This window comes from Aulonocara stuartgranti (genome assembly GCF_965226115.1).
Source record: "Aulonocara stuartgranti genome assembly, chromosome: 2".
Lineage (NCBI taxonomy): Eukaryota > Metazoa > Chordata > Actinopteri > Cichliformes > Cichlidae > Aulonocara > Aulonocara stuartgranti.
This window is the reverse complement of record NC_138940.1, coordinates 37,090,974-37,334,766: the sequence shown is the minus strand read 5'-3', so window position 1 is coordinate 37,334,766 and position 243,793 is coordinate 37,090,974. Positions and strand designations below refer to the sequence as shown.

General features: G+C 39.1%; 1 protein-coding gene and 1 long non-coding RNA gene across 8 annotated transcripts; both read right to left on the bottom strand.

Moving 5' to 3' along the window:
* Window positions 1-22,367: 22,367 nt before the first annotated feature.
* Window positions 22,368-88,781, bottom strand: LOC309715254. Of its 2 annotated transcripts, none has more exons than XR_014279168.1 (7): window positions 88,264-88,781; window positions 64,883-65,017; window positions 37,036-37,208; window positions 31,667-31,750; window positions 26,536-26,576; window positions 22,656-22,742; window positions 22,368-22,553 (listed from the first exon to the last, which is right to left on the bottom strand). It is a non-coding gene; the product is annotated as an uncharacterized lncRNA (long non-coding RNA). The 2 variants fall into 2 exon arrangements; XR_014279169.1 differs by lacking the exon at window positions 37,036-37,208 and adding an exon at window positions 33,330-33,440.
* A 13,847-nt stretch (window positions 88,782-102,628) lies between these two features.
* On the bottom strand, window positions 102,629-155,450 carry pcdh19 (protocadherin 19). 6 transcript variants are annotated; one of them, XM_082548182.1, is made up of 5 exons: window positions 151,241-155,450; window positions 148,597-148,729; window positions 126,775-126,832; window positions 124,814-124,999; window positions 102,629-105,345 (listed from the first exon to the last, which is right to left on the bottom strand). In XM_082548182.1, the coding sequence occupies exons 1-5, from the start codon at window positions 153,385-153,387 to the stop codon at window positions 104,786-104,788; spliced, it is 3,084 nt and encodes a 1,027-aa protein (XP_082404308.1). In that variant the 5' UTR covers window positions 153,388-155,450; the 3' UTR covers window positions 102,629-104,785. The 6 variants fall into 6 exon arrangements, with proteins under 6 accessions (XP_082404308.1, XP_082404309.1, XP_082404304.1 ...); XM_082548183.1 differs by having other exon boundaries at window positions 124,814-124,986; window positions 126,774-126,832; window positions 151,241-155,449; XM_082548178.1 differs by having other exon boundaries at window positions 148,381-148,729; window positions 151,241-155,448.
* Window positions 155,451-243,793: the final 88,343 nt, after the last annotated feature.

The following is a 243,793-nucleotide window of genomic DNA, read 5'->3' as shown; positions in this document are numbered from 1 at the left end:
AACAAACATAACTTCATTGCACACTGAGGCTTCAGAACTCAGCAGCTGACATATCCTTCATCGTGGACGTAGACCAGGAAACTTGTGATCATTCTTCCCATATAAACAACATTTGTTCAGCTTAGTTAAAGTGCATATGTAACTCCATCATCACCACCCCCTGCAACATTTTATGCTAAAATCTATGTAATTTAAAAATAAAAATATCTCAATTTTCTAAAATGTATCTCTGGATGATTTTTTTTCCATGTTCCTAATCCTAACTGACTAGTTTATGAATGTTTTCTACTGTGTCACAATTCATCTACATCCAGACTTATTGATTCCATATCAAATGGTTTGTGAACTGAGTTGTACTCCTTGATCTCTACAGCAATCACTGCTGCTTCACAGTTTTCTTCTTCGTTTTTTTTTAAAGGTTTACTGAGAGTTATACGGTCCAAATTGCTAGTTGTTCAAAATCTGCTTGTGGGACTTAAATTCTAAAAGGTCCCATTTTTTAAAACTCTGATGTTAAAATCTGGTTACCATCTGTGTACAAACAAACAGTGCTTGACTTTTTCCACTACGGTCACTTTACCTGTGTTTGCCATTTTTGCAGGTGCTTTAAACTATAAACAATAAAAAGCTGGAGCTACAAGCCTGAATTATACATTTTAGAACAGACATATTTGTTTAGATAAGACCCTCTAATATTTTATCAACAACCTTATGAACCCCTTATGTCCCCCAAATACACTTAAGGTGGCACACAAAAAGGAAAAATAGGCTTTATTACTACAAATATTTATGATGTCCTTTGATTCTCCAGTGAACTTGGAGTGTGTATGACAAGACTGAGGTGTAGAGCAAGAACAAAATAAAATGATAATAATAGAAACATAATCTCCTCTTTCATCTTTAATTTTTCACCATCAGATCAGAGCAATGTAGCACTCATCATCTTCTTAATTAGCTGTCATAATATGGCCGAGAGGAGTTCCAGAAAAGATTCTTCCCTTGACACAGGACAATAATGAAAATGGGTAGGGTGGTTTCTAGGATATTTCACAAGTGTTTTCCTTTATAGTGTCTTCACAGTGTCTTTTAAGGCTGTAGTACTCTTAGTGTAAGCTTTATCCATCTTAAGTGCAAATGAAAGGGGTGAAAATGCTTCACTGGGCACACAGTACATCATATATGAAAGATGCCTGTTGTTAGAAGTCTTTTTTCTTTTATTAGTTGGGTCTGCAGCCATGTTAAACAATTACTTTTCAGTATTTATTCAGAGTAATTTACTGGAACTCAATCTTCAGGTGCACTATTGACATTTGACTGACATACATATAATATATAATATGTAATAAAGCACCCTGCTATGTCTAAATGAGCAAGAACCTCACATACAGTAGCCCATGACCATATTTGTTGTTACAAACTCTTGGATAATTTTCTGGATGATTCACAGCCTTCTCTGGTGTTTGCAAAAAAAGAGATAATATCCACTGACCATCATTTCTGTGGGTGAAAATGCCTTGTTGATTCCAAAGTTCAGCTGATAGGAAGGCAACCGTGAGTCAAATACCAACTTACAACTGAGATATGCAGAAAAGCATCTCTGAACACAAAACACATTGGAGCAGATGGGCTCTACAACAGCAGAAGACCACACTGGGTGCCATTCCTTTCAAGTAACAACAAGAATACAATTAAAACTAAAGAAGCTAAGATTGCAATTTTCATCTCCTCACAAAATTTGGCAATAAATGTTTAAAAAGAGGCTGCCTGGTCTGATAAATATCAATTTATGCTGTGACATTGGGCTGGTACAGTCAGAATTTCTCTAAACAACATCCCGCCTTGTATCACTGGTTCAGGCTGGTGGTGGAGTATAATTTAAAATACCACAGCCAACATGAGTATTGTTACTGACCATGTTCATCTCGCCATGAAAACAGTGCACCTATCTGTCAAAGAATAGCAGGGTCAGAAAAACTGCAATAATCTCAAAGTGCACGGTGTACCTAATAAAGTGGCAGGTGACTGTAAATGTAAAATTAACAGGGTGGTTCAACTTGACTAGCTCACCAGTCCATCATAGAGCTAACATGAAAAAAATAAGCAATTATTCACTGACATGTTGACTCCAATGGCCCATTTAGAATCACCACTTAATCGTATCTGAATGCTTTTATGCTGTTTATAGAATTTTCAACAAACATTTAATTATAAAGACTGATCGAGTACAATGCTACAAACTTTATTGTAAGTTACAAAATAACATGGAAACATATTCTCTGGTTCTTAGCAGTTTTAGTAGAATGACGCAGTGAGTTTTCAATGTGCAGGTGTTGGAATTCACATGTCTGAAGAGTCTCTTCACTCTCAGGTTCAGCCCATTTTTTCTGCCTCATTTACAGCCTGATTGGAGTTTGGGCAGCAACAGAGGCCAGGTTTTAATTCTCTCTCATAATGAATTAGCGTCATAATTAGTGACAGGGCTAACCTTCTTATTGCAATGAGCGGGAATGTGTGAGTCTGTGCATTTTGCAGTAATTGCAGTTTGTGTATATGTGTGGAGGCTGAAAGTACTGCGCTGAGCACTTGTGCATAATTTCCTGTTTCATCAGTAACTGTTACTAATAAGATGTCCAATATTCTGCATGCCAGTGGACTGAGCACTTCTGTACACTCTATTCTATAGTTCTGTTCAGTGCCTTTGGCTTTGCACAGAGGTATACATTCACACTGGGTAACAACATTCCCAGTTAAAAATGACATCAGTCTGAAAAACAGATAGTTAAGAGTTCATTTTGCAGCTTCCCACCAATTGTAGCAGATGAAAATGTTGCTGAGAGAGAAGGCATACTATCTAACAAAGCAGCTAGAGCTTCACAACAAAGTTCCTTAATGGGGAAACAATTTGCTTTTTGCATTGAGGTGCTATACCACAAAATCAAGGTAAAATGTCATTGTTGAACTATTTGTAATTAGTGGTTCATCCAGGAGAAAAAGACCTCCTGTTAAACCAGTTACTAATGGCAGGGAAGCAATTTTCACTATGTTTCCAATTACAAAACCAGCTGTTGAATAAATACAAATGGTAATTCTTTCTTTTTCTTTCATTCTTATTACAAGCAGAAACTTTATAATCTTCCTGCAATGTTAAATTATATAATCTTCTGCTATTCCACAGGTATTAATATAAGCCATTAGGACCATGGAGTTTCATTGGACTTGGAACTGAACAGTGACATAATTTTGGAAAATCTGACTTTATACCACTGAAGCGATACAGTGGAAGTGAAAATTGCAGGTCGAAATCTCTCAATTCCTACCATAAAACTGACACTGATTAAATTAAAAGGTGTGAATTTGATGGTTAGTGCCTTAGTCTTGTAAATTAGAGAGTAGGTAGTACATCATAACATGATTATTAGACCATAAGGAAAATACATAATTGGATTTTAGGGTTTATAGCAGCATTTTTCATGTTAGAAGCTTAAGCATTAAATTTGAACTTTTTGTGTGTTTTAAATATTTCAGTCATTTCAGATATTTCTGCTTTCCAAAATTCAACTATTAGAGACAAATATGAGCAGATGCAACTTACTGTTAATAAATGCTACATAGTACTAAGGTGTTCTGATGCATCCAAGTACAGTGGCAACCAAAGTAACCATCATTAGGTAATAGAAAACATGGTATACTGTGATACTTGCCTGCAAACTTAGAAACAAAATACTTAATAGCATCATCTTGTTCAGATATAATGCATAATGAAATGCATAACATGGTTATTCTTCTGAATAATAGCAGTGTTAAAAATACATTGATCTGCACACTAAACAGTGCCTGTACTGTATAAGATCTCATTTACTGTGTCGGGCTTTCACTTTCTCTTTCTTTTTTTTCCCTATACTTTTCACTTTTTTCAGGTGTTGGCACGTGTATTCCCTTTGTTTCAAATTAAAGAGCTTCGTAGTTCACAAAATGATAATAGGAGGACTGCTCTCTGCATTGAAAATACAGAGCAAGCCCACTTTGTGTCGGTGAGATCCATCTTCCAGTGAAGGCTCACTTCACCTGTGACCCACAGTATATATTGGGACATGACCTGGAAACAGCTGTAATTTACTAATTTCTACTCACCCAGGGAGCTGTTACTGCAGAAAGCTTACTGATGGCCCTTGTTTTGAGTCAGCAAAGCCAGGGTTTAATATTAAAATTGGTTCACTGATCTTTTGGATCTCTTTGAAAATTTTTGTATATGTAGCTTTTTAAAAATTAAAAAATATATATTATTTTTCAAATAGCCAGAACTTAACTACACGTACAACCTCTCAATAACTGAAACTTTGAAACTTTAAGTGTAACTTCACATTTATATTTTTCTGTCCTTATATATCACTCAAGACTGTCAACCGTGAAAAATCGATTGGAAAACAAAACCCTGCAACATTTAAGCCACTCTTTCTCATTTGTTTTAACTTAAAGGACACTGGGCTGGTTTGATGTGTGACACAGTAGGGCCTTTAGTTACTTCCAATACATGGAAATGTAATTTAATAAATAAGAACACAATTTGGGAAGTTTGTGATGTTAAATTGTTGTTGTGGTTTCATCGGAGAACTCTTGGTTCATTGCTAAATTTTGACAGTTTTATGCAAGTATTTTTTACAGCACAATAAATAATTCAAGCTTTCTGACAATATTTTCTAAAAACATGTCCTCACACTCACCCACAGAGTATAACCTATATTTTGAAAAACTTAAGATTGCAACTGTTTAGCTTGAACTCTAAACCAGACAAAACTTGAGGTTTGAGACGTAAATAAACGGAATGTGGAATGTGACATGAAGGATACATTTCATTGTATGTTGTAGCTTCTAAATAAACCAATAATCAAATCTATATCTATAATATCTAAAACAGGAACCAGTACGATTCCCGTCGATGCCTTCCTTTAAAAATGTTCCATGTATAACTGACTTGGAGTTTACACAGCAAAAGCTGAAGGAACTTGAAAGAAAATAGCTCGCTGAACTTGCAGTATTGCCATTCACTAAGTAAAGAGTTCAAAGCTGAATGAGCAGATGTTAGATTATTGAACATAGTTTGGTTGACAAGGTAAACTGTATTATATGAGAGGTGAAAGTCATACCCCTCACTAAATTGATGCTATGATGCTTTTTTCCTTCTTGAATGATTTTTGCTAAATGGATGCTGGCCACTTTTCTTTAGAAGGTATAGGCTGTAGTAACATTGATGTATCATGCTCACTGTCACACGTCTGAAGGCCTTCTATGAGATTAACAGTTAAGCTTGTATGCAATATCTTACAGCAATAACGTGACAGAAAAAATACACATTGCTACAGGTTGTTTCCAGAGTCTTAAGAGTTCAATATGTATCTGCAGAATCAGACAACAGCAAATTCCACAGCGTTTTTCAAAGCATGGTGTAACAGCAACAATGCACTTACATAATTAATCAATAATAGATATCAAGACAGAACTATGACCTAATGAATTATATGTCATTTGTTATAATGTTATATTTTGTGTGCACACTATTGACTCCTCTGACTTGTGACATCAATGTTATCATAATGTCTGAAAGAACAAACTGACGGATCGTGGATTACATATCTAACAATGAGCTCTTTGGTAAGTGTAAATAAATACATAATAAATAGAAAGTACCTCATGAAAACATTTCATTAGGGTATTATTTTGTATTTCTTTGGATGCGTACTTTTCTCCATTTAGCAGCAGCAGTATATGACGTATATATACTGTTATAAGACTTTAATATGGCATTGTTAACAATGAGGAATTTTAACAAGTTTAATAATTTCCCCTTTATGTTTTCGAGTTGAGTATATTTATTATGACTAACTATTGTATTTCCCTCATATTCACCATTAAGATAACAATGAGCTCTTTGTTAAGACTAGTCATAGATATTTTGTTATTACTTGAAATAATGTCTCACAGGAAGGAAACTTTGCCAAGGCCAGCAGCAGAGAACAAGGCAACAGTTCAGATCTGGATCCACTATGGAGAATATCATAAAACGATCCTGATGATGAAACCAGCTGTGATAACAGATGTTCATGTGGAATCCTATTTCTCATGCAGTCTTTTACAGTATGGGGATACCAGAGGGAATCTATTTGTATGTGAGGATAATTGCTGTATCCTCCTGGCCTGCTCTCCAAAGTCTGTATGTCTTTATCACTTTAATCAATTCAGTTTGTGTAATTAGTTGTTAACCTCCTATTAGCAATATAACAACTAGTCTCTCTACAACATGGACTGTTATTTGCTTTTATGTTTGCATTATTTTCATTTATATTTAGGATTTGGTGCTTTATGTATAGTTTTGTTGTCTTCACTCCATTGTTACTTGAAGCTGATGAACGTCAATGACTGACTATCATGCCTATTCGGCATACTGCTGCCAATCATTTTCTATGTGGACACTTCTTCAGTTTCTCAAAAAACATTAGGCGCTGTAAAAATATATTCCCTTAACTTTAAAATGTTTAAGCTTCAGCAGGGAAAAGCTTAATGTGCATCTTCTTCCAATTCTACGTTTTTATGTTTCAGAACACAATAATGATAAAAAAAAAAAAAAGAAAGTACCGCCAGTGCTGCCTCTCAACCTCCTAGTAGATGCACCTAAGATCTAAATTTGAAGATCCTAGCTGATTTCAAAAAAGTTGATCTTTGACCTTAAGATTGCGATCACTGAAATTCAAACTCATCTGAGACTTTTAGTAAACACCCTTATGATAGGAATTACAAAATCCTAGGTGACTTCCTTCTTGAGTTATTGCATTCATGAGATTTTCAGAAGACTTGACATTTGACATTGAGGTCGAGCTGACTGAGATTCAAACTCTTGTGAGATTTTTAATAGATACACCAACGGTAATCCTATGTCACCCGTCAGGTTTATATAGTGGATTTATGTCTCCTCATTCTCAAGTAATCGCATTCGCAATCTTGGGTTTCCATGTCGCCCACCTGTGTTAGTGACAACAATGCCACAACAGCCTTTTATGAATGAAGGGAAAAAATCATGCACTTCTTAGCAGGTCTTAATATTAGGTAACTATATCCTCAGATGTACAACAACATATTATGACATATTATAAGGTGTCATCATTTATTTGCCAATACTAGGCCAGAAGAAGTGTGTGAAAAAGTAAATACAAGTGAATACACTACATGATTCACCAGCTTGTAGAATCACTTTTAGCAGAAATAACTTGAAACAATCATGTTCTGTATGACTTTATAAGTCTCTCACATAATTTTTGAGGAATTTTGACCCACTATTCTTTACAACAATGCTTCAGTTCATTGATGTTTGCTTGCATTCATTCATGCACAGCTCCCAATTTCCTGCCACAGCATTTCAACTGGGTTAAGGTCTAGATTTGACTGTGTCATTACAATCCCCATCTATTTGCTGGTTTTTTTTTTTTTTTTGAGGGGGGGGGGGGGGGGGGGGGGGGAATCATTGTTCTGTTGTCCTATTTTGTCTAAGCTTCTGGAGCCACGGCACATATTTCACATTAGAAAAATCACACGGCACACCACCAAACAAAAAGTCACAAAAAGCATATTGAGTTTTCCGTGCACACCAGGTATAGCGGAATTGGCTCGGTTTGTCCCCAGTATACCTTTTTTGCTTTCTTCTGGGCCTTCGTCTGGGTCAGACTATTGTCCAGGACACAGGTCAGATGGACTGCTTTTTCTTTTCAAACATTTATCTATTGCTATTGCAGCATGACTATTGTGTAATTTCTTCTTTGTCTTCTTCTGTTTTATTGGCAGTTGGCCCCATTTAATTAGAGCCAGTAGTTGTATCGCCCTCTAGTGGAAGAGAATGTAATTGTACTGCCCGTTACTCACGCCGATTGCTTAGTCTATCAAACAGGTAGAACCAGATAATCTTCCATGGCACACCTGATCATTTCTCACTGCACACCTATGTGCCACGACACAGTGGTTGGGAAACACTGATCTAAGGTTTGGCTGTCAGATAAATGGCCCCACAAGTGACTCTAGAATACTTTGGTATACAAAGTAAGCCCTCCACCACTGTGCATGACAGTTAGTATGAGGTGTTTTTGCTGATATGCTGTGTTTGCTTGTTTGTTTTGCCAATCTGGGGCTGTACATTATGGCTAAACATCTATGCTTTGGTCTCATCTGTCACATGCACTTCAGTGCAAAACAGTGACTCTTACCCACAGACAGTTGGCATGCAGACTGGAGCAGACAGGGACTGAACCACCAACCTTGTGATTTGATTAGTAGATGACCTCCTCTACCTTCTGAGCTACAGTCACCTACAAATCACATATTAGATTGCGTCGTTTTATTGTATTGTACCAGTAATCTTTGTCATTGTATAATGATGGGCATTACATTAGAAATAATCATGTAATCGTTCCCAGCAACATTTGATTGTTTAAGACCTTGCTCATGCCTTTGCTCATTGGCAGTGTGTTAACACACACTTGAGTGCTCCAGACCGGGAAACTGCCAAAACTTCGCTTTTATAGATCAGTTAATCAAGCGCAGCACTAGGTGCTTCTAACCCTGTGAATTTCTATGGATGCTTTAAGGCACTTGATTTTCACACAGTGCTTCTTGGCTTAACTTTTAACTAAATAATAAAGTGTTATATGTCATATTTTGTAGTTCGTCTGAGGTTCTATTTTAATCACTATAGTGGCTGATGAGAACCAGACTTTTTTTTTTTTTTAATTATATCTTGTTAAGCAAAACACTAGTTTGATGTAGATTTGCTGGGACATTTAGTCCTGGGAAGATTGGCAATGGCCCGGAATGTTTTCCATTTGTTATCTTTCTCACTATTGACTGATAGATTAAATTATTTAAAAATTACCTTATAACCCCTCCCAGGTCATTGCAACAATCTCATCATTGATTACATTGTGTTAACTCACATCTGAATGCTCCAGACCTGAAACTGCGAAAACATCTGCTTTTATAGAGGCGCTTATGCTTGTTGATAATTGATTTAGTATCAGCATGTGGCTACAATTTACCCTCTTAATTCTAATAAGGGTATAGTTAGTTTTTGACACACTGCATTTTGACTTGTTGTTATACAAATGAGGTTGTATCAAATGTTGAACCTGCTAAGGACCAGTTGAGTTTTATTATGTCCAGATAAATAAACCTTATTACTGATAAAGATTTTCCAAGACTCCACTTGTAATTAATCATTTACTTCATGATTCACGTTTTATACAGAATCACAAATGTACAGTTTATTTGTCTATAGTATGTAAAGTTGCTAACAAAATCATTGGAAACTGCCTGCTAATATAATAAACACACTAAATGTCTGTACAACTAATTTGGATTTCCTCTGGTGTAGATGATCAGAAGAAATCAAAATAGCTCCATCTAGGCTAAAAACGTTAGGCTTCTTTACATCTGGCAGAGAAAAAAAACGCATGCAGACAGGAATCTACAAACAGAAGCAAGCTGAACAGAGGCTATTCCCAAGGTATGTTGTTTACTTGAGGTTGAGCTGCAGCAGCTGAGCTTTGTTCATAAAATTACTCAAAATAACCAATTATCCATCTTTGGTGGTATATAGAAAAAATCCCAAACCCCAGAGGATGCCTGGAGTCCTCACACTGACAGAAACCACTCATGTCACATGTGCTAAATATAGTTTATTTTTTTAAATATTTGCTTCTTCTTGCCACTGTCAGCATTCTAATTCGGTCTGTGTCATTACGTTTGTCTGCTTCAACATCTGTCAGTCCATTTTTACATCTCTCAAATCAAAGGCAAACAAATAGTGTAACAGTTTTGGTTCTAATAGATAGGAGACTTGGAGCATAAATGCTGAGGCAATAAGGCAGTGCAAATTACAACAATGAAATGACAGAACTTTTGAGGTGCAGAATACAGTGATTCACAGGTGAAAATGAAAAAAACTAACAAACAAACAAACAAACATTGTGCTCGAATGAACCCTTGGGTGTGATTACTACTAGAGCCGTGTTTAATGTTTTTAATTTTACATGTGGCTAATGAAGAAAGTAATTCATCGCGTACAGTTGAAGGTTGGCTGGGCCCTAGCGTGGGGGTGGATCAAACATTCATCAAGATACACATGTGCAGGTGTCTAGCAGTTTATGTGCATGTGAAAGAAAAGGAGGGCATCTGTTCACAAGTGTGTTTTGGTCATCTGTAACTCCCAATGTATTTTTTCTTTCAAGTAAGATTAGACTTGCAAAGAGCTGTGTAACATATAGAAAGCACATTTACATTGAGCACTTTTAAAATGATTTATTGTAATGCACGATGAAGCATCTTTTTCAACTACAGAGTACTTTGCCTGCCTGAAAGTGAATAATAAATAAGGAGGTCAGAGTATATCCAAGTAAGCCCTGTGAATCAACACAATAAGAACAGCCTCTCACTGAAATCATACACAGCCATAATGTGGTCATCTCAGGCATAACACCCACCTGCTGTTCAAAACGTCTGTTTGTAATGGGCGGCTGAACAGAACTAAGCTGGCTTAAAGAAAAAGGGACTGGACCAGTCTTATACCAGAACCAGTATAAGACTTCTTATAGTTATTATCTGTTAGTTACACGAAAGGTAAGGTAAACAAGTTTAAGTGAGTTTAAGAACAACACTATTGTTATGGAAAAAAGTGCAACCCTTTATGAAAATTAGACGGGTTACAAGAAGATTAAAGGAATATTAAAATATATATTTTAAGCTGTAGTATAGTATTAACAATACATGAAAAGATCTGTCATATTAAAGTGCATATACATACAATGAATTCATACATTCCTCCTTAAACAATGGACATTCTAGACTATTTTAGAATTATTAAATATAACTGTGATAATAACACCCAGAGAAAAGTGTGAATAAAAGGTCTACTGCAGTGTACACAGAGGTAATACATTAGCAAATCTCAAAGCACTTAATTTTTATCATTTTCTTTATTTTAATAACTTAGAGAATGGTTTTTCAAAAACCTTTGTTCTCGAGGTTCGCATGTGATTATATTTCTGTCAACCTCACTTGGTGTGGGTTGTCTGATAATTTATGGTTGTGAGGTAACAGACAGTTAAAAGTAGAGGTGTCTCAATCGGTCAATTAATCAGTCCGTAGATGGAAAACGAACTGCAAACTGGCATGATTATCAGTTTGCATTTATCAAGCAAAGGGTCCGTTTAAAAGAGAATCTGAGATGTTTTTTCCCCCTAAATGAAAATAGACACGTGATGATGTGTGGAAGCAAGGATGACAACTTTAAAGGTATTTCTATCAGTAGTGGGAAATCTTCTGAAGAAGTCTCACACTGGCAGAAATGAAATATTTTGTCGTATTCACAAACTCATGTGAGAATAGCATGAAATTTCAAACTTCACTTCTAATGCTCCCTGTTGATTTGTACTGTGGCATCACATTTTTCAGTCTACATATCTATGCAAATTAATGGCCCTGGAGAGGGAGGTGAGGGAATTAAGAGAAACAGATATGCTGCATGTTGAAATTAAGATGAAAATGGGGATGAAAAGCAGAAATGGGCTGGGTGGCTTGGATATGGTGGTAATGGAATTCCATTGGGCAAACTTCTAATTAGTTCTGCTAGCCTGCGGCAATTCATTGCCACTGGCCTTGTAGCATACTCAGTTCCTGCAAGGCCTTTAACAGAATGATTGACCGCACTGGCAAAGCAACTGTTGATGGCTATCATAAGCATAGTACTTGCATTTAATTACCCTGGGGATTACAATGTATGAAAAATATTCACATGCAAAAGGATCAATAATTGGCCTTTACAGTATATTAACTATGACACCCCCTGCAAGAGTTTCAATTGCAAGCACAAGGAGTTCATGTGGCTGGTCCGTGCTCCAGGACCTTGAAAATCTTTGATAGCACCAGCATATATCAGAATATATCCCTACTCTTAATGGTAATATGAAATGACACATCGTGGATTACTATTTTAATGTTACTGGGTGCATATTCTCACAAAACAGACTGTTTCAGGGAACATGGTCATTTTGTTCTGTGAGCTTGTGGGTAATCATTTTATTCCACAATGGGAAAGAAAGCATGAGCGTGCCTACAACTAACTTACTTTGTGCCGCTCCTTAATTGGCCAGCAAGGGAAATCATGGGAAATGGTGTCACAGTGAATGTGTGCTACCCCAACGAGTAAATGGTAATGGGAAGTTGTCAGGGGGCAGCATTAGCAACATGTTTAAAAAGCTGTTTTTTTTCTTAACTCTAGGAAAAACTATGCAGCTTAATTGATGGCAGTAAGAGAGAAGGTAAGAGAATGCCATGAATCACCTACCAACATCTCATTATCACAGGTTAAGCATCAAGGATAGTAATATAATAAACATAATGATATGATGGGTCTGCATATTTTGTTCCTGTCAGTAGTTTCTCTCTCTTCCAGTCAATACCAGAATTAGAGTATCAGAGCAGAAATAAACTAGGACAATCATTTTATCATAAACACAGTTGGAGAGGCCAGCCTCAGTGTCAGTTATCGTTAGTGTGAATCTCACAAACGTGTGGTAAATGTCAAAGTAAGTTGCTTTAATTATCCAAATGATACAAGTTCAACCACAATCACTCCAAGACCGTTCCTCTTATATGATACGGTCTCATTAATTCAAATTATAGTCACACCTCTCAGAGTTGTTTTCACACGTTATAGTTTTCTTTTTTCCCCTTGTTGTTCTGATAGATCACACAGATGGACAAAGAAACTCTGTGGGACTTTCTGTTCAATTGTGCACACATTTAACATAATTCCCCGCAATATATTGCTGGAGGTATTTATTGCTGATTGTTATTACAGTAGACTGTTACATCATTTTCTAATATACGCTGCTCAAAATAAAGGAACATTTTGAAAACTCGTCAGATCTCAGAGGGATAAAAATCATGTTCGACATCTATACTGATAATGGACTGGGTAATGTGTTAGGAACAAAAGGATCCCGGATCGCTTGATGGAAATGAAAATTATCAACCAACAGAGGGCTGAGCTCAAACACTACCTAAAAATCAAAGTGAAAAAATTATCTGGCAGGCTAGTCTGGACTGCTGGAGCATACTCCTAATGAAACAATTGGCGTCTGGTTTTTGGTTAGAGACATTCACACCAGTGACCTACTTGAGGACATTTCGTAGTGTTCTGACACTCCTTATCCTATTCCTCCTTGCACAAATGAGCAGATACCCATCCTGTTAATGGGTTAAGGACCCTGTCCAGGTCTCCTAGAATCTCCTCCGTGCTCTTGAGACTGTGCTGAGGCTCACAGCAATCCTATTGTTGTGATGATCTGCTTCTTAGTCTTGGGTTGGTATAGTTTAGTTCTCTTGTGCCTCTGTGTTTCTTCGTTTTGTATAGGAATTTCTTTCACTTATGTATTAATCACATTATTTTATTGTATGATACTTTGGTGCCACTGGATTTGAACATGTCTCACACTCATACAGTAAGACAAATGGTGGGGGTGTAGTAAGGAAGTTGGGGGAAAACAGGAACTCCACAGGAAGAGTCTTTTGTGTCTTCGAGGACTCTGGGAGGTAACAAGGGAGTGTGAACTTTAAGGTGTGAAACAGCTGTGTACTGCCTTTTGTTCCTGGAGAAGGTATTTAACTGAGAGCCATGCTAGGCTCAGTGAGACTCTGCTGACCGTCTGCCCCGCGGTCATGCAGGCTCTCCACCAACTTGTTTGTCTGTTCTTTGTGTGTTTGGATTAAAGAGTGTTAGCTACCGCTCACCGCTCGTCTGCAGGCTTTATTTAATGGAAAACTTCCACAACAGTTTGTGTTCCTAGTTCTTAGGTTCCTGGTTATTTAGTCTGTTTCCTTTTATGTCCTGTTTGTCTTGGTTTTGCCTCTGTGTATTCTCCCCTTGTTACGTCTGTGAAGGTTCTCAGTCATCCAGCTGATTGTGACCCACACCCAGTTTCACACCTTGGCTCAGGCGATTAGAGGATCATCAGGGGGTCCTTTTGTCCCTCTGTGGGGGGAAACTCCCACTAGGTTTATATCTGGGACTCTCCACCATTTGACCTTAGAACTGAAGAAGCTTCTCGGATGAGAGGTGAAACGTCTTCAAGTAACTCAAAGAAGTCCAGACGCTTTTCTTTGCAAGCTCCTTTGCCTCCCCTTGTTACGTCAGTCTTGTCTTCATTTTTCTCTGCCTGTTTCCCTAGTCATGTCTCTGTGTGTCTGTCTGGTTTCTCTCACCCTCTCTCGTCTCTTGCTCCTCGCCTTCTCTGGTCCCTCGCCCCTCACTCCCTTGCTATGTCTCTTGTCCTTCGCTATCTCCTTCCTCTGTTCTCCGGATTTCGTCTGTCTGCATCACCGTGCGTGTGTCTCATATTTCCTGTTTTAGTTTGACAGTCTCTATGTTCAGCTGTGCTTCCCTCGTCTCGTCAGTTGATTGTGTTCAGCCATGTTTCCCAGGTGTTTTCTCTCTACCCGGAATCCCTCATGTATTTTTTTTCTTGTGCGATCTCTCTCATTCCCTGTTGTGTGTTCTGCTTGCTTGTTTAGTTCGTGTGCTTTCCTGTTTCCTTTTTGTACTTTTGGATTTCACCAATAAAGCTGAGGTTTGAGTTTAGTTTTGCCTCAGCATTTTGGGTCATCAATCTTGCCTTACACAGTGCATCACAATGCCATTCTGGAGGAGCTGGACTGCCTGTGCAACCTCTGTAAGGTCCAGGTAATGCTTCATGCTATCAGTAGTGACACTCATCCTAGCAAAATGCAAAACTAGTGAGGAAGGAAAAATTGTCAGTTGTCTCCACCTATAAAACCATTCCTGTTTTAGGGTTGTCTCGTGGTTGCTTTAGGTTTGATTTGTTTAGTTATTTTGCTCTAAATGTTTAATTTTCCTTATTGATTTGTCACTTTTTTCCATTCACCCATTTTCTTAGCAATATCTATCTATACCCTGGGCAGGTCATCTGTCCATCACAGCCACCACATTATATCATTAGCTAATTTGCAATGTCTTGGACATCTTACTATTTGTTTCCTGCACACTGGTTACTGGGGATTATGTTTTTTATACTGCTGGTATTGCCAAGTATCTCTAGAGCATTTCTGGTTCTACATTTTGGTTTGGTTGTGACTCGTGATACCTTAATATGCATCAAAATCGGTTGAGTCTTCATTTCACCAACAATAAAACATCCCGTCTTCTGATTTACCAACATTTTCTACTTCAGTGATCACAATGTATCGCTTGATAAGAGCTGAAACTGTATGTCCCAATTCACTGGGTTCCACAGCTGTTAATGAAAATGCAGAAACCATCAAACCAAAGCTGAGACGGGTACAAATAAAAAATAAAACAAAAGTAAAACGTTCAAGCCAACTTGCACCAGGCAAGTCATGCAAAGTTTGACTGTGTTTGAAGCCCAAAGTCCAGATTGGACCACAGTTCTCCTAAACTACGCTGGGAACAGCTGGACTTGATGATACATGTGAATAGCATAAAACATCAACATAGTCTCATAATGTCACACACTGGTTAATGAAGGCCTATTGTGACCAAGCTAGCTGAGCACTGTCACTGTCTTGGTATTTTGAAACCAAATATGATGAGCAACAGATGATTCTCAAAGTCAAACTGCACACACACCCTGGATAATCCTTAAAAACACTAAAAATAATCAAAAAATTGACTTAATTTTGTGTTCACGTGTAACTAAGCTCATAAACCCATCAGGAAAGTGTTCAGTGCCTTGAAAAGTCAAGGGTATTTCCCCCCCCCCAGTTCACTTCTGTACTACTAGATATCTTTCTTCAACCTTAGGGATCACAATTAGGGTAATTAATAAATATGATTCAAGCAATTACAAACTCATTAGTCGACTAACTGTTCATCTGAAACTGTTCCTGTTTCAAACAATTTTGAAATCACAAGCAGGGAAAGCAGGGAAAAACATTTTAAAGCATATCCTATTGGCACACTACATAATGCATAACTAACAGAAAGTATTAAAGACCTGTGCACTTCTGTTTCCTGATTCAGGGTAATTAACGTGTTAGTGATAGCTGGGCTAGCTGTGGGGAGGTCTGAACAATCTCATTGCCCAGTATGCTCTCAGTGTGAAGTGTTGATGATTCCTTTGGACACTGCATTGGATAAAATTGCTGCAGAAAACACTAATCAGCTCTGGCTACACTCTCTAACTTTACTCCCATTAAAGTTGGCAAGTGACATTTAACTACTACACCAGGGACTTCAAATGCAAATAAATGGCAACTTCAGTGTTAGAATTATAATGGCCTTCTTATTCCGCTTTTAATGACCCAGTCTAGTTTTTAAAGTCACCTCCTTAAGAAAAGGTAGCTTTTCTGCTCCTACAACCTGCCTTCTTATTGGCTAATAGGGAGCAAATGATGTCAGCTTAACTGTAGCGTGATCTCAGAGATGAGGAGAGGGCTAAAAGCTCAATCTTTAACTCCTCCACTTTCCCCCCTTCTAAACCAGCTTTATGGAAGCCCATTTGGATATTTTCATGCTACATTTCATACAAGGGTCTCTCAAATCCCCAGGCCCACCTAATGAGGTGGTAATGAAAAGTTAATCCATATAACTCAGCTCCACCTAGCCTTTAGCTAATGCTGCTTTTAACTCCAGCTCTCATTAACTTTTAAAACAAGAACCATTAACAACAGGTTGGTAGACTACCCATCAACTGGCCTCCCAAGCCTTCTCCTTTCCAACTCTTCACTGTGTCTGAACTTTAAAGCACAATTAGGTAAGTGAGGAAAACTCTTGGTACACACCGACCACCTAATTAGGATACAGTTTGGAGTTTCTGGAGCTCAGCTGTCACTGTATTGATTTCTCCACAGGATCCTTCTGCTCATAGAGTGGTCACCTTGGGCGCATAACTAGGTGTTGATGTCAAACTGTTTTTTTAGTGATGCTCCACATAAGCTTAATGTAACCAATAATTCTTGTTCTGTACATATGCAATAAATTAAGGAAGTACAAATTAAAAATACATTTTCTTACCTGCTAGCTTACTTAAAAAATTACAACAGCTAAACATACTGATTTGTTGCATGCACTCTATTTTCAATATGAAATGTATGAATAATTAAAGAGGATGATTAAAAATGAATCACAACCAACAAGCATCGTATGCTTTAGGGGGAGGCCTACTTATAAGAAATAAACACAGCCAGCCCCACCTCTACCAAGAGTCAATATTTAGTGCGTTTAATGAGAACTGCCACTATTGTCTCCCTGCCTGTACATATATGACAACACTGGGTGATAAAACATGTCTAACTGTACTAACGATAAATAGTGATTTGATTACAAACGGTTAATGCAAGGGCAAACAAGTGTGTAAATTTTGTATTCCTGGAGCTTTCTTGACAGCTCTCAACTGATTACCAATTCATCATTTTTGTGCTGTGGTGACAGTTCTACAGCACTGTTGCTCTGGAGAATGAGAATGAGGTTAATGAATGTGGATCAGGCTAATTCCTCTGTCCTTGCCAGACCACAGGCTATAAAATACGCATATATACAGACCTGCATGAATGAGATGGTCTGTAGCAACATGGCAGTGTTTATAGCCCTCTTGAGATATTGAGTCAGAATAAAAGCACATACTGCTGTCTCCTTTTTTAGTAACTGAGATAATGGTTTTCAGGTGTTGAAGAGTGGAAATGTGTATTTGTACTTTATATCAGTCATAGCTTTAGGCAAGCCAAAACTACGTTACAGCATGCCCGCATGTAACACTTCCAGTTAGGAGCATGCATTTATGGAAAACATTTACGAAGCATATGCAGGAGAATAATCAGAATAGCTTACAGGTAAGATCACAGGATGTTGTGTTCATGGTATTTTTTTCTGCTTGTTAACATCATTATGGGATTGTCTGTAGTCTTCTGTCTCCTTGTCATTCCCTTCAAACAACCTGGACCTCTAATGTAAAACATATAGCTTTCAATTTTGAAGTTAAAGAACCTTCTTTCCTTGTAACTACTTGGCACCAAAAGCACAGCCTTTACATACCTATGCAGTAAACACCCTGAATGGCGAGAGATAGTATTTGATGCATTACCACATGATTTAAGACCAATTCAGTGACAAATTTATGGTCTTGCTTTGTAATTACATAGGCATACAATTCATACAGTCCAGCAGTGAGTGATACTCAGTGTGGACTTGCACACTGCTAATTCCAGCACTCAATTTTACATAGAAACCAATTTATGGATCTTTACCTTGAACATGTGTATAGTGATGACTTTTGCCTGGAGGCATTTTTTTAAAAATCTCAGTATATCAACCTTTTCTAATGAGAACAAAATATGAATTCTCACACTTATGTATTTTTAAACAGTGGGATTTAACTTTAATTGGCTGGGCTCTATATTAAGTTGTTAATTATCGCAATTAATTGAACATTAATTGTAACCATTTATCATCATGAAAATCAAAGTCAGTCCCTTATCTCTTTTTCTAATAGACAGTGTGTTTGTGGGAGTAATGATTCCAGGTAGAGACTTTGACTTAATGAAGCTATATCAAACTTTTTAAGCTGATCTTATATCGTATTTACCCTCCATTTACTTTAATGAAGTATAATGCTATAATAATGAAATAAATAGTTTAGCACCAGTATTATATAAGATTACAGAAATAGTGTGCAGTGATGCGACTTGCATTGATTAAAAATGTCTTTATCATAAACTACTTAGCCTCTAAATCTATGTGTATATCTGTATATGCTACAAATTTATGGAATTAGCACAGTTTTTGAGACACAAAGGACGTATGCTTTAGCAATGTCCACCTTTGACATCAAACAAAAGCATCCATCCACTTAACTGCTAAGTATGAGAATCATATTTAAACCAAGTCATGCAGAAGAGTGCTGTAAACACAGTGGTGAAAGGACAGCTTTGGAACAGGATGGAATACAAACCAACAAGGACAAAAACCAAAACCAGAGAGAAGCAGTGAAGAGACATTCTGGTGTGTTATGCTGCAATACAGAACCCACTGCTGTGTATACAAGCAACCAGCAAATCTGCAGACTGTTTAATTTTGTTGCAAAATAATGTAAATGTTAGAGTTCAGGAACATTTTCCAACCAGTCATCAGTGCACTGACCAAATTGCTGCTGAGTAAACAAGCCTTATTAGAGAGCCATGATCTCGATGGTTAGAGTGGAAGGCTGAGGGAAGAATTACCAAAGGGCTAATAGAACCGAGTTTGCCTCACACTCCATGATTAATTAATTATCATTTTCTGCTTGATGGCTCTCTGAGGGCTATGGTGCATTGCTGCTGATGCACTGTCAGCATTTGAGGCTTATTACTGTTCCAACCCATGTAAACCATATAGTACACTCTCCCAGTAACTTCAAATTACAGAGTCATAATTTCATAGTGAAAACGTAATTGGCACATTCATTACACTCCAAATTAAAACAATTCACAGAACATATGCAGCTACAGCAACTGTGGACATGTTATGGTGACGTGGTTATTTAATGAAAGTAGTTATGTACTTCAGTTCCATGTTATGGTTTCTTAGTCTTTCTATTTGTGGATTCCATCATTTATTGTTCATGTCTTGACAGAGTCTGTGTAAAGACAGGGCCTCCGAGTATTCCCATAACTCTGCTTTGAGTAAAGCAATTAATTTAGTGAAAAATAATTTTGAGTCAGACTAGATAAAGCTTCAACTGGGATTTAACTTTCAGAAATGTAATTAGAAAAAGAAAAAGAAAACAATAGAAATGAAAAATGTTTTGTGCTTTCACTCTGCTGTCATCCTTGTGTGGGACAACTTGGGCCCAGCAGTTTGGGGCATATTTGCTTTGAACAAAAAAAGCAAATATGCTTTTTTTGTTCAGCTGTGACCACTGATCCTGCAAAACCTTCAAAATAAATATAATATGCATGATATGGCTGTCGGGTTTTATCAAAGCAGTCTATAGTTTTATGCAATATTTCGCTGTACACATTTAATTGTTACAGAGCAGTGAGTTTAAGCCCAGTCTGAGCCTTTGGCACATCTAATAGACCAGAAGAAATATTGGACAACTTTCTTGTGCCCAGACTGAAAGCTGTGCATGCACAATAGCTCATGCATCTCCATTGGGGGCACTTTGGCACATAAAAGATATTCTTCTAACGACCTAATTTGGGTCATTTCACTGGACCAGTCATCTAAACAAGCTAAAAGGCCCGCTGAGGTCTGGGCAGAACAACTTCACTGTTGGAAATTCATTGTGCACCTTTTTTAAAAATATGTGCTGTATTTTCTACTCTTTGTTTTTTAGAACATATTAATCAGGTTCTTGAAGAATTAATTATTAGTGTAGTAAGAAATCCATTCCTGGGTGATGGTGTAGCTATTTAGGTTGAGCAGGCGATCCATATGCTGTGATGCTATTGGAGAGGCTCAGGTTAGAATCCACCCCAACATCATTTACTGCAAGTCTTCCCTTGCTCTGTCTCCAAGCTTTCTTATCGTAACTCCACTATCCTATTTCAATAAAGTCTAAAAGCCCACAAAAATGTAAAAAATAACCCCCCAAAATTACTGAACTTCGTGAAAGAGACCGTTCTCATTTTTGATGCAAAACATTATAAGAAAGTCAGGCTTTTACAGTCTCCTATACTATGACTTTAAAAAGAGACTCTAAAGACTTTTAAAACCTACATCAACCAAGTCTGTGGTATGTAAACATCCACGACTAATCTTAAAAACAGAAGATAAAAAAACCAGTGGACTAATGGGTTTTCTCCTGTACAAAATCACAAAAGCCTACAAAGACGAGGGACAATAAAAGTGCAAGTCGATAGATGGGAGAATGTCTGTTGAATGTCAATGTATTGAGACAACAAAAAGCCAACTAACTTGTGGGTTCATATGGAACAAACTGCAAAGTTGAAATTATTATGACAATATTAATACAGTGGAGGAAATAATATGTTCAGCCCCTGCTGAATGTTAATAGTTTCACTTTTGTAAGATACCAAAATCAAACAACAATCTAGGAAAATAAAACATACTACATAAAATTTATGAATTGATCTATATGTCATTGATTGAAATAATAATTAGATCCCCTACAAACCAAAATCTGGCTCACACAGATTGGTTTTGTGCCCATTGTGTACCCACAAATTACAATCAATTAATTACAATTTATGTAAGCCTTTATCTGAATTCTGTTTTTCTCATTACATACTCATATAATGACATGATGATATAATATCATCATGGCTCTACTGAATGCTTATAACGAACTGCTAGTTAATACAATTCTACAGTATCAGTGTTGACAGTGTCATTAATCAGTTACCCATAAGAACAGTTTGCCATTGCTGCTTCATATTGCAGCATAATATGCACAAGATATTCACTTGAAATGTGCAGATAAATTCCCAGAGGGTTACATGCTCATTCATGTATTTAAAGTATGGTGTTAATTTTGACCTGCAAGTGCAAAATCACACATCGTGTCCCCAACTATAAAGGCTAAACCTACAATCGTGATAGATCTTTGTAAACAGTGCCATAAAGTTCATTGTGGATCTTGTAATCTGTAAGTGCAGGCAAGCAAAATAATGCTAATTTTAAATCTAAACTGGGCATTGATTCAGCTTGAACTATCTTCATATCATTACAGCCGCAATATAAAGCTTCTGTGACTGCACCTTTAAATCCTGAACAAAAGGCACATGCTAGCGGTACAAAAGTAATGAGGAAAAGGAAATGGTGGTGTTGCGTTTCCACGCAAGAGCATCAAAGCAGCAGGTGAGACTGTTATAACTGACTGTTAATGAAAAAAAAAAAGGTTATAATGAGTGCAATACAATCACCTGCTGGCACAAGCAAATAGTGAGAGGGTGAGAGTGCAGTTGGGTTGCATTAATGCCAATCTCATAGGATATGAAGCATATAAAGAGGTAGTCATTTTGCACTGCTGGAGTACTATTGAAGCAGCATGGATTCCAGTGCTAGATGAGTTTTACCTTGCTATACCCTCACATAACATGCAATATCTTATGACTCTCAATGACTAAATAATTCAGTTGTGTTTCTAAAAGTGAAATAAAATAGACTTTAAAGGAATTTGAATGAATATTCGCTTTAGTAAGGTGACTGCCAGAACAGTTTCAGCATCACTTATGTTACTTGAGCTTGGAACAACATTTTTCAAGAGGATATTACCTCATATGTAAGGTTACATGCTTTAAGGCATCACTCAAAGACAAAGACAAAACTGAAGACAATGGGATGCACAGCTGAGGTGAACTTTGGCTAAATGAGGGGATCTCTGCAGCTCCTTACCGTTAATGAAGCCGGGCTGTTTTTTGGATATTTTTGGTTTATTTATTTGCCGTTTGCTTGCCTCTTATTTATATTCATTGCCGTTTATCAAAGATGAGAATTCTGGATTTTACTCAACCTCTGATGTCCTGCATTTGAATGCGATTACCTAAAGAGAAAGGAAATGAAGACTTTTAGTCAGATCAGTCTACTAGTAAATGAGCTTTCAAAGTCAGTTTTTAGTGGAACGTTTTTAGAGGAAGTCTCTGACCTGAAGCATGTGACGGTGCATGGACAGTCCTTTCCATTTGTTTTTGTGTTGCACAGTAAGGCCTCCTCACTGTCCTTCTAGAGCTTCCTGCAGTGGTGGAGATGATACTGGACTAGAGGGGACTGCAAAATCATGTTTGGGAACAGAAGTGGCTGATACCTGACAGAACACTATAAGGGGTTTAGATCAGTGGCTGAGACATTGTGTTTTGGGCATACTCCATCTAGGGGAGAAGTGAACTCCAGGAGGTGGAATTACAGACAGTGACACAGTGGAAAGCTGCTTCTAATTCCTGGTTATCCTGCTCAGTCTGGCCATTGCTTTGAGGATTGTACTCCAATGATAGACTGAGGTGCATTGATTAACAGAATGTTTTCCACACCTGAGATATAAAATGAGGGCTGCGATCTTAAACGATGTCTGTCACAGTATGCCTGACCTGCGAGGAACACATGCAGGGGCTCTATGTGAAGCTTTTCTGTAGGCATAGATTGTGCAGACCAACAGGCTACCAGAAAAAATATTTGAGGAAGGGGGACAGCTCTACTCCCCCACAGATGGCAACAACAACTTTACTCTATTTGCCTGGTGAATAACTGAAGACTGAGGAGACAACAAAGAGACTCTTCTGATGCCAGCTTAATAGCCAGAAGCTCCAAGTTCCCAGCGTTCTGCTTGGATGGAGACAGATGACATGAGAAGAAGGCACAAGGATGCAGCTTCCACTTTGGGCACTTCCACCTGGGTGTCTGAAGTGTCAATCTCAACAATAAACACACAAGTCAGGCTGACCCAGAACTGGGATAGTAGTAAACTGAGCCTTGAGTTCTTTACAGGCAGCTTCAGCTTTAGGAGTCCTGCTGCATGATTTAATCCAAAAGGCATAACAACGTATTCAAAATGGCCAACAGGAGCATAGAAAACCCCTCCATAGAAGTATCTGCTTTCAGACGATAGGATACTTGTTTTTTATTGTAATGTTCTTTAACCAAGTCTATAAAGGCTGCAGGGCTGTAAAGTCTTATCTTTCCAAAGAAAACACAGAACCAAGAGGAGAGGAAGAGAGACTAATGATACCCACAGCCACTTAATCCTTGACGTATTTTTCCATAGCCCCGCCCCCATTCAGCACATGACAGTTTACAGAGATGGCAAGGTGGCAGTGGGGCCCCAGGGAGGTCACAGGGGTGATGGGTGGTAAGAATTAGGCTTTATTGTTACTGAACCTCTCCTGACCTCAAACTAACCTCTCCCATACTCATATTCTCCTGGCACAGTCTTGGTGGGGGTGGGCGGTTGCAAACAGGTGGGCAGACAATAATTACTCCATCTGGCATTTCAACCTTCAGGCCAATCAATTACAGGATTATGAATTTTCACTATTGGTATTCGAGGAGAGGAAAATACAAAGAACTGCAGGTACTTATGGTGATTTCATGAGCTATGCAGGTTCCACCCAATGAGCAATGTTGGTTTTAGGCAGTTGTCGCAAGACTAAGACTTCTAAGATGGAAACTGTAAATAGGGATTCCTATCCAGAAAGCCCTCTTCAGCTCTTGAGTCCACCAAAGCCTGGAGGGAATAAGTTACCTGGCCTGAATTTAATTAAGCTGGAAACTGAAGATGAGAAACGGAGTTAGAGTTTAAATAACTCACAGGAACCCCTACAGCTACTGGTGAGTGTTCTCTTTTGGCTTGACCAGGGAAGTTGCCAGCAAATGCCTAGCAAAACCCCAACAGAGTCACTCGTATGGTCCACAAGGGTCCTCCTTGAAATGCCCCAGCTAAATGGGCTGTTGGTCAAATTGTGGGCTGGAGATGGAGATGTTTGGTGCATCACTGGCTAGGAGGCCCATTCCTGGTAGCACTTTCCTTGTTGTGTTCCCACAACAGGTTATCAATTTTGATACAGTAGGAAACTAACTTGCTAAAGGAGGACATAAAAGCCCAACTTTCAATTGGAGGTTGAAACTGTGTAGGAACACTCTCCAGAAAGCCTCATCAGTCCACCCAATCTTAAAATTTAAGAGTCAAAAGGTTACAGACAACAAGGGCCTTAGCAGCTTTCTCTGTATGCAGTGGTTGATAAAAGGCTAGTTTTGAACTCAAACACAAACTCTGTGTAAGTTAATGCTGCAAGTAACTCAGTGGTGCTTCAGCCCAATCCAACATCTGACTCCATAATAACCTGATAATATAAGAAATTCTGACGCTGAACAGGGCTTGAGCTCAGTAGTTTATTAAAGAGAAGATAACAGTAGTTGATGGAGCTAAAAGAGTCTGGGCTAACTTAAGTTGTAATTGCTTGTTTGCTGCTGTTAAACTGATGAATGCAACACCAGTTCGTGTCTACTGAGGGATGTTTCCAAATTGTGAATGAACTTTTTGACAGTGAATGTACAGGTGGACCCAAAGGTTAACACAACACCCGTGTTTTATTTCACAGTACCTGTACCAAAGCAGAGCATCATTTTAAACTTTAAAAAAAACTTAAAACATTTCAATCCAAACTCAAGAATAGTCTTACTAAAATTATTCTATTGCAAGCAACTACTCTTCAGAGAAGTTCCACACAGATGAGAAACGTCTGTTACTTTGAAGTGGGCATTGCCATGAATTCATTTTTAATGTGTTGTATTTTTATATTGTTTAAAAGAAAAGAAGGCTAAAATGACTTGATTTGATCAGAATTACAGTTGTTTTCTGGTTTGCCATATAATATGCATGAGTATGTATATATGTTTGTATGCTATCCCCTAATTAATAAGTGAAACTTTGCATACATTTATTTATTAAGATCCCATTTCTTTTGATTTTCCCATACATGTTCACTTCTTCATCCTCCTGTAAATGTGATGTCACATTCTTCACTTTCATTTGTTTCAAGTGTTCCGTTCAACATACACTGATTTACCCTTAATTTGTATCCGGCACAGACATTTGCTGGAGTCGCGAAATAAATACTTTGAAAAGGACAATACTACTACTACTACTAATAATAACAATGATGATAATAATAATAGCAATAATAATAATTTTAAAAATGAGAGAAATAAGTTTTTCTCAATCGCTTTGGCACCATTCTCACAGCAGAAATATCATTCATTCTCAGTGCAGCTTTCAAAAGGCATTTGTCATAAGACAGACTCACCTGTGTAAAAGACATTGCAAAAGATTCTGTGGAGAATGAATATAAACCTTTCTGACATCAAATACCTTGTTGGTGGCCAGACTACTTCAAGTCACTCATTACAAACAAGGTATGCAGAAGAGCATCTCTGAAAGCACATTTAACCTTGAAGCAGAAGTGCTACAGCAAGAGAATAAGACCTTACCCAGGGTCACACCTGTAAGCTAAGAACAGGAAGATTGCAAGTATGTATTTCTTCTTTTTGCAAGTAAGTCTCTGATATTGTATTGCTGGATTTGCTCTTTCATACATATTTAAAAAGAAAAAAGTTGGAAGTAATTTGACTGAGAGCGCTAACGCAATGCTAGACAGTATTCAGCTAAAGGACATATCCAGAGATGTGACTGACAAATGTACAAACTGTTTTGATGAGTTGAGCGATTTAAGTGAGAATTGCATCAACACAATAAAAATATCTTTAGCACTGAAGCATGTGTAGAAACAATAGCAGTGTGTTTAAAAGGATAAGATTTGTTTTTTTAAAAACTGAAGTCCTTCAGGGACTCTTCATGTCCAATTAATGGAAGTATTGTAATTCTGGAAGATACAATCATCATAAATATGGTTTAATACGACTTTGTATTGATTTGCTGTGACACACTTTTGGGATTCTAAGGTGATTGAATGTGGCAAGGTTGTTGAGGCTAGACAGACTGATTTGAATATTTCAGAAGCTGCTGATCTACTCACATTTTTCCACACAGCCACCTCTACGGTTTATAGAGAACAGTCTGAAAAAGACAACACACCCAGTGAGTGAAAATAGCTTGTTGATGTCAGAGGTCAAAGAAGATCGCCCAGGATACTTCAACCTGATAGAAAGAAAACAATAACGCAATCAACCATTCGTTACGATCAAGGAACCCACAACACGTGGGACCTTAATGCAAAAGGCATACAGCAGCAGAAGACCACACTGGTTGCTACTCCTGTCAGCTAAGAACAGGAAACTGAAGCTACATTTCACATGGATCCAGTAAAGGTTGACAATAGTTTGTGTGAGTGCATTGTATTTGTTTCACGTAAACCACTTCTTAAGACATATGTTTATATTTACTTTCAATTGAAGGCCAATTTCACTGCTACCACTGACAGCCTTACCACTTTTTGAAAAAGAGATCTGATTGAAAACACTGCAAAAAAAATAAGATGTCATGACATGATACTACAAATTGGATAACACCAGAATGATTCTTAAAATGTAAGAACATGTTTTTTAAAATAAATATATTATATATTTCAAAGTAAATATATCCAGCATTTCAGTAAATAATAAAGTTTTGAAAATTAGTCCAATGTTTAGATCAACGCTGCTCATTACACTGAAATCAAGAAAAAAAAAAAATCCTAATCACAAAAGCACTCTCAAACAGTAATGCTGGAGACTTACCACATTACTATTTCCAAATTTTTGAGAATAAAAAAATCAAACCCTTCATATTTTAGTCCTGAGCTTCTGCTCAGATAAACGATTATTGACTGGCCGAGTGTTGTATTCTGCATAAAACTAATGTGATGTCAATTAGCCATTAATACAAATGTCTTGCCCTTTTCTGTAAATGTCTGATTTGACTCAGCAGTTAATATGCAGGCACTATGTGCTTGCACACAGGGAGGGTGTCGAGCGCTGCATGAAATTAACAGCAAGCTAATGGCCAAGCTGGAGGGACACTACTCAAGAAGTATAATACTGCCGATGTTCTGCTGTAAAACCTCTTGTATAACAGATTTTCCAAATATAGCAAGTCCACAGTACCTATGAGTAGAGTCCTACTGTATGTCCATTTTAAGATAAGATATACTTTATTTATCCCAAAAGAGCTTAAAGTAGAATAGCCCAAAGATTTGTGTTATGGGAGTGGTTTCAAATGGCTTGTCAAAGCTTGTCAGTTGAAGTTCCACCAGTACAAAAATGCCATTCCCACTCTGGATAACACTGTATAGAGGACAGGTGGCAGCTGCGATCATAAAGAGCTGCACAATGGTGTGGAACAATGATGCAGCAGAGTCATTGACCATTGGGGAGTGCCATGAAATGGCTACCATGTCATTGCACAAAGCCACCGGTCCATTCAGTCTTTATGACACCTGGAAGGGCAATCAGCCTTCGCTCAAAAACACAAGGTGTCCAAGAAACAAGGAGGCGTAAACATGCTGGTTAATTCTGCTACTCGGCCTACTCGCATCATGTAACCAGTTACTTTTTAAGTCATTTCAGCTTTCATGGCTGAAGCATAAATTCATGTTTGGGATGGTTACTGTCAACAAGTTGTACTGTTCCAGTTTGACTAAAGGTCAAGATTTTGAATAAATGGATGAGCTGGCACCGACATTATTTCTCTCCAGTATGTGGTTTGTAAGATAAATTTGTATCCTGAAGGCTTTCATTCATTTTCATTCATTTATTTATTCATTTTCAGGCACAACAAATACCTATATTGAACATAAAATACACAAAACAAAAAACAAAACTTGCCTGAAAAAGGAGTGGGACGAAGAAAACTTATTAAATCCCACCCCTATACTCACTCATCAACAAAAAAAAAAACAAACTTCCCGCAGCTACGCCCATCATTGCATACAGACCCATCAACAGCCCTGGGCAGATACAAGCATCTAAGCGGCAGCTCGCAAACAACAATTAGAGCCTTCATAACTGAATACAGAATATATAAATTATAAATTGCATTACCACAGGTAACAGGCAGTAATAACTACAAGTAACAGACACACATACATATACATACATATATATCTACACACACAAGTACATATATGTACATACATACGCACACTTTATTTTTTATTTTTTATTTTGGAATCCATACCAGCAATGGTAAGAGGACAGACATTACAGAGCACACTAAAACCCATCATTGAGTATACTGTGACCAGACCAACTGTTTGTAGAGGAATTTAAATCTATGAATATTTTTGCATTGTTTCAATTGTAAACTCAGACTGTTCCAGATTTTCACACCACATACAGACACACAAAAGCCTTTACGGGTTGTTCGAGTTCTGGGTAATTTGAATTCTCCAAAGCCTCTCACATTATAAACCTTTTCTCGAATTTCAAATCTAGTTTGTAAATTTGCCGGTAAAAGTTTAGTAAAAGCTTTATACAAAATTATGGATGTATTGTAATTAACCAGATCCTGGAATTTAAGTAACTTTGCCTGAAGAAAGAATTTGTGAGTATGATCTAGATAACCAGCCTTGTGAATAATACGCAGTGCTCGTTTCTGTACTGTGACTAATGGATTAGTTGTATTTTTATATGTATTTCCCCACACTTCCACACAATATGTAAGATATGGAAGAACCAGAGTACAGTACAGAGTACGAAGTGCATCTTTATCAAGGAATTGTTTCACTTTGTTCAAAACTGCGAGGCTTCTGGAAATTTTGGTTTTTATGTGTCTGACGTGGGGTTTCCATGAAATTTTGTTATCAATTATAACTCCCAAAAATTTGTTTTCACTCACATTATCAATTGGTACACCTTCAATGATAATTGGTAATTCTATATTATATTTTAAATTACCAAAAAACATTGCTTTAGTTTTATTTATATTTAATGATAATTTATTTATGTCCATCCCTTTTTTTTATTAATTTTAGCTCCCTGTTTACAGTCATTACAAGATCAGTATAATCATCGCTACTGAAAAATATGTTGGTGTCATCTGCGAACAGTATGAGTTTAAGTACTTGAGAAACATCAAAAATATCATTTATGTATACATTGAAAAGTTTTGGTCCCAACACTGACCCTTGGGGAACACCACATGTAATACCAAGTTTCTCTGAATGGTAATGCCCTATGCTAACATATTGTTCCCGACCTGTTAGGTAACTTTTTAACCAGTTACCAGCTTTCCCTCGAATACCATATCTTTCCAATTTATCCAGTAAAATTGAGTGATTGATTGTGTCGAAGGCCTTTTTGAGGTCAACAAAAATACCAACTGCATATTTATTTTTATCCAGTGTATCAGTAATTTCTTCTACTGCCTCAATTATCGCCATTGAAGTGGTTCTTTGCGTTCTGAAACCATACTGACCAACATTTATTATTTGATGTTTTTCAAGGAATTTTTCTAATCTTGAATTAAAAAGTTTTTCTAGAATTTTTGAGAATTGAGGCAGTAGAGAAATAGGCCTATAATTGGTAAAACTGTGTTTGTCATTACTTTTATATAGTGGTATTACTTTCGCAATTTTCATTTTTTTTGGAAAACAACCGGACTGAAATGATAAATTACAGATATATGTTAAGGGACTAGCAATATTCAGAATAACCTGTTTAACTACAGACATATTTATGTCATGATAATCCATTGAAGACTTACTTTTACATTTTAATGTGATATTTATTACTTCTTGCTCATTTGTAGCTGAGAGGAACAGTGAAAAGGGATTTGATTTTATATTACTGATATTTTCATTTTTATGACACGGGATGTCCGCTGCTAGTTCAGGGCCAACATTTATGAAGAATTTATTGAACCCATCGACAATATTACTCATGTTGTGATTTTCACCATTTGCATCAGTAAAATATTCAGGATATGATGTTCCAGAAGATCCTTGTTTAATTAAGTTGTTTAACACATCCCAAGTTCCTTTTATATTGTTTTTATTTTCATATAATCTTCTTCTATAATAAAGTTGTTTGCTCGTTCTTATAATATCAGTCAATTTATTTCTATATGCTTTATATCTTTGTTCCACTTCTTTTGTTTTTACTTTGATAAACTGTTTATACAGATTGTTTTTCTTTTTGCAAGCATTAATAATTCCTTTTGTGAGCCAAGGACTTTATCTTTTTTTTCTTTGTCATGTGTTCGTTTACAGGACAATGTTTATTGTACCACATAGTAAAAATATCTAGAAAATTATCATAAGCCTTGTCCACATCTGACTCTTCATACACCGAACTCCAATCTTGTTGTGCTAAATCGAAATTGAAGGCATGAATTGCTTCTTCATTTATTGTTCGCTTTGCTATCATGATCTTGGTATCTATTTTTTTTAAATCACAGTCACACAAAGTAAAAACTGGTAAGTGGTCAGTTATATCACAGACAAGCAGACCACTATTAATTTGGAAATCCATGACATTAGTAAAAATGTTGTCAATAATAGTGGCGCTATGTGAAGTTATTCTGCTTGGCTTTGTTATTGTTGGATATAGTGATAAGCTGTACATTGTGTCAGTAAAGTCATCAATGGCTTTTAACCTTGTTGGATTTAGCAAATCAATGTTAAAATCACCACAGATAAATAGTAATTTTTGGTTCACCGAAGCAAACGTTTTTTCTATCCATTCATTAAAAGTGTCAATACTTGAACTGGGTGTCCGATATATACAACTTATTATAACATTTCTCTTTTTTTCATTCATAATCTCAATAGTCAAACATTCCAAAATTCCATCAATAGCCATAGACATAGTTGTTACAACATTATATTTTATAGAGTTATGAACATATATAGCAACCCCGCCGCCCGCCTTATTTAATCTATTCATGTATTTTAAATCATATCCATTCAAACAAAAATCTATTCCTTTATCGACATTGAACCAAGTTTCAGTGATGGCTATAACACTAAAGGGGCGAGAAAATTGTTGCAAATAGTCCTTAATGCTTTTGCATTTTTTTTTAAACTTTAAGTGTTTTTATTTTATTTCTTAAAAATTTAGTAGAATGTATGCAACTGTAAGACCAACTCAAGAATCAAAGTGCTTTTTCAAATGAAATGCTATTAAGTGGTGGAACTGGCAGAAAAGACAAAAGCTGTAAGCTGAACTTACATCCCACATGGCTCGGCTCATGTCAACAAGTGAAGTGTTTACATCCTCACAACTTGAGAAGCTTGTAGCATTGTCTTAGCCCAACTGGGGGAGAAGCACAACAAACCACAGTTTGACAATAATCAAAAGGATGAACAATTTGAGCAACCACTGGAACAATAAACAGTGTTCTCCAGCTTCCACTCAACTCAGCAATAGAAGATGCTTACACTGTCATTAAACATGAAATAAAACAGTTATCCAGTAGAAAGTTACATTTATTACTATACAAAATGGTCATGGGGAAAGATCAAGTAATGGTACGGGCCCTCATTCTCATTTATCATCACTCATTCTTTTTCGGTGGCTTGAATATGATGAAAGTCTGTCTTCAGGGAAATGCTTTCTTTTGCATCAATGCATCAGTAACTGCAAATTGCAAGTGAATTGGTCATATCCCTTTGGTCGTCTACGCAGAGGTTGAATATCTTCAAATCATCTGACTCGATCTTACTGTAGCAAAAATTCACTGTTTCATATTAGTGTTTTCTCAGGTTTCCCCTTTGCATTTTAGTATTGTAATGTATGTAGTTATATTTAGTGTTTCTGATGTGTAGTTTTGTTAGTTTTGCGATGTGCCTTTCCTGTGTTCTTGTGTCTCGTTTCCATGTCTGTTCTTTCCCGGTGTGTGTGTTCCTGTTACTTCCTATTCTACTTTGGTAGTCTCCTGTCTGTGTGGCCCATGTTCTGTTTTGCCTCTCTTACTTTGAAGGTAACCTCGTCTCATGTGAGATGTTCAGCTTTGCATCCTCTGTCTCGTTGTGTGCAATTAGCCACAGTTGTGTTCCACGTGTGTTTCGTGTTTGAAGGAAACGGTTTCCAAGGCCTAATCCGTGGATCGACTTCCTTCGAGGCGTGGACGTCTATCAGCAGAGAATGTACCTTAGTCTGTAACACAGTCAAATATATTCTCAAGCAATATTCAAGCATGCCATTCAGCGTGTTAGTACGAGCTCGGGAGCAGCTTGGGAGAACAAGAAAACAGAGACTGCTTTAGATTGTCTTCCCAAATTGACTCAACTTTATTCACAAGTACAACAGTTTATATAGAGGGTAAAATTCATGAGACAGCAGATTATCAGTTTAAACCAGTACAGACCAAGATAAGGGAGCGTCTTCCTGCCCTTGGGTGAAGAAGCATCCTTTGTGTAGTTTATTAGTTCAGCTATAATTGTGATTATCTCAGCGACATATTTTCAAGGCACAAAACAAAGAGTTCTTTCATTAGTGAAATCTGAAACAAACCATTTGGCCTCAACAGGCGTCTCCTAAAAGATTAAGAAACTAATGTAGCTGAGGGAGTGATCTCTGTGGTATTTCAACCTTGTACCAGCCTGTGATTCTCACACATCAATTCTTGGGTCAAAGAGAAAAATAACTAAAACAAAGGGGCCTTATTGAATGACAGAGTTTTCCTGTATAATGTCACTATAAAACAATATCCAGTAAATGCTACCATGGTACTAAAATACCTAACAGTGTTCACTCGTCATTCCTTGTGTATTTAAGCCTTTTGTTGTCTTCCATCCAGTGTTGCATTCTCCCTCGTTCTCCACTATGTGTCCTGCCTGTTAGGATCCATGAGTATTTACAGTTTAGTTAGTTTTCTGAGTTTTGAGTTTACCTTTTGCCTCCTGCAGTCTGCATACTGGGTCCTCCATTCCTGCCTGCTGCACACACACTACATGTAACTTGTGTATAGTCCATGCTTTTGTGTAGTTCGCAGTGCCATGGCCTGTGATACAAGAGTGCATTTGTTTCTATTGTTTCAACGAAACTTATTCTGAGAACAATTTCACTACTACAATTGACGATGTGTGACTGGCCTTAAATCAAGTTGAAGTGATTTGTCAGAAAGTACGAATGCAGTGCTGGACAGTATTTAAATAAGGGATCTACGGTTATGAGTGACGGAAGTACAAACTGTTATGTTGAGTTATGAGATTTAGATGAGAAATGCATCAGGGGAATGTTACAATGTCTGTACTGAAGTACGTATGGAAACAAAACATTGATGAATGCTTTCTTGGGCAGCAAAAGGTGGAGAGCAAAGCCAAAGGCACAGGTTACTACCGGAGGTCATAGTTTCGACAGTAACACCTGAGAGAAGAACAGCCCTGATACCCAGGGAACAGGCATGGTACAATATCTGTAAAGCTCCCCTCAGTAAGATGCACTGAAGAAGCATCATTTTGTGAACCACTGCATGGTTGTATATTTTTCTATAAGGGACAGGCAGACACTAAACAAGGAACCATGCAGTTGGACTGGCCATCAGGACATCCTTCCTAAAGGAGTAAGTCAGTCAATTTCAAAACGTTGCCTTCCTGTCACATCTACGTCACATCTGCAAGTGCATGCCCCAGTCCTGACTGAAGCTTTGCTGATTAGTGAAGGCAGCTCCTTCAAGTGCTTAATGCTAGAAATGTATGTGTGGTGGAGCCTCGTGGTGTGGAAAAAGGTAATCAGCAATGGATCACATATCCTAAGCCTGTGTGCTCGGAATGACCTTCCGATCACCAACATACTCAGAATGCCCCACCTACTCTTTACCCTCTCTGGTGAGAGAGGAAAGTCTTATCTCACAAAAAGGTGTTTAACAGGGCAGCTTAAAGTTTAGATGAATTCTTAAATATGAACATTTATACTGATTCTTTTGTTCTGTTGGCAGTGTTTGTATTTCTCTCACCCTCCTTTTGTTGTGTAGTAACAAAATTGAACACTGTAGGGAGTTTTTGGTCGTCTGGACAAATTCTTTGTGGCTATGTTGTGACATGCATAAGGCACTGGTCAAACCATATGTTAAGTATTAGAAAGTATTGTTATTCCTGTCAGGTCTGGGTGTAATTGCGCTCTTCTTAGTGATCAGAATTTGACACCCCATTTTCAAAAATGACAGCATAGTAATTGCTTGGAGAAGTCGTGGCTGAGTTTTTGAGCGATATCAAAATACCACCACCGTTCCATCAAAAACCACTCAGCATCATGTCTATTTACAGTGAAGTGCTGCTACTAATGCTTTTCATTCATTCAACCATGAGGCCTATTTGCCCCACCAGTGTCAGACCTCAGTGCAGTTTGTTTACCATGGCTCCGCATGAACAGTGATTTTGTGTTCTGATTTTATAATCAAACACATATCTATGAAGTGTTGTTTGATTCATATAAATACTATCCTCGATCTTTAAAAGCTGGGTATAAAATTCTCAAATGCAAAAATGTTTGAACCCCTTATGAAATTTCACTGCCTGGCTTTCATCATTTGAAGTTAGTCATAAATAACCACAACTCAAAATTTCAGTTGACTGACGACTCTAAACCCCTTTCAGCGGTGAAAGATTCTTACACAAGAATACTGAAATGCTACAGTTTTTAGTTGTAGTTAGAAATTTGATCTATATTAACAGATTCTTTGGTTTATAGCATGAGTAACCCAAGGCCTTAAAGTGACTTTCAGGTAGACAGGATCCTGCTTAAATAATTTACTCTCATTAGATAATAGATGAAGAGGCTGCTTCTCTCTTAGCTGAATGAATGACTAAACATAGACTGCTTTGGTAGACAAACTGTAGATATATAGCAGAAGTATAAATATGTTGTTGTAGGGCTGGGCGATATGACCCAAAATTCATATCTCGATATTTTTTAGCTGGATGGCGATATAAGATATATATCTCAATATTTTTTTAAGCCATAAAGTAAGAACAAAAAGAGTTCTTAGTCAAAGCTGTGTCCCAGATGTCACACAGGCACTTTTATTAACATACAGCACAGATGTACATGAAAAATTACTCAAAATTAAATTATGAGAATTCATTAAATAATAATGCTCCATAAATAAAAGAAAACAAGGTTGTTTTTGTGCTAAACAAAGAGCTCACAATTGTGCAGTCAAAATGTAAACTAAAAGACGCTGAGCGTAATAACAAAGACAGACAGATTTCACAGCTGCTCTGTTCCCAAGTTTTGCTGTGTGACTGACAGCCTGGAGTTTGAAATCCGCTTCATAACCACGTCTCTTACAGGTGCCATTTATGGTCCTTATACACACACAGTACGGTAATATTACGTTGATGCACAGTACGTATCACTCCGCGAAGCTCCTCGGTAGCCGTAATGCGCCGACAATCTATCAAGCGGTGCAGCTCCGTAGCTTACCAAAGTCGTACTAAAACATTTTTTGACAGATTGCTGAGCGCCGTGTACCACATAAAATCGGTTCGCGGCCATCAAGCACAACCAGAATTCATACATAAGGCGCGCTATCAACTTTTGAGAGAATGAAAGGATTTTAGGGTTAGCGCTGTTAGCTCGTTAGCATGTTTAGCTCGTTAGCACGTTGACGCCGTCCAGCCCCACGCATGGGGCGATGCGCAGTAACTCGTTAACGGAGATTTGCCGTGTCCGTCTTGTCGCTGCCTGCATGTGAAGCGATGGGGTAGGAGGGGGAGTTGTCTTCAGTGAAGGCGAGGCCGAGTAACGTTGCGTAGAGACAAAAGTGGACGAAAGAGAGGCAAACTTGCGGCTCCACAACTATAATTATAACGTAACATAGACTATATCGATATAAAGGATATTGTCACATCTTATATCTCGTATAAAAATATATCGATATGTTTTAAAAACTCGATATATCGCCCAGCTCTATGTTGTTGTTATGCTTCTCCGCAAGACATCCCTGCACGATATTCCTGCATGAGTAAACATAGTCTCACAAGAAATATTCTGTTTTCACAACCTTTAAAATCAGAAATTAGGCGAGCATCATAAAAACATTTGATACAAATTGATGCTGATTTTTCTGGCACACTGGAATGATCAGCAGTTACATGAGTTATTCCACAAGCTACTACCTACGTAGTCCTGATTTAGAGCTATGAGGTTGGTAAGGTTAAAAAATAAAGATTTAATGGCTGTAACTCTTTATTTGTGTACATGTTTTCTTAGATAATTTCTCTAGAGGAAAATTACAACTCTGCTGAAGTTAAAAACAAAGTTCACTGGTGGTCATAGAAAGAACAAAATCAGGTGTCTGTAGAGAGCACATTAACCAACAGACAAAGGTTTAAATTAGTGGTTAAAGAATTAACATTAATTAGCTGCAGCTGAAATAATAAACCACTGGGGAAAACAACAGTCAGTACAAAGTACAAATTAAAAACTGCTATTAAAATATGTTTTTTCCCCCCCAACACTGGTTACTGTAAATATATTTATTTGTACTTTTTTTTCTTTAAGATTCAAATCAAAACAAACCAAAATCTGGGGCCAGGTACAGTACGATAAAAACGATGCGATTAAAAGAAAGTGCCTGGCCATTTATTTGTTACCTTCTGGGTTGCCCTTTCACTCTGGTTGAAGATGCCAATGAACAGATCACCTGGTGGTATCTGGTTCTCCAGCCTGTTGTTTGTAGCTGATTTCCCACTCACAGGGGTGGGGGTAGGCAGGGCAGGATGGCTCCCGGTACCTGGTACGTGCTGCGGTTTGGTTTGTAGCTCAGCTGCAGGGGAGAGGTGGTGCAACACTGGTGTCAAAACCCAGTAAAGTCATGACGGATCCACGGTCCATTCAGCAGTGGTGCTTGCCCGGATGGTGGCTGACCTGGCGGCTGTGTATCACTATCTGGCAGAAAGGCTGTGGGACCAGTCCGAGCACCATACAAGGATGTCTGAATATCTGGTTGCTAAGGCTGGCTCCTGTACTGGAGAAGAGGCAACTGGAAAGCTGCTCAAACAGAGGAGCACTGAACGGAAAACACAAATGTCCAAGAAATGGCTACTTTTAAAAAAATAATGTTTGTAAACCAATCTAACTAAAGTGATACTAACACTACACAATATGTACTATTCCATAGTCCAGTTTGTTGCACCTCTGCATACTGGAGGGTTAATGTGGGTCTGGAGTTATTCAGTTGGACTCTGGTAAGGTATGTAAGAAGTGATATTTCTAACAGCACCCAAGAATGGAACTTAATTTCTTTTTCAACAACCAACTTTATTATAAAAATTGCTGCATTGAGTAGTAAACAAATCTATAAGGCACATGAGAGTAGTTCACCACGGCTTTCAAGTGGCCACTGTTAAGCCACAGAATGCATTAAACAACAAACTTTATTGTGCTCTGTAGCAGCATTTTTCAAAAGCCTGTGCTTTTGGGAAAGAAAGACACTGAGCGGAAAACGAGGGCTTTGAGTTGTTGAGACAAAGTGAAGTGTCAACCAGACCGTTAAGGGCAGTGTGCCGGCCAGTGGGGGAGTGGGACATGGTGCAAGGCAAGTGCATCAAGTGTGATTACACCCCAAGAGTGGAAAAAATGTTCGAAATCCCTAAATTACCTGACTGATTAAATGAATATTTGATTGGTGAAGTGCAAAACAATGAATTATTATTATCAAAAAATGTTGGTTAATTTTCCAAGTATTGTTAATTAAAAAGGACAGCCACTCCTAAGTATCAGCATCTCAGTTTTAACTGGTTTTTTTACAGTTTGATAAAATATCATCAGTTCGATCTTGTTCATCTTATCAACAAGCAGTATAATGTAGAATATAATAATTTGCATAACATGCTGATTGCATTCATTATTATAATTGTTGTTCTCCTGACATCATTTATATGGTATTCTATGATATGTTAACACTCTAAAAATCTAAAGATTTAAATTGTGTAATAGCGTCCTTGTAGTTAAATACAGTGCTTTAAAATGTTTTACAAAACATATGAAAAATGTACCTGGACTGAACATTTTTTTCTTAAATGTCACCATGGATAAGAGTTCCTGTTTCAGTGAAGGGCTTTAGATGGCAAATGTAATTAGATGGAAAGAATTCCTCCAGGTGTTTAATGGCTGCTCGCAAGGTCAGCACAGCCATGTTTAGGATGGCATTCAGGCGTGAAGAGGAGGAGCTGGGTCTGGTTGGACTGGTGGTGTGAGCACTGCCATTGCCTCAGGTGACTCACTCAAGTTCAACCCACACCGCTCTTCATTTTTGTAAAATTTGACAGGAAATCACAGGAGAGTGTTGTCTGTCCAAATGCATTATAGGTCCATGGTCCTGATTATAGAGAGAGGCTGGATTCCTGCTTTCCCTAACAATCTCAGTGTGATTTATGGTCAATCCTATAACATTACAAATGCATCCTGTCTTAAACGACCAACTCAACTGATTACCCTTGAAGACCTTGGTCTGAGTGCAGCAAGCAAGCGTGAAGAACACAAGTGTCAAAATGCAAATGATAAAGGTTTGTTGTAGGGGCCAGAAGAAAACCATGCCTGCAAGATGGGAAGGGAATCTAAAGTGAATCCTTAAGCAGTTTGTTTGGTTGTGCTTTGTGCAAGATACTCTAGAGAGAGGCTTCCCATCTGTCCTGCTCTCACCTTGGCCACTGTCTGCCAGCTTGGTCTGCTTGTCACATTTGAGTAGTTGCTCTAGGACTAGTCCACTGAGGCCCTGTCAGAGACCACAGAGAGCAAGGCCCCATCATCAGTCACATAGATGAGCAACACAACACAGGAACCTCCCTCCAATTATGGCCAACGATCTAAATTCTCTTACTAACACTGTTACGCAGAGGATCACTCTGTGATTGTAATCAGTTCACAAAAGGAAACACGATTGTTCAATTTTCCTGCTAAAATAACTTTTGGGTAAACCTTAGTTCTAGCATGTCTAAACCCAGAAATCCTATCAATAAACATGAATGCCTCCAGAATATACCATGACATGACATTTTAAATTTCATCCTGTACAATGCCTCATAGCTAGATTAAATTAGAGCCGAAATATTACATTTGCCAATCTTGTGTCCTGATCCAGTTCCCGTGAATAACAATCGCTCCCACTTATTGGAATCATTTTGTGATTCATGTGGGCTAAAGATATTGCACTATAGTTATAGTCCAATGACACTTCATTACCCCTGCCTGTTCAAATCATAAAAAAAAAATTAAAAAACCAAATCAAATCAAAACAGGCATGCACACACACACACACACACACACACACACACACACACACACACACACAATAAAAAATGTTACATTTACAAAAGCATGACCTCTATAAATACCCATATTGATGATATTTGTAATATCCCCAGTTGTTTTCATTATATATATTTCTATATCTCCGTGATTGTCTTGACATCGTCCAGTTTGCAGGAGCAGGCAATGACTTTAGGCATTTATGTCATGGAGAACAATTTATGAGATTTGGAAACCAGCCTGCCAGTCTTGCTGATTTTTATCTTACTGAAAATGTTATGTAATTATGTGTGAGTGTCTCACACAAGACACAAGAAGGGGACTATTATGTCATTATAGAACTACTCAAATAAAATGTTTATTGAAAATGACATCATGTTTCTGTCTTTCTTTTTTCTTTTACTAGAGATTTGATTCAGAGACTGCTCCAGTTTGTCATTACTGTGTCCTGGAAACTAACAGGAGACCAGAGGCCATGAACTAATGTAACAGCATTCTACCAAGAGACTAATGGAACTCATGCTGAATCACCTGTGAACATGGTGAGATAATTGCCATTTGGGGGATCCAAAGAGCATGGCATGATAATAAAGTCTGGGGAGCAGGTCGTCTACCTCTGTGTGATAATTGCATAGTGAAATGCCATGTGAGTTGTGGCCACGCATCACCTAAAGAACCTAAAGGTTTATTCAGAGCAACCATTATGGGAAAGTAAGAGCAGGCTTGGTTTAACAGGAGGTCAATTATAATGGAGTTGTGCTCAGGTTGTCACCACAAAGAGCATAATCAAGGAGTCCTGCTAGCCTAACTGCTAATCCATAGCTGTGCACTTGAGCGTGCTAAGCTTGTAGCCTCGTCGTGCTAATCAGTGTGTGCTCAGGGTCTGCGTCTACATTACAGACCTCTGTGTGACTGTGTGTGTTGTGGTGTCGGTGTGTTTTTGGGGAGTGAGGGGGAGAAAGCCCAACTTTCAGTCAGGCAGCGCATTAGCCTTCAGTACAGGTGAATGTCAGCATAGCACTGCTGTAAAAGACATTTTTAATCAGTGAGCCAAGGGACTTCTAGGTAAGTCGGCCTTAATGATACTAACTTAACATCACAAACAGAATAAGACTCTTGTATGACAACTTGGACATTTATTACTTAATTGGGGGGAATACTGTACCTTTCTTAAAGGAAAGACATACGGGATCTGTGTACTTTCTAAAACAATGCAAGATAAGTAAATGGTGCAAGACGTGAAATAATTTCAGGAATCACATTAATAACATATGCAAGTTAGAGTAATTATAATTTCTGGTGCCACAGACTGAGACCATCTGATTGGAAGAAGTGATATAAATAAATTCTAAGATGTAAGCAACCGAAGCAAGGCAGTGTTAGTGAACATATCCATTTTTCCTACTCTGTCATTTTGCTTTTAAAAACTTGCGACATCATCAACCGAGTATCAAACATCACTGTATCAATTTTTAAGTGAAAGTTGAAAAGGTTAAAATGTGAGAATGCTATAGAAATACCCTGCTATCAGAATATATCATTATTTCACTGTGCTCTCACATTTTATATGACCCTCACGATTATCTGCATGATGTACACAGAACGCGCTCTGATCTGTTTCCATGTTCAATCTCCACCCTGCAGACTGGATTACTACTGCGAGCCTACGGCCAAATCAGAGTAGCACATCTGCCCACACAGGTTCACGGCAAGATCTAGTACAGTACCAAACTGCCAACTGTGATACACAACTTTATGCTTCTCACAGCCTGGGACACAACTTAGTCCTAATCCTAGATGTTTTACTTGTCATTCTATTTCAGGTGAAACTTGGCCTGTCAGCCCTATGCTCAACATCCTACTGATGTGCATCATGTCTCCTCCTAAATATGCCTCCATGAAAACATTCTAAATGGGTCAGAACTCTGTTGGATAAGAGTCTTAAACAGTTTGAAAAGGGAGAGGAAAAGATAAGTCATTCAAAGAACCATCAACCTGATACTCCCAGAGAATACTAAAAAGACAGACTACAAAGGAAGGCACTTTAGAGACTGTTAAATGTGTCCAAGAACAAATGAAATTGAGCATGGTTAAAGGCTAAGCAGTTGTGCAACAAAAGCTCCAGACCATCTTTCCGATGTTATTTTCCCACTACCCTGCTTGTGTGTTTGTTCTTTCACATGTGTGTGAATCAGGGGTAATTCCAGGATTTTTAAAAGGGGGTGATGGAAGAAGCGAACAGAAAATAAAACAATTTTCAAGCTTTTGTGTCATTTTTAATTCTCCAATAAAAAGGCATTTTACAAGAAACGTCCCACTGCACGAGAGCTTCTGTTGCCTGACAAACAGGCTAGTCTCTAACAGGCAGACTGTATGTTTGTTTGAGTTTTATTTAATTGAAAGCATAAAAAGTATATTTAAAATATACGTATTGCTTGAACATACACACTAAATATTTGACAATTTAGGATATCTGGGATCCATAGGCAGTGGACCACACCTTTTATTCTTATAATTCAACTGATATCAGTCCCATTCCCACAGTTGTATGAAAGCCGTCTTTACAAACATTGGTGAAAGTATGGGTTACTCTAAAGCGCTCAATGAATTTGAGAGTAGAACTATAACAGGAAGTTGTTGACTCAACAGCTCCATCTTCCTTTGTAGCTATTCCACGACAAACTAAGTGGTATTATTATGAAGTTACTATGTTATTATTTGTGGAAACGATTAAGAACCACAGCAACTGAGCTACAATGTGGCTGAGTCTGCTGAATTCTAAATCTCCTCTGGCGTTAACATCATCACAAAAATTGCACACCGGGAGCTTCATGGCTTGGATTTTCACGGTCGAGGAGCTCCTGCAGGTGTTATGTGTAGGTGGCTGACTTCTTTATCCTTCTAGTGTATGTGAATCATTGCACAATATAACAATTTATATTTTATTTGTGATATGTAGTTATATAAACAGTAATGAATACATATCACACATATAAAGAATTGCCACATATAATACACCTGCAGTACATTTTCTATCAGCATCATACTTCCAGGCAATGTGGATTGCCTAACATCACTAACACTACCCAGACATATTACATTATACAGTGCTGTGTAGCTAGTGGTTTGTGCCTGTCAACATTTTATTAGTCACTGTCATGTGCTTTGGGTTATCCAAACATTCCACTTTCAGGACCATTTTGTTGCGCTGCTATAGAGTTTCACACAACAACTGTGTATTAGATATGTGCAATCCCTGCGCTGCTTTGACTCAGACACATCCTGAACTGTTTTCTACCATGTCAACAATATTGATCTCACTGCCCACCCCAATGAGGAGGGTTTCAGTCTGTTATGAGATGGAATTAGATTCTTGTCACACAGACATACAATTACAGTGCGTTTCCCTCAACATTTGAGACAATCTCACAGGAATGAAACAAATCCATGCCACTTGTATTATCAGGAGAGGGCAAACAAAAGAATGCAACTTCATCAGAAGGGTGGGGGGGTGCTCAGTGTATCACATGAAGTGCTGCTGCAGACGGAGCATATATCAGCATAACTAAAGGAGCCTTCAGGGTCACCTGATCCAGCTCTAAGTTTACTTTTTGAAGTTCTGTATTCCATTGAGCAAATTATTTTCCATCTCACAAGGTGTAAACTGTAAATATTTTTGTTTCATCCAAACAAATTGCACTAAACTAACAGGTATGGCAGAATTGCCAAGCTGTGTTTTAACGTCTTCACGATTACGTTTTCACCTACGGTGTGCTGTTAATATCGATACCCGATGGATCCAGGAGTCATTACTTTATACAGGCTTTACTACAGCGCCATATCAGATTAGCCGAACTATCTCTTGACCAATATGGGGTCTCAGTGTGGCCAAAACCAATAATGAGAAAACCGAGATTGAATTTGAAATTCAGTATGACTGGAAGGATTAGTGTGCAGCCTAAGACTTCTCTCGCCTCAAAGATGTCAGTTGGATTTGAGCTGGAGGGGGGTTGGAGGTGGGTTTTCTATGATGACCTACATTTCTCCTAAACCAGTTGCAATGCAGGGACTTAGCACATGGGCAATGTCTCATAATGTTATAGCCTCCAGAAAAGGAACTACAGGGATGTAATGGAAGAAATGAGATGCAATGGCTTTGCAAATAAAATGCAATGAAAGAAAACACTTTTTTTACTTTGTCTACTGCAGCAACAAGTTCAATACACTAGACTTTCCTTCTACGGCAGGTGATGTTTATCTGCTGTACTGTGCACAGTTTTGCCCCAAAGAGACAGAACGTAGCAAAAAACATCACAAAAATTCACTTCTGTAATTTAAGACAATCACCCATCTCATACACACGAATGTCCTTTTATTCAATAAATCATCAAGTAGTTAGTGTTGCCTAGCAACCACATCATCAGTACCTACATTGTTTTAACATGATGAATGACTACTGGGTTCAAGTCCTGCAGTAAAATCTAAAACGCGAAGGCTGAAGTTCATGTGATTGTCTTCGGCATGTACAACTGCCTGGAACATTCAGCAAACATTCAGCAAAATGCAATAAACTGTACTATCTCTATATACACTGCAGTTGATTAATGAATATCTAATGCATAAAAATGATAATTTAATGAGCAGAAATGTATAAATATTTGTGAGAAACTGGTTAATTGATGCTATAAATTTTGGGTGGATTGTACACCCTCTTGTCATCCAGCCCTTAAGCATTATTGATGAATACGATCTGTGAGATTAAGATGCATTAATTTGGTGATAGGTATTTAATTTGATAAGCACATCTAATTTAATGCCTGATTTTCACCTCCTTTGCGTAATACTCTGTGCATTAGTATTAGACAAAATGATTGAAAGAGTCATTTTGCAGTGCATTCTCAGTGTCATTCCCCCATTGGTTGTTTTCATTGTGAATAGCAGCATGAAGGTGGACCTTTGGCAGTCTCTCAAATGCATCCTGTGTCCTTGAAAATCAAGTATGGCCTGTTCACACAGCAACTTATCTCCCAAAGTGAAGCTGACGTCTAATCAACACCTGCAACCCTTTCCTTTGCCGGGTGTCCAAGTGAGACTTCAAAAGTTGTGCCAAGCCACACGCATCCTGCTGTGTGCGAGAAAGTAGTGGTGGAAAGGAGAAAGGAGAGCGAAAGAGAGATATCTTATCAAAGCCCCTTAGAAGCTGATGTTATTTTTCAGCATATGTATTAGATAGTACCTGTGATGTGATGTCGAAGCCTCATGTCCTTTAGAATTGTAAGGTGGCTCATCTCATGCCTATTCTCCTATAGTGATTGTGTCTCACACTGCTAGATTACAGTTTTGCAGGAATGACAGAGCGCCTTTTTCTCGCTGTTGCCTTGAATATAAGACATGTAAGACTTTTTTCTACGTTACATCAAACCTGTTGTTCTTTTCTAATGGCACTCACAGCACCTTCTTCATTTCTCTTCTATACTGCTAAATGCAAAGATGCTGCATTAAATGCTCAATTGAGCAGCTTACTTGTTATTATCAAATGCATTGTTTTGTTAAGGGAAAAAATGCCTATACGGTCATATCTGTCCCATTATACGTGACTTGAGATTGCATTGTAGATCATCAGATTGCTTGAGCTTAGGGTATTAATGGGCTACGCCTCCTTTGTCGGCAGTCAACATTGGAGATGAATACTGTCTTTTTCAAACAGGCTCAGCGTTAAGATGGTGAAAGGAGCTTATCAGGGCTGCTTGCTTATAATAATCAATTACAGGTGACTATGAGTGACCTTGAAACATACTGAATCCGCAGAAATACAATGAGAGGATTTGGATTGCACACACTCATGTACTACTGCCAAGCATTCTTGACACACTGCACTGGAAACTGAGTGAATAAGGCTGTGTGGATATATTTTTCTTCTAGCCAAACCTAATATCTTCCTGAAATGCATCGTCTCCCCTGGCCTTATCTCTCTCTCTGCTCTCTCTGCTGTAATTGTCGATGAGATGCTTTTGGTGTTGCTGTCCCACCAGCAATAGCATGCAGAACGTGTATCCATCAATCTGTTCAGTTCTCCCTGAGCAGTTCCCTCACTGAAATCCGTTTAGGGCTTTTCTTATTGAGTGGAGTGTAGTGGAGCCCTTCTGGGGCTTCGGCTCTCTAACCTAGTTCCCCCTCTGTCTTTTCAATGAACCCATTCCCACTTGTGAATACATGTTCTCCCTACATAGAAGCAGCAGAAAGGCCAATGATTTAGGAGACTGAGACTAATTGAGTGTGAATATCTTTTCATAATCTTTTCATGTAGGAGGTTGTGCAAGTTACACCTTATACATTCAGTGACAATAAAATGCCATACTTGTTTTAAATAACTCACCGGTGAGTAACTATAAGTTATATTCCTAACTTATAGTTACTCACCGGTGAGTAACTATAAGTTAGGAATATAAGTATATATCCCTATTATAAAAAAATCACATTGTACATATATATATTTTATAGTTTTGTTTTGTTTTTTAATTGGAGGGAGCTAGCGATCATTATTAGGACTACACTTTTACACTTTCTTACTAGTCTTTAAAGACTGGTTTAGTCCCATTAGTGTACCTCCGATGCATGACGGTAACTGTAATTGGGAAGCAATGTTTGTTGACATGGTTGCAGTCATAAAATATTTTTCATAACAAATGCACTTTGAAACAGAAGGAGACGTTGCTGGCTGTTTAGTTCTCTTCTTAGTGTGTTGCCTTAATTGGTGTGGCAGTGACTATCACGGCTTCGACATGCAGCATGCTGAGAGCAATGTTAAATGCGCCATGTATGCGAAAGCAGAACAGAGAGGTTTGATGTTATATTACTCCCCCAATAGTACGTATGAAATGCTAAGAAGGGTACTTTACTGCGGTCTGACAGTTGAACAACCTACTCGACGCCTTTCTGTAACCAATATGCTCTATCCAGTTGTTTGGGTGTAGTACTTTATTTCAATTATTCATTTCAATTGTTCCTCAGTAACTTGCTCTGCGTGGCTAAGGTCTTTAAAAATACATGTTCATAACTTTGGCACAGATTTTCAGATCTGTTTGAAGGTGTGCTGCGCTTTAACAATTCAGAAACATGTTAAACTAGAATTAAATCAGCAGAGAAAACTATAGCAAGGTGCTTGGATTTTAAAGATTTAAACACAACAAAGTGATGCAAAACTAAAAGAGAAATGATATTTTTTATGAAGCTCTGGTTTTCCATGCTCTCTTTATGTACAGAAAATAGCACTGATGTAGATTAGTTTCTTGCTAGGTAAGAATGTTTGAAAAGGAGCTCATTAAAATAGCTTCACCACTGAGGAAGAATTGTAAGCTTTGTTACAATGCAAGACTTTGATCCAATTAACCATAATGTGTAGAGTAAAGGTAGAGATGTATTTGCTATGTGAAACCCAGTCTCTCTCTTAAATGGAAGAAAATGAAAAAAAATGGGTCTCACCATCTGTATTTGTCCCAGACTCTAGGATCAAAGGAAATTTTACATATGCAGTCTCACTGTCTTAATATAGTTAAGTTCTTTTTCCATCTTGGAAGACATATATTTTGGAAAAGGCAATGCATATTTTTTGAGCTGAAACATAAAAGCTGATCCAGGAACATCAATAATTCCAGAAAAAAAACCCCAAACCAAATGTATATATTTTTAAAGCCATTGTCAGTGATTTCCATGAGTTATATATATCCGAGGTGCAGTTGTCCTAACCAGAAAATGAAAAGTTCGTGATGTGATTAAAAATAAAAAAAGAAGTATCAATTTCCTATGAATTAAAAGCTTGACGCTTGATGAGCCCTGGAGTGAATTTTAAGACAAAAATATAATCTTCATGATAAAAAAAAAACCCTCAGATTTTATTTGTTGTCAGTACCAAAAAAGATGGTTGTGTTGTGTCATAGAGCAGAACCTTATTACACAAAGGTATCCTGTTGCACTTTCAAAGAACTCTTTTGTCAGGAGGCAAGAGATTTTGTCAATCAGAATTCCACCAGTCTTGCAAGCACCCCATACTGCTTGGCTTTTCTTCTCTGTTTATGAGTTTGTGTTCCTCTGTGAGCAGTGGGCCCTATAGTGCTTGCTGCTTCCTTGCAGCCTCTCCATTAGGTGCCTAACAGAGCGTTGGGCTGCGGCTGCTCTCTCCCTCAATGCCTCCATCTCTCTGTCGCCCTTCAGGTCTCATCGCCCTCGCAATGGAGGATCCATTCGCCATGATCCCAGGACACATACTGTCCTCCATTACCCAGTCTCACAGACCACTGCATTTAGATCCCTCTCAGGGCCCATATATGTACACAAGCCCATTTTTGCATGTGTGAAAGCTAGACGTAACCAAGGACAGTAACTCATATCTTGTTACACCACCCCAATAAAGGCAAATGAGCGTAGAAGGTGAGGGGAGGAGCTCCATAGGCCAGCTTAAAGCACTTTGTTTTAGTTTGGAGGAAGCCCGTGTGTAGATTTCCTACACGTTAACTCAAAAAAACAAAGACCTTCAGCTGTGACAATTCACACCACTGAGCCATAATATAAAAATTAAACAGCTGTCTTAAGCAGTCCCAAGCCAGCCATTAATGTTGTTAAATACTTTGAGGGAAAAATAGATAAATTATTCAAGCTATTTATGTTTTATGTGACATTTACTTCTTTGATCAACTTTTTCCTGCTAGTTTTAAAAACTCTAAAACTATTGAATGCTTTACTTTGCCTGAAGGTTTTCATGAAAATAATGTATTCATTAGAATCAGAAGGAACTGAGGTTACGGTGACCTTGTCCTGTAACCACACTGGGTGTCAAAGGTAAAGCAATCTGTGAGTGAGCATTTAGTCTACACTTAAAGAAATCCCCTTAAGAAAGTCAATAGATAGTGTATTTAAAAAAGTGGCATGGACAAATGACTAGAAAGCACAATAATGTAAAAACAGTTGATAAAAAAGTGATCCACAGACAAGTCAAAGCACAGTAGCTGTGATGAAAATCATTTTTGTAAGTTTTTTATTTGGAGACAAAGTATGGTTTGCTCAAAATGTAACAGATTGTGCAATTTAGTTTGGAATGGGTTTATAATTTTTAGGTATGTATATGAAATGTCAGTCTTCTACAAAAGACTGGAAAATGTGCCAACACTACAATGCTCCTCTTATTCAAATCAGATCACTCAGTCTTTGCCTAGAGTCACAAACACCCCCAACTCTTAGATAACAAATTGTTTTATCCATAGGATCCAATTAAAAACTGAAATCACTGAAAGTCATTTGGTGTCTGGGATGCTTATCTTTGCTGAGTGTACAAGAGATTATACTTGCAAGTGAACTCCAGGAAATCTTAGTGATGAGAAGAGCCTCCAGTTAAAGAGCTTGCTGAGGAATAGCAAAATCAAAACTGGACCAAAGAAATAAAGTCACAAAAGAAATATTGTCCCATGTGGTAAAATAGATCTGGTCCTGGTAGCAATTTGGGTTTTGTCAGTTAGATGGCCAGCTAGCTGCAAGTATTACTGCTAAACATTTTGCTTGAGAGTAGAGAACTGTTTTTATTTTTCTCTTAATGCATACTAAATCATCCAGGTAATGAAATCCCAGAAAGTTCATTCTGCTCATCTGGACATAGAGCGTTCTTATTTTTGTGTACTCAGCAGGTCATTAGAGGTTTGGAACAATACTGTTTGAATTTAACTTACTCTGGATTTCCAGTGTTTCACCTTCACAGGGCTTTCTAAGGCCTTCGATCACATTTCACAATGTTACAGAATAATAATCTTCTTCGTCTTCTTCTCATCATTGTTACATGCTAGCTTAGGAAAAGATAGGTAAATCAGGAAATTGTAAGTTTCATTGTAGCCCATTTGTTTCGGAGGTCATTAATTTTTCTTGCTTTACTGTAAGTCACATACATCACTGCTTGGCATGGGACCATATTTTCAAAATACCTCACACTAGGAGTTCTTTTAAATAATACAAAACAAGACATGTTTACTATTCGTAATTATCTACACAGATGCTGAGAGCATCTTTTAATTAGGAACAAAAAGAAATTTCAAGCTAAAAGAAGGGACGGACTTGATGTTAGGATGCCTGTATTGATTAGTTGATTAGTGAATGGTCTGAGGTGCAGAATGGTGAGTAGGCGCTAATGATTTAGGGATCATCTGAACTATTACTCAGTCCAAAAACTAAATTAAGGAGTGGCATGCCCCCTATTTTCAAGAACTCTGCCAGTTAGGAGCCTAAGGGGTTGTTTGAGTATGGTCTCATTCACAGAACATTTCATCACCCACATGTAGGGATGGTTATCGTTTAGGTTTTATCCGATACCGGTGCCAAATCGGTACTTTTGAAACGGTGCCGGTGCTTAACCGGCACCGTTTCAAAAGTGCTTAAAGAATGGAGAACACAAAGGTGCTTAAAGAATGGAGAACACAAACTTTGTCCAAAAACCTCTCATGTTCAGCTAGTTTTTGTAAAAAGATAACAATGTTAGCCTTTTCTGCAGCTATGGGGCATATATGGTATCACTCTTGGCTGGAAGCAGTGCTTAAACAATGAAAAAAAAACAAAACACAAACTTTGTCCAAAAACCTCTCATGTTTAACTGTTTCCCACTTTTTCTTTGGTCATTTTAGCCTTTTTGTCCAGGGTGAAGGGAGTATCTGCCATCAAACAAGAAGACAGCCGCATGTAGCTATGATGATGTTTGCTAGTTCACCTTACATGCATTAATGTAATAACGTGGTTAGCCTACTCAACGTAAATTACACACGAACAACATGAAGCTACTCACGCAGAGAAGAACGGCTGCTGCCATCAATATCCTCATCATTTCTGCTACACTGGCAGGGCTAGGGGCCAGGACTCTCCTCTTCGGGTTTTTGGGGGATGTTGCTCTGGGTCCGATAACTGGCAACCCACCCAACGTGCACAGTGTGAGGTCTCGCAGCAAGCTACCAAATACGGCGCATTTCTGGGCTTTTAAAAAAAACGCTATGCGTCGCCAGGTGTTTCATCGGATTCGAGGTGTTACCTCCTTTGACAGTATCACAGTATCAGCTTAAAGCACTTGTTGCTGCTGAGTTTGCATCTTTTGCTGTGAAGTACAGCCAGACTTTTGACCGCTTCGCCTTGGGCATTTTTAATCTGTAGCTCTGCTCTAACTGAACGTACGTACCTGGCCCCGCCTACTATCCTGGGAAACGTAAAATGATTGGCTAGAAGTGTATCACAGCTCAGGAAAAAAAAGCACCGAAATAAAGCACCGAAATGTGCGCTGCTTTTCGGTCTGGTTACTACCGTTTATGTCAGAACCGGTGCCATCATGGCACCGGACACCGGTACCCATCCCTACCCACATGTGTGCCAGACACACATTACGGCTGCAATACAGGGTAGGAGAAAAAACAAAAATCACGGACGAGCTTTTGCAATATTCAAATCAGTCCTGTACAGAATAAAATTTTATAACTATAAACTTTGTTCAAAGTGTTAAGAGTACAATTTCAGAAATTAATTTTGAGATGCCAACTAAAGCATGACAGGATTTTAACTTGAATAACATCCTTTGAAAATTGTAAGGTCATAAATTATTGAATTTTGCATCTGAGATGTCGTATTACACACATATTACTCATATTACAACAACAAAAAAGCAAAAACATGTAGTAAATTTGTGGAATGCTATCAGAGAGGAACAGCTTGGCTTCCTAAGCAGTACAGAAGGTCAGTTTGCATGTTGTAGTGCTGGGTGCAAAGGATAACAATAGCATACCAGTAGAGACCATGGCTCCTGCTGGGCTAAAGTGTCATAATGCCTTAGTTTTTCATTTGGCACATTACCTGTGCTGTGATATTTTCCCCTCATCTTTTACTTTGCTTTTATGTTTGCACAGACAAGTCAATATCATAGGCAGGTTTCAAAGGGTTTTACAGCTGTAAAACATGTTAAAAACAAGACACGGAGAAAGAAGACGAACTTGGAAATAACAGAAGCAGAAGGCTGATGTGATAATGATGAAGAAAATATTCAGCTGGACTTGCGTTTGGTAACTTTTCACTGGAATTCTCAATATGAGGTCCAAAGAGATGTCGATGCAAGTGAAGGAGGCAATCATTACGCTGAAAAACCTGCATAAACCTATCAGAGAATGAGCAAAAAATTAATGAGTGACACCATGTTTCTCCAACTTTCTCCAACTGTTTGTTAGTCCTCACCATTTCACTACTTGAAGTCATATCATAATAATAAAGTGATGTATAATCACTTAAATTGTTGGATTCTTTTCATGTCAGTGAATCAAGCAAGCATGTAAAGCAAGAGTATAGCTCCATCTTTCCCCAGCATGGAGTTGCCTTTATAGCCATTCAAAGCTTAGTAATGATGCATACACAACCTTAATGTATTGGTGAGAATATCATATCACCCTGTTAACAACATCACAGTGAAGGAATGCATCATTCAAATGTCGCACACACTAATTTGATGATGAAACATAAAATCAAAATCTGGCAGCACTGTTACTGTAAACATCCATCTTTGAATGGAGACATAAATTGAAAAATAAGAGTAGCTGTGGGGAGAGGAGGCTGTTTTAGATGAAAGTTTTACAGAGACTGATATGTGGGTAGGTAGGCTGGAAGACAGGTGGGTGTGGAGAAGAGTCACACAACCATGAGGAATTGCATAATGGCTGGGGACTAGGAGGAGAAGGCCTCAGCAGGTGGGGGTGCTTCCTGTGAATTACCAGCTACATTTATGTGGCACTCCAACAGCATGCTAATGAAAGACTTGATGAGACAAAAGAGAAGGAGGAGTCAAGTGCAAGTCCTCAGCAAAGGCATAATTTTTGCAAAGCTATCCCTTTCCTGTTTAAAAGTGATGCCAGAATACCTCTATCAGGACTTTTTAAGCCCCATATCCTTTAAAAACAGGACTAAAAATAAAACGAGCACAGTTTAATAAAGTCTGTTCAACCGTAATAGGAAATATGGGTTAAGTGGTTCCAAGAATGGGTCATTCATCCATACATGTCCTTCTTTTTACTACATGCACAGGGCCTATAAGTGCAGCTTACTTTAAATGTTAGTAGCTACAATGTTGTTAGATGGTCATGGACATAAAACGTCGACCAAGGCTAAGAACAATCAATACCAGTGATGGAGACCGTTTACCGTTTCATTATTCCAGATTCATGACCTACCATAGCCCCATGCTGTTGTTGCCCCTAGGCTAGAGCTGACTGTCAGTCACATTTGCTCATTAAGTGCCAATCACATGGTACTCCAGGCTATAATTTTGCCAGCACTTGGTGGCACTGCAGATGTCACATAATGATCCCCTGCCTACTTCCTGCATAATTCAATGTAGGTGTAGTTAACAGAGTTTAGCCTTGACAATGAACTCTGTCACTGTGTAAACTGGCGGTCAATTGGGTCAGTCTCAATTTTTATTTTTCCTTGCTGAGAGCAGGACAGTTTTGCCATGGACTGACTGAACATTTATAATGCTTCATTGTCTATCCCTTTGCTAATTTTGCTGGTATGTTTTAGCTTGAACTAACTGTTTTTTTGGATACATTTCATCTATAGTGATGAGCATTGTTATATGCGCAGAACAAATATAACCTTATTGCTCTGACAATCTGTAAATGTAAGAGTTTCAAATCTCATAATGTGCATCACTTAAAATTCTCTGGTCTTATATGCATGCATATAATATCCTGTGTCAGTGCAAACATATGCAAAACTCCATTACCACTAAAAGATGACAGAGACAAGTAAGTAGTTAATGGCTTATATTGCTTCCTCTTCATGTTTCAGTATAACTGGATTAAAAAGGGAGCTGTAGTAAAATTCACATAAAGCTTCACCCAGGGCAGATGGCTTTAGACCCTGATCAAACTGTGGCTTCAACAAGGATGTTTGAATGAAGAAGGCAATGTGGCAGACCATGGAACAACACAGGGAAATTAAACACGCAAACACACACAGACGCTCACATTTCAAGGTTTCCATGGAAGACTGTGATTAAATATAAAGAGGTGTCTCAGCATGGCAGTGAATGAAATGAAAAGTGTCATGTGTCTGCAGCCATGATTTTGACTTTAATTGACAAGTTGTCATAGTTAAGGCATGTGGGAGGCAAATAAATCATTCACTGCCCAGAGAGACAGAGACCGTTCATGCTTCTGTTTCACTGAGTTAAAAACACCCAAATTTCAGAGTAAAGGCCCTCAGAACATACAGGTAGGACAGTGACCAATGTGTATTGCCAACAGCAGGACACTGATTTAGTTTTTTGCTCTTCAAATTACTTTTTTACTTTTGGGGTGGACTGAACAAAAACAATCTTAACTAGATGGTTACAAATTATTTTTCTTGATTCAGACCAATCAAAATTATGCTAACAGTTACAATTCTTTTTCTATTTTCAAACTTAATGTGTGCCGCAGCTTTAACAGATAAGTTATAAAGATGCGTCTGTGTTCCAGCAAACAAGTTTTTCTGAATAATACTATAAAATGGAGTGGGCAGTAGATGGTAAACTGCATCCTAATAATGTAGCAATTTTAAAGCAATAGTTTGTCCACTACAAACTGGATGACCAATGGGTCAAATGAAGTCTTTTTTGCTATTCAGTAGTGCAGACCTTCCTAACAAAAGTTAATAAACATGTACGCGCACAATCAGCATAACTTTTCAAATGAAAAGCTGCATTTCTGTCTCATTCCCTGACATATACAATAGTGGTAAAATGTCTGCAAGAATCTTATTTGCTGTTTTTTTGGTTACAATACAGCTGTGCATAATGTTGTATCTATTCGGAGAATTTACTGTATTTTGAAATGTTATCGGTAAAACAATTTATTAATTAACCATGAAAAAAATAAATATGAATAATACAAAAAAAAACAAACCAACCAGCTTCCCTATTAAACTCACAGTCATAATAGCACTATACAAAAAATGTAAATTAAATTAAGTTAAATGTAGTTAGCACCAATTCACAACAACAGTCACCTTGTATTGTGAGGTTAAGAAATCCCACCAATCACATGACCCACCATTACTGGAACATACTACTGTTGGGTCAGGGTCACTTGATCCAACTCTAATTATAAGCTTAATCAAAAATGAAGGTTTTACCTTGTGTCCGTTATGCAAACCGGGAGGTGGTTCCATAGTAGAGAGGGCTCTGTAGCTGAAGGCTCTGCCTTGAGAACTTTAGGAAATGTAAGCAGGCCTGCAGTCTGAAAGTGAAGTGCTCTGTTAGGCTAATATGGTTCTATGAGGTCTTTAAGATGTGATGGGGACTGATTATTCATGATTGTGTACTGTATGTGAGATGATGGATTTTAAATTCAATTCTGAATTTAACAGGGAGCCATTGAAGAGAAGCTAATATAGGAGAAATATGGTCTGTCTTTCCAGTTCGAGTTAGTGCTCTCGCTGCCGCGTTGTGGATCAACTGAAGGCTTTTCAGGGAGCTTTTAGAGCGACCTGATGATAATATATTACAATAGTCCAGCCTAGAAGTAATAAACGCACAAACTATTTTCTCAGCATCACTCTGAGACAGGATGCTTCCAGTTTTAAAGATACTGTGGAAATAAAACCAAAATATGAATCTGACTTTTCTTAGTGTACAAAGTTGAAAACTCAATCTCAGAGTGGCCTTAAAAACCCCACGAAGAGCCTAGTAGTGCCACTAAGTGATTTACAAAAAACACAATCATCAGGCTTCACTCAGTCTGCCAAAACAACCTCATTAAAGGGCAAACTGTTGTGTGGAAAAAGAACAACCCTAGTTCCACCTTTGCCAAGTTTTTTTTCTGATCTTTTCATTGTTTGCTGCAGATATAACAGATAAATAAGACACATGTATATAAGAGATGAAATCCACTCCAGACTAGTTTAGTGTATGCATAAAAACTATATTTACATTCAAAAACGTATGTTCTGCTACAAGATAGTTAGCAACTTCACTTACACTTTAGAACTATTGAACCTCACATCATAGAATCAATAACCCTGCATTTCTTAACTCGGAGGTCACAGGTGGCATGCAGGAAGCGTGCTGAACTAAATCAGTCTGAAATAAAATCATGCTGTGGCCTAATAGCGTCATTTAGATTCCAGTTCTGAGTTCTGATTGTTGCCTTTTGCTTCACTCAGCTCATCTGAGCTACACTCTCACATATATATAGGATGAGTAAAACAGCGTGAGTATAATAGCCAAAGCATAACTACATTTGGGCCTTGGTGGCCCTTAGCCTACTTGTTTAATGGTTACCCCTCCAAATTGCAAGGTGTGAGAAATACAAGGTCAAATATGAATTCTTAAATGCTAAGCATTGTTTTGTTTTTTTCATGTTTTTTTATAGATCATGAGAGACTGCAAACCAGTGCTGTGTTTGTTCCTTTTTTACAACTTAATATTTATTCTGGCAGCACGTTTTATCAAATCCAAGTCTGTCTGGACCTCATCTGTCAATCACTCATCTCTGCCCCTCAAGGCAGAACAGTGTTCAGAGGAAAGGAACAGTGCCTAGCAAGCAAGCTGCTTGTAAAGAGCCTTAACTTTAAACAACAGTGAAATTAAGCATATTGCTTCAGTAAGTCACTAGCTTAAAATATGCCATTTTCCCCATAAGCAGCTAAGTAGCCAGATGTGATGTTAAAAAAGATTTACATCACATGAAAACACAAGGTGTTAAAATAGGGAAACGCTTGATCATCTTGAAAGTAGTTAAAATGTTCAAATTACATATCAAACTGACAGCTAACTTTTGTCATTTTCAGATTTTAAATCAAACAAAAATCAAACTGTACAGTAATGTGCAAAGGTCTTGAGCTTGACCTCACTCCCTTTATTTTGCTGTACGCTCCAGCCCACCCAAAATCCTAAATTGGATAAGCAGAAGAAAAACGTGGCCATTAAATTTTTTTTTTTTTTTTTTTTAAACCATCCTGATGGCAGTAACTTTATCCCAACACAGATCTATTCTAAGATAAAATGACAATGAAGACCAAAATAAAAGCATAGTAATCTCCTGCTAGTTATAAAAGTGCTGTGAAAAGCCTCTTCCTGGTTGCTGCTGAAGAAGCAGTCAAATGTGAAGAACTAAAGCTGCTCAGAGTGGCTAACAGCACTGAAGGCTAAAAACCCCATTTCCATCTGGATTTGATTTAAAATGCAAACACACTTTGTTGCAACAGAGAAACTGAGGCAATGTTGCAACTCATGACATGTCTACAGGCTAATCCCCAAAGCATTCAACTAGCTCCTCGAGTTCTACTTTTCTTTTTTCCTTTTCTCTCTTCCTTAGGCTTCGTCTTGCACAATTCACTCTTTCTCAAATATTTCTTCCACTCAGACAAAACTTAATTGAATTTGACTATTTTCTAATATACATCCTTCAGTCAAATAAATAAAACTTACTGATGATGGTGCTACAGACCCTTCTATCTCCCTATCCTTCATCTCTTTTTTATCCTCTTCTTTTGGTGATTAGGTCCTTGGTGTTCTGAATTGAATGTCTCTTCTATCATGGCTTTTTTCTCCTTTTCACCTCCCAGCTAAGTGCGTGCATGCTGCCGGTGGGGGCTCGGATACACACCTCCATCCTTCTCAGCCACCATTTTTCCATACTCCATTTCTCCTCCTTTCTTATTCTCTGCTATATTCTTCTAGAGGGACAGTTATCTAGTCTCTGGTTGTGGCTGAATAGTCTTTTTTGTTTAGCGTTTTAGTGATTTGTAATGGAAACCATCAAGAGGTCATGGAAAGATTTAAAGAGGAAGTGAGAAAAGGCAAACCATCTGAATGCACTTAAAATAGGCTGCACAATTGTGCTACATGTGTTAGCCCAAGGTGAAAGAAAAATGTCCACAGAGCACTAAATTTGCATCTCTAGCATGTTACTTAGGGTTTGCTTACCATGTCATTTCGTTCACGCTAAATAAATGTGAGCGACCCTCTGAAAATATCATTTGATTACCAAGGATGAAACTGAAATGTAAGGAAGACATGGCCACCAACTGCTTGTCTTTTGAGATATATTTATCCTGTAAGTTCTTCTAATTTACTCTGATGCATGCCACAGGGAAAATGACAAATGGTGAGACGTGACTACATTTGTGCATGTGTTGCAGACATTAAGGAAGACTAATTAGGGTTAAATGCCGTGTGTTTGCCATAGGACAATACTGCACTGGCCAGTAACTGTGTTTTGCTCGTTAAATGAGAGAGTAACAAAATAGACAATGTAGGCGTTGTTATGTTTCTCTATTTTTCTGTACACACCCAAAAATAGAGGAACATGCGCATTTACAAACACTGGAATATGTTGCGGAAAATAAGTTAAATTAATATGTATTCTCCACATTTGCAAGAGTGTGCTTATTAAATTCCAATTATGAGTGCCTTCTCATCTATATATGCATTTTTGGCAAAACTCTGTTAACACTGTGACACTGTTACACTGGATTATAATTTAAACCAATAAATAGCTTAACATCTGAATGAGAGATTCAAGCACTTTTTTATGAGTACTTTGAGCTTTTAATTAAATGCATATGAAGAAGTCATGAGGAAACATAGCTAATTCTTAAAGCTACACCTACAATGTGCATTTACTTATACTGTATTATATATACTGTAGCTATATACTGGTAGCCTTTAGCATATTTTAACACATTGATACAACATAATGCAAAATGGAGGTTTTTTTAATGAATGCGCTAATTAGCTTTTTATTTCTAGTGTTGAAAAGCTTGACTGCAAAGAAAATTAAGCATTCTGTTTTTTCCTCCTATTTGTAGCTCATTCTAAACTTAATTGTGGCTAATTAGCAGCAATGTGACTATTGATGTAACACACATTTTCAAGGCAGAAAAAGAGATATCAAAACACCTCATATCTGTGACTATGTTACAACTTTAGAAAACAAACAAAGATTTTGATGTGTCATATATCATGTCATTTGAGTGCAACTTTAGCAAGGATGATGGGGGTCTAATGTATCCAAGCTGAACAATTAATGGCACCTATAAAATTCTACACCATAATAATGTAAAAAAAACAAAAAAAACCAATCAGCCAAAAAGAGCCTGATCCAAACATGCCCCACCCCACCAAAACATCTGCTGCCAAAACCTGGTAAAAGGTAGCCCAGGACACCCTGAGTGTTTTTCTTCCTTTTAGTCCTTACACTGAAATTATTGACTCCGTGCCTGTGCTAGGTTTTAAGCTACTAAGCTGCTATTGAGCTACAATCTACAGATCTGAATTAACATGTACTGTCAGCTTAAACAATATTTTGTATGGATTGGTAGAGTCATCACTCAGTGCGAAACTGTGTTGTCTGAAAAAAATAACTAAGTTGTTGATTACATAGAGTCAAGTTGTCTCTCTCAACCACACAGAGTATGTATGTGTAATCAAGCGTAAGTATAGATTTCTTGAGTGGAGTCACGTCATTTAGGGCAAAAGATTTACAAATAATCTGGAGTGAAATACCTATCCCGAACACTGAAGCTAATGAGAACGCAAATCTTAGACAAAATTAAAGTCCTGTCTCTGCTGACATCTGGGGATTCAGCTTCTCATTTTGATGTATTGATTTAGATGTGCACTCTGGGATGTTTCATTGATAGCATCGTGGGTCAGGTTACAGGTTCAAGAGAGGACGTTGCTGACGCTACAAATTAGTGTATTCTTGAAGTGCAACATTTTTTTGCTTATTCCGTTTTTTTTGTTTGTTTTTTTTTGAAAAAGGAGGGATGAAGTGCTTTTGAGTCTGGCGTTGCCTTAGTGACTTATTGGATATTTTCTGATCTACCACAGTAACAAAGTTACTTTGCCAACGTTTTTTGTGTGTGGAAGTACTACTCAATAGTAAATTTGACTATCTTTAAAAAGTAGGAGAAGGCGTAAGGCCAACATCATTTTTCATATCCAGCTCGGTTCCTGTGTTTAGTAATTACTACCTAGCCCTTACATGCTACAAATATCCTTATTTTTAACTGATTGGGAACTAGGAACAACACACGTCAGCTGTTGAAATCTGGGATTCTTTTAGGCAAAGAATTCTGGGCTTCTCAGTTTTGGGGTAAATATCCCCTTTATTTCATTTTAATTCAGTTGTTGCTAGGAGCATTTGTGCACACGTCTTACATGTTAGCATAATGTTGATGCTCTCTGTCATTTAAGACACTGGCTGAAAATGGAAGGATGGAGCAGCAAGGGATCAGTGTTTACCCACCTGGCCAATTAGAAGACAGAGAAACCTTCAAGATGGAGTCTGCCTCCAGGAGCAGGTACTAGTCCCTGTTATGGCACTCAGCAGTTGCTAGGCAACACCATCTATCCCTTATAAACTTGTTGTGGATATGGCCATTATATGTATAAATCACTGGTAATCATACTACTTCAGATAAGGTGCTGCATCTGTGTTTAAAAAAAAAGAGAATGCGAGGTTTTATTTATTCTTGCAAGAATGTCTGAAATTGATCACCTCAGACTCCATAAGATCAGGTAACGTAAATACATTCAAATCTGAAGACGCATGATAGTATTTGGCCTCCATATAAAAGTGGAAACTACGGTAAAAGGCACATTTTAAAGGAGCATAAATTCATCAGCGCCTTCTAAGTTGTCTGGCATTCCTGATTTAAGAGATTAATCTTATGTGAAATCCCAGGTAAGTGTGCAGTGTTTTGTAGTTTACTCAAGGAAAGATGAGCTATGGGTTTCTGTAAAGATGTGATATATGCACCACTTGGCAGAGGTTGCGGTGTAAGCAGAAGTGATGAGAGCATTGACACATAGCATACATCATATTGAAAGTTGTAAGAGCCCTGAGATCTATGGCAAATTAAATACCTACTTTATTTATATTATGACAAATATTCTACACAATGAACATAAAAACTATTATACAATGTTTCGGATATGAACTTTTTTGAATTCTTTTTTATTATTTTTTTTGCATGGTCACTGGCATGTTTCTGCAGTGTTTCAAGTAACCTTTGTGCAAACACAAATAATACAAGAAACATAAAGAAGGTGCATTTACCTTGTGGGGTTTTTTTGGTTTTGTCTTTTTAGCTTGTGCAATTTGAGTCCCTGCTGCATCTTGCTCTTCTTACAGTGAATCTAGTTTCTTTTCTCTTCTTTTTGTTGCATAGCGAGTTTTGTTTTGAAGACAACTCTTTACCTAAGTGCAATAAAAGCTTCCAAACAGGTGTTAATCGCTGGGCTCGCCTCTTTTCTTCCTCTTTTCTTTGAAGAAATAAAGAAAAGGTCACCATTGCTGCATCACTTTTCAATAAACGTAGATATTATATATTGTGTTTTATCTAATAATATGTGTATCATACTAAAAAAAATACTCAGATTTGTCTTTTAGATAATAAGGGGAAATTTGTTTTTGAATATTGCCACATTTTGTATTATTTATATAAAAAAGAATCTTTTAGCACCTTTAGATTTCTTAGCAATGATGAGGCTTTATCCAGTTTATTTTACATATGATATGTTGCCAACTTGTAAAGTGAATATAGTTATGTTTTCTGTTAGAAGGCTCTAAATGTGAGTGCATGCACTAAATTTAATGGTCTCTATGTAAGACTGCTGACAATGAGACTTTGCCTGCAGAAACTAATAAAATTAATGCAGTCACATATTACCAACATCTTAAATTCTAACTTTGTGCACAAATTGTAATGTCAGTGTTGAGTTGCATGATGTGTTATACTGGTAGGGTGGGGACAAAAGGATGGGGAAACTAGCCAGATCTTGTCTGTTTGTACTGTATTTTTGCAGATCCCCAGAATGAAAGGTACACTGCCTAACCAATGCATTTTTCTCTGTATATGCATTATTTTATTAAATATTATATCAGTCTTCTAGCCCATAGCTGCCTGGTTCAAAGGATGTTTGGTATCATGGCCTAGAGCCCAACTCTCATACACACACCTACATCTCTCTCTTCTCACTCTCTCCTTTCCTTTTTCTCACTCTGTCTTTCTCTCACTCTCACCCAGGCACAGTCCAGCAGTGCCAGCTTCGCCCCGGGCTGACTGATCACAGGAAGGAGCGACATTTTTGAATTCCAGGGAGGACTGAGTCACACAGTCCCAGCATCAGGCTCCATGCACTACCCAGCTTTGCTGCTTTTCACAATTGCAGACCGCTATGATTCAAATGGAATTTTAATAGCCCTCTCTGCTAAAACCGTACCATTGTCTTTTCCTGTTTGTCAGTGAATATTTTCACTGCCTCCCCTTTCTATTAATGCTGATATTTGCTTATTTATTTCATGACAGGTATGTTGGTGGCCCACTTACAAAATTGACTTAACATTCTTTAACATTCTTTTAACAGAAATTGTGTTGTCATGAAAATAGCAAGCAGAATATGCTAAGGGGAGAGGCCTACAACGTAAAGATTACTTTTCTGCTTCAAAACATGTATTGGCTGATTACCAAACAAATAAATACCCTGATTATCAAACATTTAAGTGGATTTTACACTTTCTGTGTCTGCAGGTCCTCAAGCATCGCCTTAGATCCCTGTTACAAATATTTCGTCATCGGACAGTCAACACGAGGGTTCAAGCGGATGTTTGCATGCCTGTCTTCTTTTTTGACTGAGTGGACTAGTGAATTTACATTACAATGCACCAACTATGCATGTGCCCAGGGAGCGGACTTCAAGCAGAAGTATAATAGGAATGACTACTGTCAAGTCTCCAGCTGTCCCTGTCCATATCTGCAACTGAGTATAACCCCAACTTTCAACTTAGAGGAATTCAATTTAGTTTCTTAAAATACATTTTCATTAATTAGAGAAACTGGAGCGGTTCGCAGCCGAGTGTAACGCAGCGGGAATGAGGATCAGCACCTCCAAATCTGAGGCCATGGTTCTCAGCCAGAAAAGGGTGGAGTGCCCACTCCGGGTCGGGGATGAGTTCCTGCCCCAAGTGGAGGAGTTCAAGTATCTCGGGGTCTTGTTCGCGAGTGATGGGAGAAGGGAGCTGGAGATCGACAGACGGATTGGGGCTGCGGCTGCAGTAATGCGGACGCTGCACCGGTCAGTCGTGGTGAAGAGGGAGCTGAGTGCAAAAGCGAAGCTCTCAATTTACCGGTCGATCTACGTCCCTACCCTCACCTATGGCCACGAGCTGTGGGTAGTGACCGAAAGAACGAGATCGCGGATACAAGCGGCGGAAATGAGCTTCCTCCGAAGGGTGGCTGGCCTCTCCCTTAGAGATAGGGTGAGAAGTTCGGCCATCCGGGAGGGGCTTAGAGTAGAGCAGCTGCTGCTCCACATCGAAAGGAGCCAGCTGAGGTGGTTCGGGCATCTGGCAAGGATGCCCCCTGGGCGCCTCCTGGGCGAGGTGTTCCAGGCATGTCCCACCGGGAGGAGGCCCCGGGGCAGACCCAGGACACGCTGGAGAGATTATATCTCTCGGCTGGCCTGGGAACGCCTTGGTATTCCCCCGGACAAGCTGGAGGAGGTGGCTGGGGAGAGGGAGGTCTGGACCTCTTTGCTTAGGCTGCTACCCCCGCGACCCGACCTCGGATAAGCGGATGAAGATGGATGGATGGATGGATGGATAGAGAAAAATAGGAAACATAATACGTTTCAAAAAATACAAGAATCCCATAAAGAGAATGGTAACAACACAAGTTTGGAGTTTGGAAATCTTCCTTATACCATGGTGACATTGGAGAAATCACAAGAACAGTCAGGCTAGTAGCAGAAGCATTACACTGAACCTGAATTATTAGTGCATGAATTTTCCATGTACTTGACTGTTGTATGGGCAGGTTATGAAATCAGTATAATGCGTATTGTACATGTACAATTAAGTTTAGAATGAGCTACAACAGGAGTGAAAAATGAAAAACGCTTAATTTCCTTTGTATTCAAGCTTTTCAACACTAGAAATAAAAATGCTAATTAGCGCATCCATAAATAACCCCTCTATTTTCCATTATGTTGTATCAGTGTGTTAAAATGTACTAATAGCTACCAGTAAACCTCAGCCATTATAGCCAAAATATTTTTTAAATACACAGATGTACATATTATAGAATTATAAAATAATTTCCCATACTATCTCGATCGATGAGAAGCTCACCTATTTATATTCACAGTTGTTCCCATACAGGAGAGGGCAGTGCTGTGAACCTGTCTAACTTCAACCAGCAGAGGGATTCAGAAAAAGAACAGTAGATGGATGAGTGAAACTTTAAACCCTGGGCTTATTTACACAGAGACCATAATCCTTACACAATCTCCCACCACTGTCCTTCACATTCGACTAAAGAAAGTGACCTTCAGTTTTACTCACAGTCACATACACTTTACAATGTGTTAAACAAGCAACTTGATCAATAGGTGAAAGTCAGTGCCAAAGGTTTAAAACACACACGTTGCATCAGGTGAATAAATTTAACTATCTCCAAATTTCACACAGTAAGTTCATTCAGTGCATGATCGACTCATAACGTCTTATGTCCGCTTGTTTTCCGTGTTGTTTAAATGCAAAGTTTGGAGGGAGTGTTGCAAATGAGTTTCACGGGTGTTATGCAAATTATTTCTTTTTGCATGAAAATAAATTCTTCCTTTCTTCTCTTTGCTCCCAGCATAGACGCATGACACCCATAGATTGGAAATGAGCTTTGATAACGCATCCTTCCCTTCCCATATTTAAAAACTCCACCAAGTTCATACAGACACACAATAACACTTCAGTATTTTTGGCAGAATTCAGCATTAGCTGAGTTTTTGAATAGATTCTTACATTGGACACAAATTTAATGAAGAGCCATATATCCACAGAAAGAAACAAATTAACCTTTAGACTCCAGAAGGGGCATTTAAATGCTGGTTGCTCACATTCTACACATATTAGGATTGTTGTGTTTCCACAGATAATCAGTCCCCGCTCTAAATACCACTTTGGGTTTGGCTGCAGCTGAGAAGTGAAGTGAAGCTGTATGTGGGACATCGCTGCTCATTAATGTGACTATGCAATCAAACCAGGTCAGATGGATGCATTGGGGCTTAGAGGAAGGATTTGATAGCCAGCACAGAAATGCCTTATAATAAGTTAATTAGACATTCACTTAATGATCCTGCAGCTATCCTACCTGATAGTTCCTTGATAGGCTTTGCGTCTTGAAAATTGAGTGTCACAGGTTGGTACTTTATCAGTCCAGTGAAGTAATAGGAGAATCTTTATTAGGATTAGAAACAGCCCTCTTCCTGACTTGGAATTTGACCATCTGTGGATTGAAACACAATAATCACACATAAACCATTTTGCCACCAATCTGGCAAAGATGGAGACATTAATAAAGATTTTTAGTATGGGGATTTTTCTTGCTTTTGCAATATGGGACCCATATGTTAGACACAAGGAGTAGGGACGTAGCTGTATTTGAAGCCAGGAACAGCAAACTCTTCATAAACACACATTCTGTGGCATAGTCTGGATATATAATGGGGGTTTTTTGCTTGCTTTTTTGTTTTATTCTTCTTTTGTTTGTTTGTCAAATATAGCAAATCAAAATTAAATTCAGCAATGGATTTTTCTTCTCATTATTATTTTTGTAGATACTGATAACACCACTGTACATGATCAGAAGGAAAAGAAAGGAGAAGGAATCCCTGTACACTGAGAGAAACATGCGTGACTTTAACTGTGCTCTGCACTATATTATTTATTTTTATATATATATATATATATATATATATATATATATATATATATATATATATATACACACACACACACACACACACACACGGGTTAATTGGCAGGAACATATTAGATTACCACGTTCAAAGAATGAAATCATGAATCTAGCTGGCTTAAAATAGTTATAAGTTACAATTTGTTCAAGTTTGTAGGCTGGAAAATATAAACTGTCTAAGTGTCAGAGACTAAAAACCCACTGAGCCGCTACCCTGTGTGTTGCTGAGTACATGCTGGGATATGCTCTAGTCCACCTTGCTATTTAACAGAATAAGTGGATATAAACAGATGGATGGATTTAGTAATATAACATTAACCATCTGTGTGTCTTGTTGTTTCCTTCTTCTCATTTAGAGTTTTCCATTATTACCTGTATCCCAGAGCTGTGTTACTGTCACAAGGGTCCTAAACTGCAATTTACCATTAGCTTGCAGGGGACCTAGTCCTCTTCTGTGAGCTTTAGTTTCGGTTATCCAGGCCTTATCCCACTTGACTGATATCTCAGTGGAAAAGCCTTTACACGACAAGAAAAACTGTAATAAGATAAGTAATAAGAGTTTCTGGCTCAGTTTTTGCAGTTTTAGTTAATTAACTATCAAACTGTACTGCATTTTACTCATGAATCATCCACAAATCGGGGTTATTGACATGTTATTTTAACACGGCAAGTCTAATTGTTGCTGTCAACTGATTACTCCACATGAAAAAAAAAAAAATGTTCTTACTAAAAATGGCTGGCTCTCCAATTCAGTATCTTCAAATCAAACTCTCCAATGGTATCCAAAAACACCTTATAACTGATAAAGTGAGTGCATTCAAAAACAGCAAACGATGATACTTGCAGATAAGACTTGTGACAGGAATAAAACATTACAAGGAAATCACATAAACAGTGCCACTCCTAAGCTGCAAAAGGTCACCTGATTGAATATTGATGATTTGAATCCCCTTAAATCATAAACCAGCAATGCCAGTTTCTCGTGATGTCAGGTTTGTTTAAGCAACTTTATGATTCACTTATTAGTAACTATACCAACAACAATGTTGGCCAATGTTGCATTAATAATTCAACTATAGTTTCTTACAATCAAAAATGGTTGATAACGTTCTAAATGGTCTGTTTGGGGTTTTTTTTGTTTTTGTATAGAACAATAAACTTAAAGGTGAAAATGGATTGAAAAGTCATTATGAATTAGAGGAGTTTAGTAATTATTTTCCTCCAGTGGAATACCTTTTTGAACATTATTCCTTAAGTTACCCCTCGGCAAATTAAGTTTTTGTATTGCTGTTTTACTTATGGACCCACGTGCACAGCTTTTTTTTCATGACAGGATTGGGGCTATGCCTCTGGCTGGCAAATGGCTGGAAACTGCTTTGGTTAGAAAAGACATGTCAATTACAGGGAAATGTATTAGAATGTAGGCTACACTCCACCATTTTTGCAGATAATCTGAAAAATTTGTCACTGTCAGCTTTCAAGAAATACAGTCACCGAGAATGTCTAAAAAGTTATTAAATCTAGTGATGCAGTTGCCAATTTAGGAATTCTGCTGTAAGCAGCTATGTTTTCAGCTTCGCGCTATTGCTGTGATCATACTGAGAGCAATCACTTTGCTGAGCTGCAGTCAGTAGGTGAGTTGAGCTCACTGATAGCTCTAGTATCAAAGGTTTTGCAGCAATAGGCACAGCTGACGAGCTGATGATGCATGATATTGCATCTCCAGTTACAGCAAATTTCTTTATATCAGCGCAACTAAAATGATTTGATAATAACTACAACATCTTTCCTATTTTGTTAAAGCCAAATTAACCATTGTTTAACTGTCATTTATTGGTTGTTTTACATATGGAAATGCTTGCTACTAATTTAAATGAACTGGGTCACATAGTGTGTCAAAAGTGGTGCATAGCTAGCAAATTATTATAAACAGAGTTTGTTGTTTGTTTATTGCACATTTTAGGAATTAATTAAAATGATCGATTGAAGAGCACAGCAACACAACGTTTTTCTCTTTGGCAATCAACCAGTGTAAATTGAGGCACTCATTAAGACTGGCATTGTAATTGTTTGGTGATGTTATACTTTGATTTACTTTTATCAATAAATAAAATGCAATCACTGCCATTTGATTATACTGTGTTTGTTATTCTTAATGATGAGAAAAAGCTGTTAAGAAAGTAACGCACAATCTATTTGAAAAGGCCATTTAGAATAGATAATATTAATAATTTTTTTTATTATCTGTATAGTAAAGTTGCATTCTGTTACATGCCATAATGTATGGTGAGCTGAGAAAATTGGCCTGGCGTGGCAGATTTGCTGGCTTCAACAACAGTGAAGTAAAATAATTCTGGAAATGTTTTTGCCCAGCGGTGTTTTGAAAAAGGCCATTTCCTCAACATAAAGAGCCAGAGGGAACATTTCTTGGAGGCAGTTTCTTTTGTGTTGTATCAATTTCTTATGGCATGCTGTTGTTACCCTTCTCTAGTGGTGCATAAACACCCCTGTGCTCTCCCCCTAAAAGCATTCCTTTAGGAACCAGCCTCGTGGGTTCTTAACATTGTGCTGAAAGTCAGCTGCAGCGGTACAGATGTCCATGCCATTACTTAATGTTAGCTATCTGTATATATCTATTGATATACATTATTGGCACTGCAATAAAAAAAATGTTTTATAGCAAATAGAAAGACCAGATTTACTTTTCAATTATTTCACTGTGAGAACTGTGAAAAAAAGGAAAACTGACATTTTTCTGTTGATTTGTCTACCGTACAGTTAATTTTAAAGAACGTCTTCTCTAAAGTACAACAGAATTACTCAAAGCAATATGTGTTCCAGCAGAAACTGGGAGAGGTGTACAGCTTTTGTTATATCTTAGAACTAAAGACATTGCAAGCAGTGCATTTAATTATTAAACTTTGGTTAACTAAGTAATTTAATATTGATGAGAGACAATTACCCCTGATGGCAGAAAGCACTTTCTAGTCTTTGTCACCTATTAGCTTTTGGCAGCAAAACCTGGACGATAGTGAAGATCTATTGCTTATATCTTAAAACTTGTCCTAGTTATATTGATAATGCACTACCACTGTAGCGGTAGATGGCATTGTTCAATGTTTCATTCAATTGGATAGACATATTACAAGGTAATGGAAAGGTGTACAAATTCATAGTTAGAAAATGACAATAGTAGTGCTGAAAGAAAGTGGCTTAACATTCAGCGGGCAAGGGAATTATTTGCTACCTTTCAGAAAAGCTTTCTCTGAAAACGATTTCTGACATTAGCCTGTTCCATTCTCTGTTATGACTGTTTACTTTTTCTTATCTATTACATGGAAACTACCATTATATAGACAGCAAATAACAGCAAAAACAACATCACTACAAAAAAAGTATTAGACAAACTCAGAATAAGTTGACACTGGTGTCATATGTTCAGTCTTTTGGTGAAATATAGTGGAGTAATGCCACTACTGGCTCATATTTTTTTTCTCTACTCCTATAGTATGTGTTTCTGGTCCTTAGTTTCTCTGTGGTCTGTGGTTACACTACTACAACATATTCGTGTTACTTCGGAAATTGACCTGAAACACATTGTCACATAATTACCAGTTACACACATCAACACAAATACCTATTCTAGTGAGGACACACATAGTAATTTCTATTTCATTTTAGGGTATGAACACAAAAACCAACAACACAAAGCAAAGGTGAAAAGCAGGCTCAGTTAGGCTACTGTAGGAAAAGTACAGAAACAGAGGCTACTACAATGCTGCAAGGTTGACTGCTCATCACTGCCTTTGTTACCTGTTGAAGTTCAGAGTCTGGCTGCTAAGCTGAGGTTGTAAATCACTCAGATCTAATAGCATTTTGAATTCTTGGCTAGCTTTGTGTTAGCATTCTGTCAGTGCAAATGCTTGTTGACAGAAGTTCTATTTGTAGTATAATGAGATATTTCCTGTCTTGGATGCAGTTTCAAAATTGTACTCTTGTCCTTTCATGTGATAACAATAATATCCATATCTTCACTCCTCAAACGCTGTAGATTACCCCATCATTTTCCTCCTCCCTGCACATAAACGATAATCGGCTGATTATATGGGAAGCAGGCAGGAAGACAAAAGTTTACTCAGATTTTTTACATTCTGTGTTGTGCAGATAACTCAAGTAATGGCATAATTATAACTGCAACGTAATTACTGAATTTAGTACAGTAACATGTTACATTACTGCTTTACTGAAAAAATGTAATGTGATTATACTTACTTTGTCCATGTCCCAACTTTTTTTGAGATGACATCAAATTTCTTAAAAGCATACATTTTTCTCAGTTTAAACATTTAACATGTTTTCTATGTTCTACTGTGGATAAAATACAGGTTTATGAGATTTGGAAATTATTGAGTTCAGTTTTTATTTAAATTTTACACAGCATCTCAACTTATTTGGAGTTGGAGTTGTAAAATTACACCCTGAAAAAACTTCTTAAAAAGTAAATAAAACTCACTTTAAATATCTTTGCCTTGGTTATTTATTTATCCTATTCACTGGTGCAACACACTACACACACAACCAAACCCTGATTAAATAAGAAAAAAAAAAAGATGTTAATAGTTTTTAAGCCACTGGCTTATTCAATTGGTGGTGCATGGGGACATAGGACATACAGTAAGAGGAGGTTTTGAGAATCCAGTGTGAGCAAGTGAAAATATGCTATAGCTGTGATGAATAGCTATGTCAGCCTTGGTAACTTTGGACCTCAGTAAGTATAAAAGGTGGGGAATGTTATCAAGACATTCAGTTGTCTCTCAGTAGTGTTGTCTCTAATCACTATCTCTACTTACTTTATTCATTAATGCTTCTTTGCAGTATGTATATTTCTAAACATATTTATTTCTGTGGAAGACTTCAGCGTCCTTCAGTTTGAAAAAAGTGATTCAAAACAGCATGCTACTGATAAAGCACACAGAATGAAACTATACAGGGGTGTCATGGACACTTTGTCACTGTTTGAGTCATAGAAAGCCAAGAAGAGAGGTTAAATAGTGAACAGAAAACCTATGCGGGGACAGCTGTGTTGCCCAGTTATGTAAGCGCAATATTTTACATTTTATGGGACTACTGTAGCAGGCAGAAATGTTGTCACTCGTTCTGCCCACCCAGCCTGCCAAATGCAAAGCACCAGTACTGGAAACAGAGGTTAACTGCAATATAAGCTTACCTAATCACCTTTAAGAGACATGCGGCGCAACATCCGTGTACTGGATCAGGGTTAATGACAAGAGACATTCAGAAATTAAATAGAATATATGATATGATTGACAAATCATTATGGTACGGCTACGTCTGTAGCTTGTCCGCAGTTCGGACTCAAGCATTTCACTACATGTTCAATATATGTTGTACTGTGTATGTGACAAATAAAAATTTGTATTTGTAAATCATGTCAAATCCATAAAAAAGATGTAGGTTTAAGGAAAAAGAAGAACAGCTCCAAGTTAATGCAATGTAGGAAAAAGCAATGACCCAAGAGCAATACAACCTTATTTTCCTAGAGTACAATAAGACATTGTGGAAGTGTGGCAATGCAAAACCCTTAGAAATAGACTTCAGCTTCATGTATTTGGTTGCACTTCACATAAAAGCAAACAGCTATTCTAATACGATTGCAGGTGAATTTTTATGTCCAGAGCTTTGATGGGCTTTTAAACACAATGTAATTTCCTTCAAACTGCCAGTGCAGTCATTATGAATGAGTGTCATTCATTTTAATATAGAAAATGCTCACACTTTTTAATGAAGACAAACTATGCCACTAACATAAGTGTATGAAATAGCTGATCACTATAGCTTCTGGTACATATGTATGACATACAATCATTCAAGCTAACAGACAAAATAAGCATTTCCAGTTTCCAGTGTCGGTGCTCTGACTTATTGACTTACATGTAAATTGCAGATACGAAAAGTTAAATTGTTCACTTTCTACTATTTAGTATTGATATTTAACTCTAAAACGTCAAATTAGCTAGAAAATTGGTTTTGGAACGAGTATGGGAATTGGTTAGCGCCCAACCATCTGAGTGTCAGTTTCTTTTTTTTTTGTCTTCAAGGAGGGAAAAAGATCACTGACAACAATAACCGAGAAGACACAATCCCACCCATCAGTCATTAAAAGCCATCGATTTGTAACAGCCGCTATGAACGGCTTCAGATGAAAATTGCTGCAGCAATTGATCCGTCAGCCTGCTGTTAACTACATACAGAACATCAGTCCAATCAAGTACAATTGAGAGATGTTTAAGGATATAGCCTTCTCCCAGAGAGCCTCGCAGACTATTACTATCAACACGTCTTCAGGTAGCTCTGCTAAATAAAGCTGAGAAATAATTCCCTGCTAAAACCTTTTTGATTAAAAATTCATTGCACAGTATAATTAAAGATTATTATACAAATGATAATTGATTACGCTTCAGGCCACATTTTCAAGTATGATTTTTTTTTATTATTGTCATGTCATTGGTCATTTTAACAGAACATTTTAAAGTAAAATACTAAACTTTTCATGTTTCTCAATGATTAATATTTTATGTTTTAGTTCTAAAAGATAAAAAGCTTGACACAATAGCATCAAGCCTATTACATTAGCATTCTTGGTAAATATACTAATTGTAGAAGCAACCACGCATGATTTTATATGTTGAGCAGAGATGTACATGCAGGAGAAGCTAGTGATGATGGGACTCATAGGAATCTGAAAAAATAAACAGGTACCCTAAAGGCACACCAGTGTCAACTTATTCTGAGTTTGTTTCTGTGTAAAAGGCAGCATAAGCCAGCACAAGCACTCACTGATGTATTTGGGGATGCCAGCAGTTTTATGAGTGCACTACTTGTCAGTTTCTGTTTGTGTGACATAGACTATCAAAGTTATGAGAAAGAGAGAAACAGTGAGAGAAACAGATTAGGGTAGCCAACAGGGGTCCTAGGGAGAAACTGTGATTAGTGTATTAAGCATGCATCAGAGTCTGTCCCAGCTGTCTTTGCAGAGGCAGGACATCTAGATAAATAGGTTTAATAACCCTGTATTGCGATAGAGGAGCAACAGTTGTTTCCCATTGATGGCTTAGGGCTATGACAGACATACCCACCAACCTTTAGAAAGCAGTATGACGACCCCGTGTCCTTTCTATTCCAAAAGCTTGTGACCCATTGACGGCCTGGGGACAATGAACCAGCAGTACCGGTGGGAGAAGCCCATGTATGTTAAAGGAACAAAGCCCCGGCTAATGCATTGCCTTTTCTTTTCAAATCCTGGTGGGGATACTCTGACCTTCTGCCTGTTGTTCCAAGATGGTGAAAGCACCAGCGGTAAGACACTGACCTCTAGAGCCTTGTCTTGAGTGTCCCAACCCCCACCCCCATTCAACATGCAATTTAAACTTGAGAATTGTTGTCACCAAAGTATATGCAAAAAAATCTGATGATATTCCTGTATGACAAAGTACAAGGCAATTTAAATAAAGTATGATGTTTAAATAGCCTACATTCCGACGTTGTAAAGGAGACCATGCAAATTATTAATCAAAGCGCCCCGAGAGGCCCCTCTCTTTTGGGTACAAAGAATCCATCACAATCCAGCACACCTATATGGAATGCATCGATTCCACATGGTGGTATTTGTTCTCCAACACGTTTCATTAAACCTTTGAACGTAGATATAATCGACTTGAATAAGAACAGCTTGCTCTGTGATTTTAAAAATAAAACCTGCTCTTTGAAAGCCAATTTACATCACTGCTGGGTAACTGCGATTTTTCTCATGCCATCAAATGATTAATGGACAACTTAACAGACAAAATCAATTAAAAATAGATACATTTGAAGTAAGCAAAAAATAGCATTTAACACAGTGTCATTGGCAGTTTTTCTGACCTAAAAATAGGTTCATTTATCTTAATTACAAGAAATGAATCCTTTGAAAATATGTGCAAAGGAACAGTTTGAATATTAAGAAAAAAAATGTTTTATTTTAACACAATAGAAGTATAAAAACATGTATTGTCCACTGACATCAAATAGATATGAAGTGTTCCAATCTTACTTTTCCAACTTCTCCAGATATTGACACTCAAAAAAAGCAAAAAGTAATCTCAGTCATCTTCCACTTTCTATATACCCTCTATCTTTCCCCCCTTTTTCTTCACAAAAGACGGATTTGAGTTGTTCAAGTGATAGCTTGAGTGATGGCCATCTTGGGAAATGAAATATTTGCTGAAACTCTGTGCCCTTGAAAGTTAATTCACAAGAACACAGGAGGTATTGCAGAAACCGTGAAGGATGGAAGTAATGGGTTTTCTATCTTTGTCAACCTTTCTCTTGTTTCTTTGGCTTTACTTTAACATTCATTTAACGTTCTGAATACATATTCTGATTAAAAACGAACCTGAAACAAATATTTTTGACTAAACTTGGTTACACAATGCACACATATCGTTAAACAGCTATAGATTCTGCAGTTAATTGTAACTATTTTGAGGGACTCTTACTAAAAGTGTCATTCCTTTTTTTCCTGCATTAATGTGGCCCTAGAGCTAAAGCAATTAGCTGGTCAGTTACCAGAAAATCAGCAGCTGATTTGCTACTGGATTTTTCCATACATTCCACAGTTATAGCTTCTCATTCTTAATCAAGTTGGACTTGAACTTATATTGGATGTTTCTCTGCTTACATAAATGGCTTTGACAGATATCACCGACACATTATAATTAATTGTTATATGATAGGAGTAGTAGGATCTGTTGAATCGAATCATTGTGATGACATTATGCTTTCTTACAAAAAATGGAATTTACAGTATGCTGCTGCCAGTGTTGGCGAGTAACGGAATACATGTACCGCCGTTACGTATTTAAAATACAAAATATGAGTAACTGTATTCCGTTACAGTTACCGTTTAAAAAGGTGGTATTTAGAATACAGTTACATTGTTGAAATAAATGGATTACACGGCGGTACTTCCCTGTTTCATATTGTGGCGGGTCAGGACTGTTTGGGTTTGTTTGACAGCTACGTTCTGTTGTTCCAGGCGGCAGCGTTACGGTTGCCATGGTTACAGGGTGACGCTCTCTCTCTGCGTGTTTCCTGGGTGAGAGAGGCCTTTTTGTTGTTGTTGTTGTGCTAAGCTAACAGGCAGAATGCTACAGGCATAGCTCTAAAGAATGTAGCATCATGGGCAGTGTAGTCCGTGCTGCAGGGAGAATGGACTGCCATACACGTTATGTGTCTGTGAGCGAGGGAGGGAGAAAAAGGAAAAGTACGAGTTGTCATCGAGCAAAAACGGGAGCTGGAAGCATGTAAATATAATAATAACCACTTCAGCCAAGAAGAGTGCCTGACGAGCCCAGCTGTAAGTAAGCTATTAAGACTCGACTGTACACCGTGTTCGTGTTTTCCTCCGAAAACAATAAGTTCCGTTGGAGCAGTCTTTCAACGCCTCTCTCTGTCTCTTGCTAGCAAAGTTGACCCACACAACAAAGTAGAGCTAGTTTTCAGCTACGAGCCGACAGGGACCCCACCGTATTAGTCAGAGGTCCCTTTACTACAGTTCGGAGCCGCGGACCTTCAGTAATAGTAATAAATCACACAGCAATAGTACATTCACGTAGTTGTAAAAAGCATGATAATATATTAAGTATTCCGTTACGTTACTCTCAGTAACGTAACGGAATACATTACAGAATACATTTTGGGGCATGTAATCTGTAATCTGTAATGGAATACATTTTAAAGGTAACCTTCCCAACACTGGCTGCTGGAAGTCAGTTTTTTTATGTTATGTGAAGGATGATGAACATTTCCTTTTTGCATGGTTCAGGTTTGGCCAAATGTGCAAGGTGATGGATCCGTGGTATTTGGAGATAATTTTGCTGATTGGTAAATCTAAATCTTTACTGGTGTCTGCTACGTTTGTTTACATAAGAATATTTTAAACATTACAACTTTATAAACAGTAAATCAACTCTATATGTGTTACAAATATGTTAGGAAAAAATGTGTCAACAACAGAGGCTTGTACAACATACTAGCTGCCATACAAACGAACTACCATCAGTGAGTCCATTCTATTCTATTTAAATGTAAGTTACAATTTTGAAGCCTCAATTCACCATGAGGGCAGCTGGCTATAACGCATCTAAGCTGAAAAAATGACTCTTTCCAGTTCTGTGCAGCATCACAATCAAAAAATTCACTCAAATGCACATCTCTTCTAATACCTCTCTCATACTAGCCAGTGTCGACTGTGCAGTTCTGCTTAGGCTTATGTTTTACTGTAAAAAACATGGATGCAAACCTGGCCAAAGAGTGCTGCTACCTGTACACAGCAATGCTTTTTAAGAGACTTAATAGGCAAAAGTCAATCTAAAAAACAAACAAAACCAAAACACAAAGAAGCTAGTGCAAATCTTGATGACAGTACAGGCATTGTCACTTTCAAAAGGCACATGTTTGTTTGTTTTTAGTGTTTTATGGTATTCCACAGAGGGACATATCAACCATTTATCTAAAAATAATCTTCAATTCCAGGTTTATACTATAAAATCTTGAACAATTGTTTGTATGCACTAAAGGCATGGAGGAAAACAAAACAAAATTATATTTATTGTGGTTGGACCTCAATGATGTTTCACTTCAGACCCATTTTCTCTTTCCAGACAGCCAATTGTAGACCACAGACATGAGTAATTGGCCAAAAGTGTCAGTGGTACATCTAAACCAGCTCTTTGTTTACACTTACTCACTTTTTCAGCTCCTGCAGATGCAACAGCAGCACAGTGTTCTAGGATGTAATTGCAAAAGGTGAGAGGGCCAAGGCTCTCAGTGAGGCACATAGTTGACTCAGAGGTGACTGCAGTCCCTACAGTTTGAAGACCTGTCTGCTTGAAAGGGAAGTTGACCCAGACAAGACAGGAGCCTCTCTTTGCCTTGTGGAAAGCAAGTGGGAGGGCAAAGGTCACCTCTGTCTGCCCACATAGCATTACTAAGACCTAATAGCAAATTGTCACCATGGAACACACCTCAGCTGCAAAGAGATGTTTCAGGGACAAAGCCAAACACGAGCTCTCCAAGGCTGGACAGTCCTTGCCAATGGGGTTGATTCCAGTGGCATAGTTTGTGGTCTGGTTTTCAGTGGATAAAGCACAGCCCTAGTTCTTTTTATACTGTACTGCATGTTCTTACAGGTCAGAAAAACTCCAAGCAAGAATTTTGGTTTAACTTGTGCATATTTGTTACATTTTATTACTGACTATAGTAATTACCATTCTCACTTTTCAAGGTCTTATCACCATTCCATATGACTAAACCTCATTTGGATTTGAGAGTCCTAGGACCATATTTGTTGTAAAAGTATATTTACTTCATTGTTTTATTTTGCAATTATTTTTCATGCAAAAGACAGATTTTATTGCAGATCCAGAACTATAATTATAGTCTATCTGAAGTGTATCTGATTATTGATGCAATAGAATTTTAACTAGTATGTTCTACAGATCTTTGTGGAGCTTGTAACGTGTACTGTTGCGCAGTACGCATTACAAGGTCATCACATTACAAGGCCTGTGACACAATTAGGGAAAAAAAGTAGATTGGAGACCTCCTGGGACTTTTCTAACTACTGGTCAATTGTAATGGGAGTTTCAGTGACCCAGGAGTAATTATTTTAACAGCACTATCATGTTGCTATTTACTTTATTTTGCATTTGATAAAAGTACAGCAAAATGAAGACAAAATAGCGAAAATTAAAAAAAATATTTAACACAATTATGTGCAGTGGCCTTGTTAGACAATTTGCAGTCAATTATCTTAAAATGACATTTAATCATGCCAATTAGTTAATGTCAGATTTTGATGCACTGTATATTTTACTACAACAAATTAATTTCTCATGGAGGAGTAATGTCCACTCCCATTATTCTTGCAGTTTCATTTTCAACAAGTCAAGCACCCACAAAAGAAAAGTAGCTGAGTCTTACAGTGATCTCATGATATCCTGAAACTTGACTGAAGAAATATAAAGAATGAAGAATGCTCTTTTTTTCACATGACATTCATACCTGCACATAGAGCTGGGCGATAGAACGATAACGATATGTATCGCGATATAACTTTTACTCGATAGAGAAATTAAGCTTCTTTTTTTTTTTTTTTTTGGCCTGTCCCGTTTGGCTCTTTTGCATCAGAATTGTTGTCTAAAGGCAAAGAAAGATGCCCAACGGATTTACTTTACCAAACTGACCATCCCAGCCTTGCCGTAATGGTCCATTTGATTCACCTTTTATTGTTTATTTTATTTTCACTTACTGAATACGGGACAGACTTGACTGGGGGAAAGAAGGGGAGAAAGAAAGAGGGAAAGAGAAACAGCTGAGAAGAGGGACGGGGGAGAAGGGCAAAAGACAAAAACCAACAGAACGGGCAGAGAAAAAAAAATGCATATATCAATCACCTGGATCACCTGCTGAGAAAGAAAAAAGAAAGCAAGCAGAAGAGAACAAGAGTAATAGAATAAACAACATCACAATGATATATGGGAATATGACAGTAAATACTAAATGTTAAACATTATTGTGCAGCACATAAGATCAACAGAACACAGTGTGCTTTGAGGTAGGAGCCAAAAAGGGTGTAGTTTGTGGGTGTGATCACCCGTGTGTACACCTGTGAGCATGGACGCGCTTGTTTTTTGTTTTTTAAAAGGTTCCTTCATGTAATAATCTGCTAGAGGGTGTGGGGGGGCCACAGCCCCGTCCTCCAGGGCGTGAAGCAGGTGTGGAGGAGATCAAAACTCCAGACATCCAGAGGCCCCCAGAACACAAGAGACCAAGGAAGACCAACAGAGGGGCAGCTGCGCCACTGTCCCGGAACGAGCTGAGGAGAGTCCCAGATGAGGGCTCACTCAGCAGCCGCGGAGCAGAAGCCAGGGGGAGTTGCAGTGACGCGCCCGTGAGCTCCGCCGGCCCCCAGCTGTGCCTGAGTGACCGAGCCCCAGGCCGAGAGGCCGGGGGCACCCCACCTCCGAAGTGGCCCGAGCGAGCCCCAGGCTCCAGGCCCTGATAAGCGGCCGCCAAGGAGTGAGCCGGTGTGTACCTGGACGCCCATCCCCGGACACAAAGAACCACCAACGCACCGATGTCTGAGGGGGTCCGCCACTGGCAGGGGAAGTGGTGGTAGGGGGAGATAGGCCTCCAAACCTAGAGAAATTAAGCTATCGCGATAGACCTCGCCGCTCTTGTCCTCTTTAAAGAAAAAAAAAAAAAAAAAAAAAAAAGGTCAGCCAATCCAAATTCAGTAGCGCAGAGCCGAACCAATCACAGCCGCAGCGTCACGTCGCGTGACTTGTTACATACAGCACAAGTGCCAAGCCGCACGTGTGTTTGTTTGGGAAGCAGCCAGCGCGTAATGGAGGAAATGAGTGTGCCGACTAGAAAAATCAACCGAGCGTGACCGAAGAGAAAACAGATGATGGTTCCAACGCCGGAGAGATTGTCGAACGGAAGAGCCATAGAAGTTCCGTAGTGTGAAGGTATTTCGGCTATTTCAAGTCTGACAAAAAACAGAGTAGCGTGCACTGTAAATTGTGCCGAAAGCAAGTCTGGAAATACAATAAACTGGTGCATGCGTCACACTGTGCGCCACGTTATTGTTTCGGTGAAATGAATTTCTACAATACTGTTAATTCTACTCTCTGCAGTGTTTAAATGCTTACATATACACACAGTTACTGTCCCTCCACACATACGACTCGGTTCTGCTTCTATGCCCCAGCTTTGTTTACTTTTTCCCACCGAGGCTTCTAGACTTCTGATTGGCCAACATTTCTGCACGGTTAGGAATCTAGCGCCACCTGCTGCTTTGGCATGTTCATAGCAGCGTTTTCCTTCATTTCTGCCTTTATGTGTGGACGGGATTATTTTTTAAAACGAAAACGGAAAATCTCCGTTTTCAAAAATACCCGTGTACGTGTGGACGTAGCCTCAGTCTCTGACTGGAAGCGCTAATTCGTCATTCGGCTTTTGTCAGACTAAAGTAACTGTTAAAACTGTTTGAAAAGCTAAGCTATACAACAAGGACAGATTGAGAATTTCCTTTTAGTTCTCAGTTTATTTGATATTGACAAAAGTTAGTCAGTTTTGTCTGTTCTTCTGTAAAACAAACTAAGATTTATTTTTAGAATTAATACTTTGTTTCTAAGTGGAATTAACAATTTAGTCTGTTTCGTTTGTTCTATTTTGAAACTTAAACGCTTTAGCGGCTGCCTTTTGTGTAGTTTGTAATATTTGCCTTTATTTATCTGAAAAAGTCTCATGTTCCTTAAGTACATCTACCCTGTTGAACTTATTATGGGAAATAAATATTTAAATAAAAACAAGCTGCTGATTATTTCACATTTTACTTGTGAGCAACGGCACATTTAAATCTTACAAATATAGTTATTTGGCTTATATCGTGATAGATATCGTTATCGCCTGAAATGAAAAAAACATATCGTGATATGAAAAAATCTCATATCGCCCAGCTCTACCTGCACATAAAAGAAACCTAAGGATGGCACCTTCTGCTGCTGAAAGAAATCAAGTTGAAAAAGCTAGTGTGGTATTACCACAAATTCCTGCACAAAATCTCAGAAAAAAGTAGCATCATGTTAATGGAAACCCCAGATAGCTTTACTCCATCAATACACTGGGAACAAGGTACACACTTAAGCAATATTAGGAAGTAATTTGGCTTTATGTAATTACACAAAGTTGATCAAGTACAGAAAAATACTTTTTCAGTAGCGAAAATAATCTTTTGTGCAACATTACACACACTTGTTGAAAAAAAAGTTACATGTGTTCAACTCGACCCTCGACCTGAATCCTCTGTATATTTGGTTAAATTCCCCTCCACAAAATATTTTGATTTTTCAGTATTTCAGATTCATAAATACCCCACTGTTTAATCAGATGATAACTGGAGACATAAATATCAAAAATAAAAACTAAATGGTAGAAATAGAAAATTAAATGTAACAGTTTAGAGTTTTTTATGAATGTAGTAAGTTTTGTCCTGTCCAGTTTACTGGATACTTACAGTAAAATATATATACTATCCCATACTTGCTGTGTGTGCTAACTACTATGGTTGACATTATGCATATTGTAACGTATTCTGCTGGAACTGCATTTTAGTTATATGTGTAGTCACATCACAGAATCGTTCTAGGTTTGACAGCCAACAGACAAAGAGGGAAACCAAGCATATCTTACTTACAGCATAATTAAAGAGAGTCTGTCTGAAAGACTGCTGCAATTCACAATCACCTGAGCTCTAAGCAGTGCTACTTCACTCATGCGAGCAAAGGTAAAAGATTTTCAAAGAGCAACCACAGAATCACTGAGCACAACAACAGACTGACGTGACAGTCTTGTGGAAACAATGTCACATTGAGAACAACCAATATAAATATGCAACACAGATTTCCCAGCACAGGCAGCCCCACGGACGGCTTTTGGGATTCTCTAGCTACCTGTATGGAAGTCATGAAACCCCTGTAGCACCCCCAATGATTTTCCATGATTCATTAATATAATTCTCATTTTTTTATTGTGTGAATACTATAATTAAAAAATAAAATAAAATAATATTTAGACTAAAACACAAAAATATTTCATTTAACCCATTGGCCAACTGGTGTAATAGGTGTTGAATTTTTGACCTACGCCCACTTAGTTTTTTGGTTTAGCAGGTGCGTGTGTCATAATGGATAATGTATGATGCCTCAGTTAAAACCTGGAAATGAGATTTTGCAGAGCTCTACCTGCTGCGTAAAAAAAGAATAACATGCACATGCTATCACCAGCCCTCAAGAGTTGCTCTCCCTAATGAAACCCTACAAAGATGCATTTATAGGCTTGTACTGAATTGAAAAGAACATGTTTGAGACTTCCTATCACATCAGTAAGTGTGCCATTTGAAAAACTACTTGGAAAAAGAGCAGTGGGGACTCTTGAACCGGTAACCTAGCACTGCTGGCAGTAAACACTGCCCCTGGACTGTGACAAAATCATCAATGTCTTTGCATTTTCAAATGACAAATATATATTTTTTGTAGAGGTCTCATGGTAAGCCTTTTATTATTTTCTTTCTTTATACTGTTGCTTTTGGTGGTTGAGAGACAATTTCCTAGGGTCTGTTTATGTAGGTAGGGTCACAAATCTTATGTTTCCATGTCAGACAAAGAAAGAAAACCCTAATTACCACAGTCAGTACTGATATGTGAAGGTGTGTGCGCATCTATGTGTGTGTTATGGGTGTAGCAGTAGAGTGCCTAGCATATTAATGGTAAATCTTACATTTCATAACCCGCTCATTAAAAGTCAAGCAACCTCAGAGCACCAGTAAAAAGACCAACAAAAATAATCTGTGACATTGCCATTGCACACCACACAGAAACCAGTTATGCTGAGCATTGAATAAAGCACAAAAATTAAAAAGTATTTATTCCTTTTCCTTTTGCAAACATATCTATCCAGTCTTCAAAGTCATTATGTTTACACCAGTTTGAAACCGTGATAGTGCAGAGTTTGTTCTGAGCTAATATAATCTGAGCGAGTCAAAAATGAGACTAGGGAAAAAAAAAACAAAAAAAAAAACCACAGACACACACAAAGAAAAAGAAAGCCTTCTTTCTCTAACCTGCAACAGGTTAGAGATGAAATGGCTCCTCAAACAGCTATAAGGCTGCAGGGCCTTTTTTCAGAGTCTTTTTTCCTTGGTTAGAACTGATGAGATGCCATCACCATTTCTCCAGACTCCACCATCACTGTGTGCAAACAGCTTCTGCTGGCACAGTTCGTCTTGTGGCTTGTCCTGACTTGGCCCATTCTCTGATTTTTGCTTTATCTGACCCTCGAGAGCTGTCGTTTACAAACCTTGCCAAGCAAACACTACTTCCATTGCTGATGATAGCCCTGATGCTGGCAGTGGGACTAATGTGTCTGCTTCAACTCTACCTCTATCTTTACTACAGATGCCTGACTGTGACTATTGCTAGCAGCGACACTAACTGATGATGGCACCTGTTGCTCATTATGTGATTTCAGAAGTTCTCACTACTCTGCAGTGTTTCTAACTGAAAAGCTGAAGTTTGGGACTCATTTTTCATTTTAATCCACAGAATGATGTGAAATTACCTATTATCGCTCTCTAGATCAATTTTTCCACATATACCGAGTCAGGTCACCAGCATCCACCATTGTATAGTTAAATAGCTTAGCAGAAGTCTAAGGAGCTTGGAAAGAAAAGCGTCTGGAGTTCTTTAAGTTTCCTTGAAGACGTTTCACCTCTCATCTGGGAAGCTTCTTCAGTTCTAAGAGCAATTGGTGGAGAGTCCCAGATTTTAAGCACTATGGGAGTGTCCCCAAGAGGGTCATGGACCTCCTATTGATCCTCTACCTAATCACACAAGCCAAGTGGTGAAAATGGGTCTGGGTCACGCACGATCTCATATTGTCGTGTTGGTGTTGTTCCCACATCAACATAGTAAATGTTGTTCCAGGATCAACATTGCAAGTGACCAATCAGAATGTTGTGACGTCATACTTTTGCGACTTTGGGAAAAACCGCCGTAAAACAAAAAACTGTACTTAAGCTGCGAGAAACCGCCTCTGTCTGCCGATCAATGGACCCTGACCCTAACCCTTTAATAAACGCTAAGCAGAATTGATATTGTCCTTGCAACATTGGAATTTCATAAATGCACGAATGGCTTGGCGCGCCAAAGAATAACGTCACAACAATGTGATTGGTCACTTGCAATGTTGTTCCTGGAACAACATTTACTATGTTGTTCCAGGAACAACACCAACACAACGATATCAGATCATCCCTGGGGCACAATCAGCCAAGGTTTCGGGTTAACCCATTGTGAAACCTAGCCCCACCCTATCATGTGATTTACTGAGGCCAAAGGCCCAGGATGTGAGTGGGTGTTAACGGCATCTGTGAAGGGATCTCAAAACTGGATTATAGATGGCAGACAGTTGGTGTTGTAAGCCACCACCTCTGTTCGAAGATGGTCGCTCACAGTGGACATAGATGGCTTCTTTCACTCCTCTTTCAAACAGTCTGTCCTCTCTGTCCAAATTGTGAACATTGGCATCCTCAAAAGAGTGACCTTTGACCTTTAGATGCAGGTCACTGAATGGATGAGCGGTGAAACATCTTCAAGGAACGTTAAAGAAGTCCAGATGCTTTTCTTTCCAAGCTCCTTAGTCTACAATGACCTGGGTAACTGAGAACCTTCACAGACATATAGCTTAGCAGAAGTGCAGTTGGATTCTCCTAGCGCTTGCATTTTCTTACTGCTTATGAATCCTCCTTAAAGTTTTTCCTTGACCCTATGACATTTCCACCGAGATCAAGGAAAAGAGTTAACTTCTTGTTAATGCAATTCCACAAGAAATGCCATTAATTCTCTAGAGGGCACAAGATACTGCTCAGTGAATAAAGGTGAATGAGGTGAAGGGTAAAAAAATAATTACATCTCCTTTAGACAAAAAGACCCACTTTTTAGTTTCACTTTACAAATGTAATATTGATTTTATATTCATTCTATTTTAAAATTGAAATAGAATGATACTGATGTTCTACCTTTCATATAAAACACAAGCATTCTTCTCATAACTGGACATCGCCACTTTATTCATGTTTCTAAATGATAATTGCAACAGATCTTAGAAGCACAGTTCAATTAATATATAAGCTTGTATATGTATAAAAAGCAGCTGGAATTTGTGGTTCACAATGACCGCTGTCAGGTGGCTCTTACTAGTATTTTTCAGCTTCTGCATACAGTATTTGAAGTGTGAGATCAAACTGGTTAATGTCATAATTTGGCTTTGGTGCATAAAATCATTAATGCACTGAGAAACTCTCTCAACTTCCACTGTGTGTGTGTGTGTGTGTGTGTGTGTGTGTGTGTGTGTGTGTGTGTGTGTGTGTGTGTGTGTGTGTGTTTTGTTTGTTTCACCAGTCACCTTTGGTCTGAGTGTTGTCTTCCAGGATGGCTGCCCTTATTATACGCCACTGAATGGCATTCTGCCATCTGGAGAAATCTCAAGCAAAAACTTTGGACTTATCTGTTATTTTTATTTGTTTGTTATTTGTTCATTTATATATTTTCAGCATGTTCAAAATTTTCTCTTTTCAGTCGGTCTCAGTTCTTTAGCTTCGTTTATACTTACAGTGCAATTACCTATGGCTACCTTGCCATATAAATAAATTAATAATAATTTAAATAAATTATTGTCACTCAGTTTGTTATGTGCACCTTGTGTGCATCTTATAATTGTTCACACAAGGAATCATTTGGATTGGTTTAATATAAGTCTCTTGTGCTGTAACACCATAAGTGTTACATAAGTTAACACTACATGATGTAACTTAAGTATTTTTTTCCAGGAGATATAACGTGAAGCTGTAATTACCATCTTCTTTGTATGAGCTGTGACTAAGGATGTAACTCTAAAAACAACACTTCCTATGACATTCAGCTGTTTGATTCTCTGCAGTAACCTTGGCAATTGCCTCAATCACAGAAAATTAATTCCAGTCATGCCACTCCCTCCCCTGAGTTGTATGAGGCCCATGCATTGCACTACTGGCCTTGATTCACCCTGAATACCAGCCAAGCCCAACGATTTTCAGGTCCCCAGGCCCCTATTGGTATCTGTCTGCATCCGTTCTAGAAATGGGCCAGTCTTTTGTCTGCACACACTTCTTGGCTGCCAGATTGTGACAGATTCAGTCCTTTTTAATTTCCATATTATAAGACAATGTCAAAATACTAGGATTTTCTTACAGTGTTCAAAATACGTTGTGGTTTAGAACTTTTATCAAGCCCAAGATGAATTTCAGCACAATGTAAAACAGAAAAAAATAGAAAGAATCTTCAGAAATTACAATGTGCAAGGAACAAATCACACTGGCAGTAGAGTGTTTCAGCAGTCCATCTCTCTATGGATAGGTCGCGGGGGCAGCAGTCTAAGCAGAGAGGGCACAATTCAAAAACCAGTAAGTGCAATGGGTGCATTTGTGCAAATGTCGTGGGAAACTCACTTTAAAGGCACAGATAATCCTGTGCGATATATACATATTTTGGAACTATATATACAGTGCATAAGGAAAGTATTCACAGCTTTTCATTCTGTGATTTTTTTCTCATATCTTTTCTTTGACTTTTCATCAAGTCTGTCTTTGTACGGACCGGCATTGTTCTCCTTCGTTTTGTACATACCTTTTTTGGGGGGCAAAGAAAAAGCAAGAAGGTACTGGAACCGGAGAATGAACGTTTTGCGGTTCTGCAAATGTTTGCGTTTGATGCATTGCTTGGATTGTTTTGCCACGAGTACCCAGCATGCAATGCGTGAAAGACACGTGGTTTGTCAATCTCTATAGCCTTATTCCAAAATGGTCAATACCATCCCTGCAGTGAAGCGTAGTGGTGGCAGCATCATGCTGTGAGGATGTTTTTCAGCTGCAGGAATTACAGCAATGTACAAAGACATCCCTGATGATAACCTGCTACAAACTGCTCTGGACCTCAGAATGGGTGAAGGTTCACCTTCCAACAGAACAACAACCCTGAGCACATTGCCAAGATAACAAAGGAATAGCTTCAGGACCACCCAGTGAATGCTTTTAATTGACCCAGCCAGAGCCTAAACTTGAACCCAAACTAACATCTCTGTACAGATCTGAGCACCATCCAACCTGATGAGCTTGAGAGGTCGTGGAATGCATTTCCTGAATGGATTTTTGTCAGAGAGAAATGACATATGTATGCTCATGAAAAGGAATGGCGACTCGGGGTGGGGGTTGAATCTACAGTGGGAGGTTGTCTAAGACCAAAGGCATCTGTCTGGGAGTGGCTGTAATTGGCTGCAGTGTGGCATTGTCTCATTAATATGGAGCCCAGGGGAAGGAGACAGCCAACTTCCTCCCTCTGTGTTTGGTTGTTTGACTGTATCTCCATTGATGCTAAACGCAGTGCTCCCGAGGCACCCCATGCTTGTTGCCTGCTTCGTTAAAACCAAGAAAATGAATATTAATGTTATACAGACTGGAAGCTTCACTAGTAGAAGGGGTCATCAGTCTAAAAGGCAGTTACTACTGATTTCTAGGTGTACTTAATGGGGTCTATTCAAGAGGGTCCGATCCTGCAGGACTGCGTGCTCGATCAACAACCAACCCTTATTTTCTTCTGGAAAGGGAATCAACTAATAAATGCACAGGACACGTCTGGTACAAATGGAAAATAATTAATAACACAAAATCTAAAATGAATGACACTAGAAATAGTTTTATGTTCCTATTATTAGTGGACTCCCATTATCTAAAAACAAATATTTGTAATATTTACTTGTATTCATGGTGCAGAATAAAGTAAAGTGAACAAACTCTAAACTGACAAAACATGGGCAGCAGGAGAAGCAAAACCTTGAACCGAAAAGGCTGCAAATAGCGTGTGGAACCACCACCCTAACATTTATGACAGCTACCACTGCCTGTTCTCAATTTACTTGACACCAGTAACACCAGCAAGCAGACGTGTCAATTAATCCACAGATATTAGTAAACACCCACAGACAGCAGCATTATACACACTTTCTGCAGCTGACAAACTTGTGAGCACACACATCTGATCAGAAATTGTAGAATCTGTAATAAAAAGCTTTCAAAATTATGTGCACATGTTTGCAGGGGCATAGATCCTATTCTTTCATTCTGGGAAGACTCCTTTTGTTCCTTAACAAGCTTGGCTCTGTATACATAAAGCACTGTGCAAAAGTCTTAATCCACCCCTCATTTATTTATACTTTGTTTCCAAGGAGCCAGACTTTCTTGTACTTTTTTTTTTTAACAATCATCTTTGAATTATTCAAGAATAAAGGCACCCAACTCAGAGATGAACCTGTGTTGTGTCATTACATAACTGACAACTTAGCAAATAATTTAAAATTGTATCTTCAGGCACTTTGTTACTAGCAGTCTGTGACAAAAACACAGGATTTGTTCCCATTCATTTTGCTCAATCTATGAACGATGCCAGAGAAAATATAGTTTCTCAGGCATAAGATAGTATTTTGTTGCAGCAACAAAGTTATTGCTAAAGAGGTATCAAGCAACTTGGCATTGTGATCAGTGTGTGTTTAACAAACAAATACAGAAAACTAGACAAATGCAGGACAAAGAAGCATTTAGGGACGGGTATCGTTTAAGTTTTATCCGATACTAGTACCAAACCGGTACTTTTGAAACAGTGCTGGTGCTAAAACGGTGTTTGAACCGGTGCTTAAAGAATGGAGAACACAAACTTGTCCAAAAATCTCTCATGTTCAGCTAGTTTTTGTAAAAAGTTAACAATGTTAGCCTTTTCTGCAGCTATGGGGCATATATGGTATCACTCTTGGCTGGAAGCAGTGCTTAAACAATGGAAAAAACACAAACTTTGTCCTAAACCTCTCATGTTTAACTGTTTTCCACTTTTTCTTTGGTCATTTTAGCCTTTTTGGCCAGGGTGAAGGGAGTATCTGCCATCAAACAAGAAGACAGCCGCATGTAACTACGACGGTGTTTGCTAGTTCACCTTACATGCATTAATGTAATCACGTGGGTAGCCTACTCAACGTAAATTACACTCGAACAACATTAAGCTACTCACGCAGAGAAGAACGGCTGCTGCTGCATCATCATCCTCATCATTTCTGCTACACTGGCAGGGCTAGGGGCCAGGACTCTCCTCTTCGGGTTTTTGGGGGATGTTGCTAACTCCGGGTCCGATAACAGGCACCACACCCGCAGTAGATGTGCTCGGTCTTGCAGCAAGCTATCAAATACGGCGCATTTCTCGGCTTTTAAAAAAACGCTATGCGTCGCCAGGTGTTTCATCAGATTCGAGGTGTTACCTCCTTTGACAGTATCAGCTTAAAGCACTTGTTGCTGCTGAGTTTGCATATTTTGCTGTGAAGTACAGCCAGACTTTGACCGCTTCGCCTTGGGCATTTTTAATCTGTAGCTCTGCTCTAAAAGAACGTACGTACCTGGGCCCGCCTACTATCCTCGGAAACGTAAAATGATTGGCTAGAATCCAAAGTGTATGACATCTCAGGAAAAAAAGCACCAAAATAAAGCACAGAAATGTGCGCTGCTTTTCAGTCTGGTTACTACCGTTTATGTCAGAACCGGGTACCCATCCCTAGAAGCAGTAGGACAAAAAAAAAAATGTTAGGTTTATCTAAAAGTCATATGCTTAAGAAAAGAAAAGTGTCAACCAATACTTAAAATGGGATACTATACCTGCTACCAGTGCAGTAAAAGCATACCTGGATAGAAAAGCATACAGTGGAATACTCAGTCATACATTGGCCTCCCCATTATTATTATTATTCCTAAAGACTACTTAAAAAATTCAAAGAAAGCTTACCTAAGGATTTTCAGGTTCAGGTTAAGGCTGTATATTGAGGAACTAGTGACTTTTGAGCTCACTAATAAAAACTGTACTGTATAAACTTTGTCCTTTGTGCTGTTTCATGTTTCAGTTCATCTTTCCACCAATTTTCCTGCAAAATGTAAAGAATGACATGTAGCTTAAGACTTTTGCATGGCCAATCACATAGCTGATTAGATTTATACAAATGACACTTATAAAACACAGTAGTTGTTTCCTTGTTTTCTTGATATAAGTTTTATGTCCTAACTGTTTTGAATTCAACAGATCAGAATTTGAAAATGCAAATGTAGAACTCAGAAAATGGAATCCTTTGGTTTTGGGTAAAAGGTCCCTTTGACTAATCAGTTAAGGAAGTCTCAAAATTACCAATGTATTCTTCAAATCTACTGATGAATAAAATTTGTTATGTGAAAAGCATTCGAATATTATTAAAAAGTTAATCTGAAAAGAGAAGATCGTCTTTTATCTCAGTTGTGAATCATTCTGACAGCAGTAGAATAGAAAAAGTCTGAATATACATAGTATTGTTACATAATCAACTATAAACACCTCATTGAGGCAGAGTGAAGAGACTGTCCCAACCTACTAATGTGTCAGTCTCTCAGTAGACTGCTATCTGTTAGCAATGATCTGATGAATTATTAATTATAGAATACATAGAATTCTCACCAGGGAGCTACTCAGTATCCTCACAGCAGACAACCACAGAGGGACATCCAAGGTCAAATAAAATAGGTTTCTTTGCCAAATGTATAAGGATAAAGACATTGGAAAATACCTGTAATTGGTTTAAAACACTGCAATGTGGAAGGCTCCCTGCCAGCCCTGCGGTCATATTGGCTGCTTTTCCAGTTGAATTTCAGTAGCATTAATAAAACTTCAATTAACCATCAGGGGTCCGTCTTCCAGCTCACCTTCCTAATCTAGTTTGATGGAAGCAGTTAAAGCATCAGTAGAGCCTATTTGTGCTTCTTCCACCTTAGCAGTGAGTAGCAGATACTTGTAGTTATATGGTCGACACTGCTTCCAAGCTTTCAAATGTGGAAGGCTGCATCATGTATTGTCAAACTTTCTTAACCTTTATTCTCTTTAGCTTTTCTAAATAGTTTGGAGCTCTATAAAAACTGCCAGTGTAGACCTGGTGTCAAACTGGTTTATAGGATCTCACCCCTGATGGTTAAATTATTTAGGTGCTTTGAAGAGAGGAACCCAACAAGCCTCCCTAATTGATATACCCGCACACAAACACTGACACTGCTGTGAAAGGGTGTGCAGGTCCTCAGCACTGCAGATGCCTTTTGGGCCTATTTTCATTGTTCTTTCAGCAAATGGGAGGTTTTTAATGAGCGACCACCCTGTTTCTGCAACATTGTCTACAGAACAGCTACCCACAGCTGGACTTTGGAGTCTGGAAGACCATTATGCTTCCTCAGTAAATGAGATGAACTGCAGTAATAGGTTTTCTTTCTGTGCCAGATCAGTTCTCAATTATAGTTTCCTCGTAGTTCTTTTCACACACCATTTGCATCAGTAACAGCACTTTGCTACTCCGCAGTAATGTTTTGTGAAATTATCCTGAAAAAAAAAAAGCTAATTATATTTGTTAAAGAGTATATTATTGATTGCAGTATTAATTATTTTATCCATTTTTTTTCACTCTCTAGCTTTTCTGAGTTAACATTGCATTCAGCATTTTATTTCTTATTTTTGGTAAGAGAAGCAATTGCACTGGTCTCCTTGTTCAAATATAGAGCTGTGTTGAAGCCCAGCTGTGCCGAGTTTGAATCTTAACTCGACGAAAATACAGTTCATATACTGTTTATGTTTTCTTACTTTTCCATCATCATTACGATTTTAGCAAAATAAGAGTTGTACAGTTTCTCTAAAAGTAATTTTGGAAAAACAGGATGTTTACACGTTAGCAGTGGCTGGACAGCGCTATTCAACATATGAATATTAGCTACCTGTGTACACGCAATATAAGCATTTCAGCAGTCAAGAAAATTCAAAAGGAATATCTGTTAGTATTACAGTGTACCTGGTTCTGTTTTTTTCCTACATATTTTATATTTAACCCCAATTAGCTTTCCAGCAGACTCCCAGGAGTTAGCTTCTTTAACGTTTTAATGCTCTCCTTTAAACAAAGAGAAGCAAATTGCCACTTTGGGATCCAAATCACAAAGAGTAATTGATATAAGTTTTCAAACTTATCTCAGTATTTGCAGCACAAGTGAATGCATACAATATGATTAAATTTAAACCAATTATAAAGTAATTTATGTGGTTTGTTTAATGGTAAAAGCTATATCCATTTGCTAATGCTAACTACCAAGTCTATCATTACTTAGCAATAAAAGCTGCTGGTCAACACAGCACTCTAAATCTTGAGACTGGCTAAAAGAAGTTTAATTTATTGCTCTCGGTGGTAATTGTCATGTTTTTATGTCAGATAATTAATTAATTTTTTAATGGAAACACTCCCTGTCAGTATGTGCATGGAGATAGGAAGTGGGTCTTGCAGATGCCAGTTTGTCAAGTGAGGTAAGGCTGATTTAATGCTCCTTCCATATGCTTAATCATGTAAAACACACAAACACGGTGGTGATTTGTTGGCTGCCAGTCTTCCCCACATTTAGGGTGAGCCAGTGGATAGATCTAGCCAACTGGATGTTCCAACTCTGCGTTCCCTTTAAAGCTATTAATCCAGGCCAGTCTTCATGCCTTTGCTTTGCAGTTGTTGATGGTAATAATAATGATAATATTCCAGTTTTTCAATTATTTTTTAGTTAATTTGGCAGTGTCCAAACATTTTAGTGTGTGTAATTACATAGATTAAATCAAATCAAATCAATATACACCATGTAATGTCCATGAATTGCAGTTTTGAATTTACAATTCTGGATCCCTAACAAGTGTAAATGTGTATGCGTTATGCACTCAAACTCCATTCTTGTTCACTTATGTAAAGTGCTGTGAAGAGCTGGGTTCAAGAGCCACATATATTCAAGGTATATTTAGAGACAGAGTATGGCCATGTGGGTGAACCTCTGTTTGTTGTATGTGTCCTAGCTGTCTCTCAGCGATGTATTTATGTCAAAATATATTTTAAAAAGAAACCCAAGCATAATGCACTGCTACTAACTACATTGTGAGCTTAATTAACATAATTCATGTGTGTGTGTGTGTGTGTGTGTGTGTGTGTGTGTTTAGACTGGAGAAGGAGTATTTAAGCCATTTATTCCAAGATTTGAAAAGGTTAAATTTTCTGGGATGTGGGTCTAACAAATATCAAACACAGGAAATGTCAAAGTTGGTACCCCTGATCAAATGAAATGTCAGAGACAATACCTCAGCTCAAGCCTTTCCTCACTTGGCCCATCATTCTCACATCATTATATTTTTAGTCAGGTATAAGAGGACTTTCTAAATAGGCTTTCTTTCAATGATCACACCTATTAGCACCATATTGTTTGTACTCCTGAATAAAACGGGCTGGGGTCCTTTAGCCCACAGCTAAGTTAAGGTCATAAAGTAAAATTCTCTTGTACTTTTCTCCGTCCTTTGGCTGCCAGCTCGGCTTTCTCCCGTTTCCTCTGCCTGGCACAGAGCCTTGATTCATCCCAGTGTGGACATTCTCCCATGCAACAACTCTGACTATCAAAACAACAGTCATTAGGCAAATTTGCTTTGGTGCAGGATTACGTTAATTATCATGGAATTATCACTTCATTAAAGCAGGCAGAGATAAATTATCTCTGATGAAACGAATGCAAAATGAGGAAATAATGATCAGGCCCACCAAAAAAAGAGAAAAAAATTAAGAGACTACTTGTCGAAAGAAATCAAGTCGTTGTGTTGCAGAGCGTTGATCCCTAAGAGGAATTGCAGCACAGCACAACATCACAGAGAAAGTGGGGTTTCACAGAGAGGCGCAAGGACCACCCACCCCTTTACCCACTGCAGACACATTTCTCTGTTCAGACCTCAACAGAGCCTGCACTTTTCCTTGCAAATTGCAAGTATCATTAATCATGCCAAATACCAGTTTTAATGAATGCCTGCATAAACCCAGTAACATTCTTTGTTTCCGAGGAAAGTCTTTACTTTATTTTGCTGGAACAGGACCAAGATGTGATTTTACATTTATATATTTTATGTGATTTTATAAAATATAATGACTTTGGTTTTTCTTACATAGCATTTTCAACCCTGGTCAACCACTTTCATATCATTTATTTGCTCACAAAGCAAATTTTAATGTTAGATTAAAAAATGTCTGTAATCTTCATTCTTTTTTTTAATACATTTTTTTTACCGATAGGTATTTTTTAAACCAGTCCCGAGTATTTTTCTTAAGAACCCTGTTTTTCCATTTTGCAAGACCAGAGTGGTAAACAAAAAGATAAATAAGATCTAAAGCATTGAATTGTCTTGTGTTAAATTGCGTTTGTAATATAGCCAATTACCTGCTTGTTTGAATTAAATTATTATTTCCACCATGCTCTTTGTAAATAGGAAAAAGCTGATTTTCTGTTATCCCAGTATTGATGTAAATCACTGCAGCACAAAGACACTGGTCTCTGATTTATAATCATGACAACAATCATATTTCTATGGCAACGTTATGCAACAGCAGGAGCCCTGTCATTCCATTGCTTACCAATATCCACTGTGTAAGAAATAAAGTGTCCTATTAAAGCTGGTTGAGAGGAATAATGTGTGAGAATAATAAAAGAAAGCATTGCCTTAAATTATGTTTGACCTTTTATCTCTTGTTTAATTTATTTGTTCAGCCAGTCATTGTTATGCAGGTAAAACAATAGTGATTGCCATTTGTGATGCAGCAGATTTCATTATTCATTTGTTTCTGTGAGAGCATTTTGATTGATTGCTGCTCTACAAGGTGGTTTACTTGTTGTCAGGAGACAGAAAGAGCAAGACTTTCTTATAATCCTGCCACAGTTACTGTCTCTAAATGCACTGAAAAACATTCAATAGGCCATTTCCTTCAAAATGTCTGTGTTAGTGAATGTAGACCCTTGTATAAGAACAATGGCCTAACCTTTGGTTGTGTTTCAATAAACATTAGCTATATCCTAATTCCCACTTCCACTGCTCTCTTATATACTTTGCTGATCAAAGGTCTTGATGAACTGCACCACTTAAGCTGTGATATAGACTTCCCTTAATCCCTTAAGGAGTTCTTAGACTAGAAGTTCTTATAATGGTGGCACATTGTTCCATGAAAATGCTAGTTTGCGTTGGAAATTGGGGTCCAGGTTTATTAGAATCCATCCTGTTGAGTCTGAGAACAAGTTCCCAAGTGAGTTAGAGAGAGAGGCTAAAGGATCCAGATATTAAGGAGTGGAATTTCTAATACTCACACTTTGTCAAACTGAATCCCTGGAAGCCTTTACTGCCCTCACACTCCTGCAGTGTTATCACCCAGGCCTTCTATTGTTGAAGCATTTTGGGGGTAAAAACTCACACAGGCTACTTATTCTTCATGGGGTCACATTAAACAAAGACACATACTCCCTGGGGTTTTCTGTGACTTCTAAAAGCATTGCATTGAGCTGCATTGGTGAGATGAGGTTGAATAGCATTTTCCAAAATGGAAAGTGTGTAATGAACACTGAACTGTGAAAACTGAAGCTCATACACTTAAATGATGCTGCCATTAAGCATGGTGTTTGACAACAAATATATAACAAGTATAATACTGGACATGAACGAGTCTTACAAGAATATTAAACCCAAAGAGGGATCACAGGTGTTGATAAAGCTCCAGTTATTGTATGCGCTACCAGAGAATTGTACCAATACAATACAATCACAGCATGAGATATACACTCTGCTGTGCTGACTATCTTGGTGTCGAGTAGCAAATTACATAAACCACCCACAAGAAATCTGTGAAGATGTATTTGTGATGATACAGCCACAATGGCCAGATCAGAGCACACTTTTTCAAGTTTAATATTTCATTCCAGCCTATATTCTTCTTCTTCTTTAATGTTGAGGACAATTCTGCATCAGACAAATGTACGATAGGCAAAAAAAAAAAAAGGTCCAGTTTCTTCCAGCAGCTGCCTGGAAGCTGCACGTGTCTGTCGTTGAAGCTGCGAGCTATCCATTTACTTTTGTTGAGAGATTTAAGTAAAACAGAGAACAATAAGTAGCATGCACTCTACACACCGTTCCAATTTCAGCTCTCGGAGTAATCTCTCATTCTTCTCTTCAAAATGGTGAGATCCATTCAGCCATTTTTTGACTACCTAATGGCATTTATTTGCAGAAGCCCTGTGCAAATGTTATGCATATATGTTGTATGCATAACATTTGCATAGTAATAGTAATTCATGTGCATGTTTTTTATTTGTTAATAATTTCCTTTAATCTTTTAGTTGTTGTGAGAAAGACCATTATCGGCATTATCAGCCAGAAGTCCAACATTCTATATTTGCAATAAAAAGAATGAGTCACTCGTGTATCAGACTTGATATATTTTCATCCTTTAGTGGAACTCAGAAAGAAAAAAAAGTCACAATGTGTGTTAAAGCAGAATTATTCAGGTGGTATATAATGCAAAACAGTGGTTCTTAAATTTCAGCTACCAGGCATTTATCTTTAGTGCTGTTTAATATGTCGCTTTATTTATTTATTAGCCAGAAACTTGGCATTTCTCATCATGGTGTACTGCGTGTCCTTAAAAATGTGAGGAAACTGGACAAGTGGAGGAGAAAAGAGTAAGTAGCTGCTTTTAAATAAGCTATCAACAGCAGCAAATTACAAATAAACTGGACTGAAAATATGTGGCACGAGGTCTGACAGAGTGATGTATCCAGATTTTTGGTTCAAATCGTCATCAATATGTACAGAGAAGGTCAGGAGAGTAGTCCAACAGTGAGTGCTTACACCCATCTGTAAAGCACAATAGCGACATGGTTTGAGACTGCATTTCAGCCAATGGTACTGAGGTTTGAAAAGGTTTTTGTTACATTGTTAATAAGTACAGATTGATTCTGAGAAATTTCATTTCTATCCGTCCATTCAAAAATTGTTATAATTCTCAAAAGCATATAATTGGTACAAAAGGAATAGTAGCTCACAAAAGACATAAACAAGGTTATAGTAGAGGAAACAACAGCAACAAACAATAAAGGTTCTGCATTATAAAATATAATATTTGTCTTTGTGGGGCGATCGTGGCTCAAGAGTTAGGAGTTCGCCTTGTAATCGGAAGGTTGCCGGTTCGAGCCCCGGCTTGGACAGTCTTGGTCGTTGTGTCCTTGGGCAAGACACTTCACCCGTTGCCTACTGGTGGTGGTCAGAGGGCCCGGTGGCGCCAGTGTCCGGCAGCCTCGCCTCTGTCAGTGCGCCCCAGGGTGGCTGTGGCTACAATGTAGCTTGCCATCACCAGTGTGTGTGTGAATGGGTGGATGACTGGATATGTAAAGTGCCTTGGGGTCCTTAGGGATTAAGTAAAGCGCTATATAAATACAGGCCATTTATCCTTGAAAGATTTTATTCCCCATTAAGCAGCTCCAGTGTTTTGTTATGAAAGAAATAAGAGTGCATTCCATGCAGTGTCCATTCATTTAGAGTGATTTTCATTTTACCGCCGAGGAGGCCTTGAAATATATGTTATGTTAATTTCTAGACCTTCCAAAATTAAACTTCTTTGACCAAAGTTATTCAACTTGGGGCACTGATGTATTTTGATAATGGCCAATTTTAAGAGCTTTATTTAATCCCCAAAGATGCACGGGTCTAGTACACAACATGTGCATATACAACATGTTTATCTCCTGGCTGATAAAAAGAAATCTCTCTAATGAGTAAATCACAATTAAAAACTCACAGTGTCAAAGACAGAAATGAACGAACAGCTCCGCTTCGAAAAAGCGGAGTTGTTCGTTCTTGCCTTGTGCTCAAGAAATAACTGTCAGCTAAATGGTCAAGAAATTCCCACTGGGCTGGTTTTCAGAAAATAATTCTTTCCTTGTACCGACACAAAAGAAAAGGCAGAAGGACAAACACAGAGAAATGACACTGAATGAATGTTCAAGATCTTTTCAGCTCTCTTTCTCATCACCTGACACTTTAGTTTGCATTTTGTAACCAACCCAAAGGTGTCAGAAGAGCTCCAACTCAAAGTGTTGGGTATACTGCAAAACCTAATGTGCGTTCTCATAGTCATTCCCCTTTAGCTTGGTGACTGATAAAGAATACAGAGTTTTTCAGGCATGCCCGACGCAAAGATTTATGTGCACACAATGGATGCACTGTTTCCCCCAGTGATAAAACCATGCATTGTTTGTCTAATATGCTGTGTTGCGCATTTGCTCAGGGAAAAAAAAGTATAAAATCAATATGCCATCAGCTATTTAGTAAATTATCAATAAAACAATTCAAACAGCATTGCAATATGAGTCACAACAAGATAAAAAGAAAGTGCTGAAAACACTCATTTTATATTTTGTGTAGTTTGTTGTCAAAAGATCACAAGAAACACAGCACGTAAAATAACAAAGACCTTTTCACTCCTGCAGAGGTTTTTGAAGATATTGCATATATTTGAAAACTAATCTCTTGTCTGCAAGCAAGCAGACAAGAGAATAGTTTTAACCAGGGGAGCTGACATTTGAAGTGACATGCTCCTTTGGTTTTAGCTTTTCACAGCACATTTTGGTCTCACGCTGGACTGCAATCCATCTTTCTGAATTACAGCACCGGAACAATTGATCCAGTCTTTTTAGTTCCCAGTATATTCCTGTAAAAAGCATCATTCCACAGAGACAGAAAACAGATTGAGATGGACTAAAGAAATGGATTCTCAGTTCTTCTTTTAAAATGCGTACGGTGTTTATACCGCTTATGAGCCAATATTCAAAAAACCTGACATTTTCTGTCACTCCAAGAGGACAGAGAGGTCAGAGAATGTACCTGTGCCAGGGTAAAATAAATCATTGCCAAGCAGAGAGTTTAGGTCAAACAATCACCCCTCTGATAATGCATGTCCATGGAGAGGCTGGCGAGATTCATTGCTGTGCTCCCTCTGACAATAATAGAGGCTTTCAAAGGCCACAGTCTTTAATTTCTAGTCCCTGCTATCAGGGATTTTACCCTCTAGAGAGGGGGAGGTCAACTGCCCCAGTTCCACAGCCCTAGAGCCGACATCCTGGGCATTAAGGGCTGAGAGAGGTGACTAAGGTCAGGCTGTGATTGCTGCTGGAGATGGCATGCTGTCGGGTCCAGGGGCTCATTGGACCCTTTTTTTGGGACAAAGAAGCTTTATAGAGCAGCTCCTTGGTCAGTCTTATCAGGCCATCACTAATGGTTATGATATGATCTGTCTAGCATCACTTCCAATTAAAGCTTGCTGGGGGAATGTGGCAGACACTGCTTCCCATGTCAGTGAGGGCTCAGTAGCGCTCTCTGACTGTAGACTATTGTTTGAGCCGCTCATTTCAGTGGTGATCAGAGTTTTGTTGTGACTACCACAAAAGGAAATGGCCACTGGCCAACCCTGTTAGATGTGGTTGTGGTGGGGAGATGGAGAGGGTAATCAGTCTTCTTATTGATACCATGACCAGCCGGCTTCTCATTACGACAAAGGCTAACCTCTCCTATACAATATGAAGCTATAGCAAGAGGTTGTTCTTTTTGTGCAGATAGCAGTACCTTCTGACTAGAAAAATACGTCTCTGAGACTACTTATAATTTCTAAAAACTTTCTGGCCTCACACTATAGCCTCTGAGCTGATATCCCATTCTTGGAGCTTGCCACTTTCAAATGACTGTGACTGCAGCAATCCTTAACGGTGGCAAAGGCTGAACTTTAGATCCACAGTGCAGTGCAAGCCAGAATCCATCAAGGACCTCTTATCTACATCCAGGCCTAGGTTGGAAGTTGTGCAGACTTGGTGTGATGACACATATGAGGCTAGATGAACTCGGCTCTGTGCTGATATGAATTTGCTCAGGTGTGGACCTGGGAAACAAACCATCATCTGTTTGGCAAATGGCCTAGAGAGGATATAAAAATACCCAATTGAGAAAATGCCTAAATACTAATAAAAAAAAGTAGCACTTTCCTTATTATCCATTAATAGTTTTACATAAATTAAGGTGAAAAAGCTTTTTTTCTATCTTGTGACTAAAAAGTCTTAACCAGCTCACCTGCTTTTCAGTGGTAGAAGCATTAGAGAAAAGATGTTAACCTTGTGATGTGAATTTTAGTTACATGCCTGATTTAGAAATCTCTTGGCACACTGCAGTGGACAAAAATGAGTGGATTTTCTAATATGCAGACACAATATTTGTGGATGAAGTTACTGAACTAACAAACAAATGGCACCAGTGTTTACATTTTAAGGCATTAAACATCACATTTGATTAATGTTTTCTTTCTATATATATATTTTTTTTCATCAATTTTCTGGTGTTTAAAGATTGCAACAGGTTTCAATATGAGATTTAGCACGTTACCTCAAACATGTTGTCGGCTGTCACCTACTTCAATGGTGAACCTCCACCAGAGGTTAGTGAATGGAATAGATGGTCGTAATGAGGCAAGAGCAGCTGCGAGCCCTTTTGATAAAATGAGGTCACTAGAGCGTGAGCTATCAGTGAGCCTGAATGGGGGTTGGTCAGGGGTGTGTCTCACTCAAAAGAACCGGCGACAAACTATTTTGTATTGAAGGAATGTGAGGCTGCAGGCACTCCTTCTGCTCTTTTTCAACGGATGCCTGTGTTCAAAATAAATCATTTTAATTGATCTCAGATTCCCCCTCTCACCATTTTGCTAAATGATAATTGAAACATTAATAGGATGTTAATAGGATGTGTGTCCTAGTAACCTTTTATATAAATCTTACCCTAATGGAGAATATTCTCCATGACCACCATGAATCAAGAGTAATTAAATATGCATGGAAAAACACTAGTTTGGGAATTTCCTGCATTGCAAATAAGGTTTGACTGAGTGGGATAATGGATTGATGCAGGAGACAAACGTGCTACATGTATTTGTTAGAAAATAAAAAAGGATTACTGCAGTATTGTGGCACCGAGTCTGTTTTTCAGGTTAATGCTAATGAGACTGGGTTCTCTAATATGGATTTTAAAATGCATACTTTGCCCTTCAGTTGGAGGCAGGACTGTACCTTTGGTTCAGGCAAGTTTGTTATGGGGACCCAAGGGTCTAAACACTGCTGAAAGGGCATGAGTAATTCATATGAGTGAGGCAGGGCTAGAATAGTGGTTTTGCCCATGAGGAGAGACTTTAGCTGGAAGAAACAAGATCCTCCTTATAGACTAATGGATGTGTTAGCAAGTGTGCTTTCAGACCAGCTTTCATGTTGGCTCCACCAGGGGGTATAGAGGGAATGGCAAATTAATTATAGAAATGAAGCCAACCTCTTTTCTTATCATAGAGGGCAGCTGTGTGGCATGTGTGTTTCCTCTTGCTTGTTTGCTTCGTTCAGTCGCTACAGTGGCAAAAAGTGTCCTGCTCTGTATCTAATCTCTGCTTCCCTTTATCAATCCATACCGCCTTACTCGTGGGAAAGACCTGCTGTCTGCGAGGGAGGTGAAGAGTGGAGCCTTTATTGAGTGAAAATTTCATATAAAGTGTTTCAGACTTGCTGAGAAAGAATCCAGCTTTGTCTTGCTTTTCAACTTATTTCATAGCTTTTACAACCTTCCACTCAAAGTCGACTAATAAATCAATGTTTCAAGTGGGATCTAGTGTTTCAGTGACATCATACTGTTGGCTGTGAAAGCACATTACCCACCAGTGGAATGTGAGTCTCGATGACAGCCTTCGTGCTCCTGATCAGTGTCTACGTTGTAGTTTTTTTGAGAGACATTTACAGTGTTAAATCTCCTAAAAGTGGCATGTTTGACCCACTGTTGCGGATGAAGGCGCTCTGTCTGAAAGAGACACTAGCACACACACACACACACACACACACACTAGCCTCACTTTCTGAAAGATTCCCAAAGGTCTGCTTTGGAAATAATGGGAAAGAACAACAGTGAATGCATGGAATATTAATGAAGGCTTTAAGCCAGCCTCAGCAAAAACTCTTAATATCAAACAGATATCACATATCAAGCAGAAAGGACATGTGCTGATGTGTTATCGTGCTGTTTTCAAGAACAGCGTGCTGAAATTCACTTTGTAATACAAAATGTTAATGTATTGTGGAAAGACTGAATTGTCTCATAATAAAGAGCCTGTTGCATTCTCCACTCACCTCCTACACCGGCTTACTTATTACTGATATATTGCTGCATGTTGAACATCAGCGTCAAGGATGAACTGAAATTACAACAATTCCTGGCTGAGAAATATCTTCACGTCTCCGTTTTTTGTTTCAGTCTGAATGTGAGAAAAGTGTTGCGCCACCACTCATTTGTTTATATTTTGATTCCAAGGACACAGACTTCCTTTGAAATTTTTAAGTCATCTTGGGCAATAGTTTTCCAGGCTTTCCAAAAGAATTTTGTTTTTCTGTGGACACTGACCAGTTTGACATATGAATCATTCAAGCATAAAAAAGAAACCTAAATAGAAAAGACGACCAGTGGTATGTCCACACATTTCAGACTAACTAGCAAAGAACCTATTTTAAATAGATTCTTTAGGTCATTTGTTTCTATCAAAAACTACTGCAAAAACAGAATTTCTTCTCATTTCTTCAGCTGAATCTATGAAAAATGCCAAAAATATCACAGTTTTACAAAAAGCTATTAGCTGAAAACTTGGCACATGTTGGCATGTCCAGTGTGTCCTTAAACCAACTGGGGAAACAGGGCAAGTGGATGACAAAAGAAGAAGTATCAGGGCTAAAAAGTATCTACAGCAGTATCTGAGAGAGTGACACAGGCCCTGAGAAATGCATCTGGCTCTTCAGTCGAGAAGGGCCAGATGGTCTCGGAAATGGTCTCAGTGGAAGCGCAGCTGTCAAGAAGCCGTTCTTAAGAAAGGGAAACAGGAGAACAGGGCGCGGTACACGTACAGTGGAAGCTCTGTCATGGTATTGGGGATCTTGTCAAAATTGATGGAATTCTGAACATAAAGAAGTACTGTCAAATTTGGATCCACCATGCAATACCACCTGGAAAGTTTCTGATTGACAGTGGCTTCATTTTTTAGCATGACAATGATACTGAACACACTGCTGCCAGTGCAGTGAATGTATACCTGGATAGAAAAACACACAATGGAACACTATCAGTCACGGCCTGGCCTCAGAGCCTAGACCTCAACATTATTGAAGCGGTATGGTGTAATCTTGACACAGAAGGAAACAAAAGAAAAAACTATTCCCAAAGACGACCTAAAGAAGTAATGAGAAAGCTCAGCAAAATAAAAAAGGGGAAGTGGCTCAATCCTTTTGCACAGTACTATACTTATTTAGGCAGCACTGTGATGGATAAAGTTCAGCTGAGAACTTCTTTCAGTACACAAAGACACAATGGTTGTTAAGAAGCAGTGGATTCAAATTTCAGTTCAACCCGAAATTTCACCGGTGTCGAGTAAAAACAAGAAAACAAAGCAGAGAACATTTAATAGTTTAATTATAAGCTGCTGTATACATTCAGTGATTATTCCGATTTTCATGTTGCCAGAAGCCATGGGTGAGACCAGCAAAACATTCAACTACAGAGATCTAGTTTGTTGTATGCAATTTGTCCATTTTCATTCATATTTTTCCACATTGTACATAGTTTACTGCAAAGCAACATAAAACCACATTGCTGATGTGCAACACGGTTCTTCCAAGACCTTAGTTCCCTCTCGCATGATTCCACCCAGTCTGTTGTGTGGTGCTCATAGTAAAGGAGAGCCCTGCTTATGCCACTGTGGTCTCAACCTTAGCTTTGAGATCAGGAGAACACAGATGGTACAGGGTGACAGCAGTGCTGAGTAAAGCTAATCTGCACATCACAATGCCCTCATCTGAAGTTGGAAAAGTCTTTTTTTCCCCACGTGATTGGGCCATATAGGAAAGCCAACCTATTACACAGATAAAATAGGTGGAACCTCGTTGCAGCCTGGAGAACACTGGAAGCTGTTCTTCCTCCTTTGATACTGAGATGAAGCAACATCCTGCAATCATTAAGGTTGTGTTTGCATCTTTTTTGGTTTCTTTTGCTATCTCACTCTAAGCTCATTGAACTGACACACTAATGTTGGTGCTGAAATCGCTTTTTTTTTTGTCGTTGTTGTTTTATGTAATTTTTTTTGTCTTTTTACATTTTCTGGTAGCCCACACAGAAACTGGATGGCACAAGAACTGACCAATAAGAAACTCTTTACAACAAGGTAGACTGCAAGTCAACAGTTGCCAGGGATCACACAGTAAACAAAAAAAAAATCCAAGTTTTGAACATAAACAACAAAAAAAAAAACCCAAAACAAATCCGGTTCAATATAAAAGCAAAAGACAAATGAACGAAAAGCAAGTTAATTTCAAGTATAACTTACTGATAAAATAACTACACAGCATTAAATATTCTCATTATACATTTTAAATTATTTATAAAATATATTTTGGCATATATGTTTTTTTTTATTTTTGTGTTTGTGTAACAAACGCTACTGTAGCTTCAGTTGAACACCAATGTTTATTCATTTTTTTTCTCTTGAAACAAAACATTAAAGGGATTGTCACATAACAACAGGTTATTAAAAATGATAATAGTAAACCCTATACAGAGTTTCACATAGCAAGACATGAGTGACGATCCCTTCTATCCTAGCCCCATAGTCAAAAGTCAAAAAAAGTACAAGACCAAAGCACAAAGTTCTAATTTGTGCTCCACTGGCTACAATCAAGGTTGGGCACAGGAGATTTCAAAAGCAGAAAGTCTTTTTTTTGTTTCATACAACGCAATTTGATCACAAGTATCTGTCTGTCCCCACCTCCTGCAGTCAGAGCGGCTTGGCAGACAACGAGAGTTCAATCAGCTCCATCCGTGATAAAATATAAATACTGTAAGGACCTCACAGGCTGATGACACGAGGATGTCCTCAGGGACATGCAGAGAAAGTTTCTCTTATTTGTCAGGGACAGGAAGACATGAGACCGGGAGGCCTCACCTTCCTTCTCCTGAATGCACTGCAAACTTCTGAAGGAGTAAATTGATGATATTTTTGGATGAATCCTGTGTGTATTTGTTTTTGTTTATTACAGTGACAGAACTCTATACAAAGGAACAAAGAGCGATTTTGGCAGCTAAAACAGACTGCAAAACCAAAGAAGGCAAATATCAGTTCGTGATACAAAAGTAGTTCAAAAGGCATAACTGTACGTATGAACTGGCACCTCAGGTGTCCAAACATGTAAAGTCCTGCTTTGGGTCGAGGGCTGGAGAGCTCCACTGGCCGTGTCCATGCAGTCGGCAGTAACCTGCCTGTCCACTCATCGCAGGCTGATAGAAAGAAATCTGAACAAAAAGCAAACAAGGAAAAAGTACTGCGACTACAACGAAGCCACATCCACTACCTGGGCCTGAGCACACAACTAGCTGCAGCATACGTCAGTTTATCTTCAGCCCAGGCTGGTTTTTCAATTTTGTATACTGCAAATGGGTGTGTCTCTCTACTGCCACAGCCAGATTTTCTTCTGTGTATACACAGCTATTGCGGGGTATATATATGTGAGTTTACACTGGATGTGTGTATACATGTTGGTGTGTGTCACAGAGAAGCTTGCTAAAGCACAATGTCCTTCAGGCGCTTGCTGCTGGGGGATTCCTTGTCTCGGCCGTCGTGGAGAAGCGTGTTGATCTCCCTTACAGCCGGCTCACTGTCCTTCCCCTCCGGCTGCCGCAGCAGGCTGTGGTTGGCGATTCGCTCTGCGTCACGGCATTTAAGCGTGTTGTAGGCAGATGACGGCTTGCACATTGGGCTCTTCAGGTGCACAGGGGAAGTGATGGGACTGGCCGCCTCCCGCCCATTGCCAGCTTCACGAACAGCCCCTCCATTGGCCTTGGGGCTACACACCTGAGACTCCTGAGTCCGCTTTCCCTTTATGTCTCCTCGTTCCACATCTTCAGACCCATCCTTGCCAAAGGTGGCAAAAGTCCTCTTTGTTGTGCCATCCTCATAGTGTGGCACGTCCACCGTGGTGGCCTCGATAGACAAAGCGATGACGTTGCGAGCGTGCTCGGGTGACTTGGCGCGTGCTGGGACTGTAACGCGAGGCATCCAGCAGCGGTCAGAGTGGCCTAGGATCCGACACTCATCCTGGCAGTGAAAGCCCTCGCTGGGATCTGTGGGGAAATAAAGAGACAACCTAATTGTTATATTTGTTCTTAAAGTTAATTGATTTTCGTCTTTATTCTGATAATCCCCTCACGATTTAAGTATGTCAGAATTGACTTGAAAAACACATGAAAACTCAGTTAAGCATTACTAAATGATTTTTTTGCAATCTACATGAGCGCAATATTGCACTCCCTTTAACACTACTCCATGATAACTAGGGCTGGATGTTAGGGGCACGTCTAATATGCCAATTAAATTATGAATTGTTAAATCAAAAGTCCATTTGCAGCTGTTGTATAATTGAGTTTTCTGTAGCAACATTAGATGAAAGGCAGGTTTAAACATTGCAATCAGATATCTCACAAAGACACCAGACGAGTTGCGGTGCCGCTGCACGGTTCATATCTCTCTCCCTCTTTGTTTCTGTCATCTGGCGCCGGGTTATAAATATGTAATGATGTTTAACTGAGTCTGTATAACTGCGTCTTCTGCATTTTGTTGTGTTGAGGGAAAAACATTTAAGAACATTTCTGCATCATTATAACAACAAAAGGAGCCGAAGTCTCTCAAACTCAAATGCTTTAATTCTTGTTTGTTCTTTAACAGTCCAAAGAGCAGTACTCAGAAATCTCATGTACACATAATTTTGTTTGTCCTCTGTCAATTTCATTTAGAAAATGTTCACGGTGTCACATTTCTAGCTTTAGCAGCAGAACGTTGATATTTTTTGGAAAATTTCAAACAAAACTCATTTTTCCTAAACCTCGATATGAAACCGAACCCCCCACCTGCTTCTTAGGAAGAAACCTGCCACACACATGCACAGTGACATATTTCTTTTCTCCCCTACTGCTTGTTTTACTCTAAGCAAGAGCCATCCTACTTTTCAGAGGCCCAAGGTGACAAGAAGGGATCGTGAGAGGGATTGCGATCGACCCAAATGCATACACTTACATCTGGCAATCGCAGCTTGACAGATCACCTAATTAAAATCACTAATGATCTGTTTTTCTCTCTTCTTTTCTGTACTCATGAGAGGCACCTCTGCTAAGGCCCCGGGGATCGATATTTAAAGACTGGAGACAGGCTTTTCAGGAGCAGATATGCCAGAGTTGTCTCTCATAAAGTATAATCTGATGAGACTGACAGATATGACCGGTTACCATGTCATGGAATAACTGAATGAGTATGTTAGGGATATCACGAGCTGTCTTAAAATTGTGAAGGAATCATCGCCTATGGGCACCGAAATCGCAAGCCATGAGTTACCAATGTCCATATGACAGAAGAGGATTTCTCTCATCATGTCTGTCTAATTGTGCACAGGCTGACATGCACTGACATGACATTCTCTCTCAAATGAATGTGGATGAAGAAATCCCGTTGTCTTTGAAGCATCTGAACTATACTTCACAGTAACAATTTAAGTACACACAATTTAATAATATGTAAAATGCATTTTTGAATTATTATCACCCAATACTATCCAAATTATACGTAACAGGCATAACGAGGCTGCTTTATTTAATTACCATACATTTAAGCTCATTTGATGAGGCCAAGAAGCAATAATGTGTGAAAACTGAATATTTCCCACTAGTTATAGTCCTGCATCTATGGAAATGACAATGAATGCTGATTGGTCCACGAAACTGCAATGGCAGCAATCAGGGAGACAAAAGGCATTGAGTTGGGGGTTTTGTTTAAACATTTCCAATCAGGATGTAATAATGCAATCACAACAGAAAGTAATTTTTTCCAGGTACCAAGAACATAATAGAGGATGATGAATAGAAAAATAAATAAACATAAAAAAGCACAATTTCAAAGCCTTTTTAACCCCGCGTAACTGCTTTACCTGTAACGGCACTTTAAAACGCATTTTTTTAAATATATAAATATTTAAACTCGAAGAGGCAATGTAAAGATAATTGTTCACATGAGCATTTAGTGCTCTTATTGAAAACTTTTGTTTTACATTCATTCAAAAGTTGAGCTCTATATTTAGCAATCTGAAATCTCACCAAAATTCTTGTTTGGCATGTTTGACAAAGTAGATCTTTTGCTGCACTGATTAAAAATTTACAAGCATCTCGGTAATGAATTCAATTTCCTCTAAACACTTTGGCTTATTTCTATAGCCTAAAGCACTTTCTAAGGCGTGAAAAGCCTTGAGGCACAAAGAAACATACACAAGTTGTATGCTCTCTACTGCGCCGTGCGTGCAAATGCAGTGAATGCCATTTCTCTCCTTTCCTTTAGGGGTCTATGAGCGAGCAACTGGGTTGTAAATGACATTGTTATGAAAGCCAAGTGCTATTAACACTCACACATCCTGCCTTTCCTTGCAGCTTCATAAAACGCAGATGTTGCTCTAAAAGGCCCCAAAAACTGGAGGAGACAAAATTTAAATGAAAAAAGTGACAGGCCATCGACCTTTAACAAAACGTAATCTCCTCCCATTAAAAGATAAGAGAAAAACAAGCTTGTGTAAGGCAGGAGATGAATTAAAGGCTTTTACAGCACTGCTTAGATTTAGAAGTCAACAAGTACAGAATAGAAGACAGTAAAGGCCCTCCTGCTGTGCATGTGTATTCAAAGTTATCAGGAAAATAAGCTTGCCAATCAGCTCCAGGAACAGATTTAGAGTACGGAACAGAGAAGGATGTCATTGGGAGCATTTCCGATCCACAAAATTAATTACGAAGGGAGCTCCACCAGGAGGTACAGGCTGGGCTGCAGATTTTGTGTGTGTGTGTGTCTGATTTGTTCATTTAAAATATTGTGCAATATAATGGTAATAAAGTACAACTCTAATCATGTATCAAGATCACAACACTACTATTATATCAAACATGCTGCACTCTAATGTTGACTCCAAGGTAGTAGAAAGGACTTTATATATAGGATTGAAAATATGAAATTAAAAAAATAAAACATGTGCAAAAGCTAAAGTCTCCTGATAGGACTCCATGTTTTTTCTGTTTGTAGTTATAGCACCAATTTGCATCAACACAGGGTGAAAAACCCATGCTTCCTTCCATCTCATCTTGCATCTGTTACCTGCCGGCAGCCGATTCTGTCCTGTCTATTTGACTCAATCAGATGAAGGTGTCTGAACTTCAGCTTACAGCAGACAGATCTTCAGTTTCAGCGAGGGAATCCCACATCCTGACAAGCTCGTTGCTCAGTTTACCCTTGTGCACTGCGTATAATGATCCCTTCATGTTATGCAGCTGCAGGTGCTATTTGTTTGTTGCTAATGTAGCAAGAAAAGAAGAATCAGCAAAAAGACTAAAATCCACTGACACAAAAGGGAAGGGATGCGTTCACTGAGCGAGACGCCTCCCCGTATAATTCCCTGAGCTTTCGCCAGCTATTCTGCGTCCTGTTTGCCTGACTCGGAAAACGCAAACGCTTATCCCTCCAAAAGTAGCGCACACAGCCTGAAGGTAGAAAATAATGATGTAATCCTGTAAAATCAGCGGCAAAACAGAGAATACCAGTTTGGAGGGGCAGAGACAGGGTTGAGTAGATATGAACCAGATTCAGGTGACAAAATCATAATTCTGTATGTCTTAGTTTGACTACCACAAGACAACTGGGAACTGCAGTATGACACGATGCAGTCAGTTTGGTTTTACAGGATGATAAACCCTAAAAAGAATTATGAACAGCAGTGCAGGAACAGCAGTACGGTATGATAAATCATCTTACTAAGAGTGCCACTTGTGGCTTAAACTACTTTTGTTTGTACTTCCTCTATATGTGACATTTTTGATGCAGAAGAAACAATGCATTTCAACTGATGGTCTTATGAAAACAGATGCTACTCAACAGACATCCAGACAGCATCACAGCTTCCTGTGATGGAACTGTTATGAAAGGAAATAATGTAGACTAATTTAAACCTCGCTATGCTTTACTTATGGCCTCCACAGACTTTACCAATTCCCTTTGATTTCTTTTGCTTGTTTTTCTGTTGTTACCTTATTGTCTTTGATATTAATCCCCATTAAATATTCAGTAACAACGCTACCAAATAGTCTGCACACAACAACACTGCCATTATGCTACGTGCCCCTTTTCATTGGTTGGGAGTACAGGTGTAAAATCCAAAAATCGACTCATAAGTTATAAACACGATCGAAGGCCTAAGGAGTCAAAATTTCTTGTCGTGTGTGTGTGTTTTCATTTAAAGCTTTTCATTTGCAGCTAAAATGTCCACTTTTCTGGTCTCATCTTGGTATGCCACAGTATCTTTAACAATGAGAGGGCTGTTTTCTAATTGCTACTCCATATTAATTTTCCATCCTGGCAGTCACATGGCAAAGCATGATTAAATCTAAATTGTTACTACAGAGTCTTGATGGAGCCTGTAATGCAAAAGCTGATGAAAGCGTCACAAGGGAGAGAAAAAATACTGCACGAACAGAAAAGACGGTGCCTGTCTGTGGTTGGTTAGAGTTCAAAATATGCTCAAGAACTAACAGGTTTGGTCCTCTCCGATCCTAACACAACAAATAGAGCTTAACATCTAGTCTGTCCTAACTACAGCAAAGGACAGTTCTACGGCCAGCTGAGGCTGAGGCTTGGCCAAGCAGCCTCCTACACTACTCACAAGGGAGAGTCCAAGCACTGCTGTCATCCCAGCCAGCCAATTCAGTCTGTGGGCCATAAATCAGCCTTGAGGCTTGGCTCCTGCGGGAGCAGCAAGATGGAGTGTGATGGTCTTGTTTTTACAAACAGTAGAGGGGCACCCTTACTGCGCCACGTAAGCCATCATTCTCTGCACAGCATCGAGTCCTCTCCTTCTCCCTACAGCATCTGGTTCAGTCACATCAAGCTATCCCCCCCACCCCCCGAAACGTCTAATTCATCCCTCACAGCTCCCTGCACAAGGCCATCCTTTATGCGTCCCCTCCTTTTGTCTTGCTCTTTCATCTAATCAGTTCTACTGTCTCATATACGTTGATGTAATTAAATGAATCCTTCACCCAAAAACCTTCTCTAATTTCTGCCTATCTGTTCAGAATTCCTTCAGTTCTGCCGGTCAAATATTAATTGTCAAGAAAATTAGACACACTGTGTGGCCTTGTTAGTACTGTCTTATGACTGTTAAAGCCGGGGGTTCATAGGGCCGTCGTTCTATTTCTGAGCATTAGTAGCAGTCAATTTATCAAGAACACATTCACTGCCTAATACATCCCGCGCTGCACTGAGTGTCTGACAGCTTGTCACTACTACCAGGCCTACTTATGTCTTTCCGAAAACCTGATGTAAGATGGCAAGTTAACTTCATTTTGAGCCAGTCTTACGCTTTCTGTTCTTTGGAAATGCTTGTCAATAATTGTTCTAATGCTAGCAACAGTACGTGCCAAATTCTGCAAATTTTTACTTCCACCGTATGCTCGCTTCCCTTGCTGCTGGCCCATCCAGCAACGCTAGAGCTTTCTATAATGGGTCTGGGTATAAAGAATGAATTTCCAAAGTGGTGTTGACAAACAATGCACTTGCCTCTAAATTGGTACAAACGGCATCTGTTTAACAGCTGTGTAACAGCAGCAGGATGAAAAAAGTGATCGCTATGCTGTTTTATAAATCACTATGTCATCGCAGAGCAGTGTTTTGTTCAAAAGCAGGACCACTAGCCAATGGACTGCTTGATGTAGTGGAAACGATGTGAACTGGTTGTCATTATGACATACGTGGGTGGGCTGGTTTCCATGCCCTGGCAACACATGCTGTCTTGCTGAGAGAATTGTCTCACCTTATTGTGGCCTACTCCTACCATAGCTGGCTCCTAGAGGTTGCAGTGTCTCAGGAACAGTTTTAAAGGCTCTAAAAGTATTACCCTCGGCTCGGGTCATGACATAAAGAACATTTGAAGGGGCATGATTTACAGTGTTCAGGTCTTGTTTGAACAGACATCAGAATTTATGCCCTGGTTTTCATATAGTACATCAGCCAGTGACCATTTAACTCTCTCCACAGGCACTCTGGACTAGATTTAACCCAGACAGAAGCGCATAAAGAGCTAAGCCCAGTTGTACACAGCTGTACTGTGTTAAAGAGGCAGTAAAAAGGTTCTTAACACAGGCTCCATCACCAGAACAATACACTTACATGTTCACAGAATTCCATAAAAATAAGGCCAGGATCGTGTCTGGCAGAAAAGTACCCCACGCTTCAGCCACAGTGCCAATTCATACAACATGTGATGACACTAAGTGGACACTAAAATTCATATTATTATGATATCCATATCCCACAATTATTCTGTTCAGGTTTTGCTGTTGTAATCAAACCACCATCCTTAGGGCTAATTGGCATTATTGTTAAAGAACTATATAAATAAATAAATAAATACAGCACTTGGACTTTAAAATTCCAGTTGCATTTCAGATACTGAAAGGTTACTGAAAGCAGATTGGATTTAATTATATATTTCCCTAATTCTGTACAGTGAATAGACGATAAAAAAATCTGTACTGTACACGTGGTTCTTCTTCTGCGAGATAATGATGCCAACCGCAACACTGTCATAGGAAAAAAGAAATCAGCTTAATAACTTTACTGAACTAAATTGGATAATTTTGTGGACATATAACTTTCCCGAGGAAAAAAAACAGAAAAACTAATCAGGGATATAATTTGGTGATGAATTTCATCAGATAAATTTCATCTCTGGATTGGAAGTGTTTTAAATGGATGATTATTTTAAAATATATAATATGCAATTAAAGTCGAAATTAATCTTAAACTTGGGCTCATCTCATTCACATAATTTGATGTATTTCCAATTGAAAAAGCATTTGGTGGCAGGGGGGAGCTCATGCATGAAGGAATCTTTCAAAGGTGCCAGCAACAAAACTGCAGTTTTCCTAATTGGAAAAGCACTGTAAAGCATTTAAAAAGCTTTGCTTTATTATTACCATATTTTTCTATTATCAAGACAAATTGTAAGAATTGTTAGTGTGTACTATTCTCAGTTCTCTTGGATCCCGACTTTCAAAAAGCAGGTAGCATGTTTCAGAATTACAATATTTGCGTTTGGTTTTTTTTAACCTACAAACAAGAAGCAACACAATCCCAATGAGTGATTTAAAGATCTCTTTGTAAAGCGACTGCATCGGCAAGTGTATGCATTTAAATAGAGTGTTTTACCATGACGTGATGCACTTTGCAAAAATCGCACGGTGAATTTTGGCCTTGTAAAGTCTGAGCAGCTAAATTGCCCTTCTAATGACGAGCTTCAAATTAACCTGTACTCAGGCGCTGAATGCCCCCAACAACAATATAATACGCCCCTCAAACTCAGCACAGCAGGCTGCCGGCGTCCCTGTTGCAAACTGCCCACTCCACAATGCCAGCCAGCCAGACCGCCTGCCTGCCTGCCTCTGTCTGCTTGGCTCGTTTCCCCTACAATGCATCTGCAGAGGACATCTTTAAATACACTGGAACAAATGCAGCATTTCTGTGTTTAAGCTTGACCGAGCTAGCGAGCTAATTTGCTCCTAAACCCTTGAGTCTGGGAGAAGCAAAGGGGCACACTCTTAAATTACATCAATGAATGGGGTTGGAGCATAGATGAAAGCTACTGTACGTGGTGAGTGGGGATGGAGAGAAAAAGAGCCGGAGAGTCGGCTTAAGGATAGAAGCACTATGGACTATTGTTATATTTTGTCCAATCTGTAAGGTAAAAACAGATGTCACTGCGATCTATGGCTGACAATTAAATATTCTTCAAGGAAACCAAAATATAAGTCTAATAAAAAAGTAATGGTTCCACATAAGAGAAAAGATAAAGCGCTAATGTCAAGGTAATAGCACACTGCAACACAGAAAACATTGCTTTGTGTGCTATGGGGCTTTTAGTGAATAGGAAGTCCAATTCATTGCTTTATTCACAAATATCAAGGATTCTAACTCTATTTTTATTTATTTATTATTCTTATTCTTGGTGCAAACATTTCTCACAGTGAGAAAAGATTACTTTTTCACCTCTTAAGTGTTATTTCTTTTAGCCATCTGAAATGCCCACTTGTATCCAAACAACTGGGGATGGCACACCGGGCAGAAAACCAATATCTTGGATTTCCTCTCCCTCTGTGAGCTTCTGCTTTTCCTCAAAAGACTGGCCTTACATAATTAATATAAAGTGAACTTGACTGAATGTGAAGCCACATTATGCTAGCCAGGACTGTTTTATATTCCATTTTATCTTGTCATAGAAGTACCAGCATGACTCCTGCTCTCTCGTGTTCTTGTGTTTTCAAATTTTTCCTTCCTTTAAAAAAAAAAGGAAGAAAGAAAAGAAACACATTTTGCAAAATAGGACAGTATGTGTTATGGGCAGGTTATTAATACAGTAAGAGGAGGTGGGTCACCACGGAGAAAAGCGGGTCACGGCTTGGGAAAAAAACAAATGAAAAAAATAATTACACAGTTTTCTCCACCTGAATAGTCAACATCACTTAGCAGCAAATAAAAGAAATCAGACAAACACAGCAAGGTCTCCACTGTGTTGAGATGCATTAGATTTCCACCTACTGGGTAGAAGAAACGCACGAAGGAGGCCTTCCAACACTTTCTAATGCTCTTCCATTTCTCTGTCACAAAGGCCAATCTGTTTGGCATCTGGGAGGCATTCTGATCCTCTCCCAGGTTCTCCATTATCCACCGCAGTGAGCTTTGCACCATGATACCACTTAATATAAGACAGTCAGAACCAATGTCTGTAGCATTAGCCACCCACCCAGTGCTACACTGTATAGAGGAGTGACACTGGTGAGGCTACAGCTTGTATCTAAGACACAGATCGAAATGGAGGTGGAAGACTGGCCTGAAGAAAAGAGAAAGAGCTAATAAGCACATCTTTTCTGATTTAAGGAACATGACTATAGCATACATAAGGATGATAGCAGGGGCCTGACACAGTGCTAGTAATTGGATTTCTCAGCCCCTGTGCCCACTCGTGATAACATGCTGAGCTGTGACATGAAAAGTCCTTATGTGTGGCAAGAGAGCAAGGTGCAGCAGAGTGGAAGTGACAGGTGTCAAAGATCCAATTCCCCTGCTCCTCTCCATCTTTGAGTTCCTTTTCTCTAGAGACAGCTGAGGAACAACTTGCCCTGTGGTAAAGCCAAACACAAGCTTGACATTCAGTTGCAAATCCAAGGTAGTTAAACCTATGTAAAGTGGAACAGAGGGGGAGGAGGGGGAGGAAGGGTGGTATTAGTGGGGGGTCTCTAAGCACTGTGGGTATAAGAGGTCATGGCCTGATTGCTTGCTTTATTTATTTTCTGATGCTGATGTGAGCTGAATACAGACGAGCACTGGATTTCTAAGATGAGCTGGAGAACACACAAAGGAGCCTGAGACCCCCCGCTGCATCTCGGGGGGTCGTGCAGGATACGGCCGCGGTCCCCTCGCTGTCCTCTCCGTGCATTTGGAACTCATCCTTAACGAGGACTGCACGAGAAGAGGCACATCATTAAAAAAAGCCATTCTGGGACATTCCTGTCCGCCATTAAACGTAACAACCGACCTCTCTCATTATCTTTTATCCTCCCCTTTAAAGAGGTGGGGTACAGAGTGGTATAAAAACTCAAATTTGGCTGCCAAGATGCAGCGAATTCTCTCTCTCGTTCAATTATACATAAAAGGAACAACATAAAAAAACCTCCTGGAATTTATCACAAGCATTTTTCTTTATATTATAAACCCTATCTCTGAAACTAAGCAGATTAATGTTAACAGTTACTCCAGTATTTACATGTTTCGCGCTAACCTGATTTTACATAATATACTAATGTGAAATGATAATTAGGTTAATGCCCAGAAAGATATGTGGTAGCCTTAAGCAAATATCTTATTAGCGGCATAATACAAAAATAGAGGGCCTTTGTGAATATTCTTTTTTTAATGCTGATAAATTTACTTAATTTGATTATCCACCACCGCCAGATACACCACAACGGAGAAACACCGCTCTGAGTCAGTTCAGTTCTTGACCTTTCTCACCAGTGAACTAAGTCCAAGCAGAGTGAATCCAGGGTGTGCATGCCAGAGTAGCTCAGATTAAATTCAATGTGATGTTCAGGTTATGTGCTCTAAAATCTGATCCTCACTCAGCGCAGAAGACCCCTTTAAGATAAGCAGTAATATATGCTTTTTTAATCTGAACGACTAAAATTACTAAGGTGCGCATTAATTCACTAAGTCAGAAATAAACAGAGCACAGAGGATTATGAAGACGTGTCGAAAGACAAAATGCCTGCAAGGCATTGTGGAACCTGGTGGCCAAGAACGGGCTGGGGGATGCTATCTGCATCCACACATATCTCAGCAGCTTCCCCCTCTCCATTACTCTGATCTCCCTCTTTCATCAATAGTTTATATTCTGGGCTACTAGCAGCCGCACAGTACCTACCACTGTTGAGGCTGACTCAAAATGTTCAATTACAACACACTGAGCTCATCTCTGCAAGGTCATCTCGGGGACAGAGAGGGGAACACTGACACTAATTGGTAAATGAAAGATAGTAATGATAGTGCTGGTTTTCTATGACTTCCCTTTAACCTCTGCTTAACTACTTTTAGAGTACAAATCCAGTGCGCACAAGCTTCCGTGTTGTTTTACAGTATATGCAAAGTCTCGAGAAGAGAAATCCTGCATTTCTAAAAGTAAAATGTTACAGAATAAATCATTCTCGCTGAATATACATGAGGAGAGCAAACTATGGAAATATTATGGCACTCTGCCTGAGGTAGTAACCTTTTTGTTGCCACGACGGAGAAGGACGACATAACTTTACATATTACCGCTACATATTCCATCTGAGCTATAATGTTGTCAGGAGAAAGAAGGTGATGAGAACTAAGATAAAAATCAGGATGGAGAAGACAAAGGCATCGGGGGTAGACAGTGAAATGAAAGGAAAAATAAAACAGATGAAATCTCAAATGGATTAAGGAGGATGGGAGTGCTGTGTTTTTTTCCCACAGAAAGGAAGTAATAGGGGTTAAAAAAAGAAATGCACATCGCTGCAGCACAGGAGACCCCCCCTCTTCCTCCCTTACCCCAGCTGCAGTGATAAATGTCTCTTTGTATTCTGGACAGAAAACTGCAGGCTACAATGTACTTGTCAAAAGACAGCTGATTTTCCCCTTAAACAGAGCAGAATATATTCTTAATCTTTCCTTTCACACGGGGAGAAGATAAAAGAAAGGCCTCGTGCCAAGACACTTAAAGCCCAGGAAATCTCCCTCCATTCACTACACGTTTGTGTGGCGCGCAGTTATGAATGTGTTCCTGTGTGTACAATATACGTGTTTGCAGCAGCAGGTGTAGATATAGCATGTGCAACTGCATGCTGTTTGTACTTTTCCTAAATTTCTCAGCATCCTTAATCCCCGCAGTGAAGCCATAGTTCCACTATGAGGGCTCCTAAATGGAAGTCAGTGCTACAGGTAATGGAGCTGATTATAGCTATCTGGGCTGTGGGCCAGCTGCCAGACTCTGCCCTGCCTGGAGGGAGCACAGGCCGCCTGGTGTCTGATATCCTGGGATCCCTGTAATACAAGCCTTGCTTTGGCAGTCACTCTGTGACTATCCTGCCCACTTCCAGCCACACATCAAGGCTCCTTTGAGTTTGTCTATGTGTATAGTATGTCCTCATCAGGCTGTTTACTCAACAAAGTATCAGACTGGAGTCGTACAATTTCAGCAGCAAAGCTGTGGTAAGTCATGCTTTCAAAGGACTTTTGTGGGCTCATGATAGGACCTCATGTTGTCAACAGAGGATCAGGCTCTGCTGCAGAATTATAGTATCAGCTGTTTTCTAAACAAAGTGTAGAATGCTTCTGGTGGCGAACTTACTCAAACAAACTGCATTCCCGACACAACACACAACAATGGCTAATCAGCTGGGAATGCATCCCCCCCCAACATAAACCTTTCAGCTGACCAGCAGCCAGTAGGGTTAACACAGTAATCCCCCGCCCTTATTTCCACTAAATTTCACAATAAGGATATTTACCGCAGTGCTGGGCATCAAGTGTTAAAACATGGTATGCTAGTCCCATTAATTTATCGTTGCAGGTGGGACAGCACGGTGCAACAGGTCCTTACATTTAAGTAAATGAAAAAAACATCAGTGATCACAACAAAAGACTATAAATGCTTAAAGTCCCTTAAGTATGAAACATACTCTGTAATACTATGAGTGGTATAAACGGAGGTCCACTTCTATTTTATGACATGACAGCGCCATGATTAAGACTTGGTTAATCAAAAATGTGACTTGTGACAAATGCCTTGGTATTTCTTTGTGATGCTCTTTGTGATCTTTGTCTTGAAAGGTGCTGTAGAAATAAACTTTTACTTTACTTTACTAGGGGAGGTTTAGTCATGAAATCCCTGGGGGGCACTTTGTCGTAATGTCTTTACGTGTACCACAACAATCTTTTGGAATTTTTTTAAAAAAAAGGCCTCTTTGTTAAATATTGATATTAACAGCTCTACTCTCTACAGATTTTGCTGCTCTAAATAAAATCGCTTATTTTCCTGACAAATTTCCATAACATCTCGAGAGCTTTGTCCACGGTCAGTTGTTGAAATGTCACCGTCGCCCTTGTGAAGAAGTGACAATAACTTTTACTTTGCAGGTAACAAAAACACGCAGCAACCATGGAAATTGGAAACTGAGTACATTTAAAGGAGATGTAAATGAGTGCATTTCAAGGAGAAATTACATTTTGCATTTGCTGCATTATACTGTGGCGGGGGTTGTGGATGAAATGTGCAAATAGGGCTCTTTGTTTTGCTGAGTCGACTTTACATGAAAATAAGGTGAGATAGTGATCTCCCAACCCCTCGGGAGAAAATCACAAAAACGTGTCAAAATAAAGATACAACAATAAGCTAAAACATCAAAAAAGCTCCAAAGCCCTCTGTTTTTATGTAAAAATTAAATGCCTTTATTCTCAAGGCCTTAGAGGGTTTTTTTATTTTAGCTCATGTGCCCCTTACAAAGAGCACCACAAATGGATGTTTTTTAAATCCAGGAAGGATTCAATTCAATTCTGAAGATACTGAAAAAGATAAATGAAAAAAAGGGTGTTATCTTAATTTTTAATATCATTATTACATCGTAGAAACAACAAAAAGTGAAGTAATGAGCGGCGTGCTGATATCACCCTCCAGAAAGATCGAAGGTGTAAAATGTTTTAATTCTAGTTATATAATTACAAAATGATTCATCGTACTTAATAACATCAAATCGATCAATTGGCAAATGATTTTTTACAATTTCATTTTAGCACAAATGAGGCTGCAGTTGTTTAGTCATACAGCCCCTGCTTTAACACCGTGTTTAAAATGGCTTGCGGTGCAGGAGAGGTTATGACATGTGGTGATCTCAGAGAATTATAAGGACAATATCGCGGCTGTAAAAATGGCTGCTGCCTCGGTTCCTCAAACGAGGACCAGAATCAGTCAGAGCCACAAAAAAGCAGGTAGACTGGAGACACACACACCACAGCTCGGCATCTTGCAATTCACTCTATTTCCCCCAAACTTCTAGTATTTCACTCTTGTGCCATCTCTTTATCTTTCTCCCTCCTCTCCCTCTCTCTCGTTCCCATTCTTTCCCTGATTAACCTTTAAAGACACACACTTGCAGCCTCACACACACTCAACACGCTGTGCACACACTCTCGAACAGGTTTAAAATTCAGGTACTCTCTCCTCTCTCTTTATTACACACTCGGCCCCCATCAACTTCTGCACATTACCTGTTCTTAATCTCCCTCCCTCTGTCTGGGATCATCCTGATCCCCCTGTTTTCCCATCTGCTGTCGATTGGGGCCCAGCTTTGCTAGGTGTTCAACAAACAACGGTGATTCACTTGGTTTCTGCGGAGATTATTAACACACCTAGCATGCCACAGCATCATGAATAAGCAATGGAGATCCGGAGCCCTATTTTCTCTCTGCCTCTGTGTTTCCTCCCTCTCTCTCCCCCCTCTCTCTCTTGCCCTGCCGCGTTGTGAACTGAATGCCAGGATTGTCTAGAAAATGAGCTGTCAGTGGAGGGCCTGCAATGAGATACATCAGGCTCATTGTGAGCCCTAGAAAATAATGAACTATTCCCATTTCTCTCTCTGATATGTTCAATACGCTATCCATGACAAGTGCAAAGAGATAAGCAGTCCCCTCTTGAGCTGATTAAATACACTGGGTATATTCAGGAGAGCTTTGGCAGAGTGTAGGTTCAGGGGATGCCATTATAGAATTATAACATTACTATATGTTTGCAGTTGATGGTGGAAATTAAGATCCTTTGCATGCCCTTTTTGTGTGTGTCTGCAGTAGCTGAGAAAGAGCAGCTAGAGGTAATGTTGCTCGCAGAAATTTAACAAAAAGCACCACGTTCTCTTAAATTCCTCTTTGGGTGTCTTTGCTGTTTGTATATAAATTGTTGGAGTGGTTTAGGCCTCAGGATTTCTTTTAAATTAGAGGACAAATAAGAGCAGTGTTTTCAGTACAGATTTAGACTCTTCTTCACAGTGTGACACAGAAAGAAAATCCTCAGACCTTTTTTTAACAACACGCAAAAATTAGGCAGCTGTTTTACATTATTAGGTGTAATTTCAATGTGACAGAGCCAAGACTTCACAGTCACCGAATTTTATTCAGCGACGTAAACAAGATTAAAAAAAAAATAGAAAGAAATTTAAGCCCAGACGGACACAGCATGAAATTACATCTTTTTTCTTTAATTCTCCGCAGCTCGGAGGCAAAAATCTACATCCAGGTTGTTCATTACAGAGTTCACTACACCTGCTTGCAAGCACTCTCTGTGTGCTTGAGCATGCAGTGTGTTTGTACTCTATCTTTCTTAATGCTTGTAATGCTCTGAGCTCTTTGTCACTGTCAGCCATTTTACCTCCACTGGTTCCACATTAGATTAGACAAATCCAAATCAAAATGGATGGTCCCAGTATAGAGTTTATATGTTAATCTGATCGTAAAGTATCATAACGCAACACGTGTCATTGCCAGCCTGAATTACAACAAGGATTTTGATGCTTAATTCAATCAAATGTTGTTTGAGAATCAGTCAAACCCTCTAGCACGTTACCTCTGAGTGAGAGAAAGGGAAAAAAATCATTCCCACCTGTCACAGAGATTGTTTCTTCTTTTCCTCTTTTTATTTTCTCTCGCTAAGACTGCTTACTAGACTCTCAGCTCATCTCTCAATCTCTGTCTCCCTCACACACAGACTCTGGCTCGCTCTCCCCTTCTCGTGTTGTCAGCACAGCCCTGTTCCTGTTGCCTTCCTGATTCTGACACCTGTCAGCATTTTCGTTAGTAGATCAGAGAACTGCAAACTAGAAATGTTCCCGTGGTGAATTTAGGGCAAGTTTGCAGCAGGAACATGTGAGATGCCTTTACTCTTTCTTTAATTCAACAGGGAAAGGGAACTGCTTGACTGGCACAAAGTTGGGAGATGTGGGCTGGAGATGTTTGCAGTCAGTAGATGGAAACAGAAGAGAAAATAAAGATGGAGAGACATATGGAGGGAGAGAGAAAAAGCGAAAGAAAATCAATTAGGAACAGTGAAACCCTGTGGATCTGCTGATGGAAGAAGGGAATACGGAGAATTTTGCAGCCCACGGAGGGGGCTTCCATTCCTGGGTTCCAGCTTCAGGCACACCCCCACAGGGAGCTAACAGATAGATGAGAGATATTCTCTGGAGGTGGAGGCCAAGGAATATGTCAGAAATAAAAGAGGCCTGTTCCCTGCTCTGGCTAATTGAGCAGTCTTAGATCCCTTTGAGTTTAATAAGCCAAGAGAAAGTGATTTTATTTGAAGAACACTTACACGTTGACCTGGATACAATTCCAAAAGTGAGATCACAAAAATCTAAAGCCACAGATCGGACACTGTAAAATGACATCGTGCCCCCACCATTCCCCCCCGCAGAGATAACTCGAGCGATTTAGCGTTACATGAATCTTAATCCTTGAAATCCACGGCTCATCCATATCCATGTGAATTAAAATGTGAGCTATGACAATCAAAGGATGTCAGAAAAATAGATTAAGCCCCCTCTGTCACAGCTCCTTTAGAGTCGTCTCCTTTGCTTCTCCCTTGACACTAATAGTTCTACAGAGCTAAAGCTAGCATGTCGCACATTTCAACCAAATCCCCCCAACTTCACAGACATGCCTATAAAGATAACGAAGAATTCATTTTATATAGCTGCTCTTCTCAATTTATAGTTGCAGCGATATCATTCATTTCTATTCTGTTGGCAGATACGAGGGGGGCCATTACATGTTAAAGATATCTCTTCCTTTATAGATTTTAAGAGATTTAATGTAATTTGTTCTTCAGATACTTCCTTAATCTAATCCACTGGGTGAGGATAGTTAAGGTCAGGTTTTCAAAAAGAGTACATACACACGTCTTTTTAGATTCTTGGCAGCGATTCAGCAAATTCACTCAGATTTAAGTCGAAAGTCTCTTCACAAGCACTTTGCTCAAAGTTACCTTGGTATTTGCTCGTGCAGGAACAATGAATAATGTTGTTGAAAAGGCATTACTGACAAAAAAGGCATACAACAGATGGACAAAAGCCAAATATGAAACTCCTAAATTGCTTTAGGTGGGGAAAATGCCCGCGTTGATATGGTGCCGGGCTAGTTAGCAGCTGAATCTCATCACGCGAATGGATTCCCGCATGAAAGTCAACAAGATGACATGGATGCAGGGCCGTTGTGTAACCGTAACAGATTGTCTCCTGGGCAAACAACATCTTTACATGACACTGGGAATAGTAAACATTTGCACTGTAAAAGCCCGAGAGTTTAACCCTACCTCCCTTCCCGTTTCGGCTTCCTTTTGTTCTCAGTGCTTATCAACACAAGAAAACAGAACAATAAAAAACACACAAAAAACAAGCTTCTTCTCTCCTCAGCTTGTGCGTGTTGTTGTCCTTTGGCAATTGTAGTCTCTCAACATGTTTTGTGCTTTTGCTGGCAGGAGAGGTGCACTATACAACACAGTTACTCCCAGAAGACATTTAAACAGCGGGGTGTTTAGTGAACATGCCTATTTGTTTTCTGAAAATTCCCTCCACTCACTCACCAGAACTGGCAGATAGTGTCCATTTTTGTCAGAGCTCAACTACTTCTATATTGTAGAAACCTTTCTGCCTTTGTACTCAAGACACTTTAAGCAGAAGGGGAGAAAAAAAGCGTGAAAACGAAAAAGCTGGCCTTCTCCTGAGAAACAACAACAACAAAAAAGAAGAGGATATTGTCAAATCCTGATACGCCAGGAGACAGGACCATGCATCATGGCGAACCAGCCCATAATGTCATCCTACCATGCCCTTTACCCGTGTAATTAGACCGTTGAGATTGCAATAGAAAGATGATTTCATTTGGAATGTCATTACATTTCCGCATGTGATCTTTGCCCAATTTATTTAATAGTTATAACCGCCCTCTCATTACTTTGTGGTGTGACCACTGCTGCAGAATGACTACCAAAAGCAATGGGAAAATAGATTCCACTGAGGTATTTTGTTGTCGCTAAAGAAAAATCAGAGGCCAAACGTGAGTCTGGAGCTAAAAGCGATTAAATTAATAATAAAATAAAGAAAAACCAAACCATCAAATTGTAATTCCAAACAGCAACCTCATTATCATCTATTTGTTCTGGTCAAAGGAAAGGACAGACACTGTGAAATAGCCTGTTGTTCTGTTTACCGGCTATGTGGTGCTGCATTACAAATTCAGGAGGCATGCATCCATTTGGCTGAAACAGATACAATCATTGGTGGTGTTAATGAAAAAAGATCTGCCTCAGAGAGCTCTCCCCACTCGTAATATTCTTCATGTACATTACTTCTAATTGTCTCCAATAATGAGATCCCACTACTAGAAGCATTTTTTAGAGACCCAGGAATTTTTTGCAGGTTCTGAAGTAATTACAGCTGACAACCACTAGTCAGCAGATTCGCTTTTCACTGTTCATTATCGTCTGATGCCACCAGGGTAACACCCAGCACAAGCTGATTCTCTGGTCGTCATACTTCCTGACCCTATGTATTTCTCGGCTAAGTCATTACAAGGTGTGAACTACCAGCCAGGAAGGCATATCCACATGCACGACTCCATTCTTGAACAACGTAAAATGTGGGCTGACTAATGTTATTATTACCCAGTCGAACAATATCAACAGTGAAACTCGTTAGTTAGATATGCCAGGAACCGACAGGAAAGAGCCTACAGATATCCATTGCCGCCTTTTCAACCACACCCACACACTTCACAGTCCACTGACAAAAATAGACAGAATAGATAAAGAATTTATTAAAAAAATCACATAATCTTCATTTCTTTGCGCTTTTTTTTTTTTATAAAGTCGTATTCCTTTTCGTTATCTCTTGCTCATTAAAATTTTTTCACTCTATGAAGCTACGAAAGAAGAAAGTAGAGTAGTGAGAAAGTACACAGCCTTAGTAGGACAGTGTTAGAAAAAAAAGGAACTAAAAATATGTCAACGTTAAATGAGGAAGGAAAACCTAAATTTGGCATCAGTTTCCAAATTGGGGCAAACGTAAAGTTCCGATGCAAAGGATATCCATAAGAGTGTCCTCAAACGTCCACGCTTTCCTCCTCACTATGAATGAAATTCCTAATGGGGCTATCCTAAAATATCTGCAGCGTTTCACACACTGACTCTTGCGCTGCCATTGCACCTGTGCGTGTAGTGCTTCCTTTAGGACTTAAATACCCTCAGGTGCATATAGTAACATCCTGGACTCCCAGACAGCTATATCCTGCTTTTTTCCCCTCTATCTCCCTCTAACTGACCCACTCTCTACTTCAGTCTGACTGGCAGTAGTTAAGAATGAACATGACCCTTACACTGACTTCTGCCAACCAAGCGGATGTCTTTTTAAATGGGGAGTCAGAAATGAAACATCAACATTAATTCCCTGCTAAATGATCCAATTGAATAATGGATGAGGGCACATGGAGATACGTAGATTTCCACCTTCTACCTTTATGAGCCTAATTGCTGCCATTCAAGCACATCTGAAGTCAGCTCATCCTCAACAGCAGACATGGCTACTATCAGTCAATAACGTTGGCTAAGCCTGTATCAAAGGGTAGCCTTCGCCGTCACAGATCCCTCATATTAGCTGTACTAACATCAAAGACAAAAAAAAACCTGTGATGTTATTCATATACTTGCACATTTGGGACTTCCAATGGGTAAATGCATCTTAAAAGATGCTCCGGTAGCATAAAAACAGTCTCAGTGGCACACAAAAATACACATTGGTCTTATCTTGAAACTTGAAACACATCCCAAACGATGTAGCGATCCTCTAAACACACACAGTGCGCACACACATAAACACAAACAGACACAGATTTTCTTACCTTGGTCTGGCAGCTGGCAAACATTAGGAGGAACAGTCATGTTCAGCACGTCATTGACAGCCGTGTCAACATAGTGTCCCCTCTGGACATCATGTTCGCTGTCGGTCTGGTCGCTCTCCTCATGGCCGCTGTCCTTCAGACTGTTCCCCTCCAGGTCCTTGAATGTCGATGTGCTACATGGGGGCCAGGAGGGAGGAAAGGGAAATGTTGATTAACTGTCACCTCACCTAAAAACATGCTCTTTTTCATCCATCTCTAATGTGATGGTTTGTGACGACTTGTCTATCTTTCGCTTCGTGTCCCTTTTTGTGCTTTTTGTTGCTTTCTTTAACCTGGTGCATTTCCATCAATTTAAAGTGGATGAATACTAATTTACACTGGCTCTAAGTCTAAGTTAAGCACCACACCTTTTCAAAGAACAAAACCTCTTTCCAGCTTCTGTTTGCACTTCCATGTAATAAGAAGGGCGTTTAAATCTCCTGACAGCCTTCTTGGATTAAGTGGACATTTTTCAACTTCATAGATAGCAAACCAGCCACAGGATGTTTCAGCCAGGGACATTTTGGATGGATGCACTGACTTCAAGGACATCGCATTGAACAAACAGGAGGCACTCACTCACTACAATCAAACAAATACTGCAGTAATCAGGAATTCCTGGAAGGAAGATGGATGTAGAAAATGCTGGAAGCATACAAACTGAGCATCTGCCTTGTTTGGGGCTCACAGTCAATAAAGAGGGTGGGGTGTGGGGGCACAATCAACAGCTGCACAATAACAGCGTGATTTCCCTTCACTTGATTTCCATCCCACTGGAACAAATTCTGCTTTACAAACAACACTAAATAGGGGTGAATATATGAACACGTGTTCATGCACGAGAGAGAGACAGAGGGGAAAAAACATGAATGAGTTTATGTAAAGACAGACGAGGGTGTTAGAGGTTAGAGGGGAGGAAGAAGACAGACTGAGGAGAAAATGGAAGTAAACAAATGTGCACAAAAAGTGTAAAGGAAGCAAAGGACAGTGCAAGGTAGCTGCATTCCATAGTGCGAGCCTCACATTCTCCAGTGTGGGAGAGAGGACTGCAGTGGAGGTAATGCTGGCTCTCTGATGTTATCACTGTAATTGCACCTGTCCCAGACCAGAGGCTCCCTGGCTCCTGAGGGGATTTCTTTGTAGTATGCTGCAGAGGCCCACACTTGAATGCTCTTTGTTTACATTAATGCAGGGATTCTTTTGGGGAGAAATTGCCATAATGGGTTTTCAAAAGGCTGGGATGGCCTCAAACAAAAGGAAGCCTGGAATGTTCTATAGCTGCAGGTAAGAAGGGAGAACTATAGTTTACAAAGTGAGACTGCTTACAAAACCCTCTTTGGCTTGAGGGAATTATGAAACCCATCCCAGTCTCCAGTCCTGAATTCCTCAAACCCTAGCCAAGATCTTGGTTTGGGTGAGCTGAATAACAATGCACAATGAAAACATTTATCCTTCTTTCCCTGACAAACGGGAAAAAAGGAGGCAATTATGGTCCATTCGTGACTGTTTTCTTTAAAAAAAAATATTTTAAACATAATATGACGATTAGGTAGTTGTTTCTTTTTTCCGTTTACCTGATAAAATTCAAGTTTATGTGTAATTAATGAAGCAAAGTGCATAAGTGTATCACACTTATCTGCAAATATGAAAATCATTACTTGCAGATTCTGCTGCCCTGTGTAATTTAATAATCCGAAAGTATGACTTTGTGCCTCATCCCAACAAGTGTCTACTAAACGCATTATTTTAGAGTAATACTATTTATCCTAAAATCTTATCCTCCCCTTGCAATTATACAGAATGAAGAACATGCAGGAACACATGAAAACTACTGCAACAGTAGCTGTGCACTCATTAGATAAAACAATTACAGATAACAATGGTAATGAGGTGCTGGTAACAATTCCTAATCAAGACATACCTTTTAATGAGGTGGGCTCTGCTGTTCACGTAACTGGAGTCAATGGAATAATTCTCCGTCTGTAAGAGAGTGATGGCGGAGCAGGTGGGGTGGGGGTTGTGGTGGAGGGATGATGGGGGCAACAGAGAGAGGTACTTTTAATAATGGAAGCAACCAAAATAATGTTACCAGTAATTGGCTTTCAGTAGAGATGTTATTTTACACAAAGGCCCTGGTGAGCAGCCTCGGCTTTCAAAGGGCTGAATCCTATTCTCTTTCAAAGCACACACACAGAGGGGCTGACTGGGAGTTGAGAGCTGAGGAGAGTGCTGCAGTGAGCGCAGCCTCTCTTCTCCTGTTCACCCTCCCTGCTCTCGATCCCTTGCTCCCTCCCTCCACTGCCGGTCAGCCCACTGTCTTTAAAATGGAGTCATAAGGGAGGACAGACTATCATGCAGACAGAGGGAGAAGAAAAGTTTCCCTCTGAACTCTTCACTTTTACCATGTTTGAGAAGACATTAATGTGGATATATTAAATAAATAACTGCGAGAGAAGTAGATGAAATTAAGAATGTACCAGGGGAATCTTAACTTTGCAATTGCAGATGAAAAGGCTTTCAGAATATGCATGCGATAGATCTCTGACCCACATTAGAGAATGCAGTTCAAAGAGATCTTACATTCATTTTTTTTCTTCCCAACATTTATTTAGCAAGGATAATGTCTGACGAGAAGAGCACACGGGCAGAGAAACTAGTGTAAACTAAGCAAGTAGACCCTCCCTGCATCTGCCAAGCGTCTACTTACACAAGGTAAGATGCCAGAAGGCCATAGGATATCAAATCCTCTCAAAGGACACGCTCAGTCCTGCAAAAAGCCGGGACGTGACCCTTTTGACAAGGTTTGATAAGATGCAGGTATTTTCTCCTAAAAGAAAGCGAGGCCCTTCACTTAAAATTCCATTGTGCAGATACTGTATCCTGATAACAGCTGAGTCCATGGCTGGCTTCCGAGGAAAGTCTACAGTGTACCGATATCAAAGCCCCGTTGAAAAAAGTCACCCTGATGGTAAGAAAGGTTAATGCTGGCACCGGAGCGGAGTTGCTTATTATCAAGTGAGCTGCACATTTGACAGAAGCCTGCTGTTGAGGTAGCAGTGGCCCTGCAGCTGTCATACGTGGTGACCAGACAGATTTGGATTAAAACTCAGTGTGCAACTGTGCGAACACTCTCCTTATTAGATGTTAATGGGGTTGAACATTTTGAACTTTTTCAACGTCTGAGTGGAAGTGAAACCCCAATGCAGATGAGTCTGTGCGGTGAGGTTGGGAGGGGCAGAGGAAATGTCAAACATCAGTCCCAGTTTTCTTGGATTTTTTTTTTCTCCCAATAAATAAATAAAAATAAATAAATAAAAGCGATGCTGGAAGATCACAGCGTTTACCCCTGGCGAACGGCTCCTGTGACCTATTTGCAGTTAATGTTAATTTGTTCAGATTGATGCCATTCTCACCTGGCTTTAATAACAAAGTGTGCCGTCGTTATTTGTCAGAGTCTGACACACGTCGTGTCCCTACAGTGGATAAAAACGTTTCTATAGCACAAGCCTGTTTATCTTTAAATAGTCTGACGTGCACTACGTCTGTCTTAAATAAGCACAAGAGCTCCTGCTTGCCTTCTCACCTCCTTTATGCCTCATTATTTTTTTTTTTGCAGGAAAAATGCATGATAATAAGCAACAGTGCAACGTGGGCTTCTGATTGGGGTTTGTTAAATTATGATGCAATATATTTATGCACTGAAGGTTAACATCATTCCTTTTCCCTTTTACCATTTACCCCTAATTAAACTTTAACTCATTAAAATGGGGAAGATAATTCATTAAAAAAAGGAATTTAATTAACATTTTATTATTATCCCATAATTTGAAGCACGCAGTGTTTGTTCCTTTGTATTACCCCTGACTCCTTTTGTTCCTGATCAGCTTGAGTCTTTTTTATATCAAAGGTAACCTGTAAACCAAATAAATCAATAATTAAAGATTTTAAAGTATGCTATTTTTCACGGATATCTGCGTAGTGCTCTATCAGATTGTCTCTGCGCATTGCTGTAACGATTCCAGTGCAGATACTTGATCTGCTACTGCGTTACATTATTACCTACGCTGCATTTTGATCGCAGTGTACACGCATTAAACTGCTTCATCTGCTATAGCGGCTGTGCATCCAGGAAAACAGAAATGAAAATGCAAGGCGTGAGTAACAAGGAGAAAACTTAATTTAAACGACAAGATAGAAAATTTTCTTGTAAATGTCACCCTGGCTGCCGCCTGTAATTGGTGTGGTTAACATGTTCTATGTGAGCATGCCTTAGAGAGGAGTGTATGCCGCTGCTCTCACGCTGTCCCTGTACTGAAAATGAACTGTATTTTTGATAATGCAAATATCAGATAATGATTTTACATCAAGCTCTTTCAAGAGTGTACAACGCAAAGAGATTCCTCATAATATTCTAGTCGATAGTGTTGCATCACCATCTCTTCCACATCAGCTCTTCATCCACTTTACAGCTCCCCATTAACCAAGAATGTGGTTTATTTTCTCCACTTATCAAATTGTTAGTGGAATTAGGCGAACGCCTATCATGTGAAGGCTTATTCTTGTCCACTGATGAGTCAGTCGGTAGTGCCTATTCTGAGGAATAATAGCTTGAACTTCCTGTAAAGAAATGTAATGTCTTCCCCCACATTTCTAACCAACCTCAAATTGGAGGACATGTCAATATATCTTGCTGGGAGGTCAGGTTTCAGGCAAGAGGATGAGGACTGCTTAACTACAGCGAGGATGCCACAAATGGCTACTTAATCAGGTTGGACAATGTGTTGTTGTGATTTGAGCGGCCCCAGTTTGGCGGCCAGAGCCACTCTATCCCCATAATTATTGTTCCGTTTCATCTGGAGGGCTGGAGGCAGGAATGTAGTCCCTGGTGTCGCCGGGTGACTGATAGGTAGTGTCAGCATGAGTGGGGAGCGGAGTGAAAAGAGAGTAGAGAGGAGCGAGAGACGGTGAAGATGGGAGGAAATGGGTGAGACTTGACCTCTGGGAGACTTGCTGTCCAGTTGCTGCAGCCCAATAGCTTTCCCCTTTTCACCCCTTGCTTCTTTCTCTCCAGCAAAACCCGAAGCACAGGGACGGTGGACTTGCTTCTCTGCAGCTGAGAGGAAAAGCAATCTCCTCGCCTAGTTGCTGCCGTAAGATTTGATTTGCCTTCCTCCCAGCGTGACAATTGGTTCTGCAGTCTGGATGCAAGTGTATTCATTGTGTGGGGGCATGGGAAGCACCAGAGAGAAGAGGAGGAGTGGGGGAGTGAAGACACCAGTTGTTACACCAGTAAACACCCGACAAGTTCAGCAGATGTCACACAGATAGGAGAGAAAAAGAGAGAAAAAAAATGTCACACAGCTGCCCTACTGTATGTATTATTGAGGCTGATATGGCACAGAGTAACATTTAAACAAGGAAAAAACATCATGCACTAATGACATGCTATTTAAAAAAGATGCTGCTAACAGCTATTTGCTTTATACTTAAATTGGTTTTCCATTACAATCTAAAGAAAACAAGTGGAATGAAACATGATATATATCATATATATATATACATATCATATATATATGTGTGTGTGTTAAAAATTAAAAATGCAAAAGATTAAGTTTCACTTTAATACCAGAGCAATCAACCTTTTTCTGAAATACAGCAAGAATGACACATGTCCTTGAAGACATTTGGGTGACGGGGGCTTTAAAAAGGCTACGCATCTAAAAGTAAGACAACATGGTTACAGATATGAGCGATTCGCATCTGTCATGGATGCAACTCTAAAATGTCATCAATTTAGCTGACAAAAAACATCCAGCCGTACTCCATGTGGACACAAAATGCTCTTACTGCCACACTGAAATGCACAGTTTAAAGATAAAGAAAAACAGACCAGAGAGAATCTATTACAACTGTCAGATTAAATTTTGCATTTGAGCAGACCTCCACTTTGTGTTTGAGCAGTCTGTGGTTGTGCCTTTGTTTATCAAGGACTCCCTTTGGCCTCACAAGGAAATGTTAAACATAATGTTCCCTGTTATTGATATCCCATTGCTAAAGCAAGGGATGAGAGGGAAGCAATCCGGGCAGGTTAAAGGAAAAACCAGCTGCAATTAGGGAAGAAAGAATGGGTTCATTATCCCTCTAGGTTCAACTAAAAGAGTTGAAAAAAGTAAGAAAGCGAGGAAATTAAAGAAAAGAATAAAAGTTTATGAAAGTGACTGTTAACACATATATAAATTTGGGGTTTTTTAAGTTTATTTATAAAACCCCATATATGTCATATTGACACCGACAGTTTCATATTCCTTTTTTATTTCTTAATACTCTTTTCTAAATGTACACTGCGAATATGAGCTTTCATCCTCTCGCACATACACACCCTCTATCTGCACTTCCCTACAAAAGCACTGCTCCAGCAATCCCTGACTTGCAGGTCTGTGCTGGCGCCCGCTGTCCTCGTCTTTAGGTCTGCACCCAGGAACGTCTCTAAGCAGCTCAGACTCAGTCTGCTTCTTATATTGTTTACCGTGTAAGAAAAAAAAGGAAAGTTTTTCGGCTCCTGAGATGCAATAACCCTCACTAGCTTCCAAACCTTTGCCCTCTAACCCAGTGACCACCATCACCACTTTCTTCCTGATTATAAAATTTCCCATAGACCCTCTGCCATCTGCTAGATTATAGATTTCCCTCTTCCTTTAGAGAGGCCCCGGCCCCTGAGGGAGGATCAGCGGTAAAAAGGGTGAAAGAGTGCCTGAGGCACAGCCGTGGTCCTGGATGAGATTACGTTTTCTATTTCTGCCTGCTTAAAGGGGTCTGCTGTGATGAATACAGAGAGTTGTTACTATTTAATATTAACTGACTCTCCTGTAAACTCAAATTATAAACAATCAATTGTGATAGAGGGGAGCACGTGTGACAAATAACCTGCCACATTGTCTGCATCATTTCACTTCATCAGCCATCAATTCACCCCAAACCCAGAAGCCCATTTGAAAATCAATCATGTCACGAAACTGAGTGATTCTGTGGAGAAAGGTTTTTAAGACTTCCTCTCGCCCAGCTGTAGTTCGTGCATGTCTACACTCTCTGTAACTGGAAAAAAAAGGGTGAAATAAATGCTGTTGCGAGGTCACTTGTATCCATCAACACATTTGTTAAGTGTTCATTATTGTCACAGCAAACTAAATAACAGCTTTTCTGAAAAACAATGACACAGATACGTAACTACGACAGCCCTTCCTGCCTGTGTTTCCTCGTCTTCCCGTGTGAAATTGAGCAAATATTTGCCCATTCAAAACAACACAATCCCCGTCAACCCGTCCGCGTAAAGGACGGGGAAAACGGCCAGAGTCCAATTCTATTGCTTCCTCCACCTGTGTATATAACATCTAAAGAACACTGCAGACCGCGTGGCCGTCTTCTATTCTGAAACAGAGACAATAGCCCAGACCAGTCTCCATGTCACTCAGGACTACAGGCTCCACACAAGTCCAGTTAGTAGAGATGTGATTAATTATACATACATTGATAGAAACAGCATTCATTATTCATGAGCTGCTCAACGTCAAAGATATTTCCCTCCCTTTCAGCATGATGAAAAGATTTTAAATAATAGCCCCCATTTGCAGATGTCTGCATTCCAGCGGAGTCGGCTGACGCTAAAGAGGCTTAAGTCAGAGCTGTTGTCTTACAGGGAATCACTGCTTGGGCCCAACATGTTTCAAACTGTTGGTGGCTGTTTGGTTTCCTGGGGGGGTGCTTTTGTTTTGCTTTTGTCTGCTGCTTTTAAGGCTTTCCGATGGAATTATAGCTTCCAATTAGAGCGAATAGGTGTCTACTGCCTCAACCAGCCACATAAAAGTGGATAAGGTTTCATTCAACACCTGTTCAGCGTTCAGGGCTGTTCAAGCTACGTGCATGTCACAAAGAAAACCTGTGCTTCTCCATGACATTAGGATCCATGGTTTTACATAGTAAATAAGGGGGAGGAAAGAAAAAGCCTCGACTATCAATGCTGTTTCCTCAAAGAAATCGGCTTACTTTTCTTAAAGCCTGTGGAGCCCAATCAAACTCAAATGGCAGGAACTTCCCCTTTAGGCAAGTCTTGAGGGATTTTCTTTAATTTGGATGTCAGACTGAAAAGTTTTCTCACTCCTCTCATCCCAAAATCCGTTAATGTGTGTATGGCGCCGCATGAGAAAGGTAGGTGGTGATTTTCTGAATAGACTCCGCGAACATCAATGAGAACATCTAATCCAGGTAGACTTTATGGTTTCCGGCCCTCTAGGAATAAGCATTACAAACACATGTTTTAAGCAGTCATTTAGTTTCTCTGAGAGAATTACTAGATAGCAATTTCACTGCTCAGTTGTGGCCTACATTAGCCAGTGTTGAGTTAGTTTGGGTGGAGGGGAGGCGGCTGAATTAGAGCACAAGATATCCCCAAAGGTTCTCCCCACCTCCCCTGGGCTGGGCCTTAAAAAGAAACACTCAGAAACACTGCAGATTATGTAAACACATTCTGCTTAAATGCTTACGTGAGAGCAGTGACTGAATAAACAGCATAACTTTCAGTCACTTTCAAAATCAGTAAACTTGGAATTCATTTTTGAATAACTTGATGCACATGACGACAGAAGTCTATCAATGTGCGTGGCGAGCGGATCAACTTGAACTCTTGTACAATCTCACTTAGCGGCATAAAGGCGGCTGCCAGTCACATCGGTGCTGCTGTAGCCTCTCTTGTTCGTGTTCTCGCTCTCTCTTTTTTTTGTCTTGCTCACTGTGACAAGGCATCTTTGCAGACATTTTAGTTGGATGGAGATTTGCAGCAGCTCATTACAGACTGGGAGGCTCTGTGAGCGGATGCAGTCACTCGGAGATGGATTGAGTGGGTCTGTTTATTGACATGCCTTAATCTGACACTGGGTAAAGGGAATGAGTCACCGCCTCCAGACACACTACCACATCACAGCCACTCCAGCAAATAGGGAGGCAGCACCTAGGATACAAGTGGAACTTCATCAGTGCTCATTAATCCAACAACCCCAGGCCACTCGCTCAAACAAACCATGTTTACACTGCATGTTGGCTGGATGGAGGGGTGATGGAGCTTTTCAAAGGGCATGTGTGCAGGTGCTGAGAACTGCACACACAAATGCGCATACTGTTGCTACACGTACACATATGCACAAACACACGTACAAACAGGTACTCTAGCCTCAAGCTCATGAAAAACGTTCCCGCCCTCATAACCCACAAGCCCCCAAACACATTATCTGTGTAGACCAGCTGCTAAAACTCACTTGATGCACTTTGTCTCGCACATCAGAGCTGGCGCTCAGATCAGGGGTTACTGATTGGGCTTGATGCCAAAGTATGTAGAGCAAAAAGGGGCTTTTATTTAACGGATCTTTTAGCTTTTGTCAGAGATGAGCCACTCCTATCAGCGATTCGGCCACGGAGGCCTAGTTAGCATTTTGATCCTATTTGCTGGTGCTCCAGTGTGACTCACATCTGGTGATAATATTTGGGATGAATCCTTCTAGACAGCTATCGGTGCTGGGATTGACAGCAGAGTATTAGCCGCACGCACATCTCCGCTGCATCTGTAAATCCAGCTTGTTAACAGGACTGTGACAGACTGCCATCAGGACGGAGACGGAACAAAAACAACAACTAATGCTTTGTGACGACACCAGTGCTTGTTTTCCATTTCACCACTAATGTTCAGTACAATGTCTAAATGTGAATTCTTTGTCTTTTATATTTGAATATAAATTTATGAAAAAAGTTTAAAAAGGAGTAAACAAGGAGCGCGTGTGAAACGCATAAGCTAGTAACTAAAATAAACCTTTTTTTGAAGAAACACACAGGCGCACAGGGAAAGCAGGCAAAGGGGAATAAATACTATGTGAGTCAGAAAGAGAATTGCACGACACGGATTTACATTAAAACACTTTGTTTTTCATGCAGAAACACACACACTCACACGCACACAGAGTCGCAGTGGGGCAGAAAGTCTGAGCGGGGCCTGATGTCTGCTCCACCGGGGACTGGGAGCGCAGCAGCTTGAGAGCAGGGCCAGTGGATAGGAGTCCAGATGTAGCAGCCTTGACCCACTCATTTGTAAGGGAGGGGTAGAGTTAGGATGGGGGGTATTTCAGCAGCTGAAACACACAGGGATTAGCCACAGTGACTTCATTTAATTTAATTTGTATTAGGGCCGTCTTTGGGGGCAAACATCGTTTTTAACTGTGAGGGGACATACGGGGTCATGGAAAACAGCAACAGACGGTGGATCTCTGCCTCCTACCCCCGCAGTGCATCAACAGGGGAACGGGACGCACTGTATTCTCAGACGTACACACACACACACACACACACACACACACACACACACACACACACACACACACACGTACACATGATTACACACACATGCACAAATAAATACACCTGAGCAAATGACTTGTTTCCCTCAAATTATGACTATATTATCAAGTCAAATCTCTCAAACTGACATGCATCTTAAACCTTGCATCAACCTTTCCATAGCTCAATTTCTTGAAATGAAGGCCTTTAATCCTTTTGTTCTGCCACCATGAACAACATGTAGTAATTTTCGTTGCTTATCAAAGCTCCGCTCTGTGCAGTTCTGTGCTTGTGTTTGTGTGTGTTGCAAACACTAAGCTGTTATCTACCAAGAACATATCTTAGGGGTGGATGTTTATCTGTGCTGATGCAGATTGGAGGAGTTCTCTTTGTCTCAGTGCAGTGGTACATAATATTATTTGTCTTTTGTTTTTTCATCGTTTATTTCTCCAAGGCTGATATAGTTTGATGTCCTATAGTGGAGAAATCCTTTTAGTTACCCCCAGGCATCTAATGTGCTTTTACTTGTAATCTGGGAAAGGCTGAGGGGGAAAATCTGTGCACAATCAAATAATTTAACTCCCTTTTGTATTCAGTGCAACATGACTTACAATGCAAAGTAGAAGAGGAAAACAAATCCAGTAAGTGAGTGAGTACCCAAGATTCCTCCTTACAATTTACACTAGCTCTGTGGAAAAATATGGCACCGATCAGCTATCAAGTCTGCTGTAGCCAAAGCCTGCGGTCATGCAAAAGCTTCCTCTCAGTCTTGCGCAGGTGATGTAGTCAGAGAAAAAGCTAATGTACCATGCACTGGGAGAAGAAATTTTATTACAAACACCGTCAAAAGAAAGAAAGTATATCGCCTTGTCTGTGTGAGACAGAAAGGACTGTACTGCTGGAGCCTGTTCAAGACTATCAGGCACTCGTTTTTCCTCTCTCCCCCAGCCCCTATCAAAAGATGTTACTGTGTAAAATGTCAAAGAAAAAAGAAGCAAGAGAAGTAATCTCCTTCTCCTTTTTGATCGCAAGTGGAATAATTGGAACCCTCTTAGGCTCATTACAAGAGTTGCCCGCCAGCCAAAAGACGGCTCCAACTGCCCCTCTTCATTCATGTTAGAGCTTTGAAAAATATTGCTTCCTCTAGTAACAACTCTTTATGAGATGCAATGACTAGAGGTCCTGGTACCTACATTAACGAATAATCCCACAATGCCTTTGAAAATATATCTTTCAACTTCTACTGTCAAACATCAATTCTGAGCAATGGGAGGGAAACAGCAACAATCTGGCTCTGTAATAATGTCATTATGCATATTGCACAGCACTTCTCACCATTACCCTTTTTTTTTTGGCAGTGCTGTTCTTCTCAATTACATAAGTTATTCCATATGTATCCCTATAACTGATAGGCTGGTCTTCATTGTTATTACAACTATGCTTGTAATTATCGTGACTCTAATTACTATTACTGTATTACCCAAATGAACCTTATTCTGGGTTTAGATCACCCGCGCTGACGCTAGCCAAGACATGCCTATGAAGAATGGCACCAATGCCCCTTCAGATAAATCCAGTATAATTAGCTGTGTGCCTTACAGGGCCTGTGTGATGGTAATAATTAGAGCTACTGTAGCAAAGGTCATGCAAAACAATTTAGAGAGGATGCTGGCTGCTTGTGTAATGGGAGGAGGAAGGCGGAGCTCCTATTCTGTCTTTCAGAGATCGAAAACGTATAGCTGTTACTTTACCTCTGCATTTGCTCCGTTTTTAACCAATGCTCTCAAAATAATAAAAATTGAAACCCCATTTTAATGGCAAGTAGACTTCCAGCTAACACAGTTTAAATGGATCCATGATTAGATTCGAGGAAAGTGCTACAGGGTGTATCTGTTAACTGGTATCAGCGGAAATCGATTCGCTGCCTTAGAGGTGTGATAGCCGCCCCATCGCACTGTTGTTGCATCTGTTCATTAGTTTGAGTTTAATGTGTTTATGCTTACCCTTAGTTATCACTATTAATTGTGGAAGAGAGGGAGACGGCGAGAGATGTTCTGATCTACCCAAGTGCACAGGTTAATGAGCTGAGTCAAAAATGTTGACACAGAGGTAAACAAGTACTCACACCGAAGGTTCTTCTATTTCTATGCTCCCCCCATGTGGCTTGGCTCTCTCTGCAATTCCCAGATTGCTCCTAAGCTGAGAGCTCAGGGTTCTCAGTCTTGATCCATCAGGAATTCACTCTGCTCCCTCACCTCGCCACCATCACACCCCGATGAGATAAGTAACAGCCTCGTACTCAAAAATAGCATCTCAAACAACACATATGCTTGTGTGTGCTAGATTGGTCTCCATCCCCTGCTGCAAAACACACACCTCCTCGTACTCCCACAAGTCTCAACAACACTTCTTTAGCAAAGAGGGATGCAAAACAGCCCTAAAGTGGTAGTATAAGACTTTTGCTGCAGCTACTGTCTGTCACCTGAACTATCACTGTTTTGCATGTTGAAGTTGATTTATTACAGCAAAGTGCCTCACATTACTGTCGACAAAACTGGGATGTTTTTAAATTTTGGCATGCTTTACCTAGCTTTTTAAGAGCTCGTGATTTGCATTAATTTGCACACAGCACTTAGCTAATAGTTCAGAATTTTGAAAATTACCCTAATTTGCTTTCTAGATAAATTAGATGATTTGAAAACTACACTCGCTCGATAAGCATGAAGCTCAAGTAGAAGACAGGTAGCTAAGCTTGCCATTAAGACTGCAAACAATAGGATCTGTCCAAAGGGAAGCCACACACGCTTCGAAAACATACAAATCAACATCTTAGTGTTTGCTTCTACAGGAAGTTGTGAGCTCATATTTTTCCTTCACACATTGCCTTACTTCCTAGCTTTCCTCTATGTATGCCAATCAGATATATAGTGATATCAAAACAAATAATTTAATTAATAATAAATGCAGAAAAAAAACTAATCCATCAATAAATATTATTACAGGAGCAAATATTAAACACTATACACCAGGTGGGAGAATTAAAGCTTTCTGCAATCAAGTACCATTTTAAATTAATAGTGAAACTACAGGAAAACTCACACAATCCTTTTATTTGTCACCTCGATCATTTTATCCTGATATACGTTCGGATGATTTCTGAGGCAGTCTTGAATCCACATTTTTCAGCAACAGCGACTGAAGCCATTGTGTCATATAGTTAATAAATGTGTGTGTAAAAGTACTTGACTGCAATACAAACTGCACTCATCAACTGTTGTTGGATGTCGAATTAATTATTATTATTATTTTTAGTTTTTTATATATTTTTTTAAATTAGAGTCCACACACTAATGGAATTCATGCAGTGGAAGAAGAGGCATACACCAGGATCCATATGTCTTTGTGACAGCAGGGATTTAAAAACTGTAAATTGTGATTATCATTGATCTCATTCATCAGATGCCTAATCTCTATGACTCACATCCACACTGGCCCCACTGGGTGACGATGAACTGTCCACCCCCACATCTGAAGTCCAAAAAAAAAAGTGTTGAGGAAAGCAGCGATAAGCGGGGCCTTATCCTTTTAAAGACACTCCCGTAATCCATCAGCGGTGGGAGGAGGGGGGGGGAGGAGGCTTCAGCTTTAAGGGACTTAGTCTGGATTATAGCTAGTCCTCCAAATTAAACCAAAAGTCAGCTTTCTGCAGTTGCTCATGCAAGCTGGCAACTGGCTTGTTACCAGCTCTACAAACATGGCAAATGATGAAGGTCTATAATTAGAACATTTTCTCACTTAGCCACCAGATAAACTAACAAAAGTAGCACAGCAACAAAGCCTGACCCATTCCCCACTAAAGTGACTATTCTATCTTTCTGTCTCTGACCTCCTGTGATTTGACTCGTACCTGACTCTGGTTGCCGGCCAGCTTAACTACAGACAAGCTTCTCAACCAGGGCAGGGCTGTTACGTCCCCATTGATGCCACTTCCCACAGCAAAACAAGGCCAAATCTGAGGCTTAGAGGCTAAAATAATCATTACTGGGTTGCAAACAAATGAAAAGTCAGAACACTACTCCCATGTCTGCCTCCCTCTGACATTCTTTTGGATTGATTTTTGTCAGATATACAAATTCATGCTGCAGTAATTTATAGGAATATTTTAACATGTTGGGAAATATGCTCATATGTTTTTTTTACTGGGACTCAAGATCATCGATACCATTCTCATGCTAGTGCTTCCCAGATGAAGTTAAAGCAAGCAACTGATATGCTACCTGGAAACAGGGAGCCTAGTTCTATGCAAATGTAATAAAATGTGTATGCCACCAATGACAAACCTCAGAAAGCAATGTGTTATATCTTGTTAGGTCCATTTACTGAAGGAAAAAATGCAAGCAGTGGTAAAATGACAGTCGTAATCTGCCTTTGGCTAAATCTTAACATGGAGCAAATATATATTAGAGTAGTTTTTCTTTATTTTCAAAGATCCAACAGTCAATTTTGTCAAAAGATTTTGCAAACTGATTCTTTTAAGGAGACTATTTCACCAAACTGGGAGGACAAATGTTTCCCTCTGTTTACAGAGCGAACATGTTGTGTTCATCTCTGTGCATGCACCTACATGCATTGTGTTGATACATCAGAGTCTGCTTTGATGTAATAGTCCCCAAACTTGATAAGAGCACTTGAATTTACCTCCACGATGACCTTCCTGCTTTATTCCCCCAAGGAGGAGTCAGTCTGTCATTAAAGCACAGAAATTATAAACAATCTTTAATTTAACAAGTGCAGACATGCTGGCTTCTCCGTTCACTAGCTTCCCATAAAACTGAACTAGGAACAGCTAATCTTGAACTAAGGAGGTTACTGGGGAACATGCTGCTCTCGGAGCAGTCTGACAGAGGCCAAGTGCTTTTCATTCATCTACTTGGCTGCCTGTGCTGTGGTATGTCAAATCATGGACGTGAGGGGAAAGTCAAAACTGTTGTCCTATTGTGCTCCACGGCCAGACGGCTGAACCCTGAACATTGTTTTATAATGCCAAAAGAGAGACCCGAGATGGGGGTAAAGTTGTTACCAACTCCCATGGAAGACAATAATAAATATCAGTGTTACTGTTTTCATCTTCCACACTCAGCCCAGAGTAGATATCTAATTTATTCCCAAGCATTTTTGCCTTCATAACTTGACCTAATCTCACTCAAGCAAAGAAATGGATTCCCATCTTCTCTAGAAAATGGATATGGGTGTAAATAATATGCCTGGACACTTTCTGAAAAGCCTTAATCCCAAGAAAACAAACCTGATTGAAGCAGGCCCACCTGATTTGCGTTCAGGAAAACTAGATAATCAAAATGCAAAACAGCCTTTGATAGAAAAATTAGCCAAGTTCTAACATCAAATCCCCTACAAACAACATCAGCATATTCGCCTCCTGAACTTTTATTTGTATTCAGTGTTTGGGTTTTTAATGTAATCACAGTGCATTCGGGGCTCCATCAATGAGCTATTCTGATTTGCGTCAGGCTGAATCACACTAACTGCTTAGAGGTCTGCAGACATCATGAATGAGAAAAGGACCCACACACTGAACACATTAGGGGTCCTACCATCGCCTTAGACAGAGGTACAATGGGTAAGGGAGGCGAGATAAAGGAAGGGGATAACAGGGGTGAATGAATTGCTGACGTTGATCAGGCAGAGAAGAAGGGCAGAGTGGGAGAAAAGAAAAGAGGAGGCCCAAGACACTGGCCACACAGGGCATGAGGGAATGGGGGGCTTTGAGAGGCCTACACTCGGTCATAGCCCATTAGCCCGGTTGGGTGAAAATGCTACAGCTCATTACATGCTCTGCCTCTGTTGTGTGGATGAACAATGCACAATTACGCTACCCTGCTGCTTCTCTAGCCATACTGCTGCATGCCTCTGAGGCGGCTGATATTGCTGCTATAGCGGCTCGCTTGCCAACAGCCCCCGTGCTCATCAAACATCCCATACATGGACTCCCTAACGCAAATTCAGGTTTATGTGTAGAAACAAAAGTGCTGTTTGAATGTGCTAAAATAAAAAGGGGAGAAGCAGGAAGGTCTACTCACCATCGGTGTGCACAAAACAATGGCACAATGCAGCATTTGTGTGAGTAATATAATGACTAATGTCTAATCCACCTTCCTTAAATTGTATTAAATGCCAGACAAGCGACAAATGGATAATTCTTTTCTTTTCTTTTCACAAAGTGTAAGACTTATCGTGAATCCAGGTGCAGTCTGAAAATATAGATCCAAGTGTAAGAAAACTAGAGTCCCTGAAACTGCTGTGACAATATCTGCAATGCAGTGAATAAGTGAGCCCAGTATTCATCTATCCACCAGCAAATTGGTTCACTTCAAGTCTTGCTCCTTTCCACTCTACAATTATGCATGCAGAAGTTGACATTTAATCTGATGGGGGAAATGCTACATAAGATCCTCCTGCTCCCTCTTTGTTTTAGGCAAAAAACAGGACACTTGGAAAGGTCATTCTTCCCTGGTGTCAGAGCTGGCTGCTTGGAAAAGTTTCTGTTCACAGCGACTATTCTTATGTTTCACAGAATCCCTCCCCCATTTCCCTGTCATTCAAAAGGCACAACATCAGCACTCAAGAGAAAGCCCTGGGAACTCTTTTAACAATGTGGTAACAAGTCTGACAACCCACAGTTCAACTAAAACAGGACAAGGGGAAAATTAGAAGCCCGATATCTATGAATTTGAATTAATACCTTTTCTCTGTGCATTTGGATAAAATTAGTTTTTGGCACACGTAACGGTCATTACAGGAGAATTGTAATTACTTTTTTCTCACTTCGTTTACTTTCCCAAAAACATTGTGCTTTTGTTGTTCAATAACACATCTGGAAAGAAAACAATTATTTTTCCAAATATGGATGGCAAGCCCTTTGCTATTCTTATCTGCAAGAGGGAGCAAATATATTGAAGCAGTGTCTATGTTTTCTTCCAGTGCATGCCAGTAGACATTGTAAATATGCTTCTGTTTTAATATTCTTAAGCCACAGGGATGGCAATCGGCACATTCCTCTTGACACACACTGAATGCAACAAAGAAAATAATATTGTGAGCAAATAGATTTCACTTCTGGCCATAACAAGTCTTAGGGTTTGTATTTTTTTAAATATGTAAGCTGACCTTTCCTATCCTATATTAATGTAAATACAGACATTTCCACAAAAGGCAGCAAAATCTGAATTAACGAGAGAAAGTTTTTTTTTTTAATAATATTTTTTTATTATTCTTGTGCTCCCGAAGCTGTGTGAAAAGTTACCTCAGACTTGTATTACTTGATTTCCATGTTTATTTCTGAAAAACCTCACCCCCGCTTTGTTTCACACTCAAGAACAGCCAGACTTGGCACATAAACTTTGCTAAAAAAAAAATTTTTTAAAGTGTGACCTGCTGGAATGACCACTTTAAACGTCTCAGTAAATCACTGGTGATGGTACATTTGCACACCTCTGTTGTCCTCCTCGTGTTGCAGGATTTCCACTTGAGAAAACAAAATGTGGCATATTTGTGTCAGAGAACATAATTTGAAAAATACAAAAAAACAACAACACCAGAGGAAACTCATTTAAATGGGTAATTACGTCCACGAAGCATCGCTTGCAGGACTTAACAAGGTGCGTAATGAGGGTCCCCTTCCCCAGCGATAAACGTCATCGCCTTGTCCATTTTCTTCATTTTGCCATTTCTCATTTAGGGGTGGACCCATCAATGTACGAACCCAGTGCTGTCATACCTCTTTTAGCTGACTGAAATTAGCATATGACTACAACCATTACCTAAATATTTTTGTTTCACAAAAACCCCTTTGGTTAAAGGATTTAGGGGGAAAAAAGCTAAATTAAAGTGTATCTTCCTCAAATTAAGTAAAATTATCTCAAAAGATTGAGGAATGATTATGTCGACATGGTTTTAATTTTTTTTAGCTGATTAAGTAAAATCATCTCAAAAGATTGAGGAACAATTACGTAGATATGCTTTTACTTTTCTAGCTCAGAGTAACTGTGTGCGTGCAATCTTCTGACACGTGCCTCTTGCGGTACGCGGTTATTTGACTCGAGATTTTTAACTGCTGAACGAATCTGACACGCCTCAAAGGATTGATTTTAAAAGACCGTCGAGATTTAAAGGAAAGATATCGAGTGGTGCAAAACTCAAAACACCGTCGTTCGTCTGTGCCACGGAGCACATTCACGAGTCCACAAATGTAATCATAATATTTGTGTTTTCAAGGGGGAAGAGCATCTTGTACATGCAATAAAGAAGCGACATGGTTGCTATCTGTATCGCGGTTAATACGATTTGGGCAATAAAATCTCTTCCTCATCCCAATGCAGTATTTTAGACAGAAAAATAACATGTTTCAGGCTGCAGCAGTACAGGTTGAAGAAAATCATTGACATCCTATAAATAGATATCACCCCCTTTTCCCTCCCACTCTGTCTCGACTCGATTTTTCAGGCCTTGCCATTTTTCTGCAGCATAACTCCCTCTGTACAATCTTTGCAAGTCACATGTGGTTAAGGATACATGCAGTGACATGTGTACATCAGATGCTGTCACTTGTGTGTTTTGACTCTTAAACTCTTTTGGCTGGATGCTCTGATCCTGACGATAGGGCGGCAACCCGGCGGGGCTGGATGCTCTGATCCTGACGATAGGGCGGCAACCCGGCGGGGCTGGATGCTTCTGACTGGCTGCCTGGGGTTGTTATGTCATTTCATTGTAGCTTTGCGACATCGAGAATGACACGCGGTGATGGGGTGTTGCGGGTTAGGGTCAAGGCTATAAAAACCTAACCAAGCGTAAAACTAGCACTAGTTGTACATGAACTGAAAACCATCTTGCTGAGTAACGCTGCTCTGTCAGCTACAGCTTGACCAGTTTGGCGAATTAATTACAATCAGATATAAGAGGCCACTAAGCACATCACATCACACTTTTAATTTTCTTTGACAGATGCTGCTTTATTTCACTTTATAAACACTGACACTTGAAAAGCACAAGATTTCTGAAGTCTCTACCTTACAAATAACCTCTCTAAATAATTAACAGATTCAACTGCCACTCAATCAGTGAGCTTCTGAGGCTTTTGTAGATGAAACGATTCTTTTTCAAACGGTCTGAAAATAGGAGACGTTAAAGAATGTAACATACCCCACCCAAGTCTTCCAACGCATCAAAAAATAAATAAATAAATGAAATAAAATGCAAGATCAAGGTGTTATGTATCCCTCCCCTTATTGCACGACATCTGTATAACTGTCATTTTCTCTTTCCTAACACGATTAGTCTTTGACAAACTATTCAGAGTTGCAGAGGTATATCTGTGACCAGAACTAGACACCAGTAAATTTGTGACACCAGAACTGTCCTGTGAGATCAAACACTAAACATGACACTAAAATAAAAACATTTTAGCAACATTTCCACGCGCCGGCAGTACACGACACTAAAAGTGTACTTTAAATGCAAAATTCACAGCATTGTTTGATTATTGAAAATATGAAATATGCTTCTCACTCCTCCTTCTCTGAGATTTCTGAGTCAGTCATAATGATGTAAATGATAATGTCACAGCCCATATTTCAAATAAATGTGACACTCCATAAGAAATATTGTGTGTGCCTGTGTATTCACGAGTACATGTGTGGGGGGAGATTGGCAGTTTCAACAGATGTGTAGTATGCACTGACAGCATGACATCTATTTTGCATGCTCAATATGACACGTCTGAATGCTCCCATGCATATTGTCCCGATGTGAAGTGATAGCAAGGGATGTGCATCCTCGCTGGAACCATTCCCTGTTGTCTTTCCTACATCAATATCAAAATGTCTTCGTTACTAACGGGAAAAACAGCAAGACAGATACGCAGATCTCTTTCTTTTTTTTTCTTATTTAGCATACTTTGATTGACTGCGAGTGCAAACACAAAAGGTACTTTTTTTTCTTGTTATATAACTAAAACTTGGACAGTGTATTTGAAGGGGTGTGGTGGGCATATGGATTGCTGGGTTGTTGGATGACTGCTTCTGTTATCAATCAATTTATCCTGTAAAACATACTTTTGACCAAATGCATTTTACACTGTGTAACACAATGTCAAATCGCTTTTTTCTTCAATTTTACACATCACCTTGTTCTGATAAATCCTCCCTACAAAAAAAAAGATCTCTTACCTGAATAAGGCTAATCGATGAAGTAAGACAACTCATTTTCCTGCTATACTCATTATCTGGAATCACAGGTGTGAGGAGCCTTAGTACACATTACAAATTCAAAAACACATTCTAGCCAAAGGCTATTTCTTTACTGTATAATTGTCTCCCCCACCAAGTGATTCACTATAATTAAGCCATGGAAGACAGCTCTATTCTCTTGTGAGCATTCATATTAGTGCTACTACAGGCAGGTCTAACAAACATCTCACAGCTGATGCTTTTCCAAACAATGGACAGTAATGTTTAGGGATGTATATGGATGATATACTGGTCCACATTCTCACGAGGGAGAATGCAATATACACAATGCAACTACAGGTATGAGGCCTTTGGGGAGACCTGTCACTGTTATCTTGGCAAAGACTGCTGTAGGTGTGTGTGTGTGTGTGTGTGTGTGTGTGTGTGTGTGTGTGCCAGCATGCTTTGTCTAACGCAGGAAAAGCTCGACTCCAGCTGCTCTGACATAAGCAGGATTCTCGCTGCCCCACATGAACTAACAATAGAGGAGAACTTTCTATTGATCAAAAGCATAAATTACAAACAGATACAAGCCCATATCCTGTTTCCCTCCATTAACAAACCAAATCTGACAAGGTTCTGATGGCTGATAATTTTAAACTACACGTTTGGAAAATAAACAAATGCAGCGACATCACTGTGCCGTGGTGTAAAAACAAAGGATAAATGAATCATGGATAATTACGAGGTTGCCCTCAGGATGAAAACAATTTTTGGGGACAAAGCAGCCTTAGTAATCACAACAGTGCAGCCACTCGTGTGTCCTAGCCAGTCAATGGGATATGGGTTGAGGACTTGTGGAGTCAAGTGGTTTCAAGCCCAAGCTTTCTCATTGTAACAAAGCAATTAACAGTCATCCCACTGCTGTTTGTTTGTGCTATAAATGGCATTGTAATTATACCAAAACATTCTTTTTTTAATTTAAGAGTAACATTTGTACATCCTGTATAGCCTCTGTCTCTTGCAAGTGTCACAATGAGGAGCCAAGAAAACAGTGACAATGTCATTGTGCTGGGTTATCTGCTGGGGGACAAGGCATGCTCTTGATACTGTTTTCTTTACTTAGTGAATCTCACACACACACACTCTCTTTTCTCGGTCCAGAAAATGTGCAAATGTCGGGTCAAAGAGATGTTTGTCAACATCTAGTGGAAGAAGGAGAGAGAGGGAAGCTGCATGCTAAACAGCCCCAGCCTCTATTAGGCCAACCAACTGCCTCCAAGAAAATGAGAAAACGTGGTCGAGGCTCAGACACCTGGCACTAAGACTCAATATTCACCCTGGCTCACTCCTTATCTCTTTATCTGGCCTCACACAGCTCTATCAAGACAACTCTAAGCTTTGCATATGGAATCATCAAAATCAATCTTTCTCCTTACTTGCTCCCTCTCCCCTTTTTCATTAGGTGAAACAAATAAAGGGTGTCCTGATCCTGCGGCAAACGGGCTTTTATTGGATGCTTCAGCCAAAGAGACAGGATGCTGTTCAAGTTTTTGTTTTTTTACCAGGTTAGTGGATATCTTGTAGATTTTTTTTTGAGAGAGAGAGAGAGAGAGAGGGTTGTGTTGACCTGCATAGCACTGCCTACCAGCTGCCACAATCACAGAAAACTGGTCACTTCATGTACCTGCTGAATCCCACACCTCTGCCTCCACTGACACAACTACATTTTTCATTTTTTCCACCTGTGTTATTCACACACAGTCACTTGGAACCAGCTCAGACAGGCTCAGTAAATCAGCATGCCTGTAAGTAGGTCTCATTGACCTCTCACAATCCATTGGTGCCTGGATCTTTCAGGATCATCCAGTCAATATATCAATATCCATCTTGTGTTCCTTGTTTTAAGACCCCCTACCCCCACCTTCTCCTCACTGGAATGTCAAATGGAGACTGTAACCATCCTTTACAAGGGTGTGTGTGTATATGTGGAGCTTGCCACTAATATGAGTGGGTGTGGTAAATACTCTGATACAAGTACACACACATACAAATCTAAATGTCCCCCTCTCCCATGGGATTGAGGAGAAGTGGGTCATGAAGAAAAAAAAAAAAGGTTGATGACAGAATCCAATAGATGAGTTCATACATACAAAAAGATCTATAAACTAAGGATCAGCTGGTCGGCATACACCTGTCAGCTTGAATAGCCTTTCAAGTCAGACCTTCACTGCTCTGCTGGAGCCATGCATGATGTGTCAGGGTAATTCAATGGCTGGCTGTGCAGAGCAGCCATGCGGTAATGCTGTAGCCAAATGGACGACATACTGATTTAAGCAATGATTATTCTTTCTGTTAGCACCTGAAATGCTGTGAGGTAGAGGTGATTAGCCAGGTCAATACATCTGGCAGGTGGACAAACTCCTGGTTTTTTTTGCAATTGCTCAGCACATAGAAATAAAAAAACAAGTGGAGTAAGAGATGCCAAATAATCCACTTTGTTAGGCCTCCAACTTCTGCTTGGCAAAGCACTCTCATCAAAGGACAGCTTCAGTGCCTCAGCACCTTAAAATGCCTTGAAGGATTCCTCTCAGATCGACTGACATATTGCCATTTCAGTGGCTCAGCTTTTCCATCAATAATAGACCAACATTTCACTGGCACTGTGTTCTTTGGTACAGTGGAATGCTACATATCCCTGGACCCTTTTTTTTTTTAGATATTTTTGCCCACATATACCTGTTATTTATTATCAAGCAAACTAAATGCTAAAATTACAAAAGTAACAATTTCTTTGTTTCTCCTAAACCATTGCATTTAATCACAGGAATCAGTTTCAAATTTAAAATGTATTCTAAAGCCAAAGCAGCCCAGCCAAGGATCAAGGACAGAGCACAGTGGATTTTATCTCACCTCTGGCAGTGGCATGCCGTTGATGATGAGGTCTGGCTGCTGCTGGTGACCCTGCCCTGTGAACGGGTGCTGATAGCCATGGTTGGGAGCTGCATTGCGTGAGTTCTGGTTCTCCACGTTGAGGAAGGTGCTCTCAGAGCGCCTGCAGCCCAGCGGCAGGGTCTGCTGGTGGTAGTCGAAGTAGTTGAGCGAGGAGGTGAGAGATGAGCAACTCACCACATTCATCTTGTCTGTCTCTTCAACGTCTCGGGGCACCAGGCGGATGTCGTTCTTGCTCAGCTTCTTCTTTTTGCTGGACTTCTTCTGGTTGCCGTATGAGTACTCCGCGACCCTGCGCAAGTAGAAGAAACTGAACAGACTCAATAAAGCAGTGTTCTGCCTTCCCCCTCCCCTGCCCATATGGTCAAAAAGTTTCCCCACCATGCCAGCTAGGACACTGTTCAACCATGGGATAATTGCCCTTTTCCAAAGGTGGAGCAGCGCACGTAAGTGACCTTCCACTCGAAGCTTGCAGTGGAGCTGTTATCCCTTGTTTGTTTGCATTTGCATGCTCAACAATTGACATGTCACAAACAGGCAGACAATATGCAAACATGCCAAAACCACAGAAGCACAGCAAAAAGAGCACACTGATACCGAGCAGCATCGGCAGTATATGCAATCACATTCAAAGCACACATCCCACACTAATTCCATTTTTTCTTTCATTATCAAGGGAGCCCACTAGCAACACGGAGTGCAGGAGAACTGCAGATTCAAATTCATTTAGCTGCTCTCAGTGGCTGCTGCAAACTTGAACTGAGTATTTTGACTTTAACGAGAGCAAATGAGCAACACAGCCATGTTTTATCAAAGGATTCTCAGACTGGGGGAAATATCCATTCTTCACACAGCCCTGCAGTTTTCCACAGGAGAACAGATGCTAAATACTCTGCAGTGATCAGTGCAACCCTCACTAGACATATTCAAGAAAATATGTGATCCTTTTTACCACCTGCATTACCTCAAACGACTGGAAAGGGTCATTTTTAACCTTATGGCATGGGGGATATGGTTTGTTTCCCACAATAATTTGATAACAAAACTATAGCTGCCAAGGAAATTGAATTACCTGAATGTATCCGATCCTTTCTGATGTCAAACATGTCTCTGCTTTACTAGGCCTCACTGACCTCTGTTCTTCTCTGAAAGGCAGCGCTTATCCTCTATCATTCCTAAAATCACACTGACTAAGAAGGTGCACCACTGTAGTTTGTCTTTTTCCTTTTTGTCTTTCAGATTGCATCTTGAAACAACCTCCATTCTGCTCCTCCTTGATTCAGAGGAAAGAAAATGGGCAGCTGCAAGGGTAGAAAATGCTTCATCGCTGTTTCATTTATCATTTTAACATGTTTTCTTTCTACTTTGTGCCCACAATGAAATCTGGGAGGGAAAATCTTCAGAGTCAGAAAGACTGACAGAGGACAAGCAATAAATTGGAGACAACTGCTCCTCATATTCGAGGTGGCGACTGAGAAGCAGAGCACATCAGTGCTGATTAAAGCACCCAGCAGGGATAGTGTCGCACACTCGGAGAGCAAAGTACTGGGAGCAGTTCTGAATTTTGAATTTGTTGTTGTCTATCATTGGGGTTTTTTCTCTGAAGAAAATGCACAACTGACATTAAAAAAAATGTGAGAAATGTTTCTGTCGAGATGTCAATAAATAGATTTCCCTGTATTTCCAAACAGGCTCAAATAAAAACACGTTTATAACATTTTTCCAGGAGATATTAGTGTCTCTTGTTAACAATTAAAAAAAGGGGTCGACTGTGATGGAGACATAGTTTGTGATTATGTTTTCCTCTTAGAACTCTCTAGTCCAAGTCCAATCTTTGCAATTAAGAGTGTTGAAACACGCCTGTGATAATTTCAAGGGAACATTTTTTATACATATATGTACATCATTTGTAATTAATGGTGAAAAAAACAACAACAATTATTCTTAAGTCAGTTCTCACGTTTTCATGACCACCACTGCTTAAAAAAAATTAAGTAACTTTAAATCAACAAAATAATGTTTGGAGCAAAATATGATTATAGCTTCAGGTTAAATTCTCAAATCCAATCTATATGTAAATTTAGTGGTAATGTGGCACGGGGAAATCAAAGCCAGAACTGATGTTCAGACTGATGAACACAACAGAATATCCGCTATGCAAGTTCAGGAACACAATAATCTGCTCCTTTCCATGAAGCAGTCTTCATAGTTAATGAGTGGGATATGACTTACATACTCTCATAGAATCTAAACTCTTTTTCTTTTTATGTTATATTTATATTTACATTATTATACTTTTTGTAGAGAAAGGCAGAGGGGAGCCTGAATGATCCTTGAGGACTATCCATAATCACACTAGATTAAAGCTGATAACAGCCAATCAGCCACGGTGGAGGTTAAATAATAAATGTCTGGTTCTGCTATTGAGCCAGTGGGGCGTTAATTGTCCGGCAACACATCCGCAAATTGAACATGACAGTTGAACCGTCATATTTATGAGTCAATTGGTTACAATGAAAGAATTAAATCCATCAATCATGTTCCGCTAACACGGAACAGTGGGCCTTAGCGAATGTTTCTGATTTAATGCAGTAGAGATTATTTAGATATAACTCAATTTCAGCTGTGGAAAGAAATCTGCTGTCCTCAGATTAGAAGCCTTTACATGCTGCATAACAAAAGCAATGCACTGACAACTGACAGGTTCAAGCGTGACTGCGAACACACAAAATGTCTCTCTCTCTCTCTCTCTCTCTCTCCCTCTTGCATACACAAATCTATACATCCATACACACAAGCACGCACGGGCTTTAGTCAGTACCTGCAGTTGTACGTCCGGATCTCCTTGTTATCCCTCTTGCACTTGACCGCCACAAAAATCATGGTGATAAACAGGATAGCTGCGATAGAGCCCAAGGCGATGATGAAGATGAGAGACAAGTTGACAGGTCCTATAGACTCCTGCGCGCTGAGGTCTGGAGAGAGGTACACCACTATATAGGCCGAAGAGGACAGGGAGGGCTTGCCGTGATCCCTCGCCACAACTGTGATTTCGTAGGTGGATTTGGCGTTTTCCCCAAACATTTTGGTGGAGCGTATCTCTCCGTTCACCTGGTCGATTTCAAAGAAAGTCCTGTCTCCCTCTGAGATAGTGTAGGTCAGCCGCCCGTTCTCCCCCTCATCATAGTCGTCAGCTTTAATTTGGGTCACCATGTAACCCTTCGCAGCGTTTCTTGGGATAGAAACTTCCGCTGTGCCATTAACCAGCGGAGGGTTTGTCATAACAGGTGTGTTGTCGTTGACATCCAACACGACGATGCGCACTGTTGCGTTACTTGATAAAGACGGATTGCCGTTGTCTCTGGCCAGCACTTTGAAATCAAAAGTCCTAGTGTATTCATGATCAAACGACCTCATTGAATAAATGCGGCCTGATGGGTTTATGCTGACATATGTGTTTACATCCATGTGCTTAATCTCACCAGGGACTATTGAGTATGAAACGGTGCCATTCATCCCCAGATCAGGGTCTTCAGCTGATACTGTTAGCAGGCATGAGCCAGGGAGGTTGTTTTCCATCACCATCTCTTGATAGTGTGGCTTAAGAAAGTGGGGAGGGTTGTCGTTTTCATCTGTGACTTTTACTACCAACGACTTTGTGGCGCGTAAAGGGGGGATGCCACTGTCCTCTGCTTGGATGGTCAGGTTGTATGTGTCCTTTTGCTCTCTGTCCAGCCTGCCATCAACAAGTATAGTGGAAAAGCTCTCATATTCTTGTAGTCTGAACGGAACATTACCCTGCAGCCTGCACTGCACTTTGCCGTTTGCCCCAGAATCCTTATCTGACACCCTCACCAGCGCAATGACATATCCACGCTGCGCGTTTTCACTAACTTCCACCATCTCTGTGTTCAGTGAGAGTAAACTGATGACAGGTGGGTTATCGTTAGTATCCATCACATTCACGGTGACTTTGCAGTGAGCTGGGATAGAGTTTGGACCTAGATCTTTGGCTTGGACGTCGATTTCATATATTTGCGTCGTTTCATAATCCAAATCACCAATGACAGTGATAACCCCGGTTCTGGGGTCAATTTTGAAAGCATCCCTCGTTTTCTCGGTGACGTAACTGTTGAACGAGTACAAGACCTCTCCATTAGTGCCTTCGTCGGGATCCGTTGCATTCAAGTCTATGACTAATGAATTACGGGGGGAATTCTCCATCACATTAACTGTATACACTGGCTCGTCAAAAACGGGGTTGTTATCATTAGAATCAATTACTTTAATATTTAACTGGACCGCACCTATCTTTGGTGGGTCTCCTCCATCTTCTGCGCTGATTTCATATGTATAGTGGGACTGAGTTTCCCTGTCTAACGATTTTTGCACAACAAGCTCAGCAATTTTCGACCCATCCCCTCTGGTCTTTATTTCTAGTCCGAAAAGCTCATTTGGAGTGATAGAATATGATTGCACTCCAAAGATCCCCGAGTCCGGATCGCTTGCCCCCTCTAGGGGAAACCTGGTACCAGGGGAAGCATTCTCAGAAATTTCTATGTCAATGTGGCTCGTAGGGAATCTGGGTGCGTTATCGTTCAAATCCTCAATTTCAACTTTGATGACACAGATCTCCATAGAGTTTGACATCACTTCTAGGGATATAATGCACTTTGGGTTTTGTCGACAAAATACGTCCCGATCTATTTTCTGTTGGGCTGTAAGAATTCCTGCTGGACTCAGTTCAACATATCCAGGATGTGAATTGGATATGACCCTCAAGTACGGGGGCTGCGGTGCAATCTGAAATCCTTGCTTTAGTGCGTCGTTTGTCACGTTTCCTATCACTGACCCGGCCCTCATTTCCTCGTTTATTCCATACTTTAAATTGATAACAGCTTCAGTCCCGACCCAAAAAAGGAGGAACACAGCAGTTAATTGTATTAATTCCATCTCCTTCGTTTGCATTGTACCTGTTGACTTTTCCTGTGCCTAACAAAGACCTTGATAATTACGCACAGAGGTACACGTCAGAGACAACTGGAAAAATTATGCAAATTAACCATCTCATTAAAATGTCCAAAAAGTATCTGAGTGATGAAAATCTCGTATGTATGAAAATTATATCTAGGTGTGAAAGCTAAAATTCTAACAAGTGCCTTAGCCTATTTCACTCTCCACAGGCAGGGAACATCCTCTGGTCTACTGCAGCGGACGAAACACTGGGGACGACAGATCTGTGAAAACATGCTGAATCTTCTCACAGTACTGATTTAGTCGAATAAATCCGTGCTGCTCTTATCAAGCGGCAAAGTGGTCTTACACAGAACTCGTGCGATGAATCGTCCATTTTCAAGTGGGCTGGAACTAGAAATAAATGTTCGGACTGCATAGACACAAAATTCCTTTGAGTAAGTCCACAATTTAAAAAAAAAACTTCTTTGTTGATAAAGTAAAGGAGCTTAAAAGTCCGTGTTAGATTTTCAGCCTTTATCCCAGTCAATATTTAAGTCGCATTTTGAATAAACATCTTGTTTTGTGCAATTTAATACAGGCAGTGGTCAAATTTCCTTATCGATAGACAGCTATAGGCTTTTAAACTGCACAATTGATGAAAAAAATAAAATAAAATAAAGAATCAGCAGTCGCAAAATTATTCAACAGCCTAAGTCCGGATAGCTTTGCTTAAAAAAAGAGGGTGCAATTGCAGGAATGTCTCATCACATCACTCAAGTCCCGATTACCTTTTTATTTCCAGCAGATTTAGTCTTTCGTCCCCTCCGTAAGTCTTCAAGCTTTTACTTACTAATTGATTTCCTTCTGTGTCAGTTGGAAAAGGCTTCACATATCCCGATTATTAGTCCATGCAACACAGAAAAAAAGAAAAAAAAAATCCGATGAAAATGTAGCCAAAAGCCTGTGGGAGGAAACCTTGTCAGAGCACTACTGTATGTTCAAAACGCATTTCATGTTTAGCTGCAGCAAACTGAAGCACAGTCGCCTATATCCAGCCTGGTTGAGGCAGAAAAAAAGAAATCACTACTCGTTGCCAGAAGGCTGTCTAGTTGACTCCAACAAGCGCTCCTCTCGCTTCACTGGTGCACACTGGCGAACTCTCAGCTCCGAGGCGAGCGCTCGGTCTGAGGACCCGCAATCCCCTCAGCCAATCAGGGGTTACACAGGAGGGCTGGAGCTGCTGGTGGGTGGGGCAAAGTACAGCAATGAAACGCGGCCAACTACCTGTTCTCCTGCAGATGGACGACTTGACGGGCAATTACGTCGTACACGCCGAAACACGAAGCTGAGTATTAGATGATCGTTAGAATGCGGTTCCAAATGTAGGGTCTGGGGACCCATGGGGGTCTTTGAAAAGACTCCCACGAATGCCACAGACAAGAGTAACAGACTAATTTCTTCCAGCAGAAGCGGAGAAGCGAACCCACGGATAAGTTTTCACAGATTTGCCCCTGCGTTCCTTTCTACTGTTGTGCTCCATTAAATGTAACAAGTCATATTTTACTATACAGATCTTCAACAGGAGAATACTCGCTCTTGTTTTTGACTTTTGTTAGAGACAAGAGGTGATACGTCAAGGTGTGGTCACCTCCGTGCCAGAGCAGACATCGAAACTACTCGACAGTGTTTACTGTTGGCTTATGCTGCATATTTTAGAGTCAGCCACGGCCTGCTGATCTTATAGCCCACAACCGTTGCAAGTGCACGCATCGTGTTGCATCATTTAGACCCTAGACGTGGCTGTCATGCATCTAATGTTCTGAACTTCAGCAACACCGGGCACCACAGTGAGGCAATTTCCAATAATGAACAAATATTATAGGCCTAGATGATGGCTTCCATGTAACAACAAGCTGGGGGGGAATCAATAGTAACTCAGATTTATATAAAATAAAAAGAAATTCTCAAGCTTTTACCCCACGAACGGTCACAGCCAGTTGTCTGTTTCATACCTCCTTGATGCTAGCGTTGTTGTATTTTTTTTTATCGCTATTAGTTCATTATTTTGTTAAATACTTTGTAATGAACACGAGAATAGAAAGCCCCATAGAAAGCCTACAACAGAGTGTTTTTAATTATAGAGATAATGATTTTTATTACGCCATTTAATGGCTGTAAATATTAAACCTTTTGTTAATAAGGCCAGTAATGAGTTGGGTTCACCGTGACCTTCATCCTACCTACAGCTAATGGTCATAATGGAACAACACATTCAAGGCGCCCGTTGTGCTATCTCCACAATGGGTAATTGACATTATGGCTCCATCTAATGTGACCAGTTTACCACCATTAAATCTCAGCCAACACAAGCAGGAAACTATGGCAAGAAAAAAAGGATTGAATATGAAGTTTAGTCGTTCTGCACATATTGCAGACTGTCATCGCCCTCCTTGAAATCTCACTCTTTTCATTCAGATGGAAGCGACACTCGCTTACAGCCGGCCCTTTGCACGCAGACACGCACGCACACCTCCTCCCATGCAGCCAGGCTGCTTGCCTGACTCTAACCGGCGCTCAGCCGCCATCACATCCTGTCTAGGGCTGGCAGATTTCAAAGTCACAAGGGTGACACCTAGCGTCCGCAGCCTCCGCTCGATTCTGTTATTCCAGCTTGTCCATTTTACTCCCAGACTGTTTCACCCCCACGAAAAACAAATAGCGTGCCACAAGAATAACAATGAAGCACATCGGCAAATCAATTCCCTGTCTTTATTGGAACAGAAGTCTAGAGTTTGACCACAATTAATATTCTGACCAGGAGGAGAATTAGTTCTGAGCCATATCCAATCATTGTTATCGATATAGGGTTGTTGAACTGTATGTGGAAAGGAGAATGCGGTCGTTGTTTTGCAATGTAAAGATGTAATTTACTAAATTCATTTATGTTTCTATTCACAACAAAAGCTTCAGCTGTGTCCGTTTAATAAAAAATCAAGCTACAGCAGCTTCACTGAGCCTGATTTTGTGTACTCTCTTGACCAAAAACCCTTCAGAATACATGGATATGAAAGAGTACATTACTGTATCTCCCGCACCAGAACAGAACAAATTTTTGTCCTTAGAAGTTTAGAATTACTATCAGCTCCATACTCTTTAAATGTTGAGATTAAGAAAAAAAAAAAAAAAGAACCACTTAATGTTTAAGCGATTCAGATGCCCTAATGTCTTAATGGACGTCTAAACTTCTCTTGCACAAAGAAATCACATTTTGACAAAAAAATCAAGTGTGACCAACTTGTTTGCTTTGCTGCAACATCTTTAAGACGTGTTGCAATTGTACAAAGACGGTGCCAGTAGAATCTTTAAGCTCATACATTGTTAATGTTGAGTTAAACAACCTTAGGCAATGGCAAGGGACTTCTTTTCTCCTCCGGGCTTTCTGATCACTGTATGTGCAAAACAGTGGAGAGGACGCTTTGTATTTCTGTCAGTCTGAGGTTATGATGCAGAGGCTTGTATTGTTTGCTTGATTGTAAGTAAAAAAGAGAGAAAAGTTCTTCACAAAAACTGTCAATTAAAGTAATGAGCAACTTAAAACTGCTGCTTTGATTGTGCTCATATATGGTGGAAAGTGGGTGAGCAACAGTTTGCAATAAGTGAAGATGGACTTATTGTTTCTTGTGTGTTTTTTAGGTGTTAAGAGATTGACTTACTAATTGCAAAAGGGCTTGAGTTCTGCCATCAACCCAGTACAGTAAGGTTAAAGAGAAAACCTTAAGTATGAAAATTTTCTGATTGAAGAGCTGCAGTATGTGGCGAGGGCTAAGAGGTTAAAAATGTTGGAGATGTTTCTCACCCTTCAGTTGAGTGCTGTGTGAATAAACGCAACAGCACTGCCTGGAGCAGCAGGGTAGATCATAAACTACAGCAGTAATTTAGCCACAATGTATTTCTTTCTCTCAGAAAGCGATGGCATGTTTCATTTATGAGCTACAATCTACCTCAATATACTTCCTGCTGTTGACGTACCTTTGTGTCTTTTATTGATTTTACAGCTACATTAAAAATCCTTAAATTTTCTGTTGTGGGTGAGTGATGATGCATTGTCTGCTTTAACATTAGTGTTTGGTTTTTCTTTAACCACAACAATTACTTGTTCTGTAAAAAAAAAAAGAAAAAGAGGAGAACTTATTGCGAGAAAGTAAAGTAATGTGTTTACTTGTCCACCGATTCATTAAACTGTCAGTCAGGCTCAGGAGCACACATAATATTCCAGCCTCAGTTCTCTTTTACACCACGTTACAGTCTTTTTAACTCTGAAACAACATATGATACATTTACCATAAAAATATATATTATACATCAAAATAGGAAAGTGATAATCAGTACATTTCAACACCTAACAGAAAAGATAGAAAACTATGCCCTTATTTGAGTCGTGACACATCTGTGTCACAGTTTAAACTCACGCAGCATTTATTCTTGATAGAAACTATTCACCACGAGCTGCACTCAGTGTTTCATTTTATACTGGCTATTAATAGGTTTGTGATTCGGAAGAAAATTCAGTCTTTTTAACCAAAATATCATTTTCTTTTTTTTTTAAATGTAACATACATTTATTTCCTCACATGTATGTAGCGCCGTGCTGTGTGTGAATTAAAGCTGGGTGGAGATTAATTCTTTAACCTGAAGTCTGAAGGCAGAGCAGTCTTAAATCCAAGGGAATTTCACAACCTCACATCACTTTTGAGTTTATTTGAAGCATTTGTGGTGGGAAGCTTGAACCAGTCCACACAGAGAATGACTGATTTTATTTGATAACCTTTTTTTCTCCTCTGCTGCCAAGGAATGGCACAGATCTATAGTCTGTCCCTGCTGCTTGCTGGGAAAGGAATATCTAAGCTTCTCTGACAGATGCTGGCATTATCACCTCGATGTCCTGCCCAGCATTGGATCTTGGCCCATGCACAGCAATGGACTTACAGGAGCGACCATAGGACAGCAGAGACAGTGGTACATCGATTCAGACTGGGCAAGATGGCCGTGCTTATTTTGGCTGGAGCTGAGGATGATGTTATTATTATGGTCCTCACCCATACGGCTTCTCAAAAAAATTGATTCCTCCTGAGCACCCCTTGCCAGAGGCATAAAAAGGAAGGGGAACTGACAAGCTTAATCTATGGACCTCTCGTCAATGACGATACGCCCTCCACTCCATTCCACACTGTGCCTGTCCATGATACATCAATTAGTATCAACTCTCACCATCCATCTGAGTGTTCACACAGTCCCTTGGGCACACCAACATGGCTGTGTGCACAATGCAACGGCAAAATTGACGGGTTTTCTGCTTTTCAGCAACTTTGTTTTGTCTGAAATGCTGGTGGCTGATGTGAGACTTTTAATTGAATCGCATTTTGAATCCGGAGTTTACCAAAGCATTGGTATGGGACCCAAAAGTGGCAGATTACAGTGGCTGCAGCTTTGTTTTATGTCATTCATCCTGTTACCACTCGATACCATTTCCCTCCCTCCCAGTCACTTCTCTGCAAATCAGTGAGTGGATATAAAATGCAAGTATTTCTATGGCATCATACTTTCCTCTCTTATTTGCTGGAGTGTTGTCATATAGCTGAAAAAAACCCCTTGGATTTGTGACTTTCGCTGACAAACATTTCAGGCACAAACATTATCTCATTCTTTAAGAGCTGGTGTTCACAGATCTGATCTTATGCCTTCCTGTGAATGTCCAAGGCTTCCTTGAATAGCCTCCATCAGGTTTAATGGAAATACAGCTGTTTCCTTGCTTTGCTCAATACAAGCAGAAAATGGATTCAGATGGCCGTGCATTAGAATGGATACGGTCCTTGTTATATACAGATGCAAATGAATGAAAGGATTGTTGAATGTGGCTGTTTGAAGTTGTAGGGTTGGTTGGTGGGGCTCCGGATCATCAAAAGCAGCATCATTTTAATATGCAGTTTGTTGATGTTTAAACAATTAATAATTTGTAACCCAATGACCCATTTGCTTCTGAATGAAACATATTTAAGAGAAGCTTATTCTATTTATGCATAATTGGTTTAGCTATTTATGCTGTTAGATGGCAATTAACAGACTTTGTGTAGAATCCTCTCATGTTCTCTCGTGGTTTCTATTTGAACGTCTGTATGATAAATAACAGTTTAAATGCTTTTTTGTTCAAGTGGAATTACAGTTTTAGAACATCAGCAATTCGTTGTATTAAATTATGTTTGAGTCTGTTCTTATTGTAAAATTACTGTATAGTCCGAGGAAGTGAAATATAAACAATTTGTTGTCATTCTAGTTTACTTGATCATTTTTTCCTCTTTTAAAATTTTGAATGTAGCCCAACAGGTTGGATAATAAAGGAATATGCTTGTGTAAACTTTAGAACAGTTAATGAGATGAAGGATAAAATCTGAAAAATATAAAGTACAGGGCATATAGTTATTTTTTTTCCATCTATTGATTTTCTCATTTCTGCCTGATGGAAATCCATTTAGAAAAAAGCAGGATATACTTTACCGACCATTTTTAGCCTTACATCAGTCATATCTGCCATTATAGTAGCATTCCTCCAAAATCAACAAAATGCTTCTTTTTAACATTTTTCTTTTTCCCTTGACAAGCATTGACCTCTACCTATTCTTTAAAACATTTCTGTATTGGGAAATCAAGTATTTTAGAGCTATGAATGCTTTAGGCAACCTGAGCCGGTAAAGAAATACTCTTTTGTCAGTGTGCTTTGGACCAAATCTGCCTTATTGATTAAAAATTCTAGAGCTTCATGTTTTTGAATCCTTGATCATTTGAATCATGATATTTAGCATCTCTTTCCTGTTTCCATAGCATGAAGCACAATAGGCGCAATCATGGGCACAATACCAAAAGATTTCCTTTTGATCTGATTACCACAGCGTGCAAAATCAGTTGTCTTTGTTAGGTCTAGGCCTTTTCAAGGAGCAAAATACACACACATCTATCTATCTATCTATCTATCTATCTATCTATCTATCTATCTATCTATCTATCTATCTATCTATCTATCTATCTATCTATCTATCTATCTATCTATCTATCTATCTATCTATATAAAACAACAAAGACACACAAACCTAAGGCTTTGAATGGACAATAGACAGGATCTGTGAACATGTGTTCACGTGGTGTATGGTCAATTAGCTTTGTGCTACTGTGTTTATTCAGTGTCAGCTCTGATTAATAGGCACAACATGGTGGATAGAACACCTGAAAATAGTGTGTGGTGCCTGGGTGGGACGTTGTCGCCATCTGATACCATCTCAACAACATGGCACTTATCTCGTCGCCCCCCCTCTTGGGGGTGTTTACAGCTGTTTTCTCGTCAAGACAAATTAGTTTGGCTGCGTACCTTTTTTCACCCCCTCAGAGTGAAGCAGTGAACGGAGACGTCATGGTCACTAGGGTCTGGCTGTGATTCTGAATTGATGCATGTGTGGCCGTGATTAGCTGCGTTTAATAGGTGGTGACATATGCCAGTGTTAAGTAAATGTGTTGATTGATCTTTGCATTCACTGCCTGGGGAGCCAAGAAGGGAAAAACATATTGTTGGGCTTTAAATTCCTCTCTAATCTGTCCATCTAATCTAATATCCAAAAATGTTTTGAGCTGCTGTGCCTGACTTAGCCGTGGTAATGCGTTAAATCCCGACTAGCCTTACTGGACTGCATGCTCTAAAATGCGACAATAAGGTTATATTCACAGATGAACACTTCCCTCCACAGCATGGCCACACTAACAAATAATCCTCTCTGCCTACCATTGCCTTGCTCTATCTTCTGCAGTGGTTTTCACTTAAGACAGAAACTTCTCACTTAAACAATTGCTGACTTCCTTTTGACAAAAAAGTATTCATTTATTTTTTTTCATCAAATTACATTTCCTTTTTTAGTGACCATGACAGTGCTGTTAGCAAACCCCAGTGGGTAAGCACAGTCACCCCTGCAGGCACCCATATGTTGTCTGTGTGATAGATGCAGTAGCACGCAGGAGGGTCATGTTTATTGCTTCTCGTAATGTGCCACCAGAGGACTTTGCCCTATCATTGTGCCAGTTTAACATGTTACACTTCAGCACCCTAATACTGGGTTTGAGGAACATTTGATGGCACAGGGTACAGAAGGCTAGCCGCAAATTAGTAGGTTTGTTATTTCAACATTAGCTTGTCAACACCTCATCTTAATTTCACAGCTGAACCATATAAATGGAGACCTTGAACGCTTTGGCTGCTTGTGTCGAGGGGAGATAGGAGGTGAGAGTGCGTGTGGGTGTAACCGCACAGGCGCATTTGTGTCTATGCCACTATGTATGGATGTGAGTGTGTGTGCGTGCCAGCATGTGTCGAAAAGGCATTCTCCTCCTCAGAGACATGTGAATTCAAAATAACAGACACAGAGATAGAAATAGAGGAAGAGAGACAGCGAGAGGGAGCGAGAGAGAGAAAAAAATAATCTCATGCTATGTTATCCTGCAAAACCTGACAAACCACCCCCGAGACTGATCTGGCTTAGCATTCAGTGTGGTTAGGAGCTTGTTTGTGCTCCTATGATTGGAGCAGGCTGGCTAAGTTGGCTTCATAACAGTCCAGTCACAGTGGAGCCCCAGTGGAGTCATGCTGCCTGAGGATGGCGGGCCTGTCTCTATCTGACCACAGATATCAATAAAGGCAGCAGTGCAGTCCTCTGGGAGGCTGGACAGTCCAAAATTTCTTCCCTGAAGGAGGGTTATTAATTGTCTCGATGTTGTATGTGGTCTGCTTGCACAACATGCTTTTTTTGTTGAACATTTTGAATTCCAGGCATGTATCCCAGAATGCAATTAGTCCCCACCATTAGATCAAGCAACACATGTCTTCTTGCCTCGTGCCTGGTGAGGGGGGGTGGGGAGAAAAGAAAGAAATTAGTATGGAAATTAGCTGTCTTCAAAGCCTTTGGCGTTAAAGGTGGTGTAAGGTGCTACAGGAAGGTGGCAGTTCCCTTTGCAGATATCTGGGTAACAGAAAATGTAGGGATACAGAAGGATTGGCTTCCGTGGGAGACTCATCCCCCTGTGCAAAGTGCGATTACTGAGATGGCACATGAAAGGCAGTTCATGCTGTTTAGTATACTTTAATTGTGCATTCAGTACAGAGTGGTCTGGGGTAGCAGATTATATTTTAGCATCACACACTGACTTTTGATCCATAGAGGGTTGGAGCTCCTGAACGTTTGTAATGTTTACCTAATGGAACCAAGCCCAGGCCTGAGAAATGAGTCTGGTTTGCATTCGCATCCTTCGCTCACTTTTTTTCTTGGTGTTATCGTTGGTGATAAACTAGCACAAATTCAAAATGCACTGCAGTAAACTGTGGGGTCTCCAGAGCATCAGAAGATTAATTTAATTTTTTTTTTAAATCCAATGGATTTAAACCATAAAATCAACACAGCAATTTATAAGTTTGAAAAAAAATCTGACAGCATCTCTGACATTTTAATTTGGTGCGTTAAATATGAGGTTGACACTTACAGAACACACACGGGAATAAATGGACATAGTTGATGAAAAAGTAAAACATTAAGCCATTAAGCTTGACATCCTTCTGGGGAGTGCAAAAAGGAGAGAAATGGCAATAAATAAATAAAAAATAAACAGAACCCCCAATAGTTTCAAGGGAACATTAAAACTTTATTTAGAAAAATAAAGAAAATTGGCAAAACAGTTTTTCGGCAATCAATTAATGAAGTCATTGTAGTTTAGACTTTTATGCATATTACTAAAACAGGGTTGGTGCCAGTTAATGCTGGAGATTGGAGATATTATTGTCTTTTTAATGTTACTATTGTATTACATTGTTGCTTTTTAATACCATTTTTATATTGTTAAGCACTTTGTGCAGCATCGGCTGTTTGAAATGTGCTATATAAATAAATTTGACCTTGACCTTGAGATCAGTGTGGTTTTGAGATGTGATATAGTCTGTACTGAGCATTTTACTACAGTGAGGTAATGTGTTAAAAGTGTAATAGTGGCCCATCATTTGAAGCATGGGATGTTATGATTCAGATATACGATAATTGTATGCTGTGCTTCAGCAACATTTTATAGTTTTATGGAGTAATGCTTGGTTGTTGACTTGTTTTCACAACCTCTTAGTAGCTTATAATGAGATAATGTTTGGGGTCATATGCTTATTTACACAAATTGAACTGAAGTGGATACAAATTTTTACTCTTATGTAGACAGTCAGTTCATTTGAGCAATAAAAGGTTGATCCCGCATGTTGTTTTTTAACAGCATCCAGCGTCACATTTGGATGCGCGCACATACACACTCAGACAAGCCCATGTAATAATGCACACCTTACAGTAAATACTGTAAACAAAGGGTCTATCAGCCTGAGACCTGAATTCAATTTTAACACTGCCCCCAGCTGAACTAGATCTCACACAGTTGAAATCAATCAGTTTCTTGCAAAAGTTAATGAAACATATGAGAACACAGGAGTCAAATCAATGAAAGTGTTTTCATGGAGGTGTCTTTCAGCGATTCTCATTTCACAGCAGCGTTACAGTATGCCCGTATGCTAAACTTACTGGCATAATTAACCATAGACTAAGTTAATTAGTGAGTTAGGTTTAGGTTCAGTGGCCAGCAGCTAAGCTCTGTGCAGTGAAGTATTTCAACTTGTCAGCAACACTAAAGGTGATGAGGTGCACTTTTCAAAACATTCCCGCACTACTCAAAAACAGCAAATCGCTTTATCAACCCAATAATTGAAAGAAATAAAAAAAACCCTCATATATTAGCATTTCTACTTAAATGATTTTTTTAATAGACTAAATCCACTGCTGCTTTTTCAATTACTGAAATTAGCTAAAACTTTAATATTTAATTCTAACAATTCTAGAGTGGGTTTACAAAAGTGTCGGTATTTGTTTATTGTGTACTTACTTTCGGGCAAACAGGAGATATTGCAGCTGTCAGAAAAATTCTCACTCTTGCACTAACCACTGGGAGGCTGATGCCGGTATTTTTCTCCCTATCAAATGCTCGCTTTTATTGCCAGTATAATAAACACATGCAGTACTACGAGAATAAAACTAGTACAGGTGAGTGATGTTCACAAATGGTGCTGCGTGTTTGTAATGTTTTCTTATTGTTTTCTGCTTTCTTGTTATTGCTTTAATATTTCATTTCCCCCTTTATTATTTCGCCATATTTGCTATTTATGGAACAGGGGTGGTAATTCCACTGTTTTCATTTTCTTGCCGTCACTTGTTCTTTTCTCATTATGTATATTTGCGCTGGTTGAACAAGAAACTATTGAATACAGACTTCTGCCAGTGCAGCAGTCAACCAACAAAACACTATCAGTTACCTATTCATAGTGATACAATGCTAAACAATTCACCTTTGACTCAAAGTGCACAGTCTGCCCGGAATACTCATGTGCTATGCCCGCAACGCAGTGCACTTTCATATCAGCATAGAGAAGGGACCAGTTAATCCAGAGGGTTATGATAGGAAAGTTCTTCTTTATCCACCTTAAGATGATCCTGCTTTTGCAGTCCTGCGTGGCCCTGATAACAGGGAAAAGCTGAGGAGAGAAAAAGTACGCGGGTATGCGTTGAATGTACATGCTGCAAAGGGCCGTGATGGCTCGCCCACAAAAAACATGGGGTTTTGTTACCTTTGTGTTCACTGAGGAACATAGCAGATGAGCACCAGGTTGTAGTTGTGACAGCAGTATAAACACATACTGATGGGGGAAGTTTAACAGTTTGACTACAGGAGATGTTTGAAGAAGTTGTTTTAGCCGCTCTGTTGTCGGGCAAGACTTAATAAGGTGGGCAGCAATAAGAAAAATGGCTGGTGTGTGACAGTTGCAGAGTGCATAATTTAAAAGTACCCTGCGGTATCGCACAGGATCTTAGCAATGAACTGGAGGCTAGGAAGCAGAAAGGTGCAATCAAATGATCGAAGATGTAAACAATACACTATTTTTAAAAGTTTGAAAAACAGCAAAAGCATAAAACATTTCTGTTAGATGTCAAGCACAAACAAACTGAATATTTACAGACAGTGTTTGGGAGTGACTGGTTACATGTTGAGCTGCAAAATAAATGTCACTGTAATCAGTGTCAAATATACGTCATTTAGTTGCCCCTTTTTTTGCTTCAGCCTATTAATGTTAAGAGGGATTACAAGGAGCTGTCTCTGTTCACTCCTAAGCACGAGGTCAAATTTTGAGTGATGTTTTTTTCCCTCTCTGAATTTGCACTGCCTCTTATTTGCTAATCAAATCATTTATCTAAGCAACCACAGTCGGCTACGCCAGTGAAAAGTCAGCCACACCAACATGTTGTTGGATAAAGATGCCTTTGAGTGCTAAAGATTCCACAATATTTTCCTTCTGAAATCACAAAAGCTCTAAAATTACTGTAAAGTGTAAGTCTTCTAAGCGAAACACCTGAATAGCACTGCTACTATAATTAGAAAATAAACGAGCATCAAAGAGGGTGCGCTGCTGCTCTGCAACATACAAAATATTGTATTTCCAACATTTCACTTGCACAGTCAACGCTCAGGTCCCAGCGAGTTTTACCTCCACTGCTGCCATTCAGCGTTCACTCCCACAGTGCATTGATCCTCTTGGAACATAGCCAGAGTCCAAAGAGCAAGAAGAAAACTGTTGAGTAGCAATTCCAGAGATGTCCCTCCTTTCTTTAAGAACTGCTGACATCATCTGCATCTCGTGACTTATATAGCTCTCATAAATTCAAATACATAGTTGGTTAAAACACATGAATAAGACGAAACAACTCAGGTGGAATACAAACAGCGAGGCTTCACAACCAAATCATGAAGCAGCTCCTGGGGAAGCAGGACACTTGAGTGCGGACATCTCTCTTGCTATCTCCTCCCTCTCTCCCTCCATTTCTTTTCTCCTTTCTATCCCTGTCTCTGGCTATGGGGAAATTACCCATGAATGAAACAACTGTTGACACAAAGAGAATTATTTTTTTGCCCTTGCTCCACTGTACGGGCAGTGGATTATGAAATCCTGTGATCCAACCTCAGTCCTCAGGCCTCAGTAAACATTAGCTGACACATGGGGGAAAGGAATCCCCATAGCCTCGGGGCAGGACTGCCTCTTGCCAAAGTAAGCACCACCATCCGACTACATAGTAAAAGAAACAATGAAGGCAAGAGGTTCTTAAGAGCAATTATCTTAACTATTTGGGTATTAATGGCCTTAATGTGCTGAATAGAAAAAACGTGAACATGTGGCAGAGGTAGAGACTCACATTTTATGTGACCTTATATTAATGAATGTATGTAATCTAGGGGAACTGCTCATCCACAAGAAAAACAAACAAAATGTTTGGAAAGACATTAACATGACAAAAATACACAATCATAAACAACAACATGCATGTTTTGAAAACATCACAACTGGTTAATAGATATTAAAAATATTTACGTTTAATATGGAAACACAACTATGTCTTGAGCTGATCTGGTGATATTTCACTTTCAAAGAATTAGAATTTCTAATAATTTTTAAAGTGTGTCTGAAGGTCTTTCAAAGTTTTTGTTTGGACATCGGCTGCTTTTCCATTCATTTCGGTCCTGATGAATGTTTATTTTTCTTTGCTTGCGTTTTTCACGAGTCTTAAAAATGACCCATGAATCATTCAAGCATTGAAAAAAAACTCTTAGATCTTACACATAACAGAAAACTTAGCAAAGAACCAATATTACATTTTAGGCACATTGTTATTAGCGGCCTGTTGCATAATTCGCTCCCATTTCATTAGTTGAATCGATATAAAATTCCAAGGATAACACCGTTTGTCAGGCGTTAAATAGAAATGGTTCTATAGACGCATCGCTGAGAGGAAGTCAGTCTTAAGGATGAGAAAAAGGTAGAAAAGGCTGGGATATGCTGAGTTATCGAGGTCAGGTCATATGGAAGTGAGGGGAGAGGTAAAACAGTGAGTGTCTATCATACGCTATCTGTATAACATGGTGGAGGCTCTGTCATGGTTTGATACTGGCAGTGGTGTTGAGGATCTTGTTGAAACTGATGCACAGTACTCTGCAGAGGCTAAGAGCAAGACATGGCTTGACCTTCGTCACCTGCTTCACCAAAAGTATGTGCCACTTCCTGCCACTGCCTTTGTGAAAAGACGTGACTTCTGATGTTACACTTTAAACAAAACAGACCACAAGCTTAGCAGAATAGCAGAGCAAATGAGACAATGATAGACCAATCAACTAATTCACACCGCGTTAACAATAAAACTTTAATTTTGCATTTTTACAAGGAGTAGTGAGGCCAATCAGCACATTGACTACCCAGCCTCATTGAAAGCTCACTACTCCAGTGATAGATAAGGTTGTAATAAGATATAGTGAAAGCCAAGCAACTAATCTGATATTTCACCTCAGTGAAAGATAGGAAAGATATAAAAACGTATTAGGAGTGGGCACTAAGAGGATTAGTGTATGGAAACGGATGTGTGCTGCCGTTTTAATCCACTCATGCTTAACCCTTTGAAGCTGCCCAATCTGCTTCACCCAAACAATGATTATTTAGTCTTGCTTTTTATGGAACCGTTGCTCTTGTTTCAGACCAGCAGCTCTCCAGACACACACAAATCCCTCCCACTCATTTAATTTGATTTTGTATGAACGAAGGGGAAAAAAAACAGGTGAGCGGTGGACTGACAGAGCTCAGGTTTGATTAAGATTCTCTGTCCTGTGACAACGCCGCACGGGACTGTCTCCAGTGAATTACTCTGGATTGATGATTGACATTTAGTGGTTTTGCAGCTGTGTGTGTGTGTGTATGTGTGTGTTTGGCTGTGTGTTGATCTATGTTGATCCTGTCTGTGCCACTGTCCTTGTGTGTGTATTCATGCGCATGTGTGTGTGTGTTTAACATATGTGTGTGTATCTAAATATGTCCCTCTCTGTATACCAAATGCTTGGTGGCTTAGTGCAACCTAATCTAACATAGCCACACTTTGAGGACACAAGATTAAGTACAACCTGACTGTGGAGGGCAATTAATCTTCCTTCCACATACAGGCAGCAGCTTAAATTTGGTGTGGGCATGAAAGGTAAAAACACACAAGGTTGACCTTTCCAAGTATGTTAAAGCTGGTATTAGTTTAAGGGGGGGCAGTGCCGCTGAGGAACCTTTCAGGGCGATCATCTCTGTCAAACTGAAGGCCTCACTCTGAGAGAGACAGATGTTACACAGGATATGAGGAGTTGAGCCCAAAAGCGATCCTGTTCAGTCACAAAGGTCTGCCCTTAAGGGTGGCTCCCAGCAGCCCACCTATTGTCACTGTCTGTTGGGACATGACCCTGGTGACTGCGAGCTCTGAGGAACTGCATGTATGTTACAAAAGGGCACGGCCATTATTAAATCATAGTCAGTGGTGGGTGGCGGAGACTGGGAGAAATAACAGGTGTCGATCTTCATTAAATGTGATCTGCCACCTCTCCAAATTCCAAATTATTCCCCTATTAAGAAGAAAAATGAAAGCAAAGATGCTCCCTGAATTTGACATCCTAATTAATTACTTCCTTCACACTCATACTTCATGTCACCTTGGAGCCCTCGTGTGTTTTGAATTGCAAAATTAGTAAAGAGAGTTCACTATAAAATAAAACTTTGGAAATAGCAGAGGGTTATGAAAAGGCAATACTTTTAATTAGTATATTCAGTTTAATTATCTGTATTTTCACATCACGTCGTTGAAGCGCAAACATGCTGGTTTCGAGCATGCCACCGAGTTGATTGTGAGGCATAAAACTCCAACACCCGTGATGGCAGAGCTCACTGACGACGTAATTGGCTATACTGTGAAATAGGCTCGAGTTTTATTATCAAATCAGTTGTGGTGAATTAAAGTAGTGTCTTTCATCCTGTCCTCTCACTTGTTATTTAGTCCCAGCACCACCACCAGCACCACCACCGCCACCACCACCAACCCTCCGGCAATTCCATCCCCAATTGTAACAGGCAATTTCATTCTTACAATCAATTACAGGTTGATTGTGAATGGTCCACAGTGAGAGGAAAAATGTGAAAAGATTAGAAATATGATTTGACTTCCATGGCTAACTGAAAAAATGGGGTGAGAAGCGGTTTTATGACCGTCTCTTGCTGACCCTCTCTTCCTGTCAGACACACAAATCACCACAGTATAAACTTCTTTACAAGCCCAAGAACAGATTTTTGCATAAATTTCACTTTCCAGAGTAACCAGTGTCCTTGTGAATGGCACAGTGATAGTTTTGCAGCATTACAGATGGCTTGATATGATGAACTCAAAAAAATCCCCACTTCCTTCATAATCATGTCTGCAACATGACAAGTGAAGAATGCCGAGCATCATTGCAAGACTTGGCTCCCTCCACGTACAGTTGTACATCAACTGAAGCCTCTCATGCATGCTAAATGTATGTCATTCTAGCTTACAGCCAACATACTCCTTTGGTGCAAATTTTACACTTGGCAGGGTGATTAACGCTTGTGATGCACTGAATCGGGTTGCCCAGAAAGCATCAGAGCTTGATAGAGCGGGACTCAAAATCCTTTTCTTCTTTTGCCTTTTAGGACGTTATTTTCTTCTGATGATCACCAAAAATATATTTCCTCTGTGAGATAACAGTGATATTATATTATCAGCTATTAAAACTGTTATATTAGTTATTTGAGACAAAATATCATTGGACACTCAGTGAAAGGATGCACTCCCACGGGAAATCTGTGAATTTATGTTCCATGCAATTTGTGAAATTTTGAAGTTAAAGGGTCCCTATAACCTTGGAGAACTGTCTGTAGAACCTCTTATTCAGGAAACGCTCTGGAAGCTACTGCACTTCTCACTCTTCTTGTGTCCCCGACTCAACTGCTTAGCAAATTGTCAGACAACCTACAAAGAGAATTATGGGCCCTGAGGGGTCTTGGGGAAATTGCACCACTGGCAGTTTTATCTGGGGGAGCTGCAGGGCCTAGACAATGCTCCACTTAAGTATGATGACAGACTAGAGGGGATGTACCCAGGCCCTTTCTATAAACTTCACAAAACCCCCACAGCTGAAAACTAAAAATCCTGCCATCCCCTGCTGAAGCTGTCGCTATAGGGCAAAAGTCAACTATAATAAATTTTAGCTTATCAGGCAACTTGAAAACAGAAAACATATATTATTTCTGGATGTATTCCATTAGCAAAGTAAAGTCAAGTTTTGCCAATCTATAGTTTCATAGCATTAAACAAATAGTTTCTTTAACCATTCATTTGGATGGTGTCAAGCCTTGATGAATTCTGCATGTGAAAATCATCCATTATAAGTGTGGGCTCTTGCAGGAAAACAAATCAAAATCAAAGCCCAAACCGCTGACTTACTCGATGACAGACTGCAGCCACGGGTCAGCATGCAGCGTCTGATATGTTTACATGAAGTGTGCAGTGGGGATTCGTAACAGAGCACGACAACCTCTAAATGAACGTGAGTCACATTAAAGGGAGCATATTTATTTGAAGTGATTATTATCACGCAGACTGAAGGTTTCTGCTGGTATCAGGAGGAGACACCAGAAAGACACAGTATTATTCTGGTAAGTTAACATATTGGTTTGACATTTCTGATGCTGCTGTGTGATGTTGGTTTAAAAACTGCACATGACAACAGATATGAATGAATTTCCATCGAACTGGTTCTTTTATAATGACTTGTTTATGAAGGTGTTCCTTACATGGCTAATCTCCTTTCACATTTGTGAGAAAACTCCACCCACAGCTCCTACTAAATGCATATTCGTCTTATCTGAAATGGGCGCTCCCTGTGTGCTTTGTGCGGTGTATGCAGAAGTTTCTCATTAAACAAAGTAATGAACAAGTGTATCAGTAGCAGGTTAGTTTTTTTTTGTTTTGTTTTTAATCAAAACCAGGAGTGGAGAAGTAAACCAAACAAGCTTAATATCTGTCTGACACAGAGAGCTAAGTAAGAGAACACTGGACTTTTCCCTTATTACAATAGAGTGAGAGAGATAAATAGTGGAGCGAGGCTGACTGTGTATGTGGTGCTAGTGCAGCCTCTAGCTGCCTGACCCGTCCGTGGTGATGAATAATAAATGAGCAGGACAAAAGCAGTTACCATTTGGAGACAGTTTCCTGATGAATGATTACTGGCTCCATTGGGTCTGTATTTGCATAGGAGATGAAAATGTCGAGGGGAAGACACATGGCTGTTACTGTAGTGGAGCTATAATACTTTTGACTGCTGAGAAGGCAACTCTTCTAATGTTATAATCAGCTAGCATGGCTGGTCATAAGAGACCACACATAAAACAGACTAAGTGAAGATGGGTGAGGGGCACATGAGATGACATTTCAAATGAGATGTATTTATCTGTTGTGCTCTTAAATTGGTTGTCTGCTCCAGCAGAAATTCCGATTTATGTTTATACTATTCTGTACAGCTGTTCCTTTAATAACCCCATTCATTACCATTGTGACAGTGATTAACACAGTGAAAAAAAATATGCATGTATATCTATATCTATCTCTCTCTCTCTATATATATATACACATACATATATCAAAAACACTAATGAGGTTTTGCAGAAAATGAAACAAAACCAGTTGATTCATCCTTTTGCAGACAGATAAAGCCTGACTGCCACTTATTGTACTACAGCAGCTATGCCACTGTGCAGCAATATCTACTAGCGCTGAAGTGAGCGAGATAAGGATTTCATGGTCATCGCGTCAGCTCACAAGGCAGTTGTGGTGCTGCAAGGGAGGGTATGGCTTCTGGCTGTTCCTGCAGGGCAAGATGAGAAGTGTCCCTGTCAATGTCAGAACTCTGTTTACACCTCAGAGCAGCCACCTATGCCACCACTTCTCGCCTCACCACGCAGAATCTTGCTTGGTTTGATCATCTTTTTGAGTCAGCTTAATCTTGTCAGGCTTGACAATGAAGGCTAATCTCCTCTGTTCTTCTTAGCAGTGGAATCAGCCTACAGCTCACCCTATTCAAACAGGGCCCAAGATTCCCCCAGAATCCATAATCATTTCTACGAGGGATTTTTGAATGTATCAAACATTCTCAAGTAAAAGCACTGATCTGCATTCATTCCTACCATAAGCCGGCCTGGCTGAATACTAAACGTCCCTGCTAAATTCTGAAGGCCCCCTTTTAACAGTGCCTAAGATATGCATAAGGGGGGAGAATAAGAGACAGAAGTCATCTTCTTTTCTTTGTCGTTGAAAGGAGATGAAGAGACAAGTGTCTTTTAGTGCTCTCAGGGTCGGTTGGTGCTAAGAAAAAGATAGAGAGGAGAGGAAAAGCGCTAGAGAGTAAGAGAGAAAGCAGAGAGAGAAGGTGGGAGCCATCATTACCACAAGGCTACTTAAAAATCCTCCACTGAGGGCACTTAATAGAACCATTTGTAATAGAGGCTTCCTTTCACGATACACTATGTCTGCAAAGTATGGAGACGCTCTACATGTGGGTGGATGAGTGTAGAGAGTACAGAGTGGATGTTCTGCCCCCCAGATGTTTGCCTTCTTTGATAGAAAAGAAAGTCAAATGTATTCGGAATGGTGTGTGAATGTAATTAGCATTAGTTGTCTAGGCCACAGCACGGACGGCTCTCCTGCTCTAGCATTTAGCTGCACCTGTAAAGCTCTTTTCATACATGAACTGAAATATTGTGAACCTTACCCTTGAAACGATATGTTGTATGATGTACCCTTCACAGTTCGATTCGGCTGGTTTGGAAATTAAACAGACTTTACCTTGCCAGCAGTGTGCATGCATAAACTGATTGAGGGCAAGAATAGAACCAGCAATTGTTTGCTGCATGTGGCCAATCACGTATGAAAACAGCCACAATGAAGCCACCCTAATAATTACATGTATAATTTGTTTTTCACTTATGATATGATATGTTTCTAAATATATCATATCATGTCTGTCTCGTTTTATAATGTCTTGCTATCACTCAATCTCTAAATCTTGTCACGAGGATTTTGTTGTCTCTTGACTCGTTGATTAGTCTTCTGATAATTAATTATTTCAGTATTTATTTAAGGACAAATGACAAAAACAAAATGGTTTTGATTATGTTAGAATATTTTCTGTGACAGATTTTGAATCGCTGATTGGAAAAGAGTGTGTGCGTGGGCTCTCTCCGGGTACTCCGGCTTCCTCTCACAGTCCAAAGACATGCAGTTAGTGGGGCTAGGTTAACTGGAAACTCTAAAGTGTCTATGTGACGTGACAGACTGGCAACCTGTTCAGGGTGTACCCTGCCTCTCGCTCTAAGACAGCTGGGATAGGCTCCTGCCCCCTGGTGACCCTGAAAAAAGGATAAGAGGAGGTGAATGGATAAATGGATGGATGATTGGAAAAGACAATAAAATTTGTCAAAGTGGGTTGTGAAAAGTTATAATGGGCAATTCTAAAATCCTAGATCACAAATAAGGAAAATAACAAGTCGAAGGAATTGTATTGCAATCATATCTTTCATGCAACACTCCAAGCAACGCCCCTTTTATTGCCTTTACACCTAACAAATTTATAGCTTCTGTTTAAGCAAAGACTTCATCATAGTGGTACTGTGTTACTTGGAAGCACATGATTTCAAGCTTAATCTGATTCATGGATTCATGGTGGACACTTGCCAGCAGTTAGTGGAAACAACTGAAATATTTGCTGAGGCAACTCTTTTAAAAACCATATCAAATTGAAAAAGAAATGAATAACTGTGGCACAAACACAGCTTAAGCCAAAAAAAGAATTCAGAGGAATTATGTTCAGTGTACACCGGTGCTGAAACAAGCCACACTGTATCTCCACTCTTCTCTAAAACATGTAAGGTTTGGTGAATTATTTCTGAGCACGCATTAATCAGTCTTGCTGTATGCACACTTAATACATCACCAGCATTCACACATTTGTACTGCATAAATAGTATGTTCCAGCAATTATATTTCTAATTATAAGCATGGATTTTTTTTTCCCCTTGTGAAAACAGCCCATGCAATAAAGACAAATAGTAAAACTTTGTTCCCAGTAATTTTAGGCTTGCCTGTACTGGTTAACATTAGCACTGCAGGTGAAGACTGTTCTGTTTTTCCCCACTGCTATCACTCAGATAGAAACAGAAAAACAGAACAGTCTTCACCTGCAAAGGTAACATTGTGAACAGTTCAATAACTATTTCTCTAGATGTAATAAACTAATCTGTTAGCAAGTGGTCCCTATTCACTTTTTTAATGCTGACTCTGTGGTTATCAGGCTTCCCTAGTCAGACTAAATCATGCTACAATAACACCACATAGTTGATTGACTTCATTTGTTCCGTGCAACCGTCAAAACCCCCGATGGAGTATCTTAGCACACTAATGTTAGCAGGCTAAGCAGTGTTCACTAATGTTACCTGTTTCACTGTGTTAAAACTGTCCCCTCTAACCCTGAACAAAACCTTCTGTGTGTCCATTTCTGACATCTCAGGAAACCTGTGTTAATTAAGGTTAAGGTTCTCTTCATGAATTCAAGGTTTTCTTAGTCTGCAAACAGTTTGTTTCCAGGTTTGAGATTTGACACCACTGCTGGAGCTGCAATTGCACAGATCCTCCCCAATTGTTGCATTAAATGGAACGGCGGCTAAGCTGTCATCCCTGTTGGACAACGTCTCCCACCCCATGCAGCAGACTGTGACAGCACTGAGCAGCTCCTTCAGTGGGAGACTGCGGCACCCACGGTGTGGGACGGAGAGATTTCGCAGGTCTTTCCTCCCCACTGCTGTCAGACTCCACAACAAAGACTTTAACTGAACAAACACACACATCCACACATGTGCAATAACACTAAGTGCAATAATCCTTTCTGGCATCGTTGTATTTTTACTCAGTTGTATATAGTATTCGTATTCTATTTTTATCTTATTGTATATTTTTATTCTATTTTATTCTACTGTATATAGTATATTATTTTATTCTATTCTGTACAGCTGTGTACTGTATTTATTCTTATTGTATTCTAATTTTTGCGTCATAACTTTTGCACTGTCCACTTCCTGCTGTGACAAAACAAATTTCCCACGTGTGGGACTAATAAAGGTTATCTTATCTTATCTTATCTTATCTTAAAAGCAAACTGAAATGAGAAAATTGTACTCCCTTCCTTCCATTCAGACATGCACAAATTGTAGGAAGATACTTTTGCAATTTGGCTTCTACTATTTATCGTATTTTTCCAGCTTTTTCTTAGCACATACAATCCACTGTATAAATAGTGAACTAAGTAGATCCTTCAAATCACATAAACATTGTGCTAGACCTTTAAAAAAGAGAACAACTTGACTGATGATAGAAAAGCTGCAGCTGCTGGAAAATGCTTGTGCTGTTTCAGTACAGGGTTAAGATATTTAAAAGTGTCACGGCTGCCGAGGCGAGCCGTGTGGAGTTGGAAAAAGGACCCAAGAGCAAGCAGTGTATGAAAAGATTAGTGGAGTTTATTTACAAGGTGTCAGTGGCAGGAACAGAAAACGAATAATGAGACAAACTAACGGAAACCTAAACTGGGAAAACTAAAGAGCAACTAGAAATCCACAGGACACGGGGAGAAAGGCAGAGAGACGCAGACTGACGGAGGATACAAAAACGCAGAGAGACACAGATGAATGCAGAAAAGCGCAGACTTACATGGAGTAATACAGACGAACCGGCAACAGGCAGGAGAACACACAGGGCTTAAATACACACACCAGTAATCAGGGGATAAGAGACAGGAGGGCAACACAGCTGGGAGAAATCAGAGCTGATGGGACAGGGGAAATGTAAACTGAACACACTCACATCAGACATGAACCTTCAGAATAAAACAGGAAATTAACAGACAGAGAACCAGACAGGACACTGAACTTGACAGGCAGACTCATGAGCAGACACAAAAACACCATGGACAGACAGAGGGAACACAGAGAAGTGGGAGCAGGCAGGCAAAGAACAGAAACCTAACAAATGGCAAAATAACAACAGAATACACACTCGGAATGAACAAAAGCATAAGGAAACACAAAACACTGAGTCCTCAGACTCAGGACCATGACAAAAAGGATGTTCTCGAAAATAATTTCAGCAACCTTTAACCATAAAACTTACAATTAAACGCTTGGTTTGTTAACAAGAAGAGCATTTTCTTACTCAGAAGGTGGTTTGAAGTGTTGCACTATTAGGTGGCTGTTGGAAATTTGGGGTCCTTAGGGACTAATAAAGCGCTCTACAAATACAGGCCATTTTTTTTTACCATAAAACCGTCCTGATTTAAAATTAAATTTCAAATAAATAATGAAATTAAAGTAAACAATTTTTCAGAGTGAATATCATTTTATGAACAACCATCCTTGACAATACATCTTTTTTTGTTCACATAACCATGACTGAAAGTAATGTGCTCAATAAAGATGACCAAAAAAACAAAGCAATAAATCAAAACAGAGCATAAAAGGCTTAAATGGGAATGCAGCCCTAGAATCTGACGAGGCGCCTCAACTACAGGATAAATGAATTCCTCTCAATCTGGTGGCATTTTGTTCGTCTTTGGAGCCGTATTTGACTTACCAAGGAGTGACTCATGGTTATGGGCTGTCACCTTTCTTGTTCATTCTCAACTCCAGCACTTTGAGATCCAGCTAAGGAAAATGCCACCTCCAGAAAAGTCTTCTCCATTCTCACTGTTGGAATACAGCTGTGAAGGTAAGTATAAAAGACAGCATGTATGTAAAGGAGAGCTTTGTTGGGTGGTGGAAGAAGAAAAATGTTCTGCTTAGTGTCTGAGGTACAAGTTAATAAGATATATTCAATGCAACTGTGTAGTTAAGATTCTATACTTGATTGTGGCGAGCTAGCCTGTCCAAATAAGTCTAATTTATTCACAAATGCTCAAAAAAATGTAATAGTATTACTTAATACCATTAAGTTGACAAGACAGAACATGCAGAAGCATATTCTTAGGTAGCATTACAAGAGTAAAGACTGAAAAATTTGAATGGTTCATCTATGTTTACACATTTACCCGTTGTACTCTGTTTCATTATTTTTATGCATCAAACCAACTCATTTATGGTACTGCTGATGCTAATGTTGTGATTCCAACCCTAAGTTACAAGAGTAAAGATTTATTGAGGCCCTACATGCAAATTTTGTCTCCAACCGTACAAAATGGACAATCATGGGGCCGTGGCATACATACTGAACTGCTCAGCGCCAACACGAGATTGCAGGGTAGCCATTGTGTAGTGACGTAAAAGTTTTCTTTTCCAGCAGATCTCCAAGCCATTCTGAATTGAAAGAAAAATCGAATAATATTCAAAGTTATCGAGTAGATTAGCAGAGTTTATCAATTAGTCCCACCAATCCTACTTTCAATGGCTACATCATTTAAAAAAAACAAATGTAGACTGAAATGAGAAGATTCAGATAAACTAATATTTGGAACTGAAAACTAGACAATTAAAGTTGGTTGTCAGTGGTAGATGGTAGTTATTTTTAGCAATAACTATAGCTATAGCTATCTATTTAGGGTTTTTTTTCACTTAACTCCAAAAAGTAAATACAAAAGGTCCAAAGAATAAAGATAAAAGTATAAAAGTAACCCGAGTGCTCATAATATCCATCGGTAAAAAAGTGAAATATTAGTTGGCTTTGTTTCAGTTTAAAATATGAGTACATTCCCACTTGGTATTCAACACATTTTGTCAAAATGTGCTTTGCTGCACTTATGGTTGTAAAACGGCTTATCTTCAGGCTAAAACTGATTCACACAGGCAGCAGAAAAAAGGAGTATATGCCACAGGTGATTACTGGAGCTAAGGGGTGTGTCAGCTTCTCTCCTTCAACTTTGGCCCTTGTTCTGAAGCAGGCAGTTAAAGCAATGAGCGGGAGTTGGCGCCACAGGTTGAGCACTGAGGTTAGATGTCGGAAGCGCTGGTCTCTTCTGGCTTAGAGGCGTAGGTCTGTGCAAGCATGCAAAATTGGCTGTGAGTTCAAAGAGAATCAGTGAGAGCGGGGAGTTGAGGTGAAACCTGTTATTTCTCTCTCTCTCTTTTCTCCCCCTCTCTCTGTTTGATTCCAACTCCCTCTCTCAAGCCTTTTCTAATGATGACTCTATCTGCCTCCCACTGGAAGGCAGAAGAGCAGCGGCCTCAGGGCCTGCAGCACTAACGTATCAGCATCGCAACTCATGCTTTCCTCTATCCGTTCTTTTCATATCAACCCTCATTGAGCTATTTAGCCTTGAATATGAGCAAGTGGAATAATTTAAGGATGTCAAGAATTTTTTAAAAAATCCTGTCTTAAACTCACCCGCGATTATCTTTTTTTTTTTCCGCCTTTTTCGAAAGCTGTCAAATAGATATGGATATGAATGTTAGATATTTGGAGTATAGTTGATGGATCAAATTTAAGCAGCAGAAAAACATTTGATCTTGAAAATGTGGTGGTTTATTAACAGGAAAAAACTGGGGAAAGACAAACCCGCTGATTCATGGAATATTCTTGCAAGAGAGAAAAAGAAAATCCTGATGCCTTTCACCATAGGCATATAACACAGCCTAATTATGCTTCTTCTTTGTAAAACCGAATGCATTTAGTGTTTCAAAATTATGTTTTTTCCCCATCTGCTGCCAATTAGCTCCACTACAACAGTGTAACGGGCAGATCCAATCCTACTCAGTGCAGGTGCTCCTATCAACCAGCACAACTCACAAGGGCAACAACAAAGATGAGAGCCCTTAGTGGCTTTCAACCCCTAAGTACTGCCTGTTATGTCTGTTTGAACAAATGACCAAGCCAAAATTTATCAAACCATGCATTAGTGATAGCAACACAAACTAAATAATGGTCAGTCAAAGAATGAGACCATTTTAAAGTTTATTTGTTTTATTTTTTTTTATTTCAAGAGCTTGGTGCTTTTGCAATCAAGGAAATGGTGCAATGGAGTTGACATAGTGTATCTCCTCTGTTCAAGTTTTTTGCCAGGCTAATCCCATCTATATCCAACTGGATGAAGGTATGATACGTGATGAATGATGTAGTCTGTTTATTTTGTGTCCCTTGAAAATCAAAACTGAACTGAAACCAATTTGTTTTTGCACATTTGTGTGACAATGCCACTATCTCCAGCCTTCAAAACAATTCTGAGCTGTTGAAGCATGCACTGTAATGTGATAGAGAGCATCAAGATGTTAGCAGGAGATCCTTTAGGTCCTTTCCGTGAGCTGCAAGGTACGGCATAAATGGACTAGACGTGTTTCTTTTCCACAGACGCCACAGATGCTCGACTGAACTGAGATCTGCAGAATTTTAATTCCTCAAACACTTTGTCATGCTCCTCAAACCATTCTTTATCATTCTCTACCACAGCCATCAGGGAATACAGTTGCCTTGAAGGGGAACATAGTTTGCAATAATATTTGGGTAGCCGGAACAACAAAAGCAATATTCATATGAATACTAGGACACAATTCTTCCCATAGGATATAGTGCCGACATTGCTTCCTGAGGTAAATGGCCCACAGGGCTGTCCACATGATGTGAAAGAACAGCTGATTCATCAGAACGCCTACATCTTTCCTTGCTCCCCTGTGTGGCTTCGATGCTCATGTGACCATTGCAGGTGCTTTACTGTAGGTGGTGTACAGGGGTCAGCATGGGCACTCTGACTAATTTGCTATGCGGCCCTACCAGCAGCATGCTGTGAAGCACTGTGTGTTATGACAGTATATTAAACATAACATCAAGATTTTCAGCTTTTTATGCTTCAGAAACCATTCTATGATGGACAGGATTAGGATTTTCAGTAATTTGTTGTACAGTCTATGTTCTCCATGAGCCATGGTTAACCACGAAGCTATCACATCTGGCCCTTCTTTGGAGACATGTCCATTTGGGACAAACTACTGTAAACCAAGAGAACTCCAATATCTTTAATCAAATGATTATGATGATGTACATCTTCTCTTCACCCATTATTGGTTTTACTGTCGTGGATAATTGGTAGACTATCAGTCTACTTTATAAGGACAATGGCAGAAGTGGACTAGAGCAAGTACAAGACTGAGAAAACAGTGTTAGATAACACATAATAAATCTGTTGATTATCTAATCCTAATTATACAGAATGGTTTTCTAAGAATCACTTCTATTAGGTTACAGCAGATTTGTAGACTTGTGCCAGAAAAAGACAAATTGTAGAATTACTACAGAACAATTTTAACATGAAATTATAACATTAATCAAGTAAATCCAGGTACCTAACAGTTACTAGCTTGGTCCATGAATACATAAATCCATTCAAACACATAAAATGTCTAAAACCTGCTGATGGCAAAACAACTTTACCTTGTGCTCATCTTTAAGGTCCAAAGCAATATTGAGTCATTTTATACCTTGAAAAAATAAAATAGTGTAACACAACGCTACTTAAAACGTGTTGTTTATAAATGTAATCTGTGGTGCAGATTAACAAATGCTTTGCAGTATTTGAGAAAAGTTGATAAAGTAGCTGATATTGCTCACCATCGGGGGATTTTAGAGCAGTGGTAAAGAGAGAGGAGCTGGATTCTATATTCTGTCACCCATTATAATGCTACTTTAAAAAAACTTCACAAGAGGTCCTAAACTCAATTAATTGTTCTCTTTGTAAGTACTGCATTACTGTGAAGAGTGCAAAAAAAAAAATTTCACCAAGACACAGGAATGTGTTTGTATGTGTGTCCTTGCACCATTCTTACCCAAGAAGTGCTTTAGCCTATTACTTACAATGTTTGGAAAATGCTTGTGGGTCTGAATTTAATTGAAACCCAATTAAAATCACAGCATGAAAACTCTAATAATAGTCAAGGGCTTGTCGTTAAGAATTGAAGTTCATAGAAAATGCCTCATTTCCTTCACACTTCCAATTTAGTCTAAATTTTGAACAGGGGCTAGGTGTACAAAAGCCAGAAGAGAATGCAATAGCAAAAAGACACCCAAAACAAATACCCTGTTGCTTAGAGCAACTCAAACTGCAAAACCTCAATTCATCCAGAACCCTTTGTCAAATGACCTTGCCAGACTCAAAGGCAATATGAGTAGCAGGTTCTTGGCTGTGATATCTGAGTGCTTACAAGAAAAAGTACTTGTGTTCTCATTTCCACCGTGACCATAGCCTTTTTGGTCCAGCAAACAAGAGTTCTTTTAAAGGTTGCACTCAATTAAGGACTCCCAGTTGGGCAGTGACCTGACAGCTGGGCAAAGTATGCACTCATTTTACTCTACACTTCTCACTTGCGCACACCTACAATAAAAAAACAACAAAAATAAAAAACAGAAAACCTACAAAGAAAATGCCAGCTCTCTCTGATTCAGTAGTAAATGTATAAAAACTGTGAGGGGAAACATTTGAATTCCAGATACCTGATGTTTGATCAAATACTTATTCCTTAAATCTTGCATGTCCAGTTTTTGTTACATTAAAGTATAAGTGCATACTGGTCAAGTCTGTCTTATAGCATCCTCCCCACTGTAAATACAGTTTTTGGCTCCTGCTTGATAAGATGTTACATGTTAATAGAGCTACAAAGAAGAGATGAAAAACAAAATTCTCAGTGTTGGGAAACTCATTCAAAATCTGAGTCAAACATAACCTGAGGCTTTTGGGTAATTTAAATCCAGTGGGAGTCTTTAAAAACTTCTCTCTTTTCAGTCTAAAATTCCCTCTATGTGTTTCCCAGGACAGTCCTTGCTGAGGTGCAGTGGGGGGACTGTCAACTAAAATATTTTGTGTGCTTTAAAATGTGTGATAAAGGGTAGAGTTAATGATATTATAAAGGCATTATACATGCCCATTTTGGTGAATACATTTTTAAATTATGGGAAAAGCTTAAAACCAACAATTAGTTCATTTGTAATTATTTATTTCTTTGCATGTTATAAGCTTTGCGAGCTATTTAAGTATAAAAATGGCAGGTTTTGATAACAATTGCACCTCACACGTGAAAGGAAAACTATGTGTCATAAAAGGCATCACCTTTCAAACAGGGTAACCCCAGAGGTTGTATTTTCCACCAGGCAAGGCAGACAACAGATTAGGGCCCCAGGCCAGTGGGATACCTGACAAGCTTTAAACTACAGCAGTGGCCATGTGCAAAGTTTGTGAAGGCAGTAAGAGAGGCCTGACCACCCTTAGGGTGCCCCACCAGACTCTCCATTCTGTTTAAACAACCCTAATGGCAACAACAAAAACCACTCAGTAGAAACAAAGAAGAGTTATTTTTCTTGGAGTGGAGGTAAAAAAAAAAAAGGGAAGAGGAGGAAAAAAGCAAGATGGTGGTGAGTGGAGCAGATAATAATGATTAACTTTAATGGTAAATAACTCAATACTACCAGTCAAGCTTTAACTGTGGGAGAGCGAGAAAGAGACATGAATAATGTAACTTCCATGTGCACCACATTATTTTTAGTTTACTTTGACATTTAACATTATTAACCTAGAGAGCAGATGAGTCTAGAGTGTCCAGCTCTGCTGAACATACAACTCAGACTCGGGACCCTGCCGTTCGACTTGTTAGCACAGCTAGCAGGGAAAAGGAATCTAAAAGCTAATACTTTTAGCTTTTTTGTACTAAAACTGTTAACATATCATAGCCGACAGCTTGATCGCTGGCATTGCTAGTGAAATAAACACGGTATCTGACATTTACAGAGTAAATGTTTTACCTGTTGTTTTATAAAACAGATTCATGACCTGCACTTTGCAGCACTGTTTTTTGTTTTCTTTGTTTTTAATGTAGCTCAGCTGCCCAGTTCATTATCAAACCACTTTCTTTTTTTCTGTGTCCCCTTTGGGCAACACAGCAGTGATGTAATCAGCCTGGTGTTTAAATAATACTGATAAATGATTAGATTAAATTTAAGTGGAATAAGCCGTATCTGATGAATACTATGAATGGTATAGGCTTTGGATTATTTGGATGTGAACATCATTATTTTTACTAGTAAACCTTCAAGCGATGCGCAGGTCAGTATTCAGCTCTCAAATGAACTGTCAAATGTACAAATATATACAATTGTGGGATTTTTATAAAATATTTATATATATCACAGGTGTCGGCACTTACAGTGTCCTACACAATGACTGGGCCACGCAATCTAAGAAGAGCCAGGCGATATACAAGCATACATATATATGCTACGATCATTATACAGTATGATTCTTCTTAGCAGTTACAGAAAATCAGAATCAGAATCAGAATCAGAATACTTTATTGATCCCTGGGGGAAATTATTTCGCACTTATTGCATTTCATATATTCAGAGTTCATTCAGTTTTATTGAGCAGCACAAAGACTTCAACCAGCTTTCCACTTTGACAAAAACTCTTCCCTTCTTTAACTCTATAAGGAGTAACGTGGCTGCAGGCGACTGATAACCTAAATAGGCCAATTCTCTTCAGGTCAGCAAACAACAGTATCATCTACAGGTGACAAAGTCAGTCCCGTTGCACCCACTTGTTCTACTGTAAGTACTGTGTTTTGTTTTTTTAATTTGATGGTTGTAATGTTGCCTAACTTCACAGTTTCCATCGGATGCAAACTCAATAATCTTATATGTTTAAAGATGCTGCAGCATTTCCTTATCAAAGAAACTTCAGTGTGCATGGTTCCACACACACTGTTGGCTTTTTCCACAACCTTAATACTAATTATTAGAATCACAGAACAAAGCAAAACATATTGAATTTTTTTTAACCCCATTCATTCATCTGTACATCCATTTTTTTCTACATATCCAAGTCAGGGTTGTGGCAGAGCTGAAGCCTTTTTCAGCTGCCACAGGTCAAAAGTCAGGGTCCATCCTGAGCAGGTGACCAGTCTATCATAGGGCTAACACAGAGAGATGGGAAATTAATCACGTTCAGAATCACTGCTTAACCTAACCCCTTTTACTGTGGTAGTACGCAGAGAGAACCCACACAAGCACATTGAGAACATGCACACTCTGCAGAGAAAGGCCCCTGACATCCAGTGGATTTGAACTCAGGACCTTCTTGCTGTGAAACTACATTTTCCCCCACAGTAATAGATTAAGTTCTAGTGCAGTAAATGAATGTGCAGTAACGCCATAGAAGGAATGATGATTATGCCAGGCTTTTACATGTGATGAAGGAAAGATAAGTCATAACTTTCCTGTGTAAATGAACATATGACTAATTGCAGGGGCCATTCTAGCTTTAAAGAGTGTGATATCACACACTTGAAGGTTTTGTGTATCACCAAACATTATAGGCAGTAATAAATGTAGCAGTAGCAATACATGTATCTTCTTTACGGTGAATATTTCGAAAGCAGTGCAACCCCCTTTAGCAATACATATAGCACATGGTGAAGTACTGTATTTGCTGCTGTTTGATGGAGAAGGCCAGCCACTACCATATCTCACTTGCACCAGCACCCTGGGAATCTAACAGTATTTCAGGCTCCACTACAAGATGCTTCTAGCAATGTACCAAACAGAGAATGTATGGTTTATGAACAATGTGTCTGTGTACTTGATTTCCTATACCACACTGGCCCCTCACTTCTTACCATCTCACTGGCCTGCCACACATCCACACACAAAACAAAAAAGAAGCCACTAAGATTCTTCCAAGTCATGGAAGTACAATGTGGTATTCACTTCTAAAGTGACTCATAGTTTTAACAAACAACAGTATTGCTACAGTTTGAAGTTTATTGTGGATGGAATAAAGTGGAGTTGGGCTGGCTGCCATCCATAAGTGCTAGTACTAGAGTGAATAGAGCGGATGTGTTGCTTTAAAGCAGAGTCACTCATGGATGGGGTTGTTCCTATCCACAGACTATTAGAGACCTGTTTATCAGTGCAGCTGCCAATCAGGCGAGGTTCTGGTTTACCCATTTTAATTTGACTTTGTAAATGCTACATAGTGTATAGTGCATTATGTACTTCATTATGCGTGGCATGTACTCCCTGATCCCACTCTCACTGTGTTTCTAGAGAAGCAGTGGGTAAACTGAATGCTACAAGATTTCAGTACTCTGTGCAGATGGTTGCAAGTGTGTGTGCGCGCAGGTGTGTGTGTGTGTGCATCAGTGGAAGGAAGAAAAGACAGACACAAAATAACCCGTCTGATATACAGCAATAATATATCATAGGCTTACTGATAGCATTAACACATTTTGTCAATGCATATACTATTGGACGATTTGCTAAGCAGATGTCCAGTCGCAACTTGCTATAGACTGAAGAGCTTGGATTTTTCTACCCTCTCTAAACTCTTTTTCTGGCAAATAAACTTACTGCCTGCAATAATATTCAGAAGATGGAAGTAGTCACCATGCTGCCGCCCACTGGTTAGAGGAGTCCCATTGGAGTTTTTTGGCCGTCACAGTCTTGTTTTGCCAATCTACAATTGTTGTGATGGGGAAATAGATAACAAATAACTCTGCCACCTTAAATCACAGACTACTTGTCACATGATCCAGTCATGCAGATCCAACTGACATTCATCTTTGCATAGATGTAACACATGGCCAATGTAATGCTGTGCATCCTATTGTCACAACAGTGTGCATCTGCACAGAACTACAACTATGCCTTATGATCATAGTGCTCTAAAAAATTAAAATAAGAACAAAAAACCCCTAAAAGTGCACTAAGAAAATAATACGAGAAATGATTTTCACCCCCAATGCCTCCTCAATGATTTATTCTGTCCAGTGACATTTTTATTGTTATCCCCTTTCTTTTTAATAAATAAACAGACAGGGGCACATACTTTCTCATTCTTCAATAAGAATAAGCAATAGATAGAAAGGTGTGGTGGAAACTCTACAGTGAAATAACACAAGGTTAACACAACTAACCTTGAAATGGGCAGTTTTTGATTTTAATGCAGTTGGATAAAGTTAAACTGAACTCAGCATTCGCTTGTTGACAGGTGACAGATTTCACTGTCTGTCGCGATGCTTACACTGTTGTATAAAATGAACATTTTATCTCTTGTTGTCACTCTATTTGTAAGGCTTGCAAGCACAAAATGAAACGTGCTTGGACCATAAATATAAAATGTTATTTTTTTATCTCATTCTTATAACAAACGACTTACTCATTTAAAGTGTGTGTCTGTGTGTGTGAGCCGGCATGCGTGTGGATTGTCACTGCTGTAGTTAGTGCGTTCTGTTCCTTCCAAATATAACCAGTTGTTACCAATGTCAGTTGCACAGTGTATAATTACATCAGGGATTTCTCATATTTCAAATTCATTTGTTTCTCAACACTGTGAATGCAGGCCTATAATGTAATCTCAGTAGGAATTTGGACCAGGCTTGCAGTGGTTAATAATTCAGCTCAGAGCTGGAGGCTTGCATTGAGGTGAACCATGCAGCAGTCTTGTTAAACATTCATGTTCTCAGCTGTGCCTCGGTCCTAGAAGGCATTTGACCGCTAGAGCGATAACTCAAAAGGTAAAGGCTTCTCATAGATATTAATATCAATTTGATGTCTGTGGTGTCTGCCCCTACTCAACAATAGGGCTGAGCTATTCAGCATCTCCACACTTTCTTTGTCTATCAGTTACAAAGAAAAGAGTCTCTGTGTTCTTGCAGGATTCATGTACACTTGCATGTGGTTGTTATTGTTATTATTAGTATGTAGCAATGCCCAAGTTCTGTCAGTTTTCTTGGAGAGTAACAGCAGTTTAAGAATCACAGGACATCTGCCAAATGACTCCAAAGCATTCACAAAAAAAAAAAGAAATAATTACATGGTGTGACAACAAGCAAGGCTAATGCACTCCATGCTCATTATCATTAGGACATGTTCTCAGTTGGAGGCGCTTTTTGTTTCTGGCAGGTATTATTTAAAACGGGAAATGAAGAAGTTTGTCATTCATTATAGTCGGCAACAATAAAGATTCAACAAGGCTACACTAAAAATGGGACTGGAATAAATTTAGACTGTACCATCCTAAGTGACAGCTGCTACACATCCTTTCAAGATGTAGCATTCGCCTTTTTTGGAAGTTGGAGGCGGGGTGTTAAACAAGAACAAGGAAGGCAATAATTGTTTTGGCTTTTGCTGGGGAGCAATTTTGTTTATATGTAAAAGTACTGGTGTATCAATATCAATAATGGATGATGGTTAAAGAGATTAAAGACTGGATTTTTTTTTCCTTCAGACTGTTAAAGATATAGTACAGCATCGTTGAACTGTGTCTCCTTTACTGCAACCCAATGCGTACTCATCAATCATGCTCACAGTACAACAACACAAATTAGTTCTTTTTGGGTGGCAGTGATTTATTAGAACGGCAGCTGGATATGCAAGACTAAATTGTTTTTCTTCACTTTCATAATTCATTTAATTCTCCAAACAACAATTTTCTGGCAGGTCAGTGTTGTGCCCAGGGTTTGAATTTTTCAAAGTGGTAGCTGATGTAATTGTTTTTTTTTTTTTACTCCCATACAAAGTGAACTGAGCCTGTGGCCACTAGTAACAACTTGTATGTGATGCAGGCAATTTGACAGATTCCTTTTTATCAACTTTTCTTTATATGTACCTTTACAGGCATCATGGACTATGTTCACCTCCAGAGTACAGACAACTAATTATAACCCAAACCAGATAAACAACATACATGGCTGCAAACAGCAGGTAGCGACCCAGTTCTGTTCTTTTGGTAGATCAAAACAAATATATACATGACACATCACATTAATATTGTATAAACAAGATAAAAAGCATTTGCTTGTCATATGCTTCCCAGTTTCCCATTTGCACTGTGTGCATTTTGCCAAAGTCAGTGTCACTCAAAAAAACCCCCACAAAGAACCATAAAACAAAAGGATGTCAGGATGGGGGAGTTAATTACAGAAATAATGGTGTGCAATGCATGATGGGTTAATTTAACTTAAATTGATATTAACAAATCACAGACAAATTCTAACAATTCTTCAAGTCACATTTAAACTTGTAACCAACATTCCTGTCTTTCTCACAAGTTCTAAACATAACAAAACCTACATTTATATGATAGAATTGTTGGTTGTATTGCAAGAGTCGATATTACAAAGAAAAGAGACCAGATAGAATTTTGATAATCATTTAGCAGATACAGTGGGACTCTCTCCCTCTGAGTTTGAGATCTGTGGACTCAGTGATCTCTTAACTAAACCTCATCTTTTTAGACTTGTCTTAGTTGGCTGTTATTTTGCTGTGAAGCACTTTTTGATCCTTGTCTTGAAAGGTGCTATATAAATAAAATTTCACTTACTTACTTACTTACAAACATTTGCAAACTTAAATATTAAAGCATTTGATAGTTACCGGTATGTCTTCTCAGAGGTACGGTTAGGCAGGAAGGCAATCACTGAAAGTGTGGATATGAGCTGCAGGATTCTGCCACTTGTCCAGATGATCTTTCAAACTCAAACCACATCTCCAAGTCCTTACAGCAACCCCAGCTGACTCTTAAGCTGAAATTATTATTTGCTTGCAGCCACTACAGATAACAATCTGGCTATGTTCATACATTAAGGGTTTATCTGAAATGTATTTAGGTGCAGATCATTTAGATGTAGTAAACACTATATATTTCTTAGTAGATCAAAACGTAATAAACCACCAATGCTTTTGCTGCTAACACATGTTGCTGATGCAACCAAAGCCTGTATCGTTTTATATTCTCTCGTCTTTCTCCTAGATTAAAACAATACACATGAAATGTGTAAACATGAATACAATAAATGTAAGCACGCTACTATATCAGGACATTAAATGCTTGTAATGATGAACTGAAACCATCATCTTTTGCTAACCCAGTAATTTCAATGCTTAAATCTATCTGTTCAATCTTGTTTGAACTTTGTCACTCATTCATAAGATCTTTGCTGTCAGCAGAGGCCATGGCCAGCGTATGAAGATGCCACTGTCATCTCTGCTGCTATTGATCTGAGTAGATTCCAAGTAAACTATAAGGTTGTTGAATATACTTGTAAGCACTTCAGTTCCATGACTGCTGAAAATATTTAGACACAAACAGATGTAGCAGTCTTCAAACATGGGTGCTGCATTTATTAGCATATTAGAACTGAAAAATGTATGCATGACTGCCTGAGCCACTGGTCTGGCTACAGTTATGTTAAATAAGGTTGCCTTTAATATATAATTTACACATCCAGCCCTCATATCTCAAATGTATATTCTTAACATGCTGGTTCACATTAGGCTTATAGCAGAATAAGAGCCAGTACATTTCACTAATTTATCTTTTAGATCCCTATTAATAAATATTCTAAACAATGAGGAAATGAATATGTTGCATGCATGGTCATGAGTTGAACTGGTTTATTATGTGGTATCACATATGCTGGCCACCAGTAGCATAATTTTACACAGAATATTCAAAGACACGTTCTCTGGCGCTTTGAGCTGTAGGTGGAACCATTGCATGAAAATGCCCAGCAGCCTGCATTTTCACTTCAAGCCTGTCAAATCTAGATATGTAAACACACGAGACTTTACACAGCAACAAGGGCACGGGGAGAGATATCTATCACATAGATGACACCCCAGGATTGTCTTTAAGCTTTCTTGGCGTTGCACACATAAATTAGCCTGTGCCAAACTAGGATCAGTCAATTATGCTGGGGGTGGTGATTAGTGTTTGAACACAACCGTTTTGGAGGTGGGGATTATCCCTGTCAGGCAAGAGAGGACCCCAACCTTCACCTTTACAAGGTGAAACTCTTGACTTTAGCGAAACGTAGAAGTGAGACAGACATTTGAGTTTTGCGAGACCACTAAATACAATAATAAACTTTAGCATTTTTACATTTGCTTTTTTTGTTAGATGTAATCACCTACAGTGGTGATTCAAGGTGAGTCCACAGAACTAGAATTCTTTATACCTATAAAGTGCTGTGAAACAAGTAAAAATTGACTTAAATTCAATATAATGCTGTAAACAACAGTTTATTGCAGCTACAAACTAATACATGTCCAACACGTCACTTCACAAATCAGAAGGTTTTGTTTTGGGGTTTTTTTCTTTTTATGTAATTTTCTTTGGACTGAAAATCAAATTGGTTGAACAAAACCAAATGTGTTTTTGTGAGGGGGTTCTAATCTTTTAACTATAAATATGGTTGATGAATTAATTAGTTGCTGCATCTACAATGATTAAGTCTAATAAAATATTGCTTCTTTTGATTGCTTACTCTTGGGCTTATGAAAAATAGGGATATATTTTAATAGGAATTGCATTTATTTGGTACTAATATGCAACAGCAAATATATTGTGTGAAAAGCTTTATATACAATGTTACATTCACAGGGACAACAGTGGTGGTGATGATGGCATGACCAAAATTATTTCACTCTGTTCACTTTGACTTGGTTGCTTTGCAGGCAGGGAACAGTGACAACTGATTCGGTCAGCTGCTGCTTTTAAAGTATGACATGGTAATAAAATGGCAATAAGACAGAGTCAGTCTGCTATTAGTTTGAGATTGAGTGGAGTCGAGATGGCAATACTATGGAATCTATTTGTGAAAACGCAGAGATAAGCTTTGATAAATCAGCAAAATTTGCCATCTGTTGCATCTGTTGTAAAACAGAAACATTAACTACCTACATTCAGAGTCCAGCCAAAACTTTAAAAATTTAAACAGAAATTCAGAAATTCCTCCACATGGTGATGTGGTTGCAATAGGGCAGCAATTTCAAAGAGGACCGCGAAAGGGCATAGAAGTGCAGCAACCTTGGTCTGAATATAACCAAAAAACAAGCATTTGCATCGAGTCAAATCACCCCAGACAAGTTGCATCCACTGGCACAAACGGACTCATATTGACTGCAACGTGATGGCAACCTGTCTGCAGTACCACATGAAAATTATTTGCTAATTTTTGCCAATCTATGATTGATTGCAGTGATTGCAGTCAAGTCAAGTATGAGTGAGGCATAACGTGTGACTAAATAAAAACACTGCCTCCACATATGACTTCTGTGTAGTACAGGAACTATACAACACTGAGTGATTATGTTTCTTTCATAGCAAAGTAACATAATCACTTAACATAATTTAAATGTCTATTTTTTACAATAACGTGTTTTCATTTTTATTTGTTATGATGTATCCATTTTCAAGTTTCTGTGCACTTGTGTATCTGCACTGTTGTGATTAAGCAGCTTGCCTTGTTTGTTTAATTTTGTTGGATTTTTAAAAAAAATCTGCAACAGTGCTTGCATTATTTTACAGTACACATCAGCGCTGAATTGGTAGGCTTGCCAGGTTTTCATAAGACCTGCTGTTGTGAAACTGGGGGAGATTGCTGGGTTTACACATCCTCTGCGCAGTGTCATTTTTTGCCATTTGGTGAATGTGGGTAGTGTAAATTTCGCTCCTTCACTCATTTCTTAGCTCTGTTTTACAGAATCTGCCCTACAGTGCTCGCTCTCCACATGTATTATAGTACTTCTTTGTTTAGTATAAGTCATGGAATTATAGATTATTAAAAGGTTTAGTTTCCGTGGCAGGTGGTGCAATAAGACAAATTTATTCACCCATACAATTCTCCATTACAACATCTCTCTCTATCTCACTTTCATTTATGTGCACTCTTTCCTCATCCCATCTCACACTTATCTTCCTGTTCCTTCCTCACTTACAGTCATCTAATGCTGTTTATCTTTCTTAATCTACTGTATCTGTTCTTCGATCGTCGTGCTCATTCACCCGCATCCACCAACTGATGCAAGGCAAGGTAACTCACGGGGGAATTAACAGGTGAAATGTATGCTCTATATTTCAAGCACTGCTGTGCTGCATTACTCCTTTTCCTGTACACACCAAACCAGTATCGTTCTCACATTGATCACACCAGAAGCTTATATAATCAACATTTGACATTTTTTAAAACAACTTTACATTATAGAGGAGAAAGAGAGCTAAGCGCCTTTCCCCCATAACTGCAGGAGATTAAGGTAATGACACAGGAAGACAGGAGGAGACAGGTGGCCTCCAAGAAGTCTCCTCCTATTTTATACAGTAATGAAATTGAATTATAAACCTCTACTAATCTCTCCCACAAAGGTCTAGAAGATATTTTCTACCTGCAGGCATGTCAGTAGCCTGCAATCAGCACATGGTTTAAATTAAGAAGTATTTCCTGCTCCAAATACTGTGATTTATCATGTTCTATGTGAATTTTGCTTTTCATTGAATGCTATTTATCTAATCTTACATGTGACATTTTACACTAAATCCCAAAATCAAGCATTTGTTCTTTATATTAAATCACAGTTTGACCTTTATATGAATTTAAAAATACTCAATGCTCTAATCGAACTGTCCTTCGTAAGCTAAAACCATGAATTTTTTGGCTTCATTATGACAGCTTGACATCTCAGTGGCAGCTCGATTATATCCCCTAGCAACAGGTGATGGGGCTGTACTCACATACAATAGCCTTTTCTCCACACAGTGATAACCATTGTACTCACACACACACACACACACACGCAAAGCATTTTGTACAGTGCACAACGTATACTTTTAGCTCCATATGATTCTACAGGGGGGTGAGTGTCAAGCTCCATGATTCTCTAAATTTAGTTCAAGGCCATGCCAGTCAAGGAGGTGAGCTCATAACTGTCAAAGCCTGTGAAAAAGAAGTGGAAAGAGACAAGGGAGCACACACCAGCCTGCAGATGCCGGCTGTATTATTCTGTATGGAGGAGCCCCTCAGCATGTTTATACTCATTCAGTGAGACAGCTGTGGGCATCTCAAGCCTGCCTATGCCTATGCTTCTCCTAGACTCTCTAAGCCAGCCCCATTCATCATCCTCCAACAGCCCTGCTCTAATTGGGCTGCGTCCCCACCTGCTGTCACTCACCACCTCCTCCACAATGTGCCGGAAGAGATACAGATGTACCTGGTCCGGTACAGCCCTGTCGCAGCTCACCAGTCTCTACGTTTGAATCAGAATAGGGGCAGTTGTGCCCCAGCAGCTACGCTGAGCTGATCCCAGGCACTGCTCTTTCCTTTTCACCCAGTCAGTACCTGACTTTCCCTCTATCCACAGTGGTGTGGAAGCCCAGTAATGATGTGGCCTATCATTTTAACAGGAGACAGGGCCACAACACTCTGGAGGCATTGTCATGGGTACCTCTGTCCTCCAGAATGGGAAGGGTATTAGATATTTCTCTTCATTGACATGACTCTTAAAGTTTGGCAAGGACTAGTTTCATAATAGCTCTTGTCTTATTTGAGTGGTGCCTGCCACTTCAGATAAGACTTGGAGATACCCTTTAGCTACCCAGCACAGCCAGAAGACATCTAATGAGCCTTTGAGATTTCCATGCTAAACCTACCATAAAATGTCCAGTGTGTGTCAAGACGTGGCTTCAATTTGTTTGAAAGAAACTCCACGGTTTGAAGTTTCAGCATAATAGACAAGACAGCAACCCAAAGTCTCATTTGTTCAATTTGATTTTATTAATAAATAAAGGATTACACTTTTGCTCAACGGAAGATTGGTTTAAGATTTGTAAGGGCTTGAATTGGTCTAGTTGGACTAACCATGAGGGAGATTTGCATTTGTTCACTCTGCGTCTTCCTTGATCCTGTATTCTGTATACTTTAACCTCCTGTCAAGCATTGGAAATGTCCTTGCCTATTTCCATTAGTAGCCAACAGAAATAAGAGGAGGAACTTTATGTGAGTACAAAATGACACTGGCTGATATCTAATGTTTGGACATGCTCAAAGGAATTTTGTATGTTCATTAACCCTGTGACCCTATTTGCATACAAAAAAATGTAAAGAAGAAAAAAAAGAGTGTAAAATGGTTCTTCTGCTACTGTGTGACATTAAGGGTTTGCTGTATATCAATGTAACCAACAAAAAAGGAAGATGCATTTGTTGTGAAAATGTATTTGTCGATTCCACCATATGCCACTCATGGAGACACGAGCATGATATATGGTAAAGATAGAAAATACAAACTGTGACTGTGGAGTCCACGGTTGGCATTAAGGTCCCGTGTGTGGTTGGATTTTAACAACAGAATCACTTTGTTCATGCTAAGGAAAGTTTTTTCTGGATTAAAAGTCAACCTTTTAACAACTAATGTAAATGCCTGCATTTGACTACCATCAATCATTATCAAAAATTGCATTTGGTACCATTTTTGATAGGTCTGAAGCTGACAGAACTGCAGTGAAGAAACTCGTGTATCCTTCTTACTATTAATTGAATATGTTCTTTCGATGTGACCATATGCTACTGCCATATCCTGTCTCCCAACTTTTGAGACAGGAAAGTTTGAAATGTCAATTTTTATGTTTCAGGCTACATAAACATGAATACTTGGCTGCTTCCTGCAGACAACATTACGGTTTAAGTGATCTAACCCTAATGAGGCGTCAGCCGTACAGACAAAACACAGGATGTTGACTTTGATTGTAAAAACACCAGAGCATCATTTCAAGTTGCTTTGATGCAGAGTGCTCTGCAGGCAGCGATTATGTGATGAATCACTCAGTAAACTAAGAGTCCCAGGGTCTGTAAAATATAGCACTCTTGTGAAACATGGATTTCCAGCTAATCAACTCCTTGTTTGACGTATATCTGTTAATTGTCAGCGGTGCACAAGTATCTGTTAAGTAAGTGAATAACGAGGTCAACAACCTACTCGAGTAGAAATAACTGAATAAATATTAGTAATCAAGCTCACTGACATGATTTCATTTATTTTAAAACAATAGAAAACCACATGCAAACATTATCATTGCATTTTTAATTGATATGTCTTTTTCCCTTTTTTTAGTATGTCCTAAACAGTCTTGCAGAAGACTGTTAGTTTTATCAGTATTGGCTGAAGCAGATCACTAAGAAAGACTGTATTAATTTGCAATGACCTTTACCTCAAAGGGACAAGTTAATCCAGGCTATGCCAGCAACAGGGCCCCGTACCACCACACAGCCAGCGGATCAACTCACCACTGGGTTCAGTAGTTCCTTTTTTTTGTTTAAGTGACTAAACGTGAATAAAATGCACACTGATTAGGTTAATGTTCTTATCTTTAAGTTAGATGATAATGGTTGTTGGGTGCATTACCAGAAGCAATCAAAAGCTGCTGTACGTGCTGCATCTATATCTTATCTGAAAATATGATAATGGAGCATTATCATCATCATTAAAGCCAATACTGGTTAACTATATTTTGCCATTATTCTTCTTTGTACAAGGTGGCATGCTTTATTCTGATAGAATGAACCATAAGGCTACTTCCTTTGCACCGATCTACATAATTTTCATGTAATTACGGCCTTCAATCAAAACTGCTTATGTGTGTCAGACAGAAGCTGAAAGAAAGAAGGTATTTCCTACATTCCTCATCAACTGTCTTGTTTATTTATTTATTTAGGTTCTCTGCAGATGTCTAAATACATACAATATAATTTATCACGATTATGTTACTTAACATGTGTGGTACCCTTACGGATGGTATACTATATAATCGAGTCAAGTTTAAGTCTATTATGCATGTAGGAATCTCATTTGGTCAGTGTAGTAATGTACACAAAGACAGTAAACAGAACGGATAATGGCAAAGACAGTACACAAAACAATGCATCATCCGAAGATGATACCTCCTCATCATCTGCTTCTACCCTTCAGTAAACACATAAACAGACTCACATACACAGGAAAGAAAAACAGCTGTGCAAGTCTACTCCCCACGAACAACACACACATACAAATAATCACATAAATAAAGGAACATGTGACAATAAGGCATATGCAAGGATATTCTATTCCAACAATACACATGGTGCAGTCAGCAGCAGCTGACTAACATGCTAATAGAGGAATGAAAGATTGCCTAAAGAGGACATGAAAAACTACACATACGCTAATTTACATATGACAATAGACTTACATTAGTTTATGTTAGCTAACTAGTGACAGAATCGATAACTCAGAGGAAAATAACAACACTAAAACTAAAAATCAGTTTAAGGAGATCACTTTTGGGCTGCACCTGGCTGCAACAATGAGTTTTATGTTAATAAACCAAGGTTATACTGTCCATTTTCACTGTCTGTCTATTTAGCAGTAAGTGGCTCTATGTTGTTTGGCTAGCTGCACTTAAGTGAGAAAATCCATCTTTTAACCATAATGCTTGGGTCTGTAAAGCACTTTGTGAATTAGAACACAAGAAGAGTATGTTTGAATCACCAGACTCCTCACCTGGCCGGATGTACCAGAGCAGATGTTTGCATGATCAGCAGTCATGCAGTCAGTGCTATTTTATGCAATAAAATATTATCCCTTTTCCCAACACAACCAAGCAGTTTACTACATAAAAGGGCTACTACAAAAACATGAACTGATTTTTAGTTTTAGTGTTTTTGGTTTCTGGGTCAGTAAAGTTAGCTAACTTAAACTAATTCAGCCTATTAGCCACAACAAACCAACATGAGGTCATGTACCATACTGACAGAAGATGTAAAGATCTGCAAAGTGTGGTGCACTCGGCCAAACGCATCATTCAATCAGAGCTCCCTGACCTGCTGTCCATCTACACCAAGCGGTGCAAGTCCAAAGCTAGGAAGATTATGATGGACCTCTCCCATCCCAACAATCACTCACTGTTGAGGTCTGGGAAGCGCTTCCACTCCCTTAAGGCCAAAACAGAGAGAATGAGGAGGAGCTTCTTCCCCCAGGCTATTCGGGCCCTGAACCAGGTGTAGGACTGGACTCTCCCACACATCACATCACCACACGCACCACCACACATTTCCTATAATTTATAATCTTTATAATCTCTTTCTGCTATTTGCACATTTTTTACTGTAAATTTCTAAGTTAATTTGTAAATTTTGTAGTAACCTGTAAATTGTAAATACAGTAAAACTTTTTTCTGTCATTTAATGGTCGGGCATTGTACAGCTACAAGCATTTCACCCCCATATGGTTGTGTGTGTGTGACAAATAAAATTTGAATTTGAGATGGTGCTTAACATGTTTTTAAAATGTTAACTTTAAGCATTTATTTCTTAAATCCAACTTCACAGACTGTGTTACATCTATGTCAGTTTTTGAGAGCAGGGCTCCATGATGTAGCCTTTATATGTTTAGTGCTTCATGACCTCTTTGATTTGTTTTCATTTCCATTATTCTAGACCTCTGAAACAGCTCCACAATAGTGGTTCACAGAACACCTTTTATCTGAACTACTGGTCAAGTTTTAGAACACCTGCAGTTGTAACTGAAATTGACATACATTTATATCTACATACATTTGTATACCGCCATATATTTATGTATTTTTATATGCCCCTTTGGCTGTGATGCCCTATTTACATATGCGCCACTGACACATCCCTTTTAACATGTCAATGGGGCATTTCTGCGTGGAGTTTGCATGTTATTCCTTTGTCTGTGTGATCCAGGTTTCTCATTGGTGTTCGAAATTTACAATTGTTTTTCGGTCATTGAACATGCCACGGCGATGTTGTGGTGTAGCACAGCGGTCCCCAACCCCCGGGCCTCGGACCGGTACCGGTCCGTGAGTCGTTTGGTACCGGGCCGCGAGAGTTGAGGCTCAGGTGTGAAATGTCTGGTTTTCAGGCCTATAAATTCTGTGATTCTCCAAACTGCTTAAAGGACAATTTACAAACAAACAACACAACAAACTGAACTGATTAAAGTGATAACTCAAATTGTGCTTATGTAATATCTGATGTATTGTGTAATGATTTGTTGTTTTGTGCTGTAAGTCTTTTTTTTAATATGTTTTCTGTTCTTAAGTGAGTGTGGTGTTAACTGTGAGCTGGAGGTCTAATACTATTATGGTGGAGCAGCTACTGCCAACGTCCTTTGAGAATCTAATTTCTGATGAGATATAGATATTTAGAATTCTTTGTAACCTCTTGCCAATAAGACTGTATGAGTTTAGTTGTAGTGAATATGAGAGTATAGATTAGTGAACTGCCCAAGGTCAGCAGTCCTGACTACCAAGCATTAAAGTTTGGTGTAAGTACAGATGCATTACATCTATATGTGTTGTCTCTATTCCTCCCATAGTCTAAGAACAGACATGGGGTTAACTGGCAATTCTAAAATTACGGTGGCACCTCACATTAGTTGATGATGCCTGATAGCAACTGGTCTCTATAATTATATAAGCATTCCCTGATCAGATGCAAGTGGTTACCAGTCGCTCTGAAAGTGATTAAGACCCAGTCAGAGGCATATGACGCTCCACCGAAAACTTCCTTCCAATTGTCTTGGTCGCTAGCAGATTGAATTTAATTCATTTTTATACAAATAGTGCCGAGTTACAATAATAGTTGCCTCAAGGCACTTTATATGTTAAGGTAAACACCTTACAATAATAGAAAGAAAACCCCAACAATCAAACAAGCCCTTTTAGGAAGCACTTAGTAGCTTTGTGCAAGCACTTCATTCAAAACCCACAAACAAACTTGGTTTGTATTTTGGGTTTTTTTGCATGAAAATTTTTCAGTGAGTAGCTGCCATCCAGAAACCACTCACCAACTGTTTAGGGAATAGCAACTGGAAGTTCCTAGGGCCTTCTGACATTGGTGATAACCTTAATCTTAGCCTCTGAGGTCATCAGGCTCATACTGCAATTTGCAGAAGAGTTTGGAGAGTTTTGGAGAGGCAAGAAGGAGAATTGGCACCTTCAAGTTTGCGGCCGTAATTCTCAGCTGAAAAAAGGTGAAATATCTTCCACTTGGGGAGCAGTTGTTTCCCTTAGTGGAGGAGTTAAAGTACTTAAGAGCCTTGTTCACAAGTGAGGGAGAGTGGAGCAGGAGATTGACAGATGATGAACTGCTGCAGCATCAGCAGTGATCTGGATGGTGTACTGGTCTGGTGTAGTGAAGAGAGCTGAGGATAAAAGTGAAGCTGTGAATCTATTTTCCTTTCCCCACCTATGGCCACAAGCTTAAGGTAGTGACCCAAAGAATGATATGTGGATATAAGTGGCGGAAGTGAGCTTCCTCAGTAGGGTCTGGGCTTAGTGTTATAGACTGAGGAGCTCAGTCATTTGGGAGGGGCTAAGAGTAGAGCAGCAACGCCTTTACATCAAAGGGAACCAATTGAGGTGGTTCAGGCATTTGGCTAGCATGCCTCCTGGGGTGCCTCCTAGATGAGGTATTTTGAGCATGTCCTAACAGAAGGAAACCCCAGGGCAGATCTTGGACACACTGGAGAGATTATATCTCTCAGCTGGGTTGTGAAATGCCTTGGCATCTCCTCTGGGAGCTGGAGAAGGTGGCCAGGAAGATAGGCGTCTGTTTAGACTGTTGTAATGGAAGATGGATGGATGGATAGTTCCATTATGGTTAGGGCTACAGCCATCACCAATGACGACTTAGTCCTCACAATTGAGTCTTTTCTTCTAATTATCTTGCTGTTGGATGAGCCCCAACCCACCAGTCTCTCTCCCTTATTTTATTATCTACTTTGTCCTTTTACCTGAGTTTGATTACATTATTAAATAGATTTTTTTTTCTTATGTAGTTTTCTGAATGAATGATTGGGCGTAGTATCACAGTTTGCTCTGTAACAGCTTTGTGCAGCTGTTTTCACATATGCAATGAAGCCCTCAACCTTTCGAGGCATTACCCAGCGGAGATGTATGTGAGAACACACATGTCCTTATTAGTCAAATCAGGCGTTTAATAAGCCTATACTACCAGGTTTTTTTACTGAGCCCATTTGAGAATAGATCCGTTAATTGTCTTGAGTATTCATAACGAGTGAGTAGGCGTCATGTATACTGCCTCCTTAATGTCTATCCAGGCACCACCCCTTGCCTGACCAACCAGAGCATTTCCCACAATGAGAATGCATCTGACACAGCCTCGTTTTGTGTGTCATATGTCATTTTGAATAGGCCCAGACCTTATTTTCTGATTCTAATTGAATTAATGTGTCAAAATGCTTATGGGATCTACAAAACGGTAACATTTTTCTTTAACCTAAGCAAAAATTAGCCGGAAAGCTGTAAGAGAACTGATTTTTTTTTTTTTTTTTAATGCAGAAAAAGGCTTGTTTTTTATGGATTTGGATGTGTTTTAGATTTTGGTGACCTCCACCTTGGATAACTTGTGTTCTTCCTCTATACTGGAGTTATTCAACAGACTTCAACTTGAAAAATTTAACTTTTTCAAATATTTTTTGAGCAATTTCAGTCTCCCAGTGCCAAAAACTCTAAAAAAACAAACAAAACTGAGACAAAATAATATTTTTTTTGCACTTTATATTAAAACAGCTGTTTTGTTGTTAGCTATAAAATTATATTTTTCTATTTAAAAGGCTTTTGTTGATGTTAGTGTTTTTTTGTGTTGTCTCTTCTGTAATTACCAGTTTGCTTTGGTTTATTGACTTTACAAATAAAATATGTGCAGAAGTGAATAGGGTCTGGTCTTCGCTGGAAGGAAAAAAAAACCCTTATGCTGCTCACTCTGAGGGCTAGTGTTGCACATGGAGATATGCTAATGAGGACATGCTTTGATTGGGCCACCCACGTCAGTGACTCCGGCTGACAAAGGTGCACAAGGCTGCATCCGCCAGCCTCATTAAAGCCCTGTCCAATTATAGAATAGTAATTGATCGTCTGCTTTGTGTGTTTCTGCCCTCTCTCCTTGTCTCCAAAGTATGCTCGAGGTCAATTTAAAATGCATCAAAGCTGTAACATGGTTAAATCCCCACAGACAGTTGCTGGCCTTCCTTGGCTTTTTGTTAAGCTCATACAAGCACCTGCGTACTAAGTGTTGTCCTGTTTTCCAGTTTATCACTGCCTCCCTTCGCATCGGCAACACGAACTGTCATACTCTGGGGACGGTGAGGGTGAAATATGAAGGGCTGCTATTTCAGTGCATGCAGTATAATGCATCTGGATCATTATTTTTTCTGTAAATAAGGCTAAAGTTTAAATAGGTTTTACCTGTGCTAGGAATAAAAGTGTGACGGCAAATTAAAGTAATGGCTTTTATTTCGTTCATGTTTTTGTCTTGTGGTTGGAGTATGATGAAGTACAGGGACCTGTAAGAGTGACTGTGTCAGTCAACCATGCTGAAATCATACTTTGAGCAAATATTCCCCACCCTACCCATCCCTCTGCTGATCTGTTGTTTCAAACTGGGAGAAATGATTTGTTGTTTTCTTTTAGATGAGATGAGACAAGGTGGCGTGGGATCCTGAACTCTCCAGCACAAATAGAGAGAAATAAACATCGAAGCGTACTTGTCACAGCCACCGACAACCATCAGGATGTCGAAACAACACAGGCACAAACACAGCGATGCCTTCAGATCTCCATATTTAGACACAGGAGTTGTGTGTAAGCAGAGAAGCAGCAACTTTCAGCAGATTCACAGAGCCTAGGCTCTCATACTGACAGGGACTCAGTTCAGCTGATTCTCGAGTCAACCAGTATCAGAGGTCTGATTTATCTCTCAATTAGATCTCTCCTGCTATATTGCCTTGGTTCTTCATGATTTGTATGCCAACCAAGATGGCTCCACTGCTGCCCCATTATGAATAGAGACACTGTCTTGTGTGGTCTCATTATTAAATAAGTAAGGGGATGGAGGAGGCAGACAAACGTTTTTAAGCCTTGTCGGAGAAGACGCCATGGCCATTAGAGCCTGAGCATTAACAACAGCGAGAAAGAACATAAACCAGATGAGGGATGAGGGGTGGAGTTTGGGGGGTTGGAAGGAGGTGGAGAGGCAATGAACTGGCTGGACAAGAAGGAAGAAGCTGTAATTATGGTAATATTGCCACCTTGTTATTATTGTCTGTATTGCATGAGGTCTCGTTGTGAAAATAGCTCAGTAAAGACAGAGTCAGTGATAGTCATTTTATTTTGTTGAGGCCTTACCTAGTTCTCTGTTGTTTATGCAGCTCTTTCTGCAACATTTCTCAATGAGGATTAATCAAATTCTTCACCGCATCAAAACAAAGGAATGATAAATGAGAGATAAAAATCATCTCTTGGCTTCATAACAGCCTGGGCATCCTCAATGGCAGGACCGAATGCATTAAATGCAACATGAATTGTCCCTTTATTGATGCCATTCATTACAATGATGAAACCTCTTGGTAATTATCAATTTTGTTTAAGCACATCTGAGAGCTTTGTGTGGCACTCTAATGGATGCCACCGGTGAAGCCAGTCATTCAGATATGTGTCACCGAGTCATTAAGCCGCCTTTGAGGGAAGTCAGCAATCTGATCCATCATGACAATAATGAGACAAAGATGAACTCATCAATTTCACTCTCCCAAGTACTACGCATTGCTTATGGATAACAGTCGCTCTCCCCTCTTCCGTGACTCAGTCTTCTTGCCACCATCTTTTCACCCTCTTTTAACTTCTCCACCTCTCCACAAGTGTTTCCGTCACCCTTTAAGTCTAACTCCATCATCCAAAACACTTTGTGAAAGAGAGATAAAAAAGATCCAAGAAACACAGAGGACCATAGTAACAGAGGAAACAGATGGATGCATCTCCAGCCAATATGGCTCCAAAGCTGGCAGAATGATTGTGTGCTTTATTTGTGTGGCTTATTTGCTAGCACCTTATTCCTTGTGCATCACAATAAAAGTTTTTAGTAAAGGAAAAAAAAAATGTGTGCATAAATAAAAACTTTTGTCTTTGATGTTCTCCTGAGAAGATTTTTGATTTTTAATAAACAAAGGTTTGAAACTCGAAACTGTGCTGTGCTTTCTCTGCACAGGAACAGGGTGAAGACAAGACACAAGGATAAGAGTGGTTTGACAAAGTTAATTTGTTTTTCTGTGTTCATCTTCATCTCAGGGGATTTTGTGGATCTAAAAATGCAATAAACTGCCTTAAATTGCTTTGTTTTGATATGAATTTTCTTCGTACGGTCACACGGTTCTTGATTCTTCATACTCCATATAATACCTCATCTCAGAAGACTACCTTAATATGCAATTGTTCATTTAGCCTTAGCATATTGTATCCACCTATGACCTCAGGCTGCTCCACCAGTTTCCATTTCCTCAATCCGCAGTTCCTTATGAAGCTGGCTGATCATAACCAGCACTTAATGATTCATGAACAGAGAAACTAATGGAGTACTTTACACGTTGTAATCGAATGAGGCCATTATAGTGAAGCTAGCTGCTTACTGGGGACTTTGATCAAAGAGAGAGTCAGGATATGATCATGAGATGCATCAGATGTGGATAGATGGCACAGACTGACATCAAGCTTTTGGAATGAGGTCTACATTAGCATGTCTTTGAAAAAGAGGGAGCGTGCCGGTCCATATTTACTCCCAGGGCTATGTCTCATGAAAATGATGTCTTCCCAAAAACAGACTCTTGAAGTGGCTAAAAGCATCTTAAAATCTAGAGAAAGATACATGACTATAAAAACAAACCAAAGAACAGATAGGACTATTTCTCATAATGCTTGGGTAGGCTTCTTTTACAAAACACGAAGCAGAAACCATATGAGAGCTATAAAAATGACATAGGAATAAAAACTGCTTAGTAAGGAAAGAAGAGACTTAAAGAAGTGTGTGAGCGTCAGACCTCCTGCCCCAAATCCACGCAGAACTGCATCCTATTTTTACCTTTATGTGGTATTATAGGAACAAAGCACGTCTTTGCGTCAGAATGTAAACAACCAGTTAAAGAAAAAAGTAGTGTCAGTTTTCTTGGTAAAGATGTACATTATTCACAGAAACAATAGGTTGCTTGTCATGAAAATGTGACCATAGCTTATTTTTATAGAAGCTGTTCAAAATTCTGGAAATTTATTTCGCTGTCTTTCTATGTCTACCTAATAAAGTCTTGGTAAATTGAAGAGTCTCTTTAAGCGTTTAAGCACATCACAGCTGTTGTTATTTTATTTTCTGGTTCGAAAAATAAGATAAAAATGTGAGATTTTTTTCCTCTTTTGTTTGCAAATTTTACACCTACAAACCAGCTTAAGTCTGTGTTCATTCCAGCCACCAGCCTTTTGGAAGAGCTGTGAAAGAAATTAAAATTTCACAGCATTTTAATTTTGATTATTTTCTGTAACGGTCAGGATATGTTTATGTGCGATTCTGGACAGCCTGACATGTCTGCACTTGCATGTTATGGACTTTCTCCACTTATACTGTGGGAGTAATTACATGCACACATGTGAGCTATGCACAGAACACCCAATAAATGTCAGACACCTTTCATACATTTACCTTATAAAGCTTAAACCAGTTCTCACGTCTGTATTCATGCGCGAATATACACACTAACACACATTCACCTCTCCTCCTCTCTCCCTGTCTCTTGCTCTGTGAGCGACATCTCTTAGCTTTGCACCCACTTCTTGGGTGCCAGCACTTGTTGGAAGGAAAGAAGTGTTGACAATTGTCTTCTCCTGCCTTGTCACCAAACAACTTTGTCACACTTCACTGCCAGATTAATTCTAAGACATCCCTGTCAAGAAATGACATTTAATTTTCACACCTCTTCTCTCTGCTATTCTTTCTTTTATGAATTTTATTTTCAAGCACACCCCCAGTGCATTAACTGTCTGGGAGTATCGATATTCTGACAGTATGGAAGTCTTTAACTCAAATGAACACTCCCACTTTCTTTGTCTTTCTTCCACTAACAATGTATTATGACAAAGGTAGGTTAGCTTTAAAATCTAATGTCACCGTGACACTGCGTAGCTACGGTAAAACCTAAAGATGCTGCATTATTTGGTCTTTAGAGTTAGCTGACTATACGTTAATCCTTTTGTTCTATTTAGCTTTGAAACTTTAGCCCCTTTTTAATTTTTTTTCTTTTGAATTAAAAGCAATAAGGACGAAGGAGTGAATTACCAGTACTTGTTTTTTTTAGGTGAAAAGATTCATGTTCCAGTCTTCTGTGCTAAAGCGGTTCATTTGTTGCTGTTTTCTGTCGTTGAAAGAGCAAGGAATAAACATTTTCCCATTTCTTTCTCAGCCCTTTAAATTAAAATGCTGCTCCACTTCTTAGTTTTCATAAGATTAGGACAGAGTGCATGCCCCAGTCTATCTAGTTTTATCCTTCCCATTACATGTAGGATGAGAGCTTAACTTCCTAAGGGGTTCCATTTTAGACAGGATCAATAGCCAAGTGCTCGCTGGCCAAAGTGACTTCGGTCCTTAAGCATTCAGTCTTCTGAGTGTCCACATGAGCAGAAAATACAGCTGCGCTATCTCGACTCCATCTCCTCTCCACAACTTTCATGCTGTTATGACAGGTCTTTTTCATGGTATAAGTAGGTGACTGGAGGGAACAGATCCAAATGGCCAAAACATCCCCTGGTTCATTATCAAGAGGCCTAGAATTTGAGATTATAGGTGATTACACTCATCCATCCCCTTTTCTGAAAAAAAAAAAGAGAAATCTGTTTAATCCCCCTCTCTGGTCCAGCTTCGAAGGGCGCCCAGGGACGGCTGGCATCCATCACAGCCCTAAAAAAAGCGCAGAACATACGGAACCAGGAGGAGCCCTGGCCCCGGCTTGCAGGGAAGAAGGCCAGTTGGCGAGCGAACAAGAGGTGCTGGGTCTGATTGGGCAGAGGGAGACGCCACTTGGCCACAGATCACAGCGGTCAGTGGGGACATCATTGGCCTGCCGGCTTGTGTGGGGAGCTCTCATGGAAAATGGAAGGGCTGAGCAGGGAGTTCAGTGTTGACCTTAGAGTCTGAACTGCAGTCACAACACATTGGCTCTCTCCTTCCAACCACGGCTCCACCATCTCTGACAACATTGACTGACAGCTCTCAAAGCTGCATGTTTGCTGCTCTCCTACACTTTTATGGATTTTCAGTGCACACTGGGTTGGACTGAGTGTCTTTTCTTTATGTTTTTTCTTCACAGATTTAAAAATAAACCTGGTACACCTGATTTCTTTTAAGTGAAGCACTTTTAACAGAGGGACTAAACCCACATCATAGGTCTGTGACCTCATTGTTTCTTCTTTGAAAGTCCTTTGATTCCAAGTATGGATTTATGGAATGGGAGCCTGGTGAGCACACTCCATTTAAAGTTTAAATTGATATACAATATTGATTACCTAGAGTTATGTTCTCATTAAATTCTGCCTCTCAGGTCAAGTTCACATAGAGCCCCTCTCTCCAGAAATTTCATTTAAACAGAGCATTGAGCTTTTCACTTTTTTTTTTCAGCTGTGAAACACCAATAACAAGATTTTCCCTTTTTTTGGTTAATTTAGCATTTATTTTTTCCTTCCGTTTGTGATTTCATGGAAGTGTGCAAAGAAGAGAAAGAAGGATATGAGCTAACACTGGGGAGAGGTTAGCAAAACAGTTTCAAGCTGTGCAAATCTTCCTGAATGAAGTTTAATTTGTTTCATGTCAGAATAGAGGTGTAGATTCAAATGTAACAAATTAAAATTGCTGTTAAAAAACCTTTTGTGTAATGTGCCTACCAGTGTAAAGAATCTGTCCAAATATGCATTTAAAGAAATATATTGTCGTGTGGTAGACAGAAAGCGTGGCATTCCTTGTTTTCAATAGGAGAGCAACAGCAAATCCATAAACTACCACCTACTGCTCTGCAGACAGAATTTGACAAGAAAAGCTGAATCCTCCCAGCTTCCACCTTTTACAGAATAAAGGATAAACAAGATTGGGGGGGGGATGTAGCCAGATATGACTGTGCAACAGCTCTTCTTCTTCTGTCTTCTGATAAACATAAATCTGTGAGTAGACCTAAGTTCTTTTCATTTTCTTCACAGTTCATAATTTAAGCTTACCCGTGAATTTTGGCTTAGTTAATTCAACATAATTGAATCTTTGCAGTATTTATCTAAACCAGTTGTGCAAGCTTACATCTTCACATGAATCAAAGCCAGGATTCTCCACACTGCTCTTTGCCATACTAAAGATGATAGCAGGCATTTATAATTTCAGATATGGTATTGATTAAATAATTAGATCTCTGGCACTATTTTTATGTTTTGTGACAAATGGTAAGTTGCATCTGACATGGTATTCATGTAAAAATCCAAGCTTTTTTTTGGGGGGGGGGGGGGGGGGGGGTCTCTAAATAACAATATTGGAAGAGATAAATGATAACTTTTCACACTCTGTGAGAAACAGAGAGACCTCACTGATTATTCGGTGGTCTAACACTTTCACACTCAAGTTCATGTTTTTCATCACCATCATCCATACAACAACGGTTCTACATTAAAGTCACCCTCTATCTCGGATTGATTGATTTTCTTTGTTCTGTTCTTGTGTAGGAATGGGGTTGAAATGCATAAATTATTGTGGGCTGATACATGTGGTGGCTTACACTAGAACTAACAGTAGATATAGCATGATATACTATTGTATCATTTTTGCTGTTTGCAGCCAAATTCACCAAAACTTGCACAAAAACTGTTCTTCTAAAGTCTGTATCTCATCAGCAAAAAATAAAAAACACATGATTTTACTGCATTTATAATATATATATATATATACATATATATATATATATATATATAAAATTTATTGACAACGATTTGTGAAGCCTGGGGACTTAATGATCTTTGCAGATCTGCAGTACAGATTAACATGCTATTTGTTCCTGCTTAATTGTCTTGTTATTCTGACACAACAGCAGATGATCAAGAAGTTGAGGTGACCGACAAAAGTCCCTTTGAACCTCACTTCTCAAAAACAACTTGTCTTCCCTCACTGCTCTCCCCACCTGTCAGTGAAAGTCACGTAAGGACTCTTTTTGCAAGGTGTCACAAACAACCGAGATGAGGGCCAGACCACACTGCTGGGAGGAGGAACAGCCCTCTGACCAAAAACGATGCTCATGATTCATTCATTACATCGTTAACAGTTTCCAGAGTGTCAACAGCTCGTCTTTGAAGTGATAATCTTAACATTGAGGGTGTCCTTGAATTTCCTCTCTCCATTAAAATAGTTAATGGGAAATGATTTCTATAATTCAGCAAGGAGGAGTTCCCTGAGCCTCCTGTTAGTTAAACCATGTCTAATAAATCTTTAGGGGAAAGACAAAATATGGTAAGCTCCTAGAGAGCCCAGGGCAAATTTCTCTTAATTAGCATTTGATAACATATTTTCTCACACTATATGGATGTTTTGGTGGGTTACTAGCTAGAAAAATATAGTAAGAATACAGTACAGTACTGTATATTTTTCTTAATTATGAAACACAGCGCAGTGCTACTTTAGATTTAAATTCTTATTAAAAAACAATACTTTCTGTGTGGCGTCCCAAGTTTATTCTGGAGTATGAAAGCACAAAATTTACAACGTTAGTAATAAAGACATCATTAGCAAGAAAAACAAGCAGTTTTGCGACATATAGTAAGGTCACTGGTTAGATTATTTTGGGACTCACTCTAGTATTAGATGAAGAAACAGAAGCATCTGACAGAGTTAAAATCTTCAAAAGGTGGTAAGGTCACTAAGATGCTTTTATCAACTTGGACTGCTGAAATATCACACATGGTAACAATAATCAGCACCTAAAAAAATAGCACTACGGAACAGAAACCAACTGAAGCACTGGTGCAGAACTCTCCGGGTGCATGACACTGTACACGCAAAACAAACAGCGTCTTTAATCCCCACAAAGCCCAGTGATGACACATGTTTACACTGTAACAACAGAGCGTTCTAACACACTGCATGCAGAAATTATTTTTGAGTTGAGAGAAAATATGATGTTGTTCAGACTAATAAAGTCCACAGACAGAGGAAGTTGACATGGTTGGATAAGTAAACAGCACAGACTTGAACGTAAAGACTGTTTTCCCCTTTTCCAATTACTGAATAGGCCTCTTCTCCGTTTGAATGGAATAGCAATATTTCAAATAGACTGTAATTTGAATTATTAAGATATTTAAACCAATCTAAATCATGAACTGTGAAATGATTTCAAGTTTGTATTTTCTCTGAAACGATTTGTTAAGACAAGGACTATGTCGCACTGCCGTGATGGTCTCAGAACCATTCAACAGTGAGCACTGACATAAAATTCACTTTATGTTTTAGTTTTGGAACTTTTTAAAATGAAAAATACTTAATGATCATGACCTAGTAATTAACCTACAACAGATACACCAAACCTTTGATGAGGAGTTCAGTTATTTATTAAATGAGCCAATAATGTGGATTTTGTGGTTGCAACATAAGTGGAAGCGATGATAGACTTGAAATTAGTTACAATTATAAATTGCTTGTGTTACTATTATACTGTATCATGCTTTGAAAAATGAAACTTTTTATGGGGATTGATGATAGCCCATACTCTGCTGGGGAGGGGTCATGGCATTTCAATGGAGTAAATAACAGAATTTAGCAGTCAGTGTATATTCAATGTTTGTTAGAAGATCTGGCATAAGGGCAAAAAGCACAAAAGGATAAGACCATCAAAGTCTTGGACGTGTAGTTCCCTTCAGATTTAGTGAACAGTTGTGTTTAAACAAAGGAAAAATGATAAATAATCAAATAACAGTATAAATACCAAAACAAAGCAGAGTTAAAATGGAGTTAAAATAAGATGAATATTATAGGACCACCCAGATCAAAATCCAGCACATCACCCAAAAACACTGACTTAATTTCAGAGTATTATTCACCGTGTGGTTTAAAGCAGCCAAGAGCAGAAGTTACAATTCCCACCGTAAGCATAATCCATGCTCATTTCAAGCTTATGTTCTAAAGGGGGGGAATTTAAACACAGGCATATGGTGATGATCTTGTATCATACTCACTGATCCCAGCAGGGGCTCTAATCGATGAAGGACATGCTCTTTAGATGTACAAGTCTGTTTTTTTGCATGAAATCCAAAAATTGAGCTGAAAAGGAGAAAAGAATTTGTCATTGTGCTCTGAAATCCCAGGTACTGAGCAATACAGCCATACTGTATGCTTTTAGTCATTTCATATACAGTGATTAAATTATCTGTATGCTTCTTTCTGTTCACATCAGTGTGAGTAAACACTGACTCACATTAAATGTATAGTCAAAATGTATTTTGAAGTAATATGATAAAGGGGTGTATAGATGGTGATCTTTTATTGTCCCCAGTTTTCTTACAGATATGCTTCCCATAGGACATGGAGTATGTTTAGTTTAGCTGGAGGTAGAGGCTGATTCAGAGAGGGAGATAAGCTCTGCTCTTCATAACTGGGCCATTTAATCCCTTGTGACCCAGTCTCTCTGCCTTTGGCAAACACATCATTTTATTGTGACCCCTAGATGGCAGCCAAACAGCCAGCCTATGAGGCATCAGTAATGAAAAGCACTAATTCCAGCCTAGTGAACACAAACGCAGAGGCCCGATTCATATTCATGTGCTGAGCTTCTTCCTTGAACTTTGTGTCAACCCATTCATCCATTCACTGCAGTCAGACCACCCCTACCATATAGCATTCTCAATATACTTGACACGCAGAAGACTCCCTCAAGGTTTGTCTCAGCTATTACAATTAAGCAGCCGACAGCAAAAGGGGTCGGGAATGATTAAAGCTTTTCTCTTTTTGTGTAATAAAATCCTTTTTATTCTTTGAAAAGTATTGCTTTTTTCCCAGTCTGTCACAATCCTAAAGTTAGGGGCTCAACACAGGATGTGGGTTTCAGGCAGGTAAGCTAACAAAAGATATTTTTACTAACGCTGAAAAGACAAAAAGCACTGCATGATACTGGCAGGACAGAAGTCCAAAAAAGTAAACAAGTAAAAAACTATGACGGCAGGAGATAACATGGCTGCTCAACAGAGGTGGGTAACCCAACAGTTAGATATCGATCAAAAAGAAGTCATTTTAATACAGGATAAAATAATAAGAGCAGGAAAGGAAAAATATCACTATGGAAAAACAGACAACAGACAAAAATAGGAAGTAAAATCAAAAGAAAACATCAAGACAGAATAGACACACCAAGAAGCACCAAAGACATGGAAAAGACACTAAAAACATAAGGGAGGAACAAAGGAAAAGCTTCTGATGACACCACCTTATGCTTCTCTAGATGCCCTATAACTGCCATATACATTCACAGAAAGCTTTTGACCTTTTTGTGGTAAATTGCATATCTGATCCATCCCAAATGCTCTTTCTTAGCCGAAAGCTGGAGATTAAGAAATGAATCCACAATTCCCCTGTTCAGCAGTCACACATTTAAAGGTATTATGCACCGGGAGACTTTGCATGTAACAAAGTGTGTATTCTCAGCCGGGTGCATTTGTGGAGGCAAGACGTGCCAGCATGGCTTCATAGCCCATGTCTGGGAGATTCCAACAGCTGTTTCCATGAGCCCGGGGAGAGAGAGAGCGTCGAGTAGGATGCCTTCTGCCACCACAAGCTCCTCAAGGTGTTTATTAAAAAAATGTTAATGCCATCAGCATAACACACACATCAAGACTTGGTCCTTGTGACAAGGATCTGGCAGTGCCCAACTGTTTCCACTTGTGGGATGGTCTGGAAGTGCATGCTGGTTTATCACACCCACACAGCAGAAGGTAGGCAACATACTTCTCTGAAGTCCCCGAGGCCACGAGAGATTTAGTTTAGATGTCTTAGATGTTTAGATGACATCTCCAGCACTGAGAAATATTGATTGAGAATCCTAAATAAAAGGGAGAGCTATTCAAAAATTCACTTTAACACAAGTGGGTACACACATGCTGACCACAAACACACAGTCTCTTTCGTCTTTCTCCCTCTTTTTCTCCAAATCCCAGTATATAATGTTTTAGTCATTTCAAAACTATTCTTTAATTCATGCAGACTGTAATGATATGTCAGCCAGCTCAACCCATGGTCCTACACCGATTTAGCCATGTGAAGTGGAAGACCAAGTTAAAGGGGATTTAAGTAATTTATGACTTCTATCGACCTCTATCGGCAACTGAGGAATTGCATCAACATCCTTGGGTCTCCTCAGAAGGTTACAGTTACTTGTACTGGAGAGAAATATAAAACTCACAATTTCATCATAGAAAGGTCGCTCATCCAAAAATCCCAAAATGTCTGGAAAGTAGATAATACATCATATCACAATATTATTTAAGGCATTTGTTCAATTCAACACTTATAAAACTGTTGCAAAATCCTAAATGCTTGTTGAATCATCAGATGTATAAATATCTACCTTTAACATGCAAAACTTGCTGTACCCAAGCACATTTGTGGGAGTTACTTCATTGAACTATAAATTATATTTCAGCTGGAGATAATGCCATATGTTTATCTCAACACAGATGCAATCCTTTTTTTCTGCTAGTTCCCTGTCACTTGAAATAAATACTTTGCATGTTCCCATGCATATCAGTTCCCTTTCATGCAGGTAGCTGGAGTCAACACAGTGTACTCAGCTTTCAATGAATAAATAATTTAGCTACATTTTAGTAGTGACAAGGTTTGAAGTGTAAATCTATGGTTTTCTTTGCTGGTTATTACTGAATAAAATTATGCATTAGTATTAAAATTCCTTAGATTTTATTGAATTCAGTTATATAAAATAAGCAATGAGGAAGGTGAAAGAAAAAGACGACAACATATTTAGACATGAAATCACAAAATGAGCTGTTATTAGCTTTCCTTTTTTTACATTCCAAATAATATCGACCTGCCTGTTTGTGAGGGCTCTGGGTGCATGCAGGTAAGCAGCAGTGCAAAAAAGTATTTGCTGAAATGCAGTCTCGAAAACATCAGCTAACATTCGTTAATGTTTCAGCCTGTTATTACATTTGTTGAATTTATCTACAGCCCTAACTAATGACTGCTACATGAAACAGGAAGTTTTCAACCACTAGCTTTTTATCCATTATCAAGATATCCTGGCCATTGCCCCTAGAAACTATGTCAGTCACCCTGCTTATTTGTTCTGCAAAAAGGGTTTTAAATTTTATGTGGCCTGAAAAGCTAATGTTAATTTATGATGCTAAAAGTCTGCTAAAAGTCTGTCTAGTCTTCCAGCTATGGAAAACAGCTTAAAAATATACTTCATATTATTGCCCTAAATTAATCTTCTCGCTTGTTATTAATGTCTTTGCACATGACTTTAGTCGGATTCAGAATTAAAGACTACGTTGATGAACATAAAGCATTGCCATGAGCAAAGTCATATTATCCAAATTTAAGGGTTGGCTGACAAGATACTTGACATGATCTTGTCCCCGTTGGCTGTGATTCAGTTTACCTGAGGGCGAAAAAAAAAGCAAAATCCATTGCCAACAAATTAAATTAAACTATTTCTGTCTGACACGTGCTACAGAGGTGCAGGAACACTGCTTTTAGTTTTATGTGCAGGTAAGATTTTCTTTTTGATGTGCTGACAGACATTTCCTGTGGAGCCCTATTAAGGCAATTATGAAGGCTTTCAGCTTTGTTATAATATTCCTAAATAATATCAAAGCTCTTAATTACTTTAAATTGTTGCTAAGAAAGTGATATTTCCACATATATAAAATTGTATGCTCAAAAGAAAGTCTAATTGCTTTTCAATTTTCAATGGGAAAAATATATTACATATCCTAATGGCAAGGTGATTGTTGGGTTAATACACTACTATACAGAGAAAGAACAAAAAGCACACCCACGCCAAGCACAAGATATAAAGAGGCTCGGCACCACTATGTGTCACCGCAAACTCGCAGCTCTTACCTTCTTTAACAGTGTCATTACTGTGACATGTGTAAATATGCAACGTTAGTAATAGTGAGAACAGAGAATAGCCTACAGCATTGTCAGTGTCATCATGAGTGCCCTGATGAGCACAATGCTGTATGGCAGACGCTATGTCAGAAGTAACACGGACAGTTCATTCAACACCGTCTGACTATCAGCACTAAGTTGAGAGCTAAATTCATCAGTGTGGCGTTAATTAATGCCTGCGTGATTGAATGTGGAAGGGACGCATGGGAAAGATAATACACACCTACAGGTACAATGCTGGCTGCACTCAAAGATATGATGATTCATTTATTCCTGTCTTCTTTAAAAACGGACATGATGGATTTTTTTGTGTGTGTGTGCGTGTGTGTCAAATGCTTGCTGAACAAAACAAGTCCTTTTGACAGAAGATTAGCAGCCTCTTGGTGAAAGGCATCATATTTGCATTATTTAGACAGCTCCAAGATGCATCCACAGTGGACTACAGAGAGACAGACATGAACACATGTTGTTCCTAACTTTGGCTTTTTGATTGTAACAGGTTGGTAAGGAAGGAGACTATTTGAAACTGGGTCTCTGGAACACCTGCTTTGAGGTTAGGGTTAAATGGGATTGCTCCCTTTGAATCATTTTGATGACCTACCGCAGCTGAGTCTGCAGGTTGTCTTGCTTGCTTTAAAGAGTATTTTGTGCCTGAGATTGAGTAAAACTCGGGGCTTTATCTGACTCGCACACACAAGCGAGTATGCACACACACACACACACACACACACACACACACACACACACACACACACACACACACACACACACACACACCGCACCTTAGACACAGACTGGATGGTAGGTGACTGTGTAGGGAAGTCTCTGAAGAAGGAGCAATTGGTTTAACCAAATTAAGTCTTTAAAGGGATGGAAGATTCTGGGAAGCAAGTGTGACATTGCTAATTTAAGAAAACAGAGAAACAAATAAGTCACCAGGATTGCTTTGATCTATTACATTCAGGCATCAACAAAAGATTCTCCATCTTTCTTTTTATAATGTAAACAAATAGAGTAAAATTTTACAGCATTAAATGGAAAACAGAAATAAACAGTCTTAGTATTGTTATACCTGAAGTATACAGGAGATTGATATTAATACAGACTTGCCTAGATATAAATTTACAAGCTAAAGGCTAGTAAGTGTTCAGAGATTCAGTTATTTCCCCGTTAACCTTTCAGTTCCCAGCAGATTGGTTGTGTAGTGTAAAACAGAGCTTGATTAATGCTGCTCAGGGGCTCGTATAAAAAGTGTGACCCCATAGTCGCTTGACAGTTGACATAAGGTGACCAAAACAGCAACGACAGCTTTCTATTTGTATGGATTTTTTTTCCTCATAAAGATTTCACACCAGCTTTATTTTCATTGTACTTATCCATCAAATGCGTTTGGGACAAAATGCAAGTCATCGGAAATTATCGGCTTGATCCATCAAAACCATACACCATCTATCAAATCATTGTCTTTTAAATCCACAAAAGACCCCGGACAAATTTCCCTATTAATATGCTTGAAAGTCTCAAATAACACCATATATTTGACTGTTATACACTAGAAATATATGTAGAGACTCATGGTCTACCAGGCTGGCTGATACAAACCCAAGGCACCACCCCTGCTTTTCGCTGTTTATCACCACATGAGCTCCATCTGTACTCAAAGCCTTCATTGGTGACATGTGGCCTGTCCATTATTGCTCTATTAAAAGCCGTGTGTGTCAATGGGACTCATGCTGTTCCATAGCAAATAGGCGTCTTGTATTCTGGCGGAGAGATTAACAACATCAAGCACAGTGACTTCTTTTAATGTCAGTCTTCCTTTGATACTTGGCACTTGCATTTGGGTGTGATTGAGATTAGATCTTACACAAGTAAGAGTACGATGATACTCTATAAAAGAGGGTGATGCCCCTGACATTTGAAAGAGCTTCTTTTGACTGTGTTGGCATGATAATTATTTAATAAGAAGTTTTCTCAAGTTTGCACTTAACTGCGCGTCTTTCTTTCTGTTTGTGTCAGGTTGTCTTCGGCTTCCATGACAATCTTTCACGCACCTTTTTCCCCCCTCTCTTTTAAAATCTGATCTTTTTGTTATACTCCTAAACTAATTTGCCTACCAGCTTTCACTCGTGGATTTGAAAATGAAAATTGGCGCATAGCCTGACACATACCAGCACATGCACAGTCACAAAGGCAAACAGACATGCAGCACTTTTATTTTCACTGTATTATTTTTATCTCCCCCGGTACGTCCTTCAGCCTATTTTTTGCCATAGCCTGCTACCACCTGAAGGGAGGCAGAAAGGTGGTAATGGAGGGCTGACTGAGGCCTGTCACTTCATGCTCTTTCACCCTAGGGACTCTGAGTGGGAAAGTAATGGCTAGGCCTGCCAGATGTAGCAGTCACTTTTAATCAAGTGCATAGCTGTCACTCTGCCTGTATTGATCCCGGTGAAATCCCCAGGGAGGCTGCAATCGGACCGGTTTCTACACCACAACAACTTTTCTCTCGCCTTTCAAACAACTCCCCATGTGGTGGCATCTTGGCCAGGTTAATCATAATCCAGATTTGCCACGAAAAACAAGCAAGCGCAGAAAACAGGATTGGACAAGGTCATTGCCCCTGCTACTCGAACACAGTCTCCTGGTGCATGTCAGTATTTCATGTGAAACAGATATCTGCATATTATCCATGTCACTGAGTGTCTTTATGTCTTCGGTAAGAGTCATGCACGAGTATGCGTATCTGAAGACAGCATGTCAACTGTATTAGTGTCACAAGCTTAGTGTATTAGAGAGCTTGAGTATATCATTTAATCTTCATATTGTTTGGATGCAGGGTTTGTTTAAAATATCATTGAGGTTAAGTAGACACTGGGAAGTCATATTTGTCTTGTTTTCACTTCACTCAACGGGAAATCATGCTATTGTGAGAGAGAGTGAGAGTCGGGATTTGGCACCTGGCTCTTTACTTTTTTTCAGAGATCTGTTGCAAGGCTCTGGTTTTATTGTTCATTTGCTGAGGCCACAGGGGCTGACTATTACTGGGTCATAACTCGGCGGGATGATGAGGGATGAATTCTAATGTGGATCCATCACTGATAGGAATAGTAGGGAGGTGGTAGAAATGATGGAGATGGAGGACTCATGGGCTAAATAGGAATAAAGTGTGTCATGGCCACACATGCAATATAAATAGGTACACAACATAGAAATGCACATAAACAAACGTGTACGCAGGTGCATGAGCTGTTCTGGAAATATAAACCACGACTAAGAATGTCCATGTTTACATTTAAGCACAAATGAGACTGAGTGTGGCTGTGTGTTGTAGACTTTAGTCCAAAGATAACCTAAGAAAATTGCACCCCACAGACAACAAACTGTGGTATGGGGGTCACTTTTCTTTCTTGTGCAGCACTTTTCTATTTTTTCACTCATCTCAGAAAAACACTGTTTGTGTATAAGGATCATAGCTTCCTGGAAAAGAGAAATGGGAGAGCAGTTGCAGAATAATCTGTTCCACCATCTAGACACATGGTTGATTCCATGTGGTAAACCTTACTGACAGATCCTTGGAGTAAGAGTAAAAGGAAAGGTATTAGGCAATGACATGTGAAATAGAGGGCAGACTGTCGAGCCCCCTGCATTGCAGATGTACTCCACTGCGCAATAGTGGACAGACAACGCTGAACAAGGCAGTGTGAAGACACTGTTTTAGTGTATTTGGTAAAGACCCTTTACAAAAATCTTCTGAATTATAGCTTCAAGCTTGCCACAAGAGGAAACTTGTAACCTGATATTAACAAAAATTTGTGTAAACAAAAGGACAAATGATAATGTGAAATGATCAATCTGACATTTTCTAACTACAAAGCATTCAGAATGTGCATTTTCTATACTGAGGAGGTTATGGCAACTTGACAATTATTGTTTTATTGCTGCAGTGATATAGTTCGCTATTCCCAGCTTTCTATTAGGGCAGAATAATTTCAAGTTGTAGATTTTTAGTTCAGTTTGGATTAAACTTTAATGATCCCTGCAGGGAAACTGGGTTGTTTCAGCTAAGGAGAATAAGATATAGCTAATAATAATAATAATGATGCAACAGAGAGCACTGGGAATAATTCAATAAGTCACCACAAGCTGAACTTGCAGAACATAATAGGGGGGATGAATAAAAATCATAGAGTGTGTGCAATGGAGGGTTGATGTGGATGTCCCTTGTATTGCTTTTTATTCTGACTATAGGCGAATAAGTGCAGCCACAAAGTTTTTTCAGGAATATAAATATGTATGTGCGAATATAAGTCAGTGTCATCATGTTTAAGATACAGTGTCAAAGAGGATATATTTTCTTTTTTATCAGAGTATCTCATTATGTAATGCACATCACAAGAAATTGCTGTAGTCTGCACAGCTCCAGTATAATACAAGCCATCTCTGGTGACTTGGGGAGAATGCAGGACGAGTGGGTTCTGTCTTTGGGATTTGCAACCGAAGTATCAGCCCTTGCTTTCTTACAGCACACTGTTGCAGAATCCCTCTCAATCCCCCTCATGGTGGAACAAAGATTTTGCAGTGCAGCTCACATTAAGTCAGCAGGAAAAACCAACAAAAAGGCACGGCTCCTCCAGCGCCTTCTGTCTTTTCTGCAGGAAACAGACCAATGGCTCTATTAAAGCAGCAGCGGCACACACCCTGGGTAAAATAGCTGTCAGATTTGTCACTTTCAAATGACATACCTATTAGAAGCTAATAAAACCCCTGAGCTAAGTTGAGCCAGCCGACACAAATCAAGGCTACAATTCAGCAGAAGGGTGAGATGTTGAGGTGAAAGAGAGGAGAATATTTCTTCGCTTTTGTGTAAGCTTTTGTTTGCCTGTTCGGTTGCTGTCAAGTTAGACAATGCAGTTCCCGGAGAGTCTAATCGATGCTGCAAATGTCAAAGACTGGCTATGGTTGCATGAGGCCAAAACATGACTCGCTGTGTGGTGTTGTTATCTGCTGGACAAGGACTTTGACAGCTGATGCCTAGTCCTGGGGTATGAGCCAACATCTACAGGCTAAGCTTTGTCTTATACAGTGAAGTCTTCTTATCCACTCGATGCCAGTGATCCCCCTAATCTAAAAGGTGCTGTTAATCAGGAAAATCTCTCTCCTCTGCCTTCTTCTCTGTGTGAGGTACGTGTATCAGTAACAGCAAAGCTTTTGTCAATAAGTGGCAGGTATGTTAGCCATGTAATTTGGCAAGCATTGGATTTACAGTTGTAGAGCTTTGTAATTACTGCTCAGACACAGTTGCTTTCATTTTGGTGGTAATTATGTTTGTTCTTTGAAATCTTCATCACATTGATTTGTTTACATAAGCTGGAATCTATGCACACATGCACGCCCATTCACAAACATACACGCTCAAATCCATTGTAATTCAGGGAGTATCTACAGTTTAGATTGCAGTGTCATGTCATTAAGACAGCCCCCTCCCAAGGGTACCATTATTGTACAGATGCACAGTAAAATACACACACACACACAAAGAGAGTGAGGATACATTAATTGGGTTTACTCAAGAGAGTAGTATTTAAAATGCATTGTACTGAAGACCAAAATCGAACTCCCAAGCCTTCACTGTTGTGACGTAAGTTTTCAATATATCATTGTAGATTTTATCGCTGCAATAAAAGTAGATTGGTCACAGTACAAAAGTCTTTTCTAAAGCAAATAAAATTTCACTAGCATTGAATTAACAATGGGAGTATATAAATTGAATCAATCAATACATTGATTAGCAATTATACAATGGCGGCAGACCTGAGCATAAAAAGAGTGAGGACTAATCTGACCATGAAAATAGACGTGCAACAATGAGCTAGGTATTAAGGAAAATTAAGATTTTGTGATGCACTACTCCATAAAATTAAAGGAACACTTTGAAAACACATCATATCTCAATGGGGATATAATGATACGGACTTTACAATTCATTGTTTAATGAAAATGAATATGAAAGACACCTCAAAAATCGTATGGCAGATCAGTCTATTTTGCCCAAATTTCACTGCAGCAACTTAAAATTTTACTTGGTAGTTTGTATGTGCTTGTATGTATGCCTGACAACGCATGCTCAGTGAGACTAAGAGCATGCGTCCATTCCATCCCTCAAGAATGGATAGTGTCCTGAGGGATCTCCTCCCAGATCTGGACCATGGCCGCATGAGCTTCTGGAAAGTCTGAGGTGCAACCCGAGTATCAGATCGACCAAAACGTAATGTCTAGATTCAGGTCAGACAAACGCGGGGGACAGTCAAGTTGTATCAGTTCCTTCATCCTCCACGAACTGCCGGAATATATGAGGCTGGGCGTTGTCATTCAGCAGGAGGAAACCAGGACCCTGACAATGGGTCCAAGAATTTCATCCTGATAACTAATGGCACTCAGGGTGCCTCTGCCTAGTGTCTAGAGGTCTGTGCCTCAATCCATGGATATGCCTTCCCTGACCGTCACTGACCCACCACCGGTCATGCTGAACAACGCTCACGTTCTTGTAGCGTTCTGGGATACTCAGTCTGTTGCTCCTTGAACAAAGGAGCAGAGACCAGCCCTTCTGATGGGTTTACTTACACTGAGACCTTGTTGCTAAGATGTCATTACCTACTAGAAAGAAACAGTGCAGCAACAAATCTTCCAAGCTTGAGTTCTTGGGAGTTAATGGTTCTACTACGGCATGTTGGGAGGAATAACAGAAATCAAGCTTAAAAACACATACATACCATGCCTTTGTCCTTAATTATATTTTATTTTCAAGATATATTAACTGAAAAAGTTAGACTACTGCTTACAAAACTTTGAAGTTACATTTCATTCTGTTTTGATTTGATGAAGTGAAAACCATTTACATGATTTAGATAGTTAATATAAAAGCTCATCATTAGCTCATCTTTATGTGCTTCTTTGTGTCTTTTAATGTATACTCTAGTTCAAAATATTTTTCAACAACAGTGCCTCGGGATTACCAAATACAACGAAAGAACATCCATTCTATCTCTATCTGTTCTATCCCAGACTTTTAGTGCCAAAGAGAGAAACAACTGGCCTGTTGCTATCCATCTCTTCCTGTACTTGAGGGGCTCTAGGTGATAAATTCAACTCTTACCAAAGCCCACTGGCAAGACACCAAGCACATGTTGTCCCAGAACAAATGCTTTTAAAGTGTATATTGTTCAGATTTTAGTGTTGTGTTCAGCATCTGGTACCTGCTTCAATCACTGGACTGTCATATTATTATCTGTCATTGCTTCCTCTAGACTGCAGGCTGGCTGATTACACCATCTCCTGCTACACTTTTCCCCCAAAAGTGAAACTTCAAGCTTTCAGCTTTGTGCCTAAATATTGCAGGGATTCTACAAATCAAAGAACTCCAAGAAACTGTCTGTCAAATAACGGTTAAAATGAATTTACTGTTATGGTGTGGTTATGTTTAACCTAAAAAGAAAAAATTCCCAACATGTTTCAGCTTTCAGCTTTCATTAGGGACAGATTTCACTGAAACAATGGCAATCTTTCCTGTTGGTGTTCCAAAGATACCAGGAGTCTTGAAACATAGTTTAAAACAGAATCTATATGTAGAGACATTGTTTTAGTCCACAATATTTATCAAGTTTCCATAAGCAATAGTTTGTAATTAGTATTATTGTTTGGTCAAGGTAAGTCATTATTAAAATTCTTCAAATATTAAAATACATAGATTATACACCAGTGTTGTTTTATTAGGGTAGCATGGTGCTGCAGTGGTCAGCATTGTTACAAGAAGTTTCTGGGTTCAAATCGCTATCTGAGTTTATCAGGGCATTTCTATGTGGAGTTTATATGTTCTCCTTAGTTTTTAAAATATGACCTGTCGATGCCTAACTTTTACAAAACAGGTAGGAATCAAAGTGTCCTGCAAAGCTTTATTATAACTGTTTCGAATTAAGCCTAAATATGCCGATAGATTTTTTATTCATCTCACCTCACAGTTGTTCTTTGTTGGTAATAAAAACAAGCAAATAATAACTAACTTGTTTTCATTATTTTCATTTTGGTTGTGTAATTTAATAAAATGCAACAAAAGGTGTCACTGTGATGAAAATGGCAAGTTCATGTACTCAATATTCATAAGTAGCGCACTGCAAAGTAGTCGTATGTGGTAATTATTTACATCTATTAGTAATGTTAATGCTAGCTATGGTATCTTCATGAGAAGGTTTGAATATGTATGTATGTATATATGTATATGTATATGTAGGAGCATCAAGAAAATCTACCCTACCAGACCAGAAGATGGAAAGTGGAGGACGTGGAGGGGAAGAAAGAAATCAAGAAACCCAAAAACACATTAAACAGGGCCAGACATGAGCTGTGATCTACATCTCTTGCTAGGCCAAGTTTGAGGAGAGCATTCAAATATTCTCCAAAGGCTTGTCTTTTGCCCCAGCATACTATGTGTGAAGGAATCAGATAGCAAGATTGATTTGTTTTGCTTCTAAATTAATTTGCACCTCGAGGCTTGGTATAAGTGAACTCCCACTGCATCTACAAGTTCCATAGACACCGGTCAGATGAAATCTTTTAACATTAGACTACACTATCAAACTAAAAGTGCTTTTGCCCGCTTGACCAAAGAGCTGCGTTAAATACATTTGCAAATTAAGTTAATTTTGATATAGAAATTTTATTTCAGAACAAAAGGCCACCAAAATATTTTAAAGAAAAATGTGTCCTAGAATAATTGTCAAATGATGAAAGAATTTATCTACATGTTGACTCTTTATACTTAGACTTTACTTTGTCTGAGATTGAAGACTTTTATCAGTGGAACGGCACTAGAAAAGAGTTCTATTTTCACATTGTGCATGCTGAAATCCACTGGAGTTTGTTTCTTTTAGGTTAAACAAGATTATGCCAATAAAATAAAGGCATTTAGAGTTATTTAAAAGCTGACTTTTAAGTTTAGATTTTCAAGTTTATATGAATCCCTTCCAAAGAGCACCAAAGTTTTGAAATGAAGAAGTCAGCAAATGTACAAGTAATTATAATTAGCCAAAAGTTCAAGTTTCAGTGTGGACCTAATGCTCAGTTTTCTATTTCCCCCCCTGCTCTTGGCTCTGTATAATGTCAATGAAAGCAGATATCACTCAAATGGACACACATATCCAACCACCAGTTTTAAATCTTTAGTTTAAAAGGGGCAGTCGATCACAAGAAAGTTGGTTTTCTCATTGTAATTTTGGGCTGTTCATTATTTTGATCCATTATTTTTCCAGGGTGGCATGATGGTGGAATGTACAGCAAACTTCAGGGATAGTCCATTAAATTTTAAGGAGACTCAGTTTTCTCAAACAAAGCAATATCATAAAATAACACAGTCATTATAATTCAATGCAATATATTTTGAAATAGCCTAATAGTTTTATCATTGTCTGTAGTCAACAACTAGCTCTCAAGTAAAGAAAACAACATTTAATTCAATAGTAATTCAATTATTTTGACTGTGAATTTTCTCTTATAATAAAATAAAATTATTTTACAGTCAAAATAAAAAAAACTTTGAGAAAGTGGTGTTGCATAATTTAAAGAAATCCAGTTTTCTTTGTGCCTAAGTATGTTTCACACGTACATGATCTCAGGATATATTACCGCTTTCTACGTATTGACGAACTTTTTTCCTTACTTTAAAAAACTGTTTCTCTTTCATCTCTAAATGTTCTCTTAATTTAGAGATAATCAATATTCTGCATACAGCCTTAAATATTTAAAAACATTCCCACTAATATCTGGTTAGATGTCCCTTAGCAAGTTCCACCGCGACCAGAGGGTTTTTGGTAGCCATCAGCAAGCTTCTGGTGTAATTCTGGCTACATAGTTGATGACCTGGCCACAGACAGAAGAAGATGGATGGATGGACATTTGAAGACTCTTCTTGGCACAATTTGCCAATTTCATTTAAATTGGTTTCCTGGCATGGAAACTCATCCCCATTAAAAATGGGGGCTTTTGAGTTTGGGGGCTTTTGGAAGTTTTTATTATAAGTATTCATTTTAAGCCCAGTTTAGATGTGTGTTTGGCATCATTGTCCTGTTGGAACATCCAAGCTTCAACCATCTAGCTTTTGATTTGAGATAAAGTTGAAGGATTTGGATGCAGTTCTTTTAATTCATTCTTCATTAATCTATTGTCTATGCAAATATTCACATGTGAACAATTGGCATTATATTGGCCAAACTACACAGGTGGGTCTCCAGGTGTCTGTGTCTTTGTCTGCAGTAGTATAATCACCACGTGAAGGCGTATTCTCTGACATGTACTTACTTATTTACCTGATACAAATTGAACTAGAATTTTAAGCATTGGATATAATTTTAGCATGCTCAACCACCCACAAGCTTTTAAACACAATAAATTCACTCAACATCTGCTTGATGTCTTTGCAAAGAGACCATCTTCTCCCTTGTCCATCCTGCATCAACCTCTCAGGAGACCCCTTGCCACCTGTGACAAATGCAAACACACACACACACACACACACACACACACACACACACACACACACACACACACACACACACACACACACACACACATATTGCCTTTCCTCCACATGAATAATGCATATTCAGGCAGTTGGTAGTGAGCTAATGAGTCAATTGCTTAGCGAGCATGGAGAGACAGACACTGGTGCGCTATGATGGTTATACCAACCCGTCCTTTTGCTCAGATTGTACTCGGCACCAGATGTCCAAGGTGCAGGGTGATGAATTATGGGTCATCCTTCTCGCCCCTGTTCTGCAGTGTCACCACATAGGAGGCAAGAGCATGTGGTTTGGCGCATGTGGTTATGTGTATGTGTGTCTGTCTTTGCTCAAGAATGGAGAACCATTTGTGTGTGCATCCTACTAAAGGTTGGGATCATTTAACTGCAATTCTTTAGCTCTGCTTAGGGCTTATGCTATTTCCCTTTGCAACTGAAACTTAAGCATTTGTACTGCAGGACAATTGGGGAAAAGATGTCTGTGTTGGTGATCATACGAAGTAACCAAAATGTAGTCTGTAAGTCTACAAAGAAATGATCAGCTGTGAATATGTGATTATCTTTGATGATCCATCTGACTTCCCCCCCCCTCTGTTTTACAGCCTATGATCATGTTTAAAAGAACATATCTGACCTATTTAATCAAAGGAGCAATGCTTACAATAACAGAATGGCTTATCAACTCTTGACACAATTTGAGAGACAGCACAAGCCACGACCACAGATACAGTACAGTTAGAGGATTTAAAGTGTGACCAAAGCAACTATTGAAGTCACAAAGTGCTTGTGACAATTGAAGCTGATTCCCTTCCCAAGTCCACTTAGCCACTTTAACAGTCTTTCAGAGTAGAGAAAACTTCTTCCAGTGTCAGAGCGAAACACTGTGTAAAGAGCAAGATTTCATTAATAATCCTTTCAAAGTGAAATGTCTGCCTTTGCAGTTTTAGTGCGATCCTACTGACAGTCAGGGCAGACTTGGAGGCCAAGTTGTAATTGGGGTGCTTGAGCCAGGATATAATGCTGCAAGAAACCGTTAAGCATATTTAAACTTAGTCAAGTGCATTTTGTGAGGAGATTTTTCTAACCACACTATACATGGTTCATCAAGCAGCTACATTAGGTTTCCGTCATGATTCAGTATATTTTTCTTTCTCACTGTGTGCTTTTAGGGTTTTGTTTGAAATTACTGTAGTTGTACAAAAATCAGGAAGCACAGATGAGGCATGAGTTTAAAAATGTTAGAGACTGAAGCAGCTGTTTTCAAATATATGTCTAGAATAATCCAATCCTTTAGTTCTTTGTATCATGAATTATGTTTTCTTGATTTGTTACTTTTTGTTAATTGTACATTGTTCAGAAAGCATGAGCAATAACTCCAGTCCTATTGTAAAAGCATCAGTGAATGCCACTGACATGGCTTTTAGTCTAACCATACACAATACGTCTAATTGTGCTACCACACTAACAATTAGTGGAGAATCTCCCATGTAAATATGCTCTGCGCCACAATGTCTGGCTCCGCCTGACCGAGCTTTATTAGCTTTAGGTGCCAGGAAGATGTGAATATTGATTAGCAAACTGCTTCATTTAGCTCACTCCAAATATCTACATTCTCCTGATTCATAATTCAAAGAAGACATTTAGATGAGCACTGATAAATGCAAATATTCCCTAATAGATAGGACTGCCAAAATAATAATTGCTAACAAAATAATCCAACACTGGCCTTGGTTATACAAAAAAAGCGGTTACATACTCTCCTGCTGTAACCTCGACAGTTTTGCACAAATTAATTTAGAAAATTGTAAGGGTTTTACAAACCCACATAATGAGTCACTATTTGAAGAGATAGTTCTGTGTCAATAGAGATTTACTGTCGCCTATGATTTCATTATGCATGCAACAGTCATTCAAAACTCACACAATCAACATGGCCTTTATCTGTCTATTTACTTTGATTTTTGTAAATGGGGTTCTTGATGCTCCACCACCCTTCAGTCTGAGCCAAATCAATGGTAGCTAACATCATATGATTCATGGCTTCACTGTAGAACTTTATCACAAGGGTACTTAATTACTTAGCGCTTCCCACTGAAAGGACAAACTAGCACAGAAGATTTGTCAGTTGTCTCATACACAGTCATTGAAAAGTACTGCTAATTAATTATAACTAATTTACACTGGTGCTCTTGATAAAGCAATTTCAAAAAGCAGGTTTCAGAATAGTCCTTAAAAGCGTGGATTAGATTTGTTATTAGAAATGCAGGATGGTATTAATGAAAAATACATCTTTTGAAAAATGTGTATTATATGATAAATAGTCATTCTCACAGTTTTTCACAGTGTTCCTTATATATGAATAATTTGTGCAAGTATCATACCTTACTGTTTCTGGCTCACTAATTCAACAGAGGCTCTCCCTCTACTTAAGACCTTTGCTCCAGTGCTGAGAGCAGTTGAACTGGGATTCAGCAATCGTTCAACCACACTAAAACTTGTCGGGTTACAAATGCCACTGAAGGATGAATTATTGCCTTAGTTTGATATGCATCTCTGACCTTTCCAGGTTAGTTGGACTGCACTATATTATAGCTCTTTTTTAGGTTGCAATTAGAGTTAATATAATTATGCAATGCTATGTTTTGATTATTTTTAATTACTAAAACATTTTTTAAACAAGGAGTAATAATTGAATGCCACACTTTCAGAAGAAAGGAGAGCTTGGCATTATTTAAATATATCTATTCATTATATTTTTATTATATTTAGTTTAGTTGTTTGCTGTTAACATTTGCTGCGGGACAGTGTTTATGAACAAAAATGCAGTATGAGTCATCAGCAACTCCGTGAAGCCACACTTAGGTGAAGTGCTCCATTGAGTGAAATGCTAATGTTAGCATAACAATATGTTTGTAATGACAATGCTAATACGAATAATGGGACAAAAGGTGGTGAAACAGAATCTCCAATCCCTACAGTGGAGATTCACTGGGTGGTGATTTGATCCCCAGTCAAGTATTCTTTGGGGAGACAAATTAAAGTTGTACATTTGCAGAGTGATAGTTATTAGGTTTGTTTTTTTGTTTGTTTTTTTTTAAAAGAAGTTTTCATTCATTTGTTTTCAAGTTTAAGTTTAGTTTCACTTAATTTTCACAAATTCTATGTAGACATTCTATTCTCAAAATCAAATTCATCAAAGCCTCCTGATGCTTGTTGTGCTGACCACACATGCCTCTGACTTTATATTGGAAGGTAAAGTCCTTACAATGTTGAAAACTCCAACAAACCATGTCGTACAAACATTTACTTGACAAAAGTAAATGAAATAAAAAAATCCCCTTTAACAAGGAAAAATCTTCAGCAAAACTATGCTTAAGTGGGGCAGCCGTCTCTCATGACTGGTTGTATAGATATAGATATTTATTCATATGAAATTTAAATCTCAATGTTTCTATTGCGGCAAATGCAATTCATCTTGAGAGGTGCGTGAAAGTCTTCATTAATTTTCAAAGTGACACACATGCACCCACGTGGTTTTGCACAAAGAAAATTAAGTGGCTCACCGTTGTCAGTAGGCTTTGTCCTTAAGTTTCATGGCAATGAAAATGAATAGTTTTTTAAGCTATTTAATGAACTTGCAGGCTGACAAACCAACACATTGTGTAACCAACTCTCTTGTCTCTTTTGTGTGCATTGGACATGCCAAACAGATGCTTTTATGAAAAAATGACTGCCAAGTTTTTTGAACCACCGTCATGAAAGATAATCAAAGCTGCACCTCTAACCAGAAAATGAACAACTGAATTAAAATGTTTTGAATAAAAATGCACCCTAATACAAAGAAAGACCAGCACAAAAGGATGATTGCAGGAATCATATCATGTTGCAAATGACACCACAATGACAAGAAAAAAGTAGTTTCAATGAGCGGCCCAGTCAGTAAATATTTAATTCAAGTTCCTGAAGTGCTTTTTTCTTTTAGTTCTCAGAGTCATCAGATGATTCTGGGTCAATACTCGCCTCGAGCAGTAGAATTTTTGTCATACTTAATGACATGAAAAAATTGCTTTAACCAAAAAGGGGCTTACAGTTCCACAAATGCTCACAGTTTTACTTTGATATGCCCGCATGCTGTGGGATCAAGCTAAATAATTCATCATCAAAACATATATCATACATATGCTGAAAATCAATTTATTGTTTCACCAGTTAATTTCGATACATTTCAATGACCATCAATTTTTGATAGTGACAGTAATAATTACTGAAGTTGTCATTGCTGCAGTGTTTTGTTTTGCATTTCAAACCAGGTCCTTCAAAACAGTATTGCCACTACTTTGATGCAACTTGCCAATGTCCCTTATAAACCAGCACCAGCTTCTTGCCTGAGATCACTGAAAGAAGCAAAAATAATACAAAAAAACACAATTTAGGCCACAATTTAGGCCAATGGCAGGAGGGCACAATGTTTACATCATAATTATTAATCAAATATCTTTTTAAATGATATTACTGCTCATGGACGTTATCTATTGCTATCTATTACTCACCATATGAGTATGAGACACCACAATTGTGTCTCATTTATTTAATGAACAAATCCAACTGAATCAAAATGATTCATCTGTTTTGTCAAAGGTCAAAGGTTTTTAAATGAATAAAAATAATTTAAATACTTCGCATCTCAGATATTTATCATTGTATAATTAGAGTGAGCCTTATTTATCTGAGAAACTTTCCAAAGGCCCAGATTTTAAATGCAGTATTTGCATTGACATACCACCTTGCTGTACTTCAACATAGGTTTTTACAGTAGAAATGGGCTTGACGTGCTTGTAAGTAAACATAAAATACACAACAAGTCAAAATAGCTGAAAATCACTGATGACTTATTATTCTTTAGGATTATATTTTTTTTATATGATTATTACTTTTCCCCCGCATGCTAGTCTCATGCTACCTATTCAAATAACACATATACAAACCAACCTGTGTCAAAGGGTTTAGTGAAATCATGCATATCAGTTGTAAATGTGCTTTTTGTCCTCTAGTATATAAGGTGCAATGCCTTTAGGTCCAAAATTTGTTGGACAAAGACAGAATTTTTGTATTTTGTCTTTGTACGCCATCACAGTGGATTTTAAATGAAACAATCAATACATGTTTGAAGCTTTAATTCAGTTTTAATTCAAGGGGTTTGGACTTAAAGCCCTTTTTAACACAGTCTCCCATTTTCAAAATTGATCGGACAAACTAACTTAATTTTAAATATAACGATTGTTATTAATATTTGGATGTAAATTCTTTGCATCAATGACTGTGTGAAGTCTAGAACACACAGACATCACCACATGCTGTGTTTCCTCAACTCAGATGCTCTGCCAGGCATTTACTGTAGCCACCTTCAGCTGCTGCTTGTCTGTGGGTCTTGCCTTAAGAACCTCTTGGGTTGTTTTTGCTGTGTGCTGTTGGTTTCTTATCCATTTGCACTGTCCAGTTGATTTGGCAGCATTTGGCTGAATCTGATCAGAGAATACAGAAATCTGTACACTTCAGAATTCCTCCTACTGCTTCTGTCAGCAGTCACATCATCAATAAACACTATTGACCCAGTTCCATTGGCCACCATACATGCCCATACAATAATGTTACCACCAATATGTTTGCCAGATGGTGGTAACATTTCCTCAGATCATGTGCTTCATCTTTCTTTCTCCACACTTTTCTCTTCCAATAATGTTAATACAAGTTAATCTGGGTTCCATCTGACCAAATAATGATTTTACTAAAATGCACAGGCTCTTTTAGATTTCTTCTGGCAAGGTTTAATCTGGCCTTCTTGTTCCTGAGCGTAACCAGTGGTTTGCGCCTGGTTGCAAACACTCTCCTTGATTGTAGGCATTCCTTGACTGCATCTCTTGATTGATTCATGAAGGGGTGTCTTCATTGGTTGGATGATTGGTTGTTGGGTTTTTTTGTTTTAGTGAGGGAGCACTTATTTGTACTCACATGCCTTTGACTTACCCTAATTTATAAAATTACAATGAAATCCTGTAAAATACACGTTCAACACTTCATATATTATGTCTGCCTCATTTGTCATGGATTAGCAAGGGAAGTGACCTCACCAGACAATGAAACTAGTTGTCAGTCATGCGTCCAATTAAGCTTGAGCGTCTGAAAACGGGGGACTAATTCCTGAGCAGGAAAGTCCAGGCAAAAATGAAGTAAAACAAAATGACATGTTTTCCATTCAGGTATGTTAAAAGAATTTATTTTACAGTTATTCAAATATTAGAGTCCAGGAAGTAAAACTTGTTTTAAACAATGTTTTGATGGTGAATTAAATATGAAACATCATTAAAACATCAGTGCACATTATACACAAGATAGCTCCACTTTGGTAACATAAACCCGTCTTCATCAGTTTTGCTTTCTTTTTGACTACTGAGGTTTCATTTCCAGTGATACAAACCTCTCTCTAGTTATGTGATTGGCCTCAATCCAAGATTTTAAAATATTCATACTTCCCATAATTTACTATACCTGGTAATGTAACTTATTGGTTCATGAAAATAATCAAAAGTGTCACAGAACAGTTTAAAAACCCATGGGCCAACTTTTTTTTTTTTAATCAAATCTCTTCCATCCTCCCTGATATCAGAAGCAGTGACTTATCAGCCAGAATAAAAGGAAGAGACAACCTCAGCACTGAAATAGGTTTGCACTAAAGACAGAAAAACCAAGGCCAATATAGATATAAGTTATATGCATTTAAACATTGCTTTCACTTTTGGTTTAGGTCTTTTCACTGATGGTCATGAGGTAAAGTGGATGTATCCAACATTGGTAGTTTATATTTAGAGTCTATGTCAGATTTATATTTTTTACACTCCTCTACAAATGTCTTTTGGTCATTCCTAGAAAAACTTCCTCAAGGTAATATGAAGCTTCTCTATTGGAGCAAGAAAACCAACACACCCCAGGACACGGAGACAGAACCCGAACTTCATTCAGTTGATTTGAAGAGCCTGTTTAGCAGGGTGTGAATTATGGTCCAACAAAGGCAGGCTTTTACACTGACTTATTGACAAAACCTAGCCTTTTCCTGCATTTATGGAGCCAGGCCACACTGGGTGAAGCTGTTTTTATATCTCATCCTCCTCACATTGTTCATGAACAAGGTCATATGCTGCCAGCTCACTGGCCTGATTGGCATGGAAGGCAAATGGTCTTTTGGGGAGGGAATGAGGAGTTCCTGCACATGCACACTTGGCTCATGAACAAGGTGTGGAGCTTACCCACATTCTTTGCTGAGGTTTTAGCAAGAAGAAAGACTGTTTTGGCAGACGGCCCCTTTGACTAAGGCTTCCCCTTGGGTTAAAACGGGAGCAGACAAACGCTTCAAGCACTCAGAACTTGGCTTCAATACAAATCCCACAGAGGAACTCATAAGGCTTCTACCACCGAGTCCCTTTTAGAAAACAGATAAGAAGTCAGTGAGACTCTGCAGTTTGGTTTCACTCTGCACCATGTGGACCACGATGGTGGGCACATGCACCTTCGAGGCAGAGGCTGATCTATTGCCATCCTGCAGAGAGTGCAAAAAAAAATGCAATATGATTATCAAACTCTCAGGAGCAGGTCCAGCTATTTAGACAAAAACACAGCCATGGAGAGTTTGGATCTGGATGAAAGGTTGCTATCTTTGTGTGAGATGAGTTTCCTACTCAAAGGGAGATACAGTATTTCTAAGACAATATGATCAGAAAGCATTACAGCCTCTTACATGCCATTACTTGTGTGAGCATTGGCTATTTACTGGTTAGCTCAGTAAAAAAGCTGCACAGAATGTGACTTTTTATCATTTAATAATTTAAATAATACATCAAATAATAAGATATATGCACAATGCATATATGTCGGAGATGTGAAGGTTTGAGTGTAATGGAATAATGCATCCATAAACAGAAAAGCTGTGTAGTGTAATTTAAATTCATGATGACTAAAGTGTCAAAGCATAAAGGTTTGGGCAAACACCAAAGTAGGGTAGGAATGTGTAACAGCCCTAAAAATAATAAATCAAGTAGAATACACAGAAGCAGTTGAATGCATGTGCTTTCTCTCCTTTTTAAAAAAAAAAAAACAGTTCTTGTTCTTTCAAATTCATGACTTAGTTTCATAGTTTTCACAACACTGACTTTTTCTTCTAACTGTACAGGGAGTGCTACTATCCAATACACACCCACAGGGTCAATACAAACTCCCAACAGATGAAGCCAAAAAGATATTAAAACAAGTCCTTTCAACCCCATAAGATTCATGGATGGTTTAACTGCAGTGTGAGTACAGCAGTGGCAGAGCACTCAGTGAAGATGGTAGTGTACCTCCACCTCCAACACATTGGCAATGAAATTGGAAAATATAAACCTATGTATGTGTGGATGAATGGATGTATGGGAGATAGACAGACAGATAGATAGAGATAGAGACATATTTGCAGAATTATATGATCATATCATGTTGCATAGCTGTGGCTGTGCTGAAGAAGAATAACCCATATTGCACATAATCTAATTTATGGCCCAGACTTGAACTGATAGAACATTTCTGGTAGGATCTGAAAACAGCTGTGCATCAAGGTGTGCATCATCATACTCAAAAAGACTTAAGGCTATTAGTGTTGCTATGCGTTTAATATGGCTTTTGTGTTGTTAACATGTTTAATGTTTTGTATTTTCTTCTATTTAATCTCAAAAAGCTCCTAAAACAGTCAGTGATCACTGTTGACCTCCCTCGGCTTTTATTACCGGTAAGCTCAGTTTTTAAAACCTTAGGATGTAGCTACAGCCCAGCCCATGCAGCAGTATATGAATGACTAACCTCGTATTGTGGATGGATTATCTCAGTTGTTCTCCTGGCTGAAGTTTGGTCCTTTTACAGCATCCTGCCATGCGATTACATTTGTTCCTGACCACCGAGAACACTCACGTTAACTTTTATCGAGTGGAAAAAAAGTTAGCTTGTTTATATTATGCTAACATAGCTGTGTCGCTAGCGGTCACGTAGCATATCATTAGCTACAGCTTACCAAACTTCAGTAACCCTACAAACGTCACTGCTGTTTAGTTTTCTGTCTTCATTTATGTTGGAAGTGATAACAGAGCTGTACGTTTTAATTTGTTTCCAAAACCCCGCAGTCAGGACATGCTATATTGTATTTAGATAGAAGCTAGCGAGCTAACTTCCTGCTAACTTCTAACTCCGTTAAATGTCATAAATTCCGTTTTCATGGATGCCTGGATGTTAAACTCAATTGTTACACCTGGTAGAGCAGAACGCTGATCATTTTATTAAAGATGAAAGACTTTAGACAGTTTTTCAACTCTCAGTAATGCCATAGTGATCGTTTGATATATGGACCTGCAGCGGAGTTTAGGCCCAGACACGGCTAGTGACCTCAGACTTAACAACCGGATAGGTGCTTCACCCGAGTACCGGGCAAAGGCTGTGATGTCAGAGGCTGGGTCTGTGACTCCCCGCTGTGTGCATATGTCCCTTTCTGTTCTCTTGTTGCCTCTCCTTGTGTTCCATGCCTCCCGAGTCTGTCATGTGTTTTACGTCTACGTGTTCCATGATCGTTAAGCTTGTGTTGTCGTGCTTACGTCTCTCCATGTTTCCTGCTTTATTTTGTAAGGTCTATTGTTTCCATGATCAGTGTGCTTAGTTTCACTTACCCCTGTATCGTCATCTTCATTTGTGTCAGCTGTGTTTCCCCAAGTGTTTCCACTTCCCTCATTACCCTTTTGTGTTTTAAGTCCTCCGTCTTCCTCTGTTTATTGTCGGTGTGTCTGTGATGGTTCTGTTCAGGTCATGCTCATGTTTCATTTTCATGCTTTTATCATAGTTTCTTGCATGCTCCTGCTCTGAATCATGTTCATTTCTTTTTGTCATTGTCAGCACAGTCTAGTTTTTCCCAGTTTAGGTTTTAGTTTTAGTTTTTACCCCTGGTCATTTTGCCCTTGTTTTTGGATTTAAATTTTCGGGCTAATAAATGACTCACTTTTTGTTATACATAAGTTTTGTCTTTTCCACGTCTGCTCTTGGGTCCGCACCACAAACGCACCAGCTGCTCAGCGGTGACAGTACGCACTGATCATGAAGGACCAAGTGACAATCAAGAAAGAGATAATTCAGAAGGTGGAATCGGTGTGCAGTGAGTAGTTGAAGCTCCCTGGAAAGGAAGATTGAGAGGAAATAGTTTGCCAGTTGAGGGTATGCGTGTCTAGGTTTCCCTGGTTATGGGAGGCGCTACCCCCCCGATCACGGACTTCCTCTTCACTACTTTCAGGGTGCAGGCTGTATCCCCGCAGCCCTGCTGTCATGCAGTTTCCCCGTCTCCAGCTGTCTCTGAGCCTCGCTCCTTTTCTGGACTCTGGACTCTTCATCTCCACCTCGGTTGGACCTCCTGTTGCCTGCCTCCTTTCTGATGAAGATGTGGTCAGAGGACAAGGAGTTTGCCGCCCCGTCACCCTTGGCTCCGGTGGCGTCCATGTCACCAGCACACCTCACTACGGCCCAGTCGGGGACATCATCAGAGCAACTGCCAGGGATGAGTGATTGTGTTTTTTCGTCTCCAGTTAGCTCCAGAACAGGGAGAACGGAGGTAGAGACTCATTTTCCCTGTGACTTGGATTTGAGGGTTACCCGGCATCATGTTCCATCTGCTGGAGGATCAACTGAATCCATCCAGCTACGTCAGCTGTACGCTCAGGAGAACCAGTCCAGCACTTATTCACATCAGCTGGAGGTGTAGCCAAGCCTATACAGCATCCTGTCATGCCGCCACCTGCGGCTGCCATACCGTCTACAGCTCAACCACCTGCGCCTGCCATGATGTCCCTTGCAGCTGCCACTCTGCCATCAGCCCAACCACCTGCTTACCCTTCCGCAGCTGCATCAGCTCCACAACCTGCAGCTGCCACGCAACAACCTGCTCAGTCGGTTATGGTTTTTATACCGCCGTCTGGTCTTGCCACGCCCGCACTCCTCCGCCACTTTCCACATGGTCGTCCTCTGGACCCCCTTTGCCACAGCCACCATCACTAGCCCCGCAGTCAGGCTCTTCATCTGCTCCGTCACCACCACTGGCTCTGCAGTCAGCCTACTGATCTGCTCCGTCACCACCGCTGGCTCTGCCTTCGGCCTCCTGATCTGCTCCGTCGCCTTCGCTGGTCCCCGAACTGTTTTATAATGGACTCTGGTGCCGTCGACCTCCAGGTTGACCTCTCGAACTATAGAATTATGAACTCTAGTGTCGTCAACTTCCGGGCGAACCTCTCGAACTTTGTGATTATGGACTTGTGTGCTGTAGACCTCCGGGTTGTCCCCTGGCATGTTGTTGTTTGGATTTGAATGTGAATACTTTTCTGTGTTCACAGCTTTGTGAATTTTGTTTAGAATTTTCAGGTGAAATATGAATTTAATCCATTTGCACTGGATTTTCTGTCTATGTAAAGGATTTGGCCTGTCCAATAACTCACATATGTTTGTATTAATGGGGCTATCACATTTCACAGGCAGTCATACTTGGCATCTAATTAATTTTTCCCTGGACTATTCATAACCCAGTTCAGCCAGAACTATGTGGGTGCAGCTCTCTCTAAGGACACTGGTGAGCTACATCTGTCAAACACAAACCATACATTTCTCATTACAGCACAATTGAAAATGAAATGGAAATTGCAAACTAAAAGTCACCTTTTCCAATATTTAACATGCTAGTTGGCTTGTCCACTGCTGCTTTAGTGAATCCCATCCAACTATATGGGGAGAGTTGCTGTTCCAAGATTTCCATTTTTGTGCCTGACTCCTTCAGTTCTCTCTCCAAGGACTAAATCCTTGGTCTAATTTATTACTGCTCAAACTCTGTCCCAATACATCACAAAGATGAGAGTTTATTTTTGTAATTTTTGCTGCATTTAAAAGAGCAAAGTGTGAGGCAGTGTGGCAGAACCTTTATGAAACCAGCAGAGGTGACATGTTCCTCCTGGAGCAGCGAGCGAGCTTTCTCAAGTTGGCTGTAAGCATTCGCCACATTATAACTCTATAATGTATGCTAAGCTGTGTCTTTATGAAGGCAGCATTAATGGGTGGGGTCTGTGTAACTGCCTTAAACAAGGGATTAGCCTGTCGCTGATGAGTCGGGACTCTGTGATGGGATTATTTACATTGCTCTGGTGGCAGGGTGCAGGTGTCATTAGAAATACAAATCCCCTAATAAATTTCTGAAATGGGGGGAGTTTCTGAAGTAAGGGGTGGATTGAAGAGAGCGCTCCCTGGAACAATGCTTGTGTCATCTGCAGTCTCACAGAAACGTTAATCTGGCTATATTATGAAGTTGAGAGTTAAAAAGTTTTGCTTCACTTTGTTGCCAGAGTGTTTCTTCATTGGCTGAAAGAGAGACTTAACAATGTTCTAATCAGAGGAAATAATAGCCTAGGCTTCAGATGCTGTGAGTGGCTGAGGCACCTGAGTTACAAACTCTTGAAGGGTAAATACAGTAATCCGATCAAATGACCCCGAGTCCTTTCCCTGTTCTCATAATTCCCTGCTTTTAGCCAGGCGCTGGCTTAGCATCACCTCCCTTGGTAAACGCATATATTAACATGCCTTTAATCCTTAACAGAGGGGTGATGATAACACGTGGACACTTCAGAGAGAACACTTATCCTTTTCTTAAGATTAAGCATCATCGCCTTGACTAATTATGTCCTGTCCATCCAGTAATTAGATATAATTGAGCAACCTTTATGAGATAAGCATATTTACTGGTTGCATTATCAGCTCACATAACAACGGTTAATTTATCTGTTACCATTACTCTCAGTTGAAGGCAGAGGTTTCTTTTATTACGCCAATGTATGAATGCTACACCTTTCTTTTGGTAAAATTAGCTATAGCCGATATTGGGCCTTACTGGACTGAAACTAATGATTTTTTTCATTACAACTAATCAATCTGTTATTTTAGAGTTAATTCACTGGTCTCTGAAATTATCTAATTATCCAGATTTGATTATCTAATGTCTAAAAAGATGTCTTCAAATGTCCAATAGACCAAACCACAATTATTTATCACATTGAAGCAGCTAGAATTAGGGAAAAAAAATTCCCCACAATCCACATTTATCTAATGAAAGATATAAATGATCTTGAAATAAAAAAAATAAGCTCATTACTAAATATCAATACATTTATTACTAATAACAATTCAAATGTGTTATTAGTTATTGTCATACATTTAATCTACCGTCACCTTTTCTCTCAGAAATCGCATCTTTTAAAGATGTATAAATAAACACAACTAAATGGTCACACCATGCAAAAAACACATGCAAAGAGTGAAAAAGTTTATTGTAAGAAAAAGCCAGATTCAGTGAGAACATAACATCCAGCAGTGATTCAGGGTTCTTATTTTCTTTCTGCTTGAGGTGATGCTGCATTTCTTTGCTGTTCCCAGGCTGGATGGGGTTTACAACTCAGAAAGACACAGTGGGAAAATAAATACACTTCACAGGGGTGAATGGTACCTCATGTACTGAGGAAAATAGTAGGCAGGATATCAGGGTGTTTGGCAGGTAATTTAGCACTCTGTATACAGTGTCAAACTTTACTGTTGGAATAGCTCAGATGTCAGTGTTGTGAGGGTTCCCCCCCTTGCAATTCATGTTTTATTAACTACTGCTCTGCAGCACTGGGAATTTTTGTCATTTGCGCCAGATGATTTAGATCAAGCTTTCACTGATCAGAGCAACTAAATTTACTCGTTACAGTCCTGATGATCAGGCTGTGCTGAAAATCCTGCAGACTCAGCTCAGATCATTCAGAATTTCATATTCATGTTTCACTGTACAAATGTAATTTCTCCTTTTCCTGGTACATATTCAAATTATCCATGAAAGCTTGTGTTAATCAAAGGTCCACTGAGCACTAATGCAAATGGAGAGTTTAATTAAGCTCTACTGTGATAAGTGGGACATCCTGGTAATTAATCAAAACTGACATAATCTTATAGGACCCACAAAAATAATGGTACAAGTTAACATGGATTTCAGATTGTTGCTTAATGCAGTATATCTGTTGGCTAAATGTGATTAGATTTACCTACTTAAACATTTTGCAGACTGTGTGCAGAAGTTAAAATACCACGAAAACCCGAACAGACATTTTATGTATCGTATAATTGCAAAGATAATGGTAGTATGAAATCTCTCATATTGTTTTTAGTTATCACAAATTAGCTAAGGACTAATTCAACATGAGAACTAGACTACTGATGTAATTTCTCCCCAGGAAAATCAACCATACAGTCACTAGATATGTATTTAACAGATCCAAAAACATTTCTCTTGTTCTGCAAGTGGGACTGGATTACAGGATAAGAAAGAACGGGGTACTTTCACATAAATTTCACAGTTCTGGAAATCATTTTCAAAATGTGTGTCGTCATCAACTTGTCCTTTAAAGTAAAAGGAGCAGAAGAAAATCATTTTTTACAGTCAGACTATGAAAGGGATATTCTGTATCATTTATGTGACTGGAAAGAACTGGAAAATCAACCATGCAACATTTGGGTAAAGTGGTCAAAGTGTATATTCAGCAATCATAACAAACACGTTGCATGCAGCTTTACAGTATTTCTCAGTCGAAGAGGGTCAGATTTATTTTTTCTTCTTTTGTTTTCTTTTTTATAGCTAGTTTGTAATAATTGTATTTCTAAGATCAGGCAATGTGATTTTTTGGTGTTTCTAATCATTTATTAACCTTTTAATTATTATTGCACTCTTGTTATAAGCGGTTAGATATTTTTGCACGTCCATGTTGTGCTTTAATTGTATTTATTATTATTATTATAGCAAAAAAATATAAACTTAAGTGATCATTTAAAATCCTGGAATCAATCATTTTCAGTTTAAAAGACTAAAGAATCTAAAACAGGAAACCTCTTAATCTAAATGCTAAACAGCCAGTCTGCCAAAAATAAAAATAATAGGATTCCAACAAAGACAGTATCTGTTAATATGTTTTATATGTTTTCTCATGAATCAAATCAAATCAAATCAAATCACTTTTATTGTCACATCACATGTGCAGGTACATTGGTACAGCACATGTGAGTGAAATTCTTGTGTGCGAGCTTCACAAGCAACAGAGTTGTGCAAAATACAATAATGTAAACAAGCAAAATACAAGAATGGCTACATCTGAAACTAATAAATATATGTACAATATATAATAGTATATGCATTTCTGGATGTGTATACTAAATATTTTTCTACGTGTGTGTGTGTGTGTGTACACATATTTTACAAATTAAATAGAGTAAACAATAAATAAAATAAATAAAATAAAATATACAGAGTTGAATATGTGCAAAACAGTGGCGTTACTGTACAGTGTGGAGTGCATAATGTTAAAGTTCTAGTAGTGAAGGTGAGGTGTCTATGAAGTGTTCAGCAGTCTGATGGCCTGGTGGAAGAAGCTGTCTCTCAGTCTGCTGGTACAGGACCGGATGCTGCAGAACCTCTTTCCTGATGGAAGCAGTCTGAACAGTTTATGGCTGGGGTGACTGGAGTCCTTGATGATCCTCCCCGCTTTCCTCAGGCAGCGCTTCCTGTAGATGTCTTGGAGGGAGGGAAGCTCACCTCCAATTATCCGTTCAGAGCACCGCACTACTCACTGGAGAGCTTTGCAGTTGTAGGCGGTGATGTTGCCATACCAGGTGGTGATGCATCCAGTGAGGATGCTCTCAATGGCACAGTGATGAATGTACAACTGTGGGGTGCAATTGTCAATTATGCATACAGTCGGTAAGTGATCATGTGTACGGTGCAAATAGATTTAAAAAAGTACAAATGCAGCAATGTTGATATTAATAATCCAAAATTTAAATCATGTTTATGTTAATGTGTCCCCATTAGCAACATTGCTTTCGTGTTGTGTTGTATTTCTGATCCCCAAAGTAAACAATAAATATGGTTGGTCACATTAAGGTATTAAGTGCAACATTTTCCTCTAAAAAACAAAATCAAGAAAAGTACCTCAGTCTTGTACTTGAATACAATGACTGAACCCATTTACACCTGCAGATCCATTTAATTAAATGCAGCTGTTAAATGCAGTGCAGATATAGAGGATTTACAAATGAGCCCATATGGTTAGGAATAAAATAAATGTCATAGACATCCCATCAGGACAGTAGAAACAATCTTTGAGTCATCCACTTTTAATCTGTGCAAAAAGCAGTTTGATGTGAATTCTAAATATATATTTAATAAAACAGATGTTGTTATCAATAATTATGGCAGAATACAGGTGTTCGTTTTTGCAAGTGTGGTGCACATTTGATAACCTTTTCATATTAACTTTTCTTGGTGCTAACCTTTAGACAATGTCTGACAGCTCAGATATGTCTCTACTTTTTGTGAGCTAACATTTCTCAGGCTGGGCAATGCAAGTAAAGAGGTACATATGAAAGAGATTTTGTCTTCATTATCATCAGTTATGTATAGGATCAGAGACCCAGACAGACATTTGTGGTGTTTTTAATGTTCTATTTTGACTGTTAAGTTAAATAAATGTATTTATATTGGTGTGTGTGTGTGTGTGTGTGTGTGTGTGTGTGTGTGTGTGTGTGTGTGTGTGTGTGTGTGTGTGTGTGTGTGTGTGTGTGTGTGTGTGGCCTGCTGCAGATGGAGCTAACTCAAGGGCCAAACTGTATTAAAAATGAAAGATTCCAATGCTGTTTCTTTTATGGAGCATCTTGAATGTATTATGAATGTATTGAATGTATTATAACTCTAGATCAGGAATGCTGGCTATGTTCACTCATTGTTTGATAAATTGAATATGACAGACAGTTACTTTATAATGCAGCAAGTATGAAACCATATTACGAAGTTTTTACTTTTTTTTTTTCATGTAAAAATGCTCCTGAAATAAAACAAAAACATAGTAATTAGAGTTTGTATTAAAAAAAATGTGATGAAGGCTCAGTTTGCTTCCCCAACATGATTACATGATATGAAGGGAGTATGTATAAATAGCAAACCACTTCAGGCATGTTTCATATGTCATCTCAATCTCTTTTTGTGTCATTTCGCAGCATTGGAAAAGGTTACTGTTGGGGTTAAGGTCACACTTAGCTTATCCTTAACACAATAAAAGCAAAAAAGTCTTTAAGACGCATGAAAAAAGTATCGACATTTGCCATTTTTAGAATTTTTGATACAAAGCAGTTTGTGCAGGATACAGGTGTGAGGTCCAACACTGATGTTGGTTGACAAGGCCTGGTTCACAGTCTCACTCTAATTCATCCCACAGGCATTCTGTCAGGTTGAGGTAAAGGCCAGTCAAGGTCTTCTACATCAAACTCAACTTATGGACTTCGCTTTGTGCACTGGTGTGCCGTCATGTCGGAACAGAAAGGCCCATCCCCAAACTGTTCCCATAAAGTTCAGAGCATGAAGCTCTGTACACTGTTCTTGAGCTAACAAGCAGGAAAGTAAGAAGGTCTTGAGTTCAAGTCCACCTCCCTATGACTGCATAGAGAAACCGGTGTCATGCATGTTAGCTTAACTGGCAATTCTAAATTGTTTGTCTGTGTGAATTTGAGTGTGAGTGGTTCTGTCTCTCTGTGTTAGCCCTGTGATCGACAGGTGACTTGTCCAGGATGTACCCAGCCTCCTGCCCAATGACAGCTGGGATAGGCTCCACCCTTCATGTGACCCTGAATAAGAAAATGTATGAATGACTCATAAACACATGCCTCTTACCTAAAAGACAGCAGCATTGTTAAAGCTTGAGTTTAGTATTTTTCCATATTTTTCCACACTCTGTCAAGTAAATAAAAATACACAAGCATCTAAAAGAGCTGATTCATTGCAGCTGATAAATAATAATAAAATGAATCTTAAAAGCGATAAAAATGAGGGAACATAACTAATTGTCATTATGGAAATAATAACTATGTAACAGCTTTTTAAATAAATATAAACAGACAAAATCAGACTGAAAATTATGTAACAGGGAATTAAAAAAACAAAAAAAGCATAATATTTAGGAAACATATATAAAATAAATGATAATCCCTCATGTGAAGGTATATACTGAAAACAGTGCACATGCTGGTTTCTGTATGAATGAAACATGGCTGCAATCGTGGTAATATTATGTAACCTATGTACCTTTAACCTCTTATTGAAGAGTAATGAGTAATGATGTTCTGCCGAATTGATTTTCTGTGTCTGCAAGTAAGATCCACTTTCTTAACTGTCCTCACACAGCTTTTACATTAGTGAAGCATACTTAAATTACCTTAAAGTAATCAGATTATTCATTAAGTGTGTTAACGAATAGTCAGAGAAGTAGTGATACTTTTTGGTGTAAGGTTTGTCATTATTTACCATTTCATGTTTCATTGAATAGATCTCGCTATAGCACTCGACCAGAAACTGTCATTGGTAGGTTAAGTAATGTATCAAATGTAGAGTTACTCTTGTCACTTTTATGTATTAAATTAATGAATAAAAGTTAATAGATAGCAATTAATTTTTAGACGTTTGTTACAAGAATATCCATATCTAATATCTAATAACTTCCAGGGTTTTAAAGCATGGCACTTTATTGTTGCTGATTTCTGGTTTGTCCATGCTGTGATCACAGTGTGGTTACATAAGCCCTGCATTGTGATTTGCTCAATCAATAAAGCTTTTGTGAACCATCACTTCAATTCATCTGGGTATGTAACATATTAGATAAACCTGGTTTAATAAAGTTCCAGCTCCCAGTGGTTTTGTTGTACAGCAAAACCCATGCTTGATTCATAATTCTTGAAGTTTCTTTAATCAAATTTTGCCAGGAAATTAAATAGGAACTTAAGCACAG

What these genes read in the sequence shown, in the direction of transcription:
- pcdh19 (XM_082548178.1), bottom strand. Translation starts at nt 153,387, where the DNA reads ATGCAAACGAAGGAGATGGAATTAATACAATTAACTGCTGTGTTCCTC. An exon ending in ATCCGGACGTACAACTGCAG is followed by an intron (nt 148,730 to 151,240) that starts GTACTGACTAAA and finishes GAGTCTGTTCAG; the next exon opens with TTTCTTCTACTTGCGCAGGG. An exon ending in CAGAGCCCACCTCATTAAAA is followed by an intron (nt 125,000 to 126,774) that starts GGTATGTCTTGA and finishes TTCCTCCCTCCT; the next exon opens with GGCCCCCATGTAGCACATCG.